We start from the raw sequence: 251,572 nt of genomic DNA, 5'->3' as shown, positions 1-251,572 counted from the left end.
TTTCTTGCTGTGTATGTATTTATGGTGCACTTGAGTGTGTGTACAGGTTCACATGCACGTGTGTGCACAGGCATGTGAAGCCTAGCAGTTGGTGTTAAATCCATTGCTCTCCACCATACACATGAAGGCAGGGTCTCTTACTTAAACCCAGAGCTTGGCATTGTGGTTAATCTAGCCAGCTTGTTTGTTCTGGGGTTTCTGTCTCCACTTCCCTAGTGCTAGGATTACAGATGGGCAGCCACATCCACCCAGCATTTTTATGGGTTGTGGGAATCTGAACTCTGGTCCTCACACTTACACACCAAACACTTTACCTATTGAGCTGTATCATCAGTATGTCTTCTTTTTTGACAAGTTTTGCTGAATAACTCAGGATGGCCTTGAACCCCTGATTCTCCTTACTCAGCCTTCCTATGTGCTAAAGTTACAGGAATACCATCTTATGCAATTAGAAGTTCCCCCTCTTAAGTTCACAAATATACCACTCTGGGTAGAGAAAGGGGAACGGCTTCTGCCTCTCCTCTGCCTTCCCATTCAAGCATGTGACACATCAGGGGCAGAGTCTACACTATATTTAGAACCCTGCTGGTAAGGGACTATGGAAAATATACTTCTCATTTATCAGCCCCTGACATGAAGGGAAGAATATTGGTGGTGGGGGGGGTCTGTGCGCACAAAACCAGAAATGGTGCTGGCAACAAATGATGTGTTCTTACTTACTGAAAATATAGGTCATTTTCTGAGACTGTACAAGGTCCGGTTTGGGTTTGTTCCTTGACGGCAAGGGCTAGATGATGCAGAAATGAAGCTTTTCCCTCAGCTACCATCTTGGCATGGCTTGACTCATAAGAGTCCTAGGCATTTGACCACGTTGGCAGGCTCTGAAGTTTATTGGAATATTATTTTCCACCCTCTATGGCATGTTTTTAGAAACATCAAGAGTATTTACAACTCCGATCACTTGCTCTAACCTCCACGATGTCACCAGTGCAGTGGGACACTGTGAGATTCTGTGGAATGACTGTCGAAGTCCCTGTGTGTTATACAATGACAGAAGTGGAGAATTAGCCAGCACTGACAAGAGAGTGGTGGGTGAGGGAGTGGTGGGTGAGGTTTAATCTCTTGTACGAAGTAAGGCGTTCCTGGTGAGTTCTACTTATTAGCAGAAGACAGCCAGTCAGAAAACTAGATCCTACAGACTGACCACTTGTGTTGTAAATAAATGAAAGTTATGGGAGCATAGCTATGCCCATCCATTTACACATGATTTGACTGTTTTCATAGTACAGGAGCAGATGGGGCTGGGCACCGGTAAGAATGTTTTCTGCTCAAGCATCAAGCCTGGAGCTCGAATCCCCAAGACCCACATAAAAACGTCAGGTGTGACCATGCTCATCACTATGACCCCAGTGCTGGGGAGGATCAGTGCAATTTGCTGGTTGCCAGCCAAGCTCCAGGTTCAGTGGGAGACCCCCATCTCAAAGGAATATGATGGACAGTGATAGAGCAGGACACCTGCCTGACCTTTCGTCCAGCTTCCGCATATCTCTCTCACACACACACACACAAATACACACAAATGAGAGAGAGAGAGAGAGAGACAGACAGACAGACAGACAGACATATTTTAAAACATGCCCATATCACTGTATAAAGGAGACGTTTGAAGAGTTTAGGTGTGATGTTCTGAATCAGCTAACCATAGGAAATCGTAAGGTGTCTCTGGATAATTGTTACTATTAAATAGTAAAATTATCTTTTGGGAACAATTCAAGGGTAATTCTGCTTCATGCTAGCAGTTATATGAGGCTCCCTTCTGAATGTATTATTCATTAAGATATGGTCTCTACAAGAGCGCCCCCTCCCCTTACCATTGCCGAAACTCCTCATGAGAAAGTGCGTCATCTCAAATATGGACATGCTTCTTTAAGTGTGTCATTAAGCTCCATTCAGACATGAAGCAAGAAGGAATGTGTTCTTCCTTAGCGTCTGTCTCAGGTCACACACTACCCAACCCACCAGAGACAATCATTTACCTGATAAACACATGCCGTGATGTACTAGACTTGTGATAGAATAAAATAACTTACTAAAAACATTTTCTATCACAGATTTTGAGTGGCCTAGTGAAGAAGCAACTCTAATAATATGCGTAAATTCTTTTTTAGTTGTTAATTTTGTTTTTTCAAGACAGGGTTTCTCTGTGTATCCTTGACTATCCTGGAGCTTGCCATGTAGACCAGGATAACCTCGAACTCACAGATATCCACCTGCCTCTGCCTCCTGAGGGCCGGGATTAAATTTTTATTGCTACTATTTTTGACCTAGACTCTCACCAGGCTGGCTTTGAACTCCTTACATAGTGAGAATGAGTTTGGACTCCAGATCTTCCTTCATCTGTCTCCCCAAAGTTGAGATTACAGGCATCCATCATTACTTCAAGTTTATATGGTGTTTAAAATTGGACCCGCAGCCTTCCGAATGCTAGGAAAGTACTCTACCAACCGAGCTACAATCCCAACCCACACATAGAAATGATTATCTACATTACAAAGTAGTTTAAAATTTCTGGGTAACTAAGGCTAGATAAATATACCAGCAGCCTGCTGTCAGCTAGTTCAGGAATCAGGGGAAAAGAAAGTTCTGCACAGGGCCCCATGTGACTGTTTCATGATTTAAAGGGCCACCAGTCTTTGTGGCAATTTTAAATTAATTACTTAATTTTTGAGGCAGGGTCTCAGATAGCCCATGCTGACCTGGAATTCACTATATAATTGTGGATGACTTTGAACTTCTGATCCTCCTGTCTCTGATTTCAGAATCCTGGAATGACACGCATGTTCCACCCTGTCTAGTTTTAGGTGGTACTGGGGATCAAACCCAGGGCTTAATCCATATCAAGCAGGCACTCATCCAGCGGAGGCTCATCCTCAACCCTTTGCCACAATTTAACTCGTCCTTCCTGAAAAAAGCAGCCAATCCCAATACGCAAGTGAAAGTGCGTGGCTGTGTCCTAATAAGACTTTATATATGGACATAAATTAGAATTTTATATGATTTTCAGGCAATGAAAACATTATTCTTTCTATTCCACAGAAACCATTCTTGCCTTGCAAGCCATACAAAAGCAGGCAATAGGGTTAAGGGTATAACTTGCTCTTTGAGTGCTTGCCTATCCTATAACATGCAGTTCAGCAGGAAGGAAGGCAGGCTGGCAGACAGCAGAGTGTAAATTGCTAATCCCTGATCTATGAGGCTTATTATCTATCTGAAGGAAAACTCAGTGGCCGATGGATATGAACAACATATAGGCAACATAGTAAAACACCAAAGTAAAGAAATAGCAAGTATGCAATATTTTGGCACAATACAATTCTGAAAAATGGTAATGTGGGTTTTTTTTTCCAGTCCATTTCTGGATGAAACCAACCTAGCACTCCTTAGATGAGCAATTTCAGCTACTGAGAGAGAAGGGCACTAATATCTACAGGCTAAAAGATGGAAAAATAAACCAAACCAGGCACAGTGGAGCATCCCTGTAACCCTGGCACTCAAGAATTGGAGATAGGAGGGCCAATAATTTTCAATACCAGCATTGCTTCATAATAAACTTGAGGCCAGCCCGGGCTACACAAAACCCTGCCATAGGGCAAAAACATTAAAATAATGAGTTAAAGTAAGTAAATAAAAGCTTACATTTGCCAGGCAGTGGTGGCACATGCCTTTAATCCCAGCACTGGGGAGGCAGAGGCAGGTGGATCTCTGTGAGTTCGAGGCCAGCCTGGTCTACAGAGTGAGTTCCAGGACAGGCTCCAAAACTACACAGAGAAACCCTGTCTCCAAAAAGTAAATAGATAAAAATTAAAAAATAAAGGTTTACATTTAAAATTGCCGGGCTGATTGGAAGTTAACTTGCTTTCTGTGCTTGGCTCCATTTTTCTTCTATTTTATTTTGAAAATAACTGACCTTGTTTTTCTAAAACAGTGTATCACCTGCAGACAACATAAGAGATAAGGGGTGAATGACTTATTGTGAGCGATCTGTCAGCTCTCTTTTAATATTGCCAACTCTAGGCTTGAAATGGAGGGGGGGGGGTCTTGGAGTGAGGGCTGTGATTGGAGCTAGGAGTGGGGACTGGAATTCACAGACCTGAGAGTCTCCACACACTTCCTGCACTGGACATTGTCATCTTGTCTCTCACCCTCTTAGGATCTTTTCTTCCAGTCATGGTTGCTAGCAGCTTCATGCAATGGTCACCTCATAGCACTTTGCCTTGGGTACATTGTTTTGGTCTCTCTTCTAAATCATGGACTTCCCCGATAGAACAAGTAGGAAGTCTTCAGGGTCCTATTCAACATTCAAACAAACACACACCAGATGTTTCAGGAAGCATGAAGGGATTGAGACCCCATAGAGTGAGTACCTGTGGTTTCCCAAGACAAGAGCCAGTGTGTCGGATGCTCTCCTCTGCCTTTGCCGCGTGTGTGTGTGTGTGTGTGTGTGTGTGTGTGTGTGTGTGTGTGTGTGTGTAGTTGTTTTTTAACTAGTTGGTTTTTTTTGGAGACAGGGTCTCACATAGCCAAAGTTTGCCTCCAACTCCCTAGGTGCCCAAGGATTATCTTGAATTCTGATCCTCTAGGCCACACGTCCCAGATTCTGCCTTTTTGGAATGGATACTCTGAGGCTCCTTGGAAGGTGCTGGCAAGAAGGTGTCTTTTATCCACTTTCTCTCCTTCATGCGTTTCTTGGGCTTTGCTTTCTGGTTAAACATGATGTTCTGAGTAGCTTTTACTCATAATATTTTTGATACCAAAATGAGGGTGGGGTTATCCATACTGCCAAGGAGTTTTCCAGCTCCTTTGACACAAACTTGGCATCCTATAATGTAGTTCAGTTCCCATGCTATGTGAGGGTCATATTCCATGGGGTTGAAGCGCTCACTCTCAATAGACAGTCCTCATCTCAGATGGTGGTAGGTTCACATCAGGTTACCGGCTGTACTAATGACCAGTGGACTAGCAGGGAAGGTTCCCATTCTCTTTTCATGTTTCCTCACTGGCTAGAACCCAGAAAAACACACTTTACTCACTTTACTAGTTGGTTTGCTATAGGAGATATATACAAAAAGCCAGATGAAGAGATGCACAGAGAAAAATCTAGAAGTTTCCTATGCACAGGAGTTTCTGTTCCTGTCGAGCTGAGATGCTCTGGTCTCATGGCATGAGGGTGTGTTCACCAAGTACTGTTGTTTAGGACTTGGTATGAAGGCTCATTCTATAGGCATTTTTTTTTAACATTGCAGGGTTGGTTTTTCAATTTTTTTTTAATGTGTCTGAATATTTTGCCTGCATGCATGTATGTGCACCACATACCTACCTGTTGGAACTCTTGGGACTGGGATTATGGATACCCAGGCTGGCCTTGAACTCAGGGCAGTCCTCCTGCCTCAGCTGCCCTAGTGCTGAGATTACAGACATGAGCCACCACACTCAGTTTATATAGGCATGATTGATTGAAATCATTGATGACTGAATTCGATTTCTAGTCTTCTTCTCTTCCCCAGAGCTCCAGAATGGATCAAAGAGTTCTAAGCATGTGGTCATGTGGTTCATTCCTCTGGTAATCAGCCCCATCCTGAAGTTATCCTGGGGCTTACTAAATGTCACCAATTGTCAAGAGAAGTGGAGCATTTGGCAAGCTCTGTGGAAGACAAAGATCCTTCCTTCCTTCCTTCCTTCCTCCCTCCCTCCCTCCCTCCCTCCCTCCCTCCCTCCCTCCTTCGTTCCTTCTTTCCTTCCTTTCTCTCTCTTTCTTTCCTTCTTTCTTTCTTTCTTTCTTTCTTTCCTTCCTTCTTTCTTTCTTTCTTTCTTTCTTTCTTTCTTTCTTTCTTTCTTTCTTTCTTTCTTTCTTGGATGTCATGTATCTCAAGCTGACTTCCAACTCAGTCTGTAGCCAAGAATGTCCCTGAACTCTTGATCCTTCTGTCTCTACAGCCCCGATTCTGGGATTGCAGGTGTGCATTCCCATGCTTGGTTTATTCTGTGTTGGAGATGGAATCAGGATGTTATGCATGCTAGGCAGCTCTTTACCAACTGAGCTATGTGCCAGTTAGTTTTTTGTTTGGGGTGTGTGCGTGTGTGTGTGTGTGTAAACTTGACATAGCTTGAATCATTTGAGAAGAGGGAATCTCAATTGAGAAAATGCCTCCATCAGATTGGTCTGTAGGCAAGTCTTTGGTGGCATTTTCTTGATTAGTGATTGATGATTGGATATGGGAGGGCCCAGTGCACTGTGGGTATTACCACCCCTGGGCAGATGGTCCTGAATTACATAAGAAGGCAAGCTGAGCAAACCATGAGGAGCAAAGCAGTGAGCAGCACTCCTCCCTGGCTTCTGTTTTAGCTCCTGCCTCCAGGTTCCTGCCTTGAGTTCCAGCCCTGACTTCCCTTTGTGATGGACTACAACTTGTAGCTGAAATAAACACTTCCTGCTCCAAGTTACTTTTGCACATGGTGTTTTATTATCACAATAGAAAGCCAACTAAGAAGGTATTAGTGTATCTCAGGTTCCCAGAGGATCCTAATCTGCACAGGCTGTCATACCATGTCAGAGAGGCTTCAACAAGAGAGATGTCAATGTTCTCTTATGGTGGGTGCCTGGAAGGCCCACATCAAGGTGTGTCAGGTCAGACCGCAGATAAGGACCTTTTCCTGCACTGGAATCAGCTCAACTGGAGGTCTTCCCACTGTGCTTTTCTGCCTGCCTCTGGTTCCAGAGTGCCTGTGCCACCACACCCGGCTTTGTGTGACTTGTTCTTGGTGTGTGCAGGAGCCAGGGGAAGGGAGAGAGAGAGAGAGAGAGAGAGAGAGAGAGAGAGAGAGAGAGAGAGAGACCGAGAGAGAGAGAGACCGAGAGAGAGAGAGAGAGAGATTCTGTAACATCTCTTCTTCTTTCGTCTTCTTTTTGGTTTTTTGAGGCAGGGTTTTGTAATGATTATGTCCTTAATTACATCACTAGCCTGTGATAGCGTTCCAGCCTAAAAAGCTGGCATGCCCTCTGTGCCCTCTCTTTCCATACTCCCTCCTGTATTCTTCCCCCTCCATGAGGCCTCCCCCCCCCTCTCCCAATAAAGCTCTAGAAAGGTAACCATGGCTCGTGAATCTTCCATCACCCATACATCCAGCACTCTCCTCCATCGGCAGGGGCTTAACCAACGGGTTTCCCTGTGTAGCCCTAGTTATTGTGGAACTCTCTCTGTAGACCAGGGTGGCCTCAAACTCACAGAGATCCACCTGCCTCTGCCTTCCGAGTGCTGGGATTAAAGGCCTGCGCCACCACACCTGGCTTTATTCTTTGCTTTATTGGTGATTATTTCCTTTTGTTTTTGTTTTTTAATCTTTTTAAAACTATAGGATACAACTTAAGATTTGTTTATTTTTTATTTATGTATATAAGTGTGTTGCTTTTGTACGACTATGAGCCATATGCACACAGTTCCCCCAGGAGCTAGAAGAGGGAGTGTAGTGGATAGCCATTCCAGACTTGGCCTGGAAGTTCAAACCCCCATTGAGGCTTCCTTAACAGTCACGCCAAGAGAGGACGACGAAGACCCAGGATCCAAATGAGAAGGATCGCTGGACTCTGGACGCTGGAGGTAGACCAAGCAGAGTTCTCCAGAGAACACCACCGGACTGCACCATATCTTTGCCAGACCCTACAACCTACCTATCCCTTCATTTGTAAGTTACCCCACAAAATAAACCTCCCTTTTAACTATGTGGAGTGGCCTTAATTTCACCAATAAGAGAGTCCACTAGAACTAGAGTTACAGGTGGTGCAAATTATTATTATTATTTTTTTAGAATATAAGTTTTTTAATTTTATAAAAACTTATCTGTTACAAAGATAGTTTACCCAGCTAAATCACAAAACCATCAACTCAAGATATCCAAATTACATTTTATTAATAAAACAAGTAAAAACTGATTTACCAATCTTCACATAGAACTGCAGAGGAGGCTAAAAAACAAGGCCTACTTTGAAAACAAAATGCATCAAATGTACGAGGTTTGGGGCCTGCTGTCTAGTGACCTAGGACTGCCATATTTCTTTCCATATTCATGAGGCAAAGCCTGGAGCCAAGGCTCTGACCCCTAAAACGCTCATCTGCAATAATCCTGTTTAGTGAAAACATAGCCACTTGTGAACCTTTACAGCGGGACAATCTACATGACTCCCCATCTTTTGCTGTATTCCAGCACTTCCCTAGCCCCATTCTAAGCACTGATAATTTCATAATTCTTTTTAAACGCAGTTATTTCTTGATTTCATTTAGTTATATACATTCCTGATCATATGAATAGTTATTTTCCTTACAAAAATGTATCATCAAGATACAGAGATGTCTGAGGTGGTTTCAGTGTTCAAGTCTGCTTGTTTTCTTTCTTTTTCCAGCTTGTCTTCAGCTGTCTAAAGATGACTATGTTTGATGAATACATGTGAACGTCACCAAGTCAGGTCAGAAAGGACTGTCCCACAGTACAGCAGCTATACTTCTTTCCAAGAAGAAAAAAGGCTGCTGGTCCTGCTGCTGTGGCTGTGTCTCAAACTCTACTTTCCCAATGAGAACCTCCCGTGAAGTTCTGGGGGACACCACACATGAGGCAAGATGTCAGTGGGTTTAAATACTTGTTTGCTTTAAGCTGCTGTAGGAGACAACATGTTTGGTCACCTACTGCTGAAGTCGGTGTACAGTGTGACCTACTGACATGCCTGCAGTGTTTCCTGCAACTCCCATGCCAGGTGCTGCAAATTATACTTGGGCCCTCTACAAAAGCACCCAGTGCTCTTAACCATTGAACCTTCTTTCCCACTTCTGTGGGTCTTGAACTCCTGATTCTCTGGTCACCACCTGTCACGTGCTGGGATTGTAGGTGAGTACCACTGCATATAGCTTACTCACTTGCTTTTATTGGCACAACTAACCTGGCCCTGGGGGCCACTACACATGTTTTAGAACTCTGATCCACATCTGATGTTGGTATCCATAATTCATGGAATTAATCCCTCTGTGACAGCTTCAGGAGACCTGAGTTATCCATAGATATTAGCCACAATAATAGCATATGTGTAATAGGACCTGAAATATACCTCTCCCCCACCTGGTTCTCCAAAGGCTCCAATGGGAGTTAAGTTAGTTGCACTTCTGATGATACCAGATTCCCCTGAATCAGAGATTCTCAATCCAGGCTACGTAACATAATCATCCAGGGAGATTTGGGAAAAAAAAAAACAAAAAGCAAACCCATGTCTGGGCCCACGTCCAAAGGCTGATTGAGTTGTTGTGCTTTTTTTGTTTGTTTCTCTGTGCCAGGGAGGGACCCCTGGGACCCCTGCATGCTAAGTGAGTGGTCGACCACTGAGCTTCTGATTGAGTTGTTTTAAGCGGGGAGATTTACTTTGTAATGGGCGGTCCCAAAGGCTCGGGCTTCTTCTCCATGTGAGCCTCTTTGGAAAAGCTGCCCATTCTCCGTTTCCTACTTGATAAACAGAAACTTTTTAGAACAAATTACCAAATATTTTTAATTATGGGGTTTTTACAAAAGGTTTTTTTTTTAAATTTATGTGTGTCTATGTGCCGGGTGTGTGTGTGTGTGTGTGTGTGTGTGTGTGTGTGTGTGTGACTAGAAGAGGGCATCAGATCCTCTGGAGCTGGAGTTACCGGCAGTTGTGAGCTGCTTGACCTGAGGACTTGGAACCAAACTTAGATCCTCTGGAAGAGCAACAAGCACTCTAACCACTGAGCAATCGTTCCAGCCTTTAAATGCAGTTTGAAATAAACTTACTTAGAGGCCACATGACTGTTAATTTGAAGATATCTGAGTTATTGAAATGGTTCAGTGGGTAACGTACATGCTGCCAAACATGCTGATCTGAGTTCAATCCCAATGGAACCCAAACAGTGGAAAAGAAAGATGAATCCTGCAAGTTTTCATCTGATCTCCACATAGAAGACATGCATGAGCAACACACACACATACACACACACACACACACACACACACACACACACACACACTGTAATTAACATTTTACAAAGTCTTTGAATCACTCCTTAAGAAGTAAATACTACCTTATTTGTGATTGTTTGAATGAGAAATGTCTCTCATAGGCCCATGTACTTGGATACTTGATAACCATTTGGTGGTGCTCTTTGGGGTGTTTATGGAGCCTTTAGGAGGTACATCCTTGCTGGAGGAAGTATGTCACTGGGTGCAAGCTTTGAGGGTTTACACCCTCACCCCACTTCCCCTTCTCTCTGCTTTCTGCATGTGTGAATGTGATCAACTCCTGATCCTGTCTCTATGTCATGCCCTCCCGCCATGAGGATGCTATCCCTCTGGAACAGTAAAATAAAAAAAAGACTTCGTTCCATAAGTTTGCTTTTGGTTATAGCCTTTTATGACGGCAACAGAAAAAGTAATACATCATCTAAAAGCACAATATTCCCTGAAAACATACATGAGAATAATGTTATATGGACTGAACAGGTTGTATTTATACATTTAGGATGTAAGTGTGTGTGTAATAACAATGAAAAAGAGGCCATGGAGAGTCCATAGGAGAAGTTGGAGGAAGGAACAGGAAGGGGGAAATTATATAACTATAATCTCAAAATAATAAGGAAATGAAAACACAAACATTTCATACCAGTCTTCACTGCAGCATTTTCACATTGCCAAAAGGTAGACACAAGCCAAGGAGCCATCATTTAACGGAAGGATAAAATGGATGTGAGACATATGCATTCCAATGGAATATTACTCCATCCTTTCCAGGAAGGAAATTCTGATATGTGCTACAACATAGATGAACTTTGAAGCTGTATTCTAAACAAGACAGAAAAAGACAAATACTGTACAATCTCACCCATAAGAAGTGTTCAGACTAGGGAATACATGGACAGAGAAAATACATTACCAGATTATCAGGAGGTTGCAGGGCAATAGGTGGGGAATGGGGACTTGATATGTAAGTGGAGAGTATCTATTGGGATGATAGAAATGTTCTCTGGGTGGAAAATTGTTCTCCAAAAGGCATAGAATGAAATCCAAAGTTTCTAAGACTAGTGAACTGTATGGTTAAAATGGTAAAGTTTATATTATGTGTACTTTATCATATTAAATAAACAATAACAACAAAACCAAGGCTTCATCTGAAAGGAGAGTTGAGCTGTTTGTAGCATTGTTGAGAAGGTTGGCAACAGTTAACGAAAACATTCCTTTAACCGGTGGTTCATGACTATGGAGTATGTGTAAGCAGTTCCTTGTTTTTATTGATTGATTTCTGAGACAAGGTCTCGCTGTGTAGCCCACCTGTCCTGGAGCACCAAATGTAGACCAGGCTGACCTTGAACTCACCGAGATCCACCTGCAGCTGCTTCCCCAGTGCTGGGCTCTGTAGTCAGTTCTTAGATTTCTTTTTCCCAGAGACACCAAGAGTCTGTGCTATATAAAAAATTTAGAGTTGAATAAATAAACTAGAAAAGACAGAAACTGTCTCAACTAGTTAAGTTCGCAAAGACATTTCCAGAATGTCCAAGAGCCTTTCTGCCTTCCTACGAGCAAATTTCCTTCTGTGTCCCTATTCCACATAAAGGCTGCTCACTTCAAAATGAAGGGGCCCGGTCGGGGATTTAACTCAGTGGGTTGGGGATTTAGTTCAGTGGTAGAGCCTAAGTGCAAGGCCCTGGGTTCGGTCCTCAGCTCAAAAAAAATAAAATAAAAAATAAAAAATAAAAATAAAAATAAAAAAAATTGAAGGGGCTTTTTCATGGACATCTTCCCTTCATCCTCCTAAACAACTGGTTCAACTGACATCAAGATTTTCTTCCTCCTCACTTCATGCCCCTGTCTACCAATATCACCCCACACCCCCATCGTGTGTGTGTGTGTGTGTGTGTGTGTGTGTGTGTGTGTGTGTGTGTGCTGGTTCTGGGGCTTGGTGCCCCACTTTTCCTCCTTCTCCTCTTATTTGAATGAGGACTTCTCAGAGCTTCTCTTTCCTTCTTTCCTTTTCTTCTTCCTTGGGCCCTGGAGAATCATTATCCCTAATAGCCAAGTCTACACTTCAGGGGTTTCTTAGTGGCCACAGTTGACTTCCAAGATGAGTTTTCACCAAGAAGAAACATCATCCAAGGTGATGTATCTTACAGTCCAGATGTAGGATATCACTATGGATACATGGATACACTTAGCATTTTCCCTTTGCTTCAACATTCCTTCATTTATTCATGGCTAGATAGACAGATTGGCTGGGTTACCAATTCAGTTACTCCTGTATTATGCCATATACTTTATTATAGGCTAGGTATGAAACAGACTAGAATCCCTACTGTTGTAGAGCCCATATTAGTGGGGACACTTTAAACAATCAAGAATGAGACCACATAGGACGTTAGATGGTAACAAAAGCAAAAAAAAACACAGTAAAGGAGAGAATGGGATAAGAAGGGAATGGGGAGAGAGGTGTGGGGAGAGAGAGAGAGTTGCAGAGTCTTAGAAGGGAGAGGGAAGGTTCTCTTAAGGACATGTTTTAATAAAGACCTAAAGGAAGAGAAAGACCAAGTTTTAGACATGTTTTGGGGGAAAAGAATGTTCCAGGTAGCAGAGGTTTCTATGCGGGGAAAGGATCCAGCTGAGTTCGTTGTACATGTGCTCCAGGAGGAAGAGTAGTGTGGGTGGAATCCAGAGAACATGAGTCCATGAGGACGGGAAGTGCAGGTGGGCCACATCCCCTTTGACATGATTTGACATTTGTTTGGAAGGTCATGCTGGTTTACATGGCTGATGAAATTGTGATGGTTTCACAATTGTTGGAACTACTCAGGAGGATGTTGATAATAATCCAGGTGAGAGATGATGATGGTTTAGGCCATGACCAGAGCACAGTTGAGGCCAGTGCCTGTGGAGCTAACGAGCGAGGTGTTAAGGCGATCTGGCTTGAGTGTGATATTCAACAACACTGCTGTCTCAATTTTTCAGTCTCTGTCCGGTTAAAATAGATATTAGCAGTAATGCCTACATTTTCAGAAGAGGAAATCTGCGGGAGCCCAGAGAGGCTTCCTAGTGAGAGCTGAGCTTGCTTTACCAAGCAGGACTGCATAAGGGGATGGGTGTTTGGAAGGGTCTGCACTTGGTTGTGCTAGGGGGAGGTCTTTTGCTCCACCTCTTGGCATTCCTATAAAAGGCCCCTTAGAAGAGACAGAAGGGGCTGGTGGATAATGATCCAGGCCCTCCCGAGGCTGTCCTGTGTTTCTGTCTCTGTCCCTTCTGTCCTTCTATCTAAATCTCTTATCCCTCTCTCCTCAAAAATACCCTGGGGAGAAAAGGTGGGGGCATCTGAGCTCAGACCAGCTAGATAATTTGCTTAAATTCATATCATGTATGTGTAGAAGGAGGAACCAAGGTTTATTTCCAGACATAGGTAGTCACAATCAAACAGATCAAAACTTGAATTATCACTACTTAATAACAAACTTTCAAGACAGATGCAGAAAAGAACAATTTAGTTTAACTTTGCTTTTATTTTTTTAAATTTTTTATTAAAATTTTTTATTATTAAGAAATTCTCTATTCATTTTACATGCCAACCACAGATCCCCTTCTCCTCTCTCCTCTCACCCCCCCTCAATGTTCCCCCCCAATCCACCCCCCATTCCAACCTCTTCCAAGGCAAGGCCTTCGATGGGGAGTCAGCAGAGCCTGGAACATTCAGTTGAAGTAGGTCCAAGCCCCTCCCCATGCACCAAGGCTATGTAAGATGTCCCACTATTGCACTGGGCTCCAAAAAGCCTGCTCATGTACCAGGGACAGATCCTGATCCCACTGCTGGGGGGCTCTTAACAGTTCAAGCTACACAACTGTCTCGCCTATGTACCCTCCTCTCCTCTCATTCCTTCCACCACCTCTTTTCTGTTTGTTTGTTTTGGCTTTTCGAGACAGGGTCTCTCTGTGTAGCTTTGGAACCTGTCCTGGAACTCATTCTGTAGCCCAGGCTGGCTTCGAACTCACAGAGATCCACCTGCCTCTCTGCCTCCCAAGTGCTGGGATTAAAGGCGTGCGCCACCACCGCCTGGCAACCCCCATCAAGGCAGGACTAAGCCCCCCTGCAACCTTCCAGACCCCCTCCCGCATCAAGGCTGAGCAAGGCATCCCACCATAGGGAATAAGGTTCCAAAAAGCCAGCTCATCCACCAGGGATAGAATCTAGTTTCAGTGCTAGGGACCCCACAAACAGATCAAGATACAAAACTGTCACTCATATGCATAGGGACTAGGTCAGTCCCATGCAGGCTCCCTTGCTGTCTGTCTAGAGTCCATGAGTTCCCACGAGCTCAGGTCAGCTGTCTCTGTGGGTTTCCCTATCCTTGTAGAATTCCAAGAGACATTTAAGGAATTGTTCAACATCCTTAGTCATCAGGGAAATGCAAATCAAAATGACTCTGAGATACCATCTTACACCTGTCAGAATGGCTGAGATAAAAAACACTGATGATAGTTTATGTAAGAGAGGATGAGGAGCAAGGGGAACACTCCTCCACTGCTGGTGGGAGTGAAATCTTGTACTTTGGAAATCAGTATGGCAGATTCTCAGAAAATTGGGAATCAATCTACCTCAAGACCCAGCAATACCACTCTTGGGTATATGCCCAAGAAAAGGTACTCAATCATACCTAACAAGGACACTTGCTCAACTATGTTCACAGCAGCATTATTTGTAATAGCCATAACCTGGAAACAACCTATATGCCCCTCAACTGAAGAATGGATAAAGAAAATGTGGTATTTACACAATGGAGTATTACTCAGTTGTAAAAAAACAATGGCATCATGAAATTTGCAGGCAAATGGATGAAACTAGAAAAAAAAATCATCCTGAGTGAGGTAACCCAGACCAAGAAAGACAAACATGATATGTACTCACTCATAAGTGGATAGTAGATATAAAGCAATGGATAACCAGGATATAATTCATAGCCCTAGAGAAACTAGGTAACAAGGAGGATCCTAAGAGGGACATATGTATCATCCTGGGAATGGGGAAATAGATGAGATCCCCTGGGTAAACTGGGGACAGGGGGAGTGAGGAGTAGGGACGGGGAGGGGATAGAGGATGGGAACATGAGGGATCTGGATGGTCGAGTAGGAGGAGGGACAGAGAGGGAGAGCAAAGAAAGAGGTGTCTTGATAGAGGGGGCCATTATGGTGTTAGGGAGAAATCTGGTGCCAGAGAAATCCCCAGGAATCCACAAGGATGACCCCAGCTAAGACTCCTAGCAAGAGTGGAGAGGCTGCCTGAACTAGCCCTGCCCTGTAATCAGATTGGTGATTACCCTAATTGACATCATAGAACCTTCATCCAGTAACTGATGGAAGCAGATGCAAAGATCCACAGCCAAGCACTGGGCCGAAGCTCTGGGAGTCCTGTTGAAGAGAGGGAGGAGGAATTATAACTTTGTTTTTTAAAAGACAGTTTTTCAAAAACACCAGAAGTTATTGTAAAGGTATATCCAAGTAAGAAAGAAAGCTACATCCACAGAGTAATAAAATCTATCCCTTCAGTCAGGGGTGGTACATGCCTGTAGTCTCAGAAGTTTAGAGGCTGAGGTAGGAGGATTGAGACAAGTCCAAGGCTAGTCTGGCCAACACAATGAGTGCCAGGCCAGTAACAGCTAATGAATGAAGCCTTAAAGAAAATAAAGTAAGAGAAAGATAAAGAAAACTATTTTTTTGGTGTCTTTCCCATCATTCACCAAACTAAGGAGCTGTGCACCAAGTGGGAATGGCAGACAGCTTATACATCCTGAATGCAGGACAACTCCTTACAGAAAATAAGCAGGCTGGGAGCTGACAGCCACCGTGAGGGAGCCTTCTTTCTGGGCTAATTTGTACAGCCAGACTAACGGTCTTTAGGGAGCTACCCACATACGGGGAGGTTCGTTGTAGTCTGAGGGTATAACGCATGAGTCACCTGGTTTTATTCATTCTGAATGCTATTATTCTTTGATATATTTTCGGCCTCCTTTCAATGCAGCCTCCGTTTACAGCTCAGCGAAAGCTCACCCAGTTTGCCTTGTGTTCTTGCCCGTTTTGGCCTCAGGCCTTGCTCCGATTCTCAGCTATTGTCTTCTCTTTTCCACAGTTCAGGGGAGCAGTGAACAGTCTCTCAGGCAACACTGCTGTTGATCTATTTATATGCCTAGGTCCTTTCACTTTTTGTTTTTAAATAGCCGCCGCCACTGCCACCACCACCACCACCACCACCACCACCACCACCACCACCACCACCTCCACCACCACCACCACCACCACCACCACCACCACCACCACCACCACCACCACCACCACCACCACCACCACCACCACCCACATCTGTCCTGGCTTTCTGTATCCCCTTTGAGCTCAAGAGTTTAAAACCCTGACATGCACTTTTCCGCAGATGTGCACATGACAGAAGCCAGTGACAGAATTTTTGAACCAAAAATAACATGAGCTTTCTAGTTGCAATCCCTGAGCAGGAAGGATAAAAATGAGTGAATATTATAAGTCTGATGTAAGACTTAGAACAGGGCTCAAGACAGAGGCATTTTCTCCCCTTGTCTCTGAACAGCAGGTGAACAAAATGTATTGGTAGTTTTCCTCCTGCGTCCTGTCCCAGAAATGCACACACAGCCTTCTTGAGGATGTCTAGCATTTCCCACAATTAGCAACGATAGCAAAGTGTACAGGAAGTTATCACAGACTTTCATGTTTCAGCCCCTTAGGTCCTTAAGTGAAAGGCTAGGGTAACATGTTGACACCAGAGTTAAAGGGGAGGAGGAAGTAAAAGAGGAAAGGATCATTTATTGGGCATAATAATAACTGGACACTTCTAGTCATTTTATCCTATTAAGCTTTCGACTCTCTCATCTGACAAATCACTCAGAATCCCTGCTACTCAGGTGGCTGAGGCAGGAGAATATCAAGCTCAATGCTTGTCTGGGCTTCTTAGAGACATCTTGTCTCAAAACAAAACAAAAGAGGTCTAGAGTCACGGCTTAATGTAGAGCATATGCCTAGCATGTGAAAGGCCCTGGATTCATCGCTGACATTGAAAATAAGTAAGTAAATAAATTAAGCTCTAAAATCCAAAAGGTTTTTGTTGTTTTTGTTTTTGTTTTTTTATACCAACACAATGGAAACTGTAGAAAATTCCACATGCAACCTGTGTGATGAATTGCAGACATGATAAGACACAGAAAGTTACCTTCAGGGGTGGTGAGATGGTCCATTTAGTAAAGGACTTGCTGCCAAGTCTGAGGACCTGAATTCAAATGCTAGAACCTGCGTGGTGGAAAAAGTATATGGGCTCCCACAAGCTTTCCTCTGCCCTCCGTACATGCTTGATAACATGAACACAAAGAAAATGAAGAAATGAAAAATTGGAACACCTTTTGGTCACAAGTATCTCAGATGAGGGATGCTTAGCCTCTCTCTCACTTTCCCGTGATGCATGGTGAAAGTATTTCTGTTCTAGGAAAAGAAACACCATGGCTCCAAGTTGATGACTCTTCTCAATTGAACTTCTTCCTGTAAAGTGGAACCGGAAGCTTTGAAAAACTTGGAAGCCAATCATATTTTAATATATTTAATTCAAATCAAAATGTAGTTAAGTGGTCTCTTCTATGAGTATACAAGTCAGTGACTATATATGCAATATCTCATAATTTGAAGGGTCCACTTTTCTAGATAAATACTAAGCCATGGTTCTCCCCAAAAGTAATCTTATATTTTGATTACGATATGTCTAATTAGTCAGAGGAACATGAGTAAAGTGGTAATGGCAATTTAGTTTTACTTTCCACAGATCTGCTTTGATGGAATTTATAATAAAAATGCCTTTCCAAGCATAACTGTGGCATCACTTCCTTAGTTCTTTAATAGATTCCAGATGTTAAGATAATTTTGTTTTGAGAGTTTGAAAACGATTGGAGTTCTTTGCTGATTAAATAGGACTTATGATAAAGTAAGCCTTCTCTCTGTGTCAGACCTCACAATGTTGAAAACTTTTTGAAGTCCTAACTTCAAAGCAGCTTGCATGTTTATAGTCTCATAATAAACATGGGATTGCAGACATTTGTATAAGATTATAAAGGAAATGAAAAAGAAATAATGACAAAATTACTTCCCATTCATGTCTCTTCATCTCAGTGTTTACCAATTGATTGGTGAGCTTGACAGGCTGAAAAGACTGAATGACATCAAAGGGTATTTAGTAAAAAGGTCAAGGGCAGTGCCTTAGTTGTCAACTCACAGGCCATTGCCAACAAAGTTAAACAATTTGCTTGAACTTCAGGTAACGTCAACGTGAATAACATCTGTCTAGGGGAGGAAAAAGCTTTGTGTTGGGACAATTTCCATGTTATGTCAGTTGCATGGATTCCATGTCTTTTATTGTTGTGTTCCTTATTCATTTATAAATACATGTGTGGGAATGTGTGTGCATATGTGTGTGTGTGTGTGTCTGTGTGTGTGTGTGTGTGTGTGTGTGTGTCTGTGTGTGTGTGTGTGTGTGTGTGTGGTGAGTGTGGGCACGTTCATGGGAGTTGTGCACGAGCACACCCGTCTTCCTGTATGTGGAGGCCAGAGAATGACCTCTACTGTTCCTCCTCAGGTGCCGTCCACCTTGTTTTTGAGACAGAGTTTCTCGTCGACCTGAGTATGACCGAGTAGGCTAGGCTAGTGTTCGCCCCCCAGCACTGGGACTACACCTGCCACTATCCTAAATCAACTTGTGCTTGTAAAGAAGGCACTTTACCCACTGAGCCATCTTCTCTGGCCAAAGTTCCATTTCTCAGTCTCCCAAACATTAGTGAAGGTGAGCTGGAGAGATGGCTCAACAGCTAAGAGCACTGGCTGCTCTTCCAGAGGACCTGAGTTCAGTTCCCAGCAACCACATGGTGGCTCACAATAGGCTCATGGGATTTGATGAACACTTCCTCTGCATTCTGTGGACACGGCACACCCACAGTGCACAGACATACATGCAAGCAAAACGTTCATACACATAAAGTTTAAAAATGAGATAACATTTCAAGAGGAATCAATGGCCTAATTCTCAGGCACCATATCTCCAAGGTAGTTTCTCAGCTAAATTTACTTTTTTAAGTTTAAGTAAAAACCAGACATTGAGAAAAAAAAAAAAAATTCTCTGTGATCAGTAAGTGGTGATAAACTCTTTGTTTCTGTAAGGCTTTCCTATCAGAAAGAATTTATAATATCTCATTTTCTGACTGTATTTCAAATTATGTCAAAAATATTTCTACCTATTTTAAAATAGCACAGATGTGGCTTTTAACATCTGTCTTCATCTGATTGACTTCGATCCTATCCTGCGTCCTGTTAATGGCTGCTGTCTAAGTTACCAACTCTTATTGACATTTCTGAAAATTTTGCATGTTTTTGTTTTGCTTTTGTTTACTGAAGCAGTATCTTCATATGTAGCCCAGAACTCTCTTTGCAGCCCAGGCTGGCCTTGACCTCCATCTTCCTGCTTCAACCTTCCAAGTGCTGGAATTATAAGCATGTGTTACTACTTGAAAACATTGTTTTAAAAGAAACCTTAGTTGTTATAATTAAATACTGTAGATATTTTTTAACTGCTTACATGAGGAACTGTATTTAATATTTGTCAACAACTGTTTTACTTTGTGTTTAGGAATAATTACTGACTTTCAAATGAACACTTGGGGTTGGGGATTTAGCTCAGTGGTAGAGTGCTTGCCTAGCTAAGCGCAAGGTCCTGGGTTCGGTCCTTAGCTCCAGTAAAAAAAAAAAAAAAAAAAAAAAAAAAAAAAAAAAGAAATGACCAGGTATAGGAAATGTCCACCTTCCTCTGACTCCCTTTGCACTGTGCATGTCCTTTATTTTTAAACAGCATAACAGTGTGAGTTGGATGGGATGACCCTTATAAATAACTGAGGAACAGAAGCAATGGTACAACTGTATTTGTGGATATGCGTTCAGGTGTAGGCAAATATAAATTTAATCACACAAAGCAGCAATCTCTTTAAGAACTCACTCAGGCTGTAGGAGATGCAGCCTGTGGGAAAACTCACCCTGGGTGAGGCAAAAATAATAGGCCTAGGAGAGTAAACAGGTCCTTTCTTTCTTTTTTTTTTTTTTTTTTTTCCAGTTTGGTGACACAATCCTTTCATTGGATCACAGAGCAATTCGAATAAGGAGACTTCCCAGAGGACAGGATGAAAAACAAGACCCTTAAACAATGCCATAAAAGCAACTGAAAACCACTTCTAAGTAAGTATTTAACCAATTGTTTGGACTATAATGGGGTTAAGTCTAACTAAGCAGGTGGAATTTTCTATTCCAGTAATACTTGCAATGCACGAGCCATTTAAATTTCTTTCAGCTAAATTATAGAAAGCCAACTTGCTGCAGGAGGGCTGAAGTCTCTTCCTTCCCAACTCCTCTTACCAGTGAGACGCTTTTACCTAAATCGAGTAAAAGGAGTGTGGGCAGCCGGGTGTGAAGTTTCCAGATCCAGTGAGACGGAGGCAACAAGGTTGCTTGATATCAGAAGTGTTTGGGGTCAGAGGCCTTTAGGACACAGCAAGACACCCTTCTCTTAAAATGAAATAAAAAATTGCATGCTCCACCAGGTCAGTTGGTGACGGCCAACAAAGAAACCAAATTGTACACGGCGGGACCCCCAGATACAGCGGCTGGGCTGGCGGGTGGCCCAGTCCATGTGGGCATGGTGGTGGGGCAGCAGGTGGAGACACACAACCCAGACACTGCATCCACGTGGAAATGGCTTATTATCATAGAGAGATGAAGAGACAGAAAGACGGAATGTGGGAGGGGCGAGAGAGAGACAGAGAGGGGTGAGGGGTTGAGAAGTGTGTGGAGGGAAGCAGGAGAGAGAGGAAGAGAGGCGTTTTCCCTTAGGAATAGGCTCTACATCCGGGTATAGGGTGGTGCCAAGGGGCGGGATCAGAACGTTAACAGCACCATCAGGGAGTCACTCACCTGGCATGCACAAAGCCCTAGCTAGATTTAATTCCCCAGAGCCTCATAAAAGCAGGGGTGGTGGGTGGTGCGTGCCTGTTACGCTGGACTTCCGAGGACACAGAATGAGGATTATCAGTTCAAGGCTACCCTCACCTACACAGCAAGTTAGAATGCAAATTGAGCTACATCTGACTCTGTCTCGAGTAACAAAACACAAATACTAACCAACAGCAAACAACAGATCCTTTCTCTTTTATTTCTCAGGATTTGGAGTATAATTACCATCCCTAAGTGTCTTGTGTTTTCATTTCTTCACCCCCTTTTTACAGTTCTAGGAATCAAACTAACCCAGGGCCTGACACTGCTAGTCCAGGGCTGTCCCACTGAGTCACACTCTGGGTACTCTCCTTTGTTATTTTGGAATTGCTACCCCATTTCTTCTCACTCCTATTAATTTTTTTTAAAGATGTATTTATTTATTGTGTATACAGAAGAGGGCGCCAGATCTCATTACAGATGGTTGTGAGCCACCATGTGGGTGCTGGGAATTGAACTCAGGACCTCTGGAAGAGCAGGGTGCTCTTAACCTCTGAGCCATCTCTCCAGGCCCTCCTATTAATTTTCAAAAAAGATTTTATTTACTTTTATTCGGTGTGTATGATTGTTTTGACTGCATGTATGAGCCGCGTGCCCTGAGAGGTCAGAAGAGGGAGTTGAATAAATCCCGTGAAACTGGAGATGGTTGTAAGGTGCTGTTTAGGTGTTGGGAACTGAACTTGTCAATGGAAATGTCGACACTGCTGCAGAAACATAGACTAATGCCAAGTTCTTTAAAAACACTTTTTATTTCATTATCATTATTGGTGTGTGTGTGTGTGTGTGTGTGTGTGTGTGTGTGTGTGTGTGTACATACATGCTCTAGTGTGCATGTGAAGGTCATAGGACAACTTTGTGGCATTAGTTCTCTGCTTCCACTTTCACATGGATACTGGGGATCAAACCTAGGATGTCAGGCTGGTATGACAAGCACCTTTACCTGCTGGGTCATCCCAGAAGTCCCAGAATCATTCAATAATTTTTGTTTTTGCAAAAATTCACATGCCAGTATAAAACCATCACCTATATCAGACACCATTGCTGGTGCCTCCGAACCTCCTGCCTGTCATTATTCCTCCAGTATTTAATACCAGTATTGATGGTAATCTATTATTGCCTGCTTTTGAACTTTGTGTAAATAGAGCCATGTTATTTAGTATTCTTTTGTGTCTGGCTTTTTTTTTTCCCATTCAGAATTAATACTTTTAGGTGCATCCATATTTGATGGTACCAATAATTTGTTTGTTTTAATTGCTTTATTAAGATTTCATTACGGGGCTGGGGATTTAGCTCAGTGGTAGGTAGAGTGCTTGCCTAGCAAGCGCAAGGCCCTGGGTTCGATCCTCAGCTCCACAAAAAAAAAAAAAAAAAAGATTTCATTACTTGGGCTGTTGTAGAAACAGGCTGCTGTGCATATGTCAGATCCCTTGTGCAATATCCTGCATGGCTTGTTCCGGGAAACTTGAGTGCTGTGGATGAGAGAATGAACAAATGACTAACACTGAAGGAATGCAGACACATACAGAGAGGCTGGGATAGGGTGGGCCATGTTCTCTCTGATGGAGACACAATAGCAGCAACAGCAAACCAGAAACACAATGTGTTTATTTTACACATCTGGATCAAGGAGGCGGGTGTACTGTGTACAGTGGAACCAGGAGGCTTGGAAGGAGGGTGTTGTAGAAAGCAGTCTCAGATTACAGTCATCCCCAAGGAGGAAGCTGTGCTTGATAGTGTTTGCACACACTGGCCAATCGTTTTTTGAACACTCGTACTTGGACCAGAAGAGGATGTTGCCATCCCCATGGGTCTGAAGCACTGGAGGTCTTGATATGGCTGCGCCCATGCCAATAGTACACACTCACTCATGATTTCATTCATCTGTTCCTTACACAGTCACCCAGGGCTTACTCGGTTTCCCACACCTTTGGGTGAATTTATGTATGCATTTCTTCTTCCTTTTTTCTTTTCTTTTCTTTTCTTTTTCTTTTTTTTTTTTCTTTGAGACAGGGTCTCTCTGTGTAGCTTTGGAGCCTGTTCTGGAACTCACTCTGTAGACCAAGCTATCCTCGAACCCACAGAAATCCTCTTGCCTCTGCCTCCCGAGTGCTAGGATTAAAGATGTGCGCCACCACCGCCCAGCTATGTGTGCATTTCTTTACATCATAGTCTTTATATTGTAGTTTTAAGTCATCAGATATACAGAAGTTCACTTTTACTGTATTATGCCAAGCAGGTTTTTTTTAAATGCATGTGTATATTCATATGTGTGCAAGTATATGTGGAAGCTATGTGTCCATATATGTATACATACATGTTGGAGACCAGAAGACAATCTCAAGATGTCAATCCTCTGAAAAACTGTTCACCTCTTTTGAGACAGGGTTTTTCACTAAGTCTGGAGATCACCAATTAGGCTAGACAGGCTGACCAGTTAGCTCCAGAAATCTTCCTATCTCTACCTCCCCAGTGCTGAGATTATAGGTGCTTATTGCTATGCTTGACATTTTTACATGGGTTCTGGGATTCTATGTAAGAATAACATGATGACAGATACAACAATTTTTAACTATCTGCTTCTTTATTCAGGTGCCATCAAGAAGCAGGTTAGGTAGTTGTAAGCCAAGCATTTGCTGTGGTATGTCTTTCTGTAGGCTGTGAATATGTGTTGCTCTGATTGGTTGATAAATAAAGTTGCATTGGTCTATGGCAAGGCAGCTTAGAAGCAGGCGGGAAATCCAAGCAGATATACGGAGAGAAGAAAGGAGAGGAGAGGGAGATGCCAGCCAGTGCTGAAGGAGCAGTAGGATGCCAGCAGATCAGTAATGCCACAGCCACGTGGCAACTTATAGATGAACAGAAATCAGTTGTTAAAGTGCTAGCTAGCAAGAAGCCTGCCATAGGCCATACAATTGGTAAATAATATCAAGCCTCTCCTCTGAGTGATTATTTCATAAGCGGCTTCAGGACAGCAGAGGGTGGTTGGGGGGGCAGGCAGGGACCAGGGAAAACTTTCGACTACAAGCACTCATTTCAGAGGGGCAGGGAAGGGCTTGGCTTATCAGTCTACTCTGCTAATTCTATATGGCAAAGATGATATCTGCACAATTTGATAAACTGAGACTGAAGTAAATTATAGTATGCTTTCAGGTTTTGAGGATAAGCTATATTTATTTGTTTATGCACCTCAAGGTGCACCTAAGGATGCACCTCAAGGACTTGAATTAAAACAAGAACAATTAAACTCCAGAGCAGTAGGTAGCATGAAATAATAATGGTCAGAGCAAAACTCAATGCAACAAAAACTTCAAGGGTAATACAAAGAATGCAGGAAACCGAGTTGGTTCTTTAAAAACAACAACTTCAGGACTGATAAGACATTTTGGCAGGAAAAGGTATTCAACACACAAGTTTAGTGAACTGGTGTAGTTAGAGTTTTCCTGCCTGGCCCAGTCAGGACAAATTTCTCTTACCCGCCAGTCCCACAGTCGCTCAGACCCAACCAAGAAAGCACACAGAAACTTACATTGTTTAGAAACTGTATGGCCGTGGCAGGCTGCTTGTTATCTACTTCTTCTATCTTAAATTAACCCATTTCTGTTAGTCTATACTTTGCCACATGGCTTGTGGCTTACCAGTGTCTTTACATGTTGCTTTTCATGGCGGCGGCTGGCGATGTCTCTCCCATCCTTTTACTTCCCAGAATTCTCTTTTCTCTTGTCCCGCCTATACTTCCTGCCTGGCCACTGACCAATCAGAACTTTATTTACACAGAGCGATATCCACAGCAAACTGGGTTTGAGCCTCAAAATCCATGTAAAGATGGAAGGACAGATTGACACTACAAACTTGTCCTCTGATCTCCATGCATCCTGGCATGTGCCTGTCACCGAACCATCCTTTTAACTCGATCTATAATACACATGTACTGATTGCAGTTTTCATTATAATAGGATCAATTTCTCCCATCATAGTATTGTCTTTTATTTTAATTTATTTTTGGTTTTTTGAAGACAGGGTTTCTCCATGTAGCTTTGGAGCCTTTCCTGGAACTTACTCTGTAGCCCAGGCTGGCCTCAAACTCACAGAGATCTGCCTGCCTCTGCCTCCTGAGTTCTGGGATTAAAGGCGTGCGCTAAAGTCCCCTCAATGGTTTTGAGTGACACCTCTTAAAGGTCGCTGTATTTCAAAAGGGTGTGTTTTCCTCTGAGCTGCTTCAAGCTTTGAGGAGCTGCGCGTTGGTACAACACATTTTACTTCAACTGGGTGTTTTCAGACAATGCACAGCTGTCTCCACATGTGTAGAGGCCTGTGTGAGCTTTAACATTTGATCACTTTTGGGGACTTCTGGAGTCTGGCCTCTTATAATTACCTTTTCTATCAGGCTCAGCTACGTATTTACAATATGTTTTCAAATATTTTAAATCTAGGGGGTGGAGACAGCACAGTCAAGGGCTGTCCCAGCTTGAGGACTTGAATTCTATTTTTTAGAACCCACATACAAATTGGTAGTGTGAACCTGTAATTGCGGTTCAGGGGAGGCAGAGATGGGTGTGTGTGGTGGGGACCCAACGCTTGCTGGCAACTTGGTCTCACTGAATTGGCAGACTCCAGATTCTGTGAGAAACTCTAACTCAAAAAGATAAAGTGGACGGTGATTGAGAAAGACAAATGAAGCCTGACCACGGACCTCGACACACACACCTGCTCACACATGTGCACACACACCAGAACATGTATACACACAAAACTGTATATAAAAAAATACATCCATCATTTGTAGATCATTCATTACTTCTTTCTGAATACCTCAGCTGTTAATCTAGGAAATAGAAGTTGCTTCATTTGTTTTTAGTTAAGGATATTCTTTTATTCTTTCAACAGATACTTAATGAGGATGGCTTATTTGAACCATTGTACTTAGAACTAAAATACCCTGTGTAGACAAATTGCTAAATGGTCTTACTAAATAAAAAACATGGAGCCAGATATAGGGGTAAAAACCTGAGAGATCAGGGAAATAGGAAAAGTCACAAGCTAACCTTACCTCATCAATGCCTCAGTCTCCAAAGAGACCTATTCCTGTATACCCACGCCTATATGCCTTTCTGTTCTGTTCTCTCATTGGCTCTCTCAGCCAAGCTATATCACTCCCTCTTCCTGCCCAGCTCTGTCCCTTCCTGTCTGTCTGTACAGACCTCCAGACCTCTATGGTTAGTGCTGGGATTAAAGGCATGTGTCACCACACTTGGCTCTGTTCACCAGTGTGGCCTTGAACTCACAGAGATCTGCCTCTTAAGTGATAAGATTAAAAGCAAATGCTACCATTGCCTGACTTCTATGTTTACTTATAATGGCTGGCTTTTCCCTCTGATCCTCAGATAAATTTTATTGGGGGACACAGTATATTGGGGGACACAATACATCACCACAACCCCGGTATACAAGGCAGAAGAAATCCCTGCTTTCATAGAGCCTATAGTTGAATGACCCTTTATCATTTTCTGGGTGTGGTTTTCTTCCCAGCAATCGTGCTTTCCAGGAAAATTTTCCTCTGGAGAGCGTTGGGTATGGGCAGTCATAGCATCACATAACCTTAAAATCCATTGTAAGTCTTTCCTAATAAGCAGAACACATTGCTGAGCTGTGAGGACCCACATAGAATGCAACTGAAGGGTGGTAGTTGGCTAATACTGGCCTTTTTTCTACCTCACATCGGTTTTGAATAAGCAAAGGATAACTCCCTAGAAGAATGCGTTTCCCAAGTGGAAGTATTTGTTTGCTTAGAAATGGCTATATTCCAACCTCATTGGCTCCGTCACTACTGTTTCTATAGGCCGTTGGGAATAAGCTAGCTCATCAAGACCTTGCAACACAATATTCAGTGCCAACTCCATGCAATTCAGGGGAAAACTTTTTCACTTTTTCTCTTGATTCAACAGTCTCTGGGCTGTTCCCATTACCACTGTTGCTAGGTTTTATACCATCAGCTGCTGAGGCCATTCACAAATTATACTCCACAGGGAAGATTCCTCATAGTATGTTCAAAAATTTTGGCTTTCACTGTCATGCCCAGGATAGGCTCTGGACATGCCACCCTGAATGCTCCTGATCTCTGATGCTAAACAGGGTCAGGCCTGACTGGTACCTGTGAGAAAACTTGTCTATGGTATTGTGGGGGTGCTTTTTGTGACAACTGAAGTCTAATGCCAAAGTGTGCAGGTAATTTTTTGACTCCCAACTGGAGTCAATTAAATGGGTATTAGAAGCACCTTGTTTCTCTATAACCTAATCAAACCCTCTTCTTAGGACCACCTGGGCAAGAGCTCAGAAGGGCAGAGCCAGGCTGGCAGTCAAGTTGAGTGGGGAGGTACAATCAGAGGACATGCTGATCTCTTTAAAACATGGTGTTCTGTCTCAGTCTCACCCTGTAGCAAGACATCTGTCTATTCCAAGCAAAACTGGTACCCATGTTCACAAGGAACCTTCTGCAGTTCCTTTGCCTTGGGCTCTTTGGGTCTTTGAATGAGTCTACAATCTTCTCCTCTGACATCTCTAAACTCCTTTCTTGAGAAGTTTAGACCCATCTTAAAGCCCTATAGGCCTTGTTTACTCATCAGCCTAAATCAAAGTATGGCATCACTTTTGCTGAACTTATTCTGTGGTTATTTTCTGAATTGAATCAGCACAAAATGGAAATCAATGAAGTTTGTCGTTCATATAAGATATTGTTTCATCTTCCATGTTCATATAGACTTCAGATGACAATGATGAAATGTAGTCTCTGTTAGGGAGTGAGGACACTTTGAGGGCTAGAGACAGAAGCCAGATTTCCTAAATTCCTATATTCCGCCCCCCCCCCCCCCCCCAGATTTATTGTCTATCAGGCCCTGAACTTGACAGTGAGCATAATGTTTCACTCATTTTTACATTTCCAAAGCAAGGCTTGATGTTGAATGATGTTCAGATTATTAAACTGAATCAGCATACCTTTGCTGTATCCTTCTAAAAGGTAGCTTTTCTAGGAACCTTTTTCAGGGTTAGGGTCCCTTGCAAATGCTCTACCACTGAGCTACATCCTCAGCACATTCTATTTCTGTTTTTAGTTCTAGAGAGCAATTGACCATGAGAACCCATGTGCAATTGTGGAGTTCTCTGGCTTACAGGAAGTAGCATGCTGACACCTCTTCCTCTTGAAAGCCAGTTGAAGCAGGGTGCATTAGCGGAAAAACTCCAGCTATCGTTAAGGCAATACCACCCTTTGGTAGACTGGGGGTGTCTAGAGCTGTCATTAGCCACAGCAGCTTCTCAAAAGGAGATTGCCTCATTTACTATAACTTATATGAAAAGGGGGCTTTGTGATGATTCTGATGGAAATCGTGTGAAGAGTATTACTACAGATGAAAAAGAAACGGGGTGCTTGAGAGAAGATTCTGATATTGCATTGGAAAAGCATGGCACTCAGGAGGCAAAGGCAGGTGGATCTCTGTGAGTTCAAGTCTAGCCTGGTCTACATAGTGAGTTCCAGGCTAATTAGAGCTACCTTGAGAGACCCTATTTAAGAAGAAAGGAAGGAAGAGAAAAGTGTGGTACTTATGAATTGTGAACCAAGATACCTCAAGATGACTGCCAATGACGTTCTTCTTCTATTAGACCTGCTCCTCCTTCCAAGAGGTGAAGTAGGTAATCCTTTTTTTTTTTTTTTTTTTTTAAATTGGGGCTGGTCTTCTGCATTTCTTTGACAAGACAATGGGATGTGATGGTGTCTTATAGCTGGACTTAGATTTTGTCTATATTTTCTTGGAATCCAGGTACCATGTAAGAAATCTGAGTTTTCCTACTAGAGAGGCCACATAGAATGAAAAGGGGGGGGTTGGCAAGGAGGGAGGAAGAATGCGGGAAGAACATGCAGTGAGGATCCATATGGAAGAGAAACTAGGTGTCCCAACTAACAGGCAAGGCCAGTTTGCAGATGTGAGCGGAGCTGTCTTAGACTCCTCCATTTACAGTTAAGCTTACCAGCTGATACCACATGGAGTGGAGATTAGAGGAATCCTTTTGAGTCTTGCCTGAATTTCTGCCCAAAAGACTCATGGCTAATCAATGGTTGGTTTAGAGTTTTGAAGCCCAACACCAAAGGTTAGCCACGACGTGTCTTCTACTGGGATATTTGAATGATGTCTTGGTTGTTTGTGGTGGTGGAATTGGGACTGCCTGCATGTAAGGTGAGGCTTGAGCACGTATGAGTCAGTCAGAGTAGAAGACAGTATTGTCAGGTCTTCCTGTCTGTGTACTAGGTAAAGGAAGGGCTGCTTTTCAACCCAGAGCCATTACAATCTGTCTCTCTGGTTTGAGCCAGGCACTCAGAGGCATCACTACTGTAGTAATGGTAAGACCAGCTTCCTCCATAGTCTGTGGAATTAGTAAGGACATTCAGGAGATGATGTGCACGTTTCTTGTCCACACTGCTCATTGTGTGTGCCTCTCACAGGTAGCCCTGCACCTGAGGATAGTGCAGAGCCGCCAATTCCCACAGGTTGGACAGCTCCCTTCTCCTTTACCCCACCCCGAGCTGCCACAGCTGGAGGAGCACACAGCCCCATATGCACTTCCCACAGATTTCAGAACATCTGCAATGAGCAACTGAAGAAGATGGGAGAGACCTCCCATGATTATAGGTTGGTAGAATTACTATTGTGAAAAATCTTAATCTTCTGAAAAGCGGTCTACAAATGTAAGGCAATCCTCATTACAATCCCAATACAGTTCTTCACAGAAATTGACCACCAACAAAAAGATCTTAAAGTTCTCGTGATGTCTTAGTTTGGGTTTCTATTGCTGCCACAACACAGTGGCCAGAGAGCAAGTTGGGGAGGAAAGGGTTTATTAGGCTTTCACGTCAGCATTGCTGTTCATCACTGAAGGAAGTCAGGACAAGAACTCAAGCAGGCAGGATCCTGGAGGCAGGAGCTGATGCAGAGGCCATGGAGGGGAGCTGCTTACTGGCTTGCTCAGCCCACCTTCTTACAGAACCCCGGACCAGCAGCCCAGGGACAGCACCACCCACCATGGTCACTCTGTGAGAAAATGCCTTACAGCTGGATCTCAAGGAGGCAGTTCCTCAATGGAGGCTCCTTCCTCTGATGACTGTGGCTTGTCTTAAGTTGAGACACAAAACCAGCCAGTACACAGGGAAACACACCAAGACAGACAGTACAGAGGACTCAGGAGAGTTAGAAATTTCCTGAACAACAAAAATGCTGCTGGAAGCACCATTGTTCCTGATGTTGTCACACTATAGAGCTATAGTAATAAAAACAACATGGTGTTAGCATTATAAAACCACAAGACACAAAAAAACAAAAAAATTTTAAATATCAATGGGATAGAATTGAAGACTAGATATAAGTCAATGCTCCCACAGTCCCCTGAATTTTGAGAGAGAGAGAGAGAGAGAGAGAGAGAGAGAGAGAGAGAGAGAGAGAGAGAAAATAAAAAAATACATGTTAGAGAAAAGATACCACCTTCAACAATTTGTGCTGAACAAACTGGATGGTTACTTATAGAAAAATGAAACTAGGCATTTATCTCTCACCTTACACAAATTCCAAATGGTTCAAGGATCTTAGCAGAAGACCTGATACCTTAAATCTGTTACAGGAGAAAAGTAGGGAATATGCCTCAACGTACATGAACAAATAAGTGAGACCTCATGAGATTGAAAAAAAAGTCTCTTGTATAACAAAAGACATTGTTAATTAAGTGATGAGGCAGCCTATAGAATAGGAAAAAAACTTTGTCAACAATACATCTCATAAAGAGTTAATATTTAGACCATACAAAGAATAAAAACAACTTTACCAAGACAACAAATAATCCAATTAAAAATAATTGGGCATGGAACTAAGATTTTTTTTAAGTATAAATGACTAAGAAATATTTACAAAAATCTTCAACATCCTTAGCCACAAAGGAAATACGAATTAAAACTACTTTGAGATTTTTCTCTTACCCTACTTAGAATGGCTAAGATCAAAACAAAACCAACACAAAACAAAGCAAATGACAGTGAATTCTGGCATGGGTGTGGGAGAAGGGGAACACCTATTCACTATTGGTAGGAGTACAAAGTGCTACAGTTACTGTGGACATCAGTGTAGAGTTCATTAAAAAGACATGGCTCTACCATGTGACCAAGCTACCATTCCTGGGCATATTCCCAAAAGAGTGCATATTCTACCACAGAGACACTTGTCCATCCGTGTTCATTGCTGCTCTATTCACAGTAGCCAGGAAAAAATGAAAATGTTGGTAAGCTGTTGAATAAATAGTGAAATGTGCCCCATTTACATATTATAATATTCCTCCTCTGTTGAGAAAAAGAAAATGAAGTTTGCAGGTAAATGGATGATGCTGAAAATAACTATCGTGAATGACGTGACCCAGACCCCTAATGACAAATGCCACATTTTCTTTTGAGTAACTGGGTGGTAAGGGCCAACTGGGGCGGCGGGGGGGGGGGGGGGGTGGAAGTGGGGAGCTTCAACAGAGGGAGATAGAACTTCTCAGATTATACTTCCACATAACGGTCCATCCCAGAGAGAAGTCAGGAGAGGAACTCGTTAGGAATCATGGAAGTGGGAACTGAAGCAGAGGGCACGGAGGAATGCTGCTTACTAGCTGGCTCTCGGATTCCTGATTAACTAGCTCAGGACCACTTGCCTAAGGTTGTACTCTCCACACGGGGCTGAACTCCCCCATCTCTATCATGAGTCAAGACCATCTCTCACAGATGTCGTCATAGGACGATGTGATCTGGTCAGTTCCGCAACCGAGGTTCCCTTTTCCCAGGTTTCTGGGTTATGTCAAGTTGACAATAGAATCTAACCAGGGCAGTTCCCCTTCAGAATTTGATGATGAGACCATATCATAGCTGAAGACGACATGTACTTGATTCACAGGATATGGAGAAATCAAACTGGTTCCTGCTCGAAAGGCTTCGTCCCCATTGACTAGAAGATGGCCCTGTGCCCATGCACATAGACTGGCAGGACTAAGTGCACTTGGTGGCTTTAAGATGAGAGAGAGCGAGAGAGAGAGAGAGAGAGAGAGAGAGAGCATGAGACTAGAGAGATTGATGGCTGGGAGGTTAAAAGTATCAGCTACTCTTCTAGAATTTAGTTCCCAGCACCTACAGGGCAGCTTACAACCACTTCTAACTCCAATCTCAGGGGATCCAATGCCTTTTTCTGGCCTCAGTGGGCACTGCATGCACATGACACATAGACATCCATGCAGACAAAGCAGCCAGAAACATAAAATTAAAAATAGGAAATAATTTTTTTAAAAAATATTTTTTTAGGAGAGTGGTCATAACATTGGGAGAGAAAAGTAGTGGTGGGAGATTAGAGGAGGAGTTAGAGGGAGGGCATATGGTCTGCTTTTAATGAAAAAAAGGTAGTATATGCACACATGAAAGTCCCCCAAAATAAAGGATATGGAAATAATATCATGGGGGGGGGGATCATTTTCTACCAGGTAGAGGCTGGCCTGGTGCATTTCTCTCTCTCTCTCTCCTTTTCTCCTCTCTCTTACACATACACATTGTTATATATTTGGTAATAACTTTTAAATGACCTTAAGTCATTTCTTCAAGCTAAATCTTGTTGTCTCCCACGTAAAAACACCCTATTTATAGATATAATTATCTTATTAATATTCTTTAAATGTGGCATAGTACGGGGTACAGTGGCACATGCCTGTACTTCCAACATGCGGAAAAAATGGAGGCAGCCTTTGCTACATAGCAAACTCAAGGCCAGCATGGGCTACTGTCTGAGTTAGCATTCTATTGGTGTGATTAAAAACACACTAAGACCAAAGGTAACTCAGGAAAGAACTTATTCCATTTATATCTTCCCTATCACAGCCTAACATCGAAGGAAGTCGAGGCAAGAACCTGGAGGCAGGAACTGACGCAGAAGCCCTGGAGGAGTAGGAGTTTCCGGCTTGCTCCTCGTGGCTTGCTCAGCCTACCTTCTTATAGCACCCAGGCCCACCTGCCCAGGGGCAGCACTGCTTACAGTGAGCTAGGCCCTCCCGTGTCAGTCCTCAATCAAGAAAACGCACCATAGGCTTGCAAACAGGCTAATCTGATGTGGGCGTTTTCTCAGCTGGGTTGCCCTTTTCTAAAATGACTCTAGCTTTTGTCAAGTTGACATAAAACTATCCAGAACAGATACCTAAATGACTGATACCTTGTCGCAACCACTCCTCCTAAAAAAAAAAAAAAAAAAAAAAAAGCACATAGAAATGATTCATTAAGTGCAGTGGAGAATATCATAGTAGTATCTCTTTCTATAATAACAATATTATATTTGTTATTTATATGTATGTTCATTTTACTATTTTGCATTGGCATTTGGAAAATTGTTCATCTGTAGTTGACACCCCGAGAAGAATGTCAATTGACCTCTTCTATAATTTTGAGTCTTACTCTTCTGAAGCAAGGCTTCTCTCTGGACCTGGTCCTTTTGTGTGTTGGCCTAGGCTGGTAGTCTGGAAGCCTCAGTGACCCCTCTGTCTGCCCCCACAGTACTAGGATTGTAAGCACCTGTGATATTATGCTAGGCTTGTTACCTGGATCTTAGGGTCGGAATTCAGGTTCTCATGGTGGTACTCTTAACTATGATGCCCCCTCTACAGCTGGGTGGCTCAAGATCTATGGCCCTCAAAACTTGTGTGATTAAGTTCAGTGCTGTGGTCTGAACCTGTAGTCTGAACCTCAGTCTTCCATGCGGTAGGAAGATTAATCGAACCCAGCAACTCTAGGCCAGCTTTGTCAACACAGTGTCTGTCGCAACAAATAAAAATGGACACAGCTTATTATACACAACGACTTATTCCTTAACATGGAATCAAAATAGCAAATATTTGGTTTCAAGATCTGTGAGACTAATGAGTTCCGAAGCTTGTTTTATCAGCTTTATGGTGGCTGCCTCAAAGTGCATAAATGTCTGAAATCTGTGGCTGAGATCTTACGTGTTCCCCTGAAGCTCCCATATTGAAAGGCTTTGTTCCCAGTTGATGGTGCCACGGGAGGGAGGTGGAAACTTTTGCATGTGGGGCCTACCTGGTGGAAGTTAAATCATTTGGGGTACATCAGTGGAGGGTATATTAGGACCTCGGTCTTTTCAGATTCCACGAGGGAGGTGAGAAGCTTTGCTCCATATGCTCCCTAGCATGATGCCTTGACCCCTACCCAAAGCAAAGGGCTGAGTGACTGTGGACAGAAACCTATGACACCAGAAGCAAAATTAACTCTTCTATGTTATTTATCTCAGCTATTTCCTCGAAGCAACAGAAAGTGACCACGGACTGCCAGCTCTTCTTCACTAGAAATGTGTGCAATCAGGATTCCAGTATGTGTTACACACCTTATCAAACTTACTGTGTACCCAGTGTCCGGGATTGCACTCCAGGATATCCACTCAGGTGCCTGCTGTACAAAAAATGCTAGCCATTATTGCAATAATTTTATTATTTACAGGAATGATTTTAGTAAGTAATGTTATTTCTCTTGCTCTTTTCCTTTTGATGTAGTGAAGATAATACCCTCGCGGGTTTTCTCAGTTATTGTGAGGACCAACTGATAAGACACATGAACGTGTGTTGTTACCTGGAAAGTATCATCCAATGCAAGGCGTTACTGCCTTGCGAGGGTTAATTTGACCCTGTTAATTTTACGATGTTTAGGAAAGAAAAGGTGACTTTGGCAGAGGTGGAATCACTAAGGATTTTATTAGAGGTGGGAGGAAGCAAAAGACTAGAGGAACATTGGGGGCAGATGCTGGAGGCAGTGAGCTGACATTGACAGTTTGACATGCAATGCTAAGAAAAGATGTAATAAGTAGAGTAAGAGATCTAATTGTACAAAACACCCGGGGGAGATTCTCTCTCTCTCTCTCTCTCTCTCTCTGTGTGTGTGTAAGACTTTCCACGATTTGACCCGTTAGATTTTTTTTTTTTTTTTTTTAAGGACACTGCCTCATCTCCATTATACTTTGCAAACTTGGTCCCCAAGCTTCTTCCTGGAGAAATCCTGACTCTTAAGGCTGAGCATCAAAGCTCCTCTCCTCCACGGGGTTTGTCCACTCTCTCCTGCCTCTCCCACAGGAAGAATAAATGGTTTCTTTTCAAGCCTTTCCTGTGAAAGCGCTTCTTTCACTGGAGTCTGAGGGGGACCCCGCTTTCCTTATTCGGTTTCCTGGACCTGCTCTGCTTGCTGTCTCTACCACGAAATAGGCACCCAGCGAAGGTTCAGTCCGTGAAAGCACTTTGAAGAAAGAACTTTTAGAAGTTGAGAGGGCATTTAAGGCCAGGATTCTCAGAAAGAACGCCTCGCACACACGCACTGGCAATCATTATCTCCAGGGTCGCTCGGAGGGCGAAACCGGCCCCTGCGGCGGGGCGCGGAGCCTGGGAGCCCAGCGAATCCCTCGGGAAGGTCGGTCCCCGTCCTCCTCCCCACTCCCCCCGCACCCGCCCACGCCAGACGGCGCCGTGGGCGTGGCCTGCCCGCGGGGGCGTGGCCTACCCGCTGGGGGTTTCCGTGCCCGGGGCGTGCCGAGCGGGGGATGCGGGGCGGGGCTTCCGCCAGGAGTGGGCGGGGCTTGCGCGTGGAGTTCTCTGACGGCCCCAGCCAGGGAATTTCAATTTGAAACCTTAGGCGGAGGGTGGCGGCGGCAGGGCGCGGAGGGCCGGCGGCCGGGGCTGAAGCGGGACGTGTCCCCGGGGGCGAGCAAGCTCGAGAAGGGGGCGGTGTCCGGGTAAGGAGGCGAGCGGGCGAGCTAGCGGGCCAGCGGGCTACGGGGTGGGCGGGCGGGCGGCGTCTCCCCCTTAGGCTGCAGGCGGGAAGCCGACCCCGGCAGGAAGCCCCGGAGAGGCTGGTCCCCGGCGGGGGAGGGGGCGGCTGCGGGCCCTTCTCCCTCCTTCCCTCCCTCCCTCCCAGCCGGGCAGGACCGCGGCGGCGGCGGCGGCGGCGGCAGCGCCGTCGTCGTCCCCGGCCGGGGTCACGCGCCCGGGCCCCCCCAGCCGAGCCGCTACCGAGGCGTGCGGCGCTCCATCCATCCATCCATCCATCCTGGGCGCGGGGGGCTTCGGCCCGCGGCGGCGCCCTCCCGGGACATGGCTCCGGAGGGTCGCCGGGCGCGGGCCCGTGGGGCTCGTGGGCTCCGCGGGAGCCGGGGAGAGGGCGCCGCGCCGTGCCGCGCCGTGCCGCGCCGCAGCTCGGGCCCACGCGGGCGACCCTCGGCCGCCGCCGCGGTGTGGGAGCTGCGGGCACGCACGCACGTTTTTCTGCGGCGAGCCTTCCAGCTCCAACACCAGGCCGTCCAACCGCGGATGGCTTCCTGTTCGCCGGCGCCGGCCGCGGAGGGATGGGAGCAATTTAGGTGCGCTGCAGGGGAAAGGACGAGGTGGAGGAAATAACGGAGCCCCGGTGGCGGTGAGGCTGGCGTCCGGGGACCCTCCCCCCCCCCACCTCGATCCCAGACGTCTGCGGGGGCACGTTAGTCATTAAGTGTCCCCAGATGTCAGCCTCTGGCGGCGCCAAGTTGTTTTTTTTTTCCTTGCCCTTTTTTTTTTTTTTTTTTTTGGTTTTGGTGAAGTTAAAAGAACTCCCGCCCACAGTGTGTTATTTTGGGGAGTGGTCTCTGTGTGGAGCCTTTGGTGGTACAAACTGAGGAAGCCCTTCACTAAATCTCTTCCTTTGAGTAAATCTCTCTCCGTCACTTTAACAGCTGTCCCTGTTTTTTTTTAAGGTCCCTGGGTGGGTGGTAGGGAAGGTGGAACCTCGGGGAGTTGTGCATATATTTTCTCCTTTCGGAATCAAGGTTTTTTTTTTCTCTTGTTGCTTGAACTTTCTTGCATGTGAAATGTAGGGTGTGCGGGGCGTTATGTTCTTGTAACTGTGATTTGCTAAAACAATACCAGCAACGAACTACGGTCACAGTGTTCTCCATTCATCTTTCTTCAGCTCTTCCTGTTTTTGTAATTCTTCCGTGGGGGTATGTTATCTGTGTATTCTTTATGATCCTGCGTTGACAGCATTTTACTCTTGGCTGTGCGAGATGGGATTTAGAATTCTCAGTATTGGTATGGGTTTTCCTGGGGGCGGGGAATGAATAGCGTGTGGTACTACTATTCAGTTTGCAGGTTCCTACTATGAGAAATCTCTGGCTTGCTCTTGCAGCCACTGATGGGGGCTGCATTGCAGTGTAATCCTGAATCTTGGTAAGGCCCAGCAACCCTGCTAATTTGACATGAAGTTTAAAGAGAGAGGCTGTGTCACCTGTCAGGGGTAGGGTGATCATTTCTAGAACCCAGTTTGAGAGCCACCGTCGAACGTCAGAGGTTGCTCTTTGGAGGCTATTGGAGAACCGGAGGAGTGGTGCTGGCTTAGAGCAGTGGTGTGGATTTTTTGCTAGTTTAATCCTATTCTTTCTTCCCACTGACGTCAGTAGTGGTCTTGTTCGCAAGCTGATCGCTGAGAACGGGAGGCTGCTCATTAATAGGAGAGGACAGTTTCTTTCCTTTTGACCCCCCCCCCCCCTTAAGAAAGACCTAGTCGTAACAGTTCTTAACTAATCGTTTACCTCTAGTGCAAGTAGGACACTGTGTGCAAGAAAAAAAAGTGTGTGGATGGATTGAGCTGCCGACTCTGAAAGCTCTTGAAGTCTAAGTTAGAAGGGATTGTTTAAAAGAGCCAAGAGCAGCGGTGCCGTTATTTAACGTTACTCATTTAGTAGATTTTTCAGCGACCTGTTTGGTGTTTCTGTAAGAAATGTAAACTGCTGTAGGATGTTCCCGAATAATTGAATATGGATATTTGAAATATGAATGTTTAGGTCCAATTAGAAAGAAGCCCTTTTGGAGCTTTGGGGGAGGAATCTGAATGGATGCCTCCCTCCCCCCCCAAAAAAAAATAACTACAGGTAGAAAAAAAAAGTAAGGAGACTCAGAAGTCTTGCTGTACTTGAGGAATGACTTTAGGACATTTTGTTGGTGTATGTCTTGTGTTACTTGTGCATCTGGACCAGGGAGACCCATCTTTAGATTTGTGAGAACCCTGAGCCTGCCCTTCCAGCTTAGATTTGCTGGCCTGGGTTGGTAAGCTTGGGTCTTCTGCTTTTTCATGTAATGTTCTTGTGGTTTACCCTTTTCAAATGACCAGTTCTAAAGATTTGAGTTTAGAAACCTAACCAGTGACCAGAATGTAAAAAATAGACATTTAAAAATCGGAATCCTATCCTCGTGGGCCACCCAAACACATGCTTTCAACTAAAAATACTTACGAAGATGACAAAGCAGTCCTCAATCAAAATATTTATTGGTAAATTTTCTCTGTAACTAGTAATTCTGTAGAGTTAGGCTTAACATTTAGTCTGCTCTGAATCACCACCTCGTGTTGCTGCGGCTAGTGACCTACAAAGGTTGTATCTTTGCCATTTTATTTAGGAATATGTGGTTCATATTTTATATAGTTGGAGGTCTGAGTTTTGTTGTTTCTGTTTCCACAGTAAAGTATAGGCTTTTTCTTTATTTGAGCTGAGATAGCTGTGGGTAGACATTTTTGAAAAGAGAAATTGCTAGTTTTTTTTTTTTTTTTTTTTTTTAAAGCAAGGCAGCAGAAGTTTCTAGAGATCAATACCACCAACTGGGATGTTGCTTTTCTGAAGTCTGTATTGTTTATTAGAGATAACAAAGGAAATGTGCCTATCTCCTCCACCCTACCTTTATTTAGAAACAGTTCTAGTGGACTTGCTTTTTTTTTTCCTTCCCGGATTGGAGTTGCTGTACTTAACCACTGGGTACTCTTACAGAGTTAAATACCTCGAGTAAATGTTTATCCTGGCTTCCAAGGTCAGCAAATACTGGCCAAACCCTAATTTACTGCTCTTTTATAGATCTTGGAATCAGTCTCAGGGTTGAACTTTTAGGAGTCAGCACATCTCTTAGCCATGTCCCTTCTTCCCTCCACACACAGACCTTTCTAGCTGCTTTGGAAGACCCGAGTAAATAGAGGATTTGTATGTGATTCCTTCACAGATGGCAGACAGAGCATCCTTTGGGAATGGCATGTTTTGGCATAAACCAGTAACTTGATATTCAATAAGATTTCTATCATTTGTCTGTCTGGGCAGTGTCCCAAACTAAAATCTAAGATGGAATGACTGCTTTGTGTCATTAACTGTAGGGATATGACCACCACAGTACTTATTAATAGAGTAGTTGCTTAGAAGTCATAAGTAAGCCAGAAAAGAAATTAAAAAAAACAAAAACAAAACCCATGTCTAATATATCTAGAAGCAATTGACAATTACAACTTTTTGGGGGTAGTTTTTCTATAAAGTATATATGTTTGTATATTTTGTATGAAATAGAAGGGAATACACACATATGCAACACACGTAACACACAGATTTTACATGTACTTGCTAGATGGGGAACCTTTGTACTATACTCACTAGTTGAAAAATTAATTCACTGGACCTTTTTGTATATTTTTTAAAGGTTTATTTTATTTCATGTGTGTGATTATTTTGCCTGCATGTATGTATGTGCACCATGTGGGTGCCTGGTGCTCACACAGGCCAAAAGAGGGTGCTGGTTCAGTTGGAACTGGAGTTGTAAGCCCCAAGGGAGCTGGAAATCAAACCTGGATCCTTTGCAAGAGCAGCAAGTACGCTTCACTGTGAGCCATCTCACCATCCTTCTTGAGTGTATTAAAACAACAACAACAACAACAACAACAACAACAGGGTCTCCACTGGCATGATGGTGCATGCCTTCAATCCCAATACTTGGGAGGCAGAAGCAGGTAGATTTTTGTGAGTTCAAGTCCAGCCTGGTCTACATTGTGAATCCTAGAACAGCCAGGACTATGTAGAAAGGCCCTGTCTCAAAAGAACAAAACAAAAAAGATAAATAAAACAAACAACAAAACCCCAGGGTCTCATACAGTTCAGGTTGGTATTGAACCTACTATGTGGCTAAGGTTGGCTTTGAATTCATAATCCTCTTGTGTCCATGTCTTAAGTGCTAGTATTCCAGTGGGGTACCTTGAAAGCTGGCCTTTGTAAAAATTGGTCATAGCTTACAAAGAAACATAAAGAGGACTTGCTTGATAACCATCTCTGGATATAGTTTCTGGTTGTTCTTTTGATTGGTTTGGGATTGGTGCAGATTTTTTTGATCAGTGTTTTCCTTGTCTAGAATGGTAAATCATCTATATACTGTTTTGCTGGTTTGAGGTATAGCATTTATTTTAACAAGAATTTTTCTGAAGAAAAAAAAAAAGGTTTTTCTGAATTTTCCTTTTTTAAGTAATCTCAGACACCAAGTCAGACCTTCATAGTCTGTCAGTACATTCATATTCTGTTTTTTTCTTCAAGATGGAAGTTGAGTTCACTTCATATTCTCAGCACTGTTAAGTATATTTCACTCAGATAACTCAATGATTTTTTTACTTTTCTGATTTTATCATGTTTTTCGTTTAGCACCCTTTAGGTGGCTTAAAAAATGGCATGTAAGAGGAGGCACAATAGAGAAAAAAATGGCATATAGCATATAGGTCCAATTACCAACTGTCTAGTCTTCTTTTCAAACCCTAAGTTCAGGTTTCCAGATCTGTGGATGTACTTTGGAGCTGAATCCATCAGAATTGTAACAACCTTGCTGAGTTTACTCATTATTATTATTATTATTATTATTATTATTATTATTATTTTTAGAATCACCAATCTTTGACCAGTATACATACATCCAGGTAGTTTGAAGACTTCCAAATGTAAATTTGTATTTTGCCACTGTTCTTTGTTTTCTCCTCCTTTTATCCAAAGAGGCTACTTCTTAAGAACACACACACACACACACACACACACACACACACACACACACTCCCGACACTAAACCTGGTCAGAAGGAAGCTTAGACATGATTTAATTCACACTCGTGACCTGAGGATAGAAAGAGGGTTAGTGAGAATGTGTTGCTTGGGGTATGCCTTGGACTGTAGCAAGTCAAGAAGTTAGGTTCTGTTTGTGTGTGAGTTATGTTTGGGGGAATGAGTACGTGAAAGAGGGAGGTGGGGTGGACATAGAGAAAATATGGATATGAGGTTATTTAGGGAATCAGAAAAGGTTTCAGATTGCTAATCTAATCCAGTTCTTACTTTTCAATTATTAGTGTATGAGATGAGTTTTCTTGTAGACAAGGCTGCCCTTGAACTTGGTATGGAACAGTGGAGGACCTTGAGCACCCCGTTTACGTGGTGGTGCTGGAGATCAAACCCAGGGCTGCCCTGTAGCAGCGGAGCCACATCCCCAGACCTAGTTCTTCAGTGTCTGAGATTGGGTACTCCGAGTCTTGAGAGACAGCCTGTTCTCTCTCTCTGTTCCGCTGTTGTACTGCCACTTACTTCCCCTGCCCTGCTTGATTGCACTCACTTCCGAGTTCCTCAGGTGATCCCTTCCGTGCCCTTGTCAAGGTGAAAATGAGTTCCCATAGACGATCTTAGCCACTGACATTCTTACCTGTGAGCTTGAAGACCGCTTTTACTTCCTTAGAAATTTCCTGTGGTGGATTTGATTAGAGAGGGTCACTAGCAAGTTTGTGCTAGTTGGTGTTGGCTAGGCTGCCACTCTGCCAGGGACGTGGAGCAAAGTATTGCACAAAGCCATGTCTTCAATGGTGTGTGTGTGTGTAGAAATCGCACTTACCTCCTAGTGTGATAGGAGACTAAATGAGCCAGTGTTTATACAATGTTTCTCATAGTGCCTGGCCTCAGAATTGTTAGGTTATGAAAAGACCCAGTGGGCTGCTGTGACTATGTGGGAAGCACATTTTTTGCAGTGGTCAGGAACCAGTTATCTGGGTGGAAATGCAGTCCGATATGAGGCTAGAATTTCTGAAATGCCTTTTGAAAACTATTTTTAGTACAGTATCTTTAGAATTTTTGAACTTTCACAGAACTGTTGACTTAATCTTGTCCATCTTTTTAAATAATGCAGAGTTGTATGTATGTGGTTAAACTCTTGGGATCTGGTTTCAACAATACAGGGAGAATGTAGTCTTTGTGGGGTTGCCAGAGGTAATGGATCCCAAGTATAAAATGTTTGCAAATGCTGTGTTACAACTTCTTTTCTCTATAGTTGCAGTAAACTTGTTGTAATAAGGCTCATAGTAAGTGGATGCTGTATTGATTGTTTAAACTCTGGTGAAAAACACACTGAAATGTAACCTTTGTAAATGCAACATGTTTATGTGGGAAACACACCTGTAGACATATATTCCCTCAGTAGAGTGTTTAATTTTAGTCTGACGTAAACACTTTTATTTGGGGTAGGAAACGTGGAGGGAGGTAGCAACGCTGGGTCCATACTCCTCTATTGGAAGGACTGTCAGCCAGCCAGAGCTTGCATTATTTTTATGCTAATTCTTCTTCTTTTAGTCCCCCCCCCATTTCTTTTTCATTTTACCTCTAAACCAGGGCTTCTCAAACTTCCTAATGCTGTGACCCTTTAATACAGTTCCTCATGTTGTGGTGACACCCCCCCCCCCATAAAATTATTCCTTGCTACTTCATAACAGTAAATATGCTACAGCTATGAATCGTAATGTAAATATCTAATATGCAGGATATGTGGGGGCAGGACCTGCAGGTTGTGAACCACTGCTTTAGACCAATTCATTCACTTGCATCGGGTGCACTGACTACTCAATTTATACTCCATGTGTTAAATAGCGGTTCAAAGGTGAAGAACGCCTGGGTCGGTGTGAACTTGAAGCGGCTGTTGCTTGCAGTGGGGCTATTGGTGAAATTATTAAGGCCACTCCACGTAGTTAAAAGGGAAGTTTATTTTGTGGGGTAACTTACAAATGAAGGGGTAGGTCGCAGAGTCTGGCAAAGGTATAGGGTAGTCCGGCGGCGTTCACTGGAGAACTCTGCTCGGTCCACCTCTCGCGTCCCGCGTCCCGGAACCAAAAGAGTGAGTCCTTCCCGATCCTTCGTCTTCCGCTTCCTCCTCTGCCCCGCCTTGTGGGTGTGACCATTACCGAAGCCTCAGTGGGGGTTGGAACTTCCAGGCCAATGCTGGGATACCTATCCACTACATCTCCCCCTTTTGTCTAAATAAGAAAGTTCTAACCTAATACAAGACTATATACAAAGAGATGGTTATCAAATATTGTCCAGGAGTAATGAGGGATAATGACCTAGATAAGTTGGAATTACAATAAGTACAAACAATATCAAGCAAAAAACACATAGTAAAATCTAGGGAAGTCTAGGGCATGGGTAGGTGGCGTGTTACAAAGATCATTCCAAAAGGTGTCCTATCCTAAAGAACCTGAGTCTAATACATAATATATCTTATCTAAGATATTATATATGTATATATACTAAGTTGTAACTATAACTGCTAGTCTTCAACCTCATCAAAGACCTGAGAAGGAATATAATAATATCTGAGAAATGAGAGAAGGACGCAAGCAACTTTCGGGAGTCTTGCAAGAGTAGACAGAGACAGCTAGCAGCCTGGACAGTCACCTAACGTTTCTCAGTATCGTTGGTGCATTTAAATTGGCTACAGGCCTAGAGTATCTGACAGACCATTTTCAGAAGCAGGAATTCTGAAAGACCATCTTACCCTGTCTTGGCAAAGTATAGTGGTCGCTTTCCTTGTGTCCCGCTTGTCCAGAAAGGACAGCATTTGTACTGTCAGCAGTTGAGGCGAGGGCAGTTCTTTGCCCAGTAGGCCATTTTGTGCCAAGAAGACAAACTTCCAAATGGAAATGTCTTAGAAGCCCAACATTCTCTCGGGATCAAATTGGTGCTGCCAGGAGCAATTATGTCTCACGTCAATAGAATTTTAAGTTATTTAAATGCCATGTTCTCTAGGTCCATGAAGTGTTTGAAGATTACCTGTCCATCTGACCTATGTATTTATAAATCTGGATAACCTAACTAACATAATTATAGAGATGACAAGCATAGGTGACAATAACTATGTAAGTCTTATCTACCTAAACAACCTAAGGACTAAGCTTCCTATAAATAAGGCAAACAGTCTGTAAGCAAATGTACAGTAAAAGGACAATGACTTTAAATTGTGACAATACATAAAATAACTTTAACAGAGGTAGGAATGTATAGTGCAAATCCTAAATATATATCAGTATACAGAATATCTTAAACAGAAGTAGAACATACATACAGTATGACAGATATAAATTCACATTTGTATCAATATACAAATATTTCATATGAGAGTAAAAATATGTGTACAATATAACAAACATAGTTCTGTATTTGTATCAATATACAAATTATCTTAAATAGGAATGTAAAAAGTTTATAATTTTATCAACATATAAGAATTCATAACAGTGCAAAGGCTGTTATATTACTAAATTTGTTTACTAATGTATATGACAGTCTACCATAATATCTTATACCTATTTATAATGCTGGGATGCCTATCCACTACATGGGGCTTTTTCCTTCTTCTTGGGCCAGCGGTCATTTCTTGCCTTTCCCTTTGTGAAGCATTACTTTTGGGTTACTGTCAGGGTCATGATGGAAGTGTTCCTCCTCTGGTTTGGTTCTAGACTTCCTTCTTTACTGTTAAGTAATCTGCTTCATTGTCGAAAGCCTCGTGTTAGACTCCCATAGCCCACAGCTGTGATTTATATATTACTTGGCTTTTCAAAGTGATGTTTTTCGATTCATCCTTTGTTTCATTACACACACCCCATCACTTCAGACTCCGAAACTGAAGCAGTTTTATTTAAGGCCTGAGGAATTGCAGTGTTTTGAAGAAAGGAAAGGGCAGCTTTTACGGGCAAGCAGTACTGATACACCTTTCAAATGCTGAGAATGAATAGGGTTTCATGACTTACAGAGGACAGAGAAGTGTGTGTCATGTAGACATGTTCACAAAACGAGTCTGACCACCTCTTGCTTCTCTGGGCACAGTGAGCTAATTATCTGGTGGTCTGGGCATTTTGATCATTACCAGATGTCAGAGTCAGAGACAAGAAACCAGAGTTCACATTTTAAGGCCGCAGCTCGATAGGCAAGTCAAGTCTCATTTTCTGTATCTTCTACATTTTGAAAAACTACTTTTTTTGAGACAAAGTCTCATGTATCTCAGGCTCACTATGTAGCTTAAGATGAACTTGAACCTCTGATCCTCCTGCCTCCACCTTTCAAGTGTTCAGAATACAAGGATTTGCTAGCCACCCACCACACCTGATTGATGTGGTGCTGGTGGTGGTGGTGGTGGTGGGGAGGGTCAAACCCAGGGCTTCCTGAGCGCTCCACCTGTTTTAACTGTGTTCCTTTCGTTTTCAGTTTTAGATGATAAACATTGTTGGATAATCTTAATTTGAACCATCATTGCACTGAACGTTTCTCAAAGTCACAAGAGTTGTTCATTTGTCAGCGTTAAGGTCTCGAGTCCCAGTTTTTCCCTTTTTAAATTCCTTTTTATTTACATTCATGTTTGATGTGTGTGCGCGCCTGAATGTTAGTGTGTTCACAGTGCTTGTGGTTCTCTTTGGAGGTCAGAAGAGGTTGTAAAAGTCCCCTGGAGCTGGAGTTACGTGCGGTTGTGAGCTGCCCTTGTGATCCAAACTGAGATGCTGTGCAAAAGCAGTAGGTTTTCTTAACTGCTGAGACAGCCTCACGTGCTTTGTTTTTTCCATCAGAGCGCCATTTTTTTTTTTTTTTTTCTTCTCTCGACAGGGTTTCTCTGTGTAACTTGGTGCCTGTCCTGGATCTCGCTCTGTAGATCAGGCTGGCCTCGAACTCACAGAGATCCGTCCGGCTCTGCCTCTCCAGTGCTGGGACTAAAGGCGTGCACCACCACCGCCTGGCAGAGTGCCAGATTTTTAAGTGGGAGGCATTGAGGCAGGGTCTCACTATGTAGCCCGCCTGGGCTTCAGACTCCTTTTGTCGTTTGGTCTGGTCTCAAACTCTTTAATCTAGCCCCAGTTGGCCTTGAACTTGTGACCTCCCTGCCTCAGCCTCCTGAATGCTGAGACTACAGGTCTGTGCCCACCGTGCCCAACTAGTTAAGTGTCAGTTTAATCAATGTCATGTTTTAAAAGTTTTTTAATGTATATGAATGTTTGCCTGAATGCATGTCTATGCACTACATTTGTGCCTGGGCCTTGTGGCGGCCAGAAGAGGATGTTGGATTCCCTGGAATCAGAGTTGTAGACAGTTGTGAGGTACCCTGAGGTTCTGAGCAAGAGTAGCAAGTGCTCTTAACCATTAAGCCATCTCTCTACTCTCCCAAGTGTCAAGTTTTGAAAAAGTTTCTTTGACTCAAGATTCAGTTAAGATTTGTATATACAACCCATTGGTATGTCTTTCTGGCCCTTAACGTTTAATTGCCTCTTTATTTCTTATTTTTCCTTTCAATTATTTGTCGAGGAAGCCTAATTGATTGTCTTGTGTGTTAACCACAGCTTATTTTGCTGTTTTCACTGTGGTGTAGTTAACCCATCCTTGTGTCTCGTATTTTCTTTTGATTTGTAATTAGATCTAGAAAAATGATATAACACCCCCCTTTCCCGTTTCTGCAAGATTATTCCCTAGGTGAGGGTTTTATTTGATACCTGTGGCTTCAAATTCGTTTTTACATTTATTTGTGTGTGGGTTTATGTTTGTTTATGTAGGCTTGCATGTACCATGGCGCGCCTGTGGAGATCAGAGAACGGCTTATGGGACTTCATTCTTTGTGGGTTTCGGGTTGAACTCAGATCCTCAGGCTTGGTTGCAACACCTCTACCCACTAAGCAAGCCATCTTCCTGGTCTACAGCCTTCAAGCTTCTGGTGCCGTCACAGCCATAGACAGATTTGCTTATTTTCTGGGCTTTTTTTTTTTTTTTTCTTTTTCTTTCTTTCTTTTCTAGGTTCCATTGTAAGTAACCAAGGGCAGAGACATCCATAATCAATGGCATGTTAGAAAAGAAAGAGAGAAGGAAGTTCCAGAAAAACCAAACCAGAAAATAGGAAGGCTGTTTGGGACTATATTTACACATTTTTGTATCCTTAATTCTTTGGAATAGCTGAGGCTTGAGAATTGAATGAGTTACTGCACTCAGGGTGTGTGTTGGCTGAATGGTCGTTTTGTACGACGGGGCCAGGAACTAAAGTTATTTGATGCTCTTCAGAGCTGGCCTTCATTTCAGAGCCATTGGCATCTTCAGCGTCTGGCTTTTGGAGGATCCCCTCATTTCTTCCTGAGGTGTGGTCTTGAAGCACCGAGTAAGAATATACCATGACTGAGCACTGCTTTGGGTTGTGATTTTTACTTTTATTGTGATTGAACCCAGGGCTGCATGCTTGCCAAGTGTACCCCAGAGCTCCACCTCCATACTCAAGTGGGGAATGACCTTCAACTTGCCTTTCATGTACCGCTCCTCCTGTTTTTCCAACATTAGCAAAATGTGCCAGAGTTTAGAACATAAAAATAAAGTGTGGCTTGCTCCCCTTCCCAGCCAGTTTTTTCTTTTGTGTGGTTTTACACTTTTTGCTATTTAGTTTACAGTGGAAATTGCACTCCCCAGAGTGCTTTGACATGATTAGAAAGTCAGGCATGCTTCGGCCTACAAGGGAAAGAGCAGGCAGACCAGTGCCAGTGTCTGTGTCTTCTTGAGAGCTGCGGCTCCCCAGAGGCCACCCCTCGCCATCCTTCTGATTTGGTGTTCTGTGTGTTTGGTCTCTAAGTAACACAGTTGTCCTGTGTTTTTGACTTTTGAAAAAATGATGAAATGCTTTTCGTTTTGTGGTTTGTTAAGTCTTGGCTATTTTTTAAGGGAACAGGACCTGCTGGAAGTCAAGAATCTGGTTTCCTAGGCGTTTACTAGTCACTGTCTGGTTCCCTCGGCTCACATGGAGGTACTTGTGTGCATGAACAGTTGTTACAGTGTTTCGTCACCAGAACACCATGGAGGAGCCTGTGCAGTCTTGCTGATGTCTCTCCGCTCCAGTTTCATCTAAATAATAACACTTAGTTACATTTTGATTCCAGTTAGCTTGTTTTAATCTCTTTTTGTACTGGCCCACACTCTCTTTTTCCCTTCTTCAACTTGTAAAGTGCTTTGATTATACTTTAAAAATACTTTTTTGTCCCCCCCCCCCCCCCCCAGTTTCTCTGCGTAGTTTTAGAGCCTGTCCTGGATCTCGCTCTATAGACCAGGCTGGCCTTGAACTCACAGAGATCCGCCTGGCTCTGCCTCCTAAGTGCAGGGATTAAAGGCGTGGGCCACCGCAGCCTGGCTGGTTTTCATGATATCAGCCCTTAGTTCAGCTATGTTGGGAGCTATAAAATTCCTGAAGTTGGGACTGGAGAGATGGCTCAGAGGTTAAGAGCACTGGCTGCTCTTCCAGAGGTCTTCAGTTCATTTCCCAGCAACCACATGGTGGCTCACAGCCATCTATAATGAGGTTGGTGCCCTCTTCTGGCATGTAGGCAAAACACTATACATAATAATTCTTTAAAAAAAAAAAAAAAGTTAAAAAGAATTCCTGAAGTTAGGCTCAAAAATAGTTTTTCAGTTCCATTTCAGATCTATATGTGTGTGTGCAGGTATACATACGTGCATGTGAAAGCTAGAGGTTGGCCTCAGGTGGTGTTCCTCAGGAGTTGTCCACTTGGATGGGTCTTTCTCCAGGGAGCTGCAGGGACCCGCCTGCCTCCCAGTGCTGGGATTATAAGTAGGTGTCACCAGATCTGGATTTTTTTTTGTGTGGGTGCCGGGGATTGAACTCCGATCCTCAAGCTTGTACTGCAAACACTTCACTAATGATCTCCATAGTTCCCCCCTCTCCCATCCTTTCTGGGCACTCCGTCATCCTGGACTTTATTCTGAAACCTCTGTATAGCTAACTGTATTTTGGGAATTTCTGGTCATCTTTCTTCCTGGTTCTGTGTCTCCTGTGTGCCCTAACTGTGACCTGATTTAACTCTTGATTTCACAGGAACTTAACTAGAAGTTGTTCAGGAAGGTATAAGTGGGAGGGAGGTCAGGTTCTTCAGACCCGGGTGTGTCATGAAATACCTTTCCTTTTCAGGTGACGGCTTTTACATTTGACTTGTACAGGTTTCCAGGTTAGTGATTGCTTTCCGGCAAAGCATGAAGACATACTCTGCAGCCCTTAGAAGTCTGTATTTAACTCTGTTGTTCTCAGGCCCTCAGAGGTACCTGGAACCTGCAGGCCAGCCTGAGGTGCTTAGGACTTTAGCCATCAGTTCCTTTTGGGTCCCACCAAAGCAGTAATTCAGGTTGCTACTTCTGTTCCGAAGTCAGATGTTTTGTACATCTATCTGCTTTAGGTTCTCCCCAGTTTTGTTTGCTTAGCTCTTCTGCTCCCTGCCCGGCACCCCTTTTGTTTTGCTTTTGAGACCAAGTCTCCCACTCTTAGCCCAGGCTGGCCTTGAACTCTCAGTGGTTCTCCTGTTTCAGGCCTCTGAGAGTAAAGGGATGTACTGCCCAACCCTTAGCTTCCCCTCTTGCTTTTAACACTTGTTTTATTTTCTAAGGAAGAAGAAATGAACCTATGTTCAGTTGTCTGGATTTAGGGCTTTGTTTTGATTAAAAATAAAATTCAAAGGATTATTGTGGTACTTAACACAAACTTAGTGCAGCCATAAAAAAAAAAAAACCTATTTCTTTTTCTGTCCATTTACCGGCTTCAGTTATGTGTAAAAGCACATAGAAGAATCTGGTAAATGATTCAGCATTTAGAGTGAAGGACTGATGATTGAACAGAATAGCACTTCCTTGGAAGAGGTCAGGAAGCTCATCATTTATACCACAGATATGTTTCCTGTGGTAGTTCAAGGATTACTTTGGTATTAACTTAAATATCATGTATCTGAGGTAAATTTAACAAAACACAGTGACAACAGATTTGGTGAATATGAACCTTTCAGAAATGAGGGTCTTATTTTAGAATAGTACATTCTTCATTTGCCTGCTTTTAAACGGACACATAATGCCATACATAAATCTGAATAAAATAAAGTAAATCTGGGCGTTAGAACAACTGTACTGTACAGTGAGAATTTTCATTGCTAGGTCAGATGTAAGTAGGAGGAGGTTTTACAGTAATGTGAATAAGGATGTTAAGGATGTTTGTGAACGGAGTTTGGAGATGTTGAGATGCAAAAAGGATTCTAAGTAAAGTTGTGGGAGTGGCTGTACCATCCAGGCATCTAGGAAGAGCTAATAGCTACAAATGTGTGGTTCCTGTTACGTTGACCAGTGGATTTCAGAGGTTTATAAATTTAGAGCCTGTGTTCTTTCTGTATTGGAGAAGATGGAGCAGGTGTCTCCCTGAAGTGTGGTGGCATGCTAAATGACTGAGGTGCTACACAGAAGAATCTTCTCTAACCTTTGATGGTATATGCAGATGTGCAGCTCTTCCTTCACTGCTGTTACTTAAGCCTTATGAGGAAGTTTACAGTGGCTTAGAGACAAGCATTCAACAGTTAATACAGGATTTGAGGAAATTATAAAAGGTGTACAATGACTGAAGTTAGAGATACATTGCAGGGTTGGGGATACAGCCCAGTGGCAGAGCGCTTGCTTGCCTAGTGAAGGCCTTGGTTCTTGGGACATGGTGGTGCACGCCTGTAATTCCCTCCCTCAGGAATGCGAGCTGATGGAGGCAGAGTTCTAGTTCATTTTCTGCTTCATAGTGTGCTCTAGGTTAGCTTTGGCTACTTCAGGCCCCGTTTAGATAGAAACAGAACCCTTCAAAAAAAATCACACAGGGAAGGTTCCAAGAAAGATGTCTTTGGCTGTGCTTTCATACAGCCCCTCTGGCCCCCCACCTTGGTAACAGTGTAAGGTCCTGTGCTGACTGTGACAGACTTCTAAGTGTTCCCCTTCCCTCCTTCCCACAAGGACTTCCTATGAAGCCCAAATCTCTGGCTCAGTCTTCTTAGTGCTGGGATTATAGGAGTACACAGCTTGCTTCTTTTATTCTTTCCTTTAGTGTCTATTAATTTTAAAGTTAGTTTTTTTTTTTTTTCCAACAGAAATCCTTAGAACATTTTGTCATTCGACTTTAGGAATTTATTTATTTATTTTAAAAGTTCTGTTGAGTAGATGTGGCAGGTGAGAAAAGCAAGCCAGGAAGAGGTTAAATGGAGGTCACTCAGCAGTAGAGAAATGGACCAGCCGGCATGGCCAGTCTCCTGGGTTTAGAGCTGTCCCTTCTCCATTGTACTCTTGTGGTTCGTAAAGTAGCTAATTGGAATTTTCTTGGAGACCCAGGAAGCCTGCCAAGTTTTGTAGCTAAAGGGATGTCCTGTAGCTTTTATATATTTACATCATGAGCCCTGAAGGTAGACAGACCGAGGTCTTCCAAAAATAGCTCAATAAATGTGTCAAGGTTTTGAAATACTGCTGAAAAAACAAGGAAGTCTAGTGCAGTGAGGGTTATTGGACAACGCTGCCAAGCGCTTTCCCAAGTGTTTGAAAAGCAAGCGTGGCCCTGGTTGTATCTAGACAGTGTTCCCAGTCAGCCGAGGCTTTGGGAACCCTCATTCACTATGACACTCTTGCGCTTCTTCCTGGTACCCTCTGCTTAATCCTTCTGCAGAAGAAAGAAAAGCAGCTGAATGGATGTGTTCCTGGAAACGTTTCCTTGTTCACTTCTCTCAATGAAGTAAAGAAAAACTTTCTCGCCTCCGTAAAGTAGATAAAAATTGTGTGTGGGACAAGTTAAGAGCGTCAAGTAATGCCTTGAGCCTGTCTAAAGAAGAAATCAAGATTTCCCTATGCACTTGTAGCAGAACTGTTTTTTGGATCATGGCCATTAAAATCAGAAAGCTCATGTCTTTATTTTCCTAATGCCAAGCATGTCTGTTTTAAATTAGGCACATATGGGAATGTGAAAACACCGGTTTCTCCCTGAGTGCCCCCACCTTGAAACAGGAAGCAGAATGAGTTCTATGGAGGGCATTTGTAACTTCTGCAGCCCTGGAAAGGGCTGTTGGTTTGGTGCATGTGCAGTGCAGATGTGGCCTGTGCCTGCACGATGCCAGTTTACTTTCATCCTTGGTGCTATGAACATGAGTTACAAAGGGTTGATTCTAGACCATTCTGTGGATCTGTGACCTGTGCGTTACTTGCTCTGCGCTGTACACAGGACAGCGGTGGGTGGGTGGGGGGGCTCTTTTTAAAGGACTTTTCTTTGTATTTGTGTATGGAATTTTTTGAAGCCATATTTGTGTGTGTGTGTGTGTGTGTGTGTGTGTGTGTGTGTGTGTGTATCTGTTGATTTTTTTTATTTTTTATTTTTTAAGTAGTACCCACCATAACATTATCAGTTATGGAAAGTGAGGCCTCTTTTTCTGAGACCATCTCATGTCATGTAGGCTGGTCCCTAGCTGAGACTGGCTTTGAACTCCTTGTTCTCCTGTTTCCACTTCTCCAGTGCTGGGACTTTACACATAGGCTGACATATCCTTCTCTGCTTCCTTTTTGCATTCTGTTTCAGAAGTTTGCAGTAGAGAGAACAATAACAAAGTCCGTGTGCCCTCATGACTTCAGCAGTTAGCAGTGCTGGCCTGGAAGTATTTCATATGTATTTCCTCTCTGTTCCCTGACTCTCACACTGCCTACTTACCCATAATATTTTGAAGCAATTCCTAAACATCATATACTTTCTTATGTAAATAATGTGGGAATCCTGTTATGTGCTACGTGGTGTCTAAGGTGTGTGTTCCTAACTGATTGTTTTTTGAGTAACAAAGTAGTTCATTTATAACATACTTAGTTGTCACGTGTTTGAAATAAATATCTGAGTATTATTGTCCTTGTCCCTGACAGCAGATTTGTATGAATATAGCATTGTGTATACTTTAGCCAGTACTAGTAACGAGACAGACTACAGCACAGAAGTGAACAGTTACAGAGAAACTGTGAATGATCTCTAAGACAGAGCAGCAGAGATCTAATTGTAGTGTATTTTTCTCTTTGAGACAGTGTATTTTTCTCTATGTATCTCTGGCTGGTCTGGAACTTAGTGTGCTTACTATGTAGTCCAGGCTGGCCTCAGACTCACAGAGATCCTCCTGTTTCTATCTCTGAAGTGCTGGGATCAAAAGTGTGCACCACTATACCTGGCTGTTAGTACAGTCTGTTTAAATTGTTCTTCTCACATATATTGCGTCCTGGCCAAATTGCCACTCCCCTTAGTGTATTCATTCATTCATTCATTTATTTACCTATCTACCTATCTATCTGTTTATTTACTCATTCATTCATTTACTTATTTATTTTCGAGACAGGGTTTCTCTGTGTAGCCTTGGCTGTCCTGGAACTCTCTTTGTAGAATGGGCTGGCCTCAAAGTCACAGAGATCTGCCTGGCTCTGCCTCCCGAGTGCTGGGATTAAAGGCGTGTAACATTGCTGCCTGCCTGTTAGTGTATTCTTAAGGTTATGTTTATGTATATATATATTTCCCCTGGCTCCCACTTGTGTTTATTTTAGATTTTATTTCATTTTTCTTCCGTTCTTCCCTTCTGTCCTTTTGATGTTTTGTGGTTCGTGTGAGAACTAAAAGAAATGAGATACTTTTCTTTCTGTTGGCCAAATTGTTATGTTTGACTAGCAGTTTGGGGAACAGTACCCGACTTAAAACATTGACCATGTTCAGGGCTTAGAAGTGAGGCGGTCATTGGCAGCATAGCCACAGCTGGCAGTGTCTGATACTGCTTTCCTTAGCTAGTAAGTGAGCTTGATTGTATTAGTGTGCACTTTCAGTCCCATGGAGTCCGTCTCTTAGGAAAGACATTGAATCATAACTGATAACAGATGGCCTTGCTTGGTTTTCCTGTGTCCCTGGCATGGCACTATGACTTGCGTTTACTATTGAGTCCTTTAGTAACAGTCTGGCTGAGATTTATTATTGTAGGAGGAATCCTGTGTGAAAATTGAGGCCCTTCAAGTCTCAGGAACTTAACAGAATTAAGAATGCTTGAGGTCGTTCTCTTAACTAAAGACAGAGCCTGGCTTTGAACTGAGGCTGTTTAGTCCTAGAGCCTTCTGTTCTAAATGCTGTCCTATATTCTCCCGAAGAATATGTAAGCTGTTTGTATTTGCACCTCTCCCCCATCAGCCAGCACTGCTTTATTGCAGTAGGAGATAATTTGATCACTGGAGGAGAGTTTTCATTAAGCAGCTTGAAAGCAGTTGAGATTCTGCTCATGTTCTGTGGCTGGTGTGAGGTATGCCTGGGAAAGGGAACTATGCACGTGTGCAGAGAGCTGCCGGTGCTCAGTAGCGTCTATCTTTTTGTGAGCCAGGGTCTCAGTGTGTAGTTTAGGCTGGCCTTTCACTTATAATTCTTCTGCCTTGGCCTCATAAATGCTGCGATTACATGGACCCAGCTTCTACCTTTAGAGTAGATTGTTTTTAGTTCACATACAAGGTAATAGGTTTCATACAAATATATCATCATATTTTGTTCTTATTCCCCCTTCCCTTTGTCTTCCGCAGTAGAAAATAGTTAGCTGCACTGATTGTGCAGTGTCATGGATTTTGTAGACATTTCTATTCAAACACCTTGACCATATATTGTCTGCATTCAATACATCATGCATTTGGACTTCCTACTACCTTCCTTCCGTCTCTCTTTCTCAACCCAACCTGGGCCTTTCTATTTCCCAACTATTTTCCCTTCTACCTTTGTGTGTGTGTGTGTAAAATCATGACCTATTTACATATAGTTTTCAAATCAGAATTCAAGAGAAACATGATATACATCTTTGTCCCCTCCCCCTTTACCCTCTCTTGTCCCCACCCCGCCTCTGAAATGGAATGTGGAGTCCATCTGGAATGTTGGAAAGTCACAAAGACCCCAGCGAAGGCAGTTGTTGAAGGTACCAGCGGATGATGAGAACTGGTCTTCAGTTGAGTGCCTTGGAGTGGCAAGTGTGTTACTGGCACACTGGCTGTGCTTGGCCCATGCTGCTGACTCACGCAGGAGTTTGTCCTGAGTCTTTAGAGTTTGCACACAGCAGGTGTTAGATGCTGTCTCCTGCTGTCTTGGGAAGAAGAAGGTAGGAGGTCCAGTCTCAGTGCACTGAATACCCAGGACAGCACTGGGTTAGGGTATTGCTTCTAGGGTCTGCTTTCTCAGCAGCAGCTTGGATGTGGTGAAGATGGCCCTAACTCATGTTTGTGAATTGTTAATTTATCGTTGGAGTCCTTCCTTATAAAAAAAAAAATAGATGAAAGATTTTGGTGCAGTATTTGTTTTCATGGTATCCTTATAGAAACTTTGGAAAAATAGTTTAGCGGAAAGCAGTTTGGTGGTGTTGACTGGAATCTTAACATTGACCATCTCTTTTCCAATATAAATGTTTTCTGCTCCTTCTCTTCCTCCTCCTCCTCTTCCTCTTTTTTTTTTTTTTTTTTTTTGAGACAGGGTTTCACTGGGTAGCCCTGGCTACACTGGAACTCTTTCTATAGACCAAGCTAGCCTCAAACTCACAGAAGTCCACCTGCTGCTGCTTCCCAAATGCTTGGATTAAAGGCATGAGGCACCACTGCCTGGCTCCCACTGAAGTTTTCTTTTTTATTTTATTTTATATTTTTGCCCTCCCTCCCACCCCTGAGTTTTTATTTTAAAAATGTATTCTTATAATTACTTTTGAGATAAACACACATCATTTACCCTGAAGCTTGCTATGTAGATCATGCTGGACTTGAACTGACAGATCCTGGTGTCTTCCCTCAGGGCTGAGATTAAGTGTGTACTGCCATGCCCAGCATTAAAGTTTAATTAATTAATTAAATTTTATTTTTTTTCCCCCAGAGCTGAGTACCGAACCCAGGGCCTTGCGGTTGCTAGGCAAGCGTTCTACCACTGAGCTAAATTCCCAACCCCTAAAGTTTATTTTTTTAATGGATACATACAAACATAAAAATTGGGCTGTGTATGTAGCTGTGTCGGTGGTATTTGCCTAATATGCATGTTGTTCTGGGTTCAGTCCTCACACTACATGAACCAAGTGGATGGTTGCACATCGCACATCCTGTGGAGACAGGAGGATCATGAATTCCAGACATGGGACTGTCTCAAGACAAAACAAAACCAACCTCTTTAAGAATTGTGCACATTGTGAGTTTTCATGCGCTCTTTTGATAAGTGTACGTTGTGCAGTATTTGAGTTCAGTATATCTGTCTCAAACATTTCTTTATAGTGAAGCCTTTGAGTTCTCTTCTTTAAGATTTTGAAACTAATACAGCATATTATTCCCTGTAGTTTCCTTACTTACTCTTGGTTGTTGTGAATTCTGTACGTGTGTGTGTTTGCTACAGCACGTATGTGAAGGTCAGTTCCCCCTTCCACCACTGGGGCTCCAGGGATTAATGAACTCAGTTGGTCAGGCTTGGCAGCTGGCGCCTTTACCTGCTGAGCCATCTCCCGACTGGCCCACAGATGTCAGTTTGAAGTACCGATTTAATTGAATTTCTTTTGGTTATGTAGATTTCATAGAAGTCTGTAGGGAAACCTCCCAAGTTGTGTACATTGCAGTGTTTGAAAGTAGATGAACCAGACGAACTTTGTTAGACATGAGTGGTTGACTTTCTCTGATTAAAAATTCCTTGAAAACACTTCAGTGTAAAGTGAAAACTGTGGAGTGACCTCCACAAAAGTTTGTGCTGTCTGTACCTTGTTTGTCCCCTCCCATTTCTCTCCTGGTTTAAAAGTCACTATTACCATTATTATTATTTAAAAGTCATTATTACCATTATTATTATTATTATTATTATTATTATTATTATTATTATTATTATGTGTGTGACACACACACACACACACACACACACACACACACACACACACACACACACACCAGACAGACAAAGTAGACACTCAGGTGTCACAGCATGCATGTCCTGAGGACAGCTTCAGGAGTCCTCCTTCCCCTTGGGTTCAGAGGCTTGAGTGTGCACTGTTAGGCTCATATGGAAAGGGCTTTTACCAGGGCCACCTCACTGGCTCTTCTCTCTCTCTCTCTCTCCTAAAACAAGGTTCTCCTGCTTCCTTTCAAAATTCTTTAATTTTTAAAATTTTTATTTTATTCTGTTTATGGGTGTTTTGCCTGCATGTATACCCACACACTACATGCATACTTGGTACCTGTGGAAGTCAGAAGAAGGCACCAGACCCCATGGAATGAATTAGATGGTTGTGAGCTGCCTTGTGGGTATTGAGAATTGAATGTGGGCCCTCTGGAAGGGCAGGCAGCAGTGCTCTCAACTGCTGAAGTCATTTAAAAGTCTTAAAGTTTTTATTATTTTAAGAAAGGAAAGGTGTGTTTTGGTTCATAGTTCAAGGTTATGGTTCATTATGGCAGCAGGACCAGGACCATGGCTGATGATGTAGCAGCCTCAGTTAGAAAGCAGAGTGACGCATGCTAAGTTCTGCTGAGCTTGCTTTCTCCTTTCTGTGCAGTCTAGGATCTCAGCCCTTAGATTGCCCACATCTAGGATGGATCTTCTCATCTCTATTAACTGTTTAGAATTTCCTTTGCACACATGTTCATCTTCTAGCTGATTCTAGATCCTGTCGACAGTCAACATTATATAGTATCCATCCATCCATCCATCATCCATCCAGTCATCAGTATGTAGGCTTTTTGTCCATAGGCTGGTAAGCAAAAAATGCTTCCTAAGCTCCCAAGTGTTAGACACTTTACATGCAGACATTTAAAAGAAGGAAATGCAGCCAGTGTCTCATTGTTTTTGGTGTTGATCATACAGAAAAATTCTCTCCTTAACATTGACAATGGAATTTTCCCAGTTCTCATTGGGTAGATATGTGTCAGCTGACCACCAATCCCCAGCAAGGACAAATGAAGGGGCTTTCCTTGCTGTCTTGACTAGTTTTTAATGTGAACTTGACACAGGCTAGAGTCATTTGGGAAGAGAGAACATCAATTGAGAAAATGTCCCCCACCAGATTGGCCGGTGGGACATTTTCTTAATTAGTGATGGATGTGGGAGAGACCAGCATCATGCAGGTAGTGGTGGCACACTCCTTTAATCCCAGCACTCAGGAAGCAGAGGCAGGCAAATCGCTGAGTTCAAGGCCAGCCTGGTCTACAGAGCAAATTCCAGGACAGCCAGGGCCACACAAACCCTGTCTTGAAGAACAAAAACAAAACACCAGCATCTTTATTGAGGATCATAGACCTGGGAGTATTTCCTTACGGTCAGCCATACAGAAGGGACCAAGGCTGCATCTCATGCCAAACTTGGCAGCGTAAGAGTCACCAGGTGTTACTGACTTTGAAGGCATGAAGATGTTGTGGATAGCAACTGAGACACGGCGCTGTGTGGCATGGCAAGGAGTAGCTGTTGGGAGAGGCAGCATCTTGGCCACATTGTAGAGTCGGTAGCCTTGAGCAGTGTATTACTCAAAGTATTGCCAGCTGTGCTGAAAGTGAGACACCTTCAGATTCCAAGCCTGAGAGCTGGGAGTACAGGTGTGCCCCCATGCCTGGCTGTTTTTATAGAGTCTGTTTGAATTAGAATCCAGACTAGGCCCACGTACCGTCAGAGTCCTCTGACTTACAGATTCCCCTTCCTTACAGTTGCCTGTTAGAAGTGTTGGTGCCATTCTCACCTCTGCAGGATGCTCTGCCCCTCTGTCCCTCTTGGGTTGGTAGGAACAAGCAGAAGCTTGAAAAAAAAGTTTCCAGGTCCCCTTTTCTCATTAATATTTTGTTTTATATTTTCTTTAAAAATTTGAGATGATGATGGTGATGACTGGAATATGAATGTTTTGCCTGCATGTGTGTTTTCTGCACCACATACATGGTTGGTGCCTGTGGAGGCCAGAAGAGGGCATCAGATCCTCTGGAACTGTAGTTAGAGCAGGTTGTGAGCTGCCACATGGGTGCTGGGGATGGAACCTAGGTCCTGTGTAAGAGCAGTTTCAGCTCTCTCCAGTCCCAGATTTTTTCGTTTTTTTTTTTTTTTTTTTTTTTTAAACTTTTATTTTTATTTAATGTGTGTGGGTGTTTTGACTGCATGTGTATCTGTATGTCTGGTGCAGTCAGTGTCTGTGGAGGCCAGAAGATGGAATTGAAACCCTGGGGTTGGAGTTAAAGACAGTTGCGAGCTGCAGTGTGGGTGCTGTGACTCAAATCTGGGTCCTCTGGAAGGGCAGCTGGTCCTCTCAATTGCTGAGCCCTCTCTCCAGTCCTCTGGTTGTTATTTCTTAATATCACTCAGGCAGTGTACCAAAAGCAGTTGTAGGGATGCTGAGGTTCCTTCTCTCATTTTCTGAAGTCAGCCTAACCCAAACTTTCCAGAAAAACAGATGGAACTACTTACGGATTTGAGAAGGTAATCTGAAGAACCACATCGAAATACAAATTACGTCAGAGTTTCTAGTCGAGCTTTGCTTTCGAAAAACAAAGGGAGAAACACACAGCTGCCTTAATAGTCCTGTGGACCACAAACCTGGCTTGCAGTTACAGTGAGATGCTTTACAGTTAAGCTGTCTTGGTTTTTCTTCCATGATGACAGGAACGGTCCAGTTTTGTTGTTTAAATTTCCCACCCACAAAGGAAGTGTCCTTAATTACTTTTCCCTTCTTCTTTCTTGGCAGTTGGAAGTAAAAGGATTAAAGTGGGAAGGTGACAAGTTAAGAGAGCAACCGAGATGTGTGAGGAAATCAAATAAATGTGCTCTGCAGTGAGCCTCTGAAGGGCGTTTGTAACCAACCAACCTCTCTTCCTCCCTCCCTTCCCCCTCCCTTCCTTCTCTTCCTTCCTTCCTTCCTTCCTTCCTTCCTTCCTTCCTTCCTTCCTTCCTTCCCTTCCCTTCCCTTCCCTTCCCTTCCCTTCCCTTCCCTTCCCTTCCCTTCCCCTTCCTTCCTTCCTTCCTTCCTTCCTTCCTTCCTTCCTTCCTTCCCTCCTTCCCTCCTTCCCTCCTTCCCTTCCTCCCTTCCTCCCTTCCTTCCTTCCTTCCCTCCCTCCCTCCCTCCCTCCCTTCTTCCCTCCCTCCCTCCCCAGCCCTGTTTCTTTTACTGGTACGTTGCAGATACAGACGTAGGGAAGACAGTAAAGTAATGGACATCTGTGCCTTCATCCCCCTCTTCTGTCTCCTGATGCTTAGTCTGTTTCTGAGCCGGGGATGGGGCTGTTCTGCTCTCCACTGAATCTCCCTGTTCCATTTGTTATCAGACTTGAGGCACAGAGTACATCCCTTTTTCTTTCTTTTATCAAGGCATCTGATATTTTTTGCTAGTTCTGTTAGGTATTTGGTTGTTTCATTTTAGGTAGCAGGTGAAGTTAATTATATGATAGACGAAGATGATATAACTGCTTTCTACTGTATTTCTTTTTAAAACAAGTACTTTTTTTTATGATAGAATCATATATAAGCATTGAAGAATGAATCTCACATACTGTTTTCCATCTGATTGTCAATATAATGAATAATCTAGTTTCTTTTGTGTAGCATCTAAACCCATGTGTCTTTCCCAAATTCTGTACCCAATTATCTTCAGACACACACACACACACACACACACACACACACTCCAAAACAAAAAATGAAAAAAAATCCCAATATTTATTTTTTATTTACTTGTGTGTTTATATGTGTATGGATGTTCTCAGATGCCAGAAGGTGTTTTCTGGAGTTACAGTTGTGAGCTACCTGATGTGGCTGTTGGAAATCAAACTCAAATCCTCTGAAAGAGCAGCAAGGGATTTTAACTACTGAGTCACTTCTCCAGCCTCTATGCTAGATTATTTTAAAGCCAATACCAGACATGATTTCTATTTTTCCTCCCTTAAGACGGGGTTTCTCTGTAACAGCTCTGGCTGTCCTGGAACTCTCTTGGTAGACCAGGCTGTCCTTGAACTCACAGAGATCCACCTGCGTCTGCCTCCTGAGTACTGGGATTAAAGGTGTGCTCTACCACTGCCTGGCTCTTTCTCTTTTTTTCCCTTTCTTTTCCTTTTTTTCCCCCTCCCCAATCTGTGATAGATAAACACCTTAAAAAAAAAAATCAAAGCACAATTCCATGTAAAAAGCTTGATTTTTATCCCAACACTTGGGAGGCAGAGGCAGGCTGATCTCTGTGTGTGTTAAGCCTGTGTGGACTACACAGTGAGTTTCAGGCCAGCAGAGCTACTTAGTGAGATGAGAGAGAAAGCAAAGCAAAGCAGCACAAAGCTTCAAACCACTCAAACTCAAAACAAAAACCAACCCCTACATCTAAAAAGCTTTCTATAATGTTATTGGATCTTTAGGATCCATATTTGTCTAGTAGCTTTCTTAAGTCTTTTTCGTTGTTATTCAAATTGGCCTCTGGGTAACATTTATATTAACTTGATTGCTGTGGCCCTTGAATTTTTTTTCCTTTTTTTTTTGTTTTTTGTTTTTTGTTTTTTGAGACAGGGTTTCTCTGTGTATCCCTGGCTTTCCTGGAACTCACTTTGTAGACCAGGCTGGCCTCGAACCCAGTGATCTGCCTGCCTCTGCCTCTCAACTGCTGGGATTAAAGTTGTGCGCCACCATGCCTGGACAGCCTTGGAATATTTTAATATGTGGCTTATTTCTTTTTTCTTCAGTTTATTTGTTGGAACTCCATTGTTCTATGGGAATTTCTGTCTCTTTTATTTTCTTGATTGCAGCAACAGTTTAATATGTTTGTGTCTTTTGCTTTCCTATAAATAGTAGCAGAGACTTACTAAGATTCAAGGTTAGTTTATGGGGGGAGCGTGTGTGTGCGTGCGTGTGTGCGTGTGCGTGTGCATGTGCGTGTGCGTGTGTGTGTGTGTGTGTGTGTGTGTGTGTGTGTGTGTGTGTGTGTTAGAAGCTTTCCTTCTTGCATTTATTTTTTATTGCATCTCATTAGGAGATACTGTAGTAGAGCTAGTGACATACATGGTTTGTCCCCAAGCCTGATGACCTGAGTTCAATGCCTGGGATCTGTTTGATGGGAGTTTTCCTTTGCCCCTCACACATGCACTGTGGTATGTGCAGTCACACAACACAGCACATGTGCACAAGTCATTGTGAAAACAAAAGATAGTCTGTGGCTGGCTGTCTTTGGCATGAGGATGGATCAGGGATTCAACCGGATATTTGAGAATTTCCATCAGGCTTTTACTTGATGGTTTTTAGCAGCCCTGGATAGATTCCTAATTGCCTGGACACATTATGTGATTATATTACTTTCGTATGTATTTTTCACTCAAGTAATTTAAATTATGGAACTGAGAGCCCTTCATCCCGACTTTTTATATGTAAGTATTTGTGAAAAAGGGAATTTCACATTTCATCCGAGCGCTGTTATTTTTATAACTGTTAATTGCAGAAATCCTCTAGTATTATCAGGCTTATGGTGTATTTAAATATCTCCAGCCACTCCCGTGATGTCTTCCGTAGTGTGCTTATGAAAGCAGGAGCACTTGCCTCATTTAGACATGCCTTTGCCTTTGTTATCTTTACTTTGCAGTAGTTTAGCCCTTTCTAGTTCATTACCTTTTCATGACGGGGACTTGTTACAAAGATGTGATGCCATCTGACCTCTACCAAAACTTCCTTCTTCTGAATTGGTTTTATTGTTTTTATGTTGTATTTAGGTCATTCTTCTATAGCCCATATTTTTGTCAAGTAAAAGTCTATCTGAAGAATTGATTGAATTCAGAATAAACATTTTAGTAGAGTGTTTAATAAACAGACATAATGCATCATAGCAGGAGCCATGCAAATCCGTATTAATAAAGCTAGGATTGATTGAGGTGGTGATAGATTTTCCCATTGTGAAATCCTGTTTTTCCCTTTGATATCAGTGTGTCATCTGGGAAAGAGTGAAATTTTGGCAATACATAAGTGTCTAGTTCTTTATCCAGCTTCTACCTAATATAGTATTTTTTGGTAGTTTTTTTTTTTAAACCAGAATCATGTCTAACTGGAATTAGCAAAAGGTTATAAAACAGAATTTTTAAAGAATATGAGTCAAAATACACAAGCTTACTGTCTTGACCATTTTTAAGCATGTAGTTCAGTATTAAGTTTTTTGTGATGTGTTTGTGTTCACAGCACTGAAACTGTGTATCCCGACATGGTATTTAAATGCTTTTAACAAAAGATTTATTTTGTGTGTGAGTGTTCTGCCTGCATGTATGTAGGTGCACCCACCATGTGTCTAGTGAGTGGAGATCAGAAGATGTCAGATGCCCTGGCACAGATGCAGGATAAATACTTGGTTTACCACAATTCAGAAGGAAGCTTAATAGTTATGCCTTTTTCTTTTCTTTTCTTTCTTTTCTTTTCTTTTCTTTTCTTTTCTTTTCTTTTCTTTTCTTTTCTTTTCTTTTTTTTTTCCCCTTCTGTGTTAACAGAAAAAAGTTTTGGTCCTTAAATGTCCCCAACTGCCCATGTATAAAGATCTGGTCTACAGCTTGTGCATGTGGGGAGGAGAGTGAGTTGTGAGGATGTGGGACCTGGTGGAAACAAGTTAGGTTATGGAGGGCTTGCACTTGAAGGTGTTTTGGGATCTCATCCTCTTCTCTCTTTGCTTCTGGCTGCCAGGAAGTAAGCAGCTCCGCTTTACTTTGCTCTTCCCACCATGATGTGTTCCACTGCCATAAACCTCAGGATGATGGTGCCAACTCGCCTTGGGCTGAAACTTTAGAAACTGAGCCGAAATAAACCTTCGATCCTTTACAGGTAGATTTGTCTCGGGATATTTGTCACAGTTGTGGAAGGCTAATGGAAGCAGTGTGTTTCTTTTTTTGAGTATCTTTATTGATTTGAGAGTTTTTGTATATCCAGTGGATTTCAAGGAGTTACACTCAGATTTGTTTTTCCCTTCAACCTGACTCGGGCTTGGTGCTTGCTGGATTACAGGTCGTACCACCGTGCCTGGCCAGTCATTCTTTTCGTTCGAGGTCCACATTTCCTCAGTCCTTTCAAACTGGCTTGTCTTCTTAACTTAATCAAGTTTTGAAAACAAGGAATTTATTTAAAGACAGTAAGTTTTTTATTTTTATTTTTTTGTTTTTGTTTTTGAGAATAGCATCAAATCCCCGTCAGCTATAACACAAAATGACATGTAATGTAAAGAAAATGCTGTGAAGTGGAATGAGAGCTCAGTGCCACGACACTAACTCCTTAGCGCCTAAGAACTAGGGTGAAAGATGAGCTCCAAGGCCTGCCTCCCTCCCTCCCTCCCTCCCTCCCTCCCTCCCTCTGTTTGTGACCTCTTAACACTTAAAATGTTGTTTTGCTGTTCAGTCGTTATTGGAACAAAGCTCAAGAGTTTGTGCATTGTCAGATTTTTGATGCAGACATTGTTAGAATTTGTTCCCTGTCCCATTAGCTTTCTAGGCCATGGGTTCAATTTGGAGACGTGAGAGCTGGAGCATCCTCCAGAGTTACAACTCCATCCTCCGAGGATTCGCATGCTAACCTCTGCCTCTCCGTTCATCCTAAAGCACAGCTAAGCATTCTGCCTGGACACTAGCCTTGTTATGCTGGAGTAATAGACTGCCGAGTTTCCTGCACACAGCTCTGTTTCCTCTGGTTTGAGCAAACAGGTCACGTTAGGAGCTGAAACGTGTAAGTGAGCTTATGAAGGACTGATCAGTAATTGAATAAAGTCTTCATGGGCGCATTGTGTTTCCAAACCTCTGGGAAAACAGGGTCTGACATGTAGAACGCGGGCCAGCTTGTACACGTCCTTTCTTTAGTGCACATCACGTTCCTCGTGGAAGCAGCAGTTCTCTTAGTTTCCTGAGTCATATAGTTTGTCCTTGTTCTCACCAGGGTCACCTTCGTGGTATTCAATGGGAACCTCCAGCGTCTAAATACTTTGAACATGTCCTGCATGTTGGGCAGCAGTACAGATAGTACAGCTGCATACCATACTAATACAAACCAAATGGTGTGCTTTGAGAAGCCATTTCTTCTCCAGAATAGAAAGTGTTGTAGTGGAATCCTCAGTTTATTCTCCAGTGAGTTAAGTTTTAGAGTAAAATTTAAAAAAAAAAATACTATATTCTAACTTTTAGTTAGAACTATTCATCTTTATGCCTTTAAGTTATGACAGCTTTGTAAAATATAACATTATTTTTGTAACTGTAAAGAGCCAGCACTTAAAAAATGCCTAAAGTTGCCCCAACTGCAGAAACTGAATACTGTCATTTCTAGCAGATAAAGCTCTTCTATGACTATTCCAGATGTGACAGCAGCTAGAAAAATCTGAATACTTGGTTATTTCTTTCACATTCATAGTATTAATGAATAGTGAATAAGTACAATTTAAGTTTGTGCAGGATTGCCTTCATAAGAACACTTTCTTTCTTACATGGAAATACAAGTGTATGTAGGTTGAATGGCAGTTATTTTGTACATTACCAGACAATGGATTTAAGCCACTTTACAGAAAATATTTATGATAAAATTTCTTAGATAAAAACCAGTTAGGGTCAGGTAAATTAGTAATTAAAAGAAAGTATCCAAATGAGGATATACACATACAGCTATGACTGTGAGCCAGCATACATTTTGTATATATTCTATTTATGTATTTATTTGTTTTGTTATTTTTATAAAAAAATACTTTTTCAGAATATCTGATTATTCTTAAGTCCTGAAATTTTCTTGTGTGTATGTATATGTGTGTGTATATGTAGGTGTGTGTGTGTGTATGTGTGTGTGTGTGTGTGTGTGTGTGTGTGTGTGTGTGTATAGGTACATATGCATGTGTGTGCACGTGTCTCTGGAGGCCTTGGGTGTTGTTCCTCAGCTATTGTCTACTTATTTATTTATTTACTTATTTTTGGAAACAAGACAAGCTCTCTCACTGTCCTGGAAGGTAGACTGGCTGACCAGCAAGCTTCAGAAATCTAGTGTTTTTACCTCCTCTGTGCTGAGATTATAAGCGAACACCATGGCTGGCTTTTTTCCTTCCTCCTCCTCCTCCTCCTCCTCCTCCTCCTCCTCCTCCTCCTCCTCCTCCTTCTTCTTCTTCCCTCCTCCTCCTCCTCCTCCTCCTCCTCCTCCTCCTCCTCCTCCTCCTCATTATTATTGCTGGAGGCTCATTAATCTTAGCAATCCGGATGCTGGGGCCTTGAGCATTGCTGCAAGTTTGAGACCAGCCTGAACTATAGTGTGAGACCTGTTTTTAAAAAACATTAGTAGTTGAGATTTTTTAAGTTCTATTCCTTGAATGATATTTATGCTTAAAGCCACCCCCACCTCTGGTTCCTGTGAAAGTGAGTAGTCTCTGATTCCTACAAGAAGGTTTGACACTGCTGTCTCCTTTATCACTCCCGGATTTTAACGGCATCCATCAGGTTTGATTTGAAAATGGCAAGTGCTCCCAGTTCCCAGCTTCTTGCAGAGCAGCAGCCATACTGTGCATGTCCCTAGTGGTTGGCGTGTGTTGAAGCACTCTCTCGGTGTTTATGGAGAGCATGACACCAGTAACTGAAACAAGTTTTAATGAAGCTCAGATTTTCGTTACCGGGTGAATATAAAATGTCCCCTGCAGGTTTGTGAGTCGAACGAACACTTGGCCTCCAGCTGGAGGTACAGTTTTGAGAGGTGGTGGAAACTTAGGAAATGGGGCCTCGTTGGAGGGTAGGTCACTGGGATTCACTGTTGAAGCTTACTGCCCGGTCTGGTTCCTTCTCGGATTCCTGGGTACCGTGATGTGAGCTCCTTGCCGGGCATGCTTTCCTAGTCCATAGTGTATCCATCTTGAGAAGCTGAGCTGTGTTTTGTTTGTGTACGGTGTTTGTCACGATGGTGGAAAGTCCAACGTGTGTTGTTAATTTTGTTTCCTTGTAAGTGAATACATGAAGTGACTTGTATGTTTTTGTTTTTTTTTTTTTACTGTGTAGAAACTTTTGAGTGCTGGTGGCAGTGTGGATTGACTTGTCATTGAATTGGAGACAGGTTCTTAAGAGGGGAAGTGGAGCTGTGTAGGTACTTTTTCTACTCAGTGCTGTCTTAGCCATATCTACCTCTTTCTTGTCCCTCCATGAAAAGGTGGCCTTCTTTAGCCTTTTCTTTGGTTCATCTCACTGGCACCCCGGAGTCCTGTCCTGTCACTTCTGCCAATCAGATGTCATATTAGTTGATTGCAGCTTGTTAGTGTTCCCTGTCTGCTTTGTTTCTCAGTGGTCCTCAGTCCTGGAGATGTTAGAATCACCTGGGGATTTTAAAGGGAAGAAGTGTCAGAATCTACGATTAGAGGATAGTAGAATGGCAAGACAGGAAAGCTTTGTGAAGAAAGTGAGACCTAAGGGCTTTCTCAAGAAAATGAATCTATTTACTCTAAAAACGTGGGTCAAGAACTCGGATTCTTCAAAGTCCTCTCCACGATCCCATTCCTCATTCCCACTCGGCATTATTGAGTCCCACCTCTTAGTCCGTTGTCTAACCCACTCCTTAGTCTCCATTTTCTAGTTCACTTTGCTCACTTCGACGTTACTTTCTGTCATGTTTTTTGAGATGCTCTTCGTGTTTGATGATGTCACGTTCCTACTGAAGAGCTGTTGAGCACTCCCTTTGGAATGGGAGAGAAGTCAGAGCTAACAGTTACGATCCTCTCTCCGTACTCACTGGATGTCCTGCTCCAGCCATAGGCCTTTCCATGGTTCTGAAAAGCTAGGGTTTTTAGATTTGAAGACATTCTGTAAGCAGTATGTTTTTATTTTATTTGAATAAATTAATTAGGTTTTTTTGAGACAGGGTTTCTCTGTGTAATAACCCTGCCCTGGAACTTGCTCTGTACACCAGGCTGGCTTTGAACTCACAGAGATCCGCCTACCTCTCTGCCTCCCAAGTGCTGGAATTAGAGGAGTGTGCCACTACCACCCGACTGTTTTATTTTATTTTTACAAAGATTTATTTTTATTTTTAATTATTTGTACATGTGTGGATCTTTGTGGGTATGTGTTCTATGTGGGTATGTGTTCTATGTGGGTATGTGTTCTATGTGGGTATGTGCATGTACCCTCCAGTCCACAGGAGGTTATTAGATTCCCCTGGAGCTGGAGCTGCAAGTGGCTGTGAACCACCAGATTGGGAGCTGGGAATTGAACTTGTGTTCTCTGGAAGACCAGCAAATGCTCTTAGCTGTTAAGCTATCTCTCCAGCATGTACTGTAAGCTCTCTCTTAATTTCTCTTTTTCATAGTGCTCATACCAATTACAGAATTTTGAGCTGTAGAATTATGGACCTTCTTTAACTCAACCTTTTAATTTATAAGTGGAAAACCTAAAATGTTGAAATTTTAAGTGATTTCAAACAGCCCTGTACCTATGTCAAGGAAAGTAGCCCCAGACCTAGGTTATAGCTAATGTCTCTGTTCATTTTTCATGTGGTTTCTTTCCTTTAAGATGGAGCTGGCTTTCTACATTTCTCTCCTACCTTCTGTATTCATTCTCTTCAGCATAGGCTCTAGTGTATGTAGCACCAGATTTTAATGACATTTGCTGTACTGTGATAGCATCAGACTTTTTGTTGCAGTGGTAATTAACAAAGCTGTCTTTAAGAGCTTCCTTTGTGGCTGGTCACCTCATTGTTCCTTACTGGAAGGCACTGTTTACCCACATTTTAGAAATAAGAAAACAAAGATATGAAGGTCTATCGAGATAAAGTCTTAAAACACCAAGCTTAGATTTGAATGTAGATCTCCAGAGGCAGGCACATTTAGCTTTTTTTTTTTTTTTTTTTTTTTTTTTTGCTTACATATAGGTGTGTCTTGGCTCTTGGTAACAGTGCCTAGGTCACTGGTGTGCCTATTTTAGCACCTTTCATTGAAGAGCTCAGGACACATTTTCTTCCTGCTTGGAAGGGCATCTGGCTCGGATCACATTTTGAATGTTAAACATTGGTGGAGTGGTGGAGGCAGCAGAAGGTGAGAAATGGAGGGCCAACCTAGGATCACATTAGAGACAACATCTAGGAGACATATATTTCTCTGGAGGAGATGAACAGCACCGGTTTTGTGCTTGAAACAAGTTAGTTGTGCTAGCATCCCAGCTGCACAGAGCGTGTCTGGCCTTGTTCACTGTTGCGTCTGGTGTTTCCTTAGTTCAGTGGTACTGAGACTCATGAGTAGCTTCCGTGGAAGGAGGCTTTCTTCAGCCGCATCTTCAACTCGTCTGCTGTACTGAGGGCTTCCGACTTGGTGCCCTGCAGGGCAAGTGCCTTCTGTGATGGTGTGGGTTAATGGACAGTGTATGTCTGTTGTAGTCATGCAGTTAGGTGTGAAGAATCATTTGTCTCTTTTGCTTGTTGGGAAGGTGAAACTGAAACCCTTAAGCTGGTTAAGCATATTGATTTCCTGGATTTTTTTTTTTAAAAGGATTTGTGTTCAGTGTTCTTTGTTCCTCTGAAATAACTCATAGACTATTGTGCGAGTCTTAAGTCTTCAGTGATTAGGAGTGTGAGAATGCACTTATGAGATTCAAGAGCACATTTGGAGGGTGGTCTTAGAAGTATAATTTTCAAATTTTCAAGATATTTGAATAACCATTTTGAAATACATGCTGTGTATAGCTTACGAGTGAGGATAAATGATATGTTCAAGCTAAACTAAGTGTCTTGGGAACAGAGATGTGGGCTATTCTCGCCCTTATGTCATCGGTAACTAGTTGATAGCCTTGGAAAAGTGAGGTGAACTTGCTTCATTCTCAACTTTTAATGGGTGGGATTTTGTTATCCTAAGCTTACCTTCCAGTGTGCACTGGTATCAGATACCACATTCACAATTTATTTGTGATGGAAATGCAACCATTCCCTGCTGTGAGGTCTCTAGTTTGTAATGTTTCTGGAAACTGGGTTGCTGATTTGTTGCTCATCATGTTAAGAGATTTCCTCCTCCCACAAAGACAGGGTTTCTCTGTGTAGCTGTTCTTGCCTGTCCTGGAACTTGCTCTTATAGACCAGGCTGGCCTCACACTCACAGAGATCCACCTGCCTCTGCCTCCTGAGTGCTGGGATTAAAGGCATGGGCTAACACCAGGGGTGTTAAAACATTAGTGAATGTTTTAGCCACCCTAAACACTTTTTCTGTCTTCAGAAAGACAGCTGTTGGGGGACAGCTGTTGGTTTTAACCCTTGAATTATATTTTTATTTTGGTAAAATATATGAAAGACACATCAAAACTAAGTAAAAGTAGACACAAGACTTACCATTTTGGCTGAGCACAGTGTAATGCCAGCCCTGAAGAGGTTAAAGGAGGAGGACCACAAACTGAGACCAGCCTGGGGGTCTGGACAGGCTGGATTACCTAGTGAGGTCCTGCTGGCAAACACGGTGTTGCTGTTCTAACCATTATCCTCGGGTATATATATCCACCGTTATTTCCAGATCTTCTTTTCCTGGCCATGGTGTGTATACATGCCGTTCTCTGTGTCTGTGTGCATGTATGTAGATGTGGAGGCCCACAGAGGGTTCCTGGTGAGATCTGAGCTTGCTTTACCCAGCAGGGCTGCGTTAGAGGACGGCTTGACCACATGCTCCGTCACTAGGTGATTGGGAGGGTCTGCACTGGGCTGAGCTGGGGAGGTCATTGCTGCACCCCGTGGTGTTCCTAGAAAGAGCCCTTTAGAAGAGACAGAAGGGACTGGTGGATAAGGGTCCAGGCACCCCCCCCACCCCCCATCCAGGCCATCCTGTGTTTCTGTTTCTCTCCCTTTATCTGTCTATCTAAATATTTGTCACTTCACCCTCCTCCTGGGGAAAAGTGGGGGGAGCTGCCCTCCCACATGTATGTATATATATATGGGCATACATACAAGTGTGTGTAACACAAATTGCTAAATGGTCTTTTGATAAAAACCCAGAGCCTGAAACTGGGGTGAATGCTGAAAGATCAGAGAGACAAAGGAACAAGCCATCTTTTTCTTCCAGGACTCCTCAGCCTGAAGAGCTTTCCTCAGCTGAAAGTCTTCAGTTCCTGTCTCCTCCCGCCTTATATACCTTTCTCCGTCCACCTACATCACTTCCTGTTTCAACTTTCCTAGTGCTGGGATTAAAGGCGTGGGACTCCCAAGTACTGTGATTTAAGGTGTGTGCCACCACTGCCTGGCCCTGTTTCTGTCCTAGACTGAGTCAGTCTCATGTAGTCCAGTGTGGCTTTGAACTCACAGAGATCCAGATGGATCTCTGCCTCCCAAGTGCTAGGGCTAAAGGTATGTGCCACCACTGCCTGGCTTCATGCTTGTTTGACTCACCATCCCCCCAAGTAAGTCATTCTCATGGGTAGGGAGTAGTGTCTTATCTGTGGCTTTGATTTCCATTCCCTGATAATTTGATGATGTTGATCAGCTTCTAAAATTTGTCTTCAGATTCATTCTTTTGTGTGTATAAGTGTTTTGTGTGCATGCATGTGTGCATAACACCTGTATGTCTGGTACCTGCAGGGATAAGAAGAGGGTGCAGGTCCCCTGGAACTGTTTGTGAACCACTGTGTAGGTGCTGGCAAAGGAGCACAGGTTCTCTGCAAGTGTGATAAGGCTCTTAACCACAGACCACCTCTCCACATGTCAGCTTTTCTTTTGAGACAGGGTCTTACTGTGGAATTCTTGCTGGCCTTGACCCTGTTGTTATCACTCAAGTAGAGTCTTATGGCTTAAAAAGAATCATTGTATATTTTCTCGTACTTGTCTGTTTTGCTTACTTTTCTACTCATTATCCAAATGAACATTTAGGGACTCAGGGAAGCTAGCTAGCTTCCTTCCTTCCTTCCTTCCTTCCTTCCTTCCTTCCTTCTTTTTTTTTTCAAAAAGTTCAGTCATTTTGCCTTTTTCAAGGGTACCTATTGTTCATTTAACACCTGACTGCAGGGTTTTTTTTTTTTTTTTAATCAATTTATTTTTTGTAGTACTGTAGGTCTTGCACATTGTAGGTAAGTATTTCAGTACTGAACTACATCTCCAGACCTGTTTTTAGTTTTCATTTTGAGACAATAGTCTCACTGGTTGTTTAAGCTGGTATTGAACTTACTCTGTAGTTCAGGCTGGCCTTGAACTTGCAACTCTCATGCTTCAGTTGTTAGAGTATTTGGAGTACAAGTCTGTGCTCCTGGGACCAACCTGAACTGTATTTTAATAATCTTTACTATGCTTTATAAACTTTTATTTTTATTTTATTTTCTTGAGACAGGGTCTTGTCATAGGCCTCCTGCTTCAGCCTTTTATATGTTGTGATTACGGGCATGTGACAACATGCCTGGACATTTTCTGTATGTATTTGTAAGTTAAAGCCTTTGGAATCCCTAGGCAGGGGATCTCAATTTATTGATAATTTGAATACTAGACAGTTTTGTTTGAGTACAAATAGATTTTTATATAGTGACCTTGGTGGAGTTGTTAAGTAAATAATTGGGTTAAGAATAGCTCAATAGTGAGATTAAGTGCTGGGGAAATTGCCTATTTAGAAATGGAGTGTGTGCTGGCTACTTTGTATCAACCTGACACATTGTCACCTGGGAAGAGGGAACCTCTTCCGAGGAACTTACTCCATCAGACTGGTCCTTGGGCATACCTGTGAGGCATTTTCTTGATTAGTGGTTGAGGTGGAGGGTCTAGCCCACTGTGAGTGATGCCATCCCTAGGCAGGTAGTCCTGGGTTTTATGAGAAAGCAAGCTGAGCAAACTGAAGAGCAAGCCATTAAGTAGCACTCCTCTACAGTCCCTGCTTCAGGTCCTGCCTCCAGGTTCCTGTCTTGAGTTCCTGCCTTAGCTTTCTTTGATGATGGTCTGTAAACTGTAAGATGGAGGAACGCTTTCCTCTCCAGGTTGGTTTTGGTCATGGTGGTTATCAAAACAAAGCAAACTAAAACAAAGTGCCTGTTAAAGAGATACATTTTGAGGATCTAAAATATGTAGGGAAGGCTGCACATTGTAGTTGGATCTTATTGCCACATGAAGGAAAGTCTATGTAAACGTGGTTGTTACTAAACATACTGCTTTCTGAAGATGTAGCAGACTATTAGCCACATCCTAGTCATTTAGTCCGTTGAGAAATAACTTTCAGAAAGCCTCTTGATAGAATTGAGGTGGTTTATGGAGTGCCTGTGTAAGCCATGACTTTAAACATTTTAGAGTTGAAGGTCAGAGAGGCTGTTTTGGGAACAGGAGGTACAGACTTCAGGGAAGGCCGTGGCATGCATAGCTGGGGACTGGACTGTCATCTGGTTAAATGAGGTGGTGGGGGTGGGATGGGGAGGGTGGGGAGGGGGTCAGGCCCTGTAGATTATGTACAGGTTGTATAGCTTTGCTTCTTGCCTTGCTTTCGAGTTGGTCACTCTGCTTCATTGGACCTCCGGCTTCCTATAGTGGCCGTAGGCCTAGAAACCTCAAGTCTTGGAAGGAAACAGCTAGCAGAAGGTCACTCTTAGCAAAGCCCTGAACCTTTTATTACTCTAGTTACAGGAAGCAAAAGGCTGCAAAGAGTTATACCTGAGTGCATGGGTCTTTGTGGATGACTGCTCTTGTCGTCCTCATCAAGACATTCCGGGTATGGCTGTGAGTGTTTCATGGGCAAACACAGCAGACCCCGAAAACCAGAGTCCAGCCTTCTGATTTGATTGATGGCTACATCACTCAGAACCGTCCAATCTTGGCTCAGACTTTGAGATGTTGTGGCACTGATAACTGAGGACTGCTAAAGGTCACTTTTCTGCTGTTTGGTAGCCGTTAACTGTCACTGGAATGCCTAGGCAGGTGCTTTCTAACTTGGCAGGTGTCTCTACATTTCCAAAGTAAATGTATAAGTCTAAGACATTCTGTGGCATTTGAGTCCTATTCAGAGCCCTGTGGAGGGAAAGTGGACTTTTAGTTTCTGTAGTTAATTTGGCAGTTTTTAAAAATAGAGCAGTAAGAACTTAATCCTTTATTCATGCTTTAAAGACTCACTTCCATAGAATCAGATTGTAAAATGTAAATTTAACCTTTGATAGACTGTGACTGATGTATTTATTTACCCATATGATTCATCAGAATTTGACCAGTTGAATTTACTTTAGTTGATTGTTTAGAAATGCTTAAGTGGGATTTTTGATCTTTTAAAAACAAACACTAAACTTTTTTGTTTAATCTTAAGCTGACTGTTAAATCTTAAACTGATTAAAGTCTTCTCATTTTGCTAGATGCTAACGGAGAAAATTAATGAAAATGTCTTGTGTTTCAGAATTTTGGAAACAGGGAAGAGGTATTCGGGAGGGAAATGCAGTGTTTTAAGAAAGCATTGGTTCTCTGTTGGGATCAGCAATGTGTTAGACTGATTGGGAGATGAGGGATGTTTGCTAACCTGGAAGTATATCAGATCCAGACATTACATACTGAGAAATGTTGCTGTAAGTAGTTACTTGCAGCATTTGAGTCGTGAGTCTGATTGGAAGAGGTCAGTGATGAAAACTATAATGTGTAGTTATTTATAGTAACTGATGTGCCCTAAGAGACACCCCGTAGAGCTGGTCTCTATTAACATGTATGTTATAGGTAATCTGTTATATGGAATTTGGGGTATGACTCAGAACTCTTAGACGTTTTCTTACAAATATGAGACATACAGATTTGTGAGAGACATATATCTGAGCCTTATAGCACATTACTGTTTAAAGTCTGAACCAGTTTAATGGTTTGGTTATGAATTTGTATGAATATTTTCCCCTTTAAAATATTGAACAAGTTAGAATCGGCTTTTAATGAAGTGTGGTATGTCCTGAGCATCAGACAGTGGGGTGTTTTTCTTCGTTGCTTTAGGTCCTGGGGGTAAAGTCATCACACCGCAGGATGACCTAATCCATTAGTGACCAAGGCAGCACCCAACCAGGTAGTCTCAGAAGGAACAAAACTGCTTTGTGTGCCCCTGTCATGAAAGGACTGTTTGGGGTACCTCCCAGATTTAAGTAGGTATTAATTCTTAGAAGGTGTCAGCAATTCTGATACTTAGGTGGTTGGTAATGTTAATTGGTTTTCCGTGATCTTTTTGTGTAGAGCAGTAATGAAGGGCAGATGTGCTTCATGAATTATAGCTGCCCCTCTTGTTAGTGTCTACTTCTAAACTGTTGCAGAGCTAGCCTTTCCACTGCCAATCTGCTGATGCCCTTTCTTTATGTCCGATCTTTTGAAATGGTCTTGGCATTTGTCAGATAAATATACTACCCTATGTGAGGTATGTGAATTTTGAGTAGGCACTTACGTTGAAGTTATGAAGAAAAAAGTTCACTTTGTTTTCCTTAGAAGTATTTTTAATCGTGGAAGTTTTAAATAAATTGTTTAAAATTAGTTATCAGAAAAATGTTAATTGACTTTGGAATATTGTTAGAAAGACTCGTGGCAACTCGAGTCAGTTTTAAATGATTTACAAACTTTTTGGAGATGTCAAACTCATAAACTATGAAAATTTTAATGTTTAGATTAAGAGTTCAATACACTGGTTGAATGAACAAATCATTTTTTCCCATTAGTAAATTGTTTTTACAATTTTGGAATTATCTTAAGGCATTGTTGGTTTTTAGCATACTTATCTAAGGAATTGCAGAATATAGTATCTATAAACTGTTATAATAGTATAGTCATAATTGTTTGGAATGTTTTTCTGATGTGGCTTGGGAAGGTTTGGTCACTGTTGAGCCTTAAAGCTGAGTAACGATATGTGTTCCTTTTGATTACGCTACGTCTTATTCAGAGAGAGAAGTCGCTTGCTCTCCCTAGACATTAGGCTGCAGTAAGTACCAGAGCAAGAACATAAAACCGTACAGGAATTTAACGTGTAACTGTTTAGAGTTGGTCCCTAGTGCTGTCACCGCTTGGCTCGGAGTGATTGGCCATCATTGGCTATCTTCAGTATTGGCTCGGAGTGATTGGCCATCATTGGCTATCTTCAGTATTGGCTCGGAGTGATTGGTAATCATTGGCTATCTTCAGTATTGGCTCGGAGTGATTGGCCATCATTGGCTATCTTCAGTATTGGCTCGGAGTGATTGGCCATCATTGGCTATCTTCAGTATTGGCTCGGAGTGATTGGCCATCATTGGCTATCTTCAGTATTGGCTCGGAGTGATTGGCCATCATTGGCTATCTTCAGTATTGGCTCGGAGTGATTGGTAATCATTGGCTATCTTCAGTATTGGCTTGGAGTGATTAGCCATCATTGGCTACCTTCAGTATTGGCAAACATTTGAGTCATTGTAGGCTTGTGAAGTAAGCGTTAGTTGTTTGTCTTCCTAGGCGACGGCCTGCTGAGACCCAGTCAGTTGTGTTCCAGGGGGAGCTGAACAGGTGTATAGGGACTTGGCCCTATGGAGAGAAAGCCTGTGGCCTTACTGTCATCCTTTGTTGTCTTAAAATATGTACTTGTGTATGAGTGATGAACCCTAAGTATGAGACTAAATTATAGCCTTTCTATCATGATTAAGTGTATTTAAGATTTGAAGTCAATCATTATATCTAATGATTCTGACTTGCAGGTAGTGGGGAAAATAAGCCTTGAATCAACTGGAAATCCAACTTTGAATAGATAGAAAACAATTTTTACCTGCATAGCCTCTTACATAGTATGTGTTGGCACGAGGGATATAGAACTCTATAACTAAGCTATTTATAAAGTTAGAGTACCGAGTGTGATAGATTAAGATATGTCGTAACTTTATGTATGGCCTGTGAGGGGTATTCAGGTTCTAAAGGAATACAAGGGAGGGAGATGGGAAGAGTCAGTGAGGAGAGCTGAAAAAGGGTAGGGAAGGAGGAGGTGGAATGAGCAGCTGTACTGCTGAGAAACGTGCTGACTTGGGAGATAGATCTCTTCTACTGCTCAGTGACTCTTTGAGAGCCTAACCAACCCCAAGTTAGAACACAGCTAGTGTGACTCAGTGCCTGTTTTATGCCTGCATGGGGCTGTCTGCTTATTATAACAGCTGAACTGCTGGAGCTGGAGTCCACTGATACAATGTTGAAGTTGGAGAACATTTTGTAAATGTGTTCTCATCTGTGATGATGAGTCCTCATCTGTGTGAATTAAGCAGTCCGGTTCTGGCTGTCAGTTTAGTTCTGTTTATAGTAACTTTTGGGTTTTCCCACAAGTACTTCGTTTATGTGGCAGACTTACTCCTTCGTACATGATGGGAATTTTAGAAGCAGTGGTGTGCTAGTGTAACTGCAGTGGATTTTTACTGAAAAGACCCAGGCCTGAGTTTTCTCACCAAGGACAGCTTATTGGTAGACTGCCATTTCGCCTTGACTCTGTGCTTTTACAGAACTATGGGCTGAGCTTAAGCTTACCCTCAGAATTCTTTTCGTCCTGTTTTTTTCCCCAGGACTTGATGTGGTCTCTTGAAGAGTTTTGTTTCCCCTTCTGCTCTCTTCAGACAGTTTCACTAGACAGCCTAGGCGAGCCTGGACTCCATTATGTAGACCACGTGGGCATTGTGATCCAGGAGTGCATAACCTTGTGTGGTGTGCGTATTTATATTTGGTTTCAGCTTTTTCTTTCCTCTCAAGTTAAGTGCTTTCCTAAGCATTTTCAGGATGAATTTAGGACGAATTGTCAGATCTGGGGGTGTACCCAGATGAATTGGCTATCCTCTGTGTTGATGCCGTGGACGACACTAGAAAGAATAAGGTGCGCAGAAGTTACACATCTGCTGAATTCATTGTTCTACACATGATCATAAAATCACATGGATCTTACAGGAAAATTAGAGCAGAAAAGATGAGTAAGTGAGGAGGAAGAAGAGGAGGGGAGGAGGGGAGAAGAAAAAGAAGAAAACACCCACTTTCTGTACCAACTACAGCAAGTAGAGCTTGGGAACTGCAGTGTTCTTCTCGGGAAGTTGTCTAGCACAGGCTACTGCAAATTGTTCAGCCACTGGCAGAACACAGAAAACTGCCCCCTTATCCTTTCCAGTACACAAATGTAGACGATTCCTTCTGGAAGCCATCTTCAAGAAAGTGCTGGCTCTCTGAAAGCCCAGTGTTCCTAGTTTGCTTTCTAGGTACGTAACGGGAACTCAGTGCTCTTGCTGTAAATAAAGTAAGCCAGACAGGGGTTATTTATAAAACAAGGCACAGAAACAAGCATGCACAGCACCCTAACTTCCGGGTGTAAATACGGATGTAAACACAGTGCCTGTGGAACTAAATCCATCTCTCTGCTTCACTGCATTGCTTGTCATTGTTAGCTGTGGACTTTTAACGTAACTACAATAAATGTTAACTGGATTTAGGGTAAAAGGAGGTGGAGATTTTACCAATAAGTGGTTTATTTTACTGTCCAGAAAACATCTTTTAATGTGAGAGATTGAAAACTGTAACAGTGGAAAAGAGTCCCTAATTATCTATTTAGCTCAAATCTGAAGTACATTTTTCCCAGGCTGAAGTTTTCCAACTTGGGCCAGAAAACTCATGTGTTTGAAAATTGAACTTAGTGCTTTGTTTTCTTAGGCCAGACCTCTGCATGACCTTGGGCAGTTGCTCTTCAGTTACTCACTTGAAAGTAGATGTGGAAGAATATGGGCAGTCAGATGGAGAATTGTATGCTCGGCTGTTTTCAGTAATTTTAACCCCACTATGCTGGTGTTGAGCAGCACACGAAAGGATTTTGACCCAGCAGAGTAAGTCCAGTGTAGAGTAAGTAATTCCTCTCTTCCACATACACTTTCTCGTAAACACAGATAGTGTAGAGGACACTTTCTTGTAAACACAGATAGTATAGAGGCTGCTAAGCTTGGAAATAGTCGTGTAAAGTCACCTGCTTTCATGGAGGTGAGAGTCTACTTAGTGTCAGTCGGCAAGCTGTGAATTGAAATAGAATTATCCTTTGCTCCACCGTGAAGTGTATCTATTAGAATTATATATGTATTTTTTTTATAATTGAAAGTTTCTTTGACAAGGAGTTTTGAATGTCAGCCTAACTTATTTTACTCCTATATTGAACTTTTGCTGAAAGTTTTTTTTTTTGATTGTCCTTTAAATTGAGAGTCCTCCTATGTGTCAGACTAGGGATGTAGCTCAGTTGGTACAGTGCTTGCCTAGTATGCTTGAAACCCTGGCTGCACTATCCAGTATTGCATAAAACTGGGTGTGGCAATGCTTGTAAGCCCAGTGCTTGGAAGGTGGAGGCAGGAGGATCAAGAGTTAAGATTGTCATTGGCTACATAGTGAGCTCAAGGTCAGTCTTAAAAAAAAAAAAAGATACAGTGGATTTTGTATAACCAAATCAATTACTTAATTTCGTGTGTGTGTGTGTGTGTGTGTGTGTGTGTGTGTACGTGTGTGTGTACGTGTGTGTGTGTGTGTATGTGTGTACGTACACGTGTACATTTTATTGTATGCACTTTCAGAGAAGCTGCCTTTGTATTATTGTTGGAACTGGTTTGCAATTCTAAGTCATCTTTGGACATAGAAGACATTGCTTGGAAGATACTGGCCAGATAATTGTTTTTCTTTGAGTCATAAATTTTGTTCACAGATTGGATTTTGGCCCTTGATTCAGCTCTATTGAACTTTATTTTTTAGTGCCTTTTTACTATTTTGGCTTCTTTTTCTTTTTAATAAATAATTAGTCTGTGAAATTGTAAGCCAAATGGGGAACAAAGAAATTCCTGGGTTTCAAAGGGGAGTCTTTAATTTTCTATTAAAGAGGCAATGTTGGCTTTAGTTTTAGAAATTAAATATTTTAAAGCTCTTGAATAATTTACCACCTCCTTTCATTTCTCCTTAAATAAATGGAGGGATCTGTAGGTTGTTTGTGTCCTTGGATAAAAAGCTGACAAGGACCTTCAGTTTCATCTTGTGACTTGTCCAAATGCCTTTATATGATTGAGGCAAAGCTTGAGATCAAAATAGAAGGTACAATATGTAAGTTGCCACTTATTTTAATAATATAAAACATGACAGATTGAGAACAGTGGGGCTCTAAGGATAATTAAGTACAGGAAATGGCTTCACGTACTGCCTACCACATACTTGGTGATTTGTAGAAAATAGAAAATAGAAACAGCTGTGATTCCAAATGTCCCATAAATTTCAAATGTTGCCATAGCACACTTTTGAGCTGATTCAATAAAGAACTTTGCCCATATGTCTTTGGTGACTTGCTTTCAACTTTCTTCACAAAATGCAAAATATTTGGGGCGCTCATTGCTAAATGAAAAGTTGTGTACATTTGGCTTCACAAAGCACAGTACCCTTGGGAGAAGGGTTCTCTTGGAAATTGACTACATTTTTGTGGGAGAATGGATGAAAAGGGCAGTTTCTTGTGTGGCTGCCAAAGGGTCTGAACAATTTGTCGTAGCTTGTGGCTAGAAAACAGCCGTGAGGCAAACCAGCAAGTCCAGACTGCCTTTGGGAGAAAACGCTTTCCCTACTCAGTTAGTAGACCGTTTACAAGATTTATTTTATAAAGGGAATTTTTAATCCAGTGACTAGAAATTGCCTTGACTGATTTTAGACAGAAATCTGGAGAAATAAATATTTGATTTAGCCAAAGTGGAAAGCGCTGCAGTATTGAAAGTGACATTTCTATTTTGTTTTTACTCTAACATTATACATCAGAGATAATCCATTTTTTTTTTTTTTTTTTTTTTTTGAGCTGAGGATCAAACCCAGGGCCTTGTGCTTGCTAGGCAAGCGCTCCACCACTGAGCTAAATTCCCAACCCTCTACTTTTTTTTATTTGCTCCATATATGAAGATAAATCTTGGCATGCGTGTTACAGGAATAGATTTTGTCCTTTTCCCCCCAGTTAACTAATTACAACTATCTTGTCCACAGGTTTACTTATTAAGTATGTTTCATTCTGCATTAGAATCATGTATAGAACATGTATTGGAACTTGCCACCTGCTTTACTTAGTGTACCAAGCACAGTGCTCATGTCTTTATGTTGGCTATGTCGCCTGAATGGCTCCTGATGAGGGAAGCAGACTAAAGGGTGTCTTGTAGCTAACAGTGGCTGGAGCTGGGATGTGGAACCCATCTGAATGGGTCTAATTATTTCAGGTAGTTGCTATTCCAGGTACTCATCTTTTAGAATGAGAATCTTGTAAGGATTATTCTTGTAGGACGTGCTTGGACGTGTGGCGGGGTAGTCTCGGGTCAGTTAGTGTTTTGCCAAGCTCTGACTTAGGTTAGCTGTTACCATACCTGTATACATTGAACATTTCTTAAACTTTCCTGGTCTGAAGGGGCAGGCACTTCAGTCACAGGGTTACTTAAAAGCTCTGATGTTGCTGTACTTTCTTGACCTTACTTCTTTGTTGAGGGCATCTAAGCTTTTCACTTTAGATACAGAAGTATCTGGTTATAGCAAAATCTTTCTCTTAATGTTTTGTGATATTTAGTAATATTGTTTTTCATAATTGTATTCCTGCTAAGCAATCTTTTGCTCTTAATCTAGCACCGTGGTTTTCAGTCCCACTGGAGGGCAATCTGTCGGTCTGCAGGGCAGAGAGGCTGCCTCCAGTAACAGGAAGGGCTGCTCCTTGTAGCAAAATGTTAAAACTAGAGGTTGAGCTACCCAGGTCCAGCAAGCAGTTTTCTCATAACAAAATGGTCCAGTTCTGGGCACATTTGTTTCTTGTTTTGGAGGTGGAGAAAGAGACTATCTATTTATTTGCTTGCCCAGCTCTAAGCCAAATGACACAAGTTGACCTTGTGTTGGATTCTCTCTTACCTGTTTCTTACCTTCAACTGATACCTTTACCTATCACACATGTGTTCTGTTAATAGAAATTGATCTTTTGGGTGTTTTGTAGCATAACGTTCATGATTTTTGTCATGTTTAAAAAGATGAAGCGGACAGTCGGTAGTTATGAATCTTCTTTTCTTTCTGAGATTATGCTTACATCAGTTCTCCCTTCCCTTTCCCTCAAACCCTCCCGAATAAACCCTTCGTGCTGGCTTTCATGTTCATGACCCTTTTCATTAGTTGTTGTTAATTGCATGTATTTCTAGGTACAGACTCTCACATTCCTAACTATCACCTGCCCAGTCTGTATGGTGTTATTTGTGTGTATGTTTTCAGAACTGCCCATTGGTACTGGATAACTCATCCGTGTGTGTGCTCTTCCCTGGGGGAGAGGGTTTCGGCCACTCTCATCATTCCTGAGTTGCCTTAGTTCTTTGTGTAGGTTGAGGCTCCTGGGCTTTCCTTTGTCCATTTTGGCATGTCTGTTGTTGTCCTTGTCCAGGTGATGCTTAGGCAGCCATGTGGTGAGCCTTTATGGATGTAGCTGTTGACATTCCTAGGAGACACGATCTCGCTGCAAACTCCCGGATCCTCAGGTTCTTCAAATCTTTCTGACACCCATCTGCAGTGTTCCCTGAACCTTGGGTGTAGGACTAGTTTTGAGGATGTATCCATTACGACAGGGCTCCACAGTGTTGCATTTTGATTGGTTGTGGCTTTTGTAATGGTCTCTGCCTGTTGCCATGCGGAGTTTCCTCGATGAGTAACTTTTCTTGTGGCTTTCCTTGCTCCTTACTCTAGCTACAGCCTCTGTTTTGGCTTGCTCTCCTTTCTACTGTTGCACTGTTGTTGCTTTCCATGTTTCTATTTCAAGTAGACACTTCTCACAATGGATAGAAAATCTTTCCCTCTGTCAGGAAGTCTGGAAGTGACAGAAGTGGCCTTGAGGTCCTGGGCAGCTTCACTCACGGAGCTTGTGCAGCCCTGAGTTCTGAGTCCCTTGTTTCTTGTCACTCTGGGTGGGTCTACCTCCTTAGCCTTCACTTGTAGTGTCTTGAATTTCAGAGATGACTTCATTTCTTTTCAGGGTTTAGTCTCTTATATGTATTAATGTTACAGGTTAGAGTAAATAGCAAGCATGCGTGTTATTTCGATTATATTTTGAAGTATGGGAAAGCATTTATTAGACCTTTGGATTCAAATGAGAGATAATTGTGGGAAAATTGTTCCTTTCTTTGAAAGGCCCACTAGTAGGGCATTGCCCTTATCACTTGTGGGCATGCTATTGGTCTTGACTCTTGCAAATTGACCACGCCTGATTGCACAGTGTTTGCACGGTTAGATAAATTATACTTGGACAATAAACGGTTATGACTGGAGTGATTGGAGAAGCAAGGCATGGTTGCACACGGACTGCTTTGAAAGGGAATTATAGTAAATATTACATTTTTACTGTGGAGGAGAAAAAAGAACCACTTTTGAGAATAAAAGATTCCCTTTTGCTAAGCAGCCATACATAGTTGAACTTGATCACATTAGAATTCAGCCTTCTACTGATGAGCAAATCTTTCTTTTCCCCTTACCATCTATCCCCTCTCTTCCTCTCCTCAAGTGTCTGGCTTTGTTTTTGGTAGTCAAATTTGCTAAACAGAATATTAGGTTTTCTCCATTGAAGGAAAGCTATAGTTTGATTTTTGGCTGAGAACAAGAGCATCTAGTTTCCCGTTTTAAATTGTATGTATTTGGAGGTTCTAACATTTTTCTTCTGTGTATATACAGATGGAAAACTAATATCTATGATTGTGGAAATGTGTATTGACTAAAAAACTTGGTAGGATTTTTGACATTATTAAAAGTCCTCTTAAGGTTTGTAACTGTTGAATAGATTATTTTTATTTTTGTTTTATTTTTCTTTGAGACAGAGTCTCCCTTTGTAGCTCAGGCTGGCCTTCAACTCATGACAATCCGGTGTCAGCCTCCTGAGTGCTGAGACTAATGTATGAATTACCATGCCTGAAAAATGAGGTTGAGAAATGTTACTGTGATGACTTAAAAAATTAGTAAAAAATACATTTTGCATTATTTGAGAATTTCATACATGAATACAAGTGGGTTTTGTTAAACTAGTTGGGTGAAGCAGCCTTAAAGCAAGGTGCAGGAAGAGTGGGTGAAGGGTTGAGGTGTTATGCTGGAGACCTCAGGGATCCAGGCTGCTTCAGATGGACGGGTAAGGACATAGGCTCTTTATGGTCAAGTAAGTGTTGGGATTTGTGATGAAGAGGTTTTGAGTTGAAAAGATAGAAGATAATCAGAAGTTGAGGTTGTGGTAAGGTTGTAGGTGTTAGACTGGGCCTTCAAGAGAGTTATTTTAGAGGTCATGACCGGCATTTAAGAGGGAAACAATAAATAATGACAGCTTACATCATGCATGAGAAACTTAGATGAGTGAGGGAGAGGAGGGAAAGGGGAGACCTTTTGTGACTGAGTCTGTTGGATGGCAGTGGGATTTGTTGAGTAGCAAGGTGGGGGCTGGACTTGCTACACTGTCCAGGTTTAGGCTTGATCCCAGTTACACAAGGTTATTCATTTGAAAACATGATTTCCTTTAAGACTGGGTATTTGCTATGTTTTTGTGAGTTGCTTAGGCAGGAAATTTTCCTGGGTCACAGTGGGAAAAACTTGGAAGATGAGGTGTGACTATGGGAATGGAAAATGGAGATGGCGTGAAGAACCAGATCAGTGGAGGTTTGATTTCTGAGTAGGAACACATGGTTGTCCTGGGCTTTGGAGAAAGAGCAAGAGTGTGTGTAGTGAATAAATGGTGTTTACATTTAGGATGCTTTGCATGGTGAGGTTTGGGGTTCAGTTGAATTTCTCTGGAAACACACTCATAGACATATAGACATACCCGGAGGTGTCTCGGGTAATTTAAATCCAGTTGAATTGATGATGAAAATAAACCATTAGAGAGACAGATCTGTATTTCCTTAGTCCCCTTTTACAGATTGAGGCTCATATCCTAGTGTTCCCTAAGGAGCTACCTAGCAACCCCTTACTGTCTGGTTTTGGTGAGATGAGGATTAAAGATATGCATGTTTTTGTTTTTGTTGTTTTACTCAAAGGTCCCCAAATTAGTTTTTCGACTCAGGAACTGCTTGTAGACAGGAATGCAGAAACCATGCCTTTTCAGACCTGCCACCCAATAAAAAGAGCTGTGAATGGTTGGTCCTCCTAAGATTATCTTGACAGGGTTAATGCCACGTTCTTCAAAAAGTTTAAAACTGCAAAGTTGTAAGCGCAGGGTTCTGCAAGCACAGTGTAGTCCATTAACCATGAGGTTCTCTAGGGCTTTGAGAGGAGCTTGCTTAACATGTTCGGCAGCATTGAGTCTGGAGATGGGTCAAAGCCATGGCTCATAGTGGCGTCATCTCCACAGATACCAAATTGTTTCTCTTCCCTATGTGGTCTGTCCTTGTTCAAAAGCAAAAGGAAGAGAGCAAGCGGTGTGTTTAAGAACTACTGTGAGATGTTGTATGGAATCTAGTTCTGCTTGTGTACAGGGTAGTGAGATGACAAGATAATGGCTTTTGGAAACTTCACAGTGTCAGAAACTCCAGTTTTAGGTACTCAAGTTCAGTCACTTGCAAGAGGGTTTGTGAGGAGAGGTGAAGGTCTTCTAGGATTTCAGACTCTTAAGAGAAAAGAAACCAGGAAAAACCAAGTTGAAGGTTTCTTCCCCTCACCTGACGATTGGGTATTTTTCTGAGAGCTCTTGATTTCCAGCCTGTTTTGTAAAGGTTGAAGAAGTTTGTTAAATGCCAAGCTTGGATTAAAGAGATTGGATCTATTTAATAGAGAATCCACATGTGTATCAGATAGACCTTTTAATGCAAGAATTGTAAATAATAGGCCAGTCTTATTCTTACCTTCAGATGTAATTGCTATAAATAACGTGCTCTGCAGTCATAGCTTATGGAGTAAATACTCTGAATACAGATTTGTGGACCTTTAATGAAGTGGGGTCTCAAAGTATGTGTTTGGTTTTTGATATCTTTCTTCACTCTTTGTGTATAACTTGTCATGCCAGATTCTTTTAAAAATCACACACTTTTGGAATTAAGGCATACTTTAGGTCATGAGTAATTCTCTTTCCTTTATACATTAAGAAAGTAGACTAAAGTTAAATAACTTGCTCATGACTACCATTATTTTCAGAGCTGGGTTTAGAATCAGCTCCATATAGTTAGTACGCTTTTTATGACATACTACAACATTCTGTTTTGCTTCACTGTACATGAGAATTTGTGAAGTATTTATATGTTCTAGAATAAATTAGAGATCATTGACCTACCTCAGAGAGTTAAATCCATCTGACTATAAATTTGAGTATGAAAAAATGAAAACTTGAGACCACCCAAACACAGCTATTCAAGAATTTGGCCCAAGTGACTGGGACAAGTTTGAGAAACATGGTATGGTTGGTTTGTTGCTCTTTTGAGTTATTTGATACAGACTTGAAAGGCGATGAAGTTAAAATGTGGTTCCCCTTTAGCATGTGAGTATTGGAAGTTTTTCTTCTCAACCCTGTTGAAACCTGTAAGTCCCTTGAAAGCTTTGTGTGCGCTGGGATTACAGGTGAAGAGTCTACACTGTTACTTTCCCCTCCCTGTTATTTTCCCTTCCTCCTCCTCCCCTCCTCTCCCCAGTCTCTCCTCTCCTCTCCACCCTCAATGTGGGTGCTGGGGATGGACTCAGGGCCTGGCACATCAAGCATGTTATTGACAGCCATCTCCTCATCACATTTTCTAGCTTTTTCAAAAGATTTTGATGAAGTAATCCATATCTCACTCATGTTTTACTTCGGAATATATTTGCCCTTATTTTGCTGAATTCCTAAAAGAATTTGTAGCTTTCTAATTCTTTTGGTAGTTGTTCACACATAGTCTTAACAGCATTTATTCTGCTCTTACCTTGACATTTGACACGTACTCTTTTTCTCTTTGTTCCTCTCCCTTCTTCCTGGCAGAAGACCTCACAAGTCCACAGTCCCCTTTCCATGGCTTATTAAAGATGTTCTAAGCGCTTTGGGAGCACATGAGGAAACATGGTCTCATGGGTTTATAGTCACGCCGCCCTTGCTCATCTAAGGAGCATCTCTGGGGAATAAAACCAGTCTGGCATGTTTGGCACACACTATGGTTTCAAACTCCCTGACATCTCTGAACTCAGTGTAAATCTGAAGGAACTGTATATGAGCTGAGTGACATTGGTCAGATGTGAAGGAATATCTGAAAATAGATGGAGAAGCTTCCAGTTGCTTGCTTTGTTCTTGGAGCCAGTATGACTGTGGCCTGGAACTCAGGTGGCAAGGACTAGCTGGAACCCTGGGCTGTCATTGTGCCCAGTCTCCTGAGTACTGGTCCTGTAGGAAGGGGCCATTGGGCATGGCTGGCATTCCCTGAGAGAGATTGCGGAGAGGTGGGAAGGGTGGAAATACTTGGCTCTGAATCTCTTCAGCAGTAGGGAGTGAGGAAGGGGAGTCGCTGCCTCCTTTTGTAGGTGGGGAGAAAAAAAGAGTAGAGAGATGGAAAGCTAGGCAGGGCAGCCAGATATTGAGGTGGGGTTCAAATGTCACTTGGCAAAGTTGATTTATTTTTTTTTCACAAGATTTAAAAAGTGATTGGGATGGGTGGAGAAACTCCTAGAGATGACAGCTTGAGTATTAGAGGAATGTAACAGAGATTGGCCAAGTGTTGAGCTAGGCTAGGAAAAACAACTAAAAAGAATTATTTTTCCCTCTGGCAGCACTCTATGCTTTTTATAATGTACTTCAGTTCCCTGTTTCTCTTGAGAAATGAGGTTTTGCTCCTTTTCTTTCTTTCTTTCTTTCTTTCTTTCTTTCTTTCTTTCTTTCTTTCTTTTTTTTTTGCTTACAAATTGATTATATTTAGGTGATAATAGATGTGTATGTCTTCTAAGCCAAAAGTTTTTTTTTTTTTCCATTGTAACATAAAAGACTCTTCCTTTGAATTGACTGTGACACCCACACATTGCTTCTTGTTAGAGTAGATATTGGAGTCATCCATACCCCACTTGTTCACCATGAGGTGTCAGGACGTGTAGAGGGTGTGACAGATTCCATAAGCAGCTCTGTCACGTCATGGCATGGGCCATGTGTGTGCTGTGTGTATAAGCATACAAGTAAAAAGGAAAGAGGAGTTTTGATGTTTTTTGTGCAAAGTGCTTATTCTGTTGCTAGGGTGATCTCATCTTTTGATTAGCTTTTGCTTATTATTATTATTATTTTCTTTTTTATGTCTCTTGGTGTTTTGCCTGCACACATGTCTGTGTGAGGGTGTTGGATTTCCTGGAACTGGAGTTACAGACAATTGTGAGCGGCCATGTGGGTGCTGAGAATTGAATCCCAGTCCTCTGGAAGAACACTCTTAACCACTGAGCCGTCTGTCCAGCCCTCAGTTCATTATATTTAATAGTTGTACATAATCTCTAAGATAGTTGGAATTATTTTCTGATTGTCTGAAAAAAAAAAGGTAAGATAATTTAGGAGCTAATTTTGTGTGAAAAACAAAACAAAACAAAACATTGCTGCTTAGGTCATAAGATTCCGGAGTTAATTTTGTGATTGGGAAGAAACACTGCTTCTTAGGTCAGAGAATTCCGGAGTTAATTTTGTGATTGGGGAGAAACACTGCTTCTTAGGTCAGAGAATTCCGGAGTCAATTTTGTGATTGGGGAGAAACACTGCTTCTTAGGTCAGAGAATTCCGGAGTTAATTTTGTGATTGGGAAGAAACACTGCTTCTTAGAGCAGGCCATGTTTACCTCTGGGTTCCAGTGTCAGTGGCATTATCTCCTGACCTGGAGCTGTACCACCTCTGACTTAAGCGCTAGCACTGAACTGTGTCAGCACTGCTACTTAAGGGGTTTATCCTAATCCTGGCGTCCTTGGATTGTGCAGTGCTAGTGACAAGGTGGTAGCAGTGATCGCAGATCTGGACGGCAGGCGTGGGTCCTGAGAGCTCTTACTACTCCATTGCTGGTAAATATGAGTTGTGTTCTCCCTGGGAGGCCGTGTCTTGATGGCTTGATGGCATTTGTTTGGATGACATTTGTTTGGATGGCATTCGTTTGGATGGTATTCTTCTAGAACAGAGTGTACATCTGAATTTGGTCTCAAAGGTTCTGTTGTGGTGCAGCATAAGAAGGTGTCTAGCCAGTGAGCAGCCAGCTGCACAGCTGGTTGAGGCTCCATGCCAGTTGGTTTTCTGGTCCTTAGGCTGGCTAGGTTGCTAGAAGACAAGTTGTATTTTATTTAGCACTATTCTAGAGGCCGTGTGTTGCCACTGCACATTATATTTGAGGGAATCCGGAAGAAGCACATTGTGGACATCTTGAAGCACATCTTGTCTTATGGCTCAGTTGTAATAGCTGTAACTGCTTCTTTCTAGAACAAGTACCCCAGGTACTTGATGACCTTTTGATATGACGTTGTTATCAGGGAAATTGGGGTCTCTTCTGTGGACTGTTAGGCATGTTAGTCAAATAGTTTAAGAACAGACCATGCAGTTTGGGGACAATTCTAATAGGGTTTGAAAGAAAAACCCCAGGGCGACAAACTGTGAACTTGGGCAGCTGCTAGGAGGAGAAGATGGAGAAGAGGAAGCTGTGCTATGCTGTTTGAGTTAGGCTGGCGTGGAGGTCAGTCACGTGGCAGACGAAGAGCCACACTAGGGAGGGAGCCTAGAGAAGGCTTGAAGCCCAGTGTTAGGGAAGCATGCTTAGAAGAGCGATCTAGAAGAAAAGTGAAAGTTGGCTTTTTGGAGTAATGCAGAGAAGCAGGCCAGCTTGCCAAGGTATATGGCTATGGCTCTCTAAACACCCTGGGAGTGCTGGGGTACTGGGAGTGCTGGGAAGGAAAGGTATACATACTTCTTGGTGAAGAACTAATTATTCTTCCATCTCTTTAGCATGGCTTAAGGTGAACCTGATTTCTTGAAGGGGTCCCATGTTTAGGCGATTGGCAGGCCCAAAGTGATTCACGTTTATTTTTTGAGTAGCTTACACCATATGGTCTCCACCAGCCAGAAAGACAGCTTTCTATGATATGTTTCCACAGAGCCCTACCAGTGTCCTTGTAGCAGTCAGGTACTAGCCTGAACCTGCAAGGAATAGGCCTCCCTACCCTGCTCTAATAAATGATATTACACATTGGTGAGAGACTCTCATTATTCCTGTAGTTTTGAAAAGTACTCACTATCTTACATTTATATATTTATTTATTAAAAAACAACCCTACTATGTAGCTTCAGTTGGCCAATCTCTGCCCCCAGTTTCCTGAGTGCTGGGGTTACACGTGGGTACTACCACACTAGGCTGTCCATATTTTTGTTTTTGTTGGCCTGTCTAAGAAATGGAAGCTCAGCAGTGAAGTATACTGGGGAAGTAGATGGCCAAAGTGACCTTCATTTGAGGTGAGGGTGAGGGTGAGGGGTAGGTTTATTCAGAAACACAGTTTAGTACCACCATTTAACATCCTTCATGCAAATGAGAGATCCTGGTAGATATCCATGGGGGCAGGGGCCTGTTCTACCTTTCTCGGAACATTTGAAAAATGACCTCTCATGTGCTTAGATCAGTTTAGAGATTCTCAGATTCCTTAATAGTTATAAAGTGTAGGTTAATGCGTTTGTTTGTTTGTTTGTTTGTTTGTTTTATCATTGAGAAGAGTTCTGTACTCCTGACCTATTCAAGGGTTTGTTTCAGATCCTGCCTTTCCTCTGCTTCCCTTGGCGTTAATACCCCTCCCCCACTGCTGTTTCTTCGTGAAAGGGTCTCCTCATGTCCCAGGCTGGCCTTGAATTTGCTGTATAACCAAGGCTGATTTGGAACTCTGATTCTCCTGCTTCCACCTCCAAAGCGCTGGTATTACAGGTACAAGCTGGCAGACATGCCATTCCTCACATTTTCTAATGTGCGTTGTAAAAGATGACCCAAAATTCCTCATTAAAGTGTGCCAAAATACATGTTTCATTGGAGTGCAGCTTAATTTACTATTATAGCTTTGGGATCATTACATGACTATCTCGGATCTTCGAAAAATAAGATGGATTCCCAGAATTGCTTGAAAATATAGGTATGCCAAATTTCCTCCTTTTGCTCCCATTTCTTTTTATCCAACTTAAACTAAGCATAACTTTGTTTGGAAGGAGCTCTGAGAGAGGTAGAAAGGGCAGTTGGGACCCAGAGGCAGGGAGGGAAGGTCTGTGGCAGGGAAGTCTTTAGATCATGCAAAGCCTATGAACCCAGCAGTGATGGTGATAACTGGTGCTCTGCTGGCTGCCTTTTGACCGGGGTATGAGCCTGGAGGCTGTCCTGTGCTACATACACTGTAGCATTCAGCCTGGGAGATCAGAAAGCATTCTGGGTGGAAGAACTCATGAGACTCTTAATCTCAGGGTTGTGGGTTAGTGCCCCACATTGGGCGCCAGATTTTGGTGAAATTATTAAGGCCATTCCACATAGTTAAAAGGGAAGTTTATTTTGTGGGGTAACTTACAAATGAAGGGATAAGTAGGTTGTAGGGTCTGGCAAAGGTATGGTGCAGTCCGGCAGTGTTCTCTGGAGAACTCTGCTCAGTCTACCTCCAGCTTCCAGGGTACAGGCACCAAAGAGATCCCTTGCATCAAGATCCTGGGTCTTCAGGGTCCTCTCTCAGCCCCACCTTTGTAGGCATGACCATTACCGAAGCCTCAGTGGGGGTTGGAACTTCCAGGCCAAGGCTGGTATGCATAAAACTGCTTCCTGTAACATTGGAGTCACTGAGTTTTTCACTCCTAAATGATTCCATCAGAATTGAAATTGAGGAAGATTGGTGTTCTGGAAAGATTTGAAGTATGGCTGAGCAGTAAGTTATGAGAAACAGAGGGAGAACAGGTTAATTGTTGGTAACTTACTCACTCACATCAGCCTGTTTACAGTTAAGAGAGTGCTTTTTAGGGCAGCTGCTCCTGAAGATCTCTGAGCACACGCACTGCAGGTAAAATGTGGAGTAATTCTACATCCTGTCTCTGTGGTCCTCTGTGCAGTGTGTGCAGATCCTTTGTTCCCTGGTCTTGCTCCTGGCACACATACTTTCCCCTAACACATTTCTTATTTCGCTTTTGTTTTTTGTTTGTGTTGGAGGTTGGAATCAGGGCCTTATGCTTGGTGTGCCAGGCCGATGCTTTACACTGAAGCTCTCCCCAGCCCTCCTGATGCATTTCTAAAGCAGTCTCTCAGCAGGGTTTTGAAAACGTTACTTGGTTGACTGAGTTGAGGATATCTTGATTTCTCTTTCACTTCCAAAGGCATTAATATTTAAAAAAATTAATCCATTCTACATACCAATCACCGACCCCCACCCCCTGCCCATTCCCTTCTTCAAAAGTGCAAGCTTTCCCATGGGGGACAGCTAAACCTGGCACACTCAGCTGGCCGAGGCAGGACCAAGGTCGTGTGCTACCTCCACCTCCACCTCCTGCTGCATCCAGGGTAAGCAGGATGTCCAACCACAGGCGATGGGATCCAGAAAGCCTGCTCATGCACCAGGGATAGATCCTGATCACACTGTCAGGGGCCCCTCAAACAGACCCAGCCATACAACCATGTCCTGTCTGCAGAGGGTCAGTCCGGTCCCATGCAGGTTCCACAGCTGTCGGTCTTCAGTTCGTGAGTTCCTGTGAGCGTGGTTCAGTTGTCTCTGTAGGCTTCCCCATCATGATCTTGATGCCCCTTGCTGATAGAATCCCTCTTCCATCTCCTCAATTCGACTCTTGGAGTTTAGCCGTGCACCCGGCCATGGATCTCTGCATCTGCCTACATCAGTTCCTGGATGAAGGCTCTTGATGACAGCTAGAGTATTCACCAATCTGACTACCAGGATAGGCCAGTTCAGGCACCTTCACCAATATTGCCCGCAGTCTAGTCTGGGGTCATCCTTGTGGGTTCCTGGGAATTTCCCCAGCTCCAGGTTTCTCCCTAAACCAATAATGTCTCCCTCTATCAAGACATCTCCCTCATTGCTCTCCCACTTGATCCCTCCTTCAGCTTGACCATCCTGTCATTCCCTGTCCTTTCCCCTCCATTGCCCTCCTTCATCACCAGTTCACTCATGGGGATCTCCTCTGTTTCCCCTTCCCAAGGTGATCCATACATCCCTCCTAGGTCCTCCCTTTTCCCCAGCTTCTCTGGAGCTGTGGGCCATAGTCTGATCATCCCCTGCTTTTACCTCCAGTATCCACTTATGAGTGAGTACATACCATGCTTGTCTTTCTGAGTCTGGGCTACCTCTCTCAGGATGACATTCTCTAGTTCTATCCATTTGCCTGCAAATTTCATGTCATTGTTTTCCACAGCTGAGCAATACTCTAACTCCATTCTTAGGTGCTGTTTTGGGAAAGTCCTTGTGCCGTTTTTTGAAGATGGCTTGTGTTCAATCCATGTGAACATTGCTCCCTCATAGTCTTGGGAAGTCAGTGTACTGACTGGGAAGTGAAGGATTTTGGAATTAAAACCTGGCCTCCTTGACTCTGGCTGAGATGTTTTACATCTCTGGGCCTCAGTGTCCTTATCTGTAAAAAGAGGCTTGGCTGGAGTGCTCCTGAAGTGGGCACTAGGAAGTCATGCTCACTGGGGCGGGGTGGGGTGTGTGTGGGGGAGGGGTCTAGTGTAGTAGCTGCCGGAAGAGGTTACCTTAGCTCCCTTCTCAGCAACCGACTCCTCACACACTGCTCATGAGGAAAAACAGTTCCGCTGAAAACTGTGATGTTTTGAAGTGTTTGTTACAGTTTTTCATTTTAAGTTTCTTATTTGCAGTTGCTCAGTTTTTTTTTTTTTTAATTAAATTCTGTTCCATGTTGTAATGAGGGAAATTTGTGGCCTAATAGTTTTAAATTTTCTCTATAGACTGTTGTTCTGCATTTTTAGTTCTGCTTTGTAAATTTTTACCATTTTCCCCACCCAAAGGCAACAGCGCTGTTGTATGTTAGTGGGAACATTGTTCTTTGTTAGGATAAAGTGACTTTGTGACTCTTTGAGACATTCTACAGATGCCATTTTGTGGTCCTTCTGTGTATGTTAAATTGTGCATGTATTGTGATTCGTATTGGAATGAAGTTATTATAGAGAAAACTAGATAATAGCACTTGTCATACGCTAACAAAACAAAGAATGCTCTCGCTTGATCTTAGGTGTGTGCTACATGTTCCTGTGTGGTCCCAAAGCAGACGATCCCTCCTGCACTTAAATGTGACCATAGATGGTTGATGCTCTGTGACCAGCTTCATAGTTAAAATGACTCCTGAGAAGGACTCGAAGCCTCATGTCGATATGTGTCACTCTTTAAATATCTGAATTTATGCGCTCTTTACAGAATTTTAAGAGAGAAATACACTCTAATTTGCTAAGTGGTCTTAACCTTGTATTCAAAAGAATTAGAAGCAAAAATCTGTTGGGAAATTGCCCCGATAAAATGCAGGAAATTCTTTTCATTCTTTTGAATCCAGTTGAAATCAGACCTTTTAAAGGTCCCCTGGTGGAACAGTATCTGGAAGCATTGGGTCTTCAGAGTCCTACAGATTGTTTGCCTGCCAGCTCAGGAAGCACATTGTGAATGCACCTCTGGGTAGAGGTAAACCTGTACATAGTACAGTGCCAGTTTAGTATAACTTGCTGGGACTTACTGATTTTACTGCTTCTAAAACTCTTAGTCGGAGGAAAATAAAGGGAGAAAACCCTATATATCTTCAAGGACTTTATATTTTTATTACATTTATTTTATTTATTTTTGTGTGTGTCTGTAGGTCAGAGGACAGTTTTTGGGAGTTGGATCTCTTCCACCACATTGGACCTGGGTCTTGAACTCAGGTCATCAGATTTAATGACAAGCACCCTTATCGGTGGATCCAGTCCTACATTTTTTCTTATTGCAGTAACAACACATACTATGTATAGAAAACTTGAATGGAAAAATACAAATAATATGAGATTTCCCAGTGCCCATATTTCTGGAATTAACAGTTAGCAGTTTGGTTAAGCATTTCTAGTCCTTTGTAGGCATGCATATATGGATTAACGCAACAGAATTTTCTTTTTAAACTTGCTTTCCTTATAGCAGAACAAGACAGTAAAAAACAAAACAAAACAAAACAAAAAACCAGTCTGTGCTCTGCAGATTGTTATAGTGGTAGAGCTCATATTTGGAAATATTAACCTCCTTTGAAAGCTTGTATTTAGTAGCAAGTATGTATGTTAATTGATAACACATGTGGCCAGAAAGGGATAGGCTATCATTCTGGATGTTTTCTGAGATCATAGAAAGTACATATAGCAGGTCCCTTATAACTGTTAAGGAACCATTGAAATAGAGATCTGAATTTGGCCTGGGAGTGTTGATTTGCTGATTTCCAAGGGCTGATTCTATTGTGACCTGACTCTGTTATCTGGGCAAGAAGTACTTGGGGGCTAACAGTGTTTTTGTCTATCTGGGCAGCAGCTATGCAGGTTTGACATGATTTCAAGCCCTGTGTCGTGATATCCATGTATTTCTCTTAAAGGAAAATAGGCAGTTGGTATAGGCAGGTCCTGTTAGAATCAACTCCATGATAAACCCCAATTTTCTTTATATGGGTGTTCTTTTATAACTTGGGGTCTAAGTGAAAGTCGGTCAATCACTTCAGGGAATTTATAGATTCTGAGGCCAGTGGTCCATGGAAGAGAAAAGTGACCTGGACTTCCTTATTTATCATAGGTTACAGCAAGAATACAAAATGAAAAGAGATTCCTTATCCAGTTAAAACTAGTTTAGTATACTCTAGTATAGTTAAACTGAAGTTACCAAGGAGAGTAGAAGGGAACAGGAAAAGATTTGGTAGGGAGCTATGAGATGGTCCCAGATTGTTAGTGTACCTATACTACTGGATAGGTAATCATCAGATTAGGCTTGAGCCGTGGAAGGAGGAAAGGCTGAGGCAAGTAGGACAAAAGGGAAGTTAGGTGAAGTTAAGTTGATTATGTTGTTTATTATGAGTGTTCCCCACGGGTGTGTGTGTGTGTGTGTGTGTGTGTGTGTGTGTGTGTTCGTGTTCGCACACACACACCAGCCCTTCATTTGTCCAGGACAGGTCTTGTAGTCTCATTTGACTTGCTGCCTCTGGAGGGAATGTCTTGCCTCACAGAACCTAGGGCTGTGCGTTCTTCGGGCTCTTTGCCTTCTATCCCAGGTCAGCAGTGAGTACCATTGTTAGGTCTGCCATTCTGCCTTGCCCCTTTTCATGGCCCCACCAGAGTGTGTAGGTCATTGGTTGTGTGGTTCATAGGATGGATGACTAGGTGAGCAAGAGCAGGGCTTCTTCGGGTGAGTCCTGTCTGCTTCTGTCTGAGGATTTGCTCCAAGTGCCGTGCTGTGTATCTCAGGTCACTGTGAAAACGAGTCATGTTATACTTCACTCGTTTTAGATTGCATTCTGACACCCTGATTTTATTCTGCTAGTGGTTGGTTTGGCTGGTGTGGCTTGTCTAGATCTCTTTTTCATGGCTTTTGTTATTTGTAGATGTACCATAAACTCACAAATTAAGTATTGGGTTCCCCCCAGGCCCAAGAGTCATTTTGGATATTCTGTGACTTAAAAATCAGTAATAGAGATGTTGCCGGATTTAGTCATAGTTACTGCCTGTTTTTAAAAATTAGGTCTGGAAAGTCATGTTGGATTTTTGTTGGTTTGTTTGCTTGTAAGTGTAGATATGGGAAGTGGACAGTTTAGACCTAAACTGCACTAATAGACATGGGAGCATGGAGATGCATTTTGTGTTGAAGAAGTGGGTGTGGCTGGAGTTGGGGTGTGTGAGGGCTGCAGAGGGGAAGTGGCAGACAGCACAGAGGGAGTATTACTGCTTCTTCCCTTGGCAGCTTGCATAGCCACACTTCGGGAAGGAGGCTTGTAGGTCAGATGTAGTTGGAATCATCCTAGTCTTGTGTCCTAGTGTGTGGTGTTTTCAGTAATAGGGGCCCACCCTCAACCCCTGGGGGACAACCAAGAGCTACATCCACAAGCTGGGTACTGTCGGGAGTCTTTTGGACTACCCTGACCAACCATTTGAAAGTAGTTTCTCTTGTTGGGTTTTTTCCTAGTTTATGGTTCTTGTGGGGTATGTTATCAGTTCAAGTAACTTAATTTTCTTTAAGACACATACATGTGTGCATGTACAATCAGCTAGACACATACCAGTACATACATGTCTTGTGTATAATTTTAGATAAATATAAAAATAATATTCCTTGAAGTTTTTATCAAGTAGCCTTGGTATTATTTGAATTTTCAACGATTCATTTGTTTTAATGTTACTTACTTTAAAGATGACGACAGTCAAATCCCTAGTAGTAAATTCCTACAGGGAAATGATAGGAAGTTTGGGAATGCTAAATTGAGGAATTGACTTTGGTATTTGTTGCTCGCTATTATGAAACACATTTGTGTCCAGTTTTCCCATATGCCAGGATGAGGACACCCACAGTGGGGAAGGAGACTGAGCTGTTGAGTTCACAAGAGCCTGGTAATGAGCCTTGGGAAGTGGTAATGTTGGTGGTAGACATCCAGAGGAAGCACAACACAGCCTAGATGGAGAGGCAGGAATGGAGTCTGTGCTGAGCCTGCCTTTGCTTTCTTAGAATGGAGGCTTAGTAGTCACTGTTACTTCATGAGTTACATGCAGTTGCTTATAAATCCATCACATGTACCTTTACCTACCCATTACATACCAGGTCCAGGCTAGTTAGGCTAAAGGGGTTTACGAACTTTCTCCCTCATTGGAACTTCCAGGAAGTATGTATCACATAGGGTTGCTTAAGATTTCTGCTCAAGTGGTTTTCTGAAGTGTGTGTGTGTGTGTGTGTGTGTGTGTGTGTGTGTGTGTGTGTAAGTAAGAGAAACAGATTATAGCCATGGTTGTGAACTTTTCACAGTTTTCTCAAAGTATTAAAATATTTTTTTTATGCTTTTCTTTTACAAAGAATAGATCTTTCCAAAGAAGAATAAAGGATATATGTGTCTTCATATTGTTTGTACTCTCTAGTAATTTACAGAACACATAAAGTTTCATTAAGTGTTTTGGTCATGATTTTAAGGTTTAAAAGTCTTGCAGAGAAAAGTACGTATGTAGACACTTTTAGAGTCAGAAAGTTCAGATAACACGGGATGTTATTGTTTTCAGAATGCAGATAGTTTAGAAGTCAGGGGAAAGAAGTACTGTACTGATAGAATTAAGGTTTATAAAGGAAAGCAAAAGATTCAGGGATGCTTAGTTAGAGGAGCTCCTACTGTGTGAAACATGAACTGGACATAAAGGCTTTACCTTAAATTATTAAGTTAGTATATAATTATGAAAGTAGAGAACTTGTGAATATCTAGTTGATATACCATATCCAGGTAATCTTAGCTTTCCCTATGATTTCCATTGCAGTTTGTGTCTGTGTTGAAGACAACATGTTAGAACCTTGTTACTAATGTGGTAGATGAAGAAGGTGGAAATAAGGATGGGAAATGCACAAAGCAGTCATAGACGTCCTGTTCATATACAGGCTCTCTGCATCCAGTTGCTTAGCTGTGAACCTTGTGTGGCTGCTGTTGAAATCACAGGCTGTTTGAGTGAGTACCGGAGTGCACAGGTGGTTGATACATTTCTCAGTAGAGGGCAAAAAGAAATGTATGTAAGGGTCACTGTAGGGGTCTTCTCCGACATAAGGGATTCTCCTACCCAAAGCTGAGGTCTTCCTCAGTGAGACCATCTGGTTCTGACTTAATAGCTGTCGCTTCTTCACAGAGTGCTGGCTCCCCCAGAGGTGTCATGGTTGACATTTCTGCTCCTTTGACTTGCAGAGCCCCTGGGATCTTTTTTTCCGGATCTAGTGCTAGAAATGGTTAGGGAGGAGCTGCAGCCTCAGGTTTTCTCTCCTCCCGAGAAGGCACCTAGCTACAGAGAATTTATTTATGCTGCCAGAAGACTTCAGAGTGTTCCTCTGTAGCAGAGCTAAACCTAGCTAATACTCCACGAAGCCATCTGGTGAACTGAACTGTGGCGTTCCCTAGAAACAGGGTTTTTTTGGTCATTTGCTTCTGACTTTATTTCTTGGCTACCATCTTGATAATGCAATCAGAACGTTTGCCTTGAAGTAAGGTCCTATTGTGCAACTTCCTCCTGACCACTCTCTGGACCTTGTGGCTGCCCTTGGTGCTGATTTCTGTGGCCCAGTGCTGGCAGCTTCAGTTACCTGGAGCCACCGCTTCGGCTTTGCCCTGGGTCAGTGGTGCCTTGGCTTCTGTGTTTAAAGTACATAACAAAGTTGAGTCTTGTCTTTCATTCAGCCCAACACTCTCTGCCTTTTCATTGGTGCCTTTTGATAATTTATGTTTAATTATTAATGTGGGTGGGGACTATCTTGACATTTGTTCTCTATTTCTCATCATTGTTCCTCCTTTCCTGTCAGTGTAGACTAATTGAATATTTGTTTGATTTCAGTCTACCCCCACTTATGGTCTCTTTCTGTTTTATTGATATGTAATCTAAATATGAATGTATTCACTTGCCTCCAACTCCCTTTACCGTTCCCCGCTTTGATAATGGTTTCATGAATGGCTTTGCTGCTCAGTGATTTGATCTTTATCTTTTTCCGCTCTTGCATCTGTTTGACAGAATATTTGTTGAGTTTATCTTCTTCAGAACCGTCGCAAAGGTGAGTTTTTTCATGGTCAACTTTTAGTGTTGGCATTCAATGAAACACTAGTCCCAATATTGGAAAGTTATTTTGTTTTTATTCTGGTCTCTTGAAAAACCAAAAGAATAGGTTTTATTAGAACAGTGAAACTCTGAACAGATTTCTTCATTACCCTCTTTTTAGTTCTTCTTCAGGAAATATAGAGCAGACCTCATAATCTTTCCTAAGCCGATATCTTCCTCCAAAAATCAGTACTAACATCTTAAGGTTGAATAGTCCCTGTGTTTTTTAATTATAATTTTAAAATACTTTGAGATTATGATTTATCATTTTTCCCCATCCTCTTTCATCCCTCCAACCCCTCCCATGTACCTTCTCTCTATTTTAAATTTATAACTTCCTTTTCCTTAATTGATAATGTGTATGTACACATACATATTATTCATAGATATATAAACACAGCCTGCTTAGTCTATAAAATGTTATTTGTATGGGTGTTTTCAGGGCTGACCATTTGGTATTGGGTCATCAGTTGGTGTGCTCTTCCTTGGGGAAGACTTTCTTCTGCTTTCAGTATTCCTTAGTTGCCTGTAGATCTTAGTCTAGGGTTGAGGCCTGCTGTGCTTTTCCACAGTGTTGGCATGTCTGTTGGTTTTATCCCTGTTCGGATCATGTTTAGCAGCCATGTTGGTGAGACTTCACGAGTGTAGCATCTCTGACATTTCTTGAGACAGTCTTACAGCAAACTTCCTGTTCCTTTGACAATCTTCCCACTCCTCTTTAGTGATCCCTGAGCCTTAGGTGCAGGAGCTGTGTTGTAGATGGACCACTTGGGACTGGGCTCCACAGCTCAGCATTTTGGTCAGTTCTGTTTTTCTCAGCCTCTTGTCTATTACAAAGACAATTTTCTTGATTAAGGGTGAAAACTACACATAACTGCAGATTTCATTTTCTTTATCGCTGAATAGTACTCCATAACCCTAATGGTGCTCCATCACCATATCCACATCTTCATTAAACATTTGCCTGTGGAAAGACATTTGGGTTATTTCCATATTCTAGGTATTGGGAACAGAGCTGTATTGGACATAGCTGAGCAAGTATCTGTGGGGTAGTGTTGGGAGCCGTGTAGCCTAGTCTCAGATCAGCATATGACTACCTGTCCAGTGGGTTTCCTTGGGGCAAGGCACTCGTGGAACAGAGTCTTGAATGTCAAGGACCAATAGACCATGGGACAGCATAGGAATCTGCAAAATTCGTGCAGCCTGGGGGCTCTTTTCTCTCTCAGTCTGTTGTTGATTCTTTGGGCAGGTTTTGTTTTTGTTTTTATTTTTGTCAGTCACACATGCAATAGCTGTAATTTTTCTGAGAAATTCTGTTCTTAAATATTTTCCCCCTAAGAAAAAAAGGGGGGCTAATTTTTCTCAATTCTCTTATCTAGAATAACTAACTGCAACACCTGACTAATCCTGGGAACTCTTCTGACCCAATAGAGACAGTCAGGTACACGTGAGAACACAACACTTGGAACATGAACTGTGTCTCACAGTTCTGGAAAGGAGAGCAGGGCGCACGAACACCATAGAAAAAAATGCCTCAGGAATACACTTAGTGCCAACTGTTGAGAGTAAGTTCCCTGGACACCAAGCATAGAGAATCAACGATAGGATCTAGTATGATCCAGTGGGGGAAAATGCCATGTAAAGTATGGGGTGGAGAGATCCATCTTTACCATACACAGGAGCTCGTATTGGTGGAAGAAATATGATACAGTAGGATGTGGAAAGAGTGCCTTATCAAAGTCTGCCTTTTATAGAGAGATTGAGACATGGGGCCCTCTTGTGGAAAAAAGGACTGTATAAAAGCATATCTTGCAGACATAAAAGAATATTGTTTTCCTTAAAGCACTATGCCCAGGTCTATTACTTTTTAACTTTGTAACTGCAGGTAGCTGCCAGCTGACATAAGTGCTGGGAGAGCAGGATGTGTCTGGCTTGATACTTAGTTAAGCCTGCAAATTGCTGAACTCGGTGTCTAGAATAAGGTTATGCAGGGGTGGGAAAGTGTATTTGGGGAAGCATAAAGGGGAACAATGGGAGATTTTATAATGATTATGATGTGTTTCTTAAAATATGTTGTACTTCTTAAAAGTCAAAAAAAGGAGCCAATAATAAAGCTGTCGATGTAGCCTGATAGAAAGACTTGGTTAAGGTGTAAATAAAGATGGCCTGAGCTATTCAGGGCCGCTTGTGTGCAGTCCACCTGGTGGTCAGATTTCTTCTTCCAGATCTCAGGACCTGAATCTGAGCTGAGGCTGGACCCCAGCAGAGTAAGATGCCGAATCCTTTGCCAAGGAGTGGTATATCTGGGTCATATGGTAATTTATTTGTAGTCTTTTGAGGATTCTTCTCACTGATTTTCAGAGTGACTGGGGTAGTTTGCAACCCTATCAACAGTGAATGAGGCCTCTCTTTTCTCCACATCTTCTCTAGCATTTGTTGTTAGTTTTGTTGACCTTTGCCATTCTAACTAGGGGAAGGTAAAAATCTCAAAGTTGTTTATATATGCATTTTCGTAAATGTTAGGGAAGAACATTTTTGAATTATTTCTTAGCCATTTTTATTATTTTTATTATGTTTGAGAACTCTGTTTTTTTTTAAAGACAGGGTTTCTCTGTGTAGCTTTGTGCCTTTCCTGGAACTCACTCTGTAGCCCAGGCTGGCCTTGAACTCACAGAGATCTGCCTGGCTCTTCCTCCCGAGTGCTGGGATTAAAGGTGTGCGCCACCACTACCCGGCACCTCTGTTGTTGTTTTTAACAAAATCTCAATCATTTGATTTTACCAGTAAAGATGCTTGGATGAAAGCTTGCTAGCTTGGAGAGGCAGACTAAGCATCCAGCTGACCTTCCTCCTCTGCCAACATTCCAGAAGCCTCTCCCCTCTCCTTCTGTCTCAACTCCTCAAACTCAGTGTCATCCCTTCTACTTCCTATGAGTCTCTCTATCCATCTTCCTGACTCCCTCTTACCCTCTATGGTTTTTTTCTTAATAATCTTATGTTCACTTCCTGTCAACTGGTTGTTTGCTCCGCCTCTTGACCTATGGTTGATTTTATTTAATTCTGTTTACAATATTCTAGCAGAAAGCTCTTGGATTAAAGTGCTGAGCCACACCAAAACTAGAAACAAGTTTTTCCAGTAAATAATGCAATCTTAGGATTCACATTGTGATAATATATCCTGTGACATTGCTCAATTCCCAAGTCTGTTTTTAAATGAGTCAATCAATTGTCTTTTTGGTATGTTTATGTGTATGTATGTATGTATGTATGTATGTATGTATATATGTACATATATATTCATTCTGGATATTAACTTCCTGTCAGATGTGTAACTGGCAGAGATTCTCTCCCATTCTATGGGCTTCCTCATCACTTGGTTGATTGTTTTTTTGGTTGTGCAGAAGTGTTTAGTTTCAAGAAGGCCCACTTGTTAGTTATTGACCTTAGTTCTTGGGCAAATGGAGTCTTACTCAGAAAGTCCTTTCTTACACTTATATCATGGAGGATACTGCCTATATTTTCTTCTAGCACATTCAGTGTTTCACATTTAGGCCTTTGATCCCTTTGGAGTAGTTTTTGTAAAAGCAAGGTGATAGAAAGGGGTCTAATTTCACTGTTGCACATGCAGACGTTGTAGAATATTTTAAGGTGTGTTACTTTTGTTTATGTTTCATTTGTTTAACTCTGTGAAGCTATATTACATTGTCTAGAAAACCTGATGGTCTAATAAAAAACTGCATGGTCAATAGCAAGGCAGGAGAAATGATTGGTGAGGCTGCCAGGCAGAGAGAATAAATAGAAGGAGAAATCTGGGAGAAAAAAAAAAAGAAGGTAGCCAGAGAAGGAGGAGGACTTCAGGGGCCAGCCACCCAGCTACACAGCAAGCTAGCAAGTTGGAAATAAAGAAAGGTATACAGGAATAGAAAAGGAAAAGCCCAGAGGCAAAAAAAAAAAAAAAAAAAAGGTAGACAAGATAAGTTGTTAAGGAAAGCTGGCGAGCAACAAGCCAAGCTAAGGCTGCACGTTGATAAGTGAGACTATGCCTCCATGTCTGATTCATCTGGGATCTGGGTGGTGGGCCCTCAAAACAGTGAAGACAACAACAGGACTTCCTGTTTTTCCAGAGCCGTTTGTTGAAGATGCTTTGTTTTCTCTAGCCTCTGTTTTGACATCTGTGTTGAATAGTCCTGGCTGTAGTCACGGTGCTCATGTTTGGTCTTCACTTGTGTTCCCTTGGCCTACGCGTCCGTTCCTGTTGTGCTACCATCTTGCTTTTCATTACTCTGTTCCTATAATATATCTTGAAATCTGGAATGGTGAGCCTTCTGGTATTTTTGTTTGTTTAGGATTATTTGGCTCTCCAGGGTCTTTTGTGGTTCCATGTGCATTTTAGCATAGTTTTGAAGCTCTAAGATCTCTTTGGGTAGTCCCCTGGTCCTGGTCTAACTTCTGGGTCCTCAGGTTCTGTTAGTCATCTCACATTCTCTGACAAACCCAGGAGTGCTCCTCCTGTGTTCTTTAACCAGCTTTTTTTTTTTCTTTTCTCTACTAACCCATCCTGTTCCACAGTCGTCTAAGCAACTTTCAGACTTGAAATTACAAAGGCATCATTCTCTTTGAGGGAGAGGGAACATAAGTTCTAGGTACTCACACTAATCTTTTCTAAAAACTTTAAACACACAACTTTGTGGAGTCTGTAACTCCATGGGGGGAAAGAATGGTGGAGTCGGTGGGAGAGAGTAAGCAGTGGTTCAGAAGAGATAGTCAGTACATCTGCCTCAGGCAGTCACTACGACTGGGTTCACAGTTGTCCCAAGTGAACTGAGCTCATAGTCAGTGTTTGGTGAATAAATAAACGCTTAATGGATGCTCTGATATTGGGCCCCCCACTTGTCATTTTTTTATCCTTAAACTTTTTGGTTGCTTGTAGTCAGTGTTTCTTTGTTACATTAACTTTGCTGTCGAGGTTTCTGGTGCTCTTTTCTCATCAGACGCCTGAAGGTAATTCTGTGACTACCTGAGAAAGTAGACTCCATCTGTGATGTTTAGTTCTTCAGACTCCATCTGTGATGTTTAGTTCTTCAGAGCACTCTGAACTCCGTTGTTGCCACACTTCCATCTTTCTAGCTCTTAGAATGTCTCCCTGTGCCACCCTAGTCATGGAACATCTTCCCAAGCCTGCCTGAAAGAGGCTTTTTTGGAATAGTCATCGGTTTGGATATCAGGTACAAAATTAATTAAAATAGTCGCAGATAGAAGAAATAGTTTTTACATTTAAGATGATTCCTAAATTACCATTAGTACTAAAAGGTACTAATGTCATGTATTCCAGCCTGTTCTTGGCGTGGGTTAGTTTATAGTTACTTTTCTGTCCTCTATTGAAAACATCAGTAGATGAATTTAAAGTTCTAAGGATCAATTTCTCGGAAGTTTAAAAAAATCCAATTTCAGCTCCATAGTATAACTGCCTTTTCTGTTTGTGCCTGTTCCATAGCTTTTCATTTGTGTTTCCCTTGCATCTACTGCCTGTCCACTTCAATCCTATTTTGTAACATGAGTCTTAACAGGTCTTATTAATAAAAACAAACCGGGAGCAGGTATTGGGGTGAACGCTGGAAGATCAGAGAAGCAGAACAAGCCACAGCTATCTCACCTCGCCAATTCCTCAGCTGATCCTGTTTCCTCAGACTGGAAGCCTCTGTGTCCTCATCCAAATGGATCTCAGCTGAACTGTGCTGCTCAAAAGCCTAAAAGCTTAACCAGGCTCTAGTTCCTGGTCCTCATGCTTTGTATACCTTTCTGCCATCACTTCCTGGGATTAAAGGCGTGAGTCACCATGCCTGGCTGTTTCCAATGTGGCTTTGAACTCACAGAGATCCAGGTGGATCTCTGCCTCTGGAATGCTAGGATTAAAGGTGTGAGTGCCACCATTTTCTGGCCTCTATATCTAGTGGCTGTTCTGTTCTCTGACCCCAGATACGTTTATTAGGGTACACAATGTTTTAGGGACACAATATCACCACACTGTTTCCTTCTGGTTGTTTCTACACTGTATTTTATACTAAAGCCAAGATGTTGTAGGACCTTAAAATGTTGTTCCCTTTCCCAGAAGAAACACTGCACATTTTAAAACAGGCATTCTCGCTCTTTCTGATGTCCCTGAGCCTGCTTTATCATTTCCATCCGCAGAGAATTTAGGCTCTTATTTCTCCAGGTCTTTATGAATACTTTGTGTGTGTGTTATTGTACACACGCGTGTGCGCACACCACACACACACACACACACACACACACACACACACACACACAGAGACAGGTTTGTGTTCCAGACATAGTTTTACTGTATACTCCAGGCGGGTCTTCAGCTCCTGGCCCAGGCTTTCAAGTGCTAGGATTATGTGATCATACCTATCTTGTCACACTATTTTTCATTTTCCTTCTTTATTAAAACAGTCATCCCAGTGGGTGTGAAGAACTATCACGACGTGATTTTGGTTTTATAATGAGTGATGTCAAGTGTTCTTTCATGTCATGATTGGTCATTTGTAAATATTTTGAGAAATGTCTCTTCATGACTTCAGCTTCTGAGTTCATTTTCAAGTTGCTTTATGTGTTCTGTATAGAAGACCTATATCACATACAAGGTTTGCAAATATTTCCGATTATTGAGTCATTTATTTTAATTCATTCCTAGTTTTTTTTTTTTTTTTTTTGTTACAGTTACTTACATATTTTTGGTGAGGTCTAATTCATCTGTTTGCTTTTCCTTTTTTCTTTTCATATGTTGCCTTTGGAAAAGGCAATATTTCGTATTTAAGTCAGAAAAATAATGAAGATTTACACTTGTCTCTTTCCAAAAGCTGTATAGATTTACTCCTACATTAGGTGTTTATATATTTAATTGTTCATAGTGATAGATAAGAGTTCCAGTTTATTTTTTGTCATGTGAATACCCAGTTGCCCCCTTACTGTTTGTTTCGAGAGTTCCTCCTCCATAGATGTGTCATTCTTGCTCCTGGATTATCAGCTCTCTTCCATTGTCCTGCCTTTTCCACTCCAGGGCTATGATAGTTGATTAACATAGTGTTACAGTTTTAAAATGGGACTCACTTTTGTCTTCTGGTTCCGTAGTAGTTTAGCTATTCCATTCTCTTAAAATTCTACAGGAATTTTAGGTTTATCTTGTCATTTTGACAGAAAACAGCTTGCTTTTTGACTATTACACTGTCTAAATCAGTGTGGTGGGTACCGGCCACCATTTCAGGACCACTGAATCTTTGAATCTGCTGATACGTCGTTTTTTCAATGTTTTTTAGCTTTTAGTGTATGAATCTTTTACTTCCTCAGTTTTGGTTATTCTTCTACACTGTATTATTTTTGAAACTGAGTGGAAACATTTTCATTTTGGGTTGTTCATTGTGTTGACGTACAACTGACACTATATGTTAATCATTGCTGAACTGGCTGGTTCGTTATTTTAAAAATGTTCTTTAGAGTTTTCTAAAGTATGAGATTGTATCATCTGTCAGTAGAGATAATTTAACTCCTTTCCTATTAGGTGATTTTTATTGTTCTTAAAAGCATAGTGCCCCCCCCCCCCCCCCTTTTCCTCTCTAATTTCTCTGGCTTGAACTTCGGAGACAGTGTTGGGTAGAAGTGGCTAGACAAACCCTCTTTTTCTTGATACTGAAAGAAAGGCTGTTTGTCTTTCCACTGAGTACATGTCGAAGGGTAGACTCTGGCCGATGTTCTTCACTGTGGTGAGGTGTCTCTGTATGCCTATTTTGTTCTCTCTTTATGATGGAAAGGTGTTGACTTTTCTCTGCCTGCTTGCTGCTTACTTGCCTCCTTCCCTCCCCCTCCCTCCCTCCCTCCCTCCCTCCCTCCCTGCTCTCTCTCTTTCTTCTTTCCTTCTCTCCTTCTATTCCTCTTCTTCCTCTTCTCCTCTTTCTTTTTTTCAGTCAGGGTCTCTCTCTGTAGCTCTGGCTGTCCTGGGACTCACATATAGACCAGGCTGGCCTCAAACGCAGAGATCTGCCTGCCTCTGCCTCCCGAGTGCTGGAATTAAAGACATGGACCCCCATGCCTGGCTCAAGGTGTTGGACTTTCAGGTCTTGGTTTGTTTTTTTTTCCTGTCGTGAAATGATCCAGCATGTTCCTCTCCCCTCGTTTCTGTTAATATGGTTTATTTATCGGTTGTCCTTTGTTGAACCAGCCTTGCGTACAGTGTTACTGCTGACTTATCTTTATGTGTAACTCAGATCCAGCTTTGCTTGCCAGTGTCCACTCCCCTGCTCTCCCAGAACATGTTGTGCATCTTGCTTTTCACTTTGCAAGGCCATTCCCATAGTTCTTGGATGCTACTGTGACAACCCAACCTTTGTTTTTCAGAGTTGCATTCAGATTTCTCTCATTCAGGACTCTCTAATCTGCAGTACTTTTTCTCCTCAAACTCTTAAAATCTGGTGATTTTGTCAACTGGAAAATGGGATCTGGACTGTGAGTTTACCCTAGGAGACAGTAGATAGAACAGTGGAACTCAGCATTGTTTGGGGTGTGTGGTGTATGTGTTTGTAGACGACGCTTTTTGTTTGTTCTTCCCGAGCCAAAGATTTTAATGTGTTTCCTTTAGGGCAGGTGAGGTTGTCTTTCACGATGTCCCACTGTTGTATAGCAGGGTGTGATCCAGTCTTGTGCTGGCTTAGGATACAAAAAGACATAAAGTTGGCGCTTAAACTCGCTGGGGTTAGAGTGGGGAAAAGGGTGGTTTGGGTGATGGAAAGGGTCGGGGCTTGTGTTCTTGTTGACAGAGGTAGTTTGTCTCAGGTGGACACTGCAGTTCAAATCCTTAGGCTGGGGGGTGTGCTCCCCACTGGCTGCCCATCTTGCTGCTTTAGAACCACAGCTGGATCTTTTGGCCCTGTCCACTAGTTGGCATAGATGATGTAAACACTGACGTCTTCTCCCCAACCCCCACCAGGGTTGTCTCAGTTGAGTCAGTGTGTCCTCTCATGGCTGTCGAGATGTGGACCACTCTGTCTGCTCCCCTGGAGATAGGCCCAAGGTCCAGAGCTCATGCTCCATACGGCTGAGTAGAAGGGCTTCTCTGTAGGTCCCAGTAGTGCTCAGGAAGAATGTTCGCTAGCCAGTGCCTGCAACGCTCCCTTCCCATCTGCTTGTGAGCTGTGCTTTCCAAACACTGGGTCTGCTCCTGGGGCTGGAGGGCTCTCTCAAACTGTGCACAGGATCAGTGTGGGCCAGCATAGTTCCAACAGCAGCACCTGCTGGGATGTGTGCCTGAAGAGGCCACCTGTGGTTCAGACTGGTCAGGCATGGAAAGCAGTAGCACAAGGGCTGTTTATAAACTCACTGGATACAACAGACTATCTCAGCAGTATCATGGGTTCTGCTTTTTCTCCCCACCTTAGCCAGTGTCTGACTGTGTAGCCCTGGCATGTGTTATGTAGACCAGACTGGCTTGGAAGTCACAGAGATCTGTGTGCCTCTGTAACCCCAGTGTTGGGATTCAAACTACGTGCCACCATGCCTGGTATGTGGACATACTTTCTTGAAATGACTCTACAGTTGTTGTACAGGTGGACAGGAAAGCCTCTTGTTTAACTTGTGGTGTCACCAAGTCATTGTCATGGCCTTAACATGAAATGCCACGAGTGTCCATCATGTATGTGTGCGTCTGGAAGATAGGAAGATCCAGGGGGTGGTGTTTTCCTCCACATTTTGTAAGTTACTTTATGTATTTAAAAATGTTTTTGAGAAAATGTCTTAGAGTAGGAATGATTCCGTCAGTCCTTCGGGGTGTGTATGCAAACGTGAGTGGTAGGGCTGAGAGCTGTGGATGGTTAGACTGTGGAGTTTAAGGTCTGCTGGAGTCACACAGGATCACAGTGCCTTCCTCCAGACAGACCAAGATTCGCCTTTGCACACAGTTGTCAGGATGCTGAACTAAAGCTGGAAGCCGAGCTCTGGAAACCCAGGACTGGTGAGGGATTTGTCTTCTGTACTGGTAAGGGAAATTATTTAATTTCTCTGAGACTCATTTTATTGTAATATGAAATGAATTTTATAATACTTGCAGAGATTTTGAAGGAGACATGGGAGTGCTTGTGATTTGGAGGAGTTTGTTCCCAAGTTGACAGGGTTACTACGGTGAGAAAACAGTTTTACTTACTTTAAAACAATAGCAGTGTATCTGAAAGTGAGGCTAAGATACCCTTCTCTTTTTGCTTTAGAACCGGAATTTGTGTGTGTGTGTTTTGGCACGGGCTTTCGCTCAGAGTTTTGATAGTTGTAGGTAACATTCCAAGCTGGTTTATTGATAATTGCTTCTTTCTGTCTATTGTGGGTTTTCTTGTTGTTCAGAATGATTATTGTCAGAGAAGTTAGGCGTTTTGTGTTCTCTATCACTTCCTGAAGTGAGAGACTCTCACACTTGTGCTTAACTGCACTTGGTGCGTATTTAAATGGTAGGTTTTGAAGTTCGTGCAGTGAAATTTGGGAAGGCTGATTTCTTCGTATTTTTGCTTTCACTTATTGTTGGTTGTTGAGAGGCAGGTGTTGGTTTTCCTGTTGTCTGTGGATGAAGTAGTCCAGCAGGAGAGAGCTCTTGCTGTGGGAGTGAAGGTGTCACACACGAGTCCTCCATTGGGCCGCCTAAGCTGTCTCTCCAGCGTTGGGGTTGCTGCAGTGACTTTAAGATGCCTTTTCTCATTCTAGCCGTTGTGAACTAGCCACATAGCATATGAAGTTCAAAATAAATATTCTTAATATGAATACAAATCACCTGGTTGTTTATTATTATTACTACATAGAAGTTTGAAAAAGTTCTGACACTGTAGATCCAAATTTCCTGTTTGTCGTGATGATGGTGGTGGTGGTGATGGTGGTGGGCTGTAATTTGCAAATGTATGTTTATGTATTTAAGCTTAGATTTGGTTTAGATGAGGATTTTTCTCCAGTTTTCACCTTTTTCATTATAAGTTAAAATAAATGTACAGGGTATGTTAGTTTCCCCCCGAAGTTTGGATCAGAAGAGCACAGTTCCACTAAGCAGTTTATAGGGAAAATAGCCCTGCTTCTGCCTTTTCTAGATTGTCTTCTGAAAGGCAGAGCCACGACTGAGTCGGCTACTACGGTAGTGGAAGATGTCTTGCAGCTGTGCTGTTTGGTTCCGTTCCAGAGATAGTATTTGTGTGCACTGTCAGAATGTCTTAAAGCCCACCCTGGACAGGGTTCAGCTCCATAAAAGGAGTGTTGTTTTATAACCTCCTATGTTCTTATGGGGTGCTGCTGCTGCTGCTGGTCTTCACTGGTTTGTCTTTTGAACTGACCTTTTACTAGACACAGGCTTCACAGTTTCAGAATAGGAATTACAGTTGGAGTTTTTCTGTCTTGAAAAAAAAAAAATACAGTCAGGCCTTTGGCACACACTAGGATAAAAACAGATCTCCCCTCCTCAAACTTTACAGTTTAGGTTCTCTGCCCTTATCCAGATAAGCACATTGACACTCAGTTGCTTATATTCTTCTTTGTAGTTTAATAAGTACTGGTTTACAAATCAAGTTGATGTATCAGAAGATGGAAGATGACACAGGAAGTTATTGAAAATGTTCAAAACAGAACAAAACACTGTCTTCTCAGTAAACAATTGTTTAGCTTGAGTGGTTTTGAGCCTCCTGTTTATTTACATACTTTCTGAGGGAATTGTCATTGATTAGAAGACACTGACAGTATTTTCCCCCCAATTCCCCCTTTTCCAAAACTTAGAGGTTTTCTTTTCTCCGAGTGCTTTAAAGTTAATGTGGAGGTTGCCATCGTCTTCCCCAAGCAATGAAGTGTTTGCTAGTTCCTCTTTCCCCACCTTTAATTCATTGCTAGCCTTCAGAGGCGAGTGGGATCTCCCACACCACAGACTCCTAGCACTTCTTAACCCTTGTGGGTCCCTGTGTGTTTCTGGACACTTCCCCCAGCGTCTCTCGGCATCCATCTCGTGCTGTTCGCTTGAGGTTCCTTGCTGTTGCTCTCTGGAAGTTTATTATGAGTATTTTCCTTGCCTTCTATGGCCCAGGATCTCCATCCACTCTGACACCAAATGACCTAGTAATTCCAGATCTTCATATGGAAACCCAGCCTCTGTCATTCCATCATCAGTCAGTCTTTTCATTTTCCAGCCGGCTATCATGTAGATGCGTTAGTCCAAATACCATCCAAGTAGCTTTGGACTCCTTTGTCCTTATTCCATGGTCTTTAAGGAAGTCTCCAGGCCAGTGGTACTCTTATTTTCGTCTGACTTCCAGCAACCTAGCAACCTTGCTCTCCTTTACTCACAGTCTAGCTTACTAGTAAGTCCTGTCCCTTTTAAACAGCTGTGGACTCCGCCTCTTTATTTGTACCTTTGTTGTTCCTGTCTTAGTCTCTTGGATCATTGGAGAATAATTTTATCCAGCTTCCTTTCATTGTATCACTTGTTCTCCAATGGCTGCCAAAGTCTTCTTCCAGAGATACAAAGTTGATGTTATTTTCCATTGCCTGCAGGACTGAGTGAAACCATCTGAGTTCAGTACTGATCATGCATTGTTTGGCTGTGGCTTCCGTTTCCCCATCTCTGCTCCCCACCCTGTGTTCCAGGCAGATGAGGTACTCGCCATTCTCCACAGCACATTTATCGTTAATGGCTCTCTGCCCTTCCCTGCTGTTCCCACAGTCTGGAATGTACTTCCACCCACTTATCATTTGTCCAGGAAGCTAGCTCCCTATCCTTCAAGATCACTTTGGAAATCATTCTTCCCCCATAAGTCAGTTACTGTTGAATTGTTTGTGCCTCCATTATAGCTTATTCTCTGTTAGTGCAGTTACATATCAAGCACCCCTCTCTCCCTGCTGACAGTTCTTTCCCAAAGGTCTGTAGCCTCAGATGCTTTCAGCACACAAGTTTCCTCCTGGGATGAACAGATTGTAGCCAACCCCAATACATAAAACTAAAATCAAGATCTCATAGGCAAAAGTAATGACTTGTGTGCAGGTGTGATGGTGCATAGTTGTGCATAGTTGTGTGTTGTGTTGGACAGAAAGGCATTTGGATTGAATGCATTAGGCCTCGTGGTTAGGATTGTCTTCCTCAGTTTGAGTGCTGAAGTCACAGAAACACAGGAGCAGAACTGCAGCCCCTAGTTAGGATGCTAGTAAAACCATGACTGAGAGTAGGCCGGCTTTCCAGAGCAGGTGTCAGCAGAAGTGCTGGGGAGGTAGACTGAGTCCCTCATGGGGCTGCACTCCCCAGGCTGTGAAGGCTTGGCACTGCCCATTAGGTTGCAGCTTCATAGTTCTCAACAGAAGCAATAAATGCTCAGGCCGTGTGTGTGTGTGTGTGTGTGTGTGTGTGTGTGTGTGTGTGTGTGTATGTTAAACTTTTATTGATTCTTTGTGGAGTTCACGTCATGCATTCCCATCCTGCTATCTCCCTGTCTCCTTGCATCTGCCCTCTACCCTTGCAACCTCCCCCTCAAATCAAAACTAAATTTAACAGAATAACTTGCCTTTTATTTTATAACTTGTCTACGTTGTGTATGCGTGGTGGAGGCATGAGTTTGAGGGTCAGAGAACAGCTTTTGGGACCTGGTTCTCTCTTCTTCCCCTTCCCCAAGTGAGTCCCAGGCATTGAATTTAGGTTATCAGGCTTGGGAGCAAGTACCATCACCCATTGAACTGTATGGCCTCTTTATTAGCTAGTTTTGTTTTTTATGTGTAAAGGAGTATTTTATGTGCTTTGTGTGAATGTGTGGACATGTGCATATGGGTGTCTGCGCACGTGTATGCCTGTTGAAGCTAGAGGTTGACATGGAGTGTGTTTCTCTGTTGCTCTCTACCCTTTTCTCGTTGAACTTAGAGCTCATTGATTAGGTAAGCTGGTGTGTCAGTGAGCTGCCCATCCTCCCTTTGCCCTTCCCCACATTGCTAGGGTTACAGATGCACTACACTGCAGTGGGTCAGAGCTCAGCTCCTCCTGTCGACACTTCATTGACTCAGTCCTCTCCTTAGCCCCCAGCGATGTCTATTTTCAAAGTGGGGTGAGAAAAGATTGAAGAGAGATTTCAGGAGGGGTGTTAGGTTGGCGAGATAGTTTTCATTTTGCATATTGAGAAAGGAGTAGATAAATCAGATTGGTAGGGAGATTATTTATCTTTTCTTTCAAAACGAAGTTAATGTAGGGTGCATTCAATCATTTTAGAGGAAAAAAAAAGGCTAGCCAAAGATTCTGATCATTGAAAATTTTGCTTAATAGTATTCTGTATTCCTTTAGTGTTTGTACTTTTCTGGCGGCTATCATAATAATTTTCCATTGATCTCAACCACAATCCTGTTAAGATTTTAGTGGCTGATACCTTCATTTTATAGACTTAGGGAAATGGGAGCACAAGAATATTACACAGAGTATATGTTTAATGTTCTTTCAGGTTGAAAGAGTAGACCATTAAAAAATATATTTTATACTTATGAGCGTTTTGCCTGCATGTATGTCAGTGCAGCAGAAAAGGTTGCTGGGTCCCCTGGAACTGGAGTTACAACTGTGAGCTGCCTTGTAGGTCCTGGGAATGGAACCCCAGTCCTCTGCTATCTCTTCAGCATGAATAGATAACTTTTTATTGATGGGATGTCCTTGGGAAAATACTGGCTTTTTCTCAGGTACAGAAGTTGGGGCAGAATGGGACGTGCTTGAGATTTGCACTTCTCATGTTGCAGCTGGGTTTTGTTTTGTTTGTTGTTTCTGGCATTAGGTTATAGTAGAGACTCATTTCCACTTTCTTTCCTTCCTCAGCCAGGCAGGGCAATGCTGGAGGGCAAGGCCTTGGGAGTATTAATCAGGATCCAGTACCTAGTTCGGTTAGCTCTGCTGTTGTTGACTGTGTGCTCCAGACAATTACTCCAGTGTGAGGGTTTCAGCATCCCTGTCTGTTAAAGGCCATGGGGAGGTACATGAACACTGAGACCATTTCTTGTTTTCTCTTTGATCCTATAAAATCCCACTTTGCTACACCACACTGCAGAGTATTATACAGTGGCTTAGCAGAGTCTTTGCTTCTGCTCTTTTTGGGTAGTCTTAGTGATAGATGTTTAATTTTATTTCATTGGTTCATCTTTAGTTCAACATGGGTATTGTTACTGCCCCATGGTAGCACCTGTTTGCTGTAGAGTGTGAAGAATGAGCCTTGACTTGACATTATAAGCTTATAACCCCTTTCTTAACTTCCCAAGGGAATGGCCCCTCTGTTGTTGCTTATTTTGGCTCTTTTGTGGGTCCCGCCACCCAGCCCCCAAACAAATCACACATGGAGGCTTATTCTTAATTATGAATACCTGGGCTTAGCTTGACTTGTTTCTAGCCAGCTTTCCTTAACTTAAATTAACCCCTATGTCTTTTGCCTCTGGGCTTTCCCTGTTCTCTTCTGTAAATCTTATTCTTACTTTGTGGCTTGCTGTGTAGCTGAGTGGCTGTCTCCTGGAGGCTTCCTTCTTCTCCAGCTACTTTTCCTTTTTCTACCAGATTTCTCCTTCTATATATTTTCTCTGCCTGTCAGCCCCACTTATCCTTTCTCTCCTGCCTTGCTGTTGGTCATTCAGTTCTTTATTAGACCATCAGGTGTTTTAGACAGGCACAGTAACACAGCTTCACAGAGTTAAACACATGCAACATAAACAAAAGTAACACACCTTAAAATAACATTCCACAACACCCTTCTGCTGCATTCTTCCTGTACCTCTCTTGCATCTCTTATCCCATGTAGCCTGATGACTTGTTCATGTGTCTGTCATCTCTGCTGGACTCTGAATTCCCCATGGAAGATCCTTGTCTGACACTGGAGGACCACAGCAAGTGCTTCTTGTGCACGGTTGGTGTGGAGAGCTTCTTACCACTAGGCTGCTGCAGACCCCAGAGCAAAGCTGAGTAGAGCTTTACTAGGTGCCATGTAATCAAGTTGAACTCTCGAAAGGGCCAGAGTGCAAGGTCAAAGCAAACAGGAAGCTACAGTCCCCCAGGACATTTATAGTAACTGATAGGTTTTCTTGAGTGCCTCCTGTCTGCTTTAACCAGCTCTGAGAGCATGGGTCTGCCTTAGTCTCTGCTTCACCAGGCTCCCTTCTCAGCTCACTATTACCTTCGTTCATAGCTGAGATGTCTCATTCTAGATTCTTCTCACATTGCCCTCAACAAAGCAGATTAAGATCTTTTGGCTTCTGATAGTCACAATGTAGAATAGAAAACTGCACACTTGCACGCGTATGTGCGCGCGCGCGCGTGTGTGTGTGTGTGTGTGTGTGTGTGTGTGTGTGTGTGTGTGTTATCCGTGTTTGGGAGTAGATTGTAGCTACCTATGCAGGTTAAGGAAGCTTTCTTCCACTGAGCTGGATCGTCAGCCCGTTACTGTTTTCCTTTTCCCTGTACTTGCTCCCACTTTGTCTCCATGTCCCCTGTGTCTTAGGGTTTCTGTTGCTGGGAAGAGACTCCCATGAGCATAGCAGCTCCTAAAAGGAAAACACTTAATTGGGGCAATTTACAGCTTCATAGATTTAGTCCACTATCATTGTGGTGGGACATGGTGCTGGAGAAGGAGTTGAGAGTTCTCCATCTTGATCTGCAAGCAGCAGCAGGAGTCTGTGTCCACAGTGGGTGTAGCTTGAGCATAGAGACCTTAAAACCTGCCTCCACAGTGATACACTTCCTTTAACAAGGCTCCACCTCCTAAGAGTGCCATTCCCTGTGAGCTTATGTGGGCCAGTTATTCAAACCATCACACCTTGTTAAAAAAAAAAAGTAAGTCTTATTGTGTATTTTCCAGAGTCCTACAGATCTATAAAATGCTACATTTTAAGAAATGTACTTGAACATGGGAGTGTAATATTACCAAGATGTCTGGTTAAGGAAGAAATTTTGCAGATGACTCATCTACAGATTATTCTGCATTTAGAGCCTGAAAGAAATTAAATGATGGTGTGTGGTCCAAAGACAACTTGTATATTGGAGCCCAGGTCCTCGTGGAACACTGGTCCTCTCCCTTCCATGTCCACCTTCTGTTGACCTCAGATGGATATACCAATAGCAATTATCCTAAGACGTACAGGGTTTTAGAAAATGAACATCTGTTTGAAGAGTCAGGAAACTTCCCCACGGTGGTGGTGATGGGGTGTACAATCTTGTGTGATGATTGGTGCATTGGATCCCAGTCAGATCAATTGTATTAGAAAAGAGAAAGAGGCTTATTTATTTCTGAAACTTTCCATGTGGTTTTAGGACTCTGCTAGGAAATTGTGATGTTTGAATTCCTCTGTGGCAGGTGATGATCACTTCTTGGAGGAAGGCTGAAAAAGTAGAGATGTGACAGCTAAAGAACTTGGCTGCCCCCTTGTCTTTTCTGTGACCCTGAGAACCGTTTTTTTACAGAGTTTGTGGTCTCCGTGGTTTGGAGCCATGAGCTGACCGTCACCGTCAGGTTACTAGTCCCCTGATATTCTTTTGAAACTCTTGCTATAAGCTCTGGGTGGTCCTAGATTCACAGCAGTCTTGTCCTCAGGACTGCTGGGATTGTACTTGGCCTCTACATCTACATCTTATTTTATTTCTTCCCTACCACTCCCCTCTACCCCCTGGGTTTAAGATTAAAATCTATGCCGGGCGGTGGTGGTGCACGCCTTTAATCCCAGCACTCGGGAGGCAGAGGCAGGTGGATCTCTGTGAGTTCGGGGCCAGCCTGGGCTACAGAGCAAGATCTAGGAAAGGTGCAAAGCTACACAGAGAAACCTTGTCTCGAAAAACAAAACAAAACAAAACAAAACAAAAAAGGATTTAAATCTATATAAACCCTTGTCCACAAATAAATGAAATGTTTTCCACTCTCTCTTGACCATACAGGCCACATTTTAAGGATAAACTTTTCTATTTTCAGTTTTATGATAATGGTGATACAACATAAAAATAGAGTTTAAAAATACTTTTCCCCAAGATGCATGCAACATATACAAGTCCCTGTGAAAAAATGCAAGCTGTGTTTCAGCTTATATACTTTGAATTGTTTCACATCTTTTTGGAAATGAGAAGTTTGAATGCAGCTGGCCGTATTTGTAGACTTCTTGCTGATAACCTGTTGGGTAAGCTTCTAAAGTTATTTCACTTCTAGATTCTGTTTACTAATCTAGAAAGCAAGGGTGTTAAAATAGAGATAATAGAGATAGAAAATTGATTGCTTTGAAGCAGACCGAAGTATACATTTTGGCCTTACTGTCTCACTACATGTATGAGTGGAGCAACACATTTAATATCTTTGGAGAGTATTTCCAAATCATAATACCACAAAAGTTGCTGTGCTACTCAATTCTCTCAGTCCCTCCAAACAATGAGATTCATGTGCCTCATGGGTGGGGTTTTCAGTTTTGAAGCCAGCAAGAGCTGAGTAGTGGCTATGAGGAATCAGGCTGCCATGATAAAACAGCACAGACTGGGTGGCTGAAACAACAGAAATGTATTTTCTCACAGTCTGGAGGTTAGAAGTCCGAATTGGAATTGTTAGTATCATTTCCAGTAAGGCCTCTTCTTGGATTTAGTTAGATGGCTGTAGGGCAGGCTATCTGGTGTTTTTTCTCACAGGGGCATTAGTTTTTATTATTAGAACCTATCCTCCCTGCCTCATTCTACATTTATTATCTCCTAAGCCCTCCACCTCCATGTACAAAATACCGATTTTAGAGAGACACATTTCTGTCCCTACAAGTAGGATATGGGTACAGAAAAGAAAGACACACAGGCATGGTAGGAGATGTCTGAGCTAGAGCTTGGAGACTGTCTGCTAAAACTTAGTTCACTCGCATCAATACGATATAGGTCAGTGGCTGCCAGATTTCTGCATTCCACAGAGCAGTATGTTTCCGAAATGTTTGAAACTGATATATGTAATAAATTTGTAACCACAGCACCAATATTTATTAAAAACATGTTTGAAGGGCTTGTGAGATGCTCAGTGTGTAAGGTGCTTTTTGGCAAGTCTGACACCTGAGTTCAATATGCAGAACTCATAAAGTGGAGAGAGTGAACTCACCTCTAAGTTGTCTCTGACCTTCACTCATTCAATGTGGTGTGCACACTTGTGCGTGCATCTAACTTACAAATAAATGAAAGTAAAAAGTGTAAAATAGGTTTGTAATTAAAAATAGCACGAACTTAATGTGAATAAAGGGTGATACTTCGAATAAGTAAAATGGGCTCTACTGGAAATCTCCCCAAACTGCTCTTTTGCAGTGCGGTAGGAACTCTGAGAATAGCCTGCTCTTCCTATATAGAGCGATTTGCATTTGCATAGTTGACAGAGGTACCTTTTTGGGCCTGTCACAAAACTTACCTTCAGTAAGTCTTTTCAGAGAGAAAACCTTACCCTTTCCCAACCATTTGGTACAGGTGACATCATGTTTATTGAGATACCTGAAGTGTTTCCCTTGTGGTTGGAAAATACTCTTTCCAACCTTTTGAGACCTTGCTATATCGAGCCTAAGTCCTCTGGGACCCATGTCTAAAGCACATGGCGTCTTCATCTGTATAGATTTGCCCTCCACTTTTGGGGGACAGCCAAAGGCAATAACAATAGCCTGTAATGTTTTGGGAGTTTCTTGGATGGCCCTAGTTAACAGCTCAAGAGCATCTCATGTCTGCTGTTAGTCTTTGGCTCTTGAGGGGATCAGACATTATCCTAAGAACTGATAGGACCTCTGAGGTGACTCAGTGGATAACAATGCCTTTTGCCAAAGCCTGATGACCTGAGGTTAATCTCCAGACCCATATAGTGAAGGAAGAGAACTGACTTCCAGAAGATGTTTTCTGACCTGTGTCAGAGAGAACACACACACACACACACACACACACACACACACACACACACACACACACACGGAAAAAAACTAAATGAGAAAGGCATTCTTAGCAATGGTTGAATGATAAAATTTGCAATTACAGAATTGGAGCTTTGTCACTGAAACAGTCTTTATGTAGTTGCTGCGTAGAATAGGGAACAGGAAGCTCTCTTTGACCCACATGAAATTTCTAGCTGAGGAATGAAGTGACTTGGAAGCAAGCTGGACTTTTCTACTGAGCATGCTCTTCTCCAGCAGGGTCCAGCTTGGGTGGGGCCCAGTTTGCTCATTAAGCAGGATTTGGAGCTGGATTTCCATCAGCTTTCCACAGTCTCCCAATGAAAGGAAACAGGAGACAGCTGGCTGGATGTGCCTAGATGCTGCCTGCATATGTACATCCAGGAGGGAGTTCTGTTGGAGCGTTTTGTGGTACATGCTTGCTTGTTTCTGCTTATGAAATAAGTTTGTTGTTAAGAGTATGATTAAGAGTTGAGGGGGCTGAAAATGTGGATTATGTTAGTGTACCGAGTAGATGGAATCTGGGTATGTATACTCATTGGGAAAGGAATTTTGTGTTGTATTTGCTGTAAGCCCTATTAAAAAATGTGTGAATATGTATCTGTATATGTGTGTGACTGCATGCATTTGTGTGAGTATTTTAGTGGCCAACTTTTTGTTTTAGATTAGTTATTTGCATTTTCTAGGCCAATGTTGAACTTGTGTAGGTTACAAATAGCCTTTTTAGATATGGCCTGTAAGAGCTGCGTTATTTTACATGATTGACCAGCTGCCTCACCATTGACTCTCACACTTCTGCTTTGAGAAACCATATGAAAAGTAAATTATTAAAAATCCCAGTGGTTTATTCATTTTTATTTCATGTGCATTCGTGTTTTGCCTATATGTCTGTATGAAGGTGGCAGGTCCCCTGAAACTGGAATTACAGGCAGTTATGAGCTGCAATGTGGATGCTGGGAATTGAACCCAGGTCCTCTGGAAGAGTTGCCATCTTAACCACTAAGCCATCTCTCCAATCCCCAAAAGTGAATTATTTTTTAATGCACTATGAAGCCAGTGTATGTAGCATAGTTACTTTTTAGCACTTAAAGGGTGAAAATCTCAATGTAGTAATTAATTTATAGACTTTTTTCACTCTAATATATCTGATTAATAGGAGTTGTTCTATGGCTCTTAGAGATGCAAATTCACACTGTTTGAGCACCTACAAAGTCCTAGGTATGCAGTTGTCAAGAATTGTATGCTGTTTTCATAATGTGCTCTTTTATTTCTAAATATCTAATCTTGTCATACTGAGGAAATGTGAAAATTCATTCTGTTGCTTAGATTCTGATATTCATATGACATTAAAAAATTTTTGGTCTTTATACAATTTATTCATCAAGTAATCATTCTTTAAAAATAAGTAGAAAAACCTAGACTGGTTCTCTTGCTACTTAACAGAGTAAAAAGTAGTACCACTGACTGCACTTAACTCTATAACTGGTTAACGGTACAGGGACTACCCTGCTGTAATGAGGGTATTTGTGGGGCAGAGTGCAGTGTGTTTACGCTGCAGCATTCCCAAGCTTACACAGAAGAGGATTTGAAAGCGGGGCCCCAGCTTGGTGGACTTGTCATAGTCTGGGGCATTGATTGACTTTGACAAGCTTTTGTCTTATGACCCATTAAAATGCAGCGTTTGCAGCCTGTGTGTTTATCCCATGCAGTTAACCTTGGTGGATTTGTCTTTAGCTTATTTCGGAAGAGCTGCTGGAAATACCAGTGTATTTTGTAGCCTCGGGACTTAGAGTTTATTTACACAGAAATAGATGACTGGTTGTTGGTTACCACTCATACCGACTAGGTATGCCTATTAGGGTTGGGTGAGCCTCCTGTGCAGAGAGTAGCTGGGATGAGCTCAGAAAAAGTCCAGTTCATGATAACTGTTAGGCCCAAGAGAGATGATGGTTTGCGCTCTGTTCTGCCTGAGCTTGCTTTTGATGTCACTCTGAGAAACCATTGGCATATTCTTTTCTGTAGAGTGTTACATGATGATGACCTAGTAAATGCTCCCTAGATACCAGGAACAACATAAAGTATTATTGGGAAGCCACCGGATGTGTGACACTGCACTGGGAACATGAAGTTTTACTCATCTCACAAAAATGTCCTCTTTATGGGAGCCTGGGAGCAGCTGTGGGCCAGGGAGGAGGTGCGGACAGGAAGCGCATGACATCTCATGCAGTTGGTTGCTGCTTTTCCCTGTGAGTGAAGAGGAAGCTGCTGGAAGTGGCTGGGAGTGTTTATATGAGGTGGCCATCTTACACACTTACCTTCCCTTTCCATTTTCTCTTTCCTTTGAAAAACGTCAACTTTCAGAGAACTGGTAAGTGCTCCGTTCCTTCCTTCCGCAGATAATAGCAGCAATCTTGCACTGCAAGGCTTTCTCAGGAGCTTGAGCTTTCTTCCCCTTTAAATACACAGCTGAGAATACTTTTTGATTTTTATTGCAATTATTTAAGTGTGTGCGCACACACGCAGATGGTGTGCCAAGGCGCATGCGTGCCCGGAGGTTAGAGTCAGTTCTCTCCTCTTGCCATGTGAGTCCTAGGAACAAGCTCACATTGCATGTTTGGGCCAGGGTCTTTTACCCACTGAGCATTCTTGAAGGCCCATGAAAATACTTCTTTAAAAGTGCCTCTATTCTAAACACATGGGTTTTAAACTTAGAGTAGGTAAGCAGTCTGTGTGGCATGAGGTTGGTGTGTGGAATATTTCAAAGAGACTAGCAAAACTCAGTTACTTTGGGTGTATAGAGATAGAATTAAACTTCATTCTCTAGGAAATCAATTTCATGCTTCTGAATTGGAGTAGCTGGGAAGGTTTCTGAGCTCACCCTGTTCATTTGTGGCTGGAGTTCTGTGACAGGGCAAGATGGCGCTGCTGTTCTCACTCAGTGTGTAAATGTATTCCAGTACAGTGCTGAAGCATCAAAGCAGCTCACCAAAGCTTTGGCTCAAGGAGAACTCTTGGCTCCTCATTCCACCTGTATATCTCACTGAGTGCCAGCTACCTACAATCTGCTACTCTTCTAGATTGACCCTAGTTTCCCTCTAGTATACAGTAGATATATATGTGCACATAAACTTTTCTTTCTTTCATATACCATGCTTTCAATCTAATAGTTAGCATATCATATATAACATATGGATCTGGCTTTTTGTACTTAACAGTTTTCGTAACGTGTGTGTGTGTGTGTGTGTGTGTGTGTGTGTGTGTCCGTCCGTCCGTCCCGTCTTCCTAGTTGAATCATCTTGTTTGTAATTATTTTGTACATATGCATATATGTCAGCAGAATTCTTTACTACAAGTAGAACTGTTAGTTTAAAATATATATTTGGGATTGTGATAGCTTTCTCCTTTTAAAGATAGGGTCTCATTGTGTAACTCTGGCTGTCCTGGAATGCATTATGTAGACCAGGCTACCCTCATACTCACAGAAACATTACTCCATCTACATATCAAGTGCTGGGATCAAGGGCCTGTATCACTGGGTTTGGCCCCATGATGTAGCTATTGACAAATTGACTTGTATGGTGTCAGTACCAGGCACTCTTCAGTAGCAACTGTATGTGAATGCTTCTGTCTCGGTAGCCTTGATTGGTGATTGTGTGATTAAGATGGGGTGTCTGCATTCTAAATTTGTAGCTGTATTTCCTCTTCTTTTTGGAATACAGAGTTTTATTCTTTGGCCCGGATGAAAGTTGAACTGGCCTCCTGCCTTAGCTTCCTGACTGCTGAGATCACAGACACGCACCTGTCTGGCCTTTGGGTCTATTTCTTCAACTAGGAATGCAAGTGACAGTCTTTTTTATTTCAGCTCTGTGATTCATCATTAGCCATGTCACCTTTTCTTCCTGTTAAGTTAGGCTGACTTAAATTAGCCTAGCCAGTTCAGAATTGGAGTTTGATTTTCAGTGTTGAGTCAGGGGTTTTATTGGGCTTATTACACAAATGGTTTCATTTCAACTAAGTAGCAAAAGATTATGCCTTTACTTGCATATCCATCCCTCTGCAACATCTCAAGGGAGTATAATGCAGTCTTTTTGGTGTTTCATTCTTCTTTAGAGTTGTTCAACAACTAATGCGAAATTTCACTACTATTAGGCTAAAAAAGTTCTTTTCTTTATTGTATTTTTGAGACATTCTTATGTAGTCCAGGCTTGCCTTGCACTCACTGTGAGCCAAAGATGACCTCGAACACCTTCCCATCCTTCTGTCTCCATCTCCCAAACTGGCCCTCTTCTGCTTATTTAGGCTTCATTTCTTTGTTTTCTTAGACTTCAGAAGCTGTTTGAATGCCCTTGGCAATCATTTCAGCCTAGGCGAGCATGTTATTTTATATCACAGGAAATGGGACCCGACTGGGTCTGGCCTGGTCAGGGGGATGGTCCTCTTTCCTATAACTTGTATCAGTGCTCTGTATCTTGTGCCAAGTATTCCTTAGGCTTTCTCCTTCAGTGGACTCGACGACGATGATGATGATGATGATGATGACGACGACATTTCCATAGTATTAAGAGGCAGGCAAGCCAAGTACCTTTGTAGAGGGAGAAATCTTTTCCTGGAAACTCATCAACTGATGAATGCATGTCTTCTTGACAACGAAAGGGAGACCTCAAGATTGCTCTAGAGCATCGGAACCTACATTGGGACTCATCCCAGATGTGTTCTCTGTGCATAAACGAGTAAGGGGAGAAACTGAGCAAAATGTGGGCTTTGTTAAAAAAGAGAAAAAAGCAGAGGAAATGTATGCTCTGGGTGAAACATGATCTTGCTTATCCTGGAACTAGCAAAGGGCTGCTTTGTAGTTCATATCTTTTTGATGTGTGGGCTTAATTTCAAGCAGATGTTAGGTTACATCTTTAGAAATAGTATGTCATGAGTTTTTAAATCATCCTTTAAAAATAAATAAACGTGATCTGGTACATGACAGGTAGGGTGGGAAAGCACATTATTTAAAAAATGACTTGCTTATCTTCACCAAATACATGGCATACACCAAGTAAAATGTATTTGCACTTAGGGAGTGGAGCGCATCGCATTTCTAGACCATCTCATCTTCAAGGGAAACAAACCCACAGCGACCCCCCCCCCCCCCATGCTTTCCACCACTGAACTGTGGACATCAGTTCCTGCAGTCCATTTTGTCTTTTTGATTTTATTACTTCCTTCTCCTTAGGCACTTTCTCTCTCCTTCCCCTTTCTTCCCATCTATTTTCCTCTTTAATGTTTTATATATATTTGAGAAGCATCACCTTGTAATTCCCCAGTAGAATGAGGTAGCTGCTGACTCATCCCTGTATTTGATTTTCTCACATTTGATGCTTTAATGGAAGATAGTGAGTATTAAAAGAATCTTCCCTTTGGCTGTGGGCTGTTTGGGGAGAAGAAAAAGATGAGCAGTTGTGGGTATCAGAAAGATCCTCTACTTAGCTCTTATCTGTCACGAACATGGCAAATGAGCACTAATTTTGTTAGATCTAGAAAACAGCTGAATTAGAACAGTCCACACATTGTCAGTGTATTTTTATGTTCATGGTTATTTGTAGAACAGTTTTGTTTCTATGTTTTTCAGAGCTGAAAGAAAAATCTGCTATCCTCTTACCACAGTTTTGAAGTTTAAAATGTATACTTTTGCTTTTTGTTAATCTTGGCTTCCTAAATACTTCTTTATGTTCTGCTAGGAGAAATGGAGCTTGTTGCATGTGATCTCAGCACAGAAAGGGGGCCACTCAGCTGACAGTTCCCACTCAGTTTCTTGCTTAGGGGTTGCATGCATCCGATGGGCCGCAGCACAGACCCTTAAGGCTGTAAGGAAACACCTGGATCTCCCATCAGCACAGACACTTTCCTGAAGGTCTTCCAGATGTGTAGAGCTGTGTGGCTGTCTCTTTTGCGTAGGATTTATGAACAGCCTGTGTTTTAAACGGTGGTAGAATGTACAGTAGGTGGTGTAGGTCACTGTAGTCATGGCACCTTGGCATTTACCTCTTTTTTTTTTTAAAAAAATACAAGGACGGACATGAAGAGTGGATTTCTTTAATATCATGTTCTGCTAAACATTACTGGTTCTCTGTTGATGGTTTTCTGCTTGATTGCTTGCTCAATGATGCATGCTTTTTCTCCTGGAGCAGTCACAATAACACTTTCATCAGCCCCAATTGAAGAATGCCAACATGGTAATTGTGTCAGAGCTACATGCTTATCTAATAGGCTGATTGTTAACAGAGGTGTTTTTTGTTTGGTTGTTAGTTATGTTTTTGGTTCTTGATAAGCAGAAAAATCTTTACTTAGTATATTATATAACTATACTACTAATGATGGAGTTGGGTAATTCTGATGAAAGATTAATGAGCATTGCCATAGTTTGAGAAACTTTAGTTTTGGTTTTGCCTTTGCCCATTTAACTTTGTTACCTTAGGCATATCTAGCTTGCTAAATCTTTTCCCTTGCTGATAGAATAAGTATATTAGACTAGATAATTTAACAATAACCAAAAAATAGTATTTACTGAATAATGTTCACCACCTTTTGAAGACAAGTCTAGATGTTACTGCTACACATGAAAGAAAGTGCCCTGCCCCTGTGGATTTTCATTTTAGTGGAAAATGCAACTCTGATTTTTTTGAACTACACCACACAGCACTGAGTTTCCATTTTTCTGGGTGGTGCAGTCAAGGCCTACCCACATCTGAGATGCTGAGAGTTCCAGCTGTGGAAATTATGGCAAATGCATGTGTTGTAATCATGTTCTCTTGATGGTAGTGATTTGTTTAAGAAACCATCTTACAAATAAAAGAGGTAGTGTTAGGTTGAGCTCTTGGAGCTATTTTAAGAACATGGTTATTTACATAGAGATATGCCTACCTCTATTGTTGATTATTCACAGCTCCATAAGCTGTTTCCATTGTTTTCTGTCGCAGAACATCAATTTGAGTGAGTGACACTTGTCAGCCCTGGGGGTGTGTACAGTGGTCGTTGATAGAGTTTGTGAGGCTCGCCCTGTGCTTGGCTCATCTGTGTTCTTTATTCCCACAGTAGCAGCTTGTCTCCAACTTCTGTCCTTTAGCTTGTGGTCACATGGCCAAGTAATGACTTTCAAGTAGTATGTGATGTTAGGTGTGGGTGAGGGCAGAGCTACTTATGGCGAGTTACAGAATGTGTTCCGTGACATGCTCTGTAATCATTTCCACAAACTGATATGAGTTTTTCTGGGAGTAGACCAGGAGTTTGTGATTCACCAGGTATTTCATGGATGTTTTGAAGAACAGAAATCACATGCCACCTGAGATAGTGGTGTCTGCTATGGTTAAAATGTGAATAGCTGTTAATTCACTTAGCCTAACAATGGAAACTTGAGTTTTATGTTTCATTGCTTTCTGAATATTTTGGCCAAAAATCAGCTTCAGTTGATTGTTCTCGTTTCTTACAGCCATAGTAATTAGAGAGCTGCCAACTTATCTTGGTTGGCTTATCCAAGTGTGGGGCATTTTTCTTTTGACTTTACCTAGATGTTTATTCAGCTCTCAGGATGTAATTAGAAAGTATATGCTAGAAATCATCTTTGGGTTTTGCACAACTAATGAACATAATATTCTTAAATCATTTTCTGAAAAAGACATGGGAAAGAAACAATGTTTTCTGTGTAGTATAGATGCAGTTATGTTCTTGTTGGTAGGCATTTTGAATTGTAAATACCTAAGGATAGGAAGTCATGTTTGGGTCTGGTAGTTGCTCTTCCCTCTTTGGTAGTACTGCTTTCAAGCATTACTGTCCTTTGGTCTTGCCATTTCACTATGTGTTTCTTTTGGCTGACATGCCTTTTCCTGTCTCTTCCTTGCATGAGGTGGTAGGAAGGGTTCTTTGCAGAATCTTCTCCTATTAAACAAAACTGGTCTCCAAGGTAATATTGTTAGTACTCTTGCTTGCAGCTCTCCTTCCATGTGACCACAACTCCCCAGTAGTGTCTCTTTCAAAGCCTCTTTTCTCTGTTGGCCAGCTAGACATCTCCACAAAGCTGTCAACACAGCAAATTTAAAATCAAGTTGTATGGCTCAGCTAGACTCTCTTTTCCTGGGTATCCTATTTCATTGGATGACCTTCCCAGGTCTCCCATAAAGTCCCGAGGTCTGTTTTCTCTTTTTCCATATTCAGGATGGCCTCTGCCCTTCCCACAAGATTCAGTTCTTGGTCCCTCCCTGATTGCTTTGGCCTTGCTAAAGAACCATGCCTGGATTACTGCAGCCAGTTCCCAGGTATCTTCCTATTCTGTCTGTCATTTAAACATTACAGCCAGGTTGGGCTGTTGAAACAGGAATCTGATCACATTTTCCGTGAAGTTCTTGGCCTCTAGAACCACCTCATTTCAGACTGTGTCCGTGTGAAAGTGTGCATTAGGGCTCTCTGCTTATGACTAGACAGCATTCTACTCTATCGACAAGATGTGTTTTAAAAGCGTCACTAGTGTGGTATGTGAATCTGCCTTCAAACAACTGTACTTTGGTTTTCCTTTGAAGACTCTGTTCATGTTTGTGCCATTTAAAAAGCTAGCTCGACGTTACCCATTGCCAGCACTGAGAACATCTCTGGGAGAGCTATGCTGGGAAAGGGAGCAGAGGCACTTGAGCTGGCCCCATCCCCTGCCTGCTGTCCTGGTCCACTAGGTTTGCTGTACTTGAAAAGTCCCGCTTGGCTTGTGTACAGTGGAAACTAGCAGTTGCTTTTAGATTTAACTACATTTTCTTTCATTAGTTGTGATGGAATAAATCATTAGGTGTATTTTTTGTGTTCTATAATATCTTTGTTTAGTTTGTATTAGGACCTTTAAATATTTTTCTTACACACACATACACAGACAGACACACAGATACATATGTGTATACATACAGTATTTGAGATTGGGTAGGGTAGGGGTTTGGAGTTTTGATTTTTGGTTTTAATCATTTGCTTAGAAGCTTAACTTTTGGAATAGTGCTGGTGAGTCACAGGATCTAACGTCAACAGCAAAGCAGTAATACAGTTTTGTTTATATATATATTGCGCTGCCAAACACCCAGCATTTAAAACTAGCTCTTACAATACTTAACATTTCTATAGGTTTGGGTTTTGGTGTGTGAAACTGTAGTGACATGCGTCTTAATGCTTGCTAATACTGCTGACATTTCCTTAGTAAAGAGTAAAGGCCGAGTAAAAAGAACCCTTTGAACATGGACTCTGTGTGAGTTGTTGTCTAACTAGTTCAAATCCAGTAGAAGTAATCCCTGTGTCTTGAGCCTGGGTGATTTTGAGTTCCAGCTGTCCAGAGTTAGCCCATTGTGATGTGTACTTTGAGAGTTCTAACAGAGCAGCCCTCAGTCCGTCTGTGCCTCTGACCCTTCCTCCTCAACACTGCCGTCTTCCTTTCTTCTGTTTTCCCTCGTCCCTCCCTGTCTCACCCTTTTGTCCCTTTGCCACCAGGTTGAAAGTGGGAACATTTCTAAAATACTATTTTGTGGTTCTTATTTTGTTGCAGTGTAAGTTGTAACCATGACTACTGAAGTTGGCTCTGCATCTGAAGTGAAGAAGGGCTCTGACCAGGCAGGAGCCGATGCACCTAAGGAGAAAGCTAAAGAAGTCACAGAAAATGAGCAGAATCAGTTATCTGAGCCAGAGGAGGAAAAAGGTTCCCAGCCAGGCCCCGCAGTTGAAAGCCAAAGTAGTCTCCGCCGGCGGAAAAGAGAGAAGGAGCCATCTGAGAGCAGGGGCATTTCTCGATTCATACCCCCATGGCTTAAGAAGCAGAAGTCGTATAACTTAGTGGTAGCCAAAGATGGAGGAGATAAAAAAGAGCCTACTCAAGCTGATGTGGAAGAACAGACCTTGGATAAAGAGGACTCCCTTCCTGAAGAAGAGAGCCGGGCCAAGGGCGACGCAGAAGAAATGGCTCAGAGGAAACACCTCGAGGTTAAGGTGGAGGTCAAGGAAGAAAAGCCTTCCTTGAAAAGCAGTGCTGAGACCCAGGTGCGTTTGAGAAGACCGAGTGAGAACATAGCCACACGGGGAAGAGGTTGACTTGTTTCGGGTCTTTTCCCATGCTGTGTCAAGATAACTACCTCAGCTTCATGTGTCTGCAATATAGAATTTGGATTATTGTACATTAGTCTTTCCTGTGAGTCTTTTTAAAATTACTCCCCAACAGCAAAACAAAAGGCAGCCCGGCAGCAACAGAACACATACCCTCTCTTAGGCACCTGTGTTTCTGATACGGTTGAGCCGTCTGCCAGACCCTCCCACCTCTTCTGTTCAATCCATACCCTTTATTTATCTCTGCTTTATTTGTGGATTTAGTGGAGAGTAAGTTTTGGATTATCTGTGTTTTGTTTGCCTGTGGAAGCCTAGGTATTGCTGTGGTTTAAGCTTTTAGAAATTTGTTGTCTCAGTACTTTTAATATAGCTACTGGGATATAGTTTCTTTTATTCATTTATAGCCCAGTTCACGAAAATACCCTTTCTTGCATAACTTTTGAGTCTTAAAAAGCTTAAATTTAAGGTGGTTAGACTGATGACCATAATTCTCATGACAGAGTCTCTTTGGGGCCGAGGATGTGGCTGGAGCTCTTGCCTACCTCATTCAGAACCCTGGGTAGGTTACCAGCACTGAAGGGAAAAGGGAATTTTGGTGCTCTTTTTTCTATGTTGTCTTCTACAAGTAGGTTAACTTTAACGTGGACTTAATGTTTCCTTGGCAGCCTGCTGAAGAAGTGCAGAAGGACAGAGAAGAGGAAAAGATCAAGGAGACGCAGGAAGACAAACTGGAAGGAGAGGCAGCAAAGAGGGAGACCAAGGAAGTGCAGACCAGTGAGCTGAAAGCAGAGCTGGCCCCCCAGAAAACTGCCAAGAAGACCAAGGCTGTCCTGGCCAAAGTGACCCTCCTGGATGGCACCGAGTACAGCTGTGACCTGGAGGTGAGGCAGGGACTGAGCAGAGTCCTCTCCATGGGCAGAACGAAAGCACTTGGCTCTGTGGGTGGCGTGGCACAGCAAGCATGTTTCTTGTTGCACTGAGTTCCTATAGGCCAGTCTATTGATTTGCCTCTAAACACAGTAACAACCATGTAGAAGAGTCATCGTTTCCGTTTCGAACAGCGCTTGTTGACCAGGGTTGATGTGCAGTGCGCACCCGCTGCTTGTGTAGCGTGTGTCTGTTCTGAGTGGTTGGCTCTGACTGCTGCCTCTGTAGGATGTTGTACTTGAGAAATGATAGCTGTAAGCAGAGTTTTAGAAGAATGCAATTTTAGCAGTAAACTCTTATCCTGAGAAAGATAATGATATAATCCTAGGTCATTAATTTTGTTTCATTTAGTAAAAAGGTACCTACAATTCGTAAAACAGGCAACTTATTAGCACCAGCTTCTTAGGATTTGTGTTTGCTTATTTCTTTTCACACATGCAGTACTTGGAATGGATTGTCATGTTTCATGAAGACTCCGTTCTCAGTGTTATAGTGGAAATCGAAAGGCTTAGACTCAGTAACTTGCCAGGTGGTGGAGGAAGGGTTTACACGCAGTAACTGCCAGGTGGAGCCAGCTTGCAGCTTTGCCACCTTGGTACCAGAGCTTGTGAACAAGTCTGCAGATTTGGAGTTTTGTGTGTGGGACAGGTGATCTATCTTTCGTACTCACTTAAAATAGGGACTAAGCTTTCCTTTAGTCTCCTGTTAACAGTTTAAAAAAAAAAAAATCACACCAAATTCCTGGCTTTCATATTTTAACAGCTTGTTAAAAACATTTGTGGCTATCTAGTTGAACTACAGTTTATTATATTTGAATATATTATATTGCCAGGCGAGGATACTCAGTGAGCATTTATAGTTCTTTTCTTTATATTCACTGTATGTATAATTGTTATGGTACTTGAGGCATCAAAATTACAGTAGCAAAGAATTAAAAATCCTAGTCTTAGTTGGTTCTTGGTGTTATAACAAAATACTTTAGGAAAGGTAATTTTTAAAGACTAGATTCTAGTGGTTCTCAAACTGTAGGTCATGACCCCCTTGGGAGTCGCATACCAGATATCCTGCATCAGATATTTAAGCTATGATTCATAACTGTAGCAAAATTATAGTTAAGATGTAGCAATGAAATGTTATGGTTGGGGTCATTGCAACATGAGGTCATTACAGCATTTGGAAGGTTGAAAACCACTGAAATAGACTGAGAAATACATGATCAAGGTGTCAGTAGATCAGTATCTGAGGAAAAACTGCCTTCTGTTTCCAAGATGACACCCTTCTACTACCTTCTACCCTCATGTGCTGCAAGGAGTTAATATCCTATTGCTTTCAAGTGCAAAGCAAAACGGAATTGAGTAGACGCTCCTAATGCTACCTTGCAGTAGATATTATGCACCAACAGCTTACTTGAGTTCTGAGCAGGGACTTTGTATCTGAACATAGGTTGTAATTCATCACATCCTAGTAGGTGTTGGAGCAGTGCAGAAGTTATGAGTGGTATTCCTTCATAATTAATGTCTCTTCCATCTAAATTTTCTTGTCATTGTGGTTCTTTGGTTGCTTGGTAACATTAATTTGGGTCTACTTCTCATCAGACCTGCTGTGTTCCCTCTTCAGGAGTGGAGGCCAGAGGTTGGGGAGCCACAGTTGGGTGCTCTCATGCTTTCCTGTCTAGTGCTGGCCTAGACACTTGGGTGATGTGCTGATGGTGCTTATCTGTGTTTCTGTAGATCCACACCGGAAACTAGTGTCTGACTACTCTTTGAGGAAGTATGTGTGGGACACTGGAGCTGTTCATGAATTTTTGAGCGTTTGAGAATGAGGCACAGACTTTGGCTTGAGAGAACTGTCTGTAAAAGTTGTATCTCTCATGGTTTTCCAGATGAATGCAGTTATTCTTTCATTTCTGTATGTATGTGTGTTAATTTTCAGTCACCCTTAGGTTTATGTAACATGCCCAGTAAAGAGGACCTAATGAATTTAACTTAGGGCATCCACAGTGGTAGAGGGGAGCCAGTAGAAAACCCACCATGACTTAGGTGTGGTGGTGTGCACTTTAATACCAGTACTCTGGAAGGCAGAGGCAGGTAAATTGGGTTTCAGGTAGGCCTGGTCTACAGCGTGAATTCCAGAACAGCCAGGGCTTCACAGAGAAATCCTGTCTCAAAAAAAAAACAAAAAGAAAAAAAGAAAACTGGCCGCTGCAGGAAGTCATGAGGAGGTAGAATGTCTGGATTCATGGGTTCTTTATGGACCAGAGTGAAGGTTTGGAAAGCCTCAAATACCAGTGTAAGATTAGAACCGACTCTTAGAGCATAGAGCAAGGGCCAAGATACCGTTAAAGATTTGGGACACATTAGTTGTGTTGTCGCAGTAACTGTGTATTGGGGGTGTTAAAAATTCACTGCATTGGTTAGCAGAAGGTCTTTGTAGCTGATAGTTTTATATGATTTGTTTAAAATACTGGATCAGTCTGGCAAGTTCCTGTTTGTATTAATTACCTATCACCGATTTTGTCCACAAAGAAAGTGCTGCTATATAATATTGAATGTTTTTTAATTCCAGGAAACATAATTCTGTGAGATGTTTTTTTGTCTTATCTAAACATCATTTCTATTACTCAGATCACTCTATACTTAGGTAGAATTAACATAGAGGATATGTATAATGTGTTCATGTATATTATGTATTATTTTTACTGGCTTGTACATGTATGTAATGTGTATATTTCTATATACCCGTCAATATCTATTCTTCTCCTGTGTGTGTATGTGTGATGGGTATTGATGGGTACGCATGTACCTACACATACACACACTTTTTTTTTTTTTTTAAAAGATGGGCTTAACTTAACTAAGGTTGGCCTCAAACCCCTGAGCTGAAGATGCCCTCCTCCCTCGGCCTTCCTGAGTAGCTGGGGCTGTAGACACACAGGTGACTTCCCCTTACTTTTTTGGCTTTCTGTTTCAAAATTCCTTTTTCTCCCAGAGACCCCCCTGAACCTGTCCCTTCTGCTCTTGAGCCTCAGGAACAAGATGGAGACAGCTGCCAAGTAAACTGGTTTTCAGAGTCTTCAGGCGGAGTTTCCCTGCCCTGCAGCCACTCTCCAGTAGTCACTCCGAGTCTTCGTATTAACTGGCCAAACCTTTACTTGTTACACTTAAATTAACCCCTATTTCTTATCTGTGCTCTGCCACGTGGCTTGGTGCCTTTTCTCAGTACGGCATGCCGTCTTCATCTCTGCCCCTGCCAGCAACTCTCTCACTCTGCCCTTCTTCATCCCACTATCCTTGGTTTGATTGTCAACCCCTGAGAGTAATACATACTCACAGTGGACGGAAGGATTATTCCACAGCAGAACCCTTTTTGTCATCGTTGAAGTTGGCGTTCTTCTGAGGAAGGAGAGTGCAGGTTAAAAGAATGCCTCAGACATTTGCCAGCCCCCCAGAGGTGGAGGTGACAAACAGATTGGATAGAGGTGCATTGTTAAGGACTGGTTGTAGTTAAGCTAAAAAAAATGCTATGGAAATGGCTTGATTGTCATGTTCTTTCTGGCTTATGAAGCAATAAGCTTCATATGCATTTACTTATTGCTACATCATGCATTTCCTTTTATCCAAAACCTAGTATATTTTCATAATTTTGTTTCAGAGTGTTACGTACATTTTCATTATTGTTCATGAAAGTTGATATTTATGTTTTATTTTAATTTATCATTTGATAAATTTAATCTCATACATATATTTTAAATCTTACTTTTGAGGAAGGATTATTATTATTACTATTATTTTTGAGAAAGAATCTCAAAATGTAAATAACTCTGGTTGGCCTGGAACTCTCCATGTAGACCAGTTTACAGAGATCTACCTGCCTCTGCCTCCTGAGTGTTGAGGGTAAGATGTATACCATCATATCCAATGAGGATTATTGTATTTTTTAATGAAGGTTATATCAACTTTTATCTCATTAAGTTATTTAAATGATATCTGACAACCTAGTTTGGTACCAGAGCTTAAGTTGTGAGGGATTTTAGGGTTGTCTGGATTTTGCACGCTGGCTCCAGATGTTTGGATGTAGGACTCTCCGTAATACTGCTGTAGAAGTCATTTACACACTTGGTGTGCTAAAACAGCTGGGAAAAGTGCAGTTTATTTGAAGTCATGGGTCTGGCCAGGAGACGGTTTAGTTTTCTGGTGACTCTTTGTATGTCTTGGACAAGTGACTTCCTGTCTTTTCTTCTATTCTCAGACTGCAAAGTAAGAATGAAAATATTGGCTTCCTTTATTTCACGGTTTGAACTGGGTTTCCTAGAGTTTGAAGCCTGTGTATATTTTTTAAGGTTGGAAAATAAGTGTGGAAGTTAAGAGACGTTAGAAGCGTGAGTCCATGTGCATTCTGACTAAAGGCTCACATTTTCCTCTGGCAGCTGCGAGTTTTTCCCACATGTTGATTTTGTCTGAGAATTGAAGGCATTGTTTTAGCCCACACAGGAATGTCACAACCATTTTTCCTAAGGCAATCAGAATGCAAGCTTTCAGCATCAGTGTTCTGGTGATAAAAGTATTCATCTGAGAGCAGAGAAGGTGTCAGTGTCCCCAGGCCCTCTTTGTACCGATTTTGAGTCTCAGGAAACCCTATTTGGTATCCTTGCTTTATGAAGTGGTATGTGTGTGTGTCTACTTCTGTCTCCCCGGGTTTGTTTTCAGACTGCAGCCATGACCCTGAGAGGTGAGACAGTTGAGTCATTTCAACTATCCCTATACTTTTGGGGGATCTAGAAGTTGTGATACTTGATACTCCATAAAATCCCACATAGAAGTCAGGGAGGGTGTATTTGGAACTGGGAATAATTAATGTGCAAATTAAAAATTTCAGTGACTAGATCCAAATACAGTACCTCTGACCAACTCTCCATTCTTTTAGGTTAACAAAAGGGTTCAAGATGACAAATTTGCCCAAGGACTTATGTGTTTATTATTAATTAATTCATTCATTATGTATACAGTGTTCTGTCTACATGTTTTAAAGTGAGAAAAGGGTGTCATGCCATGGGGGTAATAGAAGACAAAGAACTTCTTCAGGTGGCGGCTGGTCCCTGAGGACTGTTAGGTGTGACCGACCGCAGGCTGCCTGCCTTCCCTGCCCGTACCCAGGGATCCAGCTCATCCTGAGCTTCCAGAGTTGACTGTTCTCCTGTAAAGTTTCTGTCCTTTAATCTCTTCGTGTTCCCCGTCGGCAGGTCCCTCGTTGGCTCACACCGTCTAACTCAAGTCCAGCTCTCGGAAGGTTTTCTCTTCCTTTGAACTTCTGTGTGCTGTTAGTTTGTGCACTAATCATGCCCTGTCCTGGGAGGGAATCTCTGTGGTGTTGAGCTGTGCTGTTCAGCTCTTACTGGATTTCTGAAATGCTTGTATTCCTTCTTTTACCTAAACCTTTTTCCCTTCAGAGTGTTAGTGTGGGGCTTTGCCTAAGTCACTTCTAGAAAGCCATTCTCCATTCTCCATTTACTTTCTTGGACATTGGTATACTTTAAAAAAAATCCGACACAGGGTTTCTGTGTGGCTCTCTGGCTGTCTGGGAACTTGCTCTGCCTCTGTGGCTCAGGCTGGCCTAGAACTCAGAGATCTGCCTTCCCCTGCCTCTAGAGTGCTGGGATTAAAGGTATGTGCCGCCGTGCCTGGCCACATATGTACACTTTTTATCCTCCTTTCCTAAGATACCTTGATAGCATTGCTTATTTGTGTTCCTAATTTAATTTTTTCTTCTGTCTCCCTGCTAGCAGTGTTTTTTAAATGCTTAGGAACAGTTGGCTGACTTGTAGAAATTCTTCAGGGCCTTAATGAGTAAAAACAGTTCATTATATTTCTGAAAAAGGTTGGCCAAATCCGGGAGTAAAAGCATGCTACCGAGATGATCCCCCAGGAGTTGGCAGCCTGGAGAGAAATGTGGACCCCAATAGCTGGGAGTACTTGGCTTTCTTGAAGTAGTAAATTGCTGGGTTGGGCTTGAAAAGGTGAACATCATCAATAATGCCTTACTCCGACTTCTTTTCTTCAATAAGGCTTCCTCTTGAAAGGCTGGTTTTGAATTTTGAATAGTCTTGAAATTCTATAATATTCTTTCCACTTTTGGTTTCAAAACACCAGGATTGTTTTTCTCCCTCTGAATCAGTGGTATTTTGAAAGCAATCAGCTTGCCATTTGAAAGTAACTTGTAGCTGTGAGTACTGGCTTTCACCCTTACTGATCCTTTCTCCCGGGCACTGAGACCTCGGTAGTTAGCACTGGGTAGTTTTTGACTGCACCCACCTGCTGGTAGTGAATGAAAAAAAGAGATGAAAAAGGAGGACTTGATTACTCCTAGATATGGTGGAGGAGGTTTATTGTAGATGTGAGGGAGAGCATAGCCAGAGGCAGAAACATTGGAGAGAGTCCAGATTGAACATGACCCTTAGCCTGGTCTTGTTCGGAGCCAGGGGAGGAGAGAGGGACAAGCCAGGAGAGTAAAGGGTAGACAAAAGGGCTGAGCAACCAAAATGTCTGGATTCTATAGGGAAGAGGCACAGGGGGAGGGCGGGATATGCCAGCCATAACCTGTAACTAACTGTTAAGGACTAAGGTATGCTGGGAGAACATGAATGGTGGTCAGGTCCACTTTGATATGTTAAATAGGCATCTCTGTTAGCCATTTGTCCCTGGTTTGAGACCCTAACAAGCAGCAGGACAGGAGGAACTAGTCTTGGGTTGTTTTCTCTGTAGAAAATGAAGAACTATTTAAGTTCTAGTGGGAAAGCTGAGGTTCAGAATACAATCTGTAAAGTCTGCATAGGCATATTTTTCTCATCTCTAATACAGAGGGATTTAAAAAAACGTTAAAATCTTCTTTCAATCATAGTACCTCAAACAAACAACAAACAAAACACAACTAAAACCCCCAGAGTTTTGTCAAGGTTTATCAGATGAAGTGGTGTGATGCAGTCTTGCACGAAACAACAAAATGTGTTAGGGAAGATAATGCTTCCTTTATTTATATAAAGAGAAGGTATATTAAGATCTCTTAGCATAAGACTATTAAAAGATAACCTATACCATACACTGTCAGCTTTTGTCCACTGGCTTCCGAGGCCAGTGTTGCCATTTTTTAGCTAGACTTGCTTCTCTTGGCTGGCTTTAACTAGGGTTAGTCCTGTCGTTCAGAGTCACTGAATAGATCACTACTAAATAAGTGTATCATTGATAAGTTCAGGTCTCCACTATGCTGATTTTACAGAGAGGTGCACTACCATCTATGGGAGAGGTTGCAGAGAGAGAGAAAGAATTGCAGACTCCACCTCCTACCCTTTGAATCTATTTTCTGAAGTTTTGCTGATGTGAATTCTGTTGTCAGCCCTGGTGGTAGTTGAGTGAGAAAAATGTGTGTGCACATTTGCACACTTTCATAGCTACACATACTAAATACAAGTTTTTATAGGGATCAGCACTAAATGTGTGTTTTCAGTTCTAAGTCTTAGTTTACGTACCTTTTCTATAATGGCCGTTTTATCACAGGATTAAAATAAACTTGTGGATCCTTCCCTTGAATGTAGCACATACTAAAGTTAGTGTAGTAAGTACCTTTGAAGACTTTCAGTTAGTTCTGGCAGCTTAGTGACTTCTATTTTGACACTGTTGATGCTGTTCTTCAAAGTGGTTTTATAAGTGTTTATGTCATTTCATTATTTCTTCTCACAGGTATCTGGATAATTACTTATTTTGCAAGTATGTTTAATTGGGTAGAATGGAGGTTTGTCATAGGAAATAAAAAGATGGAAATGCTACTGTTTAAAATATATTTTTTTCTTGCAAATCTGGTTGTTCTTGGGCATCTAAAAGGGGTTGGCTTCCAGAAGTTCCACAGAACCCCCCAGAGCCATACAACATAAAATCATTTCTGTAAAATGGCCTAGTATTTATATGCAGCTGATGTATATCCTCCTAAATACTTTAGCTCACTGCCAGATCACTTAGAGTTATAATACAGTGGCGATATTGTCTAAGTAGTTATTGCATTGTGTTCCTTTGAGAATGATTACAAGCAAAAAAAGGATGTGTATAGTCAGTCAGATGTAATTTTTTCTCCAAATAGGACATTACTGGAGGCACCTCAACTTGGAGGAGTATTTTGAGTCCTTGGAATAACCTTTCAAGTTTAGTTTTTATCAATGGTCAGGTGAGGGAGACCAGCTTCCTGTTTTTCCCCCAGGGTAATCTTGAGCAGGGAGAAATGAGGAATATGTAGATAGAAATATAGAGGAGAGAGACAGTTAGAAAGGGCCTGGGTCCAAACCCACTGGCCCCTTCTGTCTTCTAAAGGGTTTTTAAAGGAATCAAAGGGTGGAGCAAAGACCTCCCCCTAGTACAGCCAAGTGCAGACCATTCCAGACACCTGGTGACTGTGCACATGGTCAAGCCATCCCCTAATGCAGCCCTGCTGTGTAGAGCAAGCTCAGATCTCACCAGGAAGCTTTTGTGGGCTCCCACAGTCAGGGAAACATAAATGACTCATTTACTTGTGGAATTATGTTCTAATCATCTACAAAGAGATCATTGGCTCTAGTTTCTTTTTGCCAGAACTTGAATGAACTTTGGAAACAGTTTTGTGGACAGGTGATTCAGATTGGTAGGAAAAGAATTCTGACAATAATGCCCTTAGCCCGACGTGCTCTTTCCTCTTGCATATGGCTTTAGTCGATTTCCTCTGCCTCACAACAGTGTGTGAGTTTGGTTTGCTCTGTGCATACCTTTGTTCCTTGGCCTTTGATATTTGCACAGTGTAGTTAGAGTGAGTGCAAAATGCATAGCTCTGTGCCAGTAATGTATGGATTGCATTGTGTACTTCCCATCACTGGCTTCTTGGCACACAATAAGGGCACTGTGGAGAGGCCTACAAGGAGGCAGTGATGGTGTTTTATAAAACGCCAGTGGTGTGTGGCGTCCTCTGCAATCTGCTGGGTAAGCAGTTGCACAAATTCCTCCACATTGAGAGGTCTCCAGAAATGTCATATTTTGGCTTCAGTAACGAATGCCACAAATAACAGCACAGACATCGGAGACTTTGCTCAGTGTCTCAGATTTCAGTCTGCTTTTCTTTAGCTAGGGTCTGCTTTTAAGAGAGGCTTCCCATAAGCTAGTCTGCTAGTCTTTAAGTAAAATGTTTTTGAAGACACATCTAAATTATCTTGCTTTTTCAAGTTCCTTTGCTTGTCTCTGTTATGCAGTGTCTTCTAAAACAAACAACAAAACCAGAACCAAAAAGATCTGGTCTGGCAAGATGGCTCAGCTAGTACAGTGCCAGCTTGAGGACCTGGAGTTGAGTCCCTAGTGTCCACTTACAAAATCCCGTGCGGCAGGTGGCATGCTGGAGAAACAGAGACGGGGGCCCTTGGACTTGCTGCCGGCCAGCAGTTTAGCTGAACCGGTGAGCTTTGGAGTTGACCTCTGGGGTACACATGCATGCGCACCCTTTCTACCATAGCTGCACCTTTCCCTGCCCTGGTTCTCTATTGCTTAGGTTTGGGTTAGGTATATGGGGGAAACAGATTGTTAAGCTTGTTGGAATTGATTAAAACTAAAATTCCTTTTTCAAAATGTGCTTGGTAGGTTTTATGAACCTTTTTTGTGACAGTACTTATGAGTGAACCAATGATCTCATAGATGCTACACTAGGTTCTACCCCTGAGGTAGTGCCCTATTCCTAATTCCTAATGTATCAAGTGCTACATCATTAGAACAGAGACTGAAACAGTTTATATTAAGTGCCAACAGGTACAGAGTAAAGAGATGCTTCAGCTGGCAATAGGAAACAACGGCAAAGCTAATGTCTTAATGAAGAAATGTGCAAAGCCTGAAAAAGCCAGTTGCCTTGGTTTGTGTAAACATGGGCGTAACCTGCCCTTAGGACAAATGCTGAGTGGTTTTCTGCTTGTGTAGTTCTCCAAAGGTATTTGGAAATGCTTTCATTTGCTAAGGAAAAGCTTATGTAGGTTTGTGGCTGGTCTTCTCTCAAACTCTTATTGGCAGTGTGTGTTTGCTTTGGTTCTTGAATATCTGTGGGCCGATAGTCATGAATGAGGACCCAGGAGATGGTGTATGACTGGCAGCCAGAAAGCCTGCATTCTAGACCCAACTCTGCTAGACTTCTGGCCTGCGTTAATGACGTGAGCCATTCTGACCAATATTGTCCCTACTGGTTTATAATTCAGCCAAGTGCTGCTATAGGGGGCATTGAGGCAAGGTATGCTTTTCTTAAAGAACCCAGTCACTGAAAATCTAGAGTGTGGAAGGGAATAGAAGAGTGAGTGCCAGAGGTATGAAATAAAGTTCTTAAGGAAGTCTACAGAGTGAGTGCCAGGACAGCCAGGGACACACAGAGAAACCCTGTCTCCAAAAAAAAGTTCTTAAGGAAGAAATAGTGGGAGACTGGAATAGATTTTATAGGAGATGAAAATTTAGAGATTTGTTCAGAAGCAGAGGCAGATTTTGACATTTGAAAATAAATAGAAAAGGCTGATGAAATGGCTCAGATGGGTTAGGGAACCTGCTGCCAACCCTTACCTCATTTCAGTTTACAAAATCCATTCTTACAAGTTGTCCTCTGACCTCTGTATGTGCCCTGTGGCACAAAACATTTTTTTTTAAAGATGAAAATAGTGGATTTGAGGATCTTCCTTATATGGGACAATAACCCCAAACTGAAATAATAGCCCATGAACCAACTATATATACTTTTTAAAAAATTTTGACAAAAATTTAATTAAAATATAACTAAATCATTTTCTCACTTCCATCTCCTTCCTGCAGTGCTTCCCATGTCATCCTCCAACCCTTCTGATGCCTTTCACCCCACCTACAGCCCCTTTCAAATTTGTGGCTTCTTTTTCTTTGATTATTGTTGATGTATGTGTGAAGGAGATAATTAGTCTTTCCTGAGGACGAGCCCCTAACTGGTTATCCAGTACCAAGTGGTCAGCCCTGAAATCATATATGTGCAAGCAGCTCTGAAAGATGTATCTATATACATACACGCAAACTGCTATTTTTGATACAAGCTGTAAAGGAAAATGTCTTTCATTTTGCTTGGTTGGCAAATGTTCCTTGTGGCCCATTCATGTAATAGAACTATAATTGTATATAAGAGAACAAAGCGATGCCTGGACATAGTTTCCATGAATATAATCCAGCACTCAGGAAGCTGATGTAAGAGGTCCTCAAAACTGAGGCCAATCTGGCCTACGTTCTAATAACTCTAGCTTGAACAAAGAAGGTAAGTTGCCTCCTTAGACAGATGTGAAAGTGTTACACTTTACACATATCATTAATTCTAAGCAGACAGGAAAACTGCATCATTTCAACTTCCTGTAACTTCGAAGGAAGTTGAATGAAATAACTGAAGCTTTTAAAATCATATCTAACACCAGCCTATTTATTTATTTATTTATTTACTTACTTACTGCCCTTGACAGATGGATAAAGTTTCTTAGATCATTTGTATTTTAGTCATCATTGTTTCTCTACTGTCTTAACACAGGATCTGACATCAGCTCTTGCTGGATTGGTGTATGTTCACCTTCTAGCTCTGCAAGCTCTGCGGTCGTTTGTCCGTGGGGCGGTACCTAGCAGTTAGAATGAATGGCCTGTTCATTGTGAGATGGTTTCCCTTTTTCATCTTACTGTGTCCTGCAGTATCTTTGAGCAGAAATTCACCCCGTCGGGCTTTCATAAACACCAGAAATGAAAAATAATACCTCTTAAATATCTGTATTCACATGGGATGTCATATTCTCGAGAAAGCCGTGTGTTCTTAGTGCTCCCATAGCACTTGGAGAGTAGAGATTCTGAATGGGAGTTTCAGTTACAACTGTGTGCACTCAGTCAACCTCTTAGCGGCTGCTAAAATGTCTATGTCTTAGGGATGGAAGCCTAGTAGGAGGAACAGCCTACACATCAGACAGTATTTCGAGAATTGTGAGATGTGGGCTAAGTCAAAGAGCAGCTGGAAGTAGAATTCAGCTGTGATTGATCCAGACAATTTGATGTAATATTAATTTGATTCTTATGGAGAGTTGTTAGTCACTCTGTCCATTTTACAGATAGGAGACTGTATAGTTTTCCCATTGTCACACTGTCTAGTAACAGAAATAATGTTCACAAAATGTTGAGTGATGTTGAACTGGGTCTGACTCCAGTGCCCATGCTGGGGCTCAGCATACTAACACCAGACTTTGGGGGTGGCTTTGTGGGTGTGTTCTTCCTAGTCTTTTAGGATAAATACTGTCCAGTAGAGCATGTCTCTGAGATAGAAACTAGTGAAGAGATACAAGTTTATAAAAACTGACTTTAAGCCAAGTTGGAGTAGGTTTTCTCTGTGATGTATGTATTTATAAACATTGTCTTAGCTAATCCTTTCAAATACTCCTAATTTCAAGTACCATAACCTGGCTACACATTTTAATTTACTTCATGCTTGCCACATGCTTGTGGTATGTTCTATTATCCTCACTCACAATTCTGGAAACTTCAGTTATACATCTTGTTAGAGGTAGTGGTATATTTAGACCCCAGTGTTTCTATATACTGTAAATACGTAAATAATAGGAGCACATGTCTAGCTGAGTAGCTTAACTAAATATCAACTACTGATTGTGAATCTACAGTGATGGATGTAGTACATTGCTATGGTAATTTGTGTGAATTTCTCCTTTAATTTACTACTGACATAATAGCAATATTTTAGAAATGTTACTATGAAATATTTAGTAAAAGTACCAGATTCTACTCCCCAGGATTGATCAATCGATTCTCTCTCTGTCTCTCTGTCTCTGTCTCTGTCTCTCTCTCTGTGTGTGTGTGTGTGTGTGTGTGTGTGTGTGTGTGTGTAATTTTTATGTACTGCATGAATGGACAGGTGCATATTTTGATAATCAGGTGTTCACTGAGCCTTTTATTGGCCCTGTTCTAATTTCACTGGCCATCTAGTTGTGGGATCTGTACATGCCTTGGGGAGGAGATACATGTCTGACTGAACTCACAGTTGGGATAGTCCAAGCTTATGCCTTTGAATTGGAAATGGCTATGCTTTGTCACTGTTTAAATGATGACCACTTTTTCTGTGGCTTCCTGGAGCTTTTAAATCTCCAAAGAATGAATACTGTATTCTCTAGAAAATTAGAAATAAAAGTATAATTTAAAGCCTGGTGTTCTACAACAGTAACAACAACAAACAAACAAATAAATAAATAAAACCTCAGTGCTGATAGGATAAGTTGTATGAAGTTACATCAGACAGTTTTCATAGGGCAGCATTCTTTGAGGAATTGTCGTGAGTCATCTTCAGGTTTTGAGGGAAACACTTTGAACATATGTCCTTACTGTGGTTTATATGAGTAGATGAACAGTCAGCATTTTGTTTTTCTACTCTTCCTTAGTAATTAATAAGACTAGCAATAAAGCAGAATGCATTTAGTTAGGTTTTCACTTTAGAATAATCTTTTGCATTGTTAGAACATTTGAAAACATACTTTATATGAATTTGTAATAAATCAGTGGTGCTTTTAAGATAATTTTTTAATATTTATTAGTATACACAAACGTTTTATTATGGCATTTTTCATACAAAATTTGTTTTGTCTCCCCAGCCCTTCTTCATGCTCTTGTGTGCCTCCAGCCCCAGGGTCTTCCTTCCCTTTCAGGTCGCCTGGGCTCTTTCCCTTTACGGTCTCCTTTAGAAAAGTAAAGCTTTGCTTTGTTCTCTGCAGAAACGTGCTAAGGGACAAGTGTTGTTTGACAGAGTGTGTGAGCACCTCAATCTCCTGGAGAAGGACTACTTTGGACTTCTGTTTCAGGAAAATGCTGAGCAGAAAGTAAGTGATTTCAACTTTGTCTTTTAGAAAGTACTCTATTTTTCTTAATCAGTTAATTTCAGAATAAATTTAACTTTAATTTACATGCTTATTAGGTTTTGACAAATATTTAAAAGTGATTATGTGATTATGCTTTTTGACATTTTGGGTGTCTAATGCTTTCTCCTATCATAAACACGTGGAATGGAATGTTTTCCTATCTTAATTGAGATTGAAAAACCTGAGTTTAAAATTATATGAAAACCTTAGCACTTGAATTCACAGTAGAATCAACTTGTGTAATGAATTGTTGAGGGGAAAGTACTTCAAATTAAAAGATTCAGTAGTGGGAAAATTGATGTTCTAACATGAAGCCTATCTTTTATCGTAATATTATCTAAGTCATGTCCCAATTGACCCTGGTAGTACATCTACCTAATGTCAAAGAGTGTGCTGAGAACATGTTTACTCTTAAGTTTGTCTAGGACATTAAGCAAGAGCATAGGGTGGTCTGTGATCTGAAGCTCATATAATTCTAGAGAACTTAGAGCATAGGGTGGTCTGTGATCTGAAGCTCATACGAGTTTTATTGAACTGAAGAGATTTCCAGTTTCCCAGGTAAATTAAGGATGGCAATATTAACCCTCTGGCAGGACTAGGGCTAACTGTAGTTGTCAGCATTACTAGGAAAAGGGCTTGTGCTTCACTTCCGCAGTGTCTAGGATTGGCATGGTGAGAAGATGCTGACATGGGAGTGAAGAATGGAAGTTCGTCCAGAGTTGTACCCTACAGAGGAAGCCTGTTTAGTCTGATGGATTGTTGCTGTGGAGCATTCTGCCTTAGGATGTATAGAGCACTCAGTTATAGTGAAAGAGGGTTCTGTCTAATGTCAGGCATTCATATCTCAGTCAATAGAACACAGTAGCCATTAGAGGAAGCATAGTGTGCATTTTGTAACTTGCCTGCACAGTATCATTGTTTGTATTTACACATCTCAGTAATGAAATGAAGGGTTTTAGTTTTAAGCATGATAATTATATGCAAATTAAATTTTCTCAACTTGCTCAGCTTTAAATCCTTGATATGTAATTTGTAGTTTAATTCTACCTTTAGACTAAAGACAAATTGCATGCCTGCTTGTTGAATAGTATGTGTTTTTATTAGAACTGTTTAGAATACTCTCCTCAGAAGTAATAACACACTTCACTAAATAAACTAAGTGCCTTTTAAGGCAATAAATTACAAGTTGTTCTTAGTAATGGTTCCAGTCATGTGCTTGTCTGTTGCTCTTGAAAGCTCCAAAGGAGAAAGTGCTGGGAACTTGGCAATTACATCTTTTTCTGGAATTGTCTATTGGTACATTCGTAAGAATGTATAATTTTTGTAAACTATAAATACAGTTTAGTATGTTGTAAATGCTTTTTGTTAGTACAAGCAAGATAAACAACATTAGGAAATTATTTCTGGAACATGCCTTTTGAATAAGATAGTACCTAGTAGGATTTACTATTTTTTTTTTAATTTAAACCTTTAATACATGTGTTTAGTCTATATCTTAACACCTGAACCCCTGATCCATATACTCAGCTGTCTATAGAACACTCCTGGTCTAAAAGCCAACTTGATCTTCCCCTTAAATGCCACCTGTCTCTGAAGGAGTGTTCTGGAATCTTATTTCTCCTTCCCACTCTGAATAGCCAAGTGTCCATGGGCTTCCCTCATTTTAGAACTGTTTCCTGCTTACAGTTTAATCCTCTGCAGTCTTATGGCATGAGCTTCCTTCCCTTCTTAGTGCTGTCTCCCAGGGGCTGACATTCAGTGCATGCCCGAGTCTGCTTCCTGTGTGCGCCTTGCCGGTGCATCTCTCTACTCCTGCATAGTGTGCTGCATTGGCAGTTTCTTCCTTTTAGTATTCCACTACCTGCCTTTTCTAAGAGCTACCTCGGTACCCTACTGTGAGAGCCCCTCTCCCCTGGGGTGGGCTGCCTCCTGCCATCCTTGGGTCCACCGCTCAAGGGGGGTGACTTAAGTGTCCTCAGTTATCAACATACGGAGTACAAACCTTATTTGTGCACTAGGTTTTCTCCTCAGTACTCTGCTTGTATCCGAAAGCCAGACGCTGAAGTCTAGTGATGTGGCGAGTCGTGCAGTGACAACCTCCAGGGTTTCTGTGGAAGGGGGTGGCCTGGTCTGGGAGGGGAAGATAATGAGATAAGAAGGGGCTGGGAATATACCTGAGGTAGACAGTTTGGCCTCCTCCCTCTAAGAGTATGTGAGGCTGGACTGTGATGGGCTTACTGTAGCATTCTCATTGAAAGATGCCAGTGATGGAGGGTCCAACAGGCCTCATTTCACTTTGCGGTTAGTGTTTTCCCATGGGATGTCAGATGAAAATGCTATGTAAAATTAGATGAGCACTTCTTAGTGCTAGAGCTTCAGGAACATAGAGAGGTGTCCTTCATGAGGCCCACTTCTCAGGGAATGAGTGCTCAATCATAGTTGAGTGTATTAAATTATGTGTTTATGTGACTGTGACTTTCATATTACATAGCTTTTGAGATGCCTTACTCTGTGTGTGTGTGTGTGTGTGTGTGTGTGTGTGTGTGTGTGTGTGTGTGTATATATATATATAAAATAAGTATGTATAGGTAAGATCCAGTCCTCAAATTCATTTAAAGAACTTTACTTCTCCCCACTGTAAGTGTGTATGGTCTTTTTTGTTTGTTTGTTTTGTTTTTCTGCAGAAAATTATTATTGTCATACCAATTTAGCTTCATCAGTCCTACTTTGAAGTTCTTGGGGTTTGCATTGTAGGAGATGGGGTGTGTGTTTCTTTGTTTTGTGTGTGTGCCAGGCCCATGCTCGACCACTTTGTTAGACTCCCAGCTCTCAGATTCTTTCTCTTGATAAATGTTATGTGTTTTTAAAGAAGTTTCAGGTACTTACTTCAGTAAAGTGGAAGTCAGGCAGAGCTATAAATATTTTATATAACAATTTGTCATGAAGGAAAATCTAAACTGTCTTTGGTTTTAGTATAATATTGTATCTCTCAGTTGTGACACTGAGTTGGAAGCCTTTCAGTTCATTTGGATTATGAAATTCTGACATTGTTAGTGTTCACCTTTTCAGTGTCTGTTGAAAAGTCTCATAAACTTTGCTATAGAAAATGTTAAAGGTATATAGAATCAAGCAGCATGTTATTCTTTTATATGGAATTACAATTCTATGTAGTTTTGGTATTCAAGTGAATTCGTCATTAAAGATACTGAACTCTGTTTAAAGAGAAAAATAGTATTGAAATTGTGTTGTTAATAGAGTTCAGCATTTTGCCCAGGCATTAGATAAGTCATTTTGTTATAAGTCATATTTCAAGAAATGCTTGTTAGAAGTGTAGTTGATATTCAAGCTTGCTTTATGCAGATTAAAGCATGTCTGGTAGCCATCTCCCCAGAAGCAGAACTCAAAGCTCATAGTAAACTCTTTGCACATATAAACTAACTTTTACCAAGATTCTCTATTGATTTCATTTAGACTTTACAGTAGTCCGTACCCTAGATGTGTAGCAAGTTTTCCTGTCACATGGAAAGCCTGTAACTTTCCTGTTGACACCAGCATTTCCATAGACTTTTGGTTGGACCTGGTATGGTTAAATGTATACTAAGGGGATCTCGTTCAGCACTATATTCTTGTAGAAGAATGAAGATTTAAGACAAAACTACTCTCAGCCTTTCAACATTTGCTGCTACATGGTGGCTTTGTTTGAAATGGTTAAATTCTCAGACCTGGCCAGCCTGAGGCTTCCTGAAAATAATGAAGACATGAGCAAACTTTGGTTGGGAGTGAGGGAATTACTCTGAAATCTTAAGATCCAGCCTGAAGAGGAGTACTGAGAGACTGTAAAGGAGTAGATTGTCGTTTTAGTCAGGTGATGTTGTTTGGTCTCTCTTCTGCTGTGGAGGAAATTAAGGCTGACTGTGGATACGAAATATTTGCAAGATATAGAATTGGTGGTAAGTGGGAGTTTGACTCCACATATTTCTAAGCCCAAAGTGTGTATTTGTGGTTACATTAGTCAAGTCTTTCACATAGTAGGGATACATCCTAATGACTCCTGAGGGGTGGTGTGCATGTTTACGCTTGCGTTCTTCAATGTGTCCACTTGCTACCATCTTTAACCTTTATTCACTGATACCATTTTCCATGTTTTTGATGTGTCTTATGTGTCATTCATCTTTTCCTTACGTGTCAACCCAGAGAAGTTGATTTTTATTACTTTATTTTTTGTTTGCTAAGTATGGTGGTACACACACGTCATTTCCCAGCACGTGGGAAGGTGAAGCAGGAGGGCTGGGAGGTCCAAGACCAGCTTGGACTATATAGTGAGACTCTATCCTAAGAATCAAAACACAACAGCAAAAGTAGCTGATGCTTGTTTGTGTGTGATTAGTCATCCAGAGAAACACTTAGGTTTCATTATGATGCTGAACTAAAACATTTCTAATTTTTGCTTGAGAATTTTATGATACTAGAGAAATTATATACCAATCATAATCTAAGTAATCAAAGATAACTGTTGTTTTTGTTTGTTTGTTTGTTTGTTTGATTTTTGTTTTTCAAGACTGGGTTTCTCTGTAGTTTTGGTGCCTGTCCTGGATCTCACTCTCTGTAGACCAGGCTGTCCTCAAACTCACAGAGATCTGCCTGGCTCTGCCTCCCGAGTGCTGGGATTAAAGTCGTGCATTACCACTGCCCAGCAAAGATAACTCTTCAAATAAAAATAAATTTAATAAAATAAAGTGTAATCATTTATGGCAACTACATCATGGATAGGAAGGAAGTAGAAATGGACAGGTAACAGTAAACAGGTATTGATTTTTTAATAGCTAATGTTAAGTTCCCCAAAAACGCTTATCAATGCCTATGCGCAGCTGTAATCTCAGAGAGTGGGCAAGACCTGCCTCCTTGGGAGGGATGGAGCTCGCTCGCAGAGTGGAAGTCAGTGTGCTTAGGAAAGGAAACCAGGCAGGCACATGGAAAGAGTGACTTCTGCTCCTTCGTCCTGCCATGGAAACAGCTCTGTGGTCTGCAGGTAAGGATCTTGAAGTGCTGGGTAGTTTTTATTGCCATTTTGATACAACCTATAGTCACTTAGTAAGAGGGAACCTCAGTTGAACTGTCAAGATTAGAATGGCCCATGGCATTAGTCTTGTCTTTAGTTTTGATTGATGGTTGATGAGGGAAGGCCCAACTCATTGTGGGCAGCACCATCTGTAGGCAGGAGGTGTGAGCTATTTAAGAAAGCTAGCTGAGAATGAACTGATGAGAGAGCCAGAGAGCAAGCCAGAAGCAGCATTGCTCCATGGTCTCTGCTTTGGGTCTTGCTTGAGTTCCCGCTCTGACTTCCCTCAGTGATGGATTGTGACTTGTAAGTGTAAGCCATGTAAACACTTTCCTCTCCCAAGCTGCTTTTGTCAATGGTTTAGCTTAGCAACAGAAAAGCAAACCAGAACAGATCTGGCCTAGGAAGCCCCAGCACCTTCACCTATGTCTTGGCAGGCAGTGTTGTGGGAAGTGGCCTAAGGGTGGCAGTCTGTCTGTCTTTCCAGCTTGTCACTCATGAATGTCTAGATCTGTAAATGTCTCTCTGCTCACTATGATCAGGTGACTTGGAGGGGTTAGTGCTTCAGGCAGGATGGAAGGTGTGGTAGCTGGGACCTAGTGGGTCAGTCTGTGCGGTCACAGAAGACAATGTTGCTTTCCACCCTTCTTCCCTGGAAAACAGGCACCTTGGGCTTCTCTTTAGCAGGCATCTGTGTGAGCTTCTCCTTAAGGAGACTGAAGGTTTGGGGGGTCTGTCTCAGACCAGCAATGCTCCCTTCATGTTTTCTCTGAGTTGGTGCTCCAGGGGATCTTGTCATTTGAGTTTGTACTAGTGGTCCCTGATTCCATTGTTCTTTGTGGGATTGTACTTCCTTGTACAGCGCCATGCATTGAACCTCCCTTCCCCTCTCCCCAGCCTCAGGTCAGCCTGGGCCAGAAGCTGAATGCTGTGCTTTTCTGGGTCTTGTACACTTAACATAGTTGCCGTTTGTAAGCCAGCTGTGTGTGAGACAGCAGCTGCAGGGAGAGGAAGCTGAGAGCTGCACTTTCTCTAAGTGGAAAATAGAGCTGCTTCCTAACATGGCACATGAGGTACAGGGTCCCACTGCCCTCACGTCAGTGCACCATGCAGCTGGGACACCAGTAATAATGAAACTGGACCATGCTCTGGGGGCTCTTTAATGCGAGCTTTGAATATGACCAGTGTTAGGACAGAGACACATATACCTTGGGTCCTTGCTGCCAGAGTTGAGGCTGTGAATGGTGTGGTACAATCTGAGGGCTACTTTCAAAGGGTGCTGTTGTTAGTACTTTTTAGTGTGTGTCATGTTCTGTTGCATCATTTCAATGGGTTGATAGAGAATTACTTCCTAGGTAACAACAAATACTCGATTCTTGCTGTATGGGATAAAATTGTATGTCAGTACAGGTGTTATGATACATTATTTGAGAGACTTGCTTGCTGTAAAGTCAGTTGTTGAGTCAATGTGTTTCAAAAAATGTGTGTGTTCTGTGTTAGGAGGTGAATTTCTTATGGCTTAACCCAAGGGTGAAAAAAATACAAGTACAGATTGTTGAAAAATTGCGGGAACTGTTTGCTTTACAGTTAGAAAGATTTACTATCATTAGGTGGTTCAGAATTGGTAGTTTGTTTTTTTTTTTCTTAAAAAAAAAACAAAATTTTTTTTTGTGTGTGTTAGCTTTCTCAAAAACGAGAAATGAGAGGCAATGGAAGGATGCTCCTTGCTTAGAATTGTGTTGTCTAACTTCCAATGGAGAAGAAGGAAAGGATGCTAAGACCAGGAAGGAAGTACTGTCTCTAATCTGGCGTTATTGTTCCCTAGCATGGGAAAGCTGTGGTGGCAGGAGGCTGAGGAGGCCGAGGGGTGTGAAGACACTGGCTTTGGAGGTTGAAATTCCTGCTTTGCGTCAGGGCGTGTGTACTCCAAAGTTGTCCTTCTTAAGTAAAAATGAACTGTGGACAGCTTACTGTTTCAGTGTCCGAGGAGGGATTTGTGTAGTAAAGATTTCATATATGTAGATAATTGCACCTTATCACTAGATAAATATTTGGATTAATTAATTCCAAGAAACTGAATTGCATGAAATTCACCTTAAAGAAATTATGCATTTTATTACACATGTGCTTGTACAGTCGTGTGCACACACATGCGCACACACACACTCCTATCCCAGTATGCTAATCGGTGAAAACTACTTAAAGTAGACTTTATGAGATGTAAGTAATGAACTATAAACTGTTCCATTTGCTGTTGGGGATAGTTCTTATGGATAACTAATTTTTCCTTCCCTTCTGCAGAACTGGCTAGATCCAGCAAAAGAAATAAAGAGACAGCTGAGAAGTGAGTATTTAAAGAACCATACTCAAATTAATCTGTAATATTTCTGTGTTTAATAGAAACCTATAGGGATAAAGACTATAGTAGTACAGAATATGGTGATGGCTCAGGTTTGCACGCTGAAATCAATGCTACTATAAGACACTGTGGAATTGTGACTGTTTAGTTGAATATGGTAGCCACATGCTTGCAATCCTAACACCTAGAGGCTGAGGCAGGGGATCTTGAGTTCCAGGCCACTGTAGGCTGCACAGTGCAGTTCTACCTAAAACGAAACAAAACAAAAAACCAAAACAACAGCAACACCAACAAAAACCTACAAAACCAAAAGTATTGACTGTGACTATAGATGGCTCAGAGACTCTTCTCTTTCGGGAGGCTATAGACTTATTCTTACGTTTCTGGAATCTACTGATATGAAGTAACAGCCTGACTTCTAAAAAAATACACTGGATTTTTTTGGGGTGAAATTTATGTTGTATATATCTGAATATGTGTGTCTGCCTGTGTGTGTGCATGTGCATGCACGTGACAGAGGTCCACTTTTGGTGTCTTCTTGATTACTCTCCACCTGGTTTTTTGAGATAACATTTCCTCACTGAACCTGGAGCCCATCAGTTTGACCAAATTTGCCAAGCCATTGAATTTACCGATCTCTCTGGTTCTCCAGTGTTCCCCTCCCCAAGCTGGGTTGCAAATGCATGCCACTGCTGTGCCCTGTTCTCACGTGGGTGCTGGAAATTGAGTTCAGTCTTCATACTTGCACAGCAGGCTTTTACTGATGGAGCTGTCTCCTCACCCTCATACTTCACATTTTGGTTGAGACAGTTTGCTTTGTGTATACCTAATACAAATATCCTCCCCTTTTAGTTTGGAACTGCAGAGTCTAATTGTTGAGCATATCCTGTGCCCTAGAGGCACCCAAGTACATTGTTCCTATCTACTGGAGTGAAGACTCCAGGGATGAGAGCTAAGCAGAAGTCCTTCCAGAGCTGCTTGTCTTCCCTGTGACCCACTCCAAAGTTCCACATCGCTCTACCTGCCTTAGACTCTGGCGTGACAGTTAGTGTTGCTTGTTCCTTTCTGTTTCTACCATCCATTTTCATTGTAGTGAATCCCACATAACCCCATGCTGCCCACTTAGCCAGCCTCAGCTCCCTGCATAGATGTGCCTCTGCACATTGTCTTGCCTGGGATAGAAGTACCAAAACGTGTTAGAATGGCTGAGGAGTCTCTGATACTGGCTTCAGAGTTTGTGACTACCTGAAACAGGTAGAGAGCTAAGAGTGGCCTGGAACACTTAGACCCGGGTGAAAACCCTGAAATATCGGTAAGTTCCTCACAGCCCTTCTCAGACTGGGCCCGAGGGCTGTCCAGGGACAAGCCATTTCCTGAAAACTAACCTGCAAGGTCCCCTGTGTTCTTGATAGCATTTCTACGTTTTCTGCTCCTTTATTATTCTGATGTCAGAACACCAAAACAATTCTCTTGGTTCTTCCTATCTACTTCTGTCTCTCATGTCAGTGTCTACTCTTGTTTTATATTCCTTTTTCTCCCCTCAGTAATAATAAAGTTTAGTCTTTTCCATCATTTCCCCTTCTATGCATTTATTATTCTATTTATTTACTTATGGACAGGATTTCACTGTTGCCCAGGCTGACTGTGAACTCATAATGCTTTAGCTTCCTGAGTTTGGGATTACAGGGACGTTACAACTATGCCTGGTTTTCTGCTCTTTTTGAGCTTATCTCTTGTTGTTCTCATATATTCTTTTTGTAGATTCATGTTTTACCTTTTTAAAAATTTTTAAATTTTTTAAAAATTAATTTATTTTTATTTTATGTGCATTGGTGTGAAGATCTCAGATCCCCTGGAACTAGAGTTACAGACAGTTGTGAGCTGCCATATGGGTGCTGGGAATTGAACCCGGGTCCTCTGGAAGAGCAGCCAGTGCTCTTAACCTCTGAGCCACCTCTCCAGCTCTCATGTTTTACCTTTTAAGAATAACTTTTCATTGGCCAGTCTTTCAGCCTTGTCTAGAAGTGAGACACAATCTAAACTGTGGGACTTGGAGCATTTGAAATTACAGTAGTGCCATGCGTTCAGGATGGTTGGCTCTTCCGTCTTTGAACTACTCTGACATCCAGCATTCATTGCCTTCTCTCTCTCTCTTTTGCATCGTATTACTTGCTGTTCCATCCATGATGGAAAAGCAGGGGAGAAGTAGTGAGTGGACAGAGCTGCATAACGCTGGCATTATGGAAGAAACTGTCGGAGAGATTCTTCCTTTGTTTCTTCTGCAATGGCTACATGCTCTGTGAAGGAAGGGTGTGCCTCCAAAAGATGTAGTGCTTATAGACTTTCTCTGAACCCAGCTCTGCCAGGTGACCCAAAGAGAAAGAACAGGGCAATGTCCGAAATGTGATGGATGGCCCATAGAGTTCTTTCCTGAGTTTGCTTTGTGCTACTCATTCAGAGTCGCAGATATTTCCTGTTGGGAATTGCCCTTCAGAAGAAAGCTTAAAAAGAAAGTTGGAAAACTTTGACAGGAAACTTTGCAAGTAAAAGTGTTTGAAAAACTTGGAAATCGAGACTCTGGTTGATTATGAATCATGTTCTTATGTCTTGGTTATTTTTGAAGTGTTTTTTTAGAGTTATTTTGGGACGCTTGCCCTCGTGGTTTGGCAGAGGAATAGCAGTAACAATTCAGCGGCTTTTCGAAACCACTGGAGTTCTTTAAGTGACTCCCGGCTCTGTCTGCTCCGTGGATGCAGCTTAGAAAATGGACCTTTCCTGTTGCAGTAGAACTTCTTTGTCCTCTTAGATTAGAGCTAATCTTCTGAGTTGCCTAGGAGTTGGCAAGCCTCATGGTTTTCCCTTAAAATTTACCTTAATTTTTTTATTATTTTCTCAGTAGTATATCTATTAGGCAGTATGTCTAAAACTTGCCTGTGGTTAATATAGAAATAACCCATAATTAGTTGAACTTTTTTTTTTTTAATGTAGCCCTGTAAAATTAGGGATAACAATTAAATTAAAAACCATTAGTAGATTTTAAGTGTACTTACCACAAAAAAATGTGAGGTAATTTCTTTGTTAACTTACTCCCTTTAGCCATTCCATGTTGTATACATATTTCATATATCTTCTGTTTCATAAATATATACAGTTTTCAGCTAAAATGTTTATTTAGCACCCTTGGGTTTTGGAAATATATCCTACAATAGAGAAGTTATAGTAAAAGCCTATGAATGTAGTCATAATCAGGCAGCCCTGTGTTAGTGCTACCAACCTGGAAGACAGATAAACAAGATGCCATTGGGAAATGATAGTCTTGTTGTGACTGGACTTGATTGTGGATTGGTGGTCACCCCACAGAAGGATGTGTACACAGTGTCTGGGTTTTTGACATGGTGTGGTCCTATAGGTCCATGCTCTAAAGCCTGAGAAATAGTTTTGTCTTAAAGTATGTCAGGGTATTTCCCTATCCCTCTTTGAACATTTCATTATACAAACATTTCCTGAATGTCTGCTGTGACCACTGGATCGTTTCCATGTTTGCCAACAATGTGGAAAGCCCAGGTTTTTCTTCTCTCTCTCTTTCTTTCTTTCCTTCCTTCCTCCCTCTCTCCCTTCTTCCTTCTCTCTCTCCTTCCTTCCTTCCTTCCTTCCTTCCTTCCTTCCTTCCTTCCTTCGTTCGTTCGTTCCTTCCTTCCTTCCTCTCTCCCTCCTCCCTCTCCCCCCTCTCTTCTCTTCTCTTCTCTTCTCTTCTCTTCTCTTCTCTTCTCTTCTCTTCTCTTCTCTTCTCTTCTTTCTTTTGAATGGGGAGTATTTAGCAGCTAGAAATCCCATGGGTGAAACAAGTTTATCTCAGAACTATTTGGATGGAGATTATTTAATTTATTGCATAGTAAATCACCATATAAAATATGTATTTAGAAAAAGTAAAACCCATTCTCTAATAGGTTTACTCTATTATAGTAATAGATTAACTCTCTAATAATAATAAACCTCTTATTCTCTAGTGGCTTACTTATATTAATTTATAATTTTAAATTTTTTCTTGTTAATGTCTTGGTGATAATAAATTACTCTAAATAAAAAACAAACAGTTATTTGGTAAATAAGTGACATTTTGTAATTACAGACCTTCCCTGGCTGTTCACTTTTAATGTGAAATTTTATCCTCCGGATCCTTCTCAATTGACTGAAGATATCACCAGGTACTTTGCATTTACATTTAAAAATGCATCTTTCCTTATGACTTTTTTACTTCTATGTTCTGTGAGTATGGCTGTAACTTTAGGACTGAAAATCAAAACAATAAAAATGTATGGTATAAATTTTACCACTCATATTTTAATCATGCCTTGATTGAATTATCTCCAGCTAGTAAATAATAAGTAGTAGCTTTTGTAACTGCCCAGTGATTTGCTTAGGGTATAAACGCTTGTGTGTTGGCATGTAGGGGGTAGAGAGCAAGGAAAGGGAGAAAAGTGGGTCTTACAGCCCTGGTTAGAGACAGCATCCACGTGAGAAAGTAGTCAACTTTTTCTGGAACGACAACCCTGAAAAGTTCTTTTCAGTGGGATCCCTGCTGCTTATTTCAAGGTCATATAATGGTGGAGAGAGACGTTCAGTCATGGACTGCAGGTAGCTGTTGCTGTGACACCTCCCGGTTAGTGATTCCCAGGCTCCATGCCAGCTGTCTCTTGGACCCTAACTTTTATTCTCACTGTCAGAGACTTCTCATTGCTGAGGTAGCGCACTTGCCTCAGGCAAGTTTCTTAACGCGCTTTGGACTAGAGATCAGCCCTCATGACTTCAGGTCCTTGCTCTTTCTGTGAACTGAGCTAGCTATCTCCAGACGAGGCCGTGGACAGTCAAGGGTTTCAGTGTCGATTCACTAGAATTGTGTTGAAGGCATTTCAAGAAAAGAAGAAATGAGCATGAAGATGATAGAGATGAGCAAGAGTGAGTGACTACCATTTTTTTTTTTCTTATAAATGATTGCTGTCGAGATGTCTATTCTCCTTTAATCCCAGCACTCGGGATGCAGAGGCAGGTGGATCTCTCTGAGTTAGAGACCAGCCTGGTCTACAGAGTGAGTTCCAGGACAGCCAGGACTACACAGAGAAACCTTTTATTGAAAAGTAGCAACAACAACAACAACAACAACAAAAGATGTCTATTCTCTTTATTAATTTAGACTTAGTTTTTTAAATAAGCCACCAGTGTAAGAGGAGGCTGAACTTCATGTTATGCAAAGGCTATTTTTGCTGTGAATATAAAAAGGCCCTCTGTGTATGTTTGCAGTGGAACATTAAAGTTTAAGGAATTGAAGGTGTTCTAATGTTAACTAATGTTTCTTCTCTATTCTTTTCTCTTCCTGCTCCCGCAGATATTTCCTGTGCCTTCAACTGCGGCAGGACATTGCCTCTGGCCGCCTGCCCTGTTCCTTTGTCACTCATGCCCTTTTGGGATCCTACACATTGCAGGCTGAACATGGAGACTATGACCCAGAAGACTGTGACAGTATGGATCTTAGTGACTTCCAGTTCGCCCCATCCCAGACCAAGGAGCTGGAAGAAAAGGTGGCAGAGCTGCATAAAACTCACAGGTCTGTTGACCTGCTGGCTGGAGGGACCAGTGCCGGGACAGGGTGACATAGTCTGTGATACTTGCTGGATATCGGAGGCCACCTTTGTAGCTTATCTCCTTTCTCCTTCTGGAGCTTGTCCAGCACTTTATGGAGACAACCTGCAGCTAGCTCGTGAGATGCCCTTTTTAGTGTTCTTCTTTCTGTAGTAGGGGATTGTGTTCTGAACTCTTTTATCAGAATAATGTAGACTCCCATCTGACACTTCCTTCTCTGTCCCATCCTATCCTTAACAGACACACAGGAAGCAGACTTGGGGATATACTGATTTGGCACTTCCTTGATAGTTCTTCTGCTTCTTAGGATCTCTAGTCCTGCATTTTATAAGAAAGTCAGGGAGGTAGTGGGGGTAGATGATAGCCAAACACACTATATATGTGTTTGAGACTTTGAGAGAATGAAAATGGAGATTAAAAAAAAGAAAAAAGAAAACGAGGATGTGTTGAAGCATCTGGATTGGAATGCTAGATGCTGATGGGTACGGGAGAGCTGAAATGTGCAGCTGTCCCCACAGGCCACAGAACCTATATAGCCCTTTGGTTTAGGTGAGGATGATGTAAATTACTTGAATGCTGTGTATGCCTTGAATACTTTTCTATTTCTGTCAAAATGGAGTTTACATGAGTTTTCAGAAATCTCTCAAAACTACAAAATTTTCAAGCCATAATTTTATGAAATATTGACTAAAATAATCTGAATAACTTTCAGAGATTTAAAATGCTTAAGGGGCCTTATACATTGACTTCTGTTTAAAGAAATTAAAAAGATCAGTATTTGGCCTTGTTTCTGTATTTAAATTCTGCTCAACAGACATTTACTCTGACACTCAGATTTGAAGTGCTAGGTATTCTGACATGTTATGTCGGAAATGAAGACTGTTGGGTCAGAGTCCTGTTAGCTTGTGTGGCTCCCCTTATTGCTCAGGCATTTTCCCCAGTGACAGTAATGGAAAGCATCATTTAAGGATAAAGGGTAAGTGTAGAAATGGCCTCCCTGACACGAACAGGCTAAGATTAAATGGCCGTAGTAGGAAGTGGCGGAGATGGAGGTTCAGCTTGTCTTACTCTGAGTTACTCCCGCACTCCCAGTCATGCACACTCCTGTATCTATTTTGAGCATATTTGCATCTCTCGGTAACACAGTTTCTTTTGATTCTCAGAGGCTTATCTCCAGCACAAGCTGATTCTCAGTTCTTAGAAAATGCAAAGAGGCTTTCCATGTACGGTGTTGACCTGCATCATGCCAAGGTATTGTAAATTCAGCGGGAATAACATTATTCCAGTTTAGCAACTGATTTTCTAGGAAATTTTCACTTTCACAAAGCCTGGTTCATTTTGGAAAAGGCTGTTTGTCTCCACTTGTGGGTCTTCAGTATTTCTTGGTGACCACATATAAAATTCATGAGTGTGGGAATCACCTGTCCTCTTTCTAATTCTTCTTTCATCAGTGTTTTGTTTCTGTTTTTTAAAATTTACTTTATATACCAGTCACAGTTTCTGCCCCCTCCTCTCCTCCTGTTCCCTCCCCCCACCTCTTTCCTACCCTACCCCCTCATCCAGTCCTCAGAAAGGGGAAGGCCTTCCCTGGGCAGCAACAAAGCAGGCATATCAAGTTGAGGCAGGACTAAGCTCCTCCCCCAGCATCAAGGCTGAGCCTAGTATCCCACCATAGGGAGTGGGTTCCAAAAAGCCAGCTCATGTGCCAGGGACAGATCCTGGGGTTTCCTCAAACAGACCAGTCTACACAACTGTCTCCCACATGCAGAGGGCCTCGGTCGGTCCCATGCAGGCTCCCTAGCTATCTAGGAGTCTGTGAGCTCCCGAGAGTTCAGGTCATCTGTCTCCGTGGATTTCATGATGTTGACCCCTCTTGCTCATATAAATCCTCCTTTCTCTCTTCGAATGGACTCCAGGAGTAGAGCCCAGTGCTTGGCTTTGGGTCTCTACATCTGTTCCCATCAGTTACTGGATGAAGGTTCTATGATGTCAATTATGGTAGTCACCAATCAGATTATAGCAGAAGGCCAGTTCTATAGTGATATTTTATTTGTATTGAAATGTGATTTTATTTGTATGTTAATAAAGTTGCCTTGAGGTCAGAGCAAGCCAGAGCAGAAGCTGGGCGGTAGTGGTGCACGACTTTAATCCCAGCACTTGGGAGGCAGAGCTAGGTAGATCTTTGTGTGTTCAAGGACACAGCCAACATGGCAGACACACACCTTTATTCTCAATACCAACCATAGAAGACCTGGAGGTCTGACAGACAGGCAGTGACGAGGAGGTCATGTGGCTGGGTTTACAACCAATGAGAAAACAGAACAGAAAGTCTATAAATAGGACACACAGAAGTAGGTCTCTTGTGGAGAGGAAGGACAGCAGAAGCAGTGAAGGGTAAGGTTTTCCGCTCTTGCTCTGACCTCGTGGTTTTTAACTCTGCAATTGGTTCTGTGTTTCTTATTTAACAAGACAGTTACATCTACACAGTTCAGGCACCCTCTCCACTATAATTGGTAGGAGTCTTAGCTGGGGTCATCCTTGTGGATTCCTCGGATTTTCCCTGGCACCAGGTTTCTTCCTAACCTCATAATGTCAACAGGAAGTCTCTTTTGTTGCTCTCCCTCTCCATTCCTCCCCCTACTCAACCATTGGGATCCCTCCTGTTCCCGCCCCCTTCCCCCCCCTCTATCCCTTCCCTCTACCCCCAGTTTTCCCAGGAGATCTCATCTATTTCCCCTTCCCAGGTTGATCCATGCATCCCTCTTAAGGTCTTCTAGTTTCTCTGGGGCTATGAATTATAGCCTGGTTATCCTTTGCTTTATATCTACTATCCACCTGTGGATGAATACATACCATGTTTGTCTTTCTGAGTCTGGGTTACCTCATTCAAGATGATTTTTTTCTAGTTCCATCCATTTGCCTGCAAATTTTATGATGCTATTGTTTTTGTTTGTTTGTTTTTTAACCACTGAGCAATACTCTGTTGTGTAAACCTTGTTTTCTTTATCCATTCTTTAGTTGAGGGGCATCTAGGTTGTTTCCCAGTTCTGGCTATTTTAAATAAATGAACATAGTTGAGAAGTTGTCATCAAGTGTTTTAATGATTGTCCCTTTGAGAGTTTTTAACCACAAAACTGCCTTTGGTAGCCTTACCACCTTACCCTGAGGCCCTGGTTCATGCTGGGTCCCAGCTTCTGCTAGACAAGTGGTTCTCAACCTGTGGGTTGCGACCCTTTTGGGGGTCGAATGACCCTTTTATGTAGGACACTTTTTATTGCAGCTTTATTTACATTTGCAATCTCCCCCCTTCAGATCAATGAATAGTCTCTGGTAACATCCTGTTTAAACTGCTAGATGATACAAGACTTTTAAGATTTAAAAAACACTTCCACATAGACTATCTTTTTGAAATTTGAATGTATTTATTTTATAAATACATGAAATAGTGAAGAGAATGACTTGTCTAATGTCATCTATTGCTGGCAATCAGCTCTGCCTAATACTCTTTCGATACATGCTACTAGCTCTTTCTGATGCTGGAGTGTTTTGTTTGTCACCCCCCCCCCCCCCTTGCTTTTTTTTTTTGGTTAATGAAGAAAACAAAGGATGAGAGAGGACAGGCCTGGAACCGAAAAGATTCTCCCATCTTTACTAATTTCTATTAATTTTGCTGTATATAATTTTCTTGAGAGGGTGGGAGGACTGAGGATTGAGCCCGTGAGGCAGATTCTCTACCGCGAGCTACACCTTGCAGCCTACACTGTGCACGGCTCTTCTATCTTTGTGCTTGTAGATCTCAAGTAAAAACCAGTTCTTAGGGAGCTACTGCAAAATGTCAGGATTCTTTTCTCTTCATGCTGCAGTGTTAAAAGGGAAGCTCGATCATGACTGTAATGTCAGGTTTTGCTGTACGGTTAGGAACAGACCACTAAACACACTCAGTGTCATTATTCACTTGTTATCGTCTGTTAGAACGAGTTAAGAATCAGCATATTTGTGGCTCATGGAAAAGAAGTCCTGTAGCAGTTTTAAAGTAGGTGCCATGCAAAGTTTTATTTTCATAAAACATTTTTCCTGACCTCAAACTCAACATTCTTCTTCCTATTTGAAGCATTAAGATAGCAAACTCAAGTTAAGACAAGTTCAAGAACGTTGAATGGAAAGTCTTGATGAAGGGCATGAAAGCACAGAGAGAGAAGCAGGGGCCCGAGATGGTGTTGGGGCCTCCTGCACCCTCGAGTTCTGAAGGGTGGAAGGCAGAGTGGCTGCTGGGACCTGGGCGGAAAGCTGGTCTGGAGAGGTTTTCTTTCGAGAAGCCACTGTTAGGACCAGCCAGCTGATGTGACCACACAGGGAAGGGAGCCTGTTCAATGAACCCCTGACCTCCTTCCCTCCATCTCCTTGATCTTGGGCAAGAACTCTTCAGCATCTCAAACCTCTCAGAAGACCGTCCACTCTGGGCAGCTTCCTGAAGGGCGGAGCAGAGGGTCATTTTTGTAGTCAGCTGTTTTTTATTGTCGCTGAATGGCATAGCTCAGACATGGGAGATTAAGAAATGCTTTTCCCTCTTTCACTTCATACCCTTATCATTAATTCTATTCTCACAAATCCTGATAAATCTAAAACAATATGTGAGCCAGCCAAACCTCCACAGATTTGCTTGAGTACTGGTAGGGTTTCTTTTTAATTAAAATAAAAATAGTTCTTTGCCCTGTCTAAAGATTGCTTCAGACTAGATGGAGCTGCCTTTGTGAGTGTTTGCAGTGAGTGTCGCCTCCTCAGCTGTGGTGAGAACATGCCATTTTGGCCAGGGGTAGTGATGCATTTGGCAAATAGACACTTTGAGTTTGGTGTCAACTAGTTTGGGCACCTGTGCCTAACTCACCCAGCTTTATCTGCCATTCCTAGAGAGAATTGAGGCTGTCGGGATACCAGAGAATAGAGTATTGTTGGTATTTTAAGTTTTTTGAATTTTTTTTTTTTTTTTTTTTTTTGAGACTGAGTTTCCTGGATCTCACTCTGTAGACCAGGTTGGCCTTGAACTCACAGAGATCCTCCTGGCTTTGCCTCCACCACCACTCCCTGGGCCATTTAAAAATTTTTTTAGAGTTGTGTATTTGATATGTAAGTGGCCATGCACACGCTGTGGTGTACACTCCACCATGGTGCTTGTGTTGGTCAGAGACAACTTTGTAGAGCTAGTTTTCTCTGTCTCCCTTTACATCAGTTCTGAGGATTGAACTCAGCTCATCAGGCTTTTGCAGTGTTTTATTGGCTAGGCCATCTCGGCAACCCAGTGTTTCAGAAACTGCTCAGTGTGCTGTAATGTAATTTTATTTGTGTTACTCAGGTTTCACAGCGGATAATGAAATTAACATCCATAGGCTATACGGTACTTTTATTTTGAAAACAAAAAAACTATAACTTGTGTTAGATCATTCTTAGTAATGATGCCGCAAAACACTTTTCTGTTACTGAATTGGGACTTAGACTTAATGTACTGTTTGTCTTTGCTTCGTGTGTGTGAAAATTTATCCCCCGTTGTTAATGATTTCTTAAACTGTGTACAACTCTGAGTAGTAGTGTTGAGTTTGTCTCTCTTGACTGAGATCACCTGCACCCTGGAGGGTAATGCTTGTGTGCTTTGAATATTGTGTACCTCTTCTCTTCCGCACTGTGAAATACGAGGGGAAAGTTGTTCCTTTCTCCTTTTTAAAGCCTACGTTAAACTGTCAGCTTTCTGCTTTTGTCTGTACCTAAGTAAAACCTTTTCAGGCTCATGATTATTCTATATTACCATCGATTCCAAATTAAATCTCTGGGAAAAGAAAACTAATAACTTCAGAAATTGTCTTCAGTCCTTTGCAATATGTCAGCTGAAGGGATGCTTAATGAGAACTGCTTGTCAGCACTTAAGTTGCTAAAAATGCTTGAAAGAATTCAAAGGTTTCAACACTGGCAGCCTAGAAGAGGAATTTTCTGTGGATCGGTGTTTTGCACAATACAGGTATAATCTTAACAGCTGTCAGCTAGTGTAGCAGTAGGCCTGTCCACGAGGGTTGGACTTGCTCCAGGGAAGCATTCTGTCTTCCGTATCTTTGAGATGCTGAAATTTGGGTCTTTTTTTCATTCTTCCCTGTTAACTCTTGGTAGAGCTTGAGAATACAGAAATTGAAACTTTTTGCAGATTTTTATATCCTTTAAACGAATTTCTATAGTTCTTTGCAAATTCAACCTAATTCCTGAAGATGAATCATTTAATATGAGCATGTGTTTTACTCTTGGAATTAACTTAGGCACTGTCACTAAAATTTAGATATGAACATGTTGACATTTTCAATCATTTGAGGTTTTCTTTGCTTCTATGTATGTAACTTGTCATTCTAACTGTCGAATGGGTTGTACTTGGCAGGACTCTGAAGGTGTGGACATCAAGCTGGGTGTGTGTGCTAATGGCCTTCTCATTTACAAAGACAGACTGAGAATCAATCGTTTTGCTTGGCCGAAGATCCTGAAAATTTCCTATAAGCGCAGTAATTTCTACATTAAGGTTAGACCAGCAGAGGTAAGCAATGCTTTGTACCCTCGGCTTAGCTAACACACTATCAGTGTTTCCTTTACTAGTAGGAGAGATTAATGAATTCTTGCCACGAAAATACTGCAAAAAGAAACTCGTCTTTGTTCTTGTGTGGTACACAAGCCAAGGTTCTTGATGATAACCTACATACGAACATTCCTGTTTCTGATATACACAACCACTAGATCTTTCACAAGAAGGGATCTTTTTGTGACCCACCTCCCACCCCCACACACAGTGGGAGCTCATATTTTTCTGTTGACTCAGTTAAGTGATGGAATGTGTTTTAGTGGGAATGAATAGTCATTTCACATGGGCAATTAATACTTGCTTTTCATAGAAGCTGTATCACAGTCTGAAATTTTTTATTTTGTCTGACTATAGATAGACTGATACTTTCTAAAGAAGAATTATTTCTGACAGAAATGACTGAATTGGCGGCTTACAGTAGTATGTAGCCAGTGCTTAAGAACTGGGCTGATTTTGTTTTACGGATTTATTCCAGCTGGAGCAGTTTGAGAGCACCATTGGATTCAAATTGCCAAACCACCGGGCAGCTAAAAGGCTGTGGAAAGTATGTGTGGAGCATCACACTTTCTACAGGTAACTTTAACAGTCTTGTGCAGGATAGTATGGCACATGTGACTCTGCCCTGCCTCAGGGTTCTTGACTCTCCTGGAAGCCATGTTTCATGCTGGTTGTTTCTGTTACCTGAGGCCATGCTTTGACCTGCCTTCCAGTTGTCACTGTCTCCTTCCACCACCCCATGCTCACCCCACCTGTCATCACTTATAATTCAGAGTTTTTTCTTATCAGCTCCTCTGGACTTAACCTCTTTCAATGGGTTTTTCCACTGACACAGTAAGCCAGAAAAAGCCAAATTGAAAAAGTGAAAGAACAGGTTTATTTGAGCAAAGCAACTCCCAGGTGAGTTCTCCAGCCCCAGAGATCCAGGCAAGAGAAGTCACACCCAACTAGAGCAGGGAGGTTATACAGCCTGTAGGCGAGGGGTGGTGATGCGTCTGCCACGGGCTGGGTTTGTGCCCAAGTGTGGTCAAAAGCTGACCGCCTTAGGTGGGGACTTGCTGCTGGCAGCCTGAGGGGAGGAGCTGCTGCAGCCCCAAGAATGTGGGACTGGGCTTGTTGGTGCCTGTTCTTTGTTGGAGACTCCGAGACGGTGGGGTTTGGAGAGACAGAGACAGAGACCCACAGGAAAAGGGCTTTTCGATCAGCAGGAGTGCGGTGGAGGTTCCAGCCGAACATTCTCAGTCAGCTGGAGCCCTGCCATTGTTCTCTTTGGTGGTTTTGTCAAGACTGCCTGACCTTCCTCAAGCCCCTCCCCAGCACAGCAGCTTCCCAGTGTGCTGCTGCGGCCAGTCTGATGGCCTGCCCTGCCCACTGGTGCGCCTGTGTTGTCAGCTGTAACTAAGTAGCATTCCTGCTGGTTCCCAACACAACCTTGTGGGTGAGAAAGTGCTTTCCACCATTAGCTGGGTCGTAGCTTCTCACTGGCCTCAGTCCTTTGACCTCCCTTGTCCTCTGAAATGTTGGTGAGCTTCCAGAGCCTTCCATACCAGCCTCTCCTCAGGACTGCGCTAGGCGCAGCACATCCACTGTAGAAACTGGGGTCACAGGGCTCCCCTTTGTTTATTGTCTTTCCCTCCTGATTTATTTCCTCTTCCTCTCACCACCTTCATTTGTAACCTCCTCCTTTTTAAGGACTGGATAGACATTGCTTTGATTGTTTCTTTCATCCCACCCCTGAAGGAGTTTGCTGGGTAAGTTTACTTTCTAGTAGATGCCTCTGACTTCCTTGGCCAGTCACATACCCATGGCTTCCTTAAAAACAAAGCCCCAACAAACAGAACGCCTAAAGATCCCCCATGATTCTTCTAATCTCAGCACTTGGGAAGTGGAGGCAGGGCGGATCTTTGTGAGTTCAAGACTAGCCTTATCTACTTAGTGAGCTAGTGAGACCCTGTCTCAAGCAAGCAACAGAGCAACAGTGAAACCCCTCCCCCAATTTCCTTTTACCCCAACTATAGCTCGTCTCTGTCACCTTTTAAGCCTTTTCTTTGGGGGGTATGTTTCCCAGTAGATCGGTTCCTCTCCTCTGGTTTCGGTCATTGTGGTTTAGAAAGCCAGCCAGGTTGAAGTGTTTCCTCTAGACTCAGGACAAGTTATTCAGCTGTGTGGTGCTAATGAAGGGTTCCTTCATTTCCTTATGGGATTGTTTTCAAAATTAAATGGGAGTTTACGTGTGAAGCAAACATAATCTATTTCTGGTGTAGAGTAATGTTTATGATCATCATTGACACTATCACTATTTTTTAAAAATAAAAATAAATTGTAGCTAATTACAAATGACCGGTTCTTACAGTGAAACAGAAAATATTCATTTTTGAGAGTACACTAATACACTAATTTTAGAGGAGACATATAATTCAACACATATTTGAATCTAACTCAGTTACACTAATCATGGAAGTCCTCGAAAAGTTCATGTTTCTTGGTAACCTGAACAGACTTTTCCTGAAGAAGCTTGGTTCTACCTCGTATATAGCTAGATCACCTGCCATCCAGGTCTAGCCTGGGCAGATAGCAAGTTTGCTGTCAGATCATGACACCAACAGCAAGGTTCCTGTTGGAAATGACAGGTGTTAGGAATTCCTTGACTGTTTGTTGTTGTTAGACACAGCTGACTGATATTGCAGGAAGTGCATACTCAGAGGTAGAACAGTACCCACACACCGGAGGTGGGACATGATGGCCTCACTGTCTTCTATGGCAGCTTTCTCTCTTACGTTCCTTCCAGGGATTTCTGTGACGTGCTAGTCCTGCAAAGCTCACTTAAAAGTAGACAATTTTGCTCCTGAAGACTTTTGTGATCATGGTTAGTTAACAAACCAAAGGTCAGCCATAGGTGACACTTCCAGAGCTGCATAAAACAACGTATTTAACATGGAAAGGGAAAATCCTAATGTGTTTGTAGAATAATTTAAGTCAGATCAGTGGATTTTGCTGATACTTTTTGATTACAGAATGTGCAAATTCTTTATAAAATTGTCAGGCGTGCAGATTGACGCTATTAAAAATAAACAAGTCTTTCTATTAATTGATAACCAGTCAGATATACTAATGTTAGTAGAACACAAATGTGATGGTAAGACTACTAGTTGCATTATAGAGACTGCCGCTGTTCTAAGTGCTGTGCAAGGATTATTTTAATCTTTCCAGCCTGTTCACAATCTTTACCACTTAAGAAACAATTGCTCTTGGCTGTACTTGGCATATGGAAAAGCAGGAACAGAAATGTTAAGGCGTGGTGGTCATACCAAGAGTAACAGGTGGAGGTGGAATTTAAGCCCAGGTGCTGTGGAGCCTGGTTTTCATCAGTGTGTCTGCTGAGCGGTACTGCCTACCTGGCTGCAGTGAGCTGCCCGCCTCCCGTGCTCCTTACAGCTTTGTTCTCACAGGTCTGAGAGGAAGATTAGGACCTTAGAGCCAGAGATTCACTAGCCGCTTAAACTTGTCAGCTCCGTTACAGGGAGCTTTGTGGATACCTGTGTACCACTCCTGGTAACTTTAGTAACTTATATGTAGGCTTTTAAAAAATGGTTCCTGTGTTTCTCATAGATGAGCGCCGATGGTATTGGCTTATAATAGCAGGGTTTTATAAAATTTAAAACAGTGTTTCACTGCTTACGCAGCCAAATATGTAAAAGTTGACTTCGTTTTCGACACATCATTAATTAGATGATTTTGTTCAAGGTTTTTAACGTTCCGCGGCAGTTCCTTTTGTAGTTCTCATATTAGTAAAGCTAATAGGATAGATGTCTTGTAGTTCACTGCTTTGATAGTTTTTATGAAGACACAGGCCTTATTGCAGTCTGCTGTGTAAAATAAAAGTAATACCAAAAAGAAATAGCTAAGTGAGAGAATTAAAATATGTTGTGCATTGGCCTGCATTTTTTAGAGACTTATTTTATGTAACCTTTGATTTCAGTCCTCAAAAAATTATCTTAGAGAAAACTTCCAGTGTTTGATCTTTTTTTGTTTTGATATTAATTTCTATTTAATTGCAATTTAATTACTTCAAAATTTATTTGCCATTGGAAAACTACCTGTAAGCTAATGCTTTGGTTTACCAGTGCCAATTAGACAAGAAAGATTTTCATCCCATTTGAAATAAAGCCATTTTCAATTATTTTTCCTTTCTTTTAATTGTACGATATATTTACCCTTTAAATGTTTTCCTTGTATGTCTTAAATTTACATATTTTTTTGTAAAATATCTCATGCAAAAAATGCTTTAGTGGCCAATTATTCTGATATTTACTTAAATCGTAACCAGTTGGCTGACCATTACCTTAACGGAAAGTAAGTTAGAAGAAATGTGATTGTGTAGAGCACCTCTCATTGGACGTGGATGTTAAATGTCTTCTCAGACTCTGTTAATGTTACTTTTTGAATTGGGGGGGGGCAGCAAAAGAAATTCATTCTCAAGTTCATTCTGAAGGCTACATTGTGCGTTCACTAAGACACAGCACTTCAGTAGTAATGGGCCAGAGGTCACAGGGCTTGCAGCAGTTTCCCTTTGCTAGATTTCCAACTCGCAGAGCACAGAAGTTAGTTATTCCTCAAGGCTACATCCATGTGACACCAGGAAGGAGAACACCAAAAGGGTGCTTACCCGTGGTCCCAGCTGTGGGAGACGGGGAGGGGACAGGGACAGGGCAGACTGTCATTTGAATTCATGGATTTGAGACCAGTCTGGGCAACATAGTGAAACCCTCAAACAAAACAAGGCAAAAGCCCATTAAGATGGGCGTTTGGATATGTCTAGACTTCACAGACTATAAAAGGCAACAACAGGAACAGGCAAGCGCCCCCAGTGCACAGGCCCTTGCACAGGCCCGTATGGAGTTACAGAAAGTAAAGTAGTAATTGGAAAGCTGGGAAAACACCTCTGAAAGATTTTAAATTCTCTTTAAAGTTGTTTCCTGATGAATAGGAGAGGTTTCTCAGTTATTTTAAAGTTATTTTGTAAAAGAAGCAGAAAATATATTGAAATTTTAAAGCGATATATCTCTTTAAAATCCATGATCTTTAAGTTTTGTTTTTTTTTTTTTCTCATAGCTCCACAAAGTAGACATTCTGTCTGTAATTTCAGAATTTTCATTGGCGATTTCTTTTTGAGTTATCAGTGCATGCTTCTCCATTGTGATGGTCTTTTCCTCCTTCCCTCCACTGGTCTCTGAGAGTGGACTTCATTAATAGACAAGAAAGACCAGTGTGATTTGCCAGAGAGTACTTTTCACAGGGCCTGCACGGATAAGCTTGTCAGCAACCTCACCTCCTATTTCTGTAGGTGTCTGCATTCTTGCAGAGCAGGTTAAGGGCTTGTTTCCCAGTGTTGCTAGCTAGAGAAACTCTACCATGTTCAGCCCATCGGAAGACAGTCCCAGGTGAATACACACTCATCAGAGTACACATTCTCAGCACTGTTGTAGTATACCATTGTGTGTATCTTATGAAAATTTATAGGCAGAAGATGGAATGTGCTTTGTATAGTTACACTTTACCACATGAGTAGATTTGGACCAAGAAAGCATGATGTATATTAGTTTATTTATCATTGAACTCTGACATAGGGTTTTTTTTTTTGATAAATACTATTTTGAGACTTTTGAGTTGAAGGAAGATTACCTCTCACAGTTATCACAGCTGACTTCACCTTGCCTTAGAACTTATCATTCACTAAGCAGAAACATTCTAAAACTTACACAGATGATCTAGGAATACTTTGAATGACTTTAGAAAAAAAACCTGTAAAAATGACTTTTCCTTGGAAAATGATTGAAATCTCCATATTTTTGAATTGTCAACTAAAGTCTTAATAATAAATTGAAAGATTTCTGAGACTGTATTTTTGTTAAGATTTTTTTCAATGCCCAAGTAAACAATGGCAAGATAATTTCAGTTGTGTCAAAAAAGATTGGCTTACTTATTGAAAAGCGTGCTCTTACATAAATCTGAAAGTTACTTGTGATTAAGGTTTGAATTCATGCATTATGAACCCAAGGTTTACATAGTAGAATTATGTTGACAAAAAAGATTATTATTCATCTCTGTGGATCACTGTGTAAGTTCTGTTCTTCAGGGAAGAATTACTTAATGGAACAGATTCTTGAGTTAGATGAGTTTTTTTCCCCAACCAGAAAGAAGCATAAATATTAACAATTGCTAATGATAATGGGCTTTTCACTTGGCATTTATAGCTAGCAGCACAAATTCAGACATGTGTCTACCACAAATAATTTACACTAACTCAAGTAAATATCTTGACGCACACTCAGAACATCTGCTATTTGGTTGGGTTGGGAAAAAAAAAATCTGTGAGCTGTTCTAAAACTACATATGACCTGGTGTGGCATTGCACTTTAATCCCAGCACTTGGGAGCCGGGACAGGTGGATGAGTTGGAGACCAGCCTGGTTTGCCCAGGGAGTTTGAGGCCAGCTAGGGCTGTATAGTCAGACCTTGTCTCCAAAACAAAACAATAAAATCACATAGGTAGGAAGGATGTTTTTGTAAAAGCTTATATGTAGCACTGTTTTTGACTAATACTTAAAATGAGATCTTAAAAATCTATACCTAGTTTGTTTGTTTGTTTTTCATGTACCTGAAGTCTCTGTTTTTGTCTTTTCACTTGTAGGCTTGTGTCTCCAGAGCAGCCACCAAAGGCCAAGTTCTTGACCTTGGGGTCCAAATTCCGCTACAGTGGACGCACCCAGGCACAGACCCGCCAAGCAAGCACCCTCATAGATAGGCCAGCACCACACTTTGAGCGTGCCTCTAGTAAACGTGTCTCAAGGAGCCTAGATGGAGGTAAACACATTTATAATTTTGGATTCTACTCATCTTTTCTAGTCCACTGGGGTCAGAAAGTGATGATCTAGTTAATAAGAGTACTAGACATCTTTTAGAGGGGTAGACAGTTACCCCCAGATTAATAAATGATTGTTACTCTCAGACTGAAATAATTCTGTGTTCAGGTTGTCGCTCTCACCACGTACTTCCTTTCTGTTGACAGCACACATAAATATTCAGTATGTATTTTTGTTTGTGGTTATAAGCTCTTGGATAAACGTGTTCCTCTTGGTTTTATTTGATTATGATCTCTAATGTGGCTTAATTTCTTATACTTATTAATTGCTAACAATTCTAAAGGATTTGGGGGGTAAGTTTGTAGGTGAATCTTTTTCTTTTTCTTTTTCTTTTTTTCCACACATGGTTACTCTGTAGCCCTGGCTGTCCTAGAACTCGTTCTGTAGACCAGGCTGGCCTCAAACTCACAGAGATCAGCCTGCTTCTGTGTCCCAAGTGCTAGGATTCAAGGCGTGTGCCACCACTGCCCAGTGCATATGAATCTTAATTCAAATAATTGTAAAACAATTCCCTCAGATTTGAAGGTATGCTTTCAGAAGTTACCAAACTTCCAGCATACAAGAAAACATTCTAGGCCTCAAAGGAGTAATTTTAAGTATGGTTTTAAATAATAATAACGAAAGAAATACATACTCATTTGTCTGGGGAGATAGTATTAATAAATATTAGTGTGTTTGTGTTAGAGTTCAGATGAGCTACATATTTGTAGTTTTATTAACATATGCATGGAAATGAGGTGGTATTGCTTTTTTCATATTATTTATCATAACTAGAGTTTCTTATAAGAGATATTACATTTTTATTAAAGTGCTTTTCTTTTTATATTAACAAAAATGATTATAATGGTTAATTTTAGTGAAAAAGTTTTTGAACATTTTTGGTTGTATTTAATACTAATTAAATAGTTTAAAAATTATAATTCTATGGTGCATTATTAAAAATTGCATTTTGATTGTTCTTTCATATAGTTCTGAAATATGAACTTGATATTATATAAGTAACTTAGGTATTATATAAGTAGATAAAACAGACTATTCCTATGCTAACATAGTGTCCCATTAGTGGGGGATTGACACAGATTGACCGTATGCTACTTTTCCTAGTAAAAGAAGTTATAGAATAGGCCTGTACACACTGCTGTCTCCCAGGGTTTGTCAGTGGGTATTGATGGATGTGGTTGTTAACCCTAGAAAGTCTTCCATACAGTTTTAAGGAACCATCAGATAATATGTGCTTCAAGCAGATAAACATCCCTCTTTCCAGAAGTGAGTGTTCAAGTTTAGTGAGTTAGTGGTGTCAGTTTACAGCTGAGCAGGGATCTGAAAAACATTCCAATCCGTGTACGGCTTTGTCAAATCTGCTCTTGCCACAGCATTAGACAGACAGCCTCTGTAGGTTGTGCTCCAAGAGGAGCTACTGCCTTCTGGAGAACTGTCTTGAGCTTTTGTTCTAAGCTGTGAGGCTGTGTGGCTCCCATGTGTGAGTGGTAGAGTTAATGAAGAACATTCTGATAGGTAAATGGGGCTGGTGGCAGTGCTGGTTACCCTCGGACAAGTCATGAGCCACCGCCACGACTACCAGAGTTACAAGAGAGCTTTATTGGGGTGGGGGAGCCAGGCGGGGGGTGGGAGGTTGGGGTGGGTGTAGGGAGCAGAGCAGAGAGGAGGGAACAGAGAGAGAGGATGGGGTCCATGTCTGGCTTTTTTAAGGCGCAGGTTGCCAGATTGTGAAGTCGCCAGTGCCCCCTGATGATGTAAGACCCAAGACCCCCAGGAGTGAGGGCAGGATCCTAACAGGTCCAGCCAGGGCATCTTGTGTTTGTGGCCTGTCCACTTTTGGGGGGACCCCACCATCTGGACTGAGTAGTTATTTCAGAGGGTTGTCCAGCTTTGTTTCTGAAAACAGTTTTCACTAGGAAAGGGGACAAGCATGGCTGGCACCAGTATTTCCCCTCTGTGTCTTGGACACTGGAAGCCATCAGGTGGGCAGGTCATCAAGAGGATAATTGTGTTACTGTGGAAACGAGGAGGCTTCTCGTGCCAGGGTGTGACTTGTCTGGTTAGGCCGAGGTTCTTTTTCCCTAACAAAGCAAAACTCCCCAGTAACCCAGTACAGAGTTCAGTTTCCTTCACCACTTTTACTAGCGTCCCTGGAATACTGCTGACAAGTGTTGTCTTTCCTTATTTTGTTGTATGCTTTTAAAAGGTAGACTTGAGCAATTTAGATAGGTAAATAATCTTCCCTTTAAGTTTAGAAAAATTGTTAGGTGATTGCATAAAAGTCACCATTTAATGTGACACTGGAAGGCTTAAAATCCCCTCGACCAGCTGCTGTAGAACAGCGGGACTCCTCTGAGGTTGGGAAAGGGAACCAAGGGAGCCAGAACGGCCACTTTAGAGAACTAGCAATCCCCGTGGGCTGGCAGGTGGGGGTAGCAGTGGTTTTTTTTTTTTGTTTGTTTTTTTTTGGAAGTGAAAATTAAGAGTAAACAGGAGTGCTGTGTTACTTAAGTGTGGTCCTCAGGGAAGGAAGGCCTCCCTCTCCCTAATGAAGAACCTCAGAGACCTAGAAAGATGAAAGAGAGGCATCCCTGAGTAGAGAGGAGAACGTGGAGCGTCCCAGGCTCTGAGGCGAGAGAACCGCACACTCAAGCTTAGGAGAGCCAGGCTGTTGGCAGGCTCTGCAGTCTTGTTGTACATGGAGTGCTTAGAGCATCTGTGACAGCACACCAGAGCACAGTGTCAGCTTTGAAGAATCCTGTGGTCTGAGAGAATGGTTAGAGGAGACAGCCGGGAAACATGACAGGCCGCTGTGATCTTCACCTTGGTTTGGGAGGAGACCAGTTGGTTACTGTACATTAGGCTGAGTATGTGTTTCAAAGTGTGCAGCCAACATTTGTCAACTTGGTTTGTAATTTTTAGTTTTATATTGACTCGTATTTCGGCATCAATATATTTGAAACTACCTTTAGGTCACATTTTCTCATTTTGCCTAAATTTATAAAATAAGTCAAAGGAGTATACATAATTATATACTTCTGTACAGGAAAAGAAGTAAAATCTTACCAAAACCAGAAAACATTCAGCCTGGGAAATTAGCAGGTATAATTTAAGATGTAAGCTCATTTTAATGTTTTGATGATTTTGTGGATTTTGAAAAGTAAATCTTTATAGATGGGAAAAGTTTTAAAGGGTGACGTGATACAGAAATAAAGGCTTAAAAACGAAATCTAACCATGTTTAGAAAACACCCAAGGGTCCTGTTTGACTTGCTGGTTTTAAGGGAAGATGATCTAGAACTCGAGGTTCCTGGCTGAAGCAGATAGGTGCACGTAGAGTATCAGTTAATGAAACAAACAGGGCTAGGGAAGAAGCCTGTGGAGAGGGCGGGGAGGGTGTGGGTTATTAAGTACCTTGTAGGAGCAAGATTGAAGGTCCAGATACCTCAAGTTAACTGATGGGTTTTAGACACACACACACACACACACACACACACACACACACACATGCTATGACAGAAACCTTAGAATAATAGGTTTCATGTCTTTGTGAGTAAGAGGAAGGCAATGCACAAGGCCAACTTTTGGGCAGCAGCTGAGGTACTGGACACCATAGTCAGATTGAGATATTCGGAACTGTCAGAAAAATGAAAAATATTAGGTGACTTCTTAAGTCTCTGGTTTTTAATATACAAATAAAAAGTTAATTTCCAGGGGATTTCTTAAAACCTCTTGAAACAAGTCATTTTAATAATTAGTATTATTTGTTTTGAAAGGTAGATTTAGGTAGATTCAGTCACCCTGGATGATGGTTAGTTACATTGTTATTCTGCTGGACTGTTGCAGTTGGGCCAAGAGCTCCTCCTACTGGTCAATTCCTCAATGAGCCACATGCTCAAAAATCTAATTTGCTGGATGGGTAGATGAATATAAATAAATCGTTTTTAAAAACTCAGAATATTAGTAGAGTTTTGTATTATAAACAATTTTTTAAAATACTGATATTTTCAAAGTTCAATCTATGTTCCAGCTACTTAATATAATCTGTTTGTTTAAGGGGTTATGTTCTTTAAAGCTTGACGACTCAGGGTCAGGGTGTTCACGGGTATTTCAACTTATCTTCTGATTAGCTCTGATTGATGTTGTGGACCAAAGTCTTCTGAAGGATTTTCCTGGCCCTCCGGGAGAGGGTTCAGCACTTGGCCCTGGAGCTGCCAGCTATACCACCATTCAAGATGGGGATAGCCGGAGGGATGTCAGAAGCCCCACAAAAGCCACACCTCTGCCCGCTGAAGGAAAGGTATGGCATGTTAGCACTAGTGCTGTTGGGAAGATGTGCTTAGACAGAGGCTCTCTGCTGCATTTTGCATGTCAGAATCAGAAATGTATTTTCGTTGTGTAACCTGTGCTGGTTTTATTTCCAAAGTTTTCAAGTATGTGTAGGCTGCTGCTGTTTGGACTGTGATTTCTAACCTTTTTTTGATTGTTTTTCAGTGTGAATATTTATTTCAGTGTAAATTATACTAATATAAGAAAGCAGTGCTCTGGCGTTTCCTGTTTTCTTAGTTTATTATCAGTTGAATCACCAATGATAAAAGCAATTTATTTGAATTTGCATATTGTTACCAGTCAATTTTAAAGGTAGTCCCTGTCTTGAGTTTTATTGTTTTTCTTAATTTTTATATGAATGAAGATAATTTTATAAAAAAATCCATTAGTGATTCATAGGTATGGATAGGGGGTGCAGGATTGGTGTGCTGTCATTGTTTTTATTTTGTGCATACACTATAGTGAATGAAGAAGCAATCAATATCAAGATGTTCTCAAATCTGTCCTATTTTGTTACTTTGTTACTAAAGTCACTTCAGTCGATTAAGTCACTTGACTGAAGAGCTTTTGGGCTCCTCATGTCTTATTTCCGGATCTGCACAAAGCAATTTTTATATGCAACATTGGAAATAAGCGCGCGCACACACACACACACACACACACACACACACACACACACACACGGTTATCCTGTTGACTTACAGTGTCTGTTTAATTCTGGCTTTAAAAAATATAAAGATAAGCAGAATGAACTTAGAAAAGGAGGGTAGCTGAAGTATCTGCTAGAACAGTAGCTCTTACGCTGACATCCTCTACAGGAAGCTTAGAGGCCTCAGACACATGGTCACAGGACATCAAACAGCGGATGATAGGAAATCATTTGTAGCCTGTCGTTAATTTATGATCGTCATGTTGAAAAAAAGTTATTTAGTAAAGATAACACAATTTATGTCCTACATGATGTCCTTCAAGTGTTAAGTTGTCAGAATCTTTTAAGCTTACAGAGCACCCAAGAAAACTGCCACTGAAGGGAAGTAGGCATAGTATTCCAGAATAGTTCTCTTCTGCTGTTCCTACTTAATTTGACATGTGTAATTATGAAACATTTTCTTTGGATGACAGAAGACTTTGTATTACATTTGAAAGGAAATCTTTCTTGTCTTTAACAAATGACTAGTTAGTTATATGAGCTTCTTGCTGGTGTTTTTAATATATGAATCAGCAACTAAGTTTGAGTAATATCAGTTAGAAACTCACAGTCATTAATATGTGTACATTTTATGTGATAAAAGGAATCTAGTTTTCTTCCTTAAAAATGGATGATGCAATTAATTTTCTAACCACTGTTTTTATGAAGCCTACTTGGGAGTAAAGTTTTCACTAATATATCTTCTTTTCTCTTGTGTCCTTCTTGTCCCTTTGAACATGACCATTGTGTGATTCATACTCAACTGTGGGTTACTCTTGAAATAGACTGTGTGCATGTGCCCTCCGTCACCTCTCATTTGCTGTACTTCATCTTTTTCCCCACACCTCCTGCCAGTCCCGGAAGTGGACTTGCTGTCAGACATTTCAGAGGAAGACCCTTCTGGGGAGGCTGATGAGACCACACTAGATAGCTTTGAGCTGCTTTCCACAGGTGGAGCATCAGAGCAGGGTGACCCTGAGGTGGCCACATTGGATTCTGTCTTAGATCCTGCTGTAGCCCCTCCTCAAACTGATTGTCCTTTCATCCACGAGAAGACTCTCAAATCAGCTGACCCAAAGGATTCTGAATTTGGTTACTTTTCACTTAACTTTTACAAATACTTTGCCTCTGGCTTGCCTTCCCTTCTTGATGAAGATGGATACCTTGCCTTCCCCAGCCTCCCCAAGATCTGGGTTTCCTTCCTCCCTCCTGACGTTCAGCATTACATCCCCATCACATCCCCTTCATTCATTCCTTCACTTATCCTCATCTTCGGGCTGCTTCTCTCAGCTTCTCAGTCAGTTTCTTTTTCTCTTACCTTTTCACTTCCTCTGGCACTAGCCCTCTGCTATCTGGAGGGGAAAGCCACTGCCTTTCACGTTTTTTATGACTGTGATTTGAATGACAGACCAGAGGAAGAGGAAGCAGTGGCCAGCATGCCTTCATAAGCTGCAGTTTTTGAAGTCCACCCAACCATTCTTTGTTATATCCCCTTTCTAATATAGCATCTAAACCTGTGCATTAATTTTACTGACTGTCCTCAAAATAGTATGTACACATTTACACACATACATACGTGCATGAGTGCTAAGTGTAGATACTCCTCTGCATCACTATCCTAGGTCTAGGTACATACATTCTAAATTCAGCACAAACTCACAAGATTGTTGTATAAATATCTTAAATCATGCTAGATTGTTAAAGGAGTGTGTGAGCTGGGAATCTGTACTATCCTTAAGTATTCATCTTGGCTCTGTTTTGAAGATAAATGTTAGCGCTGTTCCTTAAGCATGGGAACTTTATGTTTTGAAACAAAACTTAGAATGTTTCGGACATAATTGTAATTGACATGTATCAGTAGAACTTAATATTATTAATCTTGATCAAAACCCAGGCTTGTATTTGCACTTAGGAGCCTGAGTCTGTAAACGACACTCCTAATCTCAGAAACTCCATGATGTACTTTTAGCATTCGGGGACCAGAGAGATGAATTTAGTGTTGTATTCTTTCTTCTACCCTGAGTCATGCAATTATATAAGAGTCATTGTAAGCTATTTTATAAGAAAAATGATTGTGTATTATTTAACAAATATGTATGAAAAATGAAACATGGCTGAGAGAATAGAGTGTATATGAAGGGTTAGCCTTTTTCACTTTTTTATTTAAAATGAGGTGTCTGAGACTTTCTGTCTGTGTAAGAGCTATTTTGAAGTGTTCTACCTCTACACTGCCAGAAAGTCGATCTTAACATGTGCAGTGTGTTTTTAATGATTTTGCTCAAGGTGGTCTGGTGACTAAGTGTCTTGTATCTTAGGGATTCTATCAACACAGATTAAATCACAGAATTCAGAGCAAACACAAAGAAAAATACTAGAAATGGATTGAGTGTGCATTGTAGGAGAAGCTGTAATTCTTTACATTTACTTGAGAAATACCAAAGATCAACCTTTTCGTGAATTAAATGTTGACCAGGAAATTGGAGGCTGATTCTTCACAGAGCTGTGTCACATTTTTCACCTCTGATACAACTGGTGGGGTGGTGGTGCTCTCAGGGCCCATTACCTCTCACACATACCACTGAATGGCTACAGACAGGCCAGCCTGTGGGTGGATTATCCTGGATAATCCTTTCGGCTGGCCAATGTTTTTGTTTTTACACACTAGTTAGTTTCCTGCTGTCAACCTTTACTTAGTGTTTCTTAGTCTTAAGCCTTCAAGTTAATTCTTTGGGGTCATTAAATATTGGGAAATGTCCAACTGCAGCGTACTATTGTATAAAAATTTTTATGGAAAAACTGTATATTTTAAAGATTATTTGCGAATACTCATTTTAATATGAAAAAAATCTAATAGGCTAAATTTTCCCCAAGAAAACATACATTTAAAAACTGATGGGACAGTGTATAATGATGTAAAATTTGTAACCTACTTAAAGCCAAAGACAAATTTGGCATCTCCGTACCTTGTTCCATTGCTCCTTGGCTTTGCCATCCTTACACTCTCATATTTTTATTACTGCTTAAAAAGAGACAGTTCTTAGAAGTAGACCATAACCTAGGGCCTGAGAAAGAGCGAAGCTTCCCTCTCCATCCCACCCTTGCAAAGGATCATTTCATCCCCTGTGCAGCAGACTGTAGGTGAAGAAAGAGCACCCAGCTTAGAGGGTCTCCTGAGGGCCGGGAGTCAAGGTTGGTTCTGCTGCTGCACCATTCTGTTCGGATACAGCATCTCTCTCTGCTTGCTGCTGGAGCCTACCAGCGAGCCCCTTCTTTCTGCCTGTATGCTGTGTGACTTTGCAGGGGAAGATGGAAGACATGGAAACCTACCTGGAGGAGGTGTCCGTTCTCCCTTATCTTAAATAATAAGTGCCTGTTGCCCGCCATTGCTGTGGTTGGGGGCTGGGGTAGGTGTGGGAGAGGATGTGGAATGCACTTTATCTGAGTTTTGTTTGTTGTGGCTTTTAAGATTTTCTCTTTTATTTTAAAGTCTTAGACTATGGAACTCTGGGTTGTTTATGGTGCTTGATGATTGATATACTTACGTTGATTTGCTTTTCCCCCCTGTGTGTGATTTAATTTCACAGAAAAATACCTTGAGAGTAGAAGGGGATAATATTTATGTCAGACATAGCAATTTAATGTTGGAGGTTTGTATGATCTAAGAACCACTGCACTCTGTCCTCTGGCTGCCAGGCTGCTGTGGACGGGAGGTCACGCACAGGCTGGCTGACTGGCCATTCTCTTCCAGCACAGTGCATGGGATGCATGGGGTTATTGAACTTGGGAGTGCATGCTACCAGACCAGCTTGTTTCTTACGTGGTGGAGATGGGGATCTAGCTATTGCAAGTTCTCAGAGAGACAGGTGCAGAGAAAAGCACTCTTTATTTCAATAAAGTTTATTTATTACCAAGTAAGCCTGCTTCCCTAATAAGCCACCTTTAAAGTAACACAACCCCGTTTTTAAATATACATTAACAGAATAAGTAAATTTTTTCACTTGACATTAGCTCATTCAGTTGACTCAGTCTATGGTTTCCCCCTCTTTTTTGACCTCTCAGTACAATCCATGTGATAAGGTATGTGGCCCATTTAAATGATTCCACTTGAGAATATGCTTATTAATAGAATTGTTCTGACTAGAAGGAAAGAACAGAGGAGAGAGGGTGGAAGGGAAGGGAGGAAGCGGGAGGGAGGGAGGTAGATGGACTGGTGGACAGATGGGTAAGTAGATGAGACACTGGTAGTTGTAAAGAGTGTCCCCATGTCAGAGGAGGACAGTTTTCCCTTCTCATGCTAAGGTGCTGTGTGCAGTGTATTCAGTGGAGACCTGCAGCTCTGGGTAATCTGACTAATCTGTTAGGTTGCTTTTGGCAGCTTTGATAACTGCTAAAATATATTTTTGCTTAACTTACTAAAATGCTGTAAAGTATAATAAGTAACATTGCTGGGAACAAATGCAAGAAATGTGCCTGATCTCAAGCCAGTCATTTCCCCATGCCATGCAAAAGTTTAAGGTTGTTGGGAGTTTTTGCAGATGGCTATAGAAGCTCCTGGTGAGCTACTATGCTTGTGCATGACTGTGGATTAGCTAATTGTATCAGATGCATGACCTGCCTTTGGGAGTGGGACTAGAGTCTACAGGCAGCCTGTGATTTTTGAAGTGTAAGAAAACATTTAAAATCTTGTTAAGTCTAGTTCCTAAACATTGTTACACATGTGCTTCTTACCAGACCCAGTTTTTTGTTGGTTTTTTTGTTTTAGATATGCTGGATACCATTCGTCAGGGCCTAGGCCAATGAAGATAAAATTAGTAGATTTTTCATCTTTGTAAAGGGACCATATATTACATGAAGTGGCTGGGTTCTCCTTTGTTCTCCATGTTCTGTGAGACCAGTATGTGGTTCATTTAGAGAGAGACCAAGCATAAAAGCCTCTGGGGGCAGCTATTTTATTCCTGGAGAGTTAGAAGCCACCACTGGGGGTTCCTGACAATCCCCCCACCCCCGGTTTTTCTCCTTCTGTCGATGGTCCTGGACAGCCAGCTGTGTGCCTCTGCGTTCCCCTTCTTTGTTTTGCTATAGTCACAGAATGCAGTGTAGTAATAGCCTTTATCACAAAGATAAATTTGTGGGAACAAAGTCATAGGCTGCTATTTAAATTCAAGTAGATAAGGATTGTTAGCCATTATGGTCACTTCCATGGCTCCCTTCTAATATGGATAATTTAAAATCCCAAACAGAGAAGAAATTAAAACCATTCAAATATGAGTAAAATAATTCAGTGGCTTCAGTTTCAAATTTGTATGAACTCAGGGCTATCCACAGGTGATAACATGGCTTTTGAGACTTGGCATTTTTCTTGCTTTATTATGTTTTTTTTTTTTAAATAATAAGTTTACTTTATCTTATTTTTTGGTTCTATTTTTTGCCCTGCTGGGTGTTTTGTTTTGGATCCCCTTTGTCATGTTACATGTTGCTAGGACCTGGATAAGGCCCAGGAGGACATACTGAAACATCAGGCTAGCATTAGTGAGCTCAAGCGCAATTTTATGGAGTCCACACCTGAGCCGCGCCCCAATGAATGGGAAAAACGACGTCTCACACCTCTGTCCCTACAGACCCAAGGGGTATGTCACTAGCTGTTTGTTGGCTTTATGTCTCACTGCAGTTGTTCATCTTGTTTGTTGACTCTCACAAGTTGGAAAATGTTGCCACATAAATTCTTTTTATTGCTAACAATTTTTTAAAATACTAAGTATTAACAATGTAATATTCATTGACCTAATTTTTAGGTAAATTTTATGAATTTTAAAGCACTTGAAATGTTTTCAGAGTAATTTTATTGTAGTATTCAGGTAAATTAGTGGCATTGAATTGTTACTTAGGACAGTTTGGGAACTAATGTAATACTATATCTAATAAGTTTCTTATATAAGGACATTAAAAGTTTCTGAAATATAAGTTGATAAAGGAATGTAGAGCATGTATAGAATTGTTTAAGGTCATTACTATAAAGATAATGAGTTAAGATTTACCTTTAAAGATTGATGGGCTCTGTTAAAAAGTTGCAGAACATTGTATGTTATGAAATATTGTATGTCTATCAGTGCACCTATGAAATGCCTGGCAGCGGTGAATAGAGTCATGTTTCAGAAAGCGCCAGTGGACCTCAGACTACTTTCCTTCCTTTCCCTGGTCTGCTTCTTACCTTCACCAAGTATTGCCTCTAGAGTATATTCCCAGAATACCCCCGCATTCATTCCGCTTTCTTCCTTTTCTGGTTTGATGCTCTCAGATCTCTCCTGTGATTGAACAGGAAGTTCACGGGTACATCCCTCTTGAGGAGACTGACAGAATTTGTCTGCACTTTTGAAAGCTGTGAAAACATGTTGTGTTACAGTTTGATTATTTCCCTTTCATTATGTAGTGAATGTTGCCCAATGGTAGACATTTGATTTAGACAGTCTTTGCTCTTCCTCAGAGCAAGGCCCCTGGTAGTATTAAGTTTCCAAGTTTGTGGCACCGAACGAAGGCAGTGTTTGAAGAACCAGTGAGCAAAAACCATTGCTGAACTGAAAACTGCAATCTGTGAAATGGAGAGATTAGATATTCTCCATGTACAGTGCTGTGAAGGAGGAAACCAGAGATTAGATACTCTCCATGTACAGTGCTGTGAAGGAGGCAACCAGAGATTAGATACTCTCCATGTACAGTGCTGTGAAGGAGGCAACCAGAGATTAGATACTCTCCATGCTGGGTGCTATGAAGGAGGCAACCAGAGATTAGATACTCTCCATGTACAGTGCTGTGAAGGAGGCAACCAGAGATTAGATACTCTCCATGTACAGTGCTGTGAAGGAGGAAACCAGAGATTAGATACTCTCCATGCTGGGTGCTGTGAAGGAGGAAACCAGAGATTAGATACTCTCCATGTACAGTGCTGTGAAGGAGGCAACCAGAGATTAGATACTCTCCATGTACAGTGCTGTGAAGGAGGAAACCAGAGATTAGATACTCTCCATGCTGGGTGCTGTGAAGGAGGAAACCGGCATTTGCAGAGTTTTTGAAAAGCCAGTAGTCTGAGCAGCCTGGTCTAGAATTTGCAGAGAAACGGTGGTTACTGACCTAGGAAGGAGAGCTCTCCTATCTCTACTCCTCCCGTCTAGTTCACTGCGCTGACCCACACTGTCATTTTGTGTTTGTGTTGTTGTGGGTGTGCTGTATGTGTCGTTTTGTTGACTCTGTCATTGTTTGAAACAATAGAGACAAGGAGACCGTCTTTGCAAGGCTGTTCTATCCGTGAAGGAGGAACCCCCGATGGCAGCTCCACCAACAGTTGCAGAGGGAGCTCAGGCGGACAAGGTGTTCACCTTCATCATTGGACCTGCTTTTGCTCCCCTCCCTGTGCGTTTCTGCTCACAGCCAGTCTGCTTCAATGAGTCAGCCCAATTTTCAAATGGTTTCTGAATGTTTAACAAGTTAGGCTCCTATGTGTTAGAGGCATAGGGACACTGGGGAGAAAAATCCTATTTCAGTCAACACCTTGCGTGCAATTTGAGAATAAGGAAGTGTAGGGATATCATCTGTGTTAGGTGACTCATGAGCCATCGTTTGATGTATGTAGCTTATGATTGGGAAACCAGTCTCATGAAAATGCACTGTATGTCACTTAGGCACATGGTGATGCTATGAAGATATATTACAACTAGTCACATATGGGAAGCCTTTAAAATTTCGTTTTTGAGATTTTTTAGTGTAACGAAAGAGATATAGATGTCCCATAGCAGCTTCTTTCTCTTTGTGCAAGGCCTTGAGTATGCGAAATGCCTCTCCCAAGTGAGGAAACACACTTTTCATCTCTTTTCCACTCTCCTCTTCTGCTGAGCTTGCTTAGCTTGTTAGTTAGCCTGGAGAGCAGAGGCTGCTGAGAAGGTACACAGCAGACATGCTCGTTAGTGACTAGAGGTTTTCCCACACTGAAAACCTTCAGAAGGTGAAGAAACATAGTGTTGTGTTAGAAGGGTAAGAAGATGGCTTCTAAAGTAAGTTCTTAATGATAGGAAGATAGACCAAAGCCGGGTGGTGGTGGAGCACACCTTGATACTAGCACTCAGGATGCAGAGAGGCAGGCAGATCTCTTGTGAGTTCAAGGCCAGCCTGGTCTACAGAGCGAGATCCAGGACAGCCAGAGCTACATAGAGAAACCCTGTCTCTAAGAAAGTAGACCAGAAGGTGTATCCATACTAAAGGAAGAGCACATGTAACTGCTAAGGTAGGAACTTGTTTAAGGACCCTAAAAGACATGAGCTTAATAAACAGGGATACAGTCATCTGAATGCACAGAACTCAAGTCAGATGCCATCATTTGATAAAGGAAACATTAACTAGAATTTTGGTGAAGATGTTTAAAATGACTTTTTCTGCATCTCATGTTTGAAGGACGTACAGCATAGAGTAACTGGCAGAGGTTGATGTGGGGTCCTGTGAGATTTAATCAGGGGAAGCTCCTGGGAGGGGGGTTGTATTCATTTGAAATGACTGCATTTTCTGACGTGGAAAATCTACACTATATGCAATATATAGCAGGTGTTCTCTAGCTATTGTTATTCAGTTGTCTTGTCACCCATGAAGCAGTTATTGGCCATCTGTGTGCACTGTTTTTCTCTTGAGATAATACTCCACTATGGGAAGCATGTGCTCAGCCTGCTCATGCTTTGACTTGAGTTGAATGCCATTTCACTTTCTATCTTTATTACATCTTCCTTTCATTTTTGATTTTCCAAAGTTTCCTAATTATCTTTGAACATTATTTGTCATTATTGAAAAGTGAAAAAAACATGAGCAAGTATTTGTGTGTGTGTGTGTATGTGTGTGTGTGTGTGTGTGTGTATGTGTGTGTGTGTGTGTGTGTATGTGTGTGTGTGTGTATGTGTGTGTGTGTGTGTATGTGTGTGTGTGTGTGTATGTGTGTGTGTGTATGTGTGTGTGTGTGTGTATGTGTGTGTGTGTGTGTGTGTATGTATGTGTGTGTGTGTGTGTGTATGTGTGTGTGTGTGTGTGTGTGTGTGTGTGTGAAGTGTCTTGTTTAAAAAATTAAATAGATTGAATTTTCAAAAATGGCTTTGAGCTGGGTGGTGGTGGCACACGCCTGTAATCCCAGTACTTGGGAGGCTGAGACAGGTGGATCTCTGTGAGTTCAAGGCCAGCCTGGTCTACAGAGCTAGTCCAGGACAGGCTCCAAAGCTACAGAGAGAAACCCTGTCTCGGGGCGAAAAAAATGGCTTTGGTTTGACCATGAATAATTTGAGGGGTAGAATAGGAAATTAGAAGCTGAAGGATTTTTAGTTTTTAATGGTAAGTAATTAGTGTATATCCTATGTATTATGAGACATAGGACAACTTCTATTCTCTTGTGGATCTTTGAGGATTACCTACTCTGTCGTCTTTTGCGGTGTAGTATTGAGGGTTGATTCCAAGGTATTGAACATGCAGGACAAACACCACACGAGTAATGTCCCCAGCCAGTGAGATTCTTTTGAAATTATTTGATTACTTCATTGCACAAGACTTAAATTCCACAATCTCCCTCTCCCCTTTTTGGTTTGGTTTTGTTCTGTTTTGAGACAGGGTTTCTTTGTGTATCCTTGGCTGTCCTAGAACTTGTTCTGTAGCTCAGGCTGGCCTCGAACGAAGAGAGATCTGCTTGCCTCTGCCTCCCAAGTGCTGGGATTAAAGGGGTGTACCACCACTGTTGAAATTCCACAATTTTTATTGATGAAGATCGGGAACTTTTTTTCTCTGTTGAAAAATTTAGGAACTTACCCTCTGTCCCATCCTTCTTAGGCCATTGTCTGAAGAACATTTTATACATGCCATGCGTTTTTCTTTTTGTAAAGGTCTTTGGAGAATGTGGTTTATTAAGAATTCTCACAAAGTTCCACATGGCAGGGGTGGGAGGGGGTGAGGGTTTTCTTGTTCATCCTTTGGGCATTCCAAGTTTCTGAGGATTGTCACAGCTTGCCTGTTGCCCTCACAGGCTGACTAGGAAGCGTTGTTTAAGGGATAGAAATGTGAAACTTAATATGTATGCCTTAATAGATTTTCAGACGAATGAACTTTTTATTTCTGACTTTGAACTGAGATTTCAGTTCAGGGATTGTCTTAATTGTTTTAACTGTTTGTTAAAAAAGGTGGGACACCCCCCCCCCAATTCTGTCAAGACCGTTTGTTGCATTCATATGCAGTGGAGAAGAGATCATAGGAGTTAGGGTGTTATGGAAGGCATTACAGAAAATATGCTTTAGTAAGTGAGTGGACTCAGAAATCCAGAGTGTCTCCAGCACAGGAAAGAAGCTGGAGAGATCCTTCTCTGCCAGAAAAAAAGAGGCCAAGGAGCTACCCTCAAAAGTCGATGTTCGAGGGGCTAGGGGGATGCTGTTTGTAACAACATTTCAGTGATGAATGGAGTTGTAACTGGCTTCTGTAGGTTACAGCTACCAGAGATTCTCAGGCAAGGTGCAGAAGCTGGCATTCAGGCAAACCTTGCATAAGCCTGCTCCCATCTCCAAAATTTCCCCCTCCCTTTCATCGTAAGCTATCTGTTGGTCTCTCTTGTGTAAACTTTCCCTTCTCTTAATAGGTTACTGCCGTCTGCCCTGATGTATCGCTAACTCTTTGCTCTTCCTTTTCTGACCTCTAGAGCCTAGAAGAGGAGATAACATCAATGTTGTTTAGTGGAAAGGGCTTTTCTCGTAGAATGGAAGCCTCCTTCCCTTCAGCCACCACTTGGACAGCAGAGGGCGCTGTTGTGACCTCTAATGCACCTAGAGAAAAGCCTTCTTCTGCGCCCTTCTCACGCTTGCCGGAGGTGCATTTTGCTTGTTTCCCCTGCTCCTAAAAGCCACATAAGAGACAGATTTTCTTTCCTCTCTTTTCTTTTTTTCTTTTTCTCTTTCTCTTTTGAGTATTAGGTACCTTTCCCTCCATTTTCCCAGTGAAATCACTGGGAGAGGCATTCAAGAAACAGTGAATTTGAACACAAAGAAGTAGATTGGATAATTTCTCCTGTTTCTTTTGTTTAAAAAAAAAAAAAAAAGCTGTCTCAATTTAGGAACTTGTTTAAACCCCCAAGACCCAGAGCTGGAGGTATTAAGCAGAAGGAAAGTGTCAACAAAGAGAAAGAAGTTAGCTAAGTTCTTTTCTGAGCCCAAGTTTTCAAAGCCCAACTTCAGGCATCTCATGGTGGTCTGTTATTTGAAACAACTCTAACATGCCCACCAGAGTTCCTGAGCTAATTGTTTTGGGATGGCGTTCTGTCTGTCATCTGAGGCTAAGTAATAGAATAATTGTACCACTGGCCTGTAATAAGCCTGAAACATCTGCCTTAGAAATGCTCTGAACCATAGTTACCTTCATCTGCGAAGCAGTTTGTAGACTCATGGTTTCCATGTACTATCTGAAACTCCTGGATTTTCAGTAAAACTGGTATGAATTTTGAGCAACTTAAACATAAAAGTACCATGCAGCTCAGAGTAACAGGGCCATAGAGTCTGTGGCCTATGTTTGTAGGTGCTACAGAGAATTGTGTCATTTAGATCTATGTGTCCTTGTTGCTGGGCCCCATGAAGAACCTTGTGTCCCATTAGGAAAACTTCTTGAGTTCACACAGTCAGTGTCCAACAAGTTCAGAGGACCAGTGCCCTTCTGCATTAATGTGGGTAATACCTTGAGTAAATGGCACTGTTGCCTAGAGCTGATGGATTTTTCAGTTAGTCCACTAACAGGAGTGTCGGGAAGGTGTAAACTTGGTGCTCTGCTTCATTTGTACAAGTGTTGTGAGGTAATGTGAGGATTTAAAAACTTCAGAGAAGCCCTGTCTCTAGTTAATACTGGCCTGTAGTACTGTATGTTACTCCTGTAGTCAGTACAGGTATTGGATAGGATGGTTAGCTACTGTGTCCATCAACTAGAATTAATGTACTCCCAAGAAATAGGTATCACTGGGCGTTGGATGATGGTCTTCAGTAATATGCTTGACCCATTTCCAGTATCAGGGGTGATAGTGAATGAGCTGATTCCAAGAGGAAACATGGGCAAATGTTGACACCCACCCAAATATCTATATTGCAAATTGAGATGTTAATAACTGTTTGGGATGAACCTTTTAATGTTAATAGCCATTTAAACCAAACGTGATTTTCCAATCCAAGCTCCCCCCACTCACCCATGAGACAGGGCTTCTCTGCGTAACAGCTCTGGCTATCCTGCATCTCTCTATAGACCAGACCTCTCTCTGTAGGTCAAACTTATGAACCTGCCTCTGCCTCCCCCATGCTGGGATTAAAGGTGTGCACCACCGCCCAACTCCAGGCTGTTTTTTTAGAAAGCATCACCCCCCACCTCACCCCACCCCACCCCTGCAAAAAATTAAAGAAATTTTTGATGTTGCATTTATTTAGGGCTTAGGGTCCCAGCCAGTGTTCTAGATTCAGACTAACATGTTTGAGGAACAGATTTAAAATGTATCCTTTAAGCAGATGAGGAAGCTTAGGTATAATTACATATTAAAACAAGCAAACAAACAAACAAACAAACAAAAACCCTTTCAACTCCATAAATAGGACTTATAGCTGTAATAATGTTTTTTATTTCTTTTCAAGAATGCTGGCTGTTGTTGTTGTTGTGAGTGTCGTGGCGTTTGTCTGGCTGTCCCCTGTGACCTTGAGCGTGGGTTTCCGTGGTCGATCTGGCCGGTCCGTGTTTGCTCGTCACTTGTCTGTTTTGGTGGCTGGTGAGGTGAACCATATTGATTTCTGTCCTCGGTTGCTTTTTGTTTCGCAGACTCGAGCTCCTGCATCGGAAGGGCCTTGCACTGGAGCCAGGGACGCTGTTAAGGTTCCCCCTTTTCCATGTTAATGCCATGCCTAATGCCTCTCATCGCCTCATGTTTCCCTGCTGCCCTTCCAGTCAGCCATCCTAACCATCTTCGTTTTTCTTCATGACATGAGTCTGCCATCAGTTCATGTGGGTTTCCACCGTTTTCATGTATTCATCTGTTTTTGTTTTCCCTCATCCATCTTTTTTCCTGTACAGAGTTCACATGAGACTCTGAATGTAGTGGAGGAGAAGAAGCGGGCAGAGGTTGGGAAAGACGAAAGAGTAATCACAGAAGAAATGAATGGTAAAGAGCTGTCAGCTGGGAGTGGTCCTGGGGAGATGCGTAAGGTGGAGCCGGTGACCCACAAAGACTCCGCCTCCCTGTCTTCTGAGAGCAGCAGCAGTGAGAGTGAGGAGGAAGACGTGGGCGAGTACCAGCCCCACCACCCAGTGACCGAGGGCACCATCAGGGAAGAGCAGGAGGAGAACGATGAAGAGCTGGAGCGCGAGGCCGCCCGAGCAGCCAAGGTAGTAGAGAGGGAGGCAGCAGTGCCTGAAGCCGTCCCAGACAGACACGCAGAGGCCAGGCTCCTCCCAGTAGACACAGAGGCCCAGGAACATGTAGTTGCCCCAAAGCTCCCTGGAGAGAAGCGTGCACACGGAGGCACTGTTAAGCAAGACATGAGAGAAGAAACAGAGGAAGAGCAACACAGAGTTAACGGAGAGGTGCCCCATGTTGACATTGATGTTTTACCAGAGATTATTTGTTGTTCAGAGGTAAATGGGAGTCTCCAGCATGAGCTGAACTATAGCGCTGTTTCTCGGGTGGAAACACCTGCCTTGCTCCACCTTTCCCTTACTTCTCCTTCAGCTTTCTCAGCACGAATCTGAGTTTTCTGTCTGGGAAGACGGGGAGCTCTGCTCTGCAGCTCTTCTGCAGCTCAGGTCACAGTTTCTAGCTTCTTCACCGCACCTGGATCGCCTGTAGGGTAAACTCCCCAGCCACAGCCGCCTGCCTTCTCATTTCCCTGTCCGGTTTTCTTTGCATGCTTTGGGTGCTTCACCTGGATCGCCTGTAGGGTAAACTCCACAGCCACAGCCGTCTTCCTTCTCATTTCCCTGTCCGGTTTTCTTTGCATGCTTTGGGTGCCTCTGGCTTTCTTTGCTCTGCTTCCTCAATCACATGCCTTTTTCTCATGGGCATATGTAGTAAAATGTGTGTGTGTGTGTGTGTGTGTGTGTGCGCGTGTGCGCGTGTGCGCGCGCACGTGCGCTGTTGAGAGATGGTGAGTTCAAGTGTGTGTGCTTCTGTTGTAATGACTGGATTTGACTTTCTGGATCATTCTCTTAGTTTTCCTTAGAGCTCACAGCAGGTGCTGTGAAGGCGGCTTCTGGCAGTGGTAAGGACATGATTTCTTGAATGCCACTGTGGTTCCTGTCTGAGTCTAGGGAGAGTGTGATGTGGTTAAGAGCCTCTTCCTTCTTGAAATCCAAGGACTAAGCATTTACGAGAAGTGCCTCTTCTTTTCGTGGTCTTACATCAGTCCTGGGTTATTTGCAAATTGATTATTTTGTAGACTGTCCTATGTTAGATATGTCTTTCCTTTTATTTTCAAGAAAGAGAACCTTGCATATTTCTCTCAAATTCAGTCTTGATCATTGGGGCAATGTCTCTCGTGATAATTGACTTACCCAGGAATGTCTCTTGATTCCAGAATGCCCACAGTGTCTGGATTTATCAGCATTTGCTCTGATGGAATGGACAGTCTTTAAGTAGCTTTGTTTTAAATAAGTTACTTTCAGATTTCATCTTTCACTTCAGAGCAGACATCTCAAGAGTCTTTTGAATACTTAGAACTGCCTTTTCTATTTTAATAATTATACCTGTTGGGAACTTTCTCTCAAAGGAAGTGTTATAATATTTGGTGTCCTATAGTCTGATCTACTTAAGCATGTATGCTCAGCAGTTTTAACAGACAGTGAACCTCTCTGCAGGTATGAAATCTTTCAGAGCACTTAATACAACACTGATGGACTAATTTTAGATACAACATTTTATCGTACTTAATGCAAAAGAAAGTGAACTTTAAGATGAGTGTAATTAAAAACAATCAGACTTGAAAATATCCTTTCTGATGATGGCGTATTTTGGGGGCAGGGAGAGTAAATCTTGGCCTATGTAGCTTATAATCCAATTAAAAATAATGAACCTTCACTTTGTGGTTCGTTAAGCTTCAGTAAAAGTAGAGAGTTACCTTTAGTGCATTCTATTATCTTTCAGTTTTAACATTTTTCCCCCCAAAGTAAAGTATACATGTGTCAGTGTAGTGGTTTAAGACCATCACAATTGAAGTGTAATACAGTTTAGGGAGTCATGATTTTAGCTTATTTCTCACATATATTTGTATATATACATACATACACACATGTACATATATGCACATGAGATACTTTGAAGGAGAATTTGTCTTTTATATCTTTTAGGTTCTTTGCTTTTTCTCTTACTTTTCATGCATGAGTGTGTATTTGGATATTTTTTAACAATTATTTTTGAAGGTTCCTTTATACACTTCTACTTTATGACCACTAGAATTTATCTTTCCCTTCCTTTTCCACCTCAGCCACCAGTGGTAAAAACAGAGATGGTAACAATTTCTGATGCCTCACAAAGGACAGAAATCTCCACCAAGGAAGTCCCCATTGTTCAAACTGAGACCAAAACCATCACATATGAGTCTCCACAGGTACAGAAGCTCAAGATTTGGACTGTTTGAATTCCCCTTTTTGTTTAGTATGAATATTTCTGTTTACACTGTCTTTCCCCATTTCTGACTTTGACATAGCTTTTCACACATTGTAACTGTTCCAGCAATAGAACTTGCTCTGTTGCTGTCTTAGATTTAGACAGAGAGCTACAGTCAGTTGGTGACCCCCCCCCCCCACCCCAGGACTGGAGATAGAGCACTGCTAGTAGTGTGAGGGTCTGAGTTCAGTCCTTGGTTCCTAGGGAAAGAAAAACATCAATAGAGAGGAGGAGTAGGAAATACTGGTGACCTAGTACTTAGCTAGTAGAGCCATACATATGGTTAGTTTAGACAGCAGCACAAGCCCTATCCTATTACTATAGGGCTTTTCTGGCTTCTTGTATCAAAAACTGTGTGTATGTTCTTGGGAAGCAGATGGCCTTGCAACATTTACTAGATGTGTTTTATTGATTTGTAGTATTATAAGCTTTCCCCTGCTCTGACTCCATGAAAGTAGACTGGATAAACTCTTATTTTATTCCAATATTAGAGGCACCCACATAACTCTCTCCCCTTTATGCTTGGCCATTTTTCTTAGGACTATGTAGTCATTTTCATGTAATCAGTGTCAAAGTGACTATAAGAAGTGTGTGCTTGATTTTAGGTCTGCAGATACCAGTTCTGCAATGCTTTTTAAATAAGAAGGCTGGAGAACTAAGTTTTATGGTAAAGTGCTTGCCACACAAGCTTGAGGACCTGAGTTCAGATACCTGTTCATACCTGTTCAAAGCTGGGAGTGGTTTGTGCCTGTCATCCCAGTGCTGGGGAGGAGGACCCTTGGGCTTGCTTGCCAACCAGTGCAGCCAAATTTGAGTTGGTCATCTTCAAGGTTCAGTGAGAGATTCTGTCTCAAAAACAAAGTGGCCTGCAATTGAGGAAGACCTTAACATTGTGCTCTGGACTCCACAGACATATGAGTATGCACATACACACATAAACAAAATGAGTTCATCATTTAAAAATGGACCTGTTTAAAAATGTAGGTGATAAATAGTTTGCCTTTCTCTGGCAGGATTGCACTGTGGTGAAGGATGTCAGATCTCAAAATATTTTTAAAAATTTTTGATTTAAACATTACATTTTCTCAAAACAATTGCAAGCATGTTATCTAGTGTGTGCATAGATCCCACATAAGAGCAAACAGGTTTCTTATCATGGGCAGGTTTGTGAGCATATTGCTGTTACGTCTGGGTTGTGGTAAGTACCCTTAGGAAGAAGCTCAGGTGCCTGAGGCAAGTTTGGGGGGGAGTGTCCTTGTGTTAGTGTCAGGAAATCTGCAGATATGTTTGCAATCGAAACATAAGCAACCTAGCTATTAATTTTCTTTTTAGTTTTCCTGGCAAACTAGAATCTCCTGCCTCTTCCAGTGTTAAAGCAAACAAATTAAAGTAGCTCCCTTTAAAATGTATACAATGGGGGGATATATATACCTACACACACACACACACGCATGACATACATGGAGTATATCCACATATATAATATTAACATATGCACTCATATATGTGTGTATACTCATGAGATACCAACCATTATAAGAACTATGTAAGTTTTACAAAATATATTAGAGATAAGCAAATAGCCAAATCATTCAAGTTCAGTTTATTATCAAGTTCAAGTTCTGTTATTAGTAACCTGAGAAACTTTTACCTATTTTTACCCACCTGTGCTTAAAAAACAATAGCAAAGTCAGTACTTCTGGTCACTGTGGAAACTTCTTTACCTGGTTCTTGGATTTCTTTTTCTAGCTTCTACAAATGTCCTCAGACAAATCCTCTTTGCTCTTGTATGACTTACAGTCCCAACTTCTACTTCGTTCTCCTTCCTCTTTCTGCCACAGGGTTGGTTTCTGTCCATTCACTGTTTTCCACAGCTCCTCTGTTTTCAGTGCCAGCTGCTTTCTGGACCATGAACCACTACTACCAACATGCAAAGGACAGGCAGATAGCATCTCCTGCCAACTGTGGAATCCTAGAAGATGCATACTCAGTGGGCGGGGTCTTTTCTGACATGATGGAAGTTAAGCATTACTTTGTATTTTTCCTCCAACTATCCAAAGATTGATGGCGGGGCTGGTGGTGATTCGGGCACGTTACTGACTGCACAAACCATCACATCTGAGTCCGTGTCAACAACGACAACCACACACATCACCAAGGTAAAGCAACCTAGGGGAACCCTAGGGAGAGGATGGTACATGGCAAACAGATCTTTTCTGTATTATTCTTGTTTCTGTACACACTTCTAAGTAATACACAGACAGTGCCAGTGAACTAAAATGAGTTTCTTTAAAGTACCCAAGAAATTAGGCTCCAACAACAAATGTGTTTTGAACCAAATTACAGTTTTGTAAAGTACAGGGGGGTAAAAATATGACTAGCTATATTTAAGACAGCTATATGGACAGAAAAAATATTTTAATAGAATTGTGAACTTCTTTCATTTATTTAAAGTTCTAGTATGGTGGTTTGAGACATTTTACCCAGAGCCTTTTCTAAACATTTAGTAGTACCTTATAACCAACCGGTGTGGTCCTAGGCTTGAGAGCATCAGCTGCATCTGGGGCTCAGATGTCTGATAAAAGTCATGACTCAGTCCAGACCTATTGAAGCCTTGGAGAGAAGCGCCCAGCTGATTCTGATGCACTCCAGTGGAGTTCAAATCTGATTTTTCTAGCATTGCATTTTGATTCTATTTTCACATTGGATTAGTGCTTTTAATGGTCTGTTATACCCTTTCCATCCCATGTTTCAGGACAATAATTTAAATGGCAAGCAAAAATAGCAAGAAATTTTGTGGATTAAAAATGCAGGGTATGTTGGTACTCAATTTAACAAATACTCAGCTGATAGAGCTAGTGATAAGCTTTATTTCTTAGTGAAGGGCCACTGTGTGTGACTTGGTGAGTGGATCATGAAGGTTACAGAAGTTGCCTGTGTGTTTTCTTGGGACTTTGGTATTGGGGGCTGTGTTCTTTTCAGAGGGCTCAGAGGCTCTCTCAGGCCTTCTGCTTCTCCAGCCTGCCCCAGGCGCTCTCAGCTCCGCCTGACCAGGACCTCTGTGGGGCAGTTCCTCCAGGGCCTCCTTCACCCCAGTCTGTCTCCACAGCCAGTGCACAGTGTATTCTGTGTCCATGTGCATAACTCACATAGAAGCAGTCATCAGATCAACTTTAATGAAAATCTCATTTGTTTGACTCAAATCAAATGCAAGTTTGTTTTAAATTGCACTAAATCAAATGAATGAACTCACTAAAGGAATTTGTATGACTAGAATCAGGCATCAAAACTATAATATCAATTAATTACCTAAACCGAAAACACACCTAAAATATTTGTAACTCTACAAATGCCCAATAATTATTTCTTCTTTCTATTCTCCTTTTCAAAAATTGGCCAACTGATAGGGAAGAAACTTAGGGAATGTGATAGATTATCCTAGTGGCATTACTTAGACTTTTAAAAATGGCATCTGTTGCATTTTAATCTCAGCAGAGTCTTAGTATTTCAAGTACAGAGTCTTGTGCTGCTCTGTAGTCTGGTCTTAAGAGGGTCAGAAGCTGGAAGTCGGGCTTTGCTTCTGTTCTCTGCTTACAAGTTCTCGTTATGTTTTCTCTGTGTGACCTGTAGACTGTCAAGGGTGGAATATCTGAAACAAGAATTGAGAAACGTATTGTGATCACAGGAGATGCCGCTCTTGATCATGATCAGGTAAGGGCCTTTCCTGTCACGTCCGTCTCTCTCTCTCTCTCTCTCTCTCTCTCTCTCTCTCTCTCTCTCTCTCTCTCTCTCTGTGTGTGTGTGTGTGTGTGTGTGTGTGTGTGTGTGTGTGTGTTTACCTCCTGCTGCATCTAAGTATTTCAGAAATACACCTCACAACCTGTCCTGTGAGCTTTCCTAAGCACATCAGCACAAAACATGCAGTACTGTTTGCCTTCCGCTGGATTAACATGCAAGGTAATGGGGACCTCCGGTGACCAATAGGAATTCACATTGGCCTGGTCTAAAGACAAGTCGTCAAATATTTGTAAATAAATGACAATTATTGGCAATGCCCTAAAAGACAAACAAGCCACCAAGGCTTCTTAGGTCTAGTTGTTAGACCTTTGCAAGTGATTCTGTAGCGTAAGAAAAAAAAATTGGTATACTGACAAGTATTTTTTTGTGTTATAACTTGGGGTAGTAGAGGGAAGGGAAGATTGCCTCATATGTCTCTCAATGAAAGTTTATATTGATTCTGTTTGTTTTGATACTTTGTTTTTAAAGCCAGAACTGTGTTGCAGTTGTAACATAGGTTAAGCTAGATGCAGTGCTTGGTTATAAAGCAAGTAATGAGTGGGGCTGCTGGAGGTTCATTTTAGACTTGCTGCAAGTGACGTGAAGAGTCTCTCCCTCCCGTCCTTGCTTTCCTCCTCTTCTTTCTTCTCCCTCCCTTCCCATCCCCATCTTTCTATCTTTCTTGTTTTTCTTTCTTTACTTTTTTGTCTAATTTTAAGGAGGAGAATGAGGTATTTTTCTCTACAACTTGAAGAAAGGAAGAGAAGTGTTGAGTGGGCCTCTTCTGCTGGAGAATAGGGTCAAATGATAGGCACACAGCTTTGAACACGGTGCTGCCCAAGAGGGCCACTATTAGAGCTAGGGATTGCTTGCTTGAGGACGGCTCTGTGTAGGACCAGGAAGGAGGGAACATGTGACCTTGGTAAGCATGCTATCTTAATTACACATCTCATTGAGATTCGTTTTGTTTGCTTGTTGGTTTATTTTGTTTTTTATTTCTGAGGGTTAGAGATAAAGGTGCTCTAGATGCTAAGTTTGAACTTAAGCGTCCGGGATTCCTAGGAGGTGACTAGTGCATTGCCGTGGAAGAACTGTCTCTGGAACTGACCCCTCCACTTTGCCATATAGAGGATGCTTCCACTGCTGCCCATTGGGGCAGTCTAGACGTCCCTGACTCAGAGGGAACATGCCCAACTCTTGCTTTTCCCCTGACATTCCTGCTCAAGAAGTATTTCTTACATTCCTACAGTGTCCTAGGCAGGAAGAAGTGAAAGTTGGAGTATTTTCCAGCCATTGTTTCTCTAGCCCACTCCCCAAAATGCAGGCCCTTCCATGCTTCATAATACTTTTCCAGCTGAGTATCTCTCAGGTTTCACCTTTTCACCTGTTTGCCTTTATGTAGCATTGCTCGTGAAAGGCAGTTATAAGTAACACAGGGAACATACGGTTACTAAAATAACACAGTTCTAACTAAAAAGGATGATTGGGTATCCTTAACTGTGGATGTGAAGAACACCATCTCTTCCATGCTCCAGCACTGTTAAAGTGAGGTCCAATCTGCATATTTGCCACCAGAAGCTCATGATGGGTTCATTTTCTCCTTAAAGCTGTGCTGGAAGCATTGGAGCTATGGACAATTGGAGGGAATTGCCCCATTGACAAAAACTGATGCTGGCTATAGAGTGACTCCAATGCCATTCACAGTTTTCCTACTTTCTTATGTTCAAAGGAATCTTAGTTATCCAAGTCCTTTATTTGAGTGAGACACCAAAAAGAAATGCCTCGCGTTGATGTGTCTGAGAGGCACCCTCTCATAGAAATGGGCTCAGCAGCTCCTCATTCTGTCTAGGTCACGATTTGGTGCTCTGTTCCAAGAAGGAAAAAACTACACTATAGTTACCTTCTGAGCATATTTCTTTCTAATAAAATAGTTCTCAGCCGGGTATGGTGATACATGCATGGTGTCTAAGTCAGTTCTCAAGAGACTCTCAGAGTAGAGGAAGCCCGAGAAGTCAAAACTGACCTGACTCTACTGAGACCCAGGTTCACATTTTTTTTCCTCTTCAGTTTGGCAGTATGATATTTTCTCATGGTCTTTATTATTGCCATAGCAATATCTTATTAACATTTTATTACATTTAATTTTTTAAGCTGGTATAGAATGAAAGGAATTACAAGCATACTTTAAGATTCAGGCTGGAGAGGTTTTGCTCAGTGGTTAAGAGTCACTGGCCCTTCTTCCAGAGGACCTGGGCTAGCTTTTCAGCACCCACATAATGGATGACAAACATTTATAACTTTAGTTCCAGGAGATCTTATACTCTTTTCTGGCCTCTGTGGACACCAGCATGTATGTGGTACACAGACATACATGCAGACAAAATACTCATACATACAAAAAATAAAATAAAGTATGTCTGGTGGTGATTATGACTTTACTCTTCCCCTTTACTTTGTAGCAGTAACTAGATTTAATGAACAAAGTTTCAAAGTATATTCTGTTGTCTTCGTTAGGGTATCTGTTGCTGTAAAGAGGCACTGTGTCCATGGCACCTCTTATAAGGGAAAATATTTAGTTGGGATTAGCTTACAGTTTCAGAGGTTCAGTACATTATCATCCTGGCAGGATATGGTGGTATGCAGGCAGACATGGTGATAGAGAAGGAGCTAAGAGTTCTATATCTTTATCCACAGGCAACAGGAAGTGAACTGAGTCACTCTGAGCATAGCTTGAGCATAGGAGACCTCAAAGCCCACCCCCACAGTGACACACTTCCTCTAAAAAGGCCACACCTCCTAACAGTTCCATTCCACTTGGGGCCATTTTCTTTCACACCACCACACTATATATTATGCTATAAATATATATAGCAGAGAGAAACTGTAATGTGATTTGGTAATACATTCGTCCCCAGAGACAGACACCAGAGCAAAAGAAACATTGCACTGCTTTTTTACTGTTTTTAGATGCATAGTTTCCTTATGTAATGAGGTGATCTGTATCTCAGAAGAGTTTTTTGTTTTGTTTTATTTTTATTTATTTATTTATTTTAGAATTCTTTTCTAGACTTTGTTCTTCTGTGCTTTTTGTTTTTCTATTTTTCTTCCAAAACTTCTTTACAAATAAAATTGGCAATAATTAAGAAAGATATGTCTCCCTCTTAAAAAATAGGGTCTTTCCAGCCGGGCGGTGGTGGCACATGCCTTTAATCCCAGCACTCAGGAGGCAGAGGCAGGTGGATCTCTGTGAGTTCGAGGCCAGCCTGGTCTCCAAATCGAGTTCCAGGAAGGGCGCAAAGCTACACAGAGAAACCCTGTCTCAAAGAACCAAAAAAAAAGGTCTTTTCATGTTACAGTTTGATTTCTGATAAAGGCTTTCTTATTTCTTGCTACCTCATCCATGGAAGATAGTGTGAAGCAGTGTAGTTCACAGTCTAGGTCCTCCCCATGCTATCCTAATGCTGGTAGCTTGAGTTTGAGAAAGAGCTATTAACCTTGGGTCTTGAGCTGCAAAGAGGGGTCTGCAGGAGCTCAGCCTGTCAGTGTTCTTTCTCTTAACGATTGTTTTTATTGTTATTGCTGCTCTTTATTTCTGTCCCCTATAGGTTTATAGGTATTTGTTTTCCTATAATGTTTTAGTATGATATGCTTACATTCAGAGTCTTAGATGGCAAAGATGAGGAGGTCTGGTCCATGTCTTGGAGTTTCCAGCTGTTGTGTGGTAGCTATTATCATTTGATTGTATAGATGAGGCACTATACTTGTTAGTTGACATCATTACCTAAATTCAGACAGCAAACCTCAAAATGATCTGTATTTGCCTTAGCATTAGTCTAAGCTTCCAGGTAAGGATTATATAACACTCAGAGAAAAACCATGCTCTCCTAATACCACAGTGAGAAAGAACCTGGGTTTCAAAGTCAGTGTGTTTCTCCTATGTGCATCACCCCTTGGAGATGCACAGGAAGGACAGGAATCCGGGAAAATGGCCGGTGTTGTCTGAAATGATCAGTGAATCCAGTTTAGATGTTCCTGTGACTGTAAGTGAAGACACAAGAACAGTTTGGCTGGAGCTTATGTCTGGTTGATGAAGGTGCATGTATTCTACCCTCTTCAGGCAGAACCAAATGATCAGCTCATGATTGTTCTTCTGCCCGGTAGGCGCTGGCTCAGGCGATTCGGGAAGCCAGAGAGCAGCACCCTGATATGTCGGTCACAAGGGTGGTGGTGCACAAAGAAACAGAGTTGGCGGAGGAAGGAGAAGAGTAAGGTAAGTGAGCCTGGCCATCTGCAGCCTTCCCTGCGACTGTGCTGTGATCCTGTGCTGTGCATTTCTGTTATAGCGGGCTCTTTGCTTTCTGTAGTTTGGATGACTTTCTTGTTGTATCTCCAAGTGCACCTGCTCAAATGTGGATAATCAGACTCTCTGTGGTCTGGTGGTTAGGTAATCTGGTGCAAATGACTGTACATTATAGAGAGGCTGCTATCCATTGGCAGTCCTTCTCTCTGTAAAGTGTGTTAGTGTAATCTGTAGTTAATATTCACAGTGACCATTGGAGGATGGTGCTGTTACCTTTATATTAAAGAGAGGTTTATCGTGTATGAGAGATAAGGAGCCAAGTCCTTTAAAAATTGTGTATCAAACAGTGATCTATAAAAAAAGCATAATGTTTATATTACCTAAAAGCTGAAAGTTTTAGTTGGACCAAGCAGGGAAAGTAATGATAAATGATGTTTAATATAACTGGAAGAAAAGCTGGGCAGTGGTGGCGCACGCCTTTAATCCCAGCACTTGGGAGGCAGAGCCAGGCGGATCTCTGTTAGTTCGAGGCCAGCCTGGTCTACAGAGTGAGTTCCAGGAAAGGCACCAAAACTACACAGAGAAACCCTGTCTCGAAAAACCAAAAAACAAAAATAAAAATAACTAGCAGAAAAAGATTAATATTCTAAAAAAGTTAATAACTCTAAAGCATTATTAAGAAAATTTAAACACTTCTAGAGAAAAATGGGCTGAAGGTTATACTGGTAAATCATGTAAAAACTAAGTGAACTATAAACAAAAATCTTTGGCCTTTACTATATTGCTTAAATCAGTAAAAATTAGAAGTCTATGGAACATTTTTCACTGATACAGCAAAAATTTAGTTTTTAACCAGTGTTGGAAGGTTATGGGAAGAAACCGTATTCACATACTAATGTGTGTTATTTCTTAGAAGACAGTTGGGCAAAATCTATCTCCAAGTATTTACATTAAATTTGCCTATCTTTAAACTACCTTTCAGAACTTAGTAGGGGCTCAGCAAGTAAACACTCTTGCTGCTGGCTAGACAACCTCAATTCAGACCCCGGGAATCACTTGCTGGGAGAAAAGACTCCTTCAAATTGTCCTCTGACCTTGATGTGTGTGCTATGACGGAAACACCCTCATAGAAACACATATGTGTGCACACAAAATAAATAAGTATAATAAAAATTAAAGGCAGTAGATTTGCTTAAATTCTTTGGGATGTTTGCTGATATTCCTTTTCAGAGTCCTTTATATTGTGTCTTTTGAAAAGCCAGTCGAATTTATCAGTGAGGGGGGTCTACGTGTGACTACAGTGACTCATTAACGTCCGACCACTTCACACTTGTGTACTAGTAGCAAGACATGAGACAATTTAAATGGCCAATAGAATGGAATTAGTCACTGCACTAGTTCCATGCAATGACTAAAGAAGTCTTGATGAAATGCATAATTACAGCATTTCTCTGTTAGGATTTTAGAAGACAGGTCTTACCACACAGAGTATGTAGTAAGACTACTTTAAAAGTCTGTACTTGGACCAGTCAGAGAGCAGTGAGCTAACTCCTTGGGAATGGTGATGCCCTGGAGTACTCCTCTTCCGCCTTGCACAGTAGAACCGTTTGCCCGTCCGTCTACGGAAAGTGATGCCCTACTGGTGCACAGCCTCAGTGCTGAGAAGTTTATTTTGCTAATTTAGTGGACAAGAAATGATCTATAACTGATTGTAATTTTCGTTTCTGCCATATCTTTTGAGTGGTTATGAGCCACTCATTTTTTTCTGTGAAAATGGGAGTAGCCAGAAAATTCAAAACATTTCTGTGAAATACTTTTACTTTTTAAATAAAAACCTGTTTTTTCTTTCTTTCATTTATTGTTTTTTAAAAATTATTTATTTTTTATGGGTCTGATTGTTTGCTTCTGTTTGCATGTTATATCACATGCATGCCTAGTACCTTCAGAGGCCAGAAGGGGGCATTGGAGCCCTTGAAACTGGAGTTACTTGTAGTAGAATATTATTTTAAGGTATGTTACTTTTGTTTATGTTGCATTTGTTTAACTCTGTGAAGCTGTGGTACTGTGCCTGTCTAAAACACCTGATGGTCTAATAAAGAACTGTCCAGTAGCAGGACAGGAGAAAGGATAGGCGGGGCTGGCAGGCAGAGAGGGTATTTATATAAAGATGGAGGCATGAGATCTAGCAGCCAGAGAAGGAGGAGGACTCCAGGGACCAGTCACCCAGCTACACAGCAAGCCACAAAATAAAAATTATAGAAGTAAGAGAATGGGAAAAGCCCAGAGGCAAAAGGTAGATGGGATAAGTTAAGTTAAGGAAAGCTGGCTAGAAACTAAGCCAAGTTAAGGCCGGGCATTCATAAGTAATGATAAGCGTCCATGTGTGAATTTATTAGGGAGCTGAGTGGTGGGGCCCCCAAAAGAGCAAAAACAGCCAACAACAGTTACTGATGGTTGCAGGCTACTGTGTGGGGCTTGAACGCAGGTCCTCTGCCACAGCAGTGAGCACTTCTAGCTACTCAGCCATCATTCCAAACCCATTTATTGATTTTTTTTAATAAATAATTTTTTTCTTTATTATTATGTGTTTTAAATTTTATACATCAGCCATGGGTTCCCCTGTCCTCCAGGATCAAGGCACCCCTGGGGATTCATTTAAACCTGGTGGATTCAGTACAGGCAGGTCCTGTTACCTCCTTCCAGACTGAGCAAAGTGTCCATGTGTAAGCCCAAGGTTCCAAACAGCCAGCTCATGCACTAAGGACAGACCCTGGTCCCACAGACTGGATGCCTCCCAAACAGATCAAGCTATTCAATGGTCTCAATTATTTATTGATTCCTAATACTAAGTCTTTATGATGTTTTATGTTACAAATATTGTGAGGCTCATGGTGTTTCTTTCATGTCTAGTGTGATTGAATTGATAAGCTTTCCTTTGTGGTTTGTGCCCCTTATGTATGCTGGAGTATTAACCATAATTTCCTTCTGAATATGTCGATACTCCAATTCATATAGCAAGCATTACGCTACCTTCCTTTGCTTTTCCTGTGCACTGAAAAGCGGTGGGAGCATCTCAGCACTGTGTTTCAGTAGCTGGACCTTTCCCTCTAAGCTGCAGTGTCTCGGCTCAGCTGCTTATATGAAGGTGTGTTTTCAGTGGTCAGTTTCCTCTGGTCCATGTGCGACCCTGCCTCACTGCCATCCTGTCTTCATCGTGTATCTTCATACTGGGTCGTGATAGCTGTAGGATGTGTGCCCCCACTTAGGTTCCTTTTGTTCATTCTTGGTTCTTTCTTGCCATGTAGATTATTGAGTCAGCTTGCTAATTCAATTCTGTATTTCTAGTTTTTTTTTTCCTCTCCTTTTTTATTTTTATTTTTCAATGTTGGAGAACAAACTAGAGACTTAGAAACACTCAGCCAGTGAGCTGTACCCCTAAACCTGTGGGGTTGTCATTGGGATTATGTCATCTTTATCCAGGCCCATATGGAGAGAATTGCAGCTTTGTGATATTGTCTTTGTGGTCATGAAATGTTAACCAGTTATAGTCTTATAAATCTTATCTAAATACAGTTGATCTTTCTATATTGATCTTGTATCTAACTACTTTATATCTTAGATACTCTCTTCAATGCAGAGTGTATAAATGAATTGTTTAAAATTTTAGAAAAACCATAATATCCAGTTGCTTAAATTAATAAACTTTGTCATTTATAGTGTTGGTCTATCTTTGAGATGTATTTTGTTGATAATTTTATATGTGGAAGACTAAGAACACTCATACCTTGGACTCAAAAGACTATTAGGTTTTAATATCGCCAGATAGAAAACTAGATGATATTGGACAGATCAATGGGATGGTACAGTTTATCTTTATAAATTCATAGTATTACCTTAAGCATATAGTAAGGTGTTATGGAAAATAGTGTACAAAGGGTCTTAGTTAGGTCTTAGTTAGTTGCTGTGATGAAACACCAGGACCAAAAAGCAAGTTGCACAGGAAAGGTTTATTCAGCTTAACACTTCCACATCACAGTTCATCATCAAAGGAAGTCAGGACAGGGACTCAAGCAGAGTAGGGACCTGGAGGCAGGAGCTGATGCAGAGGCCATGGAGGAGGATGCTTACTGGCTTGCTCCTCATGGCTTGTTCAGCCTGCTTTCTTAGAAAACCCAGGGCCACCAGCCCAGGATGGTAACACAACATCCACAGTGGGCTGGCCCCTCCCCCATCAATCACTAATTATGAAAATGCCTTACAGCGAGATCTTATGGAAGCATTTCCTCAGTTGAGGCTCCCGCCTCTTTGATGACTCTACCTTGTGTCAAATTGACATAAAACTAGCCAGTATAAAAGATAAGGTAGGAAAACAGTGTTACTGTTCCTCTGAATATTATATATATATATGAAAAACGAAGCTGGACAAGTGAGTCAGTTAAGGTTAAGAAAGCTGACTCTATTTACAAAGGACCTGTGTTTGACTTCCCAGACCCACATTGGATAGTTGCCTATCTCTCTAGCAACAGGGAATCCAGTGCAAGGTTGGCTCTTCTGGTCTCTGTGAGCATCCAGATAGAAGTATTTTTTTTTTTTTTTTGTAATGGAAAATCGATTTTTTTCAAATAATATGTTCTGATTATGCTTTCGTGTCCCCCAATTCCTCCCAGATCTTCTCTACCTCACCACCCACCCAAATCTCTCTCTCTCTCTCTCTCTCTCTCTCTCTCTCTCTCTCACTCTCTCTCATTCTCTCACTCTCTCACTCGCGCGCGGACACACACACACACACACACACACACACACACACACGAAAACAAACAAGCATTAAAAAAATCAGATATAAACAAACCAGAATAGGACAAAAACATTAAAAAAACAAAACACATACAGAGACACACTTCTATGTCTGTACAGAAGATGCATAAAAACAAAACAGGATCTCCAAAATAAAATTAGCATTGAGTTTCTCTTGTACTGGTCATCTGCTGCTGGGATTAGGATATGCCCTTAAGTGTGCTTTGTATACCCATTGGAGAAAATGAAGTTTTCCTTTGCAAGCTGTTGTCAGTTGGAGGTTGCTTCTGGGTTAGGGATGGAGGCTTTTATCCACTTCCCTTCTTAGCACTGGGACCCCATCTGGCCTAGACCTGTGTAGACCCTGTGCATGCAGCCACAGTCTATGTGAGTTCATATGTTTGTCTGTCATATAACTATTCTATACCCTTAGTCTATAACCAACTTATGAATTGTAGCCTGCTTATCCATGATTTAACAGCTAATGTCCACATATAAGTGCATATAATACCATATTTATTTTCTGGGATCTGGATTACTCACTCAGGTTGGTTTTCTTGTTGATGTTTTGTTTTTGTTTTCTAGTTCATGATTTCATTTTCTCTCTCTCTTTAACAGCCGAGTAACCCTCTATTGTGTGAATGTACCACATTTCCTTTACTCATTCATCTGTCGACAGACATCTAGTCTGTTTACAATTTCTGGCTGTTATTAATAGAATGTCTATGAACATGGTTGAACAAGTGTCTCTATAGTAGGATGTGGAGTCCTTGGCTGTATGTTGAGGTAGCTCTTTTCCTGTCTTCCTGAGGACCACCACACTGATTTCCATAGTGGCTATACAGAATTGCACTCCGGCCAGCAACAGATGAATGTTCCCATCTCCCCGCATCCTCACCAGCATGAGCTGTCATTTGTTTTATTGGTCTTGACCATTCTGATTGGTGCAAGATGAAATCTCACAGCAGTTTTGATTTGCATATTCCTGGTGACTAAAGGTGTTGAACATTTAAGTGCTTCTCAGCCCTTTGAGTTTCCTCTTTTGAGAATTCTCTTAGATCTGTACCCCATTTTTAAATTAAGGTATTTGTTTTCGTCCTTTTTTTCTATTCTTCATACAAGACAGGGTTAACTGTGTAGCCCTGGCTGGCCTGGAACTCATTCTGTAGATCCGCCTGCCTCTGTCTCCAATGGGATTAAAGCCATATGTCACCATGCTGGTTAGTTGCTTTCTTGGTGTCTTCTTTGAGTTCTTCATAGACATTAGCCCTGTATCATATGTGTAGTTGGTAAAAATCTCCCATTCTGTAGCCCACTGCTGTGTCCAAAAGATGGTGTCCTTGCCACACAGAAGCTTTTCAGATTCATGAAATCCCATTTATTAATTGTTGTTCTTAGTGCCTGTGCTGTTAGTGGTCTGTTCAGAAAGTTTTCCTGTGTCAACAAGTTCAAGACGATTCCCCACTTTCTCTTCTGGCAGATCCAGTGTATTTGGCCCTATGTTAAGGCCTTTAATTCATCTGGAGTTGAGTCTTGGGCAAGGAAATAAGTGTGGATCTATTTGCATTTTCCCACATACAGCCATCCTGTTTGACTAACACCATTTGTTGAGGGTGCTGTCTTTTTTTTCCCAGTGTGTATATATGTCTTCTTTATCAAACATTTGATGTCCATAGGTGTGTGGACTTATGTCTGGCTCTTCAATTTGAGTCCATTGGTCAGCATGTCTTGTTTTTATGCCAATACTATAGTGTTTTTATTACTATAGCTCTATAGTATAGTATAGAAATTAGGAATGGTGATACCTCCAGCAGTTCTTTTATTAATTGGGATAGTTTTAGCTGTTCTGGGCTTTTTGTTTGTTTAGTTTTGTTGTGTCAATTTTTTATATGAAGCTGAAAATTGTCCTTTTAAGTTCTGTGAAGAATTGTGTTGGGATATTCATAGGGATTGCATTGAGTCTATGAATTGCTATTGGTAGCACAGCCAATTTTACTATTATCCATGAACATGGGAGATTTTTCCATCTTCTGTTACCTTCTTTGATGTCTTCCTTTAATGGCTTCAAGTTTTTATTGTACAAGTCTTTGACCTTCTTAGAGTTACTCCAAGATTTATTTATTTATTTTGATGCTACTGTGAAAGGTATTATTTCCCTGATTTCTTTCTCAGTCCATTTGTCATTTGTATATAGGAGCACTACTGATCTTTGTGAGTTAATTTTGTATCCTGCTACTTTGCTGAAAGTGTTTATTAGCTGTAGAAGTTTCCTGGTGGAGTTTTTTAGGGTCCTTGATGAATATAGTTATATCATCCAAGTAAAGATAACTTTGTCTTACTGCTCTAACTAAAACTTAAGTTTGTTATTAAATAAATATGGAAAGGGTCAACAACCTTGCCTTTTTCCTGGTTTTAATGGAACTGCTTTGAGTTTTCCTTTTTAAGTTGATATTGGCTGTGGGTTTGTTATAAATTGCTTTTATTATGTTGAGGTATGTCCCTTGTATCCCTAGTTTCTCCAGGACTTTTTCTCATAAAGGGGTATTAGATTTTGTCAAAGGCTTTTTTATCTCTATCTAATGAGAAGAACAAGTGAATTTTGTCTTTTAGTCTGTTTATATGGTGAATACATTTATCGATTAATGTATGTTGAACATAAGGATGTTCTGGAATGAAGCCTCAGTGATCATTGTGGACGGTATTTTTGATATGTTCTTGTATTTGGTTTATAATATTTTATTGAGAATTTTTGTAACTATGTTCATAGTGGAGATTAGTCTGTAATTCTCTTTCTTTTTTGTATGGTTATCAAGATAACCCTGGCCTCATAAAAAGAATTAGATAATGTTCTTTATGTTTTTTTGTGGAATAATTTCAGAAATATTGGAATTAATTCTTTTTTGAAAGTCTGGTACTAAAACCATCTGGCCCAGGCTTTTTTTTTGGGGGGGGGGCAGGTGGAAAAAACTAGGGATTATTGGTCTGTTTAAATTGATTATCTGGTCTTGATTTAACTTTGGTAAGTGATATATATCAAAAAAATTTATTCATTTCTTTTAGGTTTGCCAGTTAGGTAGAGTACAGATTTTTAAAGCATATCCTTATGATTCTCAGGATTTCCTTGGTATTCTTTTGTCCCTCTTTATATCTTATTATTGTAATCTTCTCTGTCTCGTAGTTAGTTTGGCTAACAGTTTATCAATCTTACTAAAAGAACCAACTCTGTTTCCCTGATTCTTTGTATTATTTTTGTTGTTTGTTTGTTTCTTTCTATTTGATTGATTTCAGCCCCGAATTTGATTATTCCTTCCTGTGCTCCTTTTGGTGTTATTTCTTCTTTCTAGTCTAGAACTTTCATGTGTTCCATTAAGTTACTAATATGAGATCTTGTCAATTTTTTTTCCATTAGGCACTTAGTGCAGTGAACTTGCCTGACAGTCTTCATTGTGGCTCCTAGTTCTGGCTGTGCTGTTTTTCTATTTTTCACTTAATTCTAAAATGATTTTAATTTCTTCCTTAATTTCTGTCTTGCCCCATTGTTCAGTTTCTATGAGTTTGTAAACTTGGTTGTTTCTGTTGTTGTTGTTTCCAGCTTTAATCCTGGTGGGCAGATAAGATGTAGGAGGTTATTCCCGTTTTCTTGAATCTGTTGGGATTCGCTTTGTATCCAAGCATGCAGTCATTTTTGGAGAAAGTTCCATGACCTGCTGAGAAGGTGTATTCTTTTGTGTTTGGGTGAAATGTGCAAATATCTGCTAGGGCCATTTGATTTATGACATCATTTAGTTCCAGCATTTCCGGTTTGGGTATACATATATGTATCTCCCATCTATTAGTGAGAATGTGGTATTGGAATCTCCCACCATCATGTATGAGGGTCAGTTTGTGATATAAGCTGCAGTAGTATTTCTTTTATGAACTTGGGTGCCCTTGTGTTTGGTCATAAATGTTTACAATTGCAGTATCCTCTTGGCTTTTCCTTTGATGAGTATGTGGTATCCTTCCCCATCTCTTTGGATTGGTTTTGGTTTGAAGTCTATTTTGTCACATATTAAAATGACTACACCTGCTTATTTCCTGAGTTCATTTGCGTGGAATATCTTCTTCCATCCTTTTACCCTGAGGTGATTTCTGTCCTTGATAGAGAGGTGTGTTTCTTGGATGCAACAGCAAGATGGCTCTTCTGTCCACAGCTGCCTTTCTGTATGTCATGATTGGGGTTTTTTGCCTTTAAAAACACAGACATACTGGAGGTTAATGTTGCTTCCTCCTGTTCTACTTGGGATAGTCTCACCAACAGTAAATATAGAGTCCATATGACTTATTCAGGCATCTCTGGAGTTTTTCTCTTCAGGTGCCTTAAAACCTTCTGTGCCAAAGGTAATTTCTTCTCTGGTTCTGTATGCTTCTTATACCTAGATAGGCACATATTTCTTTAGGTTAGAAAAATTTTCTTGTATGATTTTTGTTGGAAATATTTTCTGTGTCTTTGACCTGTGTCTTCATTTTCCTCTATTCCTATTATTCATAGATTTGGTCTTTTTATGTTGTCCCAGAATTCCTGGTTTTTTGGTACCAGGACTTTTTTTTTTTTTTTTTTAAGATTTAACATTTTCTTTGAGGTATCCATTCTTCTATTGTGTCTTCAGTGCCTGAGATTCTGTCTTCCATCTCTGGTATTCTGTGGGTGTGGCTTGCCTCTGAGGTTTTTGTTTGAGGTTTCTAAATTTTTCATTCCAGTTGTACCTTTGGGTTTTCTTTAGCATTTCTCTTTCTACTTTCATGACTTGAACTATTTCATCATTTCATCTCACTGTTTGTGTTTTTACAGACTTCATTCATGGATTTATTCCTATCCTCTTTAAGGTCCTTGAACATATTCATAACTGCTACTTAGAAGACCTTATCTTGTGCTTCAGCTATATTGTAATTCTCTGGGACTACTGTAGTAGGGTTGCTGGGTTCTGGTGGAGATGCAGTGTTCTGTGTATTAATGATTGTGTTTTCATATTGGTGTCTAGGCTTCTGGGATGATTATAATTCTAGGTGTTGATATGCGGTCTTGTTTTTGATGGATGTGTTCTGTTCCTTGATTTCTGTCGCCCTCTCTGGATCTTAGGAAAGTTTGGTGGCCATGGATCACCTGGTAGAGAATATTTCCGAGTCCCTGCTAGGTGTGTCCCTGGAGGAGGGTCCCTGGTAGAATACATTCCTAGGTGTTGGGGACTGTCAGGAGGAATGGAGATGGGCTAGAAGGGTCGCTCTGAGAAGGGTCCACAGAGAGGAGGAGAGACAGAAAGGCAGGACGGGCCCCTGTGAGTGGTCAGCTACGGAGAGCTGGGGATGGGAATGGGGAATTTGCAGTGGAGGACAGGAAGGAGAGTAAAGATATCCTACTTGATTGCCAGGCAAGTGTGGTCAGAGGGTTCCCAGGTAGAAAATGCCTCCAGGTACTGAGGTCTGACACAAAGGGATGGGGTGAGGGAGGCAACTTAGGTCCCTGGAGGATCTGTGGAGCCCACACAGTGGAGGCAGAGAAGGAAGACAGGCCCTGCTGGTGATCTGCTGCAGGGCTGGGCTGAGGTTGGGGGTAGGAAATGGAGGGCTGGAAAGGAGGGTGGAGATGACAAAGTCTTGAAAAATATATATGACAAAAAATAGTACCCACTAAGAACATCACTAATACCTTCATCCTCTCAAGTGGTATGGGATTTTAGTACATTTTTGAATAAATGAAATATTTCTATTATTCCTGGAACTTATATTTGTTTTGACCAGTGAGTTATGTACACATGCTTTGGGTCCTCCTGAACAATGTTAAATGTGCATTTTGGATAAACTGACAAGAATTGGAAGGTGGTTTTGAAGTTGACTTGTCCTACAGGATACAGCTCTCGTGAGAGTCCTTGATAATGTATTGAGGGAATTAAGTATAAGCTCACATGTGAGGTAAACAAGCTAGATAGATTTAGGAATTGATTAACCTATTAGGATATTTAACAAGTACCCAGAAATGCTTGGGTGGGTTAGGCATTAAGAATTTGGTCCCACTTGCCCAAGGAGGATGTGTTCCAGGAGGGTGTGTCTGTTAGGGAACGTGCGAGCACACTGTTGAAGTGTTGGGGGGAAATACCGTGTTGTGAGAGAGCTGCCGTCAGTGTAGGCTCTGTATCATTTGCAGACAAGCCAGAGTGTGAAGTCTCAGGGTGAACAGGTGCTCTCACTCAGCACTTCAGCGCTTCTGCCCTCCGACAGGCCACACCTCCATCGGGGATGGTTTCCTTTGCTGGCCAACTGTCAGGAAGCATCAGTTTGTCCTGCCAGCATCCCATAGAGGTGGCCCAAGGTAAGCGGCATGAGCAGGACAGTAAAGAATCGCTGTCTGCAGTGTGTGTATTTCTCTCCCCTCCTGACCCGACGTAAGCCGGTAGAAGGACACTAAGGTTTCCATGAAGCGCTGAAAGCGGGGTAAAGGGAGTGCACAGAACCGGTCAGAGAACAGCCTGCACAGAAGACTTCCAAGTCTACCCTTCTCAGCTGCTGGGCAGCTTAGGGCAAACGCGGTCAGAGGAAACACATTTCTGGTGAGCATCTCATTCAGTCTTCGTGACCCTTTGATGTCCTTTCAAGGCTGTTCCCTCTGCCAGCTTATCCCAACTGCCTCCTTATTAATCAAGTAGACACAAAGTATTAACAACCTGTGTGTCTGAAGTGGTGTTTGTTCCCCGAGTCCTCACCAGGAGAGGAATCCAGGCTTGGTGTGATCTGTGGGTGTTACACTGAGCCACACCACAGGCGGGTGGTCTGACTCAGCTTCTGCTGGCATCGCCAGTGCCCTGAGCTTCACATGAGCCTTTCTCAAGCTCCTTTCTGGGGTGGCCGCTGATGTCAGGTAAAATGAAGTAAGCTTCCTTTCATCTGATCAGTGAGAGCCAGAGTAGGAAATGCTGGTGGAGTGGCAGCATGTCCATTTCCTCCGCTCATTTCTTTGTTCATTATGCGGAAGTGTCTCAGTACCTGTGTGCTATTAGCTGTTCTTTTTCAGATATTTCGCTAGTTTATTGTGTTTCCCAAAACATTGTGCACCCTAATAAACTTATCTGGGGTCAGAGAACAAAACAGCCACTAGATAGAGAGGCCAGCAAATGGTGGCACGCAACCTTTAATCCTAGCATTCCGAAGGCAGAGATCCATCCGGATCTCTGTGAGTTCAAGGCCACACTGGAAACAGCCAGGCATGGTGACTCACGCCTTTAATCCCAGGAAGTGATGGCAAAAAGCAGAAAGGCATATAAGGCATGAGGACCAGGAACTAGAGGCAGTTAAGCTTTTAGGCTTTTGAGCAGCAGTTCAGCTGAGAGTCATTCAGATATGAGGACTCAGGCTTCCAGTCTGAGGAAACAGGATCAGCTGAGGAACTAGCGAGGTGAGGTAGCTGTGGCTTGTTCTTGTTCTATGCTCTTCCAGCATTCACCCCAATAATTGGCCCCAGGTTTATTTATTAATAAGTCCTTTAAAGATTCATGTTACACAGTTTAGTTTTTAATATAGATCATTCACACTTAAAATGAAGACTCCTCTTACACAGAATTAGAGAAGCTGGTTAGGGTTGCATGCATTTTAGGCACAGCCAGTTTTCTCTGAACTGCTGCAGGGTGTTGTGATGTTGAGTGAGGCAGTTAAACATTCCTGAACTACCTAACAGAAGAGCTCAGGGTGCCATTGCTGCTGCCCACACAGCAGCACCGGCCATTCCTCTGTCTTACCAGGGTGTGGCCTTGGGTAGAGTCATATGACTCAGTTTTTCCATTCAAGAGAGGTCATGGTTTTAAAAGGAAGAAAATGTTAGTGGCCCTTCAGGTTCTGTTCCCAGAGGTAGTTGTCCTTTTCACATGGCCATGACTGTACTCATTCACAAGACACACAGGACTGAAAAGCTCTAAAAGTCTCTGTCAAAGCTTCAGAGACTGGAAAAACATCTTTTTAAAGGAAATGAGGCCCCTCTGGATGTCATAGATCGCAACTAATCAACTAAAGAGAACAGAAAAATGAGCCCAGTGTTTTCTGCCTATACAAGAAAATTGGAAAATGGAAAAATAGTCAAAATAGCAATTAGTGCTTGCTTCTAGAGAAGCATACATCTGGGTTTTTCTTCCAAAGCTCTGCCCTTCAGTCTATATTACAGCTTAATCCTTTCACTTTGACCTTCATTAATATATACTGTGACCCTCCGGTGGCCAAGGCCCTAAGTTGTTTATGTATGAGAAAGAAAGGGGCTGGCACAGGGACACACATATGCTTGATGGGTAGTTTAGATAAAGACAGTTAATAGTAAAGCCTTCCTGAGTAAAGCACTGGGAAAATCAGATAGAGATGGGGAGAGAGGAAAGAGATAAAACCAATGGAAGGGATATTGGAGAGAGCAAATCCTACTCTAAAGTTGTGTCCAGGTCCCAAAGGAGCAGGACAGATGTGCTGAAAGCAAGTGTGCCTTCCCTTCCCTTCTGTGTCACTTGGTAGGTCTTTGCATAGGACATTTGAGGGTAGCAATAGCATTCGTACCGCTGTATGTTAGTACTATTTATCAGTAGTGTATATGATTGTTGGGTTGGTTGGTTGGCTAATGGAAAGAGTGCTAGATTAGATGATGTATCCTCTACGGGGGAGCCATAGTGACTCAGGCATTTCTTAATACAGAACTGTACTGGACATCTCTGTATTGAAGAGTAGAATTGAATTTAATTCAGAAGCAAAATTAGGAATAAAGTACCACACAGAAAAATCTGTAAAAAAAAAATGACATTATTAGCTAACATTTACTGAGGACTTATTTCATGTTTGGCTTTGTATTGAGACCTCTATTATTGGTTCCTAGAGTCAGCTGTGACTTGGGAACATTGAGGCTGGAGAAGTTACATTCCTTTGTATAGTCCAAGCCAGTTAGTTTGTGACTGGCTGACCTAGAAGGGCCATTTGCCAGTTGGATAGCATACCCCACAGGGCTTTGCCAAGGATCCATCACAGGACTCTTTCAAATAAATTCCCACATGACATACTTGGATCCCTTCTAGAAAAATTTGTTTTGGACAAAAGTCTTTTGAGTTTTTAGCTTTGTTATAAAGCCAAGTGAACAAATAATGTCAATTCTTTATATAAGAAATATGTTTACATAATCTAGTTTTTTAAGGTAAAAGAAAGTATTATATCTGCTTTTCCTACATGAAGGGAAATAAATAGGTGGAGAAAAAAACTTGAATTTAAGTGTGAGTGAAAGGTAGAATTGTCTTTAGATTTCACGCATCCATTGGCTGGTAACGTGTGCATGTGCAGCTGGAACCGGTTATTTGGTGTGTTAGGCTGTCTGGAGATTGCTGCATAGTAATTCTTAACATTGAATGACTTGTGCGTATTGGGCATATGGAGTCTAACCTTAAAAATAACTGTCGGCCTTAAAGAACGAAGTGATGGGGCTGATGAGGGCACTGGCAACCACTCATCTCTCAAAGGCAAGGGATTGTGGCTGCAAAATGAGGTCAGACCAGAGTCACAGAGATGCGGATGCCCTTCTGTGTCCCCCTAGGTAGGGGAGATGGCGGCGGCGGCGGCTCTGTGAAAGGTAAACAGATGCCTTGAGGACAGAAAATACTGGGAGGAGCCTCTTACAGTAGAGCGGTCCACCAACAGACGTTTAGGTGGCTTATGGTCCTAGCAGACTCTGAACTGAGTTGTTGTCTTCGATGGAGTTGTGTCGGCGTGCCTTCCACTGGGTGAAGCACTGTGAAGAACATGGCTCCTGAGGAAGAACGCAGGGCCTCTTGACATGATGGGTCTCTTATGCATTGACAGGTTCCCGCAAACCAGGAAAAGCAAGCAAACTTAGGAAGGATCATTGTGCCCACAGTTCTGTTCTTCATCCCTCAGCCCAGGCATGTGTCCGTGACATGAGTCTTTGCTTTGGGGGTGTGCTGGCAAAGAGGAAATGAGTTTGTAGATGTAGTGATATACCATGGTAACCTTGCCAGTGGTGAGGCTGAGTCATGAGGACTGTGAATTAGAGCCAGCCCTGTTCTATCTCAGAAGAAAAGAGGGGGAGGTGGGGGGATAAGCCAGACCTCCTCATGCAGTCCACTCGTGATGCAGCATTGCCAAAATGTCACGGTTCCTAGCACTGTAGCCATACCATTGTACCCTGAAAGAGCAAAGCCTGCCACAGCGTGACTGATGGCTATGAAAGTAGTGGGGACTATATGGGCTCCAGGAGTCTCGGCAACCCTCAATCTGTAGACCACGTTCTGTCTGCACTCTGTTGGTAACACAAACACTTGGACAATTCTTGAGCTAGCCTAGTGGAAATTCAGTGTATTTGCATTTGGGGTTTAGGTTTCTAATAATGTAAACAATAGAAACTGCTTGAAATTGAAAATTAAGCATACAAATTAAAAACAAAAGAATAAAAAGTTCATCTTTTTATCACGCCTGACTACACAGAACTCACTTGTAATTTCAGAAATAATTGTATTGTGTCTTACATACATATTTCCATTTCTGTTTTCTACGTCCCTGATTCTATTACTGCTTTATGGTAATTGAGTTTTCTTTAATTTGAAGATTTTTGCATTATTTTTGCATTTTTTTCATTAGATTGTAAAAAAAAAAAATCGTTTTTGTTTTTATTCAGACTTCTCCCTGGATAAGGGCTTTCCCATTTAAAGGCAGTGTTAAATGCTTTTAAAAACCAATTTACTGATTCACTTTCTGGAGCTCAGCAGTCTCAAGATTGAGACATATGTGAACCTCGAAACTGAGGTTGGGCCTTTTAAGTGAGGTCATAATGCTTCTGTCATGGACCTCAGTGTTTTTCAACTGCTGCAAAAGATGCTCTGGGCAGAGTAAAGTGGATCTCTCCAAACCTGTGAGAGCTTCAGCCAAGCATGGGAACAGCATGTGCTCTCCCCCCCCCCTCTCTCTCTCTCTTAATAAGATCTTTAGTGACAGAGAAATCACATAGTATACAATTTTCCTGTTTGCACCATTTGATAGACATTAGTCCAGCATCCTCATGGGCCCATGACACAATCACCACTTCCTTTTTTAGAACATCGCTGTCTTCAATCCCCCCCCCCTTTTTGAATGCCAAATGCCTTTATTGAAGGAGGGAGGAGGTCTTAAATACAGGCTTACAGCACACTGCATGTGCTCTTAAAGAGTTTAAACATGGAGTTAGACCTATGATGAGGTATATAGCCACACTGACCCATTTTCACAAGCTCAGGAATGGCTGTAGTAGTTAGAAACATTTACTAACATTGCATAATCCAGGGTGGTTTTTGTTTGCTTGACCACAATCCTAATCCATAAACTGTAGTCCATAAACTTAATAGCATTGCCCTTATAACAAACTCTGCAATGCTGTGAAAGTGAAGATATCAGTGCCTGTCAATTTCTACTAACACTAAAAACTGTCCAGACTTGTAAAGATGCGGGATAGAATTTGGTCCTACCATAGAAAGGTTAGGCACAGTGGTGCACATGTAATTGCAGCACTTGGGAGGTAGAGGCAGAGAAGATCTCTGTGAGTTTAAGGCCAGCCTGGTCTATAGAAAGTTCTAGGCCAGCTAGGGCGACACAATGAGACCCTGTCTCAGAAAAAGTGCAAAGAAAGAGGGCTGTGCACTGGAGATGTGGCTCAGAGGCAGGACTCTTACCTGGCATGCCCTGTGCTTGTCCACGCCAGCACAGGCAGGAGAAGGGAAAGGCTCTTGAAACACTTGGGCTCTTACCTAAAGGTGCGATGCCCCATTGTTGGTTGGGATAAGTGTCAACCATTTAGACCCAGAATAAAAACTTGTCCCATATTAAGTTTATTTCTTAGAGCTACAAAAAGAAGAAAGAAAAATGAAAACTTCTAATGTGTATAAGCCAGGGACATTAGTGGGTCCTTCCTTGTCTCTGTTCTTCCTTAGTTCATAACCTAAATGCTTAGGGAGTGCATGCTGTGTTTAGATGCAGGAAGAGCCAAGATACATGGGTGTATAAATAAAGAACTATACAAAGGAAGTTATTGCTCATCCATCTAAAACAGTAAGGAGTCCAGTTAACTTACACGTGTAAAAATGTAATGAATGCAGTTGACACTAAAATGCAGATTTCTTAGATTCTAAAAGCTGCTTGGAACTCTAGAAGCATGTCAAGGTTGCCATTTGTGGTTTTATCAGAAAAATTAGGCTATTATACCTTTTTGTGATTTCCTGTGACTAAATGGGAGTAAGGGACATTTTAATGTGTGTGTCTTCATGTTAAGTCCAATAGGTCTTGAATATTTTTCTTCAATATCTATTGTCTTCAGTTTCCTACACATTCCTATAATGTCATTGAAACAAATAATTTTTGCCCTCTTTTCTAATTTTATGACATTTTTAATGAAAACAAATTTAAAGAAATAACACCAAACCTAGATGGAGAAAATGTCATAAATAATCCAAACTCATTTTTACTGTAGTTTTCAGAGATAGCTAACCTTGACCTTGTTTTTTTCTCTCAAATTTAATACTGTTTCTAACCTATTATATCTAAAGCATTATTTCAGTGGATGAAGGGATTTGTTTTCTAATGTAAACTAGACAGGTGGGGGTAGCTGTGTTTAACAAATGATACACATTTACCAAGTAGAGCAGATACTAGAGGTCAAAGTACAAGACTAAGTAGGAAGACCAAAGGTCACAGATAACCCTGCAGACCAGTTTGATTGGTATCTGTGCTTTCACTCTCCATCCCCTACGTTTCTCTTTGGGATTGCTAGCCTGAAGGACTTGGCTTCCATTGATTTCCCCTGCCTAGACTCAGGTGGATAGGAAACAATGGATTTGATTAGTCATCCTGCCCCAAATAATCAAGACGTTTTAATATTATCTGTGCTGTTTCTAAATAATGGGGAGTCTTTCCCCCTATCAAAGTAAGAATTTGATCTCACCATGTTCATTCTGATTTATTTTGGGACTGGTATCTTCTGGAAGGATCATTAATGTCCACTGTCCTCTATAATTAATGCATTTGCCAGAATTTTTGCCAAGTTGAAATACAGAATGAAACAGATGCATCTAAAACATGTTTTGCTAGCTCAGGGATGGTTAATCATTTTTAGTCCTTTGTGCTGTCTCTCTGCCTTTGACTATGGGCTTGTGAGCTTCCCTAAGACTCTGTATTTTCTTCTTTTCTTTCCATACATTCAATTTCCTTGTACCTGTTAGTCTTGCTTGGATCCCTTTGTGCCAACACACAGATCCATCCTCTAGTCCTAGTGGTTCACACAGGCTCAGGGCCTACCCCACTTCCTTCTTTTAGGTCCTTCCCCCTTTAGGTCCCAGATGTCGTAATTATATATGAACATTCTTTCTTTTTAGTTGTTTTTAGTTTTTGTTTTATTTTGTGACAAGGTGTGACTATTGTAGCCTTGGCTGACCTGGAATTCACTATGTAGACCAGGTTAGCCTCAGAATCACGGAGTTCCACCTGCCTCTGCCTCTTAGGTAGCCATTCATCCTTAATCCCCACAGTCAACTATTTTTGTCCACCCTTCTTCTGTGGCAACAACTCAAGTCTGAGTCTTCCCCTTTCATAGTAACATCTGGTCTTCAGCTGGGGCCCTGACCGGAGCTCTGGCCTCTGCTGCCCTTCACCTTCAGCGTGCTCACCGCACTGAACTCACGACAGTGCTTTAAACTATGAGTCCAGCTGTGCCAGGCGACCTCAGGACCAGAGGAGAGACAGCTACATCTTCCCTGGTTTGTCCTCTGCATAGCTGACTGCCCCTAACTCAGGACTGGTATCTTCCTCCTTTTCCCTGGCTCTGTACTCTCCTCTGAATCTTGCAGGTGATCTTTTGTCACACCACACCCCCCCCATTTTTATTAATTTGACTTCATACTTCTCATTCCCGTGTTGTAGAGCAGACCTGATAGTCTCACCCGTCACTTAGGTTCCCACGCTTACCTTTCCTGCTGTGTGTTGCTTCAGCTCTCTGTTCCATCGTCCACTTCTGTCTCCTTTTCTACATAGATCCCTAAGTCCGTCTCAGGATCCTAATGCTCTACACCTTCTGTACCTCTTCACTTGTCCGCAGCATCTGAAGATCATCTGATGAACATCTTCCTGTTCATCTCAATGCAATAAAAATGGACTGACTTTCCCTAAGTAAGTCCAGCTTAAAACCTGCATTGGCTAACTTTTATTTTTACAATTTTATTTTTACAGCAGTGTCCTTCATCTGAAGTGGATCTCTTTTTTCTACTCCCGTTAGATGCTGGAAACCAAATAATACTGAATCCTCCATGCACTGGCCCCTTTACCTTTTCAGTTAAGGGAACCCTTTATGACTTCCTTTTAGCATATCTGAATTGCAGATATCTCTGCTCAGGCACTTTGGGACCATTAATAAGGAAACTAGGGGCTGCTTGGATGCAGCCACTGTGAGGCCATGACATTTGACCTAATAACCAACACAGCCGCTAAGTGATGAATGGCAAAGGACCATGTTCATATTGACTCATAGACGGGGTGGGTCTGGGTGAGAGAGCCCTGTGCTACTCCGAGCAACCCTCGGTCTCAGACTTGATTTTTGGATTTGGTGTAATGTCTTTGGACCACAGTTGACTGTAGTAGGTCCTACAACTGTAGAAGGAAAGCTAGGTAACGGACTTTGGGGGTGGGGGGTACACTGTACATGTCGTATCTTCTGTGGTAATTCAGTCATGTGGTGTGGTCTTTGATGCCAGCCCTTCTGCACTTGCCAGTTTCCCAGAAATTGTCAAGTTTCTAGGTTTGGAATAAGCTCTCATCTTTGTTTTCGGTAATCGTATTATTTCTTGTTGACTTAGGCAGATAACTATTAATTACTTGACTGCAAAGTTTGATACTTTCTTTTTAAGCCTGTTTTTGGACAACTTAAGCATTGTGTCTTTTTTTTTCTTTTCTAGAAAGTCATTTTTTAAGCAACATTCAACTTCATGAATCTGAAGAACTTTGATCATTCCAAGTGTTAACGCGCCACACCACTACTCCAGCAAATTTGTGCTACAACTGGTAACAATGACCAGAAGCCTGCAGAATTAAAATGCCAACACCAAACCTTACCTTAACAGCTCTGGTCCATACTATTTCCATGCATTTCTAATACGTTCTTTGTTTTATAACCACTTCTAAATACTATTGTTTCCTCTTTTCTTTTTGTCTTTCCCTCTGTCTTTTTTTTTTTTAATTCTTTGGTTTTTGTTAAGCATTTTATATTTGTTTCCTTTTCCTACTGCTTTTTATGACTCATTTGCTCAAATGACAGTGAACAAAGCCAGCCCAGGCTGGTAAGGTGCTGTTCACTTGAACAGGTGCTGTTATGTGGAAAGGAAACTCTGTGACTAATTTAGATAGTAATTTTCATTCTTCAGGATTGTTTCCATTGAATTCTTAGAGTCCATATTTACAGTTTTCAGATTGCAGTAAATATACTGCATGAGAACATATTAGTACCAATTAAAAACATTTCTTACATCTTAAAAATTTTCTAATATTTGGGAATTTCACTATGGATGATTTTTATACTGAGCCCTTTGACTTTCCAGTCCTGTGACTTTGTACTTTAGTAGTCAGAGACTCTGGACTGGAGAATCCCGAAGCTCACTGACCCAGCACTGTGTTCAGAGACCGTCACCCACAGTGCAGTACTTCTCAGACATCTGCTTTGCCACAGCATCCCAGAACAGGAGGAGAATCCCAGAATGTGCCCTTCCCTCTTCCTACTAAGATAAATCAGGCAGCTTAAAGCCTTAGTGCTTTCTTTCTTAACCTTTCCAGTTTTGATACTTCCCGTTCTCTGAACACTTGAGTAGAGCACTTGCTTTGTATTAAACTCCTTTGTCTACATGTAAAGCTGACCCTTTGTTACCGAGCAGGGATATTTCTTTAAGATAGTTTGATGACTCACAGGGTTGAGGAAGCTGCGGAGAAGAGGGTAGGGGACAGTGGTGGGGTTGTGTTGGTTATATGAAAGCTACACCATTTAAAGCTGACACCAGAGACCTGAGGGGGACTTATTAACTGTCTTGAACATGTGTTTCATTTGCTTTTGACTCTGTATAGTTGCGATGCAAGATTAGATTTATAGCAGCTTCAAGTTGTATTAAATGGTATTTTGCTTTATGTAATACTGTTACAAAATAAAAGTTTGTTTATTCTATAAACTTGTCGCTTCTTTTTTTATAAACATAAGAGAAATAAACTGGAATGCTGTTTTTCCATCAGGAAATCTAGTATATTGTAAAAATAATTAAAATAATAGCATTTTAAGAGTGGTTAAGCTCTGTTTTTGGTTTAATTTGTTGCTGCCGCCGGCATCAGTGATCTGAAATTGGAAAGCATTATGGGCAGATTCCTTGCACCTGGTGAAATGGAGCTCTTTGCTTGTTTGAATTCTGCAAAGGAGAGCTGTCCTCCTGGGTTGGGTGTTTTCATGAAGCTATCTGCTGCACCATTTGTACCTTGCTTCTGGGCTGTGGGTCCTACTTTGTTTTCTGTCCACAGTGTCTTCATGGAGTGGGTGGAGCGGGCTGGCTAAGGGGCTTCATCCACGTGTAATAGAGATGGCTGACTGGGAAGCTTCCACCGAAACATACCACATTATGGGCTTCGTTGTCTTTTAAACATGACACAGAAAAATGGTCAACAGAGTACAATCTTTGAAATGTTATATAGAATTTCTTTACATAGTCGTTTAAAATGAGCACAGGAAATATAATTTGCAAAACAGATCTTCTTAGAGATCTGTTCCCACTAAATTATGTCTCAACTTGTGAAAGGCCTTTCTCACGTTCTCTATAATCATTACAAAAACAGCTCTCTGGAGAAGGCTGTCTCAGCTAGCCAAGCCTTGGGAATATTATGAAACCAAACGTGCTTCTGTACATACACTTTCCATCAGAACGTTCGTATTATAGAGATCATATTTAAAAATTATCTACTAATCTTCCTGTGATGAGGGGTGAGGGCTCTTCTTTTGTCCATGTATCTAATGGTAATACTGATGGTGGAAAGGGTCTCTCCAAAACCTGCTGGCTAGGCAATGCAGTCAGGGCATGGGTTCAGTTTTATTCTGCTGAGGCTGCACAAACAGGGAACCTGGAGCAGTCAGGAGCATTTTAGAGACACAGTGCCCAAAGAGCCACTTGGAACAGTGTTGATGATCACTTCTTGTGGGAACATCAGTAAAAGCTATCTTATTAAGTACTTTGTACTTCTGACAAAGGGATTCTCAGAATGTCTTCATCTCACTTGTAAACTGGGCCAAATGGCAGGGTAATTAGGAAAGTGGATCTAAGAGTTTCAAGATACAGATTTGAAGTTTTTAAGTAGGAAGAATATTTTTAAATCCTTCATCTTGTTAATTATAGAGAAAACTCTTAAAGAATGTGTGCTTTCTGCCCTGTTCACTTTGGGATCCTTCATGCTAGGATCTGCACTGTGGCCTGACACTAGTATTTGGAATCTAAAGGGGGAGTTTATTTTGTCTTACAAGTTCAGAGAGCTGCAATCCATCACAGTGAGGGAGGCCTGGGGCAGCAGGTCACAAGCAGGAGTATAGGGCAGAGTCATCTCATAATGCACAGATAAGAAGCGGGACATGCAGGGCAGGGACCATGGGCAGTTGTAACTTTGAAAACCCTACCTAGAATGTCTGACTTCTGCCAACCAGGGACCACCTCCTAATGGCTCTACCCATAGCTTCAAAAGAAAATGAAGGACCAAAGATCAACTCATGATCCTGGGGGGGGATGGGGGGAGGGCATTGCAGATTCAAACTGTAACATCTTAGAACATGCTTTGAAGTTTTTAATCTGAAATACGTTTAACAATTCCAAATCTGACAGGTATAAGATACGAATTCTGATTTCTAAGACTTAGCTTTTGCCAGAGAACTTGAGATATCAAGGAAACTCTGTTCTTGGCTTTACTGTTGCTACTAGAAAGCACTGAAATCCCTGGAAAGATTAGTTTTTAATCTTATAATGAAGAGGTTGCAAATACTGTTTTAGAGCACATGAATTGTAACCCTCCATGCCTAATTTTTTGTCTTACCAGCTAGTGTCAGGATGTGGAGTGGGCATGGACTTACAATCCATTTCTGGAAGCCTCTGAAGGATCATCCTGGGCAACACCAAACTGCCAAGTTACTAATTCAATTAAAAAAAAAAAAAAGATGAAAAACTAACACAGCCTTAAAGCTAGGCATGGTGAATTATGCCTATAATCCTGGCACTTCATGGGATTGAGGCAGGAAGATGATGAGTTCAAAGCCATCCTTTCTCCTTAGTGAGTCCTAGACCATATACATAAAGTTTTCATAGCTCTATAAGAATTCTTAGTTATTTTTATTGACTAATAAGAGCCATGTGATGGTGTTTTAAGCACCCATTGAAGTGTTTTATTGAAGGACTGGAGTGGGAGAAATGTTACCCCTACTGGATACTTCTTTTAGTTAATAGGGAGGAATATTAGCAGTAGGTTAGAGGGGAACAGAAAAGAGATTGGGAGCTGCTGGGGGTGAAAACATTTGGGATTGTGGGAACAGATATGGCTCCCTAGGGAAAGGATTCAGCGCCTAGGTTGGAACTCACTTTGGAGTGTGTAAGGAGACTCTCTGGGTTAGAACCTGGCAGAGGCAATAACCGGACGAGAGCTAAACTGATGTTTGATCACGTAGAGAGTAAAGGTGGGACCCTGCAGCAGATGACTGCTAGCAGGAGACTTGGTGAAGTTAGGAGGGCCTGCATTGAGTTGGTATAACCCCTTGGGACTTTTCCTGACAGCCAGCTAACATGACGGTGTTCTCAATACAAATGCACATGCATCTGGTTTTGTTCATTCTTTGCTCTCATTGTGTCCAGGAACACAAAGTCATCCTCTGACAATGTGGTTACGCTTCCTGTATAGAGCATACGTGTTCCAAGCTCATCGGTTACCCCAGGAGTCAAGCCAGTGATCAGGCATCCATCAAAGCCAAAGCTCAGACTTCTGACGTTCCTGTTTCTGGGGGAAGAGGGAGCAAACTCTGATGGCTGAGCCACAGATTTGGCTGGCAGATGCCCAAGATGGGACTCTGCTGTGTCCTTTCACACCTCCTGTTGAAGAAAGCGTTTTTACACACACTGCTTCCACCAGAGGCTAAAAAGAGATCCTTCCCAGAACTGAAAGAATAGTGTTATTTCTTCCATATGGCATTAACACTTAGAAATTACCCAACTCTGAAAGACCCAACATACATTCTCAATATAATTGAGTGCTATTAAAATGGACAAGTGAATGTCTTCAGTTGAGCTGAGAGTTACATTTCCCGAGAAGTGCCAACAGAAAGCTCACTGAATGCCTGTGAAGAATTCCAGAGAGGGGTTAAAGAGCCAGGAAGTATCAGGCCACAGTGAGACATCCTGACTTCTTATCATTACAGTCTTGTATGCTTGTATTACTGTCACTACCAAAATTGGTACTTAATAAAAAAAAAAAAAAAAAGAAGACCACATTTGCTGTTTCATAAGTAACTCACTCAAAGCACAATGGAGTCATGTGCAAAGGTTGGAATATAGCCAGGTTTAGGGAGTACTGAACAGTTTGTTCCTATTAACTAGAGAAGTATGGTGAACATGGTAGTGAGCCTAATCTTATTTTAACTGACACCTTGAATTAATGTTTCTTTTTCAATTATCTATGTTCTTTAGAGCCCACTGAATGATATGAATTCTGCTAGTGAAGTGCTGACTTTCTATTTAGAAATAGCTCCCTATTTTAAATAGCTCCCAAACTTGAATTATTGTCCTGGGGGATTAGATGCACATTGCCTTCTCTTCCTTTCCTGGGTACCACCACATCACTATCTCCACCATATGGAGAGCTATGTTAGTGAGTGCCCATATCTAATATTGATATCACTTATTTGTTGTGGCCTGCCACAGAGATGACTTAAAGCAGTTGGGAAGAGAAGAGACACAAGGTCTTGAATGTTGTCTGAAGCTGCCATGTTTCAGACCAGCTGTGGGGCCAAATGGAAGACTCGTGTGGCACATCCACAGCTCTCCCTCCAAGCACCATCTTTTCCTATTTGTTTGGTTTCTGCCAGGGTTTCCTCACCTTTAAAGGGAAAATTATGTGAGCTTTCATAGAATGAGATGATGAGGTCTAGAAATTTTATTTTAAAAACACCCCCCTCAAGTAAATGTAGTCACAATAAAAGAAACTCACAATGTGCCTCATGCATTGAGCATGATAAGATTTTTAGTCCTTGGCACTTTCTGAAGAACTGTCATTAATACCAGATCACATAGACGTCCTCTGATGATAGCTGATGCATTCACTGTGCTTCTCATTTCCCCATAGTTCTGTTGATCACTGCTCTGTGACCTTTAGAATTCATGGTGCTTTATCCACTGAATGATCCCAACAGTCACCTTCATCTCGTTCGCCTATATAGGGAAGAACCATACTTGTTTTGGCGATCAGAAATCTGAGACAGTTCTTCATCAACTGAAAGAGAAAATATTGATTAATTTATAGACACCTGCGTGCTTTAGACCCTTTATAGCTACTGGTCAGTATTTCTGACTGGCAGCTCTGTGGTCTACAGAAGAATGGGTCTCTACTGTAGGACCTCACCTCTTCAGCTTCCTTTTAAAAAAGTACATTAATGTTCTCTCTGTATGTGTGTGTATGTGTGTGGTCATGAACATGGCCCAGCACATGTGGAGATCAGAGGAGAGCTTGGATTATAAAAAATTACATCAGTATTCTCTCTGTATGTGTGTGGTCATGAACATGGCACAACACATGTGGAGATCAGAGGAGAGCTTGGTTTTGTCTGTTCTCACTCCACCATCTGGGGGCCATGTCATCAGGCTTGGTGGCAAGCACCTTTACCCACTGAGTCATCTCTCTGGCCCTCCTCAGCCACTTGGAAAGAATGTTCTGGTTAGGATAGCTGGCTACTGCATTCAAGATCATTAGCATGCAAGTGTCCTATTTAGCAGATGTTTAGATTCTCATATTTAAGAAACCTTCATTAAACGCATGTAGGTCAGGAGTTGGGGATACAAGAATTAGAGAAACAAGGTTTCTATCCATCCTCTTTTCCCAAAATGCACTTGGGTATGTGTCCTTCTTAGACAAGTCAGCTTATTCTCTGTTTTCTTTTTGGACATTCAGCTTTTGGCATCTTTTACTGGCAGTTTTTTCAACTATTCAGAGCCTATGAAGTCCTTAATCTCAAAAATATTTAGATTAAAAACCGCTCTGCTAAAATATTAAGTCTTAAGTGGCATCCTACTCTGATGTTCTAAACCTAGTGGCCTTTCTCAACCCCTAGTTTCCTCTCTCTGTGACATCAACATAGTCTTACCTACTCACTCTCATCTCTGCCTTGCTCCCACCTCCTGGGCTTGCATTGGCCTTCTCACTGCTCATGTATTCAGCTAGTATGTCTGTCAGGAACCAAACGATTTTAACCTTGAGATCTCTGTTAAGGTATCTATATCTATATCTACATCTACATCTATAGCTATCTATCTATAGATATAGATGTAGATGTAGATATAGATATATAGATATATATTCCTTATATGTTCCTGGTACACCAAACAACACTTCCCCACTGACAGCCACCAACATCACTTACTAATGTCATGCATATGGAATTGACCTTGACCACATTCTTTGTATCCACATCAAGCTATACCATCAATCCTTTACCATTCACCTAGGAAATGTAGGGAATGGTCCATATTCTCAAATGAAGACACGCCTTGGGCTATGTGAGCCACAGGATTGAATAGGTGGTATTTGTTCAGCAGTTATGTGCCAGATACACAGTGCTAATTTTGCATGTGTTTCCTTGTCTACTTGCAGTGACATAAGTTGCTTTCTTCTTGATTTATGGCCGAGCAGCTTGGGGCAGAGAGAAACCAGGATAAAAGCAGTTTTCCCCAAGACTCCAGAAATGGGTGGGTTCAGGATTTGCTACCAGGCAGCCTGACTTTAGAGTCAGTACTGTCAGCTGTTGGGTTGCACTGCTTTTCCACATACATGATTTGCAGTTTTAAAGGAAGTCCTTTGAGATGACCTCTCAGAGTAGGAACTCGTTGAAATAATAGTAATTTCTTCCCCACCTGGATAAGAAGTGCTTTAAATGCAGAACCGAAAGTAGGTGGCCCAAATAAGAGACTGACGGGAGAGAGCTGAAAAACAAAACAAAGACCAGAAACCTAGGATGAGGGAAGAAGAGCTTAGCGAGCTGAAGTGAGTAATTTAGCCAGTGACCAAATGTCTGCCAAAGGCAGTCTTCAAAAAATAAGGGAAGTGAACTAATTTACCCTTCTGCAAAAACAGCTTGCAATCATATTAAACAACGTGGGCTATCATCAATCCCGAGAGTCTAGTAGGGAGGATGTGCAGAGAGAAATTAAGCAGATGGCTTTCAGAAATACCTGGGTTTGTTACGGAAAATTCTGGAAGCAATAAGGATTTTTCTCTGTTGGGCCATGGGTGAAGAATTTCCCCTGCCTCAGGGTAAATATTTATGTGAAAGAATTACCATCATTAGGAATAATTTGTATTTCTTTTATGTTAAAACGCCAACCCACCCAAAGCTTTTGTAAACATTCTCCCCTTGTTTTATTTTCCCAGAGATGCCTTTCAACTTGGTAGTGAGTTTATTTGCCTGGACCAAGAAGTCCCATTAGCTGATAGGAAACTTGCCTGGTTTTGTGTGGGCTAAGAAAGCTAGCTCTGGAGCACGGCAGCCAGGGTTCATGTCATGTCTACTGCTTTTTAGGTGAGTCACCAAGGGTGGCTTGATTATTGTAAGGCAATTTTAATGATACCTATAATGACATAAGTAGGGATTTCTTGGGATTGATAAACCAGGAGGAGTAATAGTGGTTTAACATTTTTCAGGATGGGGACTGTTTGGAACATCTTTGTTGTTGTGGAATATTAGTTTAAGACGTGTTAAAATTCATTTATGCTGGGGGATATTTGTTTAATTATGCAAAGTTGTGTTGCATTTGTTTAACTCTGTCAAACTGTGTTACTTTGACTGCCTAAAATACCTTATTGGTCTAATAAAGAGCTGAACGTCTAATAGCTAGGCAGGAGAAAGGATAGGCAGGACTGGCTTGCAGTGAGAATAAATAGGAGAAATCTAGGGAAGAGGGAGGAGCGAGAAAAGAAGAAGAGGACATCAGGGGCCAGCCATACAGCCACACAGCCAGCCATGGAATAAGAAGGAAATAAAGATACATAGAATAGAGAAAGATTAAAAAGCCCAGAGGCAAAAATCTAGTTAAAGAGAAATGGGAAAATTTAAGTTAGAATAGTTGACTAGAAACAAGCCAAGCTAAGGCCAGCATTCATAAGTAAGAATAAGTCTCTTGAGTATTTATTTGGTTGCTGGGTGGTGGGCCTCCAAAGAGTGAAAAGAAAAAATCAACTACTCTCTGTAGCTGCTCATCTCCCTCACCTACCCTGTAGCTGAACCCTGCTATTCTTATTTCTGTTTTACAGTTGAAGAGGCTGAAGCTTTAGATTAAGTAGATGAGCCATGTTCCAGACACGAAAGCTAATAGTAATCCCCTGTAGTCAGGAATCTTAGGAACTTCACTCTCCTCACTCGTTCCTTTCCTCTTTACACAGAACTAAAATCTAGGCATGACATTCAGTGGAAGATGCTTTAGCTTAACACATTGTGTTTTCAAGATGTTCCTTGTCTTTTTTTTTTTTTTTATAACGCACAGCTGCTGAAGATCACAACCTGATCCAATGTTTGCTTTACTTATTTTATATCTAACTAAACTTTTGGGCATTCACCAGTTACACTCTAATAAAGCGACTGCTTTTGATCTATTGGTTGTTTTAGAGCAGTTTATTCTTGATCAGGGTTATGATACCTTGGGAGGTAGGTGGCGCTAGAGGTAGAGATTTTGGAATACTGGAGAGAAACGAAGATCACAGCTTGCACCCTAGGAGATGAAAAATGTTCATGGCAGTGATGATGGGGGTTTGGCTATTTCTAGATAGTTTTAAGACTCAGCCCTCCGCCCCAAGAGCTGTTTCTCAAGGCAAATGACAGACTAAAGTGTGCAGGATGTTAGAGAAATTTCTTTCTTCCTTTGTGAGAAAATTCATGTTCTCTACATACTAATTAAATTTCCATGCACCATTACCTCTCAAGGCTTGAAGAGTAGGGATTAATGTTGAATGATGACATTACCCCCACTCACTTCCCATCATATCTAAAAGTGACACTCTGTCTAACGTTAGGATATGAGGTACACAAGCTGATTTTCTGTTTTGGAATGTAGGACTCTGGAGTTCTGTGAACACACCAGTTAATCTGTCAATGTCCTTCTCTTTACAGAAACAAAATAGGCATGATTACACTTGCTGTAGCCCTGGGGAAAAGATTAACTATATGAGACATTTGCCCATATGTTTACAATTTCTAAATGGATGCTATTCAATGGATAAAACTGGTGATGTTTTAATTTGGGCCAAGGGATCTGATGTGCCCTCTAACTGGAAAGGGAATAATACCACACACCCTTAGGAAATGACTACAGAAAGAACTACAGTTTTTAAGCGACAAGCCATAGATGAGACCTCCATTGTATTAAGTAACCGATGCACAGAATTGTCCCTCTGAAATAAATAAAATAAAAGTACTTCCTGTACTCCTGGCTTCTCCACCTACCGCCTGAATATATTTACTTCATTGAGAACCAGCGAAAGAGGATGACAATGGAGAAGGTGACTTATTCCATCACTGGGGATGTCCCTTGGGTGTTTAGAGGATCCTGCCTGGTGAGAGGTCTCTGCTTTGACATTTTGGAAAAGACTAAAATGAAAGATGGAGATTCAGCCTTGGCCAGGTTCAAGGGCAGAGTTTAGCCTTAACTTGGTCTGAGGACAAGATCAGAAACATATAGATTTACATAACGGGTGTTGGATTAAATTTATTTTCTGATGCATTTTGTAGCTTTCTAAATGCAAGACTGTTTCCTCTTGGTCCCAAAAGTCTATAGTGAAAAATCTGTCCTACTGCCTAGGACAAGCCATAGTACATAGTAGTACTGGAATTTAGTTTGCCACCAAAGCTCACACTGAAATTTTACCCCCATTGTGAGGTTCTGAAGCTCTAGGCCCAGATGGGGGCCTTTAAGAGCAGAGTTTTGAGCCAGGCTGTGGTGATGCATGCTTTTAATCTCAGCACCTGGGAGGCAGAAGCAGGTGCATCTCTGAGTTCAAGGCCAGCCTGGTCTACAGAGCCAGTTCCAGGACAGCTAAGGCTACACAGAGAAACCCTGCCCCGAAAAACAAAACAAAACAAACCACCACCAACAAAAACAATAAAAATAATTTGGATCTGTCTTTTAGGTACAACCCTCTTGCTGTGTGCTGCCTTAGACCACAAAGTCTCTTCTAACAAGTAGGACCTCTCTGGATGGGGCCACTTGGCCTTGGATTTCCCAGTCTTCAGAACTATAAGAAATGTTTAATTTTTAAAAAATAAATTACTCGGTAGTGTTCAGTCATAAGAGCAGAAAACTGCCTCAAGTAGATTTGCAAATCTTTGTTGAATGACTAACAACTGTTGTTATCTAGAGGAAGGACGTATGTTTGGAACAAGCGTTAAAGTTGTTTAAAGGAATTCACCTATGGACTGTGCCTCATTATGTGAGGCTACAAGAGGCTCCAGTGTCACTGCCCCCAGGATCAATCTTATGCTTCAAAGTATAAAAACTTTGAGAGGGAAAGAGCAGACCCATGGTGTGAGAAAATATAGGAGTTAGGACAAGCTCACTAGCATATATCCTTTGGAGAGAGGAGATGAAGTAATAGTTATTTGGCTCCCTTTACTTACATGCTTCAACAACACTTCCCAGTGCTGTTGAGTTACAAATGTCATTATGTGGTTTTTATTGTGACGTGATTTCTAGATGAATTGCCTAGATACGGATGTGCTGAGGACAGATGGAGGCCATTATGCAATAGTCACAGTGATATGTACACCTAGGGCAGTTCTAGACCAAGCAGTGTGGTCAACAGCCCTGTCCTGGCTAGTTATTAATGTCAATTTGACACATTGTCCTCTGAGAGAAGGGACCTCAACTGAGAAAATGCTTCCAGGAGAATAGACTAGGAAACCTGTAGGGCATTTTCTTAATTAATAATTGATGTAGGAGGGCTGAGCCCACTGTGGACAGTGCCACCCCTGGGCTGGTGGTCCTGGGTTTTATAAGAATGCAGGAGTGAGCCAGTAAGCAGCACCCCTCCATGGCCTCTGCTTCAGCTCTTGCCTCCAGATCTCTACCAAGTTTTAGTTTCTGCTTTCCCTTCCCTTAATGGACTGTGATTCGTGGTATGTATGCCAGATAAACTCTTTCCTCTTCAAGTTGCTTTTGGTCATGATGTTTCATCAGAGCAGTAAAAACACTCGGTACTCAATTATGTTTTTCAGGTTTTAGGTATTTTCCCAGGGAAAAGAAAAGTTGTAAAACTGAGCTGTTTTCTTTTCAGAGACTCTCCCAGATACCAAAAGTCCCACAGAATCACCCAATCATTCATAACTGTTGAGCAGAGGCTGAAAGACCGAAACCCAAGAAGCTCTTCTGACCGTTTTGCCTTATTTTGTGCTTTTTGAGGCACTGCAGATTTTATCTTGTTAAAGGAGTGACTGGAGATAAAACTTAAGTATGTGGAGTATGCAAAGAACTTGGGATCTTGACTCACACCACCCACTTCTTCTGCTTCTCAGTGTCAGTGGGAAGCCAGGCATCTGTGGATTGCAGTGGTCACTGAAGTGACCATGAAGGGTCTTCACAGGAAATGTTTGCACCTCCGGGCAATGAGCCAATGTGCAAGACGGGAGGGACACTGCTGTGAAGGTTTGGGAGTCTCCATTTTCAGTTCCCTCCTTGTTTTGGAGTCTTTCCAAAGCTTGGGAATCTTAAACATCTGGGGTGCAGAATTTCCAGAAGACTGATCTTGGGCACAGTGAGGGATGTGACTAGCTTTATAAAGAAAAGAGTTTGTCACATGGGTCCTGTAGAGCATGGTGCACTCTCCCTTAATAACCCTTCATAAGAGCTGTTCATAAAAATGAGACATGAAAGGCTATAGCAGTGGTTCTCAAACTGTGGGTCACGACCCTTCCACGGGGGTCACCTAAGACCATCAGAAAGATATTATGTTACAATTCATAACAGTGGCAAACTTACAGTTGTGAAGTAGCAATGCAAATAATTTTATGGTTGGGATCACCACAACATGAGGAACAGTATTAAAGGGTCTCAGCATTAGGAAGGTTGAGAACCACTGGGCTACAGGGTTCTCCAGTAAGATCTGATGGGAAGCAGGATTCTGTAGTACAATCTATGTTCTCTGTGTTCTAAGTACCATCTTAAATGTAAATCTCCCTAATTATTCTGCTGTGGGCACCAATTATTTGGTATTACTTAATAGCATACCAGGGACTATCCATTTGCTTTTTGGTTTTCCAAGACAAGAGTTTCTCTGTATAACCATGGCTGTTCTGTAACACACTTTGTTAACCAAGTTAGCCTCACCTGCCTCTGCCTCCTGAGTGCTGGGATTAAAGGCATGTGTTTTAAGATGGAGTCTCATGCTGTAACCCAGGTTTAACTCAAATATAATCAAACCTCCTGCCTCAGTTTCCTGAGTGCATTATAGCTGTGCACAACCATGGCCAGCTTGCATTTTTGTTTTCTCCATAGTTTAATATGAAACCATCCAAATTAAGAAGCAGGTTGATCTTCAGTGACATTACTAAAATGAGTGCTAACCTTTATGGCATCTAATATTTACTGAAAACCAAATCTAACTGTAGCCTCCCAAAACACAGTCTAACTCCTTCACTTTCTATCACATCAGCTCAATGAAGCCCGGTCAGCTTCAATCATCATCTATTACATCCAGGACCCACATGCCCGTGAAAGATCACCTTAAGCTTCTGAATATATCTTGTCTTTTTTTATACAATACTATGGTTTTATGGGAAGTTTCTGCCATAGTCCAGTATCTAGTATTTTGCATTGGCTAAAAACTGATACCAAAATGCTTGGAACATTTCTTAAGCAGAAGTTCAATGGCTGAGGATGTTGTGTGCATATGCACATGATCAAATACATGGATGTATATGTGTGTGTATATATATATATATATATATATATATATATATATATATATATAATGTTTATGTATAGATGTGTGTGTGTGTGTGTGTGTGTGTGTGTGTGTGTGTGTGTGTGTGTGTGTGTGTGTGTATGTATGCAGAGCCATGCACATAGGTGTGTATGTACTATGAGACTGTGTTGACCTGCTCTGTTCCTCATTTCATGGTTGATACATTTCTGAGGTTGTGAAAGTTAATCTTGTCCAAGAAACAGCAGAGGTAAGACTTGAGAGTGGTACAGTGGACTCAAGTTCCCACCTGTGATATCCAAATCCTTTAACTTCTCCCTGGGGCACTCAGTGTTAGTGGGAACCCAGCCTATATGTGACTGACAGTAGTCCTTACAAGGACCATGACATATACACATATCTGTCACATAGGAAAGGCAGACCACGGATAGAGTAATGCTTTTGAATCTGTTGCCTTAGGAGACGAACAAGCAACCTTATGTCCGATTTGCTGATTCACAGTTGTCTGTCCACCAAGAACTACAGAGGAGTCCCTGTAGCAAGTGTTCAAACCCTACCTACCTCATCACCCACGGAGTTGAAAGTATCAAACTTTGCCCAAGTTCATCAAGGATCTTAAGGGAGGGCTGGGGCAGAATCATCTGTCAATCCAAAAGATATGTTTCTCCAGCTTCCCAGAGCTTTGATGTGTTTTAAGGACGAGCCCTTCCTTCACACTTACCCGCCATCAATTTGATCCTAAAGTAGGCAATCAGGAGGAGAAGCAGCAGAGTCACAGGCAGGAAGATCCCCAGGACTAAAAACGGGCCTGGGAGTTCCTGCAAGAAGGTGGACAGCACAGAGCTCATGGCCCCCCACAGCTGGGGCTGGCACAGGGATCCTCACTCAGGACAGGCGACTGTCCCTGGTCTGTGGTAGTCCTTTCCTGGAGTTCTGGCCTTTGCTCGGTGCTTCTCCATGAAACCTGCTGTGGACTTTGCTCTAGTTTAATAGTGGGGTGAATTCTGGGGCATTGTTGTCGGGTTATTCTGTAACTCAGCTACAGGGTGTAGAAGAACTGAAGAGTAAGTCTCGCAAGCTATCCTGGAGATGAATGCTTCCCAGCAGGAGTTGGGGTGGCCCTGGTGAGCTGAGATTCAGTATGTGACTTCAGCAAATCTTCTTCTTATTTGTTCTTCCTATGTGGTCCCAGACCCAGAACTTCTATTCCATTTCCTAAATTTCAGAGCAAAAAATGACTTAATAGTCATGGTAATGCACATAGTTAGTGTAACAAACACTGAGAAAGGAAACACATACTTCCCATACCTGAAAACTGCCTGCTTGATCCTGCTCTGAGTACTTCTCTGGAAGGTGCATTGATTTATTCATTTAACAATCACTTAATTCTACTAGGACCTAACCTTTGATCGGAAAGTTGGGTATACAAAGCAGAGGTCACAACCCCTCCCCTTTATAGTTAGTCTAGGAAGACACAGATCATAGCCGGAAGTGAGTGGTGGCATGGATGGTGGTAAGGCCTTTTCCCAGCTGCTGTGGCTCCTGTTCAGCTGTGCTGTCTGCTCATACTTGCCTTGGTCCTTTGTTATACGGTAAAGGGGTGAAGAGTCAGCTGGCCAGTGAGGACCTGATAGATATAAGGGGTTCAAGATAGAGGACCAGACTCAAAAATTGCCGCCACGAGAATAGCACATTCCCTGGCTTTTCAAGTCAGGGTTTCTCTGTGTAATAAGCTCTGGCTGTCCTGGAACTCACTTCATAGACCAGGCTGCTCTCGAACTCACAGAGATCTGCCTCTGCCTCCTGAGTGCTGGGATCAAAGGCGTGCGCCACCACCGCCCAGTGACTAGCACATTCTTTCCCAGGCTCCTTGTCATGGAGGAATAACCATTGGTACAACTGGAAAAAAAATCTGCATTGGTGGAACTAGAGGAGCAGATCTTATGGGGGAATTAAACTGTCCTGTTGGTTTCCTTGGTGAGGAATGCTCCCACTGTTGACTTACACGACTTGAGCCACAAGCAATTTACAGAAGTTGATACTTAGGATAAAATTGCTGGTTACTGCCATGCTGTCTCCTACGGTGCACTCTAAGTAACAGCTGGCCAGGAATCTCTATCGCTAACTGACCTATGGAAGCCAATCCCAAAGCCACCAGGCATCTGATTTGGATTCTGCCTGAGTCTGAGTCGTGAAGAGTGACTCATAGCAGTGACATGCTGCAGAGCAAGGAAACTTCTCTAGCTCATCAGCAGAAGGTGCCAGAGCACCGTGGACTGTTTTTTTCAGACCATCAGATTGCATACAGCCACAGAGCCAATTCCAAAAGTCAGGAACAGAAAGCAAGCTCACCAATTTCCGAGGAAATCGTTTAGTTTCATTACGTGGGTGGTAGTTTGTTGAAACGGACATTCTCTCACAATGTCAATGTTAAGTCTGCTTGTATTAGTAAGAGAGCCTGAATTTCTCTGGCTCTTGCTAACTGGCCCTCTGAACTTTGCATATTAGCCTGTGTCAATTAAAATAGTGTCACTTGGCAACACGTTCACAATAAACACAAAATTAAGGACTCTGAGATCAGGAGAAATGTAGGTTTCAAGCAATAGAGTGATCTCTGCTTTGTGGACTTGGACAGAGACCCCGCAGGCCTTAGGCTTTCACATTTGAAGGTAACAAATATTTATTCTGGCTTCGGCACGTGCTTCAGAAGCACCAGTTTGGGCACTGTGACCATTTAAGGACAAAGTCCCTGTCCATATTGCACATTCCAGCAGACTAACAGCCAATAAACAACAGAAGATTGCTGAATGGTCATATGGTCCCAAGCACTAATCTAGGTTCGGCACATACATGGTAACTTCTTTCATTCTTACTATAGTGCTTTTGAAGTAGAAACTATATTGTTTTGTGTATGCCTACATGGTGGGGGCATACACATGTGTGTGTATCTGCATGATCACATATATCAATCCAGTATATCATGGAGGCCAAAGATCAACCATGAGTATTGTTCCTTATGCACATCCACTTCAGTTTTGTTTATTTGTTTTTTTGAGACAGGGTCTCCTCCTGCTGCCTTAGGGTGCACTAATTAAGCTAGGCTGGCGGGCCACTAAACTCCAGAGACCCACTGGTCTCTGCCTCCCTAGCTCTGGCATTATAAGCATACACTATAACACCTGGATTTTAAAAAAGAAAATGGGTTGTAGCGAGTGAACTGGGGTTCATGCTCACACAACAAGCACTTTACCAATGGAGCTGTCTCCCCAGTCCCCAAAATAGTATCCATTTCTATCACTACCATTTTAGAGATGGAGAAACTCATGTGTTTTCATAAGGAGGGTTGCATCATGCAGAAACAGCGGAATCTGGATTTGAACCCATAACCCAATTACTCTGCATACCCTACCACCTCTTAAGCTCCTGGAGGAATACATATATAATGTTAAGTAGTGTATTTTTTTTTTCTGCACTAGGAGATGAAAGAATAATGGGAACTGCTTGATTTAGATGGAGCTGTCAGAGAAGGTATGTTAACATCCTAAGAAATAAATTGTCATGGTCCATTTTCAGTATAGAGTGTGCATAGAACTCATCAAAGAATCACAGATAAGCAAGACGTTCTAGGCACCTGCTTGTCTCAGAACTCTGAGTTGAGACGTTTCAGGCAGTCTGCTATGTGATTGATGCCACAGTCAGAAGGAAGACAATGTCACAGCCCCAGGATATTCATCAGATAAGGATCTCTGTTCCGAACCAATAGGGTGGGAACCTTGGTGGTGACTGTAAGCATGAAGACTGTGAAGACTGTGTCTGTCTGATGCAGGAGTTTCTCCCCATTGGGTGCTTTAGAAGCCAGTATCCCACAGAATCAATATACCAGTCATTTTTGCCCTTATTCTATACTGGTGACTGGTTCTGCAGAACTGAATATTAAAGACATTCTCTCTCACTAGTTTGAGTTTATTACCACAGAATGAGAGTCTTATTCCCCACAGTATTAATCTGCACACCCTCTAGGACAAGATGGGCTGGGCAGCTTGAATAACAGGGGTACCGTTTTCACAGTTCTGGAGGCTGGGGTCCAAGGTTGGGATACAGGCACATTGCTTCCTGGTGAGGCTTCCCTCCTGGCTCCCCTCCGTGGCTCTCAGACCACCACTGTGTCTGTACAGGCTTATCTCCTTGTGTGTGTGTGTGTGTGTGTGTGTGTGTTGGTACTTTTTTTTGTTTTTGTTTTTTCAAGACAGGGTTTCTCTGTGTAGCTTTGCGCCTTTCCTGGATCTCGCTCTGTACTTCAGGCTGGCCTCGAACTCACAGAGATCCATCTGCCTCTGCCTCCCAAGTCCTGGGATTAAAGGCGTGCGCCACCACCGCCCGGCTGGTACTTTGTTTTTTAGGAACACCTATCCTGTTGGATTATAGCTTTTAGGGCCTCACTGAATATTAAAAGTCCTGTCTCCAAATATAGTCACTTTGGGGATTAGGAGCTTAACATATCCATTGGGGAGAATAAGTTGGTCCATAATGGAGAGAAATTTAAACATCAGCCCCTTTTTGCATGGGCCTTTTCAAGACCCAGGGAGTGATACCAGGATAGGTATACATGACTGTGAATTAAAAAAAAAAATTGTTTTAAACATCTATTTGTGTGTTTATTATTGCATGTAGAGGGGGTGAGCACGCTACCTCACGTGTGTGGAAGTGAGGTCAGAGGACCACTTCCTGGAGTTGGTGTTCTCCTTCTACCTTTATGTAGGTTCCAGGGATCCAACTCTTGATGCCAGGCTTGTGCTACAAGTACCTTCACCCTCTGGTCTGTCCTATCATCCCCCAAATCCTTTTAAAAATTATTCTTAGATTTATTTATTTACTTTATTTAATGTAGATTGTTATATTTGTCTGCATGTACACATGTACCACACACATGCCTGGCAGCTTGGGACAGTGTACAAGTGTCCAATGAACAGGGTAATCCTGGACAAAGATTCTTTGGGACTGGAGTTTTGGATGGTTGTGAGCCACCATGTGGGTGCTGGGAACTGAACCCAGGTCCTCTGCAAGTGCAATCAAATGCTCTTAACCACTGAGTCATCTCTTCTGCCTCCCCCATCCCATGGATCTTTTTAACATCTACCAGAACAAAGAGAGGTTTATCAGCTGCAAGTAGTTAGTACTCTGTCTTCTTTTGCACAAATCCCCACTCCCCACCCCCAGTTTGGAGATAGGTATGAGGGGAAAGATGTGGTACAGGCATTTGATTTTCTGGTTATTGCAGTCATTTTTGCATAGCATGATGTGGTATTGGACTGTCCTGAGTCTGGAACGGCTTCTGAAAGTGCCCCTGCCTGGGTTGTGACTAAGTGGGACAAAAGGTCATATTGCCATGAAGATATCCACTACACCTGACTACTGAAGTACATGGGAAGCAGGGGAGAAATTTATTCTAAATGTATGGACCCAGAAGTAACTCTGGAAAATGCCCCCCAAGTACTATATGTATAAAACACTAAGGAGACTATTGGATTCCCATCGATACTCAGATTGAAAGTTCTCTCTTGCGTAAGCCATTATCAACAGTACGTATTTTTGTATAAGGTGTATAAAATAGAATTTGTTGGAAATCCTGTATTTGAGGACAGGAAGTGACAGCTATAGTACTCCAACAGTGAGCACATCTTTGTATGATGCTGCATGGTTTATAGATCCCAAACTATTGGATCACACGTTAGCATATACCGTGAACAGGGGGGTCCTGGACAGAGAGCAAGAAGACTTTCCCCTGGATAAGATGGGAGCCTGAGAAAATAAGCAGAGCTATCATAAGGTCTTACTGAGCAAATGTTTTCCACTTCTTGTCTTTTTGAAGGAAAAAAAATTCGGCCGAGACAGATAGTTTTAGCTAAAGTTTATTTAGGAATTCAAAGCAAGGACTATGGCACAATGGGTTCTGGTTTTTTGTTTGTTTTTGTTTTTGATCTTTTTTTTTCTTGAGACAGGGTTTCTCAGGGTAGTTTTGGTGCCTATCCTGGAGCTCCCTCTGCCTGGCTCTGCCTCCCGAGTGCTGGGATTAAAGGCGTGTGCCACCATGCTGGCTAACATTTCTTTTTATTTTTAATTGTGTGCACCTTTGTGGGGATATGTGTACATGAATGCAGATACCCACAGAGACTGGAAGAGGGTACTGGATCCACTGGAGGTAGAGTTAGAGGGGTTATAAGCTGCCTGGTGTGGGTACTGGGAACCGAACTCAGATTTTTCTGTAAAAGAGTATGTACTCTTAACCATGGAGCTATCTCTTTCTGCCCCTATGTTGTACATTTTAGGGAATTTTTAAAATGCATTTTTATAAGCTGGGTGGCATATTCATTAGGTTAATGTGACCCTTTTTCTCTCAAATCATGGTGGACTGGATTTCCCTCTTAGGGTGTTTCTTCTGAAGATCTCTCTGGAAAAGTCTATGGTGGGTAGGGCACACATCAAAACACAAATCCACATGACTATAAAGATGCCTTTGAGGTATACACGTCTTTTGTTAGAACTCACACCTGGTAATCTCAGTTAGCTTCTGGTGTATTGACAAGAACCTAGCTACAGCTCATGGATGTTTAACCATAAAGGGGCAGTCTGAAGGTCAGGAGACACAGCCACCAAGATGCAGCTACAATTCCCTTGGTTCCCTCCTGTCCAGTTCCTTGCCAAGCCAATAATACAAGTTCAGTGGATTACTATGAGAATTAGTGATAACACCTATAGAGCTCAGGTCAATACACAGCAACTTAAAAATAAATATAATACCTCTTTCAGATTAATGTTATATATTTTGAGACTATTAGTCCTATAAAACTTTAAATGTAATGAAAAGGAAATTCCCTAGTGGAAGCTCAAAAAATGCTAAAAGATTGTTAGAGGCCTCGGGACATGAAAAGAATTATTGGCTTGTCGAATTTTTAAAATTGTCGTTTGAGTACTCAGAAAGATAGCTCAGTGGTTAAGAGCACACAGAGGTGCAAAACATCTGTAATTCCAGTTATAGGGGATTCAATGTCCTCTTCTGGCTTCCAGAGGCATCAGACAGGCAAATGATACATAAACATACATTCAAGCAAAACACCCATGCATATATAGCAAAATAAAAAATAATAATAATGTGTAATTTGTGATTAGATGTGATAACACATACAGTCAAAGATCTCTGAAAGCTGAGGCAGGAACATCATGCATTTAAGCTCAGCCTGAACTACATAGTGAGTCCCCATGTTAAGAAAATGAAACCTAAATAAATAAACTAATAAGTTCTTGTTGCTTCTTGGTCTAGGGAAGCATTCACTTTTACTTTTTAAATCTTGTTATATAATCTTGTTTCCTCCTTAAAAAAAAACCCAATAAATAAACAAATAAAAACCCTCTACCTTCAAATATATAAGCTTCAAAATATCCACAAACTGGGCCTGTTACAATTAAAAATGGAATATTGCTTGACGAGTTAATCCTAACCAATACCAGAGGACCTTGCAACTCATTTTGTGAGCTCTAAATTTGCTAATTTTGCTTCCTTCTTACTATGACTTTGGGAGGATGCTGACCCCCTCGAATTGGTCTCTTTTGACTATTCAGAGCTTCTAGAAATCATTTTAATATAGTACACCCCATGGGGGGGGGTACCCGGCAAAGACGTCCTTATGAAAGGGGGGTGTGATAGCATACCAGAGACCCCATAGCATATGTCAGAAAGAAGCTTCACCAGAGAAAGAATTCAATCTGATTCAGACACCACCAACTATTTGGTATTTTAGTTTTCAACTCGGGTACGATGACTCATTTTCCCTGTTGACCGGATTTGGAATTGCCTAGGGAATTGCTGAGGCATGGTATGGCTGTGTCTGTGAGGACATTTCTGGAGCGGGTTAACTTAGGGGAGAAAAATCCACTCTGACTGTGGGTAGCACCCTCCCAGGGGCCCTGGGCTTTGCTTGAACAAATGGGGAAGGACAAAGCTGGCAGTCTGACATGCTCCACCCCATTCTCTCCCCTGACTGTGATGGGCACACACCTCCTGGGCTGTGAGCCAAGAGCAATCATTCCTCACCTGAGGTTGTCTCTGTCAGGAGTTTCATCTCAGCTACAAGAAAGGCACCAACACAAGAGCCAGCCTTTTCTTCAATCCAGTGTTATCCCTAAATATCATCACAGGTAAAATAACTCAACATGATGCCATCGTGTGTAATCAGAAACATACATCAACATGTGGTTTTGGGACAGACAGAATCCTATTTCATGCTCCTTTCAGATAAAAATCTTTGCTACATTTGTGATACTCTTACTGTGTTTCCTCCACTGAGCTCATTTAGGCCCAAGTGTTTGTGAGCGACACACATCTGACCACTGGCTTTCTTGAACACTGTCTCGGGGCTGCAGTTGAGAGGTTCTTGGCCACAGTGCAGGCTTCTGCCTCTCATTAGCAGGGAAAGTAGAGTGGGAAATTTTGCATTCATCATGAGGGGTGATGTATCAGGCCATCTCCAGAATTTTGCCAAGGTAATAACAGAAAAAGAACAGCTGTTTGTCTAAAGAAAGTAGGAGCCCATTTGTACTGCTCCTGGAGGCAACCGGGAGATTAATGTGCGCTGTCAGATGTACAGGTTTAATTTGACTTGTGCTAAACTAGCATCAATATACATCTCCTCTTGCCATTCATTCCTCTTGAATGCTGATTAATGTACTCTCATTTCATCCTGAATGCTGCCAGGCCACATGAGCTGTAACCATCTGGCAGTCCTAGTTTATCTTCCCCTAAAAAGCAGAAGAAACAGAGACAATTCTTTTCAGCTACAGCAAGCCAGCTCCTCAGAGTCCCTGGTCCTCCTCTCGGGGAATGCAAGGCAGATGTCTGTCCAGACACTAGGTTCCTGAACCAGCTTGTAGGTTTTGTGTTAGATCTGAAGAGCAAAAGGCTCTTCTGTCTCAGAATGGGAAGTGATGACTAACAGAGTCTGTATGTCAGAATTAACAGTTCCACTGTGTAAAAAGAGTTTTGTGAAGGACAGCCACTTCTATAAAGGGGTATTTATAGATGTACGTTAACACACAGCGCACAGAGACAGAGCCCTTACAGGCACATAAAACAACATTGCTAACAGCAGTGCCTCAACTCTTAAAACAGGAAACCATCTTAGTAATTGCAGTATTTTTCCTTCATAATACTTTCAGAACAGTTAAGCCTATTATCCCACATGTAAAAGAATAATGAAACTGATATAAAAACTCATTTTATTTCGGGGATAATGTTTTCTAAAATTCTACTTTCTCAAGCTATAGTTTCGGTACAGTGAAATACACTCATTTGTTTGTCTTGATTTGAACGTTGGCACACTTAATATACTCATAAAACCAAAATGAAGATAGCATGTTTTATCTGTTTTCTCATCCTCTCACATTGTCTCTGTTCAGGTCAAGGACAGTCACTCTCAACTAATCTTCACAACCCACCAGCTGCAGATTAATGCCAATATTCTGTCAATAGAGGTTAAATTGGCCCATCGTAGATTTTCATAGAAATGGTATCTTTGCAGACTGTAGACTTTTGGCTGACCTTTGCTTAGCACAATCCACCTCTGCTGTTACATTTTTTTCAGCAGTTCCTGTTCTTGTGCTGGGTGGGATTTCACTCTTGTAGATTGCATATTGCTGTGGAGGTGCCATATACATGTCCACACTCCCGGGTGGTGTTTGATTTGCTGCTATCCTGATCACTTTGTGGATAGGTATTTGTGTGATCGTGTATTTGAATTTCTCCTGAGTAAATACTTCATAGTGGAATTGCTAGTATTCTGATGTGTATCTTTCACCTTATGAGAAACGGCCAGATGGCTTTCCAAAATGAGTATCCAATTAATGATCTCACCAGCAATGTATGAAGCTTCCTGTTGCTCTCTGACCTGACATTTGATAGCCCCATCTTTTAAAGATTATACACAGAGAATAAATAAATATAAGAGAGCCAGTAAGGTGGTTTAATGGGTGAAGGAGCTTGTCCACAAGCCTGGAGTACAATCCTTGGGACCCATAAGATAGACAGTGAGAACTGGCTCTCACAAGTTGTCCTCTGACTGGACACATGTACTGTGTGGCATGTGTATGCTGGCCCACATTTTCATAAAATAAATAAATAATTTTTTATTATTAAGATGGAAACAAGTGTGAGGAAAATGGACAGAGGCTGTATGGGGAGCACTCAAGTGCCTGCCTGCATGCACATAATGCTGTGGGCTGGCTGCTCAGTGGTTGGAGGGGGACGTTTTTGGATTGTTTTGTTTTGAGGGTATCTGCTGTACTGATGTGTATAATGGCGTGTGACTGTGCATCTAACTTGAATCTCCTAGGTTTTAAAATAGATTTATTAACATTTAGGCACACTGCAAGGTCAATAGGTCAGATGGCTACCATTAAAAGAAAGTCTATTCATCTTGAAATTTGCAGGCAAATGGATGAAACTAGAGAGAATCATCCTGAGTGAGGTAACCCAGACTCAGAAAGACAAACCCAATAAGTACTCACTCTTAAATCGATATTAGACGCAAAGCAAAGGATAACCAGACTACAATCCACGACCCCAGAGAAGCTAGGTAAAAAAGATGACCTAAGAGGGACACACATGGAGGGCCCCAGGAAGGGAAAGTAGTTAAGATCTTCTGGGTGAACTGGAAGGGGGTAGAAGGGAAGAGATGGGGGATGGGAACAGGAGGGATGGTGAGGGAGAGCAATGAAAGAGATATCTTGGTAGAGGGAAACATTGGGGGTTAAGGAGAAACCTGGTGCTAGGGAAATCCCCAGGAATCCACAAGGATGACACCAACTAAGACTCCTAGCAACACTGGAGAGGGTTCCTGAACAGGTCTTCTCGTCTAAAACTTGTTTGAAGTACTACCCTAATTGTCATCATAGAACCTACATCCAGTAACTGACGGAAGCAGATGCAGTGATCCACAGCCAAGCTCTGGGCTGAGCTCCTAGACTTCAGTTGAAGAGAGAGAGGAGGGATTATAGGAACAAAAGAGGTCAAGATCATGATGGGGAAGAACCACAGAGACAGCTGATCCAAGCTGGTGGGAGCTCATGGACTCCCCCTGTCAGCTGGGGAACATGCACTGGACCGAACTAGACCCTCTGAATGTGGGTGGCACTTATGTAATTAGATCTGTGTGGGGCCGCTGGCAGTGAGACCAGGACTTATCCTGGGTGCATGAAATGGATTTTTGGAACACATTCCCTAGGGTGAGATACCTTGCTCAGCCTTGATACACAGGGGAGGGGCTTGGTCCTGCCCCAACTTAGTATGCCACACTTTGTTGATTCCCCAAGGGAGGACTTATCCTCTTTGAGGAGCAGATGGTGGGGGGTGGGGGTGGGATTGGGGGAGGTGGGGGAGAGAAGGGGGAAGGAGGGGAACTGGGATTGGTATGTAAAATGAAAAAAGATCCTTAAACAAACAAACAAACAAACAAACAAACAAACAAATAAGACAGTTTGTTATACTCCCTGTTCATCTATGAGCACAGTTCACATACATAGCAATACATCAGAGTGTGAACTCCAACCTCATCATGTATGGGCTCTTATTTTGCTATAATCTTAGGTACTCACTAGCCCAGGGGACAAGTCCTTCTGAAGTCAGCAAGGACCCAACTTGTCAAATCATCAGCCTGACAGAACAAATAGACATGACACATAGACTCAACAAGTTACAGACGTCTTCTTATGTGTGGTCTGGCCATCTACTGAAGTCCTCCTGTAAAGTATTCAGATGTTTTATCCATCTTCCCCGATCCCATATTATCTTATTGAGTTTAGTCCATGAAATTCTTATGTATTCTGGATACAAATCTTTCACTGGCTATTTGTTTTGTACATAATCTCTCCTATTCAAAGGTGTGCTTTTCCAATTTTTTAAATAATGAGCTTCAAACAAGTTTTAAATTTTGATGAAGTATCCTTTATTAATTTTCTTTCTTTTATACATAATTTTTTGTGTATTTTAACTAGTAAATTGTTGCCTAATCATAAAGCATAAAGATCTCCTTTTTTCTAGGTGTATAAAAGTATTAAATATTACATTAAGCTTTGTGATTCTTTTTAAGTTAGAATTTTCCATGGCCTGAATCAAGGGCCAATCCCCCACCTCACCTAATAACATTAGTTGAAAGGTCTCCTTTTCCATACTAAACCAAATTAACATCATTTCATTGGAAATCAGTTGAACATTTACGTATGGATCGATTTCTGAATTTTGTATTCTGTTCTAGGAGACCACATTCTCTTTATTTTTGTAGCTTTAGAGCAAGCCTTGAAACCAAGAATGTGAGTCCTACAACTCTGAATTCAGTGACTATTTGGATTCTTGTCCCCTTTAAATTAACTTTAGAATTAGACTTCAGAAAGAAAATGGGTGATTGGGATTTTGGTTGGATTTATGCTGAACCTAGAGGTCAATTTGGAGAGAGTGGAACTCTTCTGTTGAGTCTGTCAGCAACATAGTTGGTATTCCTACATTATTAGACATTTTAATTTTCTGTAGGTTTTTTTATTATATATTTCATTTATTACCATTTTATGCTGTTAAAATTGAACCTAAAACTTTCAATTTTCAGTTACTTATTGCTAATGTGTAGAAATACAATAATTTTATCTTCTTTATATTTGAGATTATAATATGATTATATCACTTCCTCCTTCCTTTTTCTCCCTCTAAACCCTCCCATGTATCCCTTCTTGCTCTCTTGCAAATTCATGCCCTCTTTTTTTCATTAATTGTTGCTACATGCATGTATATATAAGTGCATCTGTATATGTATGTATGTATGTATGTATGTATGTATGTATGTATGTATCTATCTATCTATCTATCTATCTATCTATTCCTAAATATAGCCTGCTCAGTCTACATAGTGTTATTTGTGTGTATGTTTTCAGAACTGCCCATTTGGTACTGGATAACTCATCCGTGTGTGTGCTCTTCCCTGGGGGAGAGGGTTTCGGCCACTCTCATCATTCCTGAATTGCCTTAGTTCTTTGTGTAGGTTGAGGCTCCTGGGCTTTCCCTTGTCCATTTTGGCATGTCTGTTGTTGTCCTTGTCCAGGTGATGTTTAGGCAGCCATGTTGGTGAGCCTTTATGGATGTAGCTTCTGACATTCCTAGGAGACACAATCTTGCTGCAAACTCCCTGATCCTCTGGCAAAATTGTTTTGTGTGTGAGTATGGATGAGCATGTCCCAAGGCACACTTGTGGCATTATGAGGACAATTGGGGGGGGGGCTGGTTCTCTTGTTCTACCTTGTTTTGGGGGCCAGGGTCTTTCATTATTTCTGCCATTAGGCTGCATTATGAGCTCCCTGCCCGTTCTATGTCTGTATCCTATCGTATGGTGTGAGTGCTGGGATTACAGAGGTGAACCGTGGCACCCTGCTGTTTAGGAAGGTCCTGGGGACCAGACTCTGGTTGCCAAGGTTGTGCAGAAAACACTTTTACCTACTGAGTCGTCTCACTTGTTCGTAATCTGTTTTTTAACACGGTGGTCTTGTATCTTGAGACCTTTATAAACATGGTTGTTGACTTTTTTTTTTTTTTTTGAGCGAATGTTCTGGTTAGCATACAAATGAATGAATTTCATTGTCACACACACACACACACACACACACACACACACACACACACACACACTTTTTTTCCTCATTCAGCATTCCCCTCATTCCTCATTCTCCCTCTCCTTCTTGCTAGTCCCTTTACTCCTCACAAATATTTCTTGATTCTGATATGTATCACCTATGTGTCATGTATGTATGTATGTATGTATGTATGTATCTATCTATCTATCTATCTATCTATCTATCTATCCAACCTTCAGTTGTTACCACTTGCCCCTTTAGATGTCTTCCTTTTCTCTCATAGTCTTCTTTACACCTTCATGTTTGATGTGTGTGTGTATAAACCCACGTTCCATAAATAAGAAGAAAACATTTGATATTTGCCTCTGAGTCTGATTTACAATAATCACCAGTTCTGTCCATGTTCCTGAAAAGGTCAGGACTTCACTTTTATTTATAGCTGAATGAAATTCATTGTGTATATACATCACGCTGTCATTATCCATTTAGCTGTTGTGGACATCCAGGTTGGTTCTTTATCTTGGCTATTGTGATGAGTGCAGCCAGCAGCAATCATGAATATACAAGTATCCCTGCTGTACACTGCCTTTGAATATACTCAGGAGTGGTATATCCACATCAAACAGTAGTCCATTTTTACTTTTTTGGAGGGGTCTTCATACTGTTCTCCACAATGACTAAGTATTTATCTTCCCACCATCATTGTATAGGAGTTTCTCATTCTCCACATCCTTGCTAGGATCTGCTGTTGTAAGTTTTCTTGACAGTAGCCAAAATCATTTGGCCTCCTCAGTTTACCGTGTGCCACACACCGTCCCTTTGCTGGATGTGCTGTGATGGGAGAGCGTTGAGATTAGAAGTGTCTACCATTTCTCTCACTTTTGTATCCAGCTCAAATATCTCCAAACCTTTCTCTGACCACCTGGGCCTTCCTTTTCTTTGGAGCAATGATTTCATTACATGGCACATGCACGTCTATGACAGAAACACTAACTAGAGTTTGAGAGCAGGTTTCTATCTAAGGTTTTCATCCTTATACGGCAGAGGTTGGTTGCTTTGATCCCTCTTTGTTCTTCCTATTACCAAATTGAGTGCTTCTAATGATCAGTATTGGTATAGATATGCAATACATTTGGGCAGGCCATTTTTGAAGGCAGCTATGCTCAGTACTGTACCACTCATGTTGGGCAGGCCATTTTGGAATTTAATATTTAAACGGAGAGCTGAGAAGTTACAGTACAGACTGCTATTTAACTTTGTGTCCCAGAGAATGACGTGGAATTTAATATTTAAAAGTGATCTATAGGCAAAAAGAATTCTTATCATATGAGAAATATATTCTATTAAAGAATGTTTTTAGATTTTTCCATAAGTCAGTTAGATGGAGGCAATAACACAAACTCTATATTTTGTATTTTATTATTTATAGTAGCAATCGAAAGCATTTCATACTCCTAATCTTTTTCACATTTGATTTTGCTCTTTGGAGAAAATAATTTTAATTCTTTTCTTGCTTTAGGCATGTACATTTCAGAAATAAAACGTCTTGTTTTTGATGGTTTTACTGGTTATACTATTTTAGCTTTGAAACCTAGAGATCTTGTTAGGTTTCTATTATTTTTCCACACAAATAAATAAACAGATTGGATGGAAAAATGCATTTCCAGGGGGACAGTGTCGGGCAGAAATTAAAAGATAATTGATATTATTATTTGCATAATAAATTCAGCCACACACTGCATAGCTTTATCCATTTTTGATTGTTTTAACCTATTAACATGCCAAGATTTGAATGTATCTAACATACACACAGAGAATCTGTGTTAACCTCAGCAGCACTCAGATTCTTCCTGGGTGAAAGGGGACATTTTCTAGGCTGGGTTTTGTAAGATAGTTCTCATAGAAACTGTGGCCTCTGGCCTTGATGGGGTAAAGTTAGAAGGCAATGATAGAAGTAAAACCAGAAAATCCACAATGTTGTGGAAATCAACAACACATTTTTAAATGAACAGTGAATCCAGAAAGAACCCACAAGGGAAATTAGAAAATACCGAGAGATAAGCAAAAATGAGAATACAATATACCAGAACTTAGGGGAGCAGAGCAAGCAGGGCTTAGGAGATTTGTAGCTATAAACACATTAAAAAACAAGTAATAACCCAACACAATAACCTAGAAGAAGAATAAGGCAAACTCGAAGTGAGCAGGAGGAAGAAAATAATAAAGATTAGAACAGTGATAAGCAAAACAGATCAGAGAAATGGTTAGGAAATCAATAAAATGGAAAATTGGTTACTCAGAAAAGAAACCAACAAAATGAATGAAATTCTAGCTGTATGGACATAAAAAAAAAAGAGAAAGAAGGCTTGAGTTATTAAAATAAAAGATGAGCTTGGAGGGGTTATGGTGGCTTAATACATCATAATCTCAGTACTTGGGTGGCTTAGGCAGGAGGATCTCAAGTTCGAGGCTGCCCTGAGCTACATGGAAAGATTCCATCTTAAACAAAACAAACAAACAAAAACAAGGGCCAAGTAGGGATGGCATCAGTTGGGAGAGAGTAGCATACTTGCCTCTGATGTTTGAAGCCCTAATTTGATCCACAGCACTGTAACAAAAAGAGCAGCAACAACACCCACAACAGTGATAATAATGCAAATAATAAGAGACCAATATGGAGATTTCACTACTGTAGTTGGTTTTTATTACTCTTTACTCTATGGCTCTTTGCCAGGGAGCAATACCCAGCTCCGAAATAAATCACACAGAGTCATATTCTTTCTTATGAATGCAAAGCTTTAGCTTGGCTTGTTTCTAGCCAGCTTTTTCATAACTTAAACTATCCCAACTACCTTTTGTCTCTGGGCTTTTATCTCTCCCTATTTCTGTATACCTTTCTTTATTTCTTACTCCATGGCTTGCTGTGTACCTGGATGGCTAGCCCCTGATGTCGTCCTTTCCTCCTTTTTTCAATCCTCAATCCTCTCGTGTTCTTCTACTTATTCTCTCTGCCCACCAGCCCTGCCTATTTCTCTCTTCTGCTTAGCTATTGGATGTTCAGCTCTTTATTAGACCAATCAGGTATTTTAGTAGGCAAGTAACACAGCTTCACAGAGTTAAACAAATGCAACATAAAAGAACACAAGACATCTTTGCATCATTAAACAAATATTTTACAGCATAAACAAATATAACACTTTTTTTGGGGGGGGGGGTTTCAAGACAGGGTTTGTCTGTGTAGCTTTGCGCCTTTCCCGGAACTCGCTTTGGAGACCAGGCTGGTTTCGAACTCACAAAGATCCGCCTGGCTCTGCCTCTCAAGTGCTGGGATTAAAGGTGTGCGCCACCACCGCCCAGCTAATGTAACACGTCTTAAAATAATATTCCATAGAAACAAAAGGACTGTAAGAAAGCACTGTGAAAAATTGTATATGAAGATCTCACATAATCTAAATAAAAGTGGGAAAATTTTAGACATAGTGAACCTACCCAGGAAAATAATGGAGAAACAGGAACTGTGAGAAAGTCTTTAGGTGGCAAGATCAATCAGGAATCTGAAATTTGAAAAAAATAAAAATAAAAAAGCCCTGAATGAAAAGATTCCTTGGTGAATTCTATCAAATATTTGCATCCTTCTAATAACTAATCTTTCTCAAACTCTCTCACAGAACTGAGGAGGCATTCTGAGGCTAGCATTATTCTGATACCAAAATCAGAGAAAGGCACTATTAAAAAAAATAGCCCAGTATCCCTATGAATGTTGTTGCCTAAAATCCTCAATATAACACTAACAACCTAATTCAACTGCATGTTAAATGATTGTTAAACATAACCAAGTAGGCTGTAGGGGTCCCAAGGCTGATTCAGAATAGAAACACCAGTCAGTGCATCTCATCCCATTAACAGAATGAAGGAAAACAAGTCACATGATCACTTTAATAATGAAAAATTCAGTACTCAACACCCTACAAAGACACAAGGACTCTTCCTAACATAAAAGCCAGATGTGAAAAGCCCACAGCAAACATCGTACTCCATACTGAATGAATGGCTGAAGGTATCTCTCTCAGACCAGTAATCTAAATCAAAGACACCTGTTCTCTTTATTTCTATTCAGTGTAGTGTTGGAAGTCTTAGAACAATTAAGGATAAAAAATAAACAAAATCCGTCTAAATTTGAAAAGAAGCAGCCAAATAATCTGTGTTCACTGATATGATGATAGGACATATAGAGAAGCCTAGCTGGTCCACAAAACCCTTCCCAGGCTACTAAATGACTTCCCTAATTTACAGGATCAACAGATCCTGAGATTCACCAGAGAAAAACCATTTCCATCATTTGAGCCAAATTTGAAGCAAGCTTTTAATTAAATACTGACCAAGATGGACTTTGGTCATGCCCACTCCCTGGAATACTCAGCTGAGTGGCCCAGATATAAGTTTTGTGGGAGCTCATAAAAACAAACCTGTAGGCCACCATATTTTCCCATTAGGCCTTGTTATTTTTCCAAGAACTACAATTCCCAGCATCCCAGGAAGTTACCTGGCTCTTGTGGGTCGGGCTTATAGGTTAATATTGGGACTTACAGATCCAATGTCAATATACAAAAATCTGTTTTGGTTTTGTATATTGTTCTTGAACTATCTAAGAAGGGAATTATAAGAACAGTTCCTTTTTTTATTGGAAGAAAATATCTAAAATTAAATTTAATCAAGGAGATGAAATATTTACCCACTAAAAGCTATAAGCCAATGAAGAACAAAATTAAGACACAAATAAATAGAAGAGAATATGATGTTTATGGATTGGAAGAATTTGTATTGTTATAGTGGCCA

At 41.7% G+C, this 251,572-nt stretch overlaps 2 protein-coding genes across 27 annotated transcripts; one reads left to right on the top strand and one right to left on the bottom strand.

Annotated features, from left to right (window-relative positions):
* Positions 1-35,860: 35,860 nt before the first annotated feature.
* Positions 35,861-220,088, top strand: Epb41l2 (erythrocyte membrane protein band 4.1 like 2). 26 transcript variants are annotated; one of them, XM_036169190.1, is made up of 23 exons: positions 35,861-35,996; positions 129,269-129,756; positions 130,485-130,700; positions 144,539-144,643; positions 152,043-152,085; positions 156,230-156,305; positions 157,484-157,702; positions 158,901-158,988; positions 164,150-164,302; positions 164,820-164,917; positions 171,032-171,204; positions 175,393-175,562; positions 179,864-179,926; positions 181,760-181,906; positions 183,543-183,641; positions 186,979-187,146; positions 189,120-189,173; positions 189,372-189,932; positions 191,777-191,899; positions 194,019-194,117; positions 195,589-195,669; positions 199,897-200,005; positions 219,802-220,088. In XM_036169190.1, the coding sequence occupies exons 2-22, from the start codon at positions 129,283-129,285 to the stop codon at positions 200,002-200,004; spliced, it is 3,318 nt and encodes a 1,105-aa protein (XP_036025083.1). In that variant the 5' UTR covers positions 35,861-35,996; positions 129,269-129,282; the 3' UTR covers position 200,005; positions 219,802-220,088. The 26 variants fall into 26 exon arrangements, with proteins under 26 accessions (XP_036025083.1, XP_036025077.1, XP_036025085.1 ...); XM_036169184.1 differs by having other exon boundaries at positions 183,543-183,683; XM_036169196.1 differs by having other exon boundaries at positions 35,862-35,996; positions 183,543-183,683; positions 189,372-189,683.
* Positions 220,089-225,314: 5,226 nt separating this feature from the next.
* Positions 225,315-233,928, bottom strand: Smlr1 (small leucine rich protein 1). The gene is made up of 2 exons (XM_036168636.1): positions 233,796-233,928; positions 225,315-225,388 (listed from the first exon to the last, which is right to left on the bottom strand). The coding sequence occupies exons 1-2, from the start codon at positions 233,920-233,922 to the stop codon at positions 225,315-225,317; spliced, it is 201 nt and encodes a 66-aa protein (XP_036024529.1). The 5' UTR covers positions 233,923-233,928.
* Positions 233,929-251,572: the final 17,644 nt, after the last annotated feature.

This window comes from Onychomys torridus, chromosome 19, assembly GCF_903995425.1.
Source record: "Onychomys torridus chromosome 19, mOncTor1.1, whole genome shotgun sequence".
NCBI lineage: Eukaryota > Metazoa > Chordata > Mammalia > Rodentia > Cricetidae > Onychomys > Onychomys torridus.
The sequence above is the reverse complement of the archived record's forward strand: the minus strand, read 5'-3'. Positions and strand labels throughout refer to the sequence as shown.

Coding starts and splice junctions, on each gene's coding strand:
- Smlr1 (XM_036168636.1), bottom strand. CDS start 233,922: ATGAGCTCTGTGCTGTCCACCTTCTTGCAGGAACTCCCAGGCCCGTTT. Junction 225,389..233,795: donor TAGGATCAAATTGATGGCGG/GTAAGTGTGAAG, acceptor TTTCTCTTTCAG/TTGATGAAGAACTGTCTCAG.
- Epb41l2 (XM_036169184.1), top strand. CDS start 129,283: ATGACTACTGAAGTTGGCTCTGCATCTGAAGTGAAGAAGGGCTCTGAC. Junction 144,644..152,042: donor AGGAAAATGCTGAGCAGAAA/GTAAGTGATTTC, acceptor TCCCTTCTGCAG/AACTGGCTAGATCCAGCAAA. Junction 183,684..186,978: donor CTGCTTTTGCTCCCCTCCCT/GTGCGTTTCTGC, acceptor TCTGACCTCTAG/AGCCTAGAAGAGGAGATAAC.